Source organism: Apodemus sylvaticus, chromosome 4, assembly GCF_947179515.1.
Source record: "Apodemus sylvaticus chromosome 4, mApoSyl1.1, whole genome shotgun sequence".
Classification (NCBI taxonomy): domain Eukaryota; kingdom Metazoa; phylum Chordata; class Mammalia; order Rodentia; family Muridae; genus Apodemus; species Apodemus sylvaticus.
The window spans coordinates 57,682,399-57,916,227 of record NC_067475.1 but is presented as its reverse complement, the minus strand read 5'-3'; the positions used below and the strand labels follow the sequence as shown (position 1 = coordinate 57,916,227).

The 233,829-nt window shown below is 40.0% G+C and overlaps 4 protein-coding genes and 2 pseudogenes across 4 annotated transcripts; 2 read left to right on the top strand and 4 right to left on the bottom strand.

The window, feature by feature from the left end:
• The first annotated feature begins 5,178 nt into the window (after window positions 1-5,178).
• Ovgp1 (oviductal glycoprotein 1) lies at window positions 5,179-18,183 on the top strand. Its single transcript, XM_052180919.1, is given in 11 exon segments — window positions 5,179-5,203; window positions 6,172-6,376; window positions 7,520-7,576; window positions 9,070-9,235; window positions 9,683-9,807; window positions 11,669-11,777; window positions 11,863-12,048; window positions 13,031-13,147; window positions 15,391-15,526; window positions 16,596-17,881; window positions 17,883-18,183. Coding segments are annotated over 11 exon segments (2,466 nt in total). The 3' UTR covers window positions 17,937-18,183.
• Window positions 18,184-25,919: 7,736 nt separating this feature from the next.
• On the bottom strand, window positions 25,920-28,515 carry LOC127683584 (60S ribosomal protein L7a-like; annotated as a pseudogene).
• A 239-nt stretch (window positions 28,516-28,754) lies between these two features.
• LOC127683583 (INO80 complex subunit E-like) lies at window positions 28,755-29,623 on the bottom strand (annotated as a pseudogene).
• Window positions 29,460-153,640, top strand: LOC127682842 (acidic mammalian chitinase). Its single transcript, XM_052179542.1, has 11 exons — window positions 29,460-29,504; window positions 132,630-132,659; window positions 133,145-133,346; window positions 142,066-142,122; window positions 142,815-142,980; window positions 150,555-150,679; window positions 150,856-150,979; window positions 151,240-151,425; window positions 152,285-152,404; window positions 152,491-152,632; window positions 153,307-153,640. The coding sequence occupies exons 3-11, from the start codon at window positions 133,270-133,272 to the stop codon at window positions 153,549-153,551; spliced, it is 1,242 nt and encodes a 413-aa protein (XP_052035502.1). The 5' UTR covers window positions 29,460-29,504; window positions 132,630-132,659; window positions 133,145-133,269; the 3' UTR covers window positions 153,552-153,640.
• On the bottom strand, window positions 38,084-41,860 carry Pifo (primary cilia formation). Its single transcript, XM_052179543.1, has 6 exons — window positions 41,800-41,860; window positions 41,570-41,715; window positions 41,306-41,404; window positions 40,468-40,598; window positions 39,247-39,364; window positions 38,084-38,152 (listed from the first exon to the last, which is right to left on the bottom strand). Exons 1-6 carry the CDS (start codon window positions 41,858-41,860, stop codon window positions 38,084-38,086), a joined length of 624 nt encoding a protein of 207 aa, XP_052035503.1.
• A 52,248-nt stretch (window positions 153,641-205,888) lies between the features above and the next one.
• LOC127683582 (chitinase-like protein 3) lies at window positions 205,889-219,354 on the bottom strand. The gene is made up of 11 exons (XM_052180917.1): window positions 219,330-219,354; window positions 217,483-217,512; window positions 216,780-216,981; window positions 214,370-214,426; window positions 213,723-213,888; window positions 210,819-210,943; window positions 208,853-208,976; window positions 208,447-208,632; window positions 207,568-207,687; window positions 207,348-207,489; window positions 205,889-205,905 (listed from the first exon to the last, which is right to left on the bottom strand). The coding sequence occupies exons 1-11, from the start codon at window positions 219,352-219,354 to the stop codon at window positions 205,889-205,891; spliced, it is 1,194 nt and encodes a 397-aa protein (XP_052036877.1).
• Between the last annotated feature and the right edge of the window lie 14,475 nt (window positions 219,355-233,829).

The following is a 233,829-nucleotide window of genomic DNA, read 5'->3' as shown; positions in this document are numbered from 1 at the left end:
AAGAAATGAATAAATAAAGTTAGAATGGCTAAAATGATGCCAAAGAAGAAAATCTTACTTTTCATTAAGAGTTGGGTAGATAAGAGCGTTTGCTGTTCTCTAGAAAACCTATGTTTGATTACCGGTCTCACGACCACCTGCAACTTCAGATGCTTCTGACCTCCATAGGCACCATCACATGCACATAAAAATCTTAAATGTTTCCTTTTAGGTCTCTGTTGGTAAAAGTAATCCACATTGATTAATACATTCCTCAGAAGTCTTACATATTCAAAGCCACAAGTAAATGACAGACATAATTTTTAGATTATTGTATATTATGATATACAAGGCAAAAATCCTTAAATAATCAGGAATATGAGTTGTAGTAGGTTACTGTCATGGCTTCAAAAATATCCAGTGAGGGTCAGGAGATTGTTCAGTGGATAAAAGTGCTGGCCATCAAACCTGGAGTTCAGTCCCCTGGGACTGATGTAGTAAAAGGACTATTGACTCTGCAAGTTGTCTTCTGCCCACAAGCATGCACATGAATAAAATGTAAAAAGTACCCAAACTCACTGCTTGGAGCCTCTATTTATGTAGTATATAAGGAAAGATAGGATATTCAGAAAGAGGCCTTCTGAAACTCATTAGTTTCACATAGCATCATAACATTGCCTGGAGTATAGAACTCTGGTTTTAAAATGGTATTGTATTTGGACAGTGTGTGATATCTTGTTTTTTCTTTTGTGTTTTGGTAGTTTGGTTTAGCTTTAAGCCCGTGAAGTAAATGTGAATAGAAAAAGACATTTTTTTACTATGTGTGTATTGTGAAGGCTTAGGGCATCTAACAGAATCCTTGTGTGGAAGAAGGTAACGACAGTTGTATCTAATCAGCATTTATATTGAGTTGCTTATTGTCAGTATAATGTTGGAGGTGGGGGATTTAGAATCAGGAAATTGCGTTTGGTGGGGAAAGGGTTAAGTAAGCTTCAGTCTCAAACATTGTCTGAAGAACTTCATGTCTAGTCTATACAGTGCTGGGAATAGGAAAAATAGGATACTAAGCAAGGTAAGTAAGCCACTGTTGAGCATCCAAACGTTCCTTTTGGAGATTTTAGACTTCTGTTAGGGAGCATAGATATTTTTATTATGTGGACATAGGACAGGTACAGGCTGACGAAGGAGGACGCCTCCGGAGGGGAGGAATAACTGGTAGGGTAGGACGTTGCAGTGCATGGTCTTACAGCCTTTGATTATGCTTCGATGTGGTCCTCCACTTATTGTGGGTTACTTTGATATTTTGCCATTCTTTGTGTATGAATGAATAGTCAAAATTCAATGGCTCAGTAAAGAGAGTTTAGTCCCTAACATAGAGTTCTGGTGGGAGCCAGCCAATATCATTTGAAAACTCACTCCCTTGTCCCTGTGTTGTTAGACAAGCATTTCATTTTGGAGGCATTGTGCTAAAAGCATTAAGAATTAGTTTCAAATGAAAAAGTTCCACTCCAGTAGTAATTCTCTAGAGTGGATTCTCAGAAGTGCAATGAAGATTCTATTTAATGCATTTTACATCTACATGCTACATTAGCTTCGGTTCTACACTTACAGGTTGTCAGAAATCACTTGGCACTGGCCACGCTTAATAAGCTAGGTTTGTTTGGTTCCAAGGATATGCATTTTCTCTTTCCAAAGGCAGACCTGAATGTGTAGCGACAGACATAGTCCTGGATCCTTCAATGAAGAGCTCACATCGTCAGCCTGGGTATGAGGGCCTGTCTCAAAAAGCAAAATAAGAAACCTGAAACAACTGACTTAACTTTAAAATCCAGTGTTATAAAAGTCTTAAGGAGCAGCCGTGTGCTCTCAGAACATGTTCGTAAAAAACAAGGAACATGATCTGGGGAAACAATGCTTTATATGATAATACTTTCTAATACAATAAATATTAAGTATGAAGATAACAGGTAAAATTCTTCATGCTTAACCAACAATCATCTTTTATAACCAATATTGGGAAACAGACCAGTTTAAACATAAGGTCATTGGCTTAAAAAATGCTCATTCAGATGTACTGTGAAAGGTCGATATTCTTTTTTTACTGATGGCTTTATTATTTTCTAGTCTAACCGGTGCCCTCCTCCCAGCCCCTTCTCCCACAGTTCCTCATCCCATTTCTCCTCCCTGTTGTCTCCAAGAGGATGTTCCCCCACCCCCACCACTTTGAGTCTCTTGGGGATGTTAGGCTCTTCTCCCACTGAGGGCAGACTCAGCAGTCCTCTGCTGTATATGTTGGGGGCCTCAGACCAGCTTGTGTATGCTGCCTGGTTGGTGGTGGCTCAGTGAGAGATCTCAGGGGTCTCAGCTTCTTCCAGCCTTTACCTAATTCAACCACTGGGGTCCCTGACTTCTGTCAGTTGCTTGCTGGGCCTCTCAGAGGACAGCCATGCTAGGCTCCTGTCTGTAAGCACCACAGCATCACTAATAGTGTCAGGCCTTGGAGCCTCCTCTTGGAATGGATCCCAAGTTGGGCCGGTAACTGTTACCAACCTTCAGCCAAGAATTCTGACCCAGAATTGTTTTGTTGAAATGGCAACTACAAAAATGGAGAAGAAATGTCAATATTATTTAGAATTTTGTATCATTCACACAGATGATTTAATTTAAGCATGTGTCTTAGGGTTTCTATTCCTGCACAAACATCATGACCAAGAAGCAAGTTGGGGAGGAAAGGGTTTATTGAGCTTACACTTCCATGTTGCAATTCATCACTAAAGGAAGTCAGGACTGGAACTCAAGCAGGCCAGGAAGCAGGAGCTGATGCAAAGGCCATGGAGGGATGTATCTTACTGGCTTGCTTGAGTTCCAGTCCTGACTTCCTTTAGTGATGAATTGCAGCATGGAAGTGTAAGCTCAATAAACCCTTTCCTCCCCAACTTGCTTCTTGGTCATGATGTTTGTGCAGGAATACAAAACCTGACTAAGACAGCATGCTTCCATGGTTTATCCACCAATGTCTCAAAACTTAGTGAAACCAAAGCACTGCATATTTGTGTTCCTGCCTTCATCTCTATATAATGAAATTATGAAAGGGGTCATGATGCTTTGGGGAAATTTTCAGTTAGCCAAGTAAGATTCAATTAGTATTTTTTCCCATAAGAATAGGCTGTCTTCCCGCCCCCCAAGAACCGAAGGAACAAGACTGAATGAACAGATGGACAGAGCACATTGATTTTTTTCAGTGAAACCCCCATTTAATGTGACAATTATCAACTACTATGCATACAGAATCAGAGCTGCCAGTTTTGCAGTATGGTCACCTCTGAATTAGAGGTCATTCCTGCCTGTGTCTATTCTGTTGTGGCTTTCTTAGCATCATATACCCCTGTACATGTGGAGAGGTCAGGTATAGACTGGCAGGTGAATTACCCTGAGAGCTAGAACTCCTGGCAGCAGTAGAGCGGGGTGGGGCTGGGGGGCATCTCAGTCATGCAGAAAGGCCCAAGTAGAGACCAACATTTCATGTCAAGGTTTTAAAAGAAAACTAGCACAGCCTCAGGCCATGAGGTAGAGGGGGCTTGACAAGGCTGAGGCTCCAGCCAGGCAGTGGTGGTGCACGCCTTTAATTCCAGCACTTAGGAGGCAGAGGCAGGGGGATTTCTGAGTTCGAGGCCAGCCTGGTCTACAGAATGAGTTCCAGTACAGCCAGGGCTACACAGAGAAACCCTGTCTTGAAAAAACAAAAAACAAAAAAGACTGAGGCTCCAGAAGTCAACTGTAGTACTAATAGTTTATAGATCAGGTTGCCAAGTTACAGATCCAATAGCAAGAACTGGAATGCAGGAATAGTGACTGGGAAGCCAGGGAAGCATTAGGGGGTCACTAAACCAGTGCCACAACGTGTTGCCAATCCTGATTTGTTGGCCTTGGGAGACTTGCTGATTCTCTGATATGGCCAAAAGTAGTTCTGGGAATGGACGGTACATGAAGCCAATAGAACTCAAGGGGCCCCAGGGATGATACAGTGCAGGAAGGAAGTCTGGGGTCTGTTTTATACACACGCACGCACACACACACACACACACACACACAATGTTCTACACTTTTGTCTTTGTTCTTTGATACCCAAATAAACTACAGGTTTAAAAATTAAGAGTTTCTTATTTCATCCCACAAATGAAGGACAAACGTTCAACAGATTTGACCACTGGGCACTGTCATGAGTCCATGGGTCCTCCATTGCACTGAGATCTGTTTAACACCTCCTATTAATCCATGTGCAGCAGCATCTGTCTCAGAGAGAGGCCACACAGTCTGAGACCATCTGGAACAGAGAGAACCAATGAAAGCTATTTGGTTTTCACTTTTTAAAGAAACCTTTTCATTATTGTGTTTCTTTAAAATTGGTTCTTGGGTATTCATAATCATATTCATATACCTGAGGCGCAGGTTACCTCATAGTTGGTTCATATGTTCACCCAATAGACGCTAGGTCTAAACTCTATCATGTAGAAAATATGTTTCAGTGTGTACCTGTTCACACAAGCTGCCTGGCAAGTGTCAGGGTTTGCTTTTGAGCATCCTGCTTTTTGGGACAACTTTCTAATGACATCTGTAAGTGATTAAACTTTTATTTTATGCAAACCATAGTTTTCACATCTCTTTAGTTTTCATAAATTCTTTGAAGTAAGAATGAGCTATTTATGAGAAACAGGCTATTTTTTTAATGTGTGGAAACTTAAGGGCTTAGTAACTCTTCCAAAATTATAAAACTTCCCAAATAGCCAAAAGCCTTAATCCAAAGCAGAAGCTTTGAAACTTTTTGATAGACTGCTTTCCTGATAATCTTGTATAGATAGACCGCCATCATTTACTAGGTCTCTTCCACCTCAACTGGGGAGCCACTTGATACCAGGAAATGGGACCAATTGCCAGACAAGTCTCAGGGACACTGTATTTGTCTTTGTTATAGGCTGTGAACACTAACTTCCCGCTAGTTTCAGGTCAGGGGCATTGTTTTGTTGGCTCTGAGAACTACAACTGTTCTGGAGAGAGGGAGTGAGAGTGGTTGGAGGTCATTGTGACTATTGAATCATTGTTTCTGGCATGGTGTGTGTGTGTAGCTGTTCCCATGCTGCACATGAGCCAGCTCCTATTAAAGAGTCTTGAACTCCACCCCATAGCTACCAGGCAGTTGAGATGGGGAGGCTGCTGATGTTGGCTGGTGAGTAGGACGGATCCAGGAGATCTGTTGGTCATTTCTCTGGTGCCCAGCAGAGAAAACTGGGGCTTAGGAAACCTGCACTAGGTGAATGTAGAATAGAAGATAAAGAATTAAAGGCACTCGTGGATGAAGGGGCTAGGCTTTAGTTCTCCAGCCTGGTGGTTTTCATGCTTGGACTTCATCGTGGACCAGTTAATTTGAAGTTTCTGAGGAGAGGGCTATGATGCATATGCGGGTGTGTGTGTGTGTGTGTGTACTTTTGCATTTGTAGCCAGAATTGAGACTCACTGCCTGAGAGCTTTAGCTTACACTTCTGGCCATCATGTCCCTATGCAAAGCATGTACATGTAGCATGTGATGTTTTTTAGAAAAGGAGCTTAGACTAGCTTCACTATGTTAGCTTTGGAGGAGAGGAAACCAGTGACTGATGGATGTCTCCATTTTGTGTCTGCATGTGTACATGGTGCTGAGCTGGAGGGGGCACTTGCTAACTGGAGGGTGTGTGGAGCATGCACACTGCATGCATGTATATGAATGTCTTCATTCCTGCAGGGCTGATTCTTCTGATGAAACACAGTGATGGTAAGGAAACCACCTTTCCTCCAGAGCCAGGGAGATTCTCTGGCTAGGAAATCTCCATTCAGTGTTTCCTGGACCTCTGCCTATCAGGCCTCCTTGGTGAGAGGTTATTGATCCAGTGCAATCCAACACAGGACTCTGGTTATTTCTGTTTGTTTATATCAATATGTGTCAGGATCTAGACTCACGAGGCATTCTTTCTTCTTTGGGGCCTTAGCAGCAAGGTCAAGATGTCTGGGGGCATGCATAAGTGGCTTTGGTGTATGTTTGTGGGGGATATGGAGGCTGTTGCAGTGGCCTGGTCTCTGATTAGGCTTGTTGGCTCACTCTACTGCTCCGAAGCTGAGTTCTTTTCTTACCCCATGATTAATACTTGCTCTCCTTGCCAGGTACTGCCTACAAACTGGTGTGCTATTTCACCAACTGGGCACATAGTCGGCCAGGCCCTGCCTCCATCATGCCCCGTGATCTGGACCCCTTTCTTTGTACCCATCTCATATTTGCCTTTGCCTCAATGAGCAACAATCAGATTGTTGCCAAGAATCTGCAGGATGAGAACGTTCTCTATCCGGAGTTCAACAAACTCAAGGAGAGGTATGCTAGCTGTGTACTTGAGTTCTCAGATTTTACAGCTACAAGGAAATTAGGCTCACTTCTCTTATTGCTCTTAAAATTTCCTGATTTTTCAGGAAATGGGGTTCAGAGTACTTGCAACATAAGAGCTCTCCATTGACCAGCCCCCTGAGCTGCTTCTTGCCTTGATGACTTGGTAGCTAGTGTTGCATCTTCTTGAGAATCTTCACACTTCTTTCTCCTGGGAAGCTTTGGCTCAGCCTTCCAGCCAAGTTGTGAGGAGTTAATGCTGCTAATGTGCTTCAAAGAGGTCCTGAGAATCACAAATTAACAAATGTTAATGTTTTTGTTACCTCTTGCCTCTTGTAACTGCCAGGCTGTGAGTTTTCTTCCAAGGGGAGTTCCCTGAACACAGAATAGTTAGGTCATTGACTACACAAAGAAACTGCTGCTCAGGAAGTGCTGAAGTGTTTCCTGTCTGGCACTGTGGCTTTCTTCTCTGCCCAAGGGAAGGCTCATTATTGTATTAACAGAGTGATGGGCAGGTCGAGTTCGCAGTGAGTGGGAAGCTTGTGTATGTGTTTGCTGTTGTGTTTCAAGCACTCGGAGAATTGTAATCATTACTCAATGAATATTTGTTGAGTAAGAAAATGAGTGGCTAGAAGCACTCTACACTTTTATTTTCTGGAAGAATTATGGGGAAGTGGAGGAGTTTGAGCCATTTTGATAGTTGTGGTGCTCAGGGCTGTGATGGTCTTTGGATTGATTAGTCTTCTCTAGTTTCTTTCCTACTGTGATCTTCTCCACACACCTTCTCCTATTATTTTCATGTCCCCTACTCCATTTCCCATGGTTTTCCCAAAAAAGAAAAGTGAGATTGCTCAGTGGTTTAGAGTACTGACTGCTCTTCTGAAGGTCCTGAGTTCAAATCCCAGCAACCACATGATGGCTCACAACCATCCATAAGATCTGACGCCCTCTTCTGGAGTGTCTGAGGACAGCTACAGTGTACTTACATATAATAAACAAACAAACAAACAAACAAACAAACAAACAAATAAATAAATAAATAACCTTTAAACAAAAAGAAAAGTAAAAAGAGCAGTGACTGAAGGTGTTCATAGAGTTGGGAACTGCTTTCCTGCTTTCTCACCTATGTTCCAGGAACAGGGAGCTGAAAACACTGCTGTCCATCGGAGGGTGGAATTTTGGCACATCACGGTGAGCTATTTTGTTGTTGTCTTCCTTCTGGGAGGTAGAGCAAGATGGGGTGGAAGTGAGAATAATGATGTGTGTGTGTGTGTGTGTGTGTTCCTCGGGGTTGTGTGGGAAAGCCAGCTTGCATATAAGGACAGCAAAGTCCATATTGGTACGTTCTCACATTCTGCATTCAAGGGACTCCTTTCCACAGAGGGTCATAGGATTTTGGAAAAGAAGATCCCATATGTGGTAAGAAAAAGGGACAGGGAAACAAGAGAGACAACATGGCACATTGAGAGCCAGGAGTGTAGCTCGGTGGCAGAGCACATACTGAACATAGCAAAGACTCTGGGTCTGACCCTTAGCACCATCTGAAAACACACACAAAACAAAAAGCAAAGCAAAGCAAAGCAAGACAAGCAAAACACAAGTCTTGAAGCTACAAACCCATAGGAAGAAATACCAAGGAAATTAGATATCTGATGTGAAACTTGGAGCAAGAAATGAGTAACATTCATACAAATGAATCTCTAACTCTTTTTGTTGGAGGCAGGAGTTTTGTCTCTGAAAAGAGAATTTTTATAAAGGACAAGAAGAATAACCCCAAACCTCACAGGCCCTGGACTCCTCCGTTTTTCTGGGTGGAGATGGCTCTGCTGGAGATGAAGCAGCAACAGATGGTATTTTGGTGCTGTTGCAGGCACTCACAGCACACAGCCCTCATTTAGTGGCTGCTCTTGTCAGCGCCTCTCATCCAAAAACAATAGGGAAGTGACAGAACACCTTCATATTCTCATAAGGAAAGTTTCCTTGCTTCCTAGCTAAGGTCTGGGGCACAGCCTGCTTTCCAGCTGTGGAGGGAGACCTGATTGTCTGCTGAGTACAGGAGGCCCCTTCTGAGGGGCCCCCAGGTGGGATGGAGGATTCTAAGTGATACAACTAGTTTTAATCCCAGGCCTCATCTTTGCTCCTCTAACTTGCTGTTAGCCTAAATCCAAGTGAGATGCCATGTGTGTGTGTGTATGCGTATGCACATGTATAGGTATATATGAATGATTTCTTTCAATGTGGCTGTATTTCAAGTTATTAGGAAACGAAAGCAAGATTCACAAGTACTAAATAATTTGAAAGACTTCTTCCAAGTGTCCTCACTCCTCAAGAGGGCCCAGCTGGTTGATGGCTAATAGACAGTGGTACTCAGGTTCATTTTTAGTCTCTATGTCTAGTTATTTTATAATCATTTTTTACAAGATTAATCTAGATTTGCTTAAAGTTCAGCTCTGAGAAGCAGGAATTCTGAAGTGTTTTACTTCGGAAAGGAGAGTGAGAAAACATACATAGAAACGAACAGATCAAACAAGCCAGTGAAGAAAAGACCGTGGGTGGGAGTCGCTCTTGAGAGCACTTTGCATCTCGTGCCAACAAAGCTTCTTGATGGAGGATGCTGCTAGGATCTCAGGGGACACTGCGGTTTTGAAGACACTGCTTTTTGCCTTACGCTAGCCTCCCTGCAGGTTCACCACGATGATGTCCACATTTGCAAACCGTGAAAAGTTTATTGATTCAGTCATATCCTTCCTGAGAATGCATGGCTTTGATGGTCTTGACCTTTTCTTCTTGTACCCTGGACTACGAGGCAGCCCCCCATATGACCGGTGGAATTTTCTTTTCTTAATTGAAGTAAGGCCAATAAGCAAATGGTCCTACTTCTCCTCCAGGGTGGGTGAATGGCAGAGAGGTAACACAGGGTTGGGGTGGGAGAAAGGAACGGAATGTTCTTTTCCTGACATTCCCTGGAGGGCCGGGTCACCTTGCTGTGGGGCAGTTGCTCTGTGGCTGCTTTTGTCTGCGTCCGGATCTTGCCCTAGCTCTGTAGCCGAAGGGACACTTTATCTCTGAAGCTTTCTGGCCTGGCTCAGGAAGTAGTCTGGATTGGGAGTCTGAAGCCTGTTTTCTTTCCCACCGTTTGTTTACTCAAGTGCCATGTTGGTATGTGCGTGTCCTTCTCACAGATTTGGGCAGAGCCCGTGTTCTCTTTCTGTTCCAGGCCTGGCCCAATGAGCTTAAACAATTCCTGGGTGAGGCTTTCTCCCTGGCTGGTTTGTTTTTCTGTGTCTTTCTTCTTAGGAGCTCCAGTTTGCCTTCAAGAGGGAGGCCCTGCTTACCCAGCATCCAAGGCTGCTGCTGTCGGCTGCCGTCTCTGGCATCCCATACGTCATCCAAACATCCTATGATGCACGCCTTTTAGGAAGGTGGGTGGATGTTGGTCCAGAGTGGTTCTAGCACATTTCCATTTGCCTGTCTTCATGTTGGTGAGGTTCTAGGGTGAGTTGGGGAGTGGGGTAAGGAGCTAGTGAGGTGTGTATAGGAATGGTTTCTTACCCACCCCTGTGGATTTCTTTTAAAAATCAGAACTTGGTGTTGTAGTGCTGGTTTCTAACACCATTGCCAGTGATAGTCTTCGTGGCCCATCACTGGAACTTACAGGTAGAGAATGCCATGGGCCTGGCCTCTTTCTCCTCTGAACACAGGAATGGACATATTATATGCAATTAGAAATAGCATCAGAGGGCAGATGACTTACAAGCAGTGCCAAGGAAAGAAACACAGGAATGGCCATCATATATTACAGAGCACATCTTTTTTGCAAATGTTAACAAAACAAACAAAAATTGGTTGGTTATTGATCTTACACATGCTGGCTTTAGACTAATTTTCTTGAATCACAATCAAACATTTAAAAATGAAGAAACCAAGGTTGATGCATAAAAAGAGAGGGTTAAAGGTGATGGTTTTGTGTGTCAAGTTGACAAGGGGTCAGAGGGACTGGCTGGTTTTGTGTGTCAATTTGACACAAGCTGGAGTTATCACAGGGAAAGGAGCCTCCCTTGAGGATATGCCTCCATGAGATCTAGCTGTAAGATTTAGATCTTTCTCAATTAGTGGTCAAGGGGGGAGGGCCCATTGTAGGTGGTGCAATTCTTGGGCTGGTAGTCTTGGGTTCTATAAGAGAGCAAGCTGTGGCTGAGCAAGCCAGGGGAAGCAAGCCAGTAAGTAAGTAACATCCTTCCATGGCCTCTGTGTCAGCTCCTGCTTCCTGACCTGCTTGAGTTCCAGTCCTGAGTTCCTTTGGTGATGAACAGCAGTATGGAAGTGTAACCTAACCCTGAATAAACCCTTTCCTCCCCAACTTGTTTCTTGGTCATGATGTTTGTGCAGGAATAGAAACCCTGACTATGACAAAAACACAATTGCCCAAGGGAGAGGTGTTTTAATGTGGGAGGAGAGACCCAACAGGGAAGAGAGCTTATTAGTATTATGTTACCAGGTAACACAGATTACATATATATAATCTATCTATCTATCTATCTATCTATCTATCTATCTATCTATCTATCTATCTATCTATCTATAGAGAGAGGAGAGCTGCCTTTAACTGTCTGACTTTTAAAGAATTTGTTAATCTGAGTTTCTAACTTTAAAATGGTTGGATATGGTATTGCATTCTTGTCTGTAATCACAGCATCAGGGAGGTAGAAGAAGAGGATCTTAAGTTTGAGATTAGCCTGAGTTACATAGTAAGTTCTAGGTCCACCTCAGTGATATAATGAGACACCCATTATGAAAAATAGAAAGAAAGGGGGGAGGGAGGGAGGGAGGGAAGGAGGGAGGGAGAGAGAAACTGGCATTGACCAGATTAAATTAGATAACCAGTATAAACCCCTACATTATGGAGTGATACATGCTCAGTTAACATATGGTCATTATGATTATGGAAGTGTGGTGCCAGTGGTTCCTTAACATACATCTCTTCTACTCTTATGGGTTGGTACTGTGGTTTGATTCGTGATGGTTAAGGAAGACCTCTGCCAGCACTGTGTCAGGCCTGCTCGTAATCACTTTCCTGTCCGAGCTCTTTCTGCCTTTACACATAGTCTCGGAATCCATGGAACTTGATGCATGGCTCTTTCTAGCCAGCGATTCATTCCATCTCCCAGTGGTTGACATGACCTGGGCAGGTTCACAAGAGCAGGGAACTTTGATGACTAACTTAGCTGAATAGTGCTGTGATGATATGACTTGAGTCTTTCATATCTCCTCTCTTTTTTATAGATGTTTGGATTTCATTAATGTTTTGTCTTATGACTTACATGGAAGTTGGGAAAAGTTTACAGGACACAATAGTCCTCTGTTCTCCATTCCTGAAGACTCCAAATCTTCGGTAAGAAAAGGAAAGGTCTCAGGTGATTCACATTTCTATCCTTGTGCCCAGGCCATTGGTGAGGGTATCTTCTTTCCACCTACAGGCATATGCTATGAATTACTGGAGAAAGCTTGGGACACCCACAGATAAGCTTATTATGGGTTTCCCTACCTATGGACGCACCTTTCATCTTCTCAAAGAATCTAAGAATGGATTGCAGGCTGCCTCAATGGGACCAGCATCTCCCGGGAAGTACACCAAGCAGGCTGGCTTCTTGGCTTACTATGAGGTGATGGATTAGAGAGCTCTGTCTACTGGTTGGTCTGAGGAGATAGTAAGATCATAGGGTGGTGGGGCAGGTAAAGTCTGAGCAGACTTGGAAGCACAGGGAATCTTGGTAGTTAGCAGAGGACAGCAGGGTGCCAGACGGAGAGTTACAGCCTTCTCCCCCTTAGGGAAGAGTGGAGATGCTGCAAATGCAAACAAGTTCTGCTTTGTGTTGGATCATGGATTTTCCTGCTAATCTCCGGAAGCATGGTTGGGTTGTCCATGGTGTCCTAGCTGAATGATTTTTTAAGGGCATGATAGATCAAAGAAACTTCAATATACAAAACCTTTAAAGTATAACCAACCAAGCAACAACCCAACAGCAACAGCCACCATCACCACAAGAGGCATCACAGGGAACGGCATAGATATTAGCTTCTGTATCACAGCTTGAACACCTGCACTTCTCTGTAATATCCAGTTTCTAGCACAATGCTGGGAGTTCGATAGGTATTCAGGACCATGGTGGGTTGAAGCAACCCATTTGCCCTGCCTCCAAGATCTTTAGATTTACCAGAAGTTCAAGGGATAGTCAGATAGTGACTTAGATAGGACGGCTTAATCTGAACATTTATGAACACAAGAGAGACTTGTTTATGAAGACAAGACGATTGCAGGCCTGGTCGTTGGTTGGCCTTATTTGTCTTTGTGGTGTTGTGCTTGACTTTGTTTGTGGTGAATGTCACTCATTTTTCTATCTTTTTATAAAAATTATTTTTTTTAACTATGGACACTAGAGGAAGGGTTTGTAACAGAAGGGACAGAGTCTGGATGTAGAGGAAGTCCTTTGTGCCAGTTTGCTTTGCTCCCTCTTTGGTTTCCTGCCTCAGGTCCTGGTGAGAGGCTTTTCCTGAATCCTTCCTCCTGAGCCAAGAAGCAAGTGTCTTCTCTCCTGGTCTTCTCTTCAGGGCATTGCCCGGAGCTCACGTGTGTCTTCCCGGCAGGTTTGTTCCTTTGTCCAGAGAGCAAAACAGCACTGGATTGATTATCAGTATGTCCCATATGCTCTTAAGGGGAAGGAGTGGCTCGGCTACGATGACACTAGCAGTTTCAGTTACAAGGTGAGAGACACTTGTTCTTTCCTGTTCCGGCATTCAGATTCTCATTAGCTTTGATTCTCCTCTATTCTCATTCTCTCTCTCTCTCTCTCTCTCTCTCTCTCTCTCTCTCTCTCTCTCTCTCTCTCTCTCTCTCTTTCTGTGTGTGTGTGTGTGTGTGTGAGAAAGAGAGAGACAGAGAGAGAGAGAGAGAAAGGCGAGAGGAACTGATGTCATGTGTCTTCTTTGATTTTTCTTCCTCTTATTTTTGTTTTTTGAACCTGAAGTTCATAGATTCAGCTAGATTGATTGGTTAGCAAGCCCCAGGGTTCTTTCTGTCCCTACCTCCCTAGCGTTGGGATCACAGGCATACCTTGCTGTGCTTGGCTTTTTAAATGTGGGCCCTGGGGATCAAACTCAGGTCCTTAGGCTTACACACCAGTTATTTTACCAACTGAGCCATATCCCTGGCCCATAGCTGGCAGGTTTTCATAGCAATTTTAAGCAGGTGTTTAATGGTCTGGTTATTCTCAAATCTGTCTTTCCTTTGGAAATTCTGAGACACTTAATAAATGGAAATTCTTGGTTTATGCTACATTTAGTAGGTATTTCAAAAAAGTCTAATTTTAGTGTATTTTCACATGTGAACTTGCTGTAAAGTTCAAAATTGTCATTTTGTAAACTCTAAGGGACAAGGAAGGATCCAGGCATATGATAATGAGTGTCAGGACCAAGTGTTTTGGAGGAGTGGTAGATTGTGAGTATTGACAAATGGTGGATATTGGGCTGTAGGATTAGAAAAAAAATCACAGTTCTGTTGCAGGTGACAGGGGTGGCAGGTATTGACTGCTCTTTGGGGGACAGTTTGGAGTAAAAACCAATAGAGAAAGTGGGGCATGAATGGTGTTTCACTGTGTGTGTCTATGTGTAACTCAAGCAGAGAGCAAGGCTGGGCTGTTGGGACCTTATTCTAGTTTGGGAATGGAAGACACAGAAAGGATGGCTCAATAGAAATAGCAAATCAGTTGAACTAAAATATACAAGTCTCAGAACATCAGACTGAAGTTCTCATCTGCTTGTACCATGTGTTGTGGGGAGGCCCTGGGGCCAGTAGCGGAGAGTGAACTTGAATTATGGCACATTACTGTACCTTGCTGAGCTAGAGGTAAACAGAGGACATGAGCCTGGTGAGGAGATGGTGAAAGCATTTTGTGAAAGAATATCAGAGCAGAAAGAAGCCTTCAGGTCATTATTGGCACAGAACTACTTTAAATGGTTCAGTGCTTCTGCACAGGGCAAGCTAGTTAGCAAGAAAACAGGAAAATTATACTAAATAGAAAGCTGCCCATTCACTTTCTGTCAGGGTCCAAAGACCATTACCTCCCTCCATCACCACTGTCCCCGACTGTTTACACATACACAGAATGGAAGGGTCATTCCAGTGAAGAGTTGGCTCTCTTAGTGGAGGGGGAAACCAGGTAATTCAGCCACTTGTATGAGCTCCCTATCTCATAATGTTCAGTCTCTCCTGTGGCACAAACCCCATATACATGAAGGAGAACATCCATTTGTCACAGGACCTTAATTTTTTTGATTTATTTATTTTATGTATATTTTTATGCATGTATGGTGTGCACCACTAGCATGATTAGTGCTATTCAAGTTTAGGAGGAAGTGTCATTTCCTCTACAACTGCAGTTAGGGATGGTTTCGAGCCACCATGTAGGTGCTGGGAACCAAAGCTGGCTCCTCTGTCAGAGCAACAGGTACTCTTAACAATGGCACTGCCTTTCCAGCTCCTCACACTGCCTTGGGGTTGAGTAGGGTAGGGGAACCAATTCAAGTTTCTGTCTGGCTCCTTGTTTTACTATAAATAATTTGTTTTCTGATTAAACAACAACAACAAAGCCCCAAAGTAAACCAAGCCAAACCAAAACAACAAGAGCAACAACAACAACAATACAACTCAAAAACCCAAACCCAAAACTGACAAAGAAAAACCCAATAAACCTTATTAAAGTTGTGTTGTAGGCATTCCTTTGGCCCCTAAAGTATTGAAAATATTATTTATTTTTCTTGAATGAGGTGACCCAGGAAGATGATCATGTAAAATTTCTAAGATTCCACAGCTAATGAGAAGCAGATGTAGGGTCCATGCAGATTATAATCGTATCTGCCCTCCTTCATTGCCTTCTTCATGGTTGCGCATCTGCCCTGTCCCCTGTACCAGACTAGAGGTTATTAGTAACCGACTATTACTTTTACAGGCAATGTATGTGAAAAGAGAGCATTTTGGGGGGGCCATGGTGTGGACTCTGGATATGGATGATGTCAGGGGCACTTTCTGTGGCAACGGCCCTTTCCCTCTCGTCCATATATTGCATGAGCTCTTGGTGCAGGCAGGTAAGTAGCTAGACCCGGAAGCCAGAGTTGTAAGTCACAAAACCAGACACTGGGGGGCCTGGTCTTCCAGGTCTAACTTCTTGACTTGAGGGAAGATAGCAAACTTCAAGGCCAGCCAAATTTGACCTCTTTGAGTTTCCTTTGCCTCATCTAAAAATTTAATAGTCTCAGAATCAGGGCATTATTATAAGAACTAAATGAGAATTGGATGAATAGTATACTGGTTTTTGGTTATTTTTGTTTTTTTCGAGACCGGGCTTCTCTGTATAGCCCTGGCTGTCCTGGGACTCACTCTGTAGACCAGGCTGGCCTCGAACTCAGAAATCCACCTGCCTCTGCCTCCCAAGTGCTGGGATTACAGGCATTTGCCACCACTGCCTGACTTTTAATTTTTTAAAAAAATTTTTTTTAGCATACTGTTTTATAGTTAATGTTCATTTCTATTTTTTCCCTTCTTATTTCATGGTCAAGAACTAGAAAAGGGATATATGTATATTTACACCCCCCCCCCACACACACACACACACTAGCAGTTAGGAGACAGCATGCAAGAGCTGAAATCCTTTAGAGATTCAGGACTAGAGTTCAGTCAGGCCAAGTCCTTACACTGGCTCTAACCTGATTGTTTACTATTTGCTGTCTAGAGTCTCCTCACCTCTGCTTTATTTCTGACACCTTCTTTAATGTGGTATACAGACAGCTTCTCTTTGAGGTGTCAACAGCAAATCAGGCCTTGAACAATAGGCCTGGTTAGAGGTACTGAGGGAGGTTAAAATGAGGCTTTAAACATAGGAAACTAAGAGTCTTCCTTGAATTAGGCACCAGAAATGCAGAAATCCACAGTGATCCGCAGTTTGGGCCTACACTAACACCTTAGAGTAAGGGAACAGAGAATTTGTGTGGTGGGAATTTCATCTTCCCCCTCTGGGAAGTAAGTCATGAAATCCTTCAATGAAGGTTTTTTGAATCAGGTTCCTCAGCTTTGGAGTGAATTTAGTGTTGTTGGGAATTAATAAGAAAGGAAGAGGTACAAATCTTATCTATTTTTTTTCTGATGATTTTTCTCCAGAATCCAACTCAACCCCCTTGCCACAATTTTGGTTTACATCATCTGTGAATGCCTCAGGACCTGGCTCTGAAAATCTGGCGGTGACAGAGGTGTTGACCACTGATACCATAAAGATTTTGCCCCTGGGAGGAGAGGCTATGGTCACTGAGGTCCACAGAAAGTATAAAAATATGACTACAATCCCTAGTGGTAGATTTATGACCCCTGGAGGAACAGCATCTCCTCGAAAGCATTCTGTAACTACAGAAAGTAACACTATGGCTTCTGAGGCAAAAACTATGACCACACTGGACTTTTCTAAGACTACCACTGGGATCTTTAAGACCACCACTGGGATCCCTAAGACCACCACTGGGATCTCTGAGACCACTATTGGGATCTCTAAGACCACCACTGGGATCCCTAAGACCACCACTGGGATCCCTAACACCACCACTGGGATCTCTGAGACTGCTATTGGGATCTCTAAGACCACCACTGGGATCCCTAAGACCACCACTGGGATCCCTAAGACCACCACTGGGATCTCTAAGACCACCACTGGGATCTCTAAGACCATCACTGGGATCCCTAAGACCACCACTGGGATCCCTAAGACCACCACTGGGATCCCTGAGACCACCACTGGGATCCCTGAGACCACCACTGGGATCCCTGAGATCACTACTGAGATTCCTAAGACCACCACAGGGATCCTTAAGACCACCACTGGGATCCCTAAGACCACCACTGGGATCTCTAAGACCACCACTGGGATCTCTAAGACCACCACTGGGATCCCTAAGACCACCACTGGGATCTCTAAGACTACCACTGGGATCCCTAAGACCACCACTGGGATCCCTAAGACCACCACTGGGATCTTTAAGACCATCACTGGGATCCCTAAGACCACTGCTGGGATCCCTAAGACCACCACTGGGATCCCTAAGACCACCACTGGGATCTCTAAGACCATCACTGGGATCCCTAAGACCACTGCTGGGATTCCTAGGACTGCCACTGGGATTTCTAAGACCACCGCTGGGATGACAGTAACAGTTCAGACACAGGAAAATGAGGGAGAGACCACAGCTACAATGGCTCATCAGTCTGTAACCCCTACAGGGATTGATATGACTCTTGTCTATCTTCAGACTATGAAGTCCAGTGAGAGGGAAACTTCCAGGAAGAAAACTGTGGTTTCTGAAAAGATTACTGTTCCCCCTAGAGAGATGTCAGCTACCTCTAATGGACAGAGTACAGCTCTGAAATGGGAGAGTTTGATTACTGAGGTAGAAACATACTCCCAAGATGGGTGAAATTGGTCTTCCAGCTCATTATCCTGTTCCCATGATATAGTTCTTTCATTTTTGAAAATGGCTTCACTCTTATTGATGGGAACCATTTGTCAACTCAATAGCCCTTCTAACAAATCTCTTAAAAGAAAAAAGAAAACCTGGGAAACTCTGTTATGAATCAAAGATCATGAGCTCCACTGGTGGCAATTCCTAGGGAAAACACCTGTCCTTTCTTCTATGTGTTACAACAGATGTTACCTCATGTTGCCACTCACAAACCGTTATGGGGCAAAGCTGGCACCAAAGCCACCATGGGGCAATCTCCTAGTCTCTTTCTTTTGAATAAACTGGAAGCATGAGAATTTTCTGGTGGCCTTTGCAGTTCCTTTCTGTTTTTGTTTATGCATATGTGTGTGTGCCTGTTTGAGTGAATGCTTCACACATGCAGGTCTGCAGAGGGCCTCGGCTTCCTTGGAATGAGAGTTACAGGCGTCTGTGAGCTGCCTGACATGAGTACTGCAAACCCAACTCTGGTGCTCTATAAGAATGGTGGGCGAATGCTTTTAACTTCTGAGTGGTTACTTTAGCTTATCCTGGGATTCTTAAAATGATCTCAACAATCCAGTTGTCAGCTTCTTTCTTTCAAGGTGAATTCTCTTCATTTCTGGTTTTGGAAACATCTTTGAGTCTGGTCTACAGTGATGTTTTCTTGTGTAGATTTTGGGATTCCTCCTCTAATAGTACCCACACACCACTGGGTGGGGGTGGGGGAGCTGGAATCTATCTCTTCTGGAAAGGTTCCCCATAATCCTAAAGGGGAACTGTGAAGAAGGAGGTGAATTTTCCAAGGACATTGTTTGCTTGGAAAATTTTATTTGTTCCTGTTTAAAAGAAAAAAAAAAAAAGAACCACTTATTTTCTCCTTGAGAGGATGTTGAAAGAACAAAACATTAATTTGAAACTATTTTAATAGTGGGATGAAAGGATAGGCAAGCAGTTGAGAGAACTGGATACTCTTAAGAGAATGGGATTATTTTCCATAGCACCCAGATTTGTAACTGTTTGTAATTCTAGCACCAGGCTATACCCTCTTCTAGCTTCTGGGCACCAGGCACACACATGAGACACATACATACATGTAGGCTCTTCATGTAAGCTCCTGGCTCAAACTCAGGTTGTCAGGCTAATGTGCAAGCCTATTTACCATTGGGTCCATCTCCCTTGTCCATATCTACGGAACATACCAGACTCCAGAACCTTTTCCTTAGATGTGACTTGGTTCCTGCTACAACATAGATTTTAAAATTTTTCCTTATGAAGCAAGCAGGAATTCAAAGCAAGCCATCATTAAGTAGGAAATTTAGGCTGGGAGTTTATTTAAAATGATGGCAGGTGGTATACTTAAATCTCTAGATCTAAGTGCCATTAGTTGGGCATCACTTTGTGGGAAATTGACTATGTTCTGCTGACTTTCTATGATACCAAGGGGAATTTAGAAATCTCGAGCCTGTGAACTATGATAATTTTTTTTTATAAAAGGTTTAGTAGCCAGGTTTTTACCAAGGCTAGATTAATAACTTATCATAGCTCCATTGATTAATATGTTACAACTCTGAACTTCTGAAGTTATAACATCATATGTATCATCTATCAGCCTCATTTTTCAGATACCTTAAATAAACTTCCTCAGACCTTTACAATTCACATAAACTTTAAACTTTCTTCTTTTCTTCTGGAAATATCCAATCGTTACTATGAGACAGGTGCTTGATTACTGAGAACAGTCACAGAAAAGCATGGTCTTTTAAATAAAAGTAAATATTTTAGTAATGACTGCATGTTTGTGTGTGTGTGTGTGTGTGTGTGAGAGAGAGAGAGAGAGAGAGAGAGGATGCCACAGCACACATATGGAGGTCAGAAGCAACTGTCAGGAATTGATTTTTTTTTCACTGTGCATTGTGGGGATCAAACTCAGGCCATGAGGCTTGTGCAGCCATTACCTTTATCTGTTGAACAACATCCCCTGCCTCAATACTATTTACAAGAGAAGGTGCTAGTACAGCATTTGTACTACTATTTGGAGCAGGGTGTTCTAAGTTTACATGCATATATGCACACTGACATGTTGTGGAACAGACTATTCTATTTTTGCATACATACATGTAGTTTATATGCAGCCTGAGAATGTTGTTTCCTCTCAGAAATCTTTTTTTGTTTTTGTTTTTTTTTTGTTTTTTTTTTTTTTGTTTGTTTTTTTGTTTTTTTGAGACAGGGTTTCTCTGTGTAGCTCTGGCTGTACTGGAACTCACTCTGTAGACCAGGCTAGCCTCGAACTCAGAAATCCGCCTGCCTCTGCCTCACAAGTGCTGGGATTACAGGCGTGCACCACCACACCTGGCTTCAGAAATCTTCTTAAACTTGGGAGTTTGCAAAGTTCAAAGTAAAACAGAGATACAACAATGAAAATCTGGTACCACTCATTGATCCCCTACATATGCATTCCTTTAAATGAAGACTAATGTAATTCAGTGCTTTCTATGTCTCTTGTTTATTGTGCATGGAAGGTATTTGCTGGCAAGATTGAACATTGCTCACCATGGCTGCTGTAGGGTCCTGCTCAAGGTTGGTGAAGGAGAAACCTACAGCTAACCTTATTAATGTAAACATGGAGGATAAATGGGAGGAGCTCTGTTCATGATGATCTTGGTGCAGAAACAGAACTTTGATGTTGCCATGCTAATTAAGGTTGAAGTCCACCATTGTCTGGATAGCTTTCTGAGCTCAGCACAGTATGGGAGACACCCTTCACTGGCAGGGTTTCCCCATCTCTGACCTTGTCTGGGGAGTTCAAAAAATGTCATGTAGCCTTGGTTAACAATATAGTTCAACTTCTTTCTCTTGAGAAAAACCCATTCAGCTAGCACCTGAGATTCCTGAAATGCTTTCCCATGCTAATGAGGTGCTTCAGGCCTTCAGCCAAAGACCTTTGCTCAGCCTGGATATTATGACCCCTGTCCCCAAAACTATATAAGCTTTGGATCACCCCAAGTAAAGCTGATCTGTCTCTCTGCAGCTGGTCCCTCCCCACCCCACCTCCCCACCCTGAGTCCTGCTTTCTTTGCCCTAGTGGACTAATACCTACTGATGATCCCTGGAGGGGGCAGGGAGGGTCACACATTAGTATTCAATATGGCCCTCCCCAGTAACACATCAGCTGATTTATCCAGCAAGATGCCTGAAAAGTTCCCAAGCAGGCTCTGCTACTACTCTAGGCCAGACTGTTGACTGAAGAGTGTTCCTGGAAGCCTATGTGTCTCCTCTTTAGTAAAATTGTTTGCTGGGAGGTCTAGGTTCTTTTGTATAGGATTTCACATTCTTTCCACCAATTAAATATTCCCAATAATCTTGCTGCTGGGATGAAAACACTACTTGTTCCTACAGCTTAGTTAGATTTCTGGGGACATTGGTTGCAGTCAGGACCTGGGCCAAGATCTAGACATAATGGAAGAATCTAAGCATGTCAGGAAAATGATTAACAAAGATTCCAGTTTGTATGTGAATACTCTAGAATGAACTTGGTTTAATATTGCACATATAGCAAGAGGCTAAGTTAGGCTTCTTATTTTTAAGAGAAAATTAGATTCTATTCCCGGTTTTCCTTATATTCCTATACGAAGTTCCATGTTGCTCTCCCCAGGTTCATTCTTTGCTTAGGACTTTGTCCTCAGCCCCGCGCGTGCTTCTCAGTGCAGGTGTGCCCCACCTTCTCATTCCATCCCCAGCTAAGGTGAGAAATTAAAGCACAGGCAAGATAGCGAGGGCGTACATGAGCAAAACAGGTAAAAAAAAAAAATCCTAACTTTTACATTAAAGTTACTTTTTTATTCTGCATATTGGGTGTGCAGCACAGCATTGTGTGGAGGCCACAGATCGACTTTGAGAGTCAATTCTCTTTTTACACCATGTGGTTCTGAAATCAAAATCAGACTGTCAGGCTCGGTGGCAGGGGCTTTTACCTACTTAACCACATAGCTGGTCCCAAATATATGTGTTTTAATAGGACACTTCAGAGTTCTACCGCCTTTTCCCACTTTGAGATAGTTGGCTCTGTAACTTGCTAGACCATTGACTAAAAAGTTACGAAGTGGAAAAGGTGGAAGCAGAGATAAAAATTTTATTCTTATTCCATATAAGTGTGGGACTACTGCATGGAAACCTTCGCTGAAATAATAGTGACATCAGAAACCTAGTTCAATGACGGCTTTATTTAAATTAAATGTGTTTTTTTATATGTGTGTGCAGACACATCGTGTCTCCTGTGGAGGTCAAAGGATGACTGCTGGCTCTCTTCCTTCACTGTGTGGACTCCAGGGATCTACACCAATCAGCAGGTCTAGTGCTTTCCTCCATTGAGCCATCTCACCAGCCCACTGATGACAAACTTAAACTATGAAACTGAGAGAGCTGAGGACCTCGTGTTATTGCAGGTTGTCTCAAGAAAACAGACTCAGGGGCCTGGAGAGATGGCTCAGTGGTTAAGAGCACTGACTGCTCTTCCAGAGGTCCTGAGTTCAATTCCCAGCAACCACCTGGTGGCTTACTCATTTGTAATGGGCATCTGGTGCCCTCTTCTGGTGTGTTTGAAGACAGCGACAGTGTACTTACATACATGAAATAAAGAAATAAATCTTTAAAAAGAGAGAGAGAAAATAGATACGACTGACAAAAATAAAAATAAAAAAAGAGAAAACAGACTCAGAGAGCTTATGCACGAATATCCTGGAAAGCAAGCTTTTTACAAACACTAAGAAAGCCTGGGTGTTCAGAGATTGACAGGATGGAGACACAGATGTTAAATGTGGGTAGTTTTTAGAACAGCTGGGATGGTTATTGATTGGCTGTTTTGAGATGGTGAGAAAATACAGGGCACAGGATTAAACAATGAGACAATTGTCTACGAAAGAGCTGTGGGGAAGATGTTATGAACTTTTGTCATCTGGCTTTAATTTCGTATTTTCAATCATATTTTTTGTGTTAAGAATATTGCCACTAATTCATTGTTTCTAATGGCTGAATAGTACTCCATTGTGTAGATATACCACATTTTTTGCATCAAATGGATGGAGCTAGAGAACATCATACTAAGTGAGGTAACCCAGATTCAAAAGATAAATCATGATATGCACTCACTAATAAGTGGATATTAACCTAGAAAACTGGAATACCCAAAACATAATCTACACATCAAATGAGGTACAAGAAGAAAGGAAGAGTGGCCCCTTGTTCTGGAAAGACTCAGTGAAGCAGTATTCAGCAAAACCAGAACGGGGAAGTGGGAAGCGGTGGGTGGGAGGACAGGGGGAGAGAAGGGGGCTTACGGGACTTTCGGGGTGTGGGGGGGCTAGAAAAGGGGAAATCATTTGAAATGTAAATAAAAAATATATCGAATAAAAAAAATTTTAAACAAACAAAAAAAAGAATATTGCCACTAGGTGGCAGCAACATGCAGAGTTATGTTTTGTTTCAATAGGGAAGAGAAAAATAATCACTAAACATGTTTGTAGAAAGTAAGAAAAAAATGTTTGTAAAAATGAAATCAAATCATGCTTCTCATTACCATAAAAGTTGTTTTCATTACACATTCTGAAACAAAGGCCTTGGGCTTATTCAGCTGTGATCAGACAGAATTCTGCATTCAGACAAATAGCACTTGAAATTCCACTGCTGCCTTTTATTAATTGTGATCCCAGGGGAGTTAAGTCACCCTAATATGGGTATTGCCATGATCAGGCATCATATGTGCCTGGTATAAATTTGTTAAGTGATGCCCTCAGCAGCTATTATTTTGCTTAAAAGTCTTTCTAAAAAGAAATGTTAAGTTAGACTTCAGGGAGGTTGAGCATGGTGACACTTCCAACATGAACCTCAGTTTGCAGGTAAAGGGAGGAAGGCAAACTCCATATGGAAATGGTTGAGGAAGCAGGTGAATCGTGTCGCCGGAATGTATTTCAGCTGTGCATGGTCGATGCTGTTTGGATGTTCTGATTTATTAGAGTGATAGAATAATGCATTTATCTCTCCCCCTTTGTACCTTTAATTTAATTTTCCTTGCATGCAAACTCTGTGCCCAGGTTAAGTCCTGAATTGTCTTGTGTGTTCACATATGCATATATGCATGCACTATGGTGAGTCCATAAAAAGTGCACACATATGTGGATCTGAGTGTTCTAGAGAATGCTGTCACATGCCTCATGCTTTTCTCTGTGGTTTGAACTCTGAAGTTAGAGACAGTTCATGAATGATCTCCATTCCTTATGGCTGTGTCAATACAACCAAAATATGAAATCTGAGACGAGGACGCAAGTAAGTAAGATGAACTAGGCACTGTTTACCTGGGATCCAGACCAGACCGTTGGCACTCTAGCATCTTTTGTGGAAGGCCAAGGAGGAATCTAAGAGGGGAATCACAGTAAGTGGGGTAGGGACTTAGGCCCTTTGTGTTCCCATTTCTCTGGAGCTCCTCATATTTGTCTTTCCCTTCTCTTAGTCTGTGATCAACTGCGATGGCATACGGAGCATGCCTGCTCTCACTTTTACCATCATCAAACCCATTTCCTCCCCTGTCCCTGATCTATATGTTCAATGCACATACATCCTCCCAGGACACCTGTTGCAGATTTTGATCGGGTCGGCCTAAGCAGAAGTTCTTTGTCCCAGTTCATACCTGACAGCTATGGTGGAACCAGCAGGCGCCAGGCTGATGCTGAATAAGAATTCAGAGGCCAATATGAGTGTCATGAAATATAAGGTGGTTTGTGCAGTTTTGGGGTTGAGGCCACTAACCTGGCCTTCCCCAGCAGACAGTCCCTGTGAGTTATGGGAGCCATTTTCCTCAAGAAACATTATTCTAGGACAAAGCTAATAATGAGAAGCGGTGGTGGGGCTTGGATCTCTTTGCCCAGATTAGCTCAAGTTCCCATTTACCTTTCTTGGCAGAGCTCTGGGGACCTCTTGGTGTTTCCGTGGGCCAGCAGCAGCAGCAGCCGCAGCATTTTTATGCTCTTGATGCCTCTGATCATCAGAATTTTACTTTCTATAAGTCATGTGTCATAGGGGTATGCATGGAAACAAACCATGGTTTTGGACCCCAGCATGTTTTGTTAAAGTCCCACTCTTGGGGGACTTCTTCCCTTTGTATTTATATGTTTTAGAGACTGCCTGAACAGCGAGCACTGCATGTGATAAAAGAAACTGCTTATGCATATTCACTATTGTACATCTGTGGGCAATCAGGTGGACACTGAGAATGGGACTTGCCAACCCAACTTACAGGTTCAGCTGCAGTGCCCTGTGACAAGGATGTTTGAAGTTCTCCCCCCTTTGCCAATAAAGTTGTAAATTAAAACCATCAAACATCCAAAAAAAAAAAAGTCCCACTCTTGGGCATCATTTATGCTTGATGGATCCCAGTAGTTGAATTTCTGTTACAGTTGGCCATTTGAGGTGGGTTCTTCTGAGGCAGAGGACTGTGTTTAGGAGACCAGTTTTAAGCATTCCCTTGGATCCTTAAAAACTATTTCTACAGAGCTGGAGAGATGGCTCAGCGCTTAAGAGCACTGACTGTTTTTCTGAAGGTCCTGAGTTCAAATCGCAGCAACCACATGGTGGTTCACAATCATCCATAATGAGATCTGATGCTCTCTTCTAGTGCTGTCTGAAGACAGCTACAGTTAGATCTAACAATAAGTAAATCTTTAAGCCGGAGTGAGCGGGGCTGAGCCGGAGTGAGCAGAGATCCACCATCATCATCAACAGCTACAGTGTACTTATATAAATAAATAATTAAAAAAAAACCTATCTCTACAGTGTGCATTTCACATCAAACACCATGTGACTAAAAAGATTTGTCCAAGTAAAAGATGCCAAACATTGCCAGGAAGCTTGTGGGAGTGAGAGTGGATATATCTACACATTTTCTTTTCTTTTTTTCTTTTTGGAAGACAATTTTGTAATTATATTTATGTACAGAAAACTTAGTGTACATTTAACCCAGTTTAGTGGCAAGTTCTTTAGCCTTTGCCTTTTCCAGCTTGGCAATGCGAGACACAGACTTAGGACCCAGGATGTTGCCTCCCCAGTGGTAGTGGATCTCATCATATCTGTCATTACAATTGGTCCCAATAGCATCCACCAGCTTAGCCAGAGCACCCTTGTCTTCCCAGTTAACCTGTGTGAAGGCAACAGTGGTGCTCGTCCTCCTGTGGACCAGGCGCCCCGGCCTTCCCCTTGATGACGCAGTTGAGCACTGCCCCACCCCCATCTTTTGACACTGGGTAGACAGGAAAACCATTAGCTCAATGGGGTCTACATCATGGGCAACCACCACCAGCTGAGCCTTCTTGTTCTCCACCAAGGTGGTGACCGTATTGACTCCTGCTTGGACAGCAGCTTTCTTCTCAGCATGACCCAGTAGCCTTTGCTTCTTCTCCTGCTTTGTCTCTGGCCTGTACTTGTGGGCAAAACAAGCAGCTCAGTAGCTGTTTGCCTGTCCAGGGCCTGGGTAAACTGGTTAATGGCAGGAGGGACTTTGAGCCGCTTATAGAGGGTGGCTCTTTGCGGCTGCAGCCTGATGTTGCCGGGCCATTTGACAAAGCGTGTTTGGTCTCTTTTCTGGGCTGGATGTCCTGCCTAATGCAGAAGTTCTTGGGCCTTCTCTCAAACAAAGGATTGACCATCTTTTTGGCCTCCTGTTTCTTGTACCTGCATTTGGGGTGTAGATGTTCAGAATTGAGACTTCATTTTGGTAGATTTTTCCTTTGATAACTTGTTTGATAACTTTTGGTTGGAAGTCTATTTTACTAGATATAAAAATGGCTCCTCAAGCTTGTTTCATGGGACCATTTACTTGGAAAAAAATTTTCTAATCTTTTAGTCTGAGATAGTGTATGTCTTTGTCACTGAGGTATGTTTCTTGTATGCAGCAAAATGCTGGGTCCTGTTCACATCTCCAGTCTCTTAGCCTATGCCTTTTTATTGGGGAATTGAATCCATTAAGAGATATTAAAGAACAATGATTATTTCCTGTTATTTTTTTTATTAGTGGTGGTATTTATTATGTTTGTGTGATTCTCTTCTTTTGGGTTTGTTATGAGATGATTAATTTCTTGGTTTTCTGTGGGTGTAGTTTTCCTCCTTGTGTTGGAGGTTTCCTTCTATTATCCTTTGTAGGGGTGGATTAGTAAAAAGATAGTTTAAGTTTGGTTTTGTCATTGAATATCTTGGTTTCTCCATCTATGATGACTGAGAGCTTTGCTGGGTATAGTGGCCTGGGCTGGCATTTGTGTTCTCTTAAGGTCTGCATGACATCTGTCTAAGATCTTCTGGTTTTTAATAGTCTCTGTTTAAAAGTCTGGTGTAATTCTGATAAGTCTGCCTTTATATGTTTCTTGGCCTATTTCACTTAATGCTTTTAATATTCTTTCTCTGTTCTGTGCAGTTAGTGTTTTGATTATTATATGATGAGAGGATTTTATTTTCTAGTCCAATGTATTTGGTGTTCTGTAGGCTTCTTGTATGTTTATGGCTAGCTCTTCAGATTTGGGACATTTTCTTCTATGATTTTGTTGAAGATATTTCCTGGCCCTTTGAAGGGGACTCTTCACCCTGTTCTATTTCTATTATTTTTAGGTTTGGTCTTTCATTGTGTCCTGAATTTCCTGAATGTTTTGGTTTGGAGCTTTGTATTTTCTTTGGCCCTTGTGTCAATATCTTCTGTGGTATCTTCTATGCCTGAGATTCCCTTATCTCTTGTATTCTGTTGGTGATGCTTGCATCTGTAGCTCCTGATCTCTTTCCTAATTGTCCACCTCCATTTGTGATTTCTATATTGTTTCTATTTCCTTTTTTAGATCTTGGACTGTTTTCAATTTTGTTGTTTTTTTCTCCCTGTATTTCTTTAAGGGATTTGTTCTCTCTTTAAGGGATGCTACCTGTTTTCCTATATTTCTTTAAGGGAGTTATTTATATCCTCCTTAAAGGCCCCTCTTGAGATGGGATTTCAGTTCAGAATCTTACTCTCTGGGTGTGCTAGCATATCCATGGCTTTCTGTGGAAAGGTAACTGGGTTCTGCTGGTACCAAATTACATTGGCTTCTATTGGTTATGTTCTTGTACTTGCCTTTCAACAATTATCTCTGGTGTTAACTGGCCTGGGTATTTCAAACTGGAGCTTGTCTCCTTGGAGGCAGGAAGAGCTGTGTGACCTGGGTTACAGTAGGCTACTTGGGAGGCAGGCAGTGCTGTCTCTGGTTAGGGAGGCCTCCTGTGACCCTGGTTAGAGCAAGCCTCCTGTGTCCCTATGTTACTGTGTCCCTCTTGGGAGACATGTAGGCTATGGGGTCCTGTAGCGGGTAGGCTAGCCGACCTGCCACAAGTTCAGGGGGAGGTTCAGACTGGAAGGGATGATTTCCAAGGGTTTGGCAGAGCATTGATAGAACTCCCTTCAGCATGGCTCTGTAGGGTCCCAGCAGATGTGTGTATTGGGGCAGGGGGTCTTACCTGTGTTCCTGGTTATTGAAGACTTCCTGGGCAACAGGTAGGCTGTGTGGAGCTTGGTGGGGGGAGGCTCTCTGATCTGCCATGGGTTTGGGTGGAGGTGCAGACTGGAAGGGGGAGGTCTTTTGCTTTCCTTTCTTTTTTCTTTTTTTAAAGAGCCAACTCTAATACAGAGCCTTCATTAAGTTGTCCTAGCCCTGCACAGCTTTTCTTCTAAAGGGGCGGCCACCGTAGAACTGTTCCCTGGATGGGGCTGGGATGTAAGGGCGGGACCCTGCCACCTTCCTCGGGACATTCCTGCGTGTTTATGCCTTTTTTGATTGTGTCAGTGGCCGAGACATGGCAACCAGGCATCAATCTCTTGAGGAAGTGGGCTCGAGTGTGCAGGCACGGGAGGAGTGCTGTGTGAGAAACACTGTGTGAGGTGCCTGGCAGGTAGCACTGCATAGCTACTGTCGATCACTAGGTCGTCATCTCCGTCCAGGGCATCATCTCCGCTGCCTGCATCGCTGAACATCTGCTGAGGGACGGTGCTCAGGACTGTATGTTGAGGCATCTTGGGAGGAGGCAGGGGAGTCAGGGCTGCCCCAACACTGGCACCAGAACCCCTGGAAGGGAAGGCCAGCAGCCCACCAACAGGGCAGTCAGGGAATCCCACCACTATCTTGAGTTTCCAGGGTAGGCGGGGCCGTTTCTCCAGCATGGTCCAAAGCCAGCAAGGCTCAGGCATCTGCAGGGCCTGGTAGTCAGAAGGGAAGGGAGGGTAACGGGAAGAAGCCAGCGATCTCAGGTATGGGGACGGGTCCCAGAAGTCTGCAAGGGAAATCCTGTTGAAGGAGGCAAGGAGAAGCTGGAAGGGGATGTGGCACTTCCCATCGGGGTGGCTTCTTTTCCTCTTAGGGGCTGGTGTGCCAGATAACTTGGTGTCCCCTCTGTCTCACTGTTATCTGAAGACGCAGTGGCATCTGAATTGGAAGAGTCTTCATCCACGTCCTCATACTGCAGAAGTCGATCTAGAAGGAAACCTTCAGCAGTTTCCTTTGTGCCTTTCTGAGCTCCTCCTGGAAGCACTCGGGTTCGTAAGTGAGCTTCCACTTCAGATTCCTGAATTTCGTCTTGTTGTCCACTTCGCCTGTCTGCTGGTCAGTTCATTAACAGCCAGGGAGAAGCGCCCCGGGGTAGAGTCCAGCTACTCAAGTCCTCCGACCTCTCTGGTCTTTTGCTTTCTTAATGTAGTTATTCAGCACTGTAAATTACTTAAGACTGCTTGCATTTTGTCTCTTGGGATTTTAAATGTTGTGTTTTCATTTTATTTTGAGTCTAAGAATTTTAAAATGTTTCATTCTTGTTTTATTCAAAAAAAAAAAAAAAAAACACTTGTAACTGTCCGCAGTTACATCGAACCGGTTACCTGGAAGGGACCCTGGGGATGTATGGGAAGGCGGCAAAAAAGAGATGAAGACCAAGACAACATTTCAGTTCAAGGTCTCAAAGTTTAATGAAGAACTCCAAATATACAGGCAGGGGAAAACCCTTCCCCAAAGGCTGGAAGTTTCTCAGCAGAACTGGTTCAGTTGCCCCACAGGTGGCTAGTGTTTCTCAGGAAATTGCAGGTCCTTGAAGAACAATGGGCTTCACCTTTGTCTGAGTGCTCCACCCTAGGTGGAGGGGATTATGGCAGACACAGGAGTTCCCACTCAAAGGCTGGGAGAGGAACCTCACATTGGTCGATATCAAGTTCCTGCCAGATGGCTTGGCACCTCAATAAGGCTCTCTACAACAATAATCATTCAATTGTGCGATGTTTAATCTCCAGGAATCAGTGGGTGTTTTACTTTCTTTTGCTGTTGATTTGTAGTCTCATTCCCTTGAAATCCAACAAAATACAAGAAGTTATCTCAATTTTCCCTACATTTAAGACTTCTTTTATGTCCTAATGTATCTATTTTAGAGAAAGTTCTACAGGCCACTGAGAAAACTGTACATTATGTGGTTTGGATAGAATGTCAGTTAAGTTTATTTTATCTATGATGTAATTTAATTCTAATCTTTTGAGGGTAATCTGAGATGTTATATCTAGTAGCATTTGTTTTATGAATTTGGGTGTACTTCTATTAAGGAAATGTATATTTAGAAATATGTCTTTTGATCAATTCTTCCCTTGAGTACTATGAAGTACCCTTCTCAATCTTTTCTAATTAGTTTTGGCTTGAAGTATATTTTGTTAAATATTAGAACAAGTGATAGCTGCTTGAAATACCTTTACCTATGCTTTTATCCTAAGGTAATGACTTTATTTTATGGTGGGGTGTATTTCTTGGAGGCAACAGATAGGTGTGTGGGATTGTGGTGTGAGACAGTTTATAGCTTGGTTAAGCAAGGTCAACTCCATAATCCTGTGGCTATCAGTCACGTGTGGTCACGCCCCAAACCTCTAGTGTTCTGCCTGGACTCCACCTCTGCAGTCACCTGGTTATAGCCAGGCTTTCCCTGCCCCTTGGTTACCTGGCTATGGCCAGGTAACCCAGCTTCCTATAAAAGGAGGCTTCTCACCCGTCCTTGCTCTCTTATCCCACTCTCTCTCTCTCTCTCTCTCTCTCTCTCTCTTTCTGCTCCACCTTTCTCTCCTTTCTTTCTCCCCTTTCCATGTGGTCATGGCCTTTTTTCATCTATCTTCTCTTTTTTTACTTCCCTATTTCCTTTTCTCTTTATTTTTTTAATAATAAAATATCAAAACTATGAACTGTCTCTTTTATTAAACCGGCTGCGTAAGAGCATGGAGCAGGCCTCAGCATTTCCAGCCACCAGGGAAGGACCTAAGCCTTCTCACAGCCAAGTGGCTTCTCAGCCAAGCAGCCTTGCAAAAGGCCCCGCCCTCCGGGCAAAGTCCTCCCTGCTAACCAGGCAGTATCCTGCCCACAGGCCATGGGAACCAGCACCTGTGCTGCTCGGTCCTACTGGAGTTTCCCTATCCCCCTTTGTGGACTCTGCTGTGTGCCAGAGTTCTCTCATATGCGGGACCTGCCGTTGTTTTCCTCTCACCCCCCCAACCCCGTTGCTTTTTTTTTCCCACAGAGGTAATTCTTGCTTTTAAATCTAGTGTACTTGTCTATGTCTGTCTTTCTATTAAAAATAGAGATTACTACTGTCTTAGTCAGGGTTTCTATTCCTGCACAAACATCATGACCAAGAAACAAGTTGGGGAGCAAAGGGTTTATTCAGCTTACACTTCCACATTGCTCTTCATCACTAAAGGAAGTCAGGACAGGAACTCAAGCAGGTCAGGAAGCAGGAGCTGATGCAGAGGCCATGGAGGGATGTTCCTTACTGGCTTGCTTCCCCTGGCTTGCTCAGCTTGCCTTCTTATAGAACCCAAGAGCACCAGCCCAGGGATGGTGCCATTCACAATGGGTCTTCTCCTCTTGATCACAAATTGAGAAAATGCGTTACAGCTGGATCTCATGGAGGCATTTCCTCACCTGAAGCTCCTTTCTCTGGGATAACTCCAGCTTATGTCAAGTTGGCACACAAAACCAGCCAGTGCAAGTACTATTCAAAGTTATCATTAAAAGGTCTCTATTGACAGTTTGCTGACTTTGCAGTGCTTGTTTTTCCAGTCTTCTCCTGCTTAGCTATCCCCCTAGAATGTTTTATTTTTCCCATGGCCTTGTGAATGAATTCACTCTTATATTCATTTTAAAGGGTTCCTTCAAGCATCTTCTGTGAAGCTGGCTTAATGGTCACAAACTGATTCACACTATTTTTAATAATGCAAAGTATTTAGCCTCTCTTTCAATTATGACAGATACTTTTGCTGGGTAAAGTACTCTGGATTCATATTTGTCTTGAACAATATGAAATGTAGCCTTCTGGGCCCTCCTAGCTTTTAATGCTTCAGCTGATAAATTTGCTGCTGTTCTAACAGGCCCAACTTTGTATGACTTGTTTTTCTCTTATCGCTTTCAATATACAATTTTGTATATTTAATAAATATACATAATTTTATTTAAATAAATAATTTTTAAAAAATAAATTTAAATAAATCTGATATGGTAATATTTTTCTAGTAGTTCCTGTTTGGTGTCCTAAATGCCTCCTATATCTGGAATGGCATCTCTTTCCCTAAACTCTGGAAAAATTTATTTTGATTCTTTTGAAAATGCTTTCTATAGCTTAGAATAAGATTCTTCTCATCTATTTCTTCTTATCCTTTAGCCCTGGTCTTTCCATATTGTCATATATAACTTGAAATTCTCACTTATACATTCTAATTATTTTATTTTTGGCCTTGTTGCCTTGTTCCAGTTCCTCTGCCTTGTGTTCACGTTCCTGTATTCTGTCCTTTCCTTGATCCACTCAATTTGTAAGACTCTCCACGAATCTTTTATTGACTTACTGTTTCTTTCATTTTCAGATTGACATTCCTTCTTTAAATCTTTCATTGCCTTACTTATTTTATTTAGCTGTTTATGTTCTCCTTGAGGAACTTAATTTCCTCAAGATTTCTTACAATCATTCTTTGAGTTCTTTGTCTGGGATTTTATCTAACTCATTGTCACTGAATGCCATTACTGTATGATTAGTAAATTTTGGAGGAGCTATATTGCCTTAGTTTCACATTTTTCTTGTACTACTGCATCAGGGCATAAGCATCTGAAGTTGTTTCACTGTTTGTATTTCTATTTCATTTTGAGACAGGGTTTCTCTGTGTAGCCTTGGCTGTTCTGGAACTCTGTAGAGCAGTCTGGCCTTGAACTCAGAGATCCATCTGCCTCTGCCTCCTAAGTGCTGGCATTAAAGATGCAACACTACCACCCAGCTAATTTTTAAAACAATCAGTTACATTTTTTAGTTGAAGTATTTGCAGGGTTCAAGTTGGCAGTGGATATTGCATGGTAGAGTTGAAGTGTGTGCCTCAGGCAACAGTTTCTCAGTCCAGAAATTCTTCGTGTCTGGGCTTGTGAATAATCCTTATATCATTATCTTAGTAGAATACTAACTAAGAAAGCAATTATAACTGCTGGATATCTCTACTATGTAGACCTCATTCAAGTCCATTAACAACAACAGTTCGACTTAAATATTGATGGGCAAACAAACAAGATAGTATGGCATATCCTTAGACTTTAGTTTCCAATGGTAGAGAATAAGGTGGTTTGGTATAGGGCTAAGAATTAGATTGCCTTTGGAGGAAAATGAAGTGAGAAAAGCAGCTGTGGGGGGCAAGTTGGGATTCTGTTAATGTCTATGTAGAGGTAAAAAGAGAAACAACCTAGAGCTAGTAGGGAAAGAATATGTGATATAGGTATAACATAATAGTATTCTTAATACCGGCTAGAGAAATATGCAGGACAATCTTAAGTCTTAAGTGTGCAATATACAAACAAAAGCAAAATCAATATTAGCCTTATATACAAGGGTAGGGATTAGTTAATAGAAAATCAAATAAAAAAGAATACTTACAGAATAAGCTTGGAGTCAGCTGAGGTGAGTTTAAAGACAAAGTTCTTAGATCTCTGCTTCAATTGGTGTGGTGAAAGAGGAGAAGAGGGTGGTCCTCTGTCTCTGTAGCTATCACGTACATTTTGTGGGTTGTACAGGGATGAAGAGGTTGGAAGTCCCTTCTTGACGGTTTCCTTGTCTTCCACCTTGACCTCTTATGACCTTGCAGGGCTGGTGTGCATGAGAAGCAGCACTTCCCATGAAGGCCCCATTGTTCCAAGCAGGAACTTGAGAGGGGGCTTATGTCTAGACTAAGGTTCTTAGCTCTTCCACCTGCTTCCTTGTAACTCTACCTCGACTTAATAACGTCACTTACAGGTCTTTTCCCTTGCAAGAGCAGAGCTTATTGTGTGCTCTCCTGACTGTTTTCTGTCACTGAGTTTCAGTGAGGTCTCTGATCCTTATCTTATAAGAAGTCCTCTTTCCTGTTCCTCTTTTTGGTTGTTTTCGAAACAAGGTCTCACTACATAGCTCAGGCTAGCCTCAGATTTATGGCCCTTCTGTCTTAGCCCTCTGCTTGTGAGCATAATTGCATGCATGTGCTGCCTTGCTCAGCTCAATAAAATCAAACACTTCCTGAGCAGAAAGCATAAATTGTAGGTTATCAGATTAAAAGAGGTCTGTGGAGGCTTTGGGTGTTAACTCAGTGGCTGAATACTTGTCTGACATGGTAAAGCACTGGGCTTAATGCCTAGCATTGCAAATTAAACTAAGTAATTAAAAAATTAGAGAGGACTATGTAAGGCAATCAGGGTAAGTGAAAATGCTTTTTCGTTTCTGATACCTTTATAATTGTTTTAATATTTAGTTTTGTTCTCAATAGAGACATTTCTGTCCTTTACCACTATGATTTCAGAAAACTTCAATCCTTAAGAAATTAGACCTCTCTGGCATTGTTCAGCTAAGAGCTTTTTTTTCCCTAACTGTTCCTTTTAATAGATGAAAGCGACTATGTGGCTCTCAAGGTTACTGTGGGATAGAGCTTTTCTACTGTTTTTGGTTGGGTCTCACTCGTGGATATCCAGACCCTTGAAGATTTGCCCCTTAATAATTACTAAGAGATTACAAGTGGACCCTAAAACACTTTCCCAAAAGATAAGATGGGCTACACTTGGGGTAAGGGAGATGGTTCAGTGGTTAAGAGAATTGACTGATCTTCCAGAGGGCCTGGGTTTGATTCCCAGTGGCTCACAGTGGTCTATAATTCCAGACTCAGGGTATCTAATGACAATGTTTTGGCCTCTGAGGGCACCGGGAATGCATGTGTTACACAGACATTCATGCAAATTAAATACTCATCTGCATTAAAGAATAATAGGCCATACTTAGCGTTAATTTTGATATGTATGAGTTACTTTAATGTTAAGAAGAAGGGAGGGGCTTGCCTTCCCAGGCTGGAGTATCTAGATATGTAGATACACACTTAAAACATGACTGTTGTACTGTTGTAGATTTATTTATTTATTTATTTATTAATACTACAGAGCAATAGTGTTAAAAACTGCATGGTATTGGTACAGTGACAGACAGGAGGATCAATGGAACAGGATTGAAGATCCAGAAATGAACCCACACACCTATGGCCACTTGATCCTCGACAAAGAGGCTGAAAACATCCAATGGAAAAAAGATAGCCTTTTCAACAAATGGTGCTGGTTCAACTGGAGGTCAGCATGCAGAAGAATGCGAATTGATCCATCCTTGTCTCCTTGTACTAAGCTCAAATCCAAATGGATCAAGGACCTCCACATAAAGCCAGACACTCTGAAGCTAATAGAAAAGAAACTGGGGAAGACCCTTGAGGACATCGGTACAGGGAGAAAGTTTCTGAACAGAACACCAATAGCATATGCTCTAAGAGCAAGAATTGACAAATGGGACCTCATAAGGTTACAGAGTTTCTGTAAGGCAAAGGACACCATCAAGAGGACAGATCGGCAACCAACAAATTGGGAAAAGATCTTCACCAATCCTACATCAGATAGAGGGCTAATATCCAATATATATAAAGAACTCAAGAAGTTAGACTCCAGAAAACCAAACAACCCTATTAAAAAATAAAATGGGGTACAGAGTTAAACAAAGAATTCTCACCTGAAGAACTTCGGATGGCGGAGAAGCATCTTAAAAAATGCTCAACTTCATTAGTCATTAGGGAAGTGCAAATCAAAACAACCATAAGATTTCATCTTACACCAGTCAGAATGGCTAAGATTAAAAATTCAGGAGACAGCAGGTGTTGGAGAGGGTGTGGAGAAAGAGGAACACTCCTCCACTGCTGGTGGGGTTGCAAATTGGTACAACCACTCTGGAAATCAGTCTGGCGGTTCCTCCGAAAACTGGGCACCTCACTTCCAGAAGATCCTGCTATACCACTCCTGGGCATATACCCAGAGGATTCCCCACCATGTAATAAGGATACATGCTCTACTATGTTCATAGCAGCCCTATTTCTAATTGCCAGATGCTGGAAAGAACCCAGGTATCCCTCAACAGAAGAGTGGATGCAAAAAATGTGGTATATCTACACAATGGAGTACTATTCAGCCATTAGAAACAAGGAATTCATGAAATTCTTAGGCAAATGGATGGAGCTAGAGAACATCATACTAAGTGAGGTAACCCAGACTCAAAAGGTGAATCATGGTATGCACTCACTAATAAGTGGTTATTAACCTAGAAAACTGGAAGACCCAAAACATAATCCACACATCAAATGAGGTACAAGAAGAAAGGAGGAGTGGCCCCTGGTTCTGGAAAGACTCAGTGAAACAGTATTCGGCAAAACCAGAACGGGGAAGTGGGAAGGGGTGAGTGGGAGGACAGGGGAAGAGAAGGGGGCTTACGGGACTTTCGGGGAGTGGGGGTGCTAGAAAAGGGGAAATCATTTGAAATGTAAATAAATTATATCGAATAAAAAAATTAAAAAAAAACATGACTGTTGTACTGTTGCAGATTTATTTATTTATTTATTTATTTATTTATTTATTTATTTATTGAGACAAGGTCTTTCTACATAACCCTGGCTGTCCTCACTATGCTTTTTTTTTAATTTATTTTTTATGTATATGAGTACACTGTAGCTGTCTTCAGACACACCAGAAGAGGACGTCAGATCTCATTACAGATGGTTGTGAGCTACCATGTGGTTGCTGGGATTTGAACTCAGGACCTTCAGAAGAGCAGTCAGTGCTCTTAACTGCTGAACCATCTCTCTAGCCCTGTCCTCACTATGTTGTTCAGGATTCTCTCTGCGTTTCCCTCTCAAATGTTGGGATTAAAGATGTGTGCCACTGTGCTCAGGTATTATGGATTCTTATTTCAAACCCCAAGACTCACTTGTAAACCTGCAGGGGCCATTTAAATGAAGGGCAGACCCAATCTATTAGCCAGCTTGTGAAATTTCTCTAAGACTTCAGGTTGGGTATATGTTGATTTCTAGTATATTCAGGTTGGGTATATGTTGATTTCTAGTATATTCAGTTGGGTATATGTTGATTTCTAGAATATTCAGGTTGGGTATATGTTGATTTCTAGTATATTCAGGTTGGGTATATGTTGATTTCTAGTATATTCCCAATGCTTGTTAGTTGCATGGCATTAAGTGGGAATTCAGTACGTAGGCTAAACAAGCAATGCCATGGGTAATAGAACTTTTGGGTTTTTGGAGTGTTATGTCAATCTAAGAAAGAAAAGAACTTGGAAATTTCCATTCTATACCAGAGAACTCATAAGCTTGAAAAAAGTCCCCAAACATAATTTAAATAATTTCTATATTTTGTGAGCTCAAATTCTAAGCCCTTAATATATAGGGTCTAAGATCTATCTAGTGGCAAGGCTAGTTGTAGAACATTTAAGACAGATGCCTGAGAATTAGAAGTAGTAGTCAAGGGATCCATGAGTATTTCTCAAAAATAAAACAACCTGGTTAGATACCCAACGGAGACCACTAGACCACAAACAAAGAGACAGAGTAGGAACATTCTGGACCAGCCTTTATGTATTTGGAGGGTGACTATGAGACCCTTGTCCCTCCCTGGACACCAAATGGGCAGACAAGAGAACCCAGGAACACAGAAATACAAGAGCAATTATGTCCTTAATTCTGGAGACTCCGTGATCAGGAGAGCATGTGATGATAGTGCCTACTTCTCATTTGTAATACAGGCTAAAGTAGGCCACACGGTTACGATGCTTTCTAAAGTCCTTGTCTGTAGACAGCTGCAATGAAAGAACATTGTCTAGCTTAGTATCCCAGTGAGAATCCTCTGGTTCTGATCTTCCTGGCTACATGAATTGAAACTTCACAGCACTGACCCTGTGGTCTAAGTAAAGCCAGACTCAATAACAATTGAAGTGTAGTGATTCAACATTTGTGAACTGAGAACATCATACTCTGGTGTTCATCATGCTAGCAATTAGTAGCTATGTGGAAAATTTTGAGTAGTTGATTAGCATTTTGAAGGCAAGGATTGTATGTTTAGCTAGGTTACCCATAGATCCTAACATATATATCTATGTTAGGCATATAACAAATATCCACGAATATAATTCTCTTATATTTTTGGTTATGAACCTAGTCTTTAATGGTTGAGCCATCTCTCCAGTCCACGGGTATAATTTTTTCAATTCCACTAGGTAAAAACCCATAAATCTAGAACTATAACGACAAACCCATACTAGGTATATATTCTTATGTATTGTATTAAATGATTTTCCATATTTCTCAGTTATTAATCTTTACAACAATGCCAGATAAATTAATTGCATTATTAAATTCATTTTAAAGATAAAAATTGATGTATAGAAAACCCCTAAAGATCATAAAGGAACCCAAGGCAGAAATCTTGTTTAAAGACAGATGATACTTTCTACATTCTTGCCCAGAATGCTCCCCAGTTCTGCAGTGATCTGACTCACATGTGATATGTCAGAAAGAACAGTGGATCAGGAGTTATAAATATGAATTGCAGCTGACCAGTCACCTAATTATTACTATTCTCAGTATCTTCCTATGTTATATAGGATATTTTTTCTTGTTTACTTTAAGGGATTATCAGGAGCAGTTATTCCCTTATCTAAGGAACAAATAAAACATGATATTTGGTAAGTAATAATTATCTATAAAATGCTAATGTAGATGTATTACTCTCCAAAAAGATTCTCACATTGATACACACACACACACACACACACACAATATAACTTCAGGGGATCATGAGTTATCTAAATTTCACGTACAGACTTCTGGCTAAGAATAAATGATATATAGTATGTAGTAGACAGAACAACGTTTTAAAGAAGAATCTTATTACCTCAGCTTTTAGAGTCCTTTTCTCTAGACATGGGACTTGAGACCAGTCTGGAGATCCAAATTTCATTGGCCAAGTAACTTTTGGGACTGACTTAGTCTCTGGATTGTATGTGCCTGGGCTAGAAATAAATAGAAATAAAGACAGATGTCATGGTAGATGACTGAACAAAACATCTTACCAGTCTTTGGGAAAAGAGGACTAACCTTTCGATGTCAGGCAGACATGAGCATCGTTTCCCTGTAACTATTTCTAATTAGGTTGCCAGTGTTAAAGAAAACCAGCCTCGACATCCAAATGGGTAAAGACAGACTCTAGTAAGAATATTTCTGTAACTCAGTGTCCTCAGCTGACAGATCAGAGGATACCAGAAGAGTGAGTGATCAGAGACCCACTGTGATGACAGATTAGTGCTGGCCAAGATTTGAACTTTGTGAAAGATATTCAGCAACAACCTGCCTACAATCTAGGGACAAGCAAAGCAGAACCAGTTGCTTTTCTTGACAATGAGATCAGCTTTGGATTGCCTTTGTTTGTAATCCTCTTACAGACTCTATTGTGAGGGAATATTTCCTTCCTTCCCACCATATACTAGCCATGATAATGTCTTTCCTTTCCTACCTCATCAAATTCCTTCCTAATTGAAAGTTTTTGCACTTGTGATTCTTTCTACTTGGGATGCTCTGTCGTCACACCTTCATAGGAAAAACAATCTATTCACTCAGATCTCAGATTGAATAGTACTTGCTGAGTGTTTTCCTTAACAACCTCAGATAAAGTAGACTCCAGCTTATCATTCTACATCCTATTCTCATGCCTCCATAGGACAGCACCAGGACTTACTGTCCTGAAGTAACTGTCACGTGGCCTACTTCACTCCTGGAAGTTTGACTAGTAAATTCTATGGTTAGCATTCTTACTACTGTTGATATTTTCTTGAGTATTTATGTCTGGTTTTGTTAGTTCTAATATATAATCTCCAAGAGATCAGGATCCCTGTTTGATGGGTATATTGAATGATTTGTAGAAGCTACAAAACTGCCTGACACATTAGCAAATATCTATTGAATTAATAACTAGTTCTACAATTAAACAGTACCAGAGACCTGGAAAGTTAGATATCAAATCTTTAAAGATTTAACTGGGAAGGTTTGGATGTAATTCCTGCTTTATATATTTCTTTTCCTATTTCCCTTTGAAATGTACAGTAAGCAGTAGACATACCCAGGGTAAGAATCGCCCTTTACTTCACTCTTAAATCGAGGCATCAATACATTAAATGGAGCAAAGCTCTTTTTGTGTTTTTCACTCAAAGTATCAACTTTCTGATACATTCCCGGGTATGGCGTCACATCCTGTAATCACAAAAAGATTAATGGGTTAGATGTAGATATATTTAATAAGATATAATTTATATCTTGATAAGATATAATTTAAGGTAAACAAAACAGAATAATTTTTATCCTATTTATAAATCAGCTACATACAAGTTAGTGTGTCCAAGATGTAGAAATAGGCCCATGTAGGCAAAAACCTAGTATGGGAGTGGTGTAGCTATAGAATGATATACAACACACAGAAATAAACTTGGTATGGGTAAAGAGTCAATGTGAGTTGGTACAGTCTACCACTGGGAGAATTTTATAGTTAGTATTTCCAGTCCTTGACTGTTCATGTCAAAACCACCAACAAGAGAGTAGGAGCTTATTTAGTCAAGGGCTATAGCTCAGAGGAAGTACATTCGCCTGGTGCAGTCTAGGCTCAGAACTGCATCAGAAAAAGAAAGATAAGATTTTTTTCTCAGACTTGAAATCTAGCCAGACACATATATCACAAAGTGAAAAAGTTGGAAGTTGCCCTTTAACTAACAAGATAATGTGATGTATATAAACGTAGGTTCTATATTTTAACTTTTGGTTATTAAAGCCTTGTCTTGGCCCATTTCTTGAGGGAAGTGCTTTTCTCCTCCACCCTCCTCAATCATCTACCCGTGTACAGTGCTAATTCCTCAAAATAAATTTATGTTTGCCACATGGACCACCTTATAATCCCAGAGCATTACCTTGCTGATTGGCTTAAACCTCACAGCTGTCCTGGCTCCAATAGCATAGCCTTTCGTACTGGTTGGGACTTTCGATAGGTTATATGCCAAACCATTCCACTTCCAGTAGAAGGAAGTAAGGGAAGGAGGGGAGGAGAAAGAGGAAAAACATCAGTAATGCAATCATAGAACAGCCTTCAAAGTGGAGGGAATATAGAATGTGTAAGCTTCTCTGAAGACATAGACAGGAAACTGAGACCCACCCCAGAGGAGGTGAATACTCACATCTGTTGCTGCTGCATAACATCCAGGGCCTGTGTGGGGCAATCCCCTAAGAGGGAGATACGCGTTCCCCAGCCAGGTTGGGGGATAGTAGTGAGGAAAGAGTTTCCTCGCTTGACGTGTTCCAAAGGAGTAATTATTCACCTTCCCTAAAGATCAAGAGAAGAAACTCCAGGTGAGCGCGTGGGTGGAGGGAAGCAAGGGGGCAGGTGGACCATGCTGCGAATTCTTACATTGTAAAGCAGGTGTAACTCCACGGAGCGGGGGAGCAAGCGGTACTTCCTCTGTGTTCATCTCTCCTGCTCTTCTTACCCTTCTCTCGCTGTCTATTCTGTAATTCTCTGCTACTTTCCTTACCTATTCTGCTGAAGCACATCCTGCAGGGTGCTAGGATTAGCTCTGTGTACTACGTTGTCAAGGGAACAGAACCGAGGAGAGCGGGAGAAGCAGAGCTTTGAGTGCGCCTGCGCAGCAGGTTGCCCAGGACACCGGTCAAGTTAGATCTAGGCTCCTAGAGGCTCTTAATTCAGAGGGCAGAGCTTGCTAGGCACCAGGTGGAAGGGCTACATGGATGAGTAAACTGTGGCAAACTGCTTTGGAAATGTCTACGAGGAATACAGGGCTGTAAAGGTAGGGGCTCAGATCACCCTAGCCCTGGACTCCTGGGACTAGAGAAGCAGAAAAAACTGAACTGTTTTGACATGTGAGGAAGAAGCGCCTCTGAACAATGCCTGGAGCAGAGGATGGTGGGGCAGGGTAGATGTTGAGGTTGAACTGAGAGCAAGGACCCCATCAGGTCCATTTTAGACCCACTTTTGTTTGTTTGTTTCTTTCCTTCCTTTCTTCTTTCTTTCTTTTTCTTTCTTCTTTCTTTCTTTCTTTCTTTCTTTCTTTCTTTCTTTCTTTCTTTCTTTCTTTCTTTCATTTTAGTGTCATTTCTGTTACATTCTTTTTTCCTTTTTTAATTTTCTATATCTTTTGTTTTCATTCCAAATGATTTGCCCTTTCCCAGTTCTCCCCTCCCCATATGTTCCATAAGCCTTCTTCACTCCACCCATTCTCCAATCACCTCCCTCCTTTTTCCTCTGTCCTGGTACTCCCTACAATGCTATATCAAGCCTTTCCAAGATCAGGGCCCTCTCCTTACTTCATGGGAGTCATTTGATATGCTAATTGTGCCTTGGGTATTCAGAGCTTCTGGGCTAATTAATATCCACTTATCAGAGATTGCATTCCATGTATATTCTTTTGTGACTGGGTTACCTCATTTAGGATGATATTTTCCAGTACCAACCATTTGCCCAAAAATTTCATTAAGTCATTGTTTTTAATTGCTGAGTAGTATTCCATTGTAAATATACCACATTTCTGTATCCATTCCTCCATTGAGGGACATCTGGGTTCTTTCCAGCTTGTGTCTATTATAAATAAGGCTGCTATGAACATAATGGAGGATGTGTCCTTATTGCATGCTGGGGAATCCTCTGGGTATATGCTAGGAGAGGTATAGCAGGGTCCTCCGGAAGTGTCATGTCCAGTTTTTTGAGGAACGGCCAGACTGATTTCCATAGTGGTTGTACCATCTTATAATCCCACCAGCAGTGGAGGAGTGGTCCTCTTTCTCCACATCCTGGCCAACACCTGCTGTCTCCTGAGTTTTTAACCTTAGTCATTCTGACTGGTGTGAGGTGAAATCACAGGGTTGTTTTGATTTGCATTTCCCTAATGACTAATGATGAGCATTTCTTAAGGTGCTTCTCAGCCATCTGATTTTCTTCAGGTGAAAATTCTTTGTTTAGATCTGTACCCAATTTTTTAATGGGGTTATTTGGTTCCCTGGGATATAACTTCTTGAGTTCTTTGTATATATTGGATATTAGCCCTCTATCTGATGTAGGGTTGGTGAAGATCTTTTCTCAATTTGTTGGTTGCCGTTTTGTCCTTTTGACAGTGTCCTTTGCCTTACAGAAACTTTGTAATTTTATGAGGTCCCATTTGTCAATTCTTGATCTTAGAGCATAAGCTATTGGTGTTCTGTTCAGGAACTTTCCCCCTGTGCCCATGTCCTCAATGGTTTCCCCCAGTTTCTTTTCTATTAGTTTCAGTGTGTCTGGTTTTATGTGGAGGTCCTTGACCCACTTGGAGTTGAGCTTAGTACAAGGAGATAAGAATGGATCAATTCACATTCTCCTGCATGCTGAACTCCAGTTGAACCAGCACCATTTGTTGAAAAGGCTATCTTTTTTTTCCTACTGGATGTTTTCAGCTCCTTTGTTAAAGATCAAGTGACCATAGGTGTGTGGATTCATTTCTGGATCTTCAATTCTATTCCATTGGTCCACTTGCCTGTCACTGTGCCAATACCATGCAGTTTTTAACACTATTGCTCTGTAGTATTGCTTGAGGTCTGGGATACTGATTCCCCCAGAAGTTCTTTTACTATTGAGAATAGTTTTAGCTATCCTGGGTTTTTTGTTATTCCAGATAAATTTGAGAATTGCTTTTTCTAACTCTGTGAAGAACTGAGTTGGGATTTTGATGGGGATTGCGTTGAATCTGTAGATTGCTTTTGGCAAGATGGCCATTTTAACTATATTAATCCTGCCAATCCATGAGCATGGAAGATTTTTCCATTTTCTGAGGTCTTCTTCGATTTCCTTTTTCAGAGACCTGAAGTTCTTGTCGTATAGATCTGAAGTTCTTGTCGTATAACTTGTTTGGTTAAAGTCACAACAAGATACTTTATATTTGTGGCTATTGTAAAGGGTGTCATTTCCCTAACTTCTTTCTTAGCCTGCTTATCCTTTGAGTATAGGAAGGCAACTGATTTGCTTAGTTGATTTTATAGCCAACCACTTTGCTGAAGTTGTTTATCAGCTGTAGTAGTTCTCTGGTAGAGTTTTTTTGGGTCACTTAAGTATACTATCATATTATCTGCAAATAGTGATAGTTTGACTTCCTTTCCAATTTGTATCCCTTTGACCTCCTTATGTTGTCTAATTGCTCTAGCTAGAACTTCAAGTACTATATTGAAAAGATATGAGAGAGAGGGCAGCCTTGTCTAGTCCCTGATTTTAGTGGGATTGCTTCAAGTTTCTCTCCATTTAGTTTGATGTTGGCTACCGGTTTGCTGTGTATTGCTTTAACTATGTTTAGGTATGGGCCTTGAATTCCTGTTCTTTCCAAAACTTTTAGCATGAAAGGATGCTGAATTTTGTCAAATGCTTTTTCAGTATCTAATGAGATAATCATATGGTTTCTTTCTTTGAGTTTGTTTATGTAGTGGATTGCATTGATGGATTTCCTTATATTGAACCATCCCTGCATCCCTGGGATGAAGCCTACTTGATCATGGTGGATGATCGTTTTGATGTGTTCTTGGATTCGGTTGGCAAGGATTTTATTGAGTATTTTTGCGTCGACATTCATAAGGGAAATTGGTCTGAAGTTCTCTTTCTTAGTTGGATCTTTGTGTGGTTTTGGTATCAGCGTTAATTGTGGCTTCGTAGAACAAGTTGGGTAGTGTTCCTTCTGTTTCTATTTTGTGGAATAGTTTGAAGAGTATTGGTGTTAGGTCTTTGAAGGTCTGATAGAATTCTGCACTGAAGCCATCTGGTCCTGTGCTTTTTTTGGTTGGGAGACTTTCTATGACCCCTTTTATTTCTTTAGGGGTTATGGGACTGTTTAGATGATCTTTTTGATCTTGATTTAATTTTGGTGTTTGATATCTGTCTAGGAAACTGTCCATTTCCTCCAGGTTCTCCACTTGTGTTGAGTATAGGCTTTTGTAGTAGGATCTGATGATTTTTTAAATTTCCTCAGTTTCTGTTGTAATATCTCCCTTTTCATTTCTAATTTTGTTAATCTGGATACTGTCTCCGTGCCCTTTGGTTAGTCTGGCTAAGGGTTTATCTATCTTGTTGATTTTCTCAAAGAACCAGCTCCTGGTTTTATTGATTCTTTGTATGGTTCTCTTTGTTTCTATTTGATTGATTTCAGTACTGTGTTTGATGATTTCCTGCCTTCTATTCTTCCTGGGTGAATTAGCTTCTTTTTGTTCCAGGGCTTTCAGGTGTGTCATTAAGCTGCTAGTGTATGCTCTCTCCATTTTCTTTTTGGAGGCACTCAAGGGTTATGAGTTTTCCTCTTAGCACTGCTTTCATTGTGTCCCATAGATTTGGGTATGTTGTGTCTTCATTTATATTAAATTCTAAAAAGTCTTTGATTTCTTTATTTCTTCCTTGACCAAGGTATCATTGAGTAGAGTATTGTTCAGTTTCCATGTGTATGTGGGCTTTCTGTTGTTTTTGTTGCTATTGAAGACTTTTACTCCATAGTGATCTGATAGGAGGCATGGGATTATTTCGATCTTACATTTGTTGAGGTCTGTCTTGTGACCAATTATATGGTCAATTTTGGAAAAGGTACCATGAGGTGCTGAGAAAAAGGTATATTCTTTTGCTTTAGGATGAAATGTTATATATATATCTGTTAAATCTAAACGGTCCAAAGCTTCAATTAGTTTCACTGTGTCCCTGTTTAGTTTCTGTTTTCCTGATCGGTCCATTGAGGAAAGTGCAGTGTTGAAGTCACCCACAATTATTGTGTCAGGTACAATGTGTGCTTTGAGCTTTAGTAAAGTTTCTTTTATGAATGAGGGTGCCCTTGCATTTGGAACATAGATGTTCAGGATTGAGAATTTTTCTAGGTGTATTTTTCCTTTGACCAGCAAGAAGTATCACTCAGTCTCTCTTTTGATGACTTTAGGTTGAAAGTCAATTTTATGTGATATTAGAATGGCTACTCCGCCTGTTTCCTGAGACCATTTGCTTGTAAAATTGTCTTCCAGCCTTTTACTCTAAGGTAGTGTTTGTCTTTGACACTGAGGTGTATTTCCTGTATGCAGCAAAATGTAGGGTCCTGTTTACATATCCACTCTGTTAGTCTATGTCTTTTTATTGGGGGATTGAGTCCATTAATATTAAGAGATATTAAGGAATAGTGATGATTACTTCCTGTCATTTTTGATGTTATTTTTTATACTTGATTGGTTATCTTCTTTTGGGTTTGATGAAAGAAGGTTACTATCTTCCTTTTTCCAGGGTGAAGTTTTCCTCCTTGTATTGGTGTTTTCCTCTTATTATCCTTTGTAGGGCTGGGTTTGTGGAAAGATATTGGGTAAACTTGGTTTTGTCATGGAATATCTTGGTTTCTCCATCTATGGTGATTGAGAGTTTTGCTGGGTATAGTAGCTTTGGCTGGCATTTGTGTTCTCTTAGAGTCTGCATGAGATTTGCCCAGGATCTTCTAGCTTTCATAGTCTCTGGTGAGGAGTCTGATGTGATTCTGATAGGTCTTCCTTTATGTTACTTGGCCTTTTTCTCTTAGTGCCTTAAATATTCTTTGTTTAGTACATTTGGGGCTTTGATTATTATGTGACAGGAGGTATTTCTGTTCTGGTTCAGTCTGTTTGGAGTTCTGTAGGCTTATCATGGGCATCTCTCTCTTTAGGTTAGGGAAGTTTTCTTCCATAATTTATTGAAGATATTTGCTGGCCCTTTAAGTTGTAAATCTTCACTCTCATCTATACCTATAATCCTTAGGTTTGGCCTTCTCATTGTGTCCTGGATTTCCTGGATGTTTTGGGTTGCAAGCTGTTTGCATTTTGCATTTTCTTTGACTGTTGAGTCCATGGTTTCTATGGTATCTTCAGCATCTGAGATTCTATCTTCTATCTCTTGTATTCTGTTGTTGATATTTGCATCTATGGCCCCTGATTTCTTCCCAAGGTTTTCTATTTCCAAAGTTGTCTCCCTTTGTGATTTCTTAGTTGTTTCTACTTCTGTTGTTAGATCCTGGATGATTTTGCTCAGCTCCTTCACTTGCTTGTTTGTGTTTTCCTGTAATTCTTTAAGAGATTTTTGTGTTTCCTCTTTCATGACCTCAGCCTGTTGACCAAAGTTCTCCTATATTTCTTTAAGTGATTTTTGTGTTTCCTCCTTATTGGCTTCTATCTTTTGACCCATACTCTTCTGAATTCCTTTCAATGATTTTTGTGTTTCCCTTGTAAGGGCTTTTAACTTTTGATCCATTTTCTCCTGAATTTCTTTAAGAGATTTATTTATGTCCTTCATGTGTTCCTGTAACAGCATCATGACCAGTGGTTTTAAATCCAAATCTTGTTTTTCTGGTGTGTTGGGGTATCTCAGACATGCTGTTAATGGAGAATTGGGTTTAGATGCTGCCATATTGCTTTGATTTCTGTTAGTAATGTTCCTACATTTGCCTTTTGCCATCTAGTTCTCACTGGTGTTAGCTGGTCTTGTTGTCATTGCTGTACTCACTAGTGCAAGCTGTCTTTTCCTAACTGGCCTCTGGGTATATAGCTGGCTTCCTGCACTGTTTGGAGATGGGGTGCTGTGGCTGAGGCTGTTCCCGATCCAGAGATGGAGACCAGAAGGCTCCTGCCAGAGGCCTCTGGACTGGATCCTCCGCTCTGTAGGGCTGGACTCACCAGTGCAAGCTGTCTTCTCCCAGCCAGCCTCTGGATGCACAGCTGGCCTTTTGCACTGCCTGGAGATGGGGCGCTGTGGCCAAGGCTGTTCCCGATCCACTCTTCCTTCCTTCCTTCTTTCCTTCTTTCCTTCCTTCCTTCCTTCTTTCCTTTCTTCCTTCCTTCCTTCCTTCCTTCCTTCCTTCCTTCCTTCCTTCCTTCCTTCCTTCCTTTCTTTCTTTTTTCTTTCCTCTTTCTCTATCATCTATCTATCTATCTTATCTATCTATCTATCTATCTATCTATCTATCTATCTATCTACCATCTCTCTCTAATTTTTTAAAACAATAATTGCCATAATGGAGCTAAACTTAAATGGACTAAAGATTGGGTCTCAAAGTCCTAGTATATAATTTATTCTAAGAATTTTATGAAAATATGATTATAGTAATGCTACTAATAAAGAAAACATAGCTGCATATTGGTATTAATATGATAATTTCACTTTCATTTTTGTTTTAAGAAGAAGTATTAATATATTTTTTCAAAAATTTAGCATTTTTTATTGGATATATTCTTTATTTACATTTGAAATATTATTTGTTTTCCCAATTTCCTCCCTTTCTAGGTAGGGTAGCCCCTATCTTCTCCCCCTACTTCTATAAGGGTGTGACCCCACCCACCCCACTACCATCTCCCCACCCTCAGTTCTCCTACAATGGGGCATCTATTGAGCCCTGTCCTCTTGATGCCTGACAATGCCATCTTCTGTTACATATGCAGCTGGAGCCATGTGTGCCTCTTGGTTGATAGCTTAGTCCCTGGGAGCTCTGAGGGAGGGGTCTGGTTGGTTGATATTGTTGTTCTTCCTATGAGGTTGCAAACTCCTTCAGCTCCTTTAGTCCTTTCTCTAACTTCCCCACTGGGGACCCCCCCACTCCAGTGGTTGGCTGTGAGCATCTGCCTCTGTATTTGTAAGGCTCTGGCAGGGCCTCTCAGGAGACAACCTTATCAGGCTCCTTTCAGCAAGCATTTCTTGGCATCCACAATAGTGTTGGGGTCTGGTGACTGTATATGGGACGAATCCCCAGGTGGAACAGTCTCTGGATGGCCTTTCCTTCAGTTTCTGCTCTACATTTTATCTACATATTTGCTCCTGTGAGTATTTTGTTCCCCTTCTCAGAAGAACCAAATCACCCACACTTTGGTCTTCATTCTTGAGCTTCATGTGGTTTGTGAATTGTATCTTGGGTATACAGAGCTTTTGGGTTAATATCAGCTTATTAGTGAGCGCATACCATGTGTATTCTTTTGTGTCTGTGTACCTCACTCAGGATAATATTTTCTAGTTCCATCCATTTGCCTAAAAATTTCATGAATTCATTGTCCTTAATAGCTGAATAGTACTCCATTGTGTAAATGTACTACATTTTCTGTATCCATTCCTCCACTGAGGGACATCTGGGTTCTTTCTAGCTTCTGGCTATTATAAGGCTGCTAGGGACATAGTGGAGCATGTGTCCTTATTACATGTTGGAGCATCTTCTGGGTATATGCCCAGGAGTGGTATGGCTGGGTCCTTAGGTGCTAATATGTCCAATTTTCTGAGGAGCCCCCAAACTGATTTCCAGAGTGGTTGTGCCAGCTTGCAATCCAACCAGCAATGGAGGAGAGTTCCTCTTTCTTCACATCCTTGCCAGCATCTTCTGTCACCTGAGTTTTTGATCTTAGCCATTCTGACTGGTGTGAGGTGAAAACTTAGGGTTGTTTGGATTTGCATTTCCCTAATAACTAAGGATGTTGAAATGTCTTTAGGTGCTTCTCAGCCATTCAGTATTCCTCAGTTGAAAATTCTTAAGCAGGGGAGTGGGAGCCCAAGCCTTTAATCCCAGCACTTGGGAGGCAGAAGCAGGTGGATTCTGCCTATAGAGTTTCAGGACAGCCAGGACTATACAGAGAAACCCTGAAACTCTACCTGGTGGGAGGGAGGGGGGGAGAATAAATCTTTTTGGCCAGGCAGTGGTGGCTCATGTCTTTAATCCCAGAACTTGGGAGGTAGAGGCAGGCAGATTTTTGAATTCTAGTCCAGCCTGGTCTACAGAGTGAGACCAGGACAGCTAGAGCTATACAGAAAAACTCTGTCTTGAAAAACAAAACCAAAACACTCTTTGTTTAGCTCTGTAGCCCATTTTTTAATAGGGTTATTTGATTCTCTGGGCTTCAACTTCTTCAGTTCTTTGTATATATTGGATATTAGCCCTCTATTGGATGTAGGATTGGTAAAGATCTTTTCCCAATCTGTTGGTTGCTGTTTTGTCCTATTGACAGTGTCCTTTGCCTTGCAGAAGCTTTGCAATTTTATGAGGTCCCATTTGTTGATTCTTGATCTTAGAGCATAAGCCATTGGTGTTCTGTTCAGGAAAATTTCCCCTGTGCCCATGTGCTTGAGGCTTTTCTTCACTTTTTCCTCTGTAAGTTCCAGTGTTTTATGTGGAGGTCCTTGATCCTTTTGGACTTGAGCTTTGTAGAGGAGACAAGAATGGGACTATTTGCATTTTTCTACATGCTGATCTCCAGTTGAACCAGCACCATTTGTTAAAAATGCTGTCTCCCCACCCCCGATGGTTTTAGCTCCTTTGTCAAAGATCAAGTGACCATAGTTGTGTGGATTCATTTCTGGGTCTTCACTTCTATTCCACTGATCTACCTGACTGTCTCTGTACCAATACCATACAGTTTCTTATCACTACTATTCTGTAACACAGTTTGAGGTCAGGGATGGTGATTCTCCCTGAAGTTCTTTTATTGTTGAGAATAGTTTTTGCTATCCTGGGTTTTTTTTTTTTTTTTTTGTTATTTCAAATGAATTTGCAGATTGCTCCTTCTAACTCTATGAAGAATTGAGTTGGAATTTTGATGGGGATGGCATTGAATCTGTAGATTGCTTTCGGCAAGATGGCCCTTTTGACTATATTAATCCTGCCAATCCATGAGCATGGGAGATCTTTCCATCTTCTGAGATGATCTTTGATTTCTTTCTTCAGAGGCTTAAAGTTCTTGTCATACAGATATTTCACTTGTTTAGTTAGCATCACACCAAGGTATGTAATATTATTTGTGACTATTGTGAAGGGTGTCTTTCCCCTAATTTCTTTCTCAGCCTATTTATCCTTTGAGTAGAGGAAGGCTACTGATTTGTTTGAGTTAATTTCATATCCAGCCTCTTTGCTGAAGTTGTTTATCAGCTTTAGAAGTTCTCCGGTGGATTTTTTGGGGTCACTTAAGTATACCATCATATTGTTTGCAAATAGTGATATTTTGACTTCTTCCCTTCCAATTTGTATCCCTTTGGCTTCCTTTTGTTGTCTAATTCCTCTTACTAGAACTTCAGGTACTATATTGAATAGATAAAAAGAGAATGGGAAGCCTTGTCTGGGCCCCCATTTTAGTGGGATTGCTTCAAGTTTTTCTCCATTTATGTTGGCTACTGGTTTGCTGTGTATTGCTTTTACTATGTTTAGATATGGGCTTTAAATTCTTGATCTCTCCAAGACTTGAATGGATGGCGAATATTGTCAAATGCTTTTTCAGCATCCAATGAGATGATCATGTGGTTTTTTATTTTTGAGTTTGTTTATGTAGTGGATTATGTTGATGGATTATGTATATTGAACCATCTCTGCAACCCTGAATGAAGCCTACTTGATCATGGTGAATGATTGCTTTGATGTGTTCTTAGATTTGGTTGGCAAGAATTTTATTAAGTATTTTTGCACCAATGTTCATAAGGGAAATTGGTCTGAAGTTCTCTTTCCTTGTTTGGTTTAGGTATAAGCATTAGTGTGGCTTCATAGAATGAACTGGGTAGTGTTCCTTGTTTTTCTGTTTTGTGGAATAGTTTGAAGAGTATCAGTATTAGGTCTTCTTTGAAGATCTGATAGAATTCTCCATTAAACCCATCTGGTCCTGAGATTTTTTGGTTGGGAGACTATTAATGACTGCTTCTATTTCTTCAGGGGTTATGGGATTGTTTAGATGGTTTATCTGATCCTGTTTTAACTTTGGCACTTGGTATGTATCTAGAAAATTATCCATATTTCATCCAGATTTTCCAGTTTTGTTGAGTATGAGCTTTTGATGATTTTTTTGAATTTCCACAGTTTCCATTATTATGTCTCCCTTTTCATTTCTGATTTTATTAATTTTGGTAGTGCCTCTGTGCCCTCTGTTTAGTCTGGCTAAGGCTTTATCTATCTTGTTGATTTTCTTAAAGAACCAGCTCCTGATTTTTTGATTCTTTGTATAGTTCTATTTGTTTCTATTTGGTTGATTTCAGCTCTGAGTTTGATTATTTCCTGCAGTCTACTCCTCTTGGGTGTATTTCCTTCTTTTTGTTCTGGATCTTTCAGGTGTGCTGTTGAGCTGCTAGTGTAAGCTCTCTCCAATTTCTTTTTGAAGGCACTTAGAGCTATGAGTTTTCCTCTTACCACTGCTTTCATTGTGTCCTATAAGTTTTGGTATGATGTGTCTTCATTTTCATTAAATTCTAAAAAGCCTTTAATTTCTTTATTTCTTCTTTCACCAAGTCATTGAGTAGTGTTGCTTAGCTTCTATGCATATGTGTGTTTTCTGTTGTTTTTGTTGGAATTTAAGGCCGGCCTTAGACTGTGGTGACCTGATAGGGTGCATGGGATTATTTCAATCTTCTTGTATCTGTTGATGCCCTGATTGGTGACCAATTATATGGTCAATTTTGGAGAAGGTACCATGAGGTGCTGAGAAGAAGGTATATTCTTTTTTGTTAGGATGAAATATTCTATAAATATCTGTTAGATCCATTTGGTTCATTACTTCTGTTAGTTTCACTGTGTCTGTTTAGTTTCTCTTTCCATGATCTGACCATTGCTGGGAGTGGGGTGTTGAAATTTCTCAATATTATTGTGTGGGGTGTAATGTGTGCTTTGAACTTTAGCAAAGTTTCTTTTATAAATGTGTGTGCTCTTGCATTTGGAGCATAGATATTCAAAATTGAAAGATCACCTTGGCAGATTTTTCCTTTTACCAGAATAAAGTGTCCTTCCTTGTCTTTTTGACAAGTTTTGGCTGAAAGTCAGTTTTATTCGATATTGGAATGGCTACTCCAGCTTTTTTCTTGGGACTATTTGTTTGGAAAATTGTTTTCCAACCTTTCACTCTGAGATAGTGTTTGTCTTTGTCACTGAGGTGTGCTTCCTGTATGCAGCAAATTGTTGGTCCTGTTTATGTTTCCTGTATACAGCAAATTGTTGGGTCCTGTTTACGTATCCAGTCTGTTAGTCTATGCCTTTTTATTGGGGGAATTGAGACCACTGATATTAAGATATACTAAAGAAAAGTGAATGTTACTTCCTGTTATTTTTGTTGTTAGAGGTGGAATTATGTTTGTGTGGCTATCTTCTTTTGTGTTTGTTGAAAGATTACCTTCTTGCTTTTTCTAGAGTGTAGTTTCCCTCCCTGTGTTGGTATTTTCTATCTGTTATCCTTTGTGAAGCTGCTTTTGTAGAGAGATTTTGTGTAAATTTGGTTTTGCCAAGGAATATCTTCTATCTCTTATATTCTGTTGGTGATGCTTGCATCTATGATTCCTAATCTCTTTCCTAGGTTTTCGAGCTCCAGGGTTGTCTTACTTTGTGATTTCCTTATTGTTTCTAGTTTCATTTTTAGATCGTGGATGGTTTTGTTCATTTCCTTCACCTGTTTGATTGTGTTTTCTTGTAATTCTTTAAGGGATTTTTGTGTTTCCTCTTTAAGGACTTCTTCTTGTTGACCCATGTTCTCCTGTATTTCTTTAAGGGAGTTATTTATGTCCTTTTTGAAGTCCTCTATCAACATCATGAGACATGATTTTAAGTCCAACTCTTCCTTTTCCGGTGTGTTGGGGTATCTGGGCCTTGCTGTGGTGGGAGAACTGGCTTCAGATGATGCTAAGTAGCCTTGGTTTCTGTTGGTAGGGTTCTTGCGCTTGACTTTTGCCATCTGGTTATCTCTGGTGTTAGTTGATCTTGCTGTCTCTGGCTGGAGCTTGTCCATTCTGTAGGTCTGTAAGCTTGTGTCTGTACTCCTGGAGACCAGCTCTCTTCTGGCAGGGTCTGTGCGCAGAAGGCTGAGGAACTGGCTGGCTCCTTGGTGTAAATGGTGTCTGGAAGGCTTCTGTCCCAGTTGTTCCACTGATTGTATGCCCTGTGTGTTCCTAGGAAGGCAGAGATCTCACCTCCATGCTCAGAAGTGAACGTGCTGCTTGGAGATCACTCTCTCCTGGTGGGCTGTGCACAGAAGACTGTGGAGCTACCTGGCTCCCTGGTGCAAATGGCAGCCTGAAGACCTCTGTCCCAGCTGCTCCACTGATTGTATGCCCTGTGTGCTCCTGTCTGGTGTAATTCTGATAGGTCTGCCTTTATATGTTTCTCAACATTTTTCACTTACTGCCTTTAATGTTCTTTCTTTGTTCAGTGCATTTGGTGTTTTGACTATTATGTGACGGGAGGAATTTCTGTATTGGTCCAGTCTATTTAGAGTTCTGTAGGCTTGTATGTTCATGGGCATTTCTTTCTTTAGGTTAAGGATTTATTCTATAATTTTGGTGAATATATTTATTGGCTCTTTAAGCTGGGAATCTTCCCTCTTGTCTATACCTATTATCCTCAAGTTTGGTCTTCTCATTGTGTCCTGGATTTCCTGATGTTTTAGGTATGAGTTTTTTGCATTTTGCATTTTCTTTGACTGTTGTGTCAACATTTTCTATGGCATCTTCTGCACTTGAGATTCTCTCTTCTATCTCCTGTATTTTGTTGGTGATGCATCTATGTCTCCTGATTTATTTCTTAGGTTTTCTAACTCTAGGGTTGTCACCCTTTGTGATTTCTTATTGTTTCTATTTCCATTTTAAAATCTTAGATGGGTTTGTTCATTTCCTTTGCCTGTTTTGATTGTGTTTTCCTGTAATATTTTAAGGGATTTTTGTGTTTTCTCTCTAAGGGTATCTGCCTGTTTACCTGTATTTTCCTGTATTTCTTTAATGGAGTTATTTATGTCCATCTTAAAGTCCTCTATCATAATCCTGAGAAGTGATTTTAGATCTGAATCTTGCTTTTCCAGTGTGATGGTGTATACAGGACTTGCAATCATGGGAGAATTTGGTTCTGATGATGCCATATTACCTTGGTTTCTGTTGTTATGTTCTTATGCTTTAGCTGCTGCCATCTGATTATCTCTAATGCTACCTGCCCTTGCAATACGTGGCTGTAGCCTATCCTTTCTGTGATCCTGGTTGTGTCAGAACTCCTCAGAGTCCAGCTGTCTCTGTGGTCCTGTGGTTCTGGGATCCTCTGTTCCTGAGATTTTGGATGTGTCAGAGCTCCTGGGAGTAAAGCTGCTTCTGGGCCCTGGGATCTTGGTGTGACCAAGCTCCTGCAATCCTGTGAGTGGGATCCTTGGATTCTGTGAGCGGAGCTTCCTTTGGGTGTTGTGGGGCTTGCTGGGGAGTTCTCTCCCAAGGTAAACCAGCCCAGACCAGAAGGAAGCCATGCCACTGGTTGGTCAGCGTTCCTGTGTTCCTGGGTCCTGCTAGTTACAGTTACTCCCAGTAGTGACGGGACAGATGTTAAGTCCTCCTCCCCTCTGCTCCTATGATTCTGGGAGTTAGAGTGCCTGGGTGCAGAGGTTCTTCTAGGTGTTGCAGGGATGACTGGGGAATTTGCTCCCAAGGTAAACCAGCCAGACTGGAAGGCAACATTTTTGCTTTTAAGATAATTATTTATGACAATATTTTGTTTTTAATTGATACAACATATTTAAAAGGTACAGAACAACACTTCAATACATGTATTGAATGTGGAAAAATCAAATTAGCATTGTTTGGGTAACTATCATCTAAGACACTTAAAAATAAAAAACTTAAAAATCAAACACATAAAAATACTATCATATTTTATAATTCAATGAAAGGCATGACAAGATAATTCAAAACATAAAAGCTAACCTCTTATTTTCTGAAGTTCCTGTAATATGATTATATTGCTAGATGATATGATTTTAAATTATAAAAGAGAAATAGATTAAATCACTAATTAGATGATTTTGAAGCTCAGGCTTCAAAATTAGGCAATTTTTGGCTGCTGATCATGTACTAATTTGTAGAATTCCTTGTCTGTAGCAATATGTTACGTTTAATCAATTTTCCATGAACAATTTTTTTCCCTGGCCAACTTATTATGTCACTTGACATTTATAAAAAACCACAAGGTATACATACAACATTTATTAGCAAAATGTAAGACATGAATACACACAGCCTATTTCTAAATAAAGTGTAGATTAATAATAGGATGATGGACAGAAATATTAACCTGCAGGGTATAAAGGTCATATTATTTCTTCAGTGAATCTCTGATCTGGCCTTAATCATGCCTGAATGTAAAGTCAAAACTGAAGTCTTACTCCCTACCACTAATTTAGGAACAATCTCTTATCGCTATTCACTATTGGCTTTGGTTACAAAGTATGATGCAGCAGATAATTTCCTCAAAAGTTTTGAAATAGAAACACATGATGGATTTTATTTATATCTCATGGGGTTAATTACGTGTGGGCAGATAGTTGTTATATTCTTTTACCTGGAAAATCTGACAACAGCACATTGTAGGTAGCTCTATGCAAGATTTTTACGAACATAGTCAATACAGGGAACTTTGATGCTTTTCTTGACTTAAACTAGGTAACGGCCCAAGTGAATTCTGGGGAAACCAGATGGACTGAATTCTTTTTGTGTTAAAATCAAATACAGAAGAAAATTTGTTCATGGAAAAAGGATTAAAAGCAGCATATTATTATAGTCAAGGAATTCTATAAATTAGTACATGACCTAAAATAAATCACCTAACTTTGAAGCCAGAGCTATATACATCTAACTAGTGATTTAATTTATTTTCCTTTTTTTATTTTAAAATCAGATCATCTAGCAATATAATCACATTACATGGACTTCAGAAAATAAAAGAAGTTGGCTTTTTATGTTTTGAGTTATCTCTTCATGCTTTTCATTATGTTATAAAATAGATTGATAGTATTTATCTTATGTATTTGAATTCTAAGTTTTAAGACTCTCCAGTAGTTTTCTGTAGGGCTTGATCTCTTCATTGGTTATATTACTTTACTGATTCTGGGACTTCTAGAACTGACTTACCAAGTCCTTGAATACTCTATTTACAGGTTTCCCTTTTAACTCTCAACCTATGCTTTGGTAAATATCAATATTCTTAACTTCCCATTTTTTGAGGGTTATAATTACATCATTAGTGACATGATGAACCTAACTTGCAAAGTATGCTGAGAATAGGCAGCCTGCCAATACTCAGCTTTGGTGGGCTGGTTTGTTCTAGATGAATCTAGCTGAGAACAGGGAAAAAGAAAAACTAGCCAACAGAAATAAAGCAGGGATTACACATGAAGATACCACGAAGAAGGCAAATGCAGCGACACATCTACAAAATACTCCCAAACCGAAGTTTCTGGAAACATTGCAGCAGAGGAGTCAGAAAGAATATGAAGGCCAGGAACTTTGTTCTCAGAGTGGATCCTCAAATGCTCTGCCTGGAAAGCCTCACCAGCATGACTGTCCAAGTAGGAGGTGAATAAGGATGACACCAGGAAAGCCCGCAAGGCCTCCACCCTACACAAAGGCCTCTGGGTAACTGAGAAACCCCTGAGCAGGCAGGATCTGGAAAGAGTTAGGGGAGAGAAAGAATATGCTTAAAATATGTTGTATAAAAATAATTTCTTGGGGCTGGAGAGATGGCAGAGCATTGAAGACTGTTCTTCCAAAGGTCCTGAGTTCAAATCCTAGCAACCACATGGTGACTTACAAACATCTATAAGAAGATCTGATGCCCTCTTCTGGAGTGTCTGAAGACAGCTACAGTGTACTTACATATAATAAATAAATCTTTAAAAAAAGAATTTCTTTTTAAATTTTAAATTTCTATAAAGTTAAAAAAAAGCAATGTGATGCAATAGATCTTGGAACAAAAAGAGGACACCACACCAGTAGGAACAAGGCCTGGTTTTTAACATCATCACCATAATTTAGCAATGCTGCTTTCCTAATTTTGATCTTCTATCCAATAATGTAAGATCCTGACCATGGAGAAAACTGAGTGAGAATTGCTTGGGAACTCTCACTGTATACAATGCATTTTTTTTTGGTGTGAGTGAAATGAAATATACTTTGACTCTTAAAACAAAAAAGCAAAGACAAAGAATAAGAAAAATACCTAAAAGAGACATCATGACCCAGATTATTCTATAACACTTGCAAAATCTTGATGATAGTATTTGCCATTACAAGAAAATCTTTATGAATGTAACTAAAAAGAAACAAAATTGTTTTGCTTCTTTTCAAGCAAAATGAAGTAAAGTAAACGAGCAAGTAAAATGTAGTTTGTCATTTTATGACTGAGTTGTAGTTATCCCAGGAACGCTAAGTTGATGCAACATTTAAAAGTAAAACCAATATAATTTGTTATATTAACAAACTAAAATTTGTAATTTTTAACCTGAATCTCTTTGTAAATTAGGAGAATCTTTGAAATTGTTAGTGATGGACATGCCCAAAATACACTTCATGATGTAAAACCTGAAAAATTTTATCCTGAGATTGGAAGCAAGGATGATCACTCTTTCCATATTTATTTATGAGGAACAGGTGAGTGCAAGTTTATATTGATATAAATTACATATATAATGAGAAATAAAATACTTATACTTACAGAATGATGAAATACATAATCATTTGGCCACCATCATGGTAGATGTTGGTGCAGACAATTGGGAATAGATGCCAAGACCCACGAGTTCCTCAGGGAGCAGGATGTTGGTGCAACATAGGAATGTTTTTTTGTGACTTTTTTGATATATCAATCTATCTAGGTTATAGTCTTATTATTTCATCACATTTTTAGGGTTTACTAAAGAATCTGACTAAAGTTTGCCATCAGTCAATTTCAAGTAATGATCCATTTTGTCTGGATGGGCTTTTGAAGGTATAGTACAATGAGAAAAACTTCCATCTGTTGACAATAGCATCAGACCATGTAGTCACCTAGCCTGCTCATGTTTTGGACTCGTTTAGCCAATGCATTCAATCTGAAATGCACCCAGGATCTTTTTGCAGATAGCTTTTTTAGACTGTTAATTATATGAATGGCAAGGGAAGGCTGGAGGCATTATTGTGGATTTAAAGATATCAATGGAACATGACAATGGAATGTAACAGAAGGTCCTGAGTAGGATCCTAGTTGAGATAGAGTTGTGGCAGTTGGAGGAATTCAACAGTGTGTGTGAATTTAAGAACAGTGCTAGACTGATGTAGGTTTTCAGAAGGCAGAATCATACAGTTGTAGTGCAAGAGAGTATCTCCTGAGAGTTTACTGGAAGCTTCAAAAGAAGATATACATATACGCACACGCGTGCGTGCATACACACACACACACACACACACACACACATTGGGTGGGGGTAACATCAAACAATTGAATTGGGATGAAAAGGTTCTTCTTTGTCTTCCTCTTTAGGTTTGAAATTGCTTCAGAATAATAATTTGGATAGAGAGTAACATTTAGAAAGTGAGGAAGTTAACATTGAAGATTTACATGGAAAATATTTCTGGCAAAATTCAAGAAATATATAGACAAACACATTAAAATTGACTATTTCATGGAAAATTTTACATATAAAATGATAGATATAAAAACTTTCTAAACTAATTGAAGGTAGAATTAGAAACATTTGTGATAAAATCAAAGATTTACCTTGAAAACATTTCTGATAAAATAGAGGAAGTATATAGAAAGACATTAAAATTGAAGATTATCATGAAAAATAATGCAGATAAAATGGTAGACATAAAAACATTACTAAATTAATTAAAACATGGAATTACAAACATTTTCTAATAAAATTGAAGATTTACACGAGAAATATTTCATTAGTCTATGTCTTTTTATTGGGGGAGTTGAGTCCATTGTTGTTAAGAGATATTAGGGAATAGTGATTGTTGCTTCCTGTTATTTTTGATTTTATTTATATGTTTGTGTGGGTATCTTCTTTTGGGTTTGAGGGTGTAGTTTCCATTTTGTTGGCATTTTCCATCAATTATCCTTTGTAGGGCTGGATTTGTGGACAGATACTGTATAAATTTGGTTTTATCATGGAATATCTTGGTTTCTCCATCTATGATGATTGAGAGTTTTGCTAGGTAAGAGCCTGGAGTGGCATTTGTGTCAACTTAGAATTATCTTTATGCCTGTCATTTTATCTATATAATTTCCATGATAATCTTTAATTTTAACATTTTTTCTATATATTTCTTCAATTTTATCAGAAATATTTTCCATGTAAATCTCAAGTTTATCAGAAAATGTTTATAATTTCACTTTCAATCAACTTAGGAATACTTTTATGCCTACCATTATTATATCTATATAAAATTTTCCATGATAATCTTCAATTCTAACATGTTTTTCTACATTTTCTACAGTATTATCAGAAATGTTTCCCACGTAAATCTTCAATTCTATCATAAAATGTTTCTATCCTATATTTCAACTAATTTAGCAAAGTTTTACATGTCTACCACTTTTACTCTTTAATTTTTTATAATCGTCAATTTAACGTGTTTATCTGAAATATTTTCCATGTTAATCTTTAATTTTATCATAAAGTGTTTTTACTTCCCTTTTCAATAAATAAAATAAAATAAATAAAATATTTGTATAGTATAAATAAAACACTGAAGGTTAATATTTAACAAAAAAAGAATAGTTATCTCCTTAAAAAAAAGAAAGTGAGGAAGTAAGCCAAGATGAGAGAGAAGATAACGGCAGCAAAGCCTAGAGGTCCATGGCACTCAGTACAGAACCACAAAAATGTGCGGCCATTGAGGACTTCAAACATGGCTCATCCAAGTTAGAGAAGCTGTGTTAGTCTACACTCTTTTGTAGTATAGACTAAATACCTAAAACCAAAACATCAAATCAAAACAGAACAAGTCAAAATCAAAACAAAACAACACAAACATGTTAAAAGGAACATGTGTTTGTTTTGGCTTATGGCTTCAAGGTTATAGCTGTAGCGACTCTTTTTGCTCTTTTGGGGCTTGTGCTGAGGAAGAACACCATGGCAAACAGGAAATGGGGAGCAAAACTGTTCACTCAATGGCATCTAGGAAGCTGGGGTCTCGGGGAGCAGAGACAAGTTACATCCTTCAAGGATATGTCCCCATTGACCTAGTTTCTACAGCTAGACCCTATTTCTATAGTTTTCAGAACTTGCTATAGACTATCAAGCTATGACATCAGGGGTGTTTAAGCACATTGGATGAGGCCAGAGCTCCATGATTCAGTTACCCAGAGGTACACATTGCTCATTGGGATTGAGCCACCACACGAGCTTCCAGGGGGGCATTTCGGATCCTATAACCAACTACAAGTGAACACACACTGAATTTTCAATCATTGAAGATGATGCAAACTATGTGACTAAGTTTTGTATTGATTATATGGTGAAATGATAGCATTTGGGGTTAAATCGGAACAGGATTAAAATGAACTTGTTGCATTCTATTCTTTTAATGTTGCTCCTGGAAAGCTTAAAACTACACACATGATATATGTTGTGTCTTTTTAAAAAGATTTATTCATTTATTGTATATGAGTACACTGTAGCTGAAAAGATGGTTGTGAGTCATCATGTGGTTTCTGGGAATTGAATTCCGGACCTCTGCTCACTCCGGCTCTGGCCCAAAGATTTATTTATTATTATATCTTAGTACACTGTAGCTGTCTTCAGACACACTAGAAGAGGGTATGAGATCTCATTACAGATGGTAGTGAGCTATCATGTGGTTGCTGGGATTTGAACTCAGAACCTTTGAAAGAGCAGTCAGTGCTCTTAACTGCTGAGCCATCTCTCCAGCCCATTTGTTGTGTTTTTATTGGATAGTTCTGACCCAGAGTGTATAAAGTACCATTACAAAGTTGCAAGAAAAATTAGTTCATTTATTAAAAAATCAAGGAAGCCTAGAGTGTTAACTTCACAAAAGACTTTTCAAATATTTGGCAAGTATATCAAAGGTGCCTGTCTGAGAACTTACAAAGGCCATACACTTTCAAGCTTAAATGAGATAGACGCTGGGTGACTAAGAGGCTAAGTCTGTTAGGAACATGAAACAGTGGAAACTCTAGACTGAAGGAACTTCTGTTGGATGTGGTGGTTTTAATGAGATGCCCCCACATCATAAGCCTTGGGCATTTGAATATTTGCTCCACAGTTGGTAGCTGTTTGGGGAGGATGTGGCCCTGCTAGTGTGCCATTGGGAGAGGGCTTTGAGATTGCAGATACTCAAGGCTCTCGGCTTCCTGTTTGTAGTTTGAGATGCTAGCTCTCAGCTGTGCTTCATTAGCCTGCTATCTCTGCTCCAGTATAATAGACCCTAGTCTGGAGCCATAAAACCCCAAATAAACTTTTTCTTCTATGAGTTGCCTTGGTCATGGTGTTTTATCGCCATAACAGAAAAGTAGCCAACATAAAGGAAATGCAAGTCAGTAATTGGACCACTGTAGTGACCTTCACAACACTGAACATAGACAGCTCTATGGCCCCTTAAATATCCTTCCCTGGCATCTACTTGGCAGTAATGTGCACAATGATGTACTAAAAGACACGTGCCAAAATTTAAGAGCAACGTTGTTTATAGTAGTACTAAACTAAAAACAAAAATATTCATCATTAACAAAATTGAAAAATAAATCACAGAATAGTAATATAAAGGGTGACAGTGAACATGGAATGAAAAACAATGCATGCTGGGGCCGGGGAGGTGGCTCGGTCAGGCAAGTGCTTGCTGTGCAAACACGAGGACCAGAGTTCAATACCCAGGGCACACATAAAAAAGCATGATGGTATATTTTTGAAATCACTGCATTGGGGAGGCAGAGACAAGATTATTCATGGGACTTGCTCACTTGGCAGAATGGGCATTCCAGGCCAACCAGGAGCCCCTGTTTCAACAAGACAAGGTGATTATTGCTTGAAGGATGACACACCAGGTGGCAGGTTGTGTGCTAGTCTCTATATGTACTTGCATACATATATTTGCCTCACATAAACACACATATCACAGACAAATAAAAATAATAAAAAGAAGCCTGGTGAGGGGTCACCCATCATCAAGAATGCTTCCCTCTCTAGCAGATGGAGGCCAATACAAGGAAACTACAGCCAATCAAAATACAGAGTTGTGGGACACAGTCCCAGTGGACACATCTGCAAAACACTCTTTCACCTAAGGCTCAAGGAGTATTGTGGAAGAGGGAGGAGAAAAAATTGAGAGCTCTTACAGACGTGCAAGAGCTAGAAGAGCGGGGGACTTGCTGTGAGCCTTGCTCTCCCAGTAGCGTCAGAAGCTACACCTATAAAGTCTAAATGTGACTGCTCAGATATGAGCTGAACAAGCACAGCACAATACACATCCTAAGTGGATAGGGGAAAGTTGGGGGGGGGCTAAACCCTACACAAGGAACTGCAGGCCTCAAAGGAGTGATGGGGGCGGAAGGAGTGGTCCTTCCCAAAGAGGGAACATCAACTGGCTCAATGCCAGTACCAAATGGTCAGCCCTAAAACCTACACACAACCCACATTACCCAGATGGAGCTAGCTATATTTAAGGAACCTCCCCCAAGACCTCCACTCCACAAATGTAAGGATAAAAGAGGCCATGAATTCAAAAGAGAGCAAGATGTAGTGTATAAGAACAATTGGAGGGAGGAAAGGGAAGGAAGAAATAATGTAATTATATCATAATTGTAAAAAGAAAAGAAATTAAACAAAGGAGGCTGCTGAAATGGCTCAGTGGATAGGAATCAGTGGGTAGGAAAGCTTGTTCAAGAATGAGGACCTGGATTTGGAGTCCCATCACCTGTATAAAAAGCCAGGCATGGTGCTCATACCTATACTCCTAGTGCTGATGATAAGAGGATCACTGGGGCTTGTGTGTCACTGGTCTAGCTGAAAAAATGTAGAGCTCTATGTTCACTGAGCGATCTCTTAAGGGAGTAAGTTGGAAGGACAGAGGAGGTGTGTTCTTGTGGCTTCTAATGTGTGCACCCCACACACATATGCACATGTTCATTCAGCTCATATGCCCGTACACAAAACAAGTGAAAAAATCTGCAAGGCAATAATATAGTCTCACTATGTTGAATGATGTCAGATATGAACACGCACCAGAAACGCAAGCCAGATTTTATGAAATTTCAAAATAAGGAAAAGTGATCTATGAGCTGGGAGCCGGGACAGCGAGCCCTTTGGTGGAGCACCCTGTGTAGTGACTGAGTTTCCATCTGCACCACTGAGCTCACCTGCTGAAGCTAACCCGTCACTTCATTGTTGATTTAGGCCCTTTTTAGTATTCTTATACATCAATGAAATATTTTTTTTATCAACATCTCTAAGCCAGATGTGCTAGTGCCATCTGTGATTCAAACAGTCTGGACGTGGAAGCCAGAGACTATAGAGTGTGAGACAAGTCTGAGCCACACAATGATACTTTGTTTCAGGAAACAAAAACAAAGCCACAGAAAAACCTAGTAATGACACAACACTGTTACTATTCACACATAACCGACCTCCTCTGCCTTTTAGAGATAAAGGAATTTTATCTACACGTTACACACGTGCACATTGTTATTTGCCTTTTCCTGTTATCACAAACTAGTAAGATGGGAAAGTCTGCCTCCCCACTCCTCTCCCTCCCTCCACTCTCTTTCTCCTCCCTCCTTCCCTCCCTCCTTCCCCCTCTCCCTCCCTCTCTCCCTCCACTCTCTTTCTCCTCCCTCCCTCCCTTCACTCTCTTTTCCCTCCCTCCCTCCCTCCCTCCCTCCCTCCCTCCCTCCCTCCCTCCCTCCCTCCCTCCCTCCCTCCCTCCTTCCCTTTCTTTAGTTCTTTCCTCAAGGAACTCACTATGTAGAACAGGTTGCCTTCAAATTCAGAAATCTGCCTGCCTCTGTCTCCTGAGTGCTGGAATTAAAAGCATGCACTACTATACCTGGCATTAATTTTCTTAACACTTTTTGGTGTCCACTTGTAAATCTGCTCTAACACTCATATGAGATTAAAATGTGAACTTCTTAATCCCAATTTTATTTGTTATAAAATATATGGTGAAAGAATCCAATGTCATTGTCTTCTAAAGTAGTTAAGGCTGAGCTTCTACTCACTGCTATACATGGCATACGATTAGAATTCAGTTTTCTATTTAAAATTAAGATTAGAGCATTATAATCAGCCTATGAAGTTTTATGGTGCAGCGCATGTTACTGACAGATTTAATAATAGAACGAGAAAGTGAGCATCATGAAATGATTTGTCACCCAAAGCAGGCCTTAGATCTGAACAAGATTGGGGCCCTCTATTTTGAGGAGTAAAAATAATGCTACAGGATAGTTGTCCAGAGGAAATGAACAGAGGGGAGGAAGCCAACTTCACAATCCTCCCTTCTAGACTTTCTTAAATGTCACACACTGTCATTCAGTAGTAACGGGTGAACACGGGCTCTGAAGTCTCATAGACTAGTGTGTACCGAGTCCTGGTTTGTGTTTCCTAGCTTCATGATCTGTGGGAGCAACTGAAGCTCCTAGGCCGTGGTGTATCTATAAAGAAATAAAGGCAATCATATCTGGCAATAATCATGTCTTCCCTCCGAGGACTGCTGTGAGCCTGTAGGGGGTCTCTATAGGGGCAGTTCATGTATGTAGACTGAGTGTAAACTTGCTAATGCACAGCTGGAAATGCACTTCCAGCCTACCATTTCTGTGATAAGGGTACTAGCCAGCTCCAAGGGCACTTTGTCCTAATTTTTCTGGTTGGGGAACTCAACCAGTCTCTTTGCCAAGACTTTTGGTACAGCTAGCAGATGCTTCTCCTCCCAATCCAGGACCTGGTTCCTTCTGTTATCCTCACATGAACTCTATCCTGCCTCTTAACAATTTATTTCCTACCAGGAAGGGGTACTTTTACATATGTACTAGAGTCTGAGTTTCATTACCATGAGTGATGTCCCAAAGGGCACGGTGTTCATTCCGTCGTGTGGGTTCGTTCTCTTTGGTCTTTTCAAGTTGTTCTTCCATCTTAGCCTTTTCAGCTGCCTCAATAGATTTGAAAAGTAATTGTATTGCATGGCAACTTTCAGGAGGCCTGAGTTCCTCCTCATTTCTGTCTTCATGAGCCACTACTTTCTTGATAGGCTTTAAACAAGAAAATGAAGGGTGCTCCCAAGACTAGCTGCTAAGCAACAGCCCCCCCCTTTTAGAAGCTCACCTTTAAGTCATTATGACATGGTTTTCTGCAAAGCAGCACAGTGGTGTAAAGGCAGCTAGAAAGCCTGACTTGAGTAGTAACTCTACCAATGACCAACAACAGGATAATACACTGAATCTCTTAAGCTGTGGTATAGTGTAATGTGCCTTGTTCATTTCTACCACAAGGAGATGGTCTTTGACATAACTGTGCCCAAGAAACTCTTCCCAGATAAGAAAATTGTTGGCTGTCTTTGGCTTTGGTTGAGCTTTTCCCACAAGAGTCATTTTCTGGGAGAGGATAAATAAAGGTATTGTACTTAACTGGGTACATTTTAACAAGCTTTTGCCTACTTCATTTCCCTTTTATTTATTGTCCAACACTGCAGAAACAATAAATCATTATCCTCTTGTAAAAGGAAATTAGCCTTTCTTTCTTTCTTTCTTCTTCTTTCTTTCTTTTCTTTCTTTCTTTCTTTCTTTCTTTCTTTCTTTCTTCTTTCTTTCTTTCTTTCTCTTTCTTTCTTTCTTTCTTTCTTTCCTTCTTCCTTCCTTCCTTCCTTCCTTCCTTCCTTCCTTCCTTCCTTCCTTCCTTCCTTCCTTCCTTCTTCCTTTCTTTCTTTCTCTCTCTCTCTCTCTCTCTCTCTCTCTCTCTCTCTCTCTCTTTCTTTCTTTCTTTGTTTCTTTTTTATTCGATATATTTATTTACATCTCAAATGATTTCTCCTTTCCTTGATCCCCACTCCCAAAAGTCCTATAAGCCCTCTTCCCTCCCCCTGTTCCCCAATGCACCCCTTCCCACTTTCCTGTCCTGGTATTCCCCCTACACTGCTGCACTGAGCCTTTCCAGGATCAGGGGCCACTCCTTCCTTCTTCTTGGGCATTTTTTGATATGTGAATTGTGTCTTGGGTATTCCAAGCTTCTTGGCTAATATCCACTTATTAGTGAGTGTATGCCATGAGTGTTCTTTTGTGACTGGGTTACCTCACTTAGGATGATTATGCTCCAGTTCCATCCATTTGTCTAAGAATTTCATGAATTCATTGTTTTTAATGGCTGAATAGTACTCCATTGTGTATATATACCACATTACCATATTTTCTGTATCCATTCCTCCATTGAGGAACATCTGGGTTCTTTCCAGCTTCTGGCTATTATAGGGCTGCTGTGAACATAGTGGGGCATGTATCCTTATTTATTTATTTATTTATTTATTTAGGCTTTGGTTTTCTCAAGACAGGGTTTCTCTGTATAGCCCTGGCTGTCCTGTAACTCACTCTGTAGACCAGGCTGGCTCTGAACACAGAAATCCGCCTGCCTCTGCTTCCCAGAGTGCTGGGATTACAGACAAGTGCCACCATTGCCCGGATAACATGTATCCTTATTACATGTTGGGGAATCCTCTGGGTATATGCCCAGGAGTAGTATAACAGGGTCCTCCAGAAGTATCATTCCCAGTTTTCTGAGAAACTGCCAGACTCATTTCCAGAGTGGTAGTGCTAGCTTGTAACCCCACCAGCAGTGGAGAAGTGTTCCTCTTTCTCCACATCCTCACCAGCACCTGTTTTATCTTAGCCATTCTGACTGGTGTGAGGTGAAATCTCAGGGTTGTTTTGATTTGCATTTCCCTAATGCCTAATGATGTTGAGCACTTCTTATGGTGCCTCTCGGCCATCCGAATTTCTTCAAGTGAAAATTCTTTGTTTAGATCTGTACCCCATTTTTTAATAGGGTTATTTGGTTCCCTGGGCTTTCAGAAGTCTACCTTCTTGAGTTCTTTGTATATATTAGATATTAGCCCTCTATCAGATGTAGGGTTGGTGAATATCTTGTCCCAATTTGATGGTTGCCTTTTTGTCCTTTTGACAATGTACTTTGAAGGTCCCATTTGTCAATTCTTGATCTTAGAGCATAAGCTATTGGTGTTCTGTTCAGGAAAGTTTCCCCTGTGCCCATGTCCTCAAGGGTCTTATCCAGTTTCTTTTCTATTAGTTTCAGTGTGTCTGGCTTTATGTGAATGTCCTTGATCCACTTGGAGCTTAGTACAAGCTTAGTGAATTTTAGTACATGGAGATAAGAATGGATCAGTTCTTATCACCTTGTACTAAGCTCCAAGTGGATCAAGGACCTCCATGTAAAACCAGACACACTGAAACTAATAGAAAAGAAACTGGGGAAGACCCTTGAGGACATGGGCACAGGGGAAAAGTTCCTGAACAGATCACCAATAGCTTATGCTCTAAGATCAAGAATTGACAAATGGGACCTCATAAAATTACAATGTTTCTGTAAGGCAAAGGACACTGTTAAAAGGACAAAACGGCAACCAACAAATTGGGAAAGGATAGTCACCAACCCTACATCCAACAGAAGGCTTATATCCAAGATATACAAAGAACTCAAGAAGGTAGACTTCTGAGAGCCAAATAACCCTATTTAAAAATGGGGTACAGAGCTAAACAAAAAATTTTTACCGGAGGAATATCAACTGGCTAAGAAGCACCTAAAGAAATGTTCAACATCCATAGTCATCAGGGAAATGCAAATCAAAACAACCCTGAGATTTCACCTCACACCAGTCAGAATGGCTAAGGTCAAAAACTCAGGAGACAGCAGGTGTTGGCCAGGATGTGGAGAAAGAGGAACACTCCTCCACTGCTGGTGGGGCTGTAAGATAGTACAACCACTTTGGAAATCAGTCTGGCAGTTCCTCAGAAAACTGGACATGACACTTTTGGAGGACCCTGCTATACCTCTCCTGGGCATATACCCAAAGGATTCCTCGGCATGCAATAAAGACACATGCTCCATTATGTTCATAGCAGCCTTATTTATAATATCCAGAAGCTGGAAAGAACCCAGATGTCCCTCAAAGGAGGAATGGATACAGAAAATGTGGTATAGTTACACAATGGAATACTACTCAGCAATTAGAAACAATGAATTCACATAATTTTTAGGCAAATGGTTTGATCTGGAAAATATCATCCTAAGTGAGGTAACCCAATCACAAAAGAATACATATGGAATGCAATCTCTGATAAGTGGATATTAATTAGCCCAGAAGCCCTGAATACCCAAGGCACAAATCGCATAACAAATGACTCCCATGAAGAAGTATGGAGAGGGTCCTGATCCTGGAAAGGATTGATCTATCATTGGAGGGGAATATAAGGACAGAGAAAAAGGAGGGAGGTCATTGGAGAATGGATGGAGAGAAGAAGGTTTATGGGATATATGGGGAGGGGGTATCCGGGAAAGGGGAAATCATTTGGAATGTAAACAAAGAATATAGAAAATAAAAATATTAAAAAAAGAATGGATCAATTTGCATTCTTTTGCATGCTGACCTCCCGTTGAACCAGCACCATTTGTTGAAGAGGCTATCTTTTTTTCACTGGATGGTTGTATAGCTACTTAGTTTTCTTTCCAAAATACCTCACTGAAGTTGTAGTTAATGTGGTATAGAAGAATATTGCATATTTAAAATTTGTTTTTTATTTTATAATGAACCTTTTACAATCTGGATCATTTCTAGTCTGCATTTGTATCTGTCTTACCATATTGAGGAAGGTGTTGATGCCAGTGTCATTTGGGGATTTGTAGAACAGGATGTTTTCTCCAGTGTAGCCATCTAGGGAGCCATGGAGATTGTAAGTCATGGATGTAGTCTGTGGATAGGGAGCTGTGGATAAAGGTTGTTGTTGAAATAATTTCTTTTTTTTATTCGATATATTTTTTATTTACATTTCAAATGATTTCCCCTTTTCTGGCCCCCCACTCCCCGAAAGTCACAAAAACCCCCTTCCCTCCTCCTGTTCTTCCATCCACCCCTTCCCATTTTCCTGTTCTAGTTTTGCATTATATTTCTACACTGGGTCTTTCCAGAACCAGGGGCCACTCCTCCGTTCTTCTTGTACCTCATTTGATGTGTGGATTATGTTTTGGGTATTCCAGTTTTCTAGGCTAATATCCATTTATTAGTGAGTGCATACCATGCCTGATCTTTTGAGACTGGTTACCTCACTTAGTATGATATTCTCCAGCTCCATCCATTTGCCTAAGAATTTCATGAATTCATTGTTTCTAATGGCTGAATAGTACTCCATTGTGTATATATACCACATTTTTTGCATCCATTCTTCTGTTGAAGGATACCTGGGTTCTTTCCAGCTTCTGGTTATTATAAATAGGGCTGCTATGAACATATTGGAGCATGTATCCTTATTACATGCTGGAGAATCCTCTGGGTATATGCCCTGGAGTGGTATAGCAGGATCTTATGGAAGTGACATGCCCAGTTTTCTGAGGAACCTCCAGACTGATTTCCAGAGTGGTTGTACCAATTTGCAACCCCACTACCAGTGGAGGAGTGTTCCTCTTTCTCCACATCCTGGTCAACACCTGCTGTCTCCTGAGTTTTTAATCTTAGCCATTCTGACTGGTGTTAGGTGAAATCTCAGGGTTGTTTTGATTTGCATTTCCCTGATGACTAATGAAGTTGAGCATTTTTTAAGATGTTTCTCCACCATCTGAACTTCTTCAGGTGAGAATTCTTTGTTTATCTCTGTACCCCATTTTTAAATACGGTTATTTGGTTTTCTGGGGTCTAACTTCTTGTGTTCTTTGTATATATTGGATATTAGCCCTCTATCTGATGTCAGGATGGTGAAGATCTTCTCCCAATTTGTTGGTTGTCGATTTGTCCTTTTGATGGTGTCCTTTGCTTTACAGAAACTTTGTAATTTTATGAGGTCCCATTTGTCAATTTTTGATCTTAAGAGCATACTCTATTGGTGTTCTGTTCAGGAACTTTCCCCCTGTACTAATGTCCTCAAGGGTCTTCCCCAGTTTCTTTTAGCTTCAGAGTGTCTGGCTTTATGTGGAGGTCCTTGGTCCATTTGGATTTGAGCTTAGTACAAGGAGACAAGGATGGATCAATTCGAATTCTTCTGCATGCTGACCTCCAGTTGAAAAAATTTCTAATGGCCAGTTGTCACACTGATGTCAGAAAAATATACCCAATCAAAGACTGTAAACAAAGCCCAGGCACAGCAAAACATTTCAAGAATTAAGACCCTCTGCTTATACTCCTATAGGCATTCCAGAATAAGATAGACCACTTACTGTGATAATTGATGGATTTCATAGCCAGATTGGAGATAATACCAGCTACTGTGGCAGTGACCATCAGCCTGGGGCTATTGTTCTCAATGGCTTCCAGTTCAAAAGCCTCACATATTTTCTACAGAATATTAAAGCAAATTAGAGTATATCATACATTCATTTCAGACCCTCTAATAACATATATATTATGTTATTATGTATATATAATTATATGTTATTATATGTATATATATAATAGTATATTGTATATACTATTTGTATATATATATTCAATTTGTAGTTAAAAGTTGATATGGATGCAGTTTTTTAAACTATGGATACACAGACTTTTATGTATTTTGTATAATTTTAGGTATATAGATCACATAACTCTGTATGACATTTCAGATATCCTTACTGTTAGTCTTGTTCTTAGTGTTCTACTGAGGTAAAGAGACACCATAACCACAGCATCTTTTTTTTTGTTTTGCTTTTTGTTTTTGTTTTTTGTTTTGTTTTTAGGAGAGCTCAAAATCTTGGCTCTTACTGTGTTAGAAACCCAAAATAAGAACAGCTTTTAGACATTGGAGTTCATTATGATAAAGCTGTACTTCAATGTCTCTCATATCACCAAAGGATTTTACCTCTATAGTAGCTAAGCTAAGAGTTGACAGTTCTGCCGTGCTAAGGAATGAATTTTAGGCACAATTATTTGGATACAGATTTCCTGCTATTGTCAAAGCTATTTGACTTAAGTGATTGTCATCATTCTCAGCCCACAGTGAAAAGGTTATATTCTTTTAGGAAATGGTGTGTCCATGAAGTCATTCAATTGTTAATGAACAATGGTTCTGCTTGGAGGATGGCACAGACATTAGGTGAGGATAAGAATCTGGTTCATTGGCTGTGATGATTTTAGAAAGCATTCATCTCAGAAAAAGAGTAACTTATAAGATCATCTTCAAAACTGATAAAATAATTATAAATATCAAGCAGAACATTCAGTCCCACTCTTTGATTTTCTCTTACAAGCCACCTCTCACATTAATTGTCTACATTTCTCTTGGCTGTGTAAATAATTTTGAAATATGTAAGCTGTTCTGAAAGCCATAGTATAGTGTAAATAATCCTACTAGTAGGCTGAGATAGGAGACGCATGATTTCAAGACCATTATGCAGTATACAGTAAGACACTGTTACATACAAACAAGCAGAAAGTGTATATGGATTGTACAATATCGAACCCATTTCTCCAATTACCAAATTAGAGAGGCCAATGGATAATAGCCAACAAATTTCTAATTCCTCATATTTTTGAATTTCAAATGATTAGGATATGTTGGTAGTATTAATTTTCATATTAAGAGATATTAAGAAAAGTGATTGTTACTTCCTGTTATTTTTGTTGTTATAGTGGAATTTTGTTTGCATGGTGTACTGGCTTGTTTCGTGTGTCAACTTGACACAGGCTGGAATTAAAACAGAGAAAGGTGTTTCAGTTGGGGAAGTGCCTCCATGAGATCCAGCTGTGGGACATTTTCTCAATTAGTGATCAAGTGATGAGGGCCCCTTGTGGGTGGTTCCACCTTTGGGCTGGTGCTCTTGGGTTCTATAAGAAAGCAGGCTGAGCAAGCCAGGGGAAGCAAGCCAGTAAGAAACATCCCTCCATGGCCTCTGCATCAGCTCCTGCTTCCTGACCTGCTTGAGTTCCAGTCCTGACTTCCTTTAGTGATGAACTGCAACATGGAAGTGTAAGCTCAATAAACTCTTTCCTCCCCAATTTGCTTCTTGGTCATGATGTTTGTGCAGGAATAGAAACCCTGACTAAGACACATGGGTTTGTTGAAAGATTACTTTCTTGCTTTTTCTAGGGTGTAGTTTCCCTCCTTGTGTTGGTGTTTTCCATCTATTATCCTTTGTTGGGCTGGATTTGTGAAAAGATACTGTGTTATTTGGTTTTGTTATGGAACATCTTGCTTTCTCCATCTATGGTAATTGAGAGTTTTGCTGAGTATAGTAGCCTGGACTGGCATATTTGTTCTCTTAGGGTCTGTGTAACATCTGCCTAGGATCTTCTAGCTTTCATAGTCTCTGGTGAGAAGTCTGGTGTAATTCTGAGAGGCCTGCCTTTATATGTTACTTGGCAATTTTCCCTTATTGCATCTAATATTTTTTCTTTGTTTAGTATATTTTGTGTTTTGATTATTATGTGACAGGAAGAATTTCTGTTCTGGTCCAGTCTGTTTGGAGTTCTGTAGGCTTCATGTATGTTCATGGGCATCTGTTTCTTTAGGTTAGAGAAGTTTTTTTTCTATAATTTTGTTGAAGATATTTACTGGCTCTTTAAATTCAGAAGCTGAAGCAAGCCATAGAACCAACATCTCATCTCATCAAAGTTATCTAAGAAAGAAGGTGGAGGTGGCTGGATGACAGTCACAGTTCATTGTCAGATGATAACCTACTTGTACGTTGTGTGACTCTAGTCTTAATATGAACTACTGGGATCAGCTCTTATAGTTGTATTATTTGGGAGTGCTATGTCATCTCCCAACAGAATGCCCATGGGAACTGCCATGCATACAAGTGGTCAAGTGACTAGGGTATTTTATTAGATGAAGAAGCATTATAAGAAGGGTGTTAGAGCTGTTTTAAAATATTAACCCCATACATTACAAGGTTTCTGACTTTGTATTATACTGATTTGTGGGCATTACTATAATGTTTTTCTGGAGACATGTTTTAATTAAAAACAGAGATAATCTTCAGAAGCCAGGAAACTAGAAAGGGACCATTGGGGTATAAGGAAGAAAGCAAGAGCCCAAGAGATGGGGCTTAGAATAGTAGAAAACAGTCTAGAGGGAGAAAACAGTCTGGAGGGAGAAAGGGAGAATAATGGAGAAGGGCTAAGTGTGGAGGGGAACGTTAAGTGTGGAGTTTAATGTTAGTGTAGTGTACAGTAGGGGTAACAGGAAGAGTAACTAATACTAAGGATGTTTGACAAAAGCATGTAGAAACCCACTATTTTGTAAGCTTCCTAAAGTATAGCAACAACAAAAAAGCTTAATTGGAGTTACCTGCATAGGGAATAGTGTAAGCCTCCTCCCAGAAGGCACAGGTTATTAAAAACCCAGTGCCACATGTAGAACACAAGTTTTTAAGTAGTTGGTCAGGGGTCCCAGAGACCTGTAGGACAATGATGCCTATTGCCATTGCTACTGATTACCCATAGAACTTGATGGTGTGATCCTATCACTAAGAGCACCACATACTTTGCTCATCAGATGTAGAAAAGTCAAGCTAGTAGTGACTTAGAAGTATTTCCCTGGGCGGAGCGGCGGCAGCAGCAGCAGCCGCAGCAGCAGTAGCGGCTGGTCCAGAGGAAGGGCCATCAGTAGTAGAACCAGGCGGACAAGGTCCAGGCAGACCCTGCGCCCACGACTACTGGCCATCGCTGGCCAGCCAGGATGCGAGCAGTGGCGGATTTACGGTGCCTTTCACCACACAGAAGCCACATCAGAACTCTGCCTCCCGCCAGTCAGTTACGAGGCCTCCATATTGGTTCTCGGTCGCCAGAGAAATCAGACTGAGGTACGCAAATATAACCCGAGACCAACATCGCGGGGGTCTAAGCCCGACGGGCGTTGGCCTGCACCGAGGCCCTGGGCTGATGGGGGGGGGGCCCACCGGGGTGCAAACCCGGCCAGGAGGTTTTTTTCCCCCCGGGCCAGCGCGCGCACCACCGCCATTTTGCCTAAGGGAAGCCAGAGAGACCTAGCAGGCAAAACCAAACCGGCTAACAGGCATAGCCCGAGGCGGACATAGCAGGGGTCTCAGACGGTCAGGCCCTGGACTGCCCCCAGGTCCTGGGCTGCTCGGTGGGCCATCTGTGTGCCGACCCAGCCAGGAGCTGGTTTGCCCTGGGCCGGCGCACTCCGCTGCCATTTTGCCTACGGGAAGCCAGAGAGACTAGCAGACAAAACCAAACCAGCTAACAGGCATAGCCCGAGGCGGACATAGCAGGGGTCTCAGACGGTCAGGCCCTGGACTGCCCCCAGGCCCTGGGCTACTCGGTGGGCCATCTGTGTGCTGACCCGGCTAGGAGGTTGTTTATCTGGGCCAGTTTGCGCACCACCGCCATTTTGCCTACGGGAAGCCAGAGAGACCTAGCAGGCAAAACCAAACCAACTAACAGGCATAGCCCGAGGCGGACATAGCAGGGGTCTCAGACGGTCAGGCCCTGGACTGCCCCCAGGCCCTGGGCTGCTCGGTGGGCCATCTGTGTGCTGACCTGGCCAGGAGGTCATTAGCCCAGCAGACTCTCCCAGCACTCTCAGGGAGCGCGCCCACGCCACCATCCTAGCCACCTGACAGACCCAATTAACACTCACAGCTGAGGGGAACTTTGCCCCGACATTGGCCTACCAGGCTTTTGCCTAGACTCAGGGCCTGAGCAGCTAGGCTAGCCTTGTGTGCACCAACCCGGTTGGGAGTCCTGCTGCCCAGCAGAGAGATCAGCACACAGAAAAGGTCCCTGCAGCATACAGCCTCAGCGCTCCCTGAAGGAGCAAACGGGCACCTTCTGGCTCACAGACACAATCTGGGGCAAAGAACACTAGGGCTGCAAGGGCACCCAAGAGGAGGAAAGCACATCAGCAATCTGCAAAAGGGAAAACCCTGCCCTCCAGTGTTGCAGAAATAGCCCTAGAGCCTCTCAGGAGGCTGTAACACCAGCCGGAGACAAGACCAATTAGCTCCAGAGAACAAGATGGCAAAGGGCAAATGCAGGAATGCTACTAACAGAAATCTAGGCAATATGGCAGCATCTGAACCAAACTCTCCAACATCAGCAAGTCCTGGTTATGCCAACACACCAGAGAAACAAGATTTGGATTTAAAATCACTGTTCATGATGCTGCTAGAAGAACACAAAAAGGACATGAATGAATCTCTTAAAGCAATACAGGGGAACATGAATAAGCTAGAAACCCGTTTAATGGAAACACAAAAAACACTTAAAGAAATGCAGGAGAATAAGGCCCAAGAGATAGAAGCCAATAAAGAAGAAAGGCAAAAAAACCTTAAAGAAATGCAGGAGAACTTGAGTCAACAGGCAGAAGTTATGAAAGAGGAAACACAAAAATCTCTTAAAGAATTACAGGAAAACACAGACAAACAAATGATGGAAATGAGCAAAACCATCCTGGACCTAAAAACAGAAGTAGAAACAACTAAGAAATCACAAAGGGAGACAGCTTTGGAGATAGAAAACCTTGAGAAAAAAATCAGGGGCCATAGATGCAAATATAAACAACAGAATACAAGAGATGGAAGAAAGAATCTCAGATGCCGAAGATACTATAGAAACCATTGACTCAACTGTCAAAGAAAATGCAAAATGCAAAAAGCTTGTATCCCAGAACATCCAGGAAATCCAGGATACAATGAGAAGACCAAACCTAAGGATTATAGGTATAGATGAGAGTGAAGATTTACAACAGAAAGGGCCAGCAAATATCTTCAACAAAATTATGGAAGAAAACTTTCCTAACTTAAAGAGAGAGATGCCTATGAATATACAAGAAGCCTACAGAACTCCAAACAGACTGGACCTGAGCAGAAATACCTCCCATCACATAATAATCAAAACCCCAAATGCTCTAAACAAAGAAAGAATATTAAAGGCAGTAAGAGAGAAAGGCCAAGTAACATATAAAGGAAGACCTATCAGAATCACACCAGACTTCTCACCAGAGACCATGAAAGCTAGAAGATCCTGGGCAGATCTCATGCAGACTCTAAGAGAACACAAATGTCAGCCAAGACTACTATACCCAGCAAAACTCTCATTCACCATAGATGGAGAAACCAAGATATTCCATGACAAAACCAAATTCACACAATATCTTTCCACAAACCCAGCTCTGCAAAGAATAATAGGAGGAAAACTCCAATACAAGGAGGGAAACTACACACTGGAAAAAGCAGGATAGTTACCTTCCTTCATCAAACCCAAAAGAAGATAACCACTCAAATATAAAAAGAACATCAAAAATGACAGGAAGTAATAATCAATATTCCCTAATATCTCTTATCATCAATGGTCTCAATTCCCCAATAAAAAGGCATAGACTAACAGACTGGATAAGGCAACAGGACCCTACAATTTGCTGTATACAGGAGACACACCTCAGTGTCAAAGATAAAAACTACCTCAGAGTAAAAGGCTGGAAGACAATCTTACAAGCCAATGGTCACAGGAAACGAGCAGGAGTAGCCATTCTAATATCAGATAAAATTGACTTTCAACCTAAAGTCATCAAAAGAGACACAGAAGGACATTTCTTGCTGGTCAAAGGAAAAATCCACCAAGAAGAACTTCAAATTCTGAACATCTATGCGCCAAATGCAAGGGCACCCTCATTCGTAAAAGAAACCTTACTAAAGCTCAAAGCACACATTGCACCAAACACAATAATTGTGGGGGACTTCAACACTCCACTTTCCTCAATGGACCGATCAGGAAAACAGAAACTAAACAGGGACACAGTAAAACTAATTGAAGCTTTGGATCAATTGGATTTGACTGATATTTATAGAACATTTCACCCTAAAGCAAAAGAATATACCTTTTTCTCAGCACCTCATGGTACCTTCTCCAAAATCGACCATATAATTGGACACAAGGCAGACCTCAACAAATATAAGAAGATCGAACTAATCCCATGCCTCCTATCAGATCACTATGGAGTAAAAGTGATCTTCAATAGCAACAAAAACAACAGAAAACCCACTTACACGTGGAAACTGAACAATATTCTACTCAATGATACCTTGGTCAAGGAAGAAATAAAGAAAGAAATTAAAGACTTTTTAGAACACAATGAAAATGAAAACACAACATACCCAAACCTATGGGACACAATGAAAGCAGTGCTAAGAGGAAAACTCATAGCCCTGAGTGCCTCCAAAAAGAAAATGGAGAGAGCACACATTACCAGCTTAATGACACACCTGAAAGCCCTGGAACAAAAAGAAGCTATTTCACCCAGGAGGAGTAGAAGGCAGGAAATCATCAAACTCAGGGCCGAAATCAACCAAGTAGAAACAAAGAGAACCATACAAAAAATCAACAAAACCAGGAGCTGGTACTTTGAGAAAATCAACAAGATAGATAAACCCTTAGCCAGACTGACCAAAGGGCACAGAGAAAGTATCCAAATTAACAAACTTAGAAATGAAAAGGGAGATATAACAACGGAAACTGAGGAAATCCAAAAAATCATCAGATCCTACTACAAGAGCCTGTACTCAACACAACTGGAGAATCTGGAGGAAATGGACAATTTCCTTGACAGATACCAAATACCAAAATTAAATCAGGACCAACTAGACCATCTAAACAGTCCCATAATGTCTAAAGAAATAGAAGGAGTCATAGAAAGTCTTCCAACCAAAAAAAGCACAGGACCAGATGGTTTCAGTGCAGAATTCTATCAGACCTTCAAAGAAGAGTTAACACCAATACTCTTCAAACTGTTCCACAAAATAGAAACAGAAGGAACACTACCCAATTCCTTCTACGAAGCCACAATTACGCTGATACCAAAGCCACACAAAGATCCAACAAAGAAAGAGCACTTCAGACCAATTTCCCTTATGAACATCGATGCAAAAATACTCAATAAAATTCTTGCCAACCGAATCCAAGAACACATCAAAACGATCATCCACCATGATCAAGTAGGCTTTATCCCGGGAATGCAGGGTTGGTTCAATATACGGAAATCCATCAATGCAATCCACTACATAAACACTCAAAGAAAAAAACCACATGGTCATTTCATTGGATGCTGAAAAAGCATTTGACAAAATTCAGCATCCTTTCATGCTTAAAGTCTTGGAGAGAACAGGAATTCAATGCCCATACCTAAACATAGTAAAAGCAATATACAGCAAACCGGTAGCCAGCATCAAACTAAATGGAGAGACACTTGAAGCAATCCCACTGAAATCAGGGACCAGACAAGGCTGCCCCCTTTCTCCTTATCTTTTCAATATTGTACTTGAGGTACTAGCTCGGGCAATTCGACAACATAAGGAGGTCAAAGGGATACAAATTGGAAAGGAAGAAGTCAAACTTTCATTATTTGCAGACGACATGATAGTCTACCTAAGTGACCCAAAAAACTCCACTAGAGAGCTCCTACAGCTGATAAACAACTTCAGCAAAGTGGCAGGTTATAAAATCAACACAAGCAAATCAGTGGCCTTCCTATACTCAAAGAATAAGCAGGGTGAGAAAGAAATTAGGGAAATGACCCCCTTCACAATAGCCACAAACAATATAAAGTATCTTGGGGTGACTCTTACCAAACATGTGAAAGATCTGTATGACAAGAACTTCAAGACTCTGAAGAAGGAAATGGAAGAAGACCTCAAAAAATGGGAAAACCTCCCATGCTCCTGGATCGGTAGAATCAATATAGTTAAAATGGCCATTTTGCCTAAAGCACTATACAGATTCAATGCAATACCCATCAAAATCCCAACTCAATTCTTCACAGAGTTAGAAAGAGCAATTATCAAATTCATCTGGAACAACAAAAAACCCAGGATAGCTGAAACTATTCTCAGCAACAAAAGAAAATCTGGGGGAATCAGTATCCCTGACCTCAAGCAATACTACAGAGCAATAGTGTTAAAAACTGCATGGTATTGGTACAGTGACAGGCAGGAGGATCAATGGAACAGGATTGAAGATCCAGAAATGAACCCACACACCTATGGCCACTTGATCCTCGACAAAGAGGCTGAAAACATCCAATGGAAAAAAGATAGCCTTTTCAACAAATGGTGCTGGTTCAACTGGAGGTCAGCATGCAGAAGAATGCGAATTGATCCATCCTTGTCTCCTTGTACTAAGCTCAAATCCAAATGGATCAAGGACCTCCACATAAAGCCAGACACTCTGAAGCTAATAGAAAAGAAACTGGGGAAGACCCTTGAGGACATCGGTACAGGGAGAAAGTTTCTGAACAGAACACCAATAGCGTATGCTCTAAGAGCAAGAATTGACAAATGGGACCTCATAAAATTACAAAGTTTCTGTAAGGCAAAGGACACCATCAAGAGGACAGATCGGCAACCAACAAATTGGGAAAAGATCTTCACCAATCCTACATCAGATAGAGGGCTAATATCCAATATATATAAAGAACTCAAGAAGTTAGACTCCAGAAAACCGAACAACCCTATTAAAAAATGGGGTACAGAGTTAAACAAAGAATTCACACCTGAAGAACTTCGGATGGTGGAGAAGCATCTTAAAAAATGCTCAACTTCATTAGTCATTAGGGAAATGCAAATCAAAACAACCCTGAGATTTCATCTTACACCAGTCAGAATGGCTAAGATTAAAAATTCAGGAGACAGCAGGTGTTGGAGAGGGTGTGGAGAAAGAGGAACACTCCTCCACTGCTGGTGGGGCTGCAAATTGGTACAACCACTCTGGAAATCAGTCTGACGGTTCCTCCGAAAACTGGGCACCTCACTTCCAGAAGATCCTGCTATACCACTCCTGGGCATATACCCAGAGGATTCCCCACCATGTAATAAGGATACATGCTCTACTATGTTCATAGCAGCCCTATTTATAATTGCCAGATGCTGGAAAGAAACCAGGTATCCCTCAACAGAAGAGTGGATACAAAAAATGTGGTATATCTACACAATGGAATACTATTCAGCCATTAGAAACAATGAATTCATGAAATTCTTAGGCAAATGGATGGAGCTAGAGAACATCATACTAAGTGAGGTAACCCAGACTCAAAAGGTGAATCATGGTATGCACTCACTAATAAGTGGTTATTAACCTAGAAAACTGGAATACCCAAAACATAATCCACACATCAAATGAGGTACAAGGAGAAAGGAGGACTGGCCCCTGGTTCTGGAGAGACTCAGTGAAACAGTATTCGGCAAAACCAGAACAGGGAAGTGGGAAGGGGTGGGTGGGAGGACAGGGAAAGAGAAGGGGACTTAAGGGACTTTCGGGGAGTGGGGGGCTAGAAAAGGGGAAATCATTTGAAATGTAAATAAATTATATCGAATAAAAAAAATCAAAAACAAAAAAGAAAAAAAAAGTATTTCCCTGATGGCTATCAGAAGGCATGTTGAATGCTGGTCGTGGAGAAAAGCCATTAAAAGACTTACACAGATAGGTGGCCCTTATGAGCTACAGTAACAACTGGCCTGAAAAGATATATCATGCAACATAGGCATGAATGTTATGGGGGTGATCAACACCCTTTAAACTGAACCTAACTCCTGCTCCATAGATGGGAACTCATGCCTGGTACAGTCAAAATGGCAAAGAATCTATAGATGGGGACTCATAGACCCTACTAATACTGTCTTTCTAAGGAAAATGGTATCAAGCTGCCTCCTAAATAACTTATCCTTGTACCCACAGATTAGTGCAACTCATATTTCACCAGGGAAGCTTCTTTATGCAAATGCAAATGACAGGTAATACAGACTTACAACTGGTGGAAATGCAGAGAATAATTGATCATGGAGTATTGTGCCTGAAAAGAGCTATCTGGATTACACCTCATCTCCCAAAGGTTCAGGTAACATTGCAGAAAAGGGGTGGAAATATTGTAAGACCCAAAGATTGGGGAATATTATTGAAAAATAATGCCTTTTGTCTATTATGGGTCTGTTGCAGCCACAAACTCACAACCACTGTGGTTGCCTACACAAGACTAGCACAAGATCAAGCCAATTGACATTTCAGTATGGAAAGGAAAGGGTCTCAGGAGGTCTCACCTTTAGTTGAAGAGCTATTGGCTAGCCCTGAATACCCAAGGCACAAATTGCATAACAAATGACTCCCATGAAGAAGTATGGAGAGGGTCCTGATCCTGGAAAGGATTGATCTAGCATTGTAAGGGAATATAAGGACAGAGAAAAAGGAGGGAGGTGATTGGAGAAGGGATGGAGAGAAGAAGGTTTATGGGACATATGGGGAGGGGGGATCCGGGAAAGGGGAAATCATTTGGAATGTAAACAAAGAATATAGAAAATAAAAATATTAAAAAAAGAGAGAATCAGTTTTCCCCAGTGCTACAGTCCATTGCAATTTGCTCATGCTCCAGTAGATGGAGGCACACACATATAGATGTGAGCAGCAGTCATTGGACTCAAAATCAAAATCCTGAAGTTGGGAGTGGGATGAATAAAGTCTGGGGAGAACTGGAAAGGTTTAGTGGTGGAGGAGGTAATGAATATGATCTAAGTACATTTATTCATGTGTGAAATTATCAAAGAATAGATAGAAACTGAAAACAAAGGGAAGGAATTACTGTATCTGATAATTAGAGCTATTGGGCAAAAATAAACTGGTTGACTCAGTATTTGTATTGCAACTATCCAGACACTGCCTGACGATCTAGTACATGGGGCCATGTGAAAATAATCTGTCTCTGTGGGTATAGGATGGTGGTAGAACAATCTGCCAAAAGGATTGAAAAATAAAAGTAAAAAATGGGATAAATTAAAGGTCATCTGTGATCTTTGAATTCATAATCTATTCCTTTTCCTTGGTGGCCATCTTTCTTGCTGATAATACCAGGTTATCAAGTCAAGTTCTTTCCCATGAACTCTAGATCTATATTTATCCAATGTATTCTGCACCTCAGATATGTCATAGTCACTAGGATTAGAGGTACAGGAACCAGTTCCTCCTCCTCCAAGACACTTAACATATTGTTCACATAGTACTCTAAGTCAGAAAGCTGGATATTCGCTATTTTTTACTTAGAATTGATCCCCGAGTGTTACAGATTTCTATCTTCAAATCTCTCTTTATATGTGCCCTCCTTCTCTTAGTGTAAAAGCACTGCTTTCTTCTGAGTGTCTGTCCCTTAATTTATGTCAGTAGGTTCCATTGGAACCTTGTCTGCTTGCTCTACTCTTTTGTAGCCAATGTTAGAGGAATAAGTAAGAAACCAAAAGTTTGTTCATATTTCTTTACTGTATACAATCCTTCAAAGGATTCTCAATTATCTTGAGGAAACACTCCTAATTCCTTAGCTAAAGGACCCACATGATCAGATTCTTGCTTCTTGTGAAAATTCATAATCTCTCTCCCAGTCATGTGATCACTGATCTCTGTGTCTTCGTTTGTGACATGTCCATTGTGACCTAATTGTGGACACCAGTATTTTCCAAGACTGAGATTAGGCATCACTTACTGGGGAAGCTTTTTCTGATCCTGCCTCACACAAGCTTCTCTGGGTTTCTTTTATACTCTGTAGCCTTTTATCATGGGATTTATAGTGAGTATGCAGTTGCTGATTATGTTTTAGTATTCTGCCTCACAGTGTTATTTAAAACTAAAGATTTTGATTTATCCATATTTTAAGCCTAAACCCAATATGTGCCACAGAGCACATGTTACTCTATTAACATTAGACAGTTTCATGTAATTGTTCCCAGAATTGAAGTCTGTAGTCAGATAGTATAGGAGGTTATATCTGTAGAATATCTGGCCTATCTGTAGAATAAAGACCATAATGCTTATGGTAATTTTATCATAGAGTATGGAGATCTGTGTAAGCTCAACCAGACAAAATCCCAGCATAGAGTGGAGAGGCAGTCAAGAGGTTCCATCCCTAGTGGAGGAATTATTGGTAACTGATAGCTTTCAGGAGAAGTTAGCTTTCCTTATGGGTTTGGCCCCTGATAGATGAGACATGCTCCAGGAGATGGCCATATACTCAAGAGTATATAGGTAGCACTAATCAGAATTGTTTTGTGTGTGTGTATGTGTGTGTGTGTGTGTGTGTGTGTGTGTGTGTATGTGTTTATTAACAAAGTTATGTGGATATGGAATTAGGGATGAATCTGGGAGAAGATAAGGGAAACGATGATATGATAAATACAATTTATGATATTCTCAAACTAAAACATGCATTACAAGTGAATAGAAATCATTGTTTTTAAAACAATGTGATATACTTAGAATATAACTTATTGAATGGATACTCCATAAAGAAGAATCTTTTAGATCTGTACCCTATTTTTAATAGGGTTATTTGGTTCCTTGGGGTCTAACTTCTTGAGTTCTTTGTATATATTGGATATTAGCCCTCTATCAGATGTAGGGTTGGTGAATATCCTTTCCCAATTTGATGGTTGCAGTTTTGTCCTTTTAACAGTGTCCTTTGCCTTACAGAAACTTTATAATTTTATGAGGTCCCATTTGTCAATTCTTGATCTTAGAGCATAAGCTATTGGTGATCTGTTCAGGAACTTTCCCCTGTGCCCATGTCCTCAAAGGTCTTCCCCAGTTTCTTTTCTATTAGTTTCAGTGTGTCTGGTTTTACATGGAGGTCCTTGATCCACTTGGAGTGAAGTTTAGTACATGGAGATAAGAATGGATCAATGTGCATTCTTCTGCATGTTGACCTCCAATTGAACCAGCACCATTTGTTGAAAAGGCTATCTTTTTTCCACTGGATGTTTTTGGCTCCTTTGTCGAAGATCAAGTGACCATAGGTGTGTGGATTCATTTCTGGATCTTCAATTCTATTCCATTGGTCCACTTGTCTGTCACTGTGCCAATACCATGCAGTTTTTAACACTATTGCTCTGTATTGCTTGAAGTCAGGGATAGAGATTCCCCCAGAATTTCTTTTGTTGTTGAGAATAGTTTTAGCTATCCTGGGTTTTTTGTTATTTCAGATGAATTTGAGAATTGCTTTTTCTAACTCTGTGAAGAACTGAGTTGGGATTTTGATGGGGATTGCGTTGAATCTGTAGATCGCTTTTGGCAAGATGGCCATTTTAACTATATTAATCCTGCTGATCCACGAGCATGGCAGATTTTTCCATTTTCTGAGGTCTTCTTCGATTTCCTTCTTCAGAGACCTGAAGTTCTTGTCGTATAGATCTTTCACTTACAAAGAATTTTCACCTGAAGAAATTCAGATGGCTGAGGGGCACCTTAAGAGGTGCTCAACATCATTAGTCATTAGGGAAATGCAAATCAAAACAACCATGAGATTTCACCTCACACCAGTCAGAATGACTAAGGTCAAAAACTCAGGAGGCAGCAGGTGTTGGCGAGGATGTAGAGAAAGAGGAACACTCCTCCACTGCTGTGGGGCTGTAAGATGGTACAACCACTTTGGAAATCAGTTTGGCAGTTCCTCAGAAAACTGGACATGACACTTTCGGAGAACCCTGCTATACCTCTCCTGGGCATATACCCAAAGGATTCCCTGGCATTCAATAAAGACACATGCTCCATTATGTTCATAGCAGCCTTATTTATAATATCCAGAAGCTGGAAAGAACCCAGATGTCCCTCAAAGGAGGAATGGATACAGAAAATGTGATATATTTACACAATGGAATACTACTCAGCAATTAGAAACAATGAATTCACAAAATTTTTAGGCAAATGGTTTGATCTGGAAAATATCATCCTAAGTGAGGTAACCCAATCACAAAAGAATACACATGGAATACAATCTCTGATAAGTGGATTTTAATTAGCCCAGAAGCTCTGAATACCCAAGGCACAAATCGTATAACAAATGACTCCCATGAAGAAGTATGGAGAGGGTCCTGATCCTGGAAAGGATTGATCTAGCATTGGAGGGGAAGATAAGGACAGAGAAAAAGGAGGGAGGTGATTGGAGAATGGATGGGGAGAAGAAGGTTTATGGGACATATGGGGAGGGGGCATCTGGGAAAGGGGAAATCATTTGGAATGTAAACAAAGAATATAGAAAATAAAAATATTAAAAAAAAGAGAAGAATCTTTGCTGTTGCTAAGATTTTATAATTCTAAATTCAGTTGAGTTTGGGTTTACTCTGTAACCACCCAATTCTACTTGGAAAGAACAGACTTTTAGTCTTTTAAAGCTGAAGACATTTCCTTCTTTACCTGCTTTCCTCACCTGCACCAGGACTGTGAAGAGATGCTTGTCCTTAGCAGGGCTCCCACGAGACCCAGGGAACTGCCAGCCCAGGTTCAGTCCATCAAACCCATACTGGCACATGAATTTGATAGCTGAGTTAGTGAAAGTCTGTTGGTTGTGAGGAGTGGAGACCATGGCACTGAATCTGAGGGAGACCAAAAGAAGGCAGGGTAAGTTAAGGCCTCTGTAATACTAACATATTGGAATTGAAACACTTTACAGGCCCAGTTCTGCCTCTGAGCCCTATACTAGGATGCCTCAATCTGATGAACACTTGGTTCCTATTTTTGACTCACCTTCCCTTTGCAATCACTCCTCTTGTCAGTGTTAGGAGTCAGCATTCCCTTTGATTATCCCCAACTATAACTATTCCAAAATTATCTTTGTTTTTCTTGATAGCCAGATATCAACTTACCATGTTGTCTTTAAATACCCTCCAAATTCATATGTATTCAAAGAAGTCTTACTATGAGTGAGTAGACTTCTCCAAAAGACAAGTTGTAAATCTTCACTCTCATCTATACCTATAATCCTTAGGTTTGTTCTTCTCATTGTGTCCTGGATTTCCTGAATGTTTTACAAGCTTTTTGCTTTTTGCATTTTCTTTGACTGTTGAGTCAATGCTTTCTATGGTATCTTCAGCATCTGAGATTCTTTCTTCTATCTCTTGTATTCTGTTGTTGATATTTGTGTCTATGGCCCCTGATTTCATCCCAAGGTTTTCCATCTCCAACGTTGTCTCCATTTGTGATTTCTTACTTGTTTCTACTTCTGTTTTTAGATCCTGTATGGTTTTGCTTAGTTTCTTCCTGCATAGGGGTAATGGCATAAGCAGTTTACAGAAGCAAGATTAGCTTAGCCCATTTCCAATTACCTTATGGGGCCAGGATCACCTATTCAAGGCCTTTCTGCTAGCTCTAAACAAAGAGCAGGCTCTGGAATGTGACCTTTTATCTAGTTTCTAACAAAGTGAGATAGCATTTTAAATTTCTGACTTCTTGGGGTCATTAGAGTTAGGCTGTATTATTTTCTATCCTTTCATTCCCCAGTTCTTCTCTTGTTAATAGTTCTAATCTTAGAACAATAGAGCTAAATCTCTGACTCTATATATTCTAGATTGTCCTGCCCTAAATCTCTGATATTGTTGGCATAGCATAAGAATCTGCACAGCACTTATTCGTTCTCTAATAAAAACTATTAACTGGTTAATCACGCAGGTTCCAATTGTAAGCAAAGGGAGTAAAATTACAAAGGGTCTCATCAAAGCAGAAAGCAGGGTGGTCAAGAGTACAAGATAAGTGTCTTTCCACCGAGACTCAAGATTTTTTTCGCAGTGGTGTCTAACATAGACCAATTCTCCAAATTGGAAGTGATGTGGGACTTGCAAGTCTCTTTCTCTTTAGTAGGCCTCCCAGAGCTGCTTCCATACTTGCTGCCTCATCCACTTGAGGGCCTTGAGCCTAGAGAACAAAAGCCTGAAGCAAAAAGGGTAGGAGAGCTATCTAACCATTAACACCAGTCTCTGTGGTCAATTTGGTGAGGGTTTCTTTCATCAGGGTTCCAGCAACAGTTCCTGAAGCCTTCTTATACAGATCCAGTGACTATCTGGAAGCAGTGAGGAGTTTATGGCATGCCTGGAGCATTTAAGGCAAATCTCATATTGTGGGACACCTCCTGGGAGGGCCCAGTGGACACTAAAGGAGTTGGGATATCAAAGAGAATCTCGAGGGGGGTCAGGTTAAAATGGTAGGGGCTCTTCAGAAACAAGGGGAGAGGTACCACCCAGCCTGAGCCAGTCTCCAAGGTCAATTTAGTTAAGGTCTCTTATAGGATTTTGTTTATTCTCTCTACCTGCCTTGAGCCCTGGGGACAGTACATCCAATAGTGTTTCCAATTAGTCCCCAATATCTCTGACAATTTCTGACTTACCTTAGAAACAAAAACAGAACCATTGTCTGATCCAATTACCATGGGCACTCTGAAACTCGGGAAAAATTCTTCTAACCTTGGCAGCTGTTTCCTGCTTCAACCCATCTAGAGAAATGTATCTATAAATGCTGGAAGATATTTTATAACCATATTCTCCTGCCTTAGCTTTTATAAAATCTCTTAATATATTCTAGGCTCTTCTCTTCTAGGTCTTTGGCCCTGTTTACTCTTTAGTGCATAAGCATTTACTTGCTGGCATATCTTACACTGTTCTATTATCTCTCTAGCCTAAAACCTGAGTCATACACACACACACACAACACACACACACACACACACAACACACACACACACACACACACACACACACACACACACACACACACACACACACACACACACACACGTTTGGTCCCTTAACTGCCAAGACAAAGTTTTTTTTTTTTTTTTTAAATCCCCTAAATGAGTCCATCTGTGCATTTGGCTTAGTGAGTCTTTGGCTTATTTTCTGGGGAGTATAGTTCTCCCTTCTTGTGTGCTCCCTCTCTTGGTAATAGTTGGTAGGGTGGTTAGCAATCTCAGTACCTTTTAAGTGAGGCTGTTCCTTAATTCTGTCCCATTTCCCAATGGGTGTCTCTTACAGACCCATAATCAGTATAGGCTCCTGCATATCCATTCCTGGAGCCACTTGCTCTGCCTGGCTATTGCCCATTGAGTCTTTTCCCTTTACACGTCTTGGGCAGTGAATACTCACAATGGCTGACATCATTAGGACATTTAAGAGGTCCAAGATTTCCTGTTGGTTTCCTCTGATGTGAGCAGTCCTCTTGGCATATATCCCTGTGGACATGGGCTATGGCAAAGGCATACCTGTTATCCATGTGGATGTTGATTTTCTTGCTGGTTCCAAGTTTCAAGGTCTTGGTGAGGGCAATGAGCTCCACTTTCTGCGTTGACATGCCAGGGGGTAAAAATTCTTCTACCCAGATGACATTTGTGCTGTTCACCATAGCAGCACCTGCTTCCATCATGGAGAAAACTGCTCTGGTCTGTAGCAACTTTCAGCAGGGGTCAGTCTCTCTTTTTGGCCAGTTAGCTGCAGCCCGTTGGGCAGGAAGCATATCTGTCCCCTCCCCATTTTGAAGAATACGTCTTACTCCAACAGAGAGAAGGAACAGTCTGGGGTGACCCTAAATGAATGGGCTACCCATCCCATCCCTAGGTCCACTGTTCTTCGGGTAGTCCATGAATACATTTTGGTGCCAGGAGCTTCTTGGATCCAAGATCTTTTCTTGGAAACAGTGCCACTGGCTTGGAAGACCGAGTGTTGAGCCCCTGTGTCCACCAAGAATTGAATGGGTTTCTCTTTTACTCCCACAGTTATCCTAGGTTGGGGGAGGTGGTCAGAAAACCCATCTCCCCTAGTCGCTGTCTTCACCCAGGGCTAACACCTGGGTTTGCCATTTGGGGCCACTTTTCCCAAGACCTGGGAATTCCTGCTCCCGGCATCTATTTCTTAGGGCACACTTTGGCTCAGTGGCCTCTTTCCTTATAGTATGCACACTGGTCCTTTTCTGTTTCCCTTTTCTGCTTTTCCTAACTATTATATCCAGGATTCTCTTTAGCGTCCTTCCTTTTATTTCTTTTTCTCGGTTTCTTCTCCTCCTCTGTCTCCCTGTCTCAGCAAACTGTACTAAATCTTACTATAGACTTTCTCAATAACCTATACTACTAAATCCTTCTACAGACCTTCTCAGCAACCTGCACCAAATCCCTCTAACCTCTGAAGCTTTTTCCTGATATCTCTACTAGCCCTTTCAATAAGAGCCATTGTCATAGTAGCTTTATATTCTGATCCCCTGGATTCATAGTATGTATATTGGCAGAATGCCTCTATAAGCTGCCCTAGAAAAGCTGTAGGTGACTCATCTGGTACCTGCTCAACCTTACATACCTTGGCTGAATTTGTGGGCTGCCATGCCCTCGAGACCTGCCAATGGAGTCTGGTGTGTTGGTCTTTTAGGTGGTCTTACCTTTTGTCTGAAGGGGTAATCTTTTTGACTTCCCGTATTACAAATAAAACAGTCTCAAAGAGATTAATTAGTCTCTTGGGAAATATACCCTTAGTAAGAGAGCTACCATGGTATCAGGATAGGTGGTCTCAGGTCCTCTCCTGCTCCACTCTGTGGTCCTCTCTGAATATCAATTGAGCATAATTATTACCATTTTGTAAATTATAAACTATAAGATAGATATAACACCTAGTTTATCATCCCTGTCAATTAAACAGAACCCTTTTCATCTGTATTATCTTAAAAGACTGTCAGAATTAACACTTAATGTTGTATTCCGTAGCTGCCTGCCACTACTACGAACTGGGTTGCTGGAACTTTAATGTCAGTCAGACCTTTTAACAGTTTGGGCAAGCCCTTCCCCCCAGACCTCAGGCTGAGTTCTGGCAAAGTCATCTGGTGGTTCTTGACTCTACTGCTCGGGCAGCTGGGTGGGTTACCTGCTTAATTCAGGAATTCGTAGACCTGGAAGAACAATGAGCTTAACCTTCACTGAGCTTCTCCACCCTAGGTGGAGCAGGATCCTGACTAGCCCAGGAATCCACGCTCAACAAAGGCTGGGAGAAGTTCACCTAGACCAATGTAAAGTACACTCTTTGTGCTCCACCCTAGGATAAAAATTCCTACTGTAACCTACTTCCCTATTATGCCCTAATGTCAGATTCCTGCCCAAAGCCAGGGATTGTTCTTGGTCAATGTCAAGTTCCTACCATGTGGCATGACTCCCCCAATATGGCTTAAGAATATGGCAATACAACTTAAGAATTAACATTGTAAGAATTGACTTATGTCCTGGCTTTAAATTTTATGTCACCTAAAAATCATTTATTTAAATCTTTATTAGCTTTATCAGGATTAAACACCTTGGCTGTCTATGAGACTAACAGTCTTCAATACCATCAGAAATCTAAGAGTGACCAATATTAACTGAAAATATATAGAAAGCTTTACATAGCTTTTAAGACATAAACATTATATACCATGGATTTTTGACATTTTTTGAAAACCAACTATCTATGTAAAGTAATGTGGACTGTTGTTTGTTAAACTATCTTCAGCTATTTCTGATTAAAACCTAGAAAACACCCTAACAATAAACTCAGAGCCTTATATTTCTATTTAGCCCTAAACTCATAGGTTTAAACATCTCAGATCGGTAATAATAACAAAGAACTGGGTGTAAATCCTGTACTTTTAAACTTAGTATTTGTACCAATGAAAACCTTGATTTTCTATCAAAATAAACCCTGTATCAAATAAGAACTTATGCCTTGAACTTAATACCAATTATAAAGATTTTAGTATCACTAAGACAGATTTTTTTCACTTAATATTTTAGAATCTAGACTTCTGGAGGTCTCCCTTATTTTGACCTCTTTCCAAGAGGAACAATATAACCACAAAGTTTAACATCACATCGATCGTAACAATTTAAGCAAGTTAAAATAAAAGAAATAAACCATTTGTACCAACTTAAACCCAAAATTCTCACACCTGCCACATTGAGTGTCTTGTTAAGGCTTGTTTTCCTTTTCAGGGGGCGTCAGAGCCCAAGTATTTTGTCTCTCCTTTTGTTCTAAGTTGGCGTGCTTGAGGTGCGCTTGAGTCATATGACCTGATTTTGGTGCCGCAGAGTTGCTTTTCAGTCAAAGTCAAAATAACATCGTCCATCTAAGTCCAAGAACACAAAACACGATACCTACAACACCATATAGACAGCCTGACCCTGCCACCGCCAGGCCTCTAGATTCAAGAACACAGAGCAAGGAAAATCACACAATTTGCCCCTAGAGGGGCCCAGTTTCAGACACCAGGCGTCCCTGCACACATAGCAGGGATCAGATAAAACAGATTTCAGCAAAGCATGGCTTCCACCATTACTGACTTGATGTTTACAGATGGAGGAGAGCCTTATTCAGCTCTCTCCCGGGTCTAAAGCTTCCTCCAGACCCTCACGGTCTCAACTCTAGCAGCTGCCAGTCGAGCCCCACACCAGACAGGCTCTCTGAGCCCCAGAAGCTTGCAAGCAAAACCAAAATTTTCAGAAAGGCTTATAGACTCAGACTTTGACACACAGTGAGACAGACAGAAAACAAACCGCAGCACCTGTCTAGTGGTCAAACTGTAGACAAAGACACACAAAACTGACAAGTATTCGCCTCCACTGAGATGGACAGAATCAGATCAGAAAACCAGATGGCCAGGAGGGCTTATAAGTTCTCCAATTCAGTAGAACTACCATGTCCTCTCTGACATACAATCGGGAATCTTCCAGGGTCTCTGGAGTTCCCCAAAAATACCCGGGAATGTCTCCCGGGGTCGCAGCCTGTGGTACAGAGCATGTCTGCTCACCATGGTCCTCTGGTTCTCACAAATCCGAGAGGACAGCTGTCCACCGAAAACACGCGTCTCCTCAGATACAGAAAACAGATCAGTACAGACATTCAGGACACAGACACCAGTTGGCACACACACATTCCAGAGGGATCCCTTTACCTCTGAGTTGGCTCTCACGTGTGAAGGAAAGTCGCACTTCCCAGCCAATGCACCAAGAAAATGTAAGACCCCCCCCCCCAAAACCAAGGGTGCCCAAGCACCCCATGCCCCAGAAGGTGACACCCAAATTATTCGTGAGAAACGGTCTCAATGCAATAACATGAGGGTTTCTTTATTCCAAAATTCTGGGTTCCACAGCCTTACACTTCACAGGGTTAGAGGACTGTGGACTACAAGTGCTGAATTGCGACTGCTTTTATAAGTTCACAACAAAGCCTGCGACTCACAAACCAATCATTTCTTAGCATGGAGAGCCTGTGAAATGTGAGCCAATTGATTTGTACCACTCCATAGTTTTTAGGCCAATCAGTTTAAATTATCAGAGCCCATGCTCAGTGGACCAATTAGTTTCCTATTTTCTTGAATGTCTATAGCTGCATGAACTCCTGCATAGGGGTAATGGCGTAAGCAGTTTACAGAAGCAAGATAAGCTTAGCCCATTTCCAGTTACCTTATGGGGCCAGGATCACCTATTCAAGGCCTTTCTGCTAGTTCTAAACAAAGGGTGGATTCTGGAATGAGACCTTTTACATAGTTTCTAACAAAGTGAGATAGCATTTTAAACTTCTGACTTCTTGGGGTCATTAGAGTTAGGCTGTATTATTTTCTATCCTTTCAGTCTAACTGCGAGATCCTCTGCGGGTCAGGTGCTTCCCTGGCTGAGCTGCTGGAGCCAAGATGGTGGCTGGTAACCTTAGACCGTGGGGCTCTGTCTAACCATGGGACTTCCTGCAGGTCAGACGCTCCCCCCAGGATGCATACCCAGGCAGCTGTAGAGCTTCCCAGCTCCCTGCTATGGAAGGAACCCAGGCAGGCGTGTCCTGGGCAATCCTTCACTCTTGTGCCCTCTGCGTACCTGGTTGAGCTGCCTGCGCAAGATGGTGGCTGGTGACCTCAGACCATGGGGGTTCCTTCTAACCCCGGGACCCTCTGCAGGTCAGGTGCTTCACTGGCTGAGCTGCCAGAGCCAGGATGGTGGCTGGTGACCTTGGACTGCAGGCCTCCGTCTAACTGCAGGACCCTCTGCTGGTCAGGTGCTTCCCTGGCTGAGCTGCTGGAGCCAAGATGGTGGCTGGCCAAAATGTTTTTTTCATGAGAATTAATCACTTGTAAATTATTATGCTCTGAGGTTTACTAATATTTTTATTAGTAAAAAATAGGAGACCATTTAAAGGCCATGCCTGTGTCATCAATGAAGGTAGAAGAGTCTTCACAGCCTGTGAGGTTAGGAGAACAAGACATTGAATGATGGAAGAAAATTTAAATGAAAGAATGGTAACACACAGAGCTGTAGTGTGAGGATCCCTCATGGTTGTCAGATCCTGAGAATAAAAGAAGCCAGGCAGCACTAAGTCTTTTTTTTTTTTTTTTTGACTAGTTCATGGAAAATTTTACATAAAAAATGGTTGATGTAAAAACTCTTTCTACATTAATTGAAAGTGGAATTAGAAACATTTCTGTTAAAAATCAAAGATTTACATTGGAAACATTTCTGATAAAATAGAGGAAATATGCAGGAAGACATATTAAAATTGAAGATTATCATGAAAAATAATGCAGATAAAATGGTAGACCTAAAATAAATTACTAAATTAATTAAAAAGGGAATTGCAAACATTTTCTGATAAAATTGAAGAATTACATGAGAAATATTTCATTAGTCTATATCTTTTTATTGGGGAGTTGAGTCCATTGTTGTTAAGAGATATTAGGGAATAGTAATTGTTGCTTCCTGTTATTTTTGATGTTATTTTTATGTTTGTGTGGGTATCTTCTTTTGGGTTTGTTGGAAGAAGATTACTTTCTTGCTCTTTCTAGGGTGTAGTTTCCCGCCTCGTGTTGGCATTTTCCATCTATTATCCTCTGTAGGGCTGGATTTGTGGACAGATATTGTGCAAATTTGGTTTTATCATGGAATATCTGGTTTCTCCATCTATGATTATTGAGAGTTTTGCTGGGTATAGTACCCTGGGCTGGCATTTGTGTTATCTTAGGGTCTGTATGATATCTGCCCAGGATATTCTAGCTTTCATCATCTCTTGTGAGAAGTCTGGTGTGTTTCTGATAGGTCTGTCTTTATAAGTTATTTGTTCTTTTTCCCTTACTGCTTTTAATATTCTTTATTTATTTAGTGAACTTGGTGTTTTGATTATTATGTGCCTGGAGGAGTTTCTGTTCTGGTCCAGTCTGTTTGGAGTTCTGAAGGCTTCTTGTATATTCATGGGCATCTCTTTCTCTAGGTTAGGGAAGTTTTCTTCTACAATTTTGTTGAACATATTTACTGGGCCTTTAAGTTGGAAATCTTTGCTCTCATCTATACCTATAATCCTTAGACATGGTATTCTCATTGTGTCCTGGAGTTCCTGGATGTTTTGAGTTACCAGCTTTATTCATTTTGCATTATCTTTGACTGTTGAGTCAATGTTTTCTCTGGTATCTTGAGCACCTGAGGTTCTTTCTTCTATCTCTTGTATTCTGTTGTTGATGGTTGCATCTATGACTCCTGAATTCTTTCCAAGGTTTTCTATCTCCAGAGATGTCTCACTTTGTGATTTCTTTGTTGTTTCTACTTCTGTTTTTAGATCCTGGATGGTTTTGTTAAGTTCCTTCACTTAATTGTTTGTGTTTTCCTGTAATTCGTTAAGGGATTTTTGTATTTCTTCCTTAAGGGCTTTTGCCTGTTGACCCATGATCTTCTGTATTTCTTTAAGGAATTTTTATGTTTCCTCTTTTTTTTTTTTTTTTTTTTTTTTTTTTTTTTTTATTATTCGATATAATTTATTTACATTTCAAATGATTTCCCCTTTTCTAGCCCCCCCACTCCCCGAAAGTCCCGCAAGCCCCCTTCTCATCCCCTGTCCTCCCACCCACCCCTTCCCACTTCCCCGTTCTGGTTTTGCTGAATACTGTTTCACTGAGTCTTTCCAGAACCAGGGGCCACTCCTCCTTTCTTCTTGTACCTCATTTGATGTGTGGATTATGTTTTGGGTATTCCAGTTTTCTAGGTTAATATCCACTTATTAGTGAGTGCATACCATGATTCACCTTTTGAGTCTGGGTTACCTCACTTAGTATGATATTCTCTAGCTCCATCCATTTGCCTAAGAATTTCATGAATTCATTGTTTCTAATGGCTGAATAGTACTCCATTGTGTAGATATACCACATTTTTTGCATCCACTCTTCTGTTGAGGGATACCTGGGTTCTTTCCAGCATCTGGCAATTACAAATAGGGCTGCTATGAACATAGTAGAACATGTATCCTTATTACATGGTGGGGAGTCTTCTGGGTATATGCCCAGGAGTGGTATAGCAGGATCTTCTGGAAGTAAGGTGCCCAGTTTTCGGAGGAACCGCCAGACTGATTTCCAGAGTGGTTGTACCAATTTGCAACCCCACCAGCAGTGGAGGAGTGTTCCTCTTTCTCCACACCCTCTCCAACACCTGCTGTCTCCTGAATTTTTAATCTTAGCCATTCTGACTGGTGTAAGATGAAATCTTAGGGTTGTTTTGATTTGCATTTCCCTAATGACTAATGAAGTTGAGCATTTTTTAAGATGTTTCTCCGCCATCCGTAGTTCTTCAGGTGAGAATTCTTTGTTTAACTCTGTACCCCATTTTTTAATAGGGTTGTTTGGTTTTCTGGAGTCTAACTTCTTGAGTTCTTTATATATATTGGATATTAGCCCTCTGTCTGATGTAGGATTGGTGAAGATCTTTTCCCAATTTGTTGGTTGCCGATTTGTCCTCTTGATGGTGTCCTTTGCCTTACAGAAACTTTGTAATTTTATGAGGTCCCATTTGTCAATTCTTGCTCTTAGAGCATACGCTATTGGTGTTCTGTTCAGAAACTTTCTCCCTGTACCGATGTCCTCAAGGGTCTTCCCCAATTTCTTTTCTATTAGCTTCAGAGTGTCTGGCTTTATGTGGAGGTCCTTGATCCATTTGGATTTGAGCTTAGTACAAGGAGACAAGGATGGATCAATTCGCCTTCTTCTGCATGCTGACCTCCAGTTGAACCAGCACCATTTGTTGAAAAGGCTATCTTTTTTCCATTGGATGTTTTCAGCCTCTTTGTCGAGGATCAAGTGGCCATAGGTGTGTGGGTTCATTTCTGGATCTTCAATCCTGTTCCATTGATCCTCCTGTCTGTCACTGTACCAATACCATGCAGTTTTTAACACTATTGCTCTGTAGTATTGCTTGAGGTCAGGGATACTGATTCCCCCAGATTTCCTTTTGTTGCTGAGAATAGTTTTAGCTATCCTGGGTTTTTTGTTGTTCCAGATGAATTTGATAATTGCTCTTTCTAGCTCCGTGAAGAATTGAGTTCCTCTTTTTTTTAAAAATATTTTTATTTTCTATATTCTTTGTTTACATTCCAAATGATTTCCCCTTTCCTGGATCCCCCCTCCCCATATGTCCCATAAACCTTCTTCTTCCCATCCCTTCTCCAATCACCTCCCTCCTTTTTCTCTGTCCTTATATTCCCTTCCCATGCTAGATCAATCCTTTCCAGGATCAGGACCCTCTCCATACTTCTTCATGGGAGTCATTTGTTATGCAATTTGTGCCTTGGGTATTCAGAGCTTCTGGGCTAATTAATATCCACTTATCAGAGATTGCATTCCATGTGTATTTTTTTGTGATTGGGTTACCTCACTTAGGATGATATTTTCCAGATCAAACCATTTGCCTAAAAATTTTGTGAATTCATTGTTTCTAATTGCTGAGTAGTATTTCATTGTGTAAATATACCACATTTTCTGTATCCATTCCTCCTTTGAGGGGCATCTGTGTTCTTTCCAGCTTCTGGCTATTATAAATAAGACTGCAATGAACATAATGGAGCATGTGTCTTTATTGAATACCGGGGAATCCTCTGGGTATATGCCCAGAAGAGGTATAGCAGGGTCCTCTGGAAGTCTCATATCCAGTTTACTGAGGAACCTCCAGACTGATTTCCACATAAAATCTGAGTTACCGAGTTCACAGCTACAACTACAGAAATATTGATCCTCCATGTGCCTCAGCAGGATGCCCACAAGCAGGCCCTCCTGTTCTATACACCACAGCCATACTGATGGCCGTGGACTTGGGGACTTCATGTACATTCTGCCCAAGTAAACCATTTAGCTTCTTACCATTCCTAATCAATTATTCAGGGTCTTCACAAATAGCAAGAATAAGCTGCTTCCCAGCTAATAAAGGGGAGCTAAATGAAATAAAGTTTAGTGTCACTAATATATTGCATCTAGCTGGTTTTTGATGGGTCCTAAAGATGGACTTCTCTGGCAGAAGTTATGACTCCCTGCAACAGTGTCCTGCGTGGTTTGTCTGCTCTTTCTCCAACTCTGGCCTTACACTATTTGATGGCCTATTGTCCCAAGCAGCAGGCACCACAGAACCAGGGAAAGGCTGTAAAGCAGAGTGGTGGAGCTGGGGCAGGAGACATTTGCAAATTCTTTTCCTTTTGTGGTCTCAGGCAGAGTTACCTCTTTTCTGGCTCACACTTTTAACTCTGGCAGGGTTCAAAGCTGTACTTCAAAATTCCAAATTTGATTTCTGGCACAAAGTGTCCTCAGGCTTTCCTTGGGCACCTCAAATATAGCCCTACGCACAAATTACCAGATCCAGCTTAATTACTCTGGGGAAGGCTATGGGATAGTCCTCCTCCTCCTCGGTGTATTATTTTCTGAGCCATGTAAATAAAAAATATATCAAAGGAAAAAAAAAGAAAAAAAAAGAATTCTGCACTGAAAAAAAAAAAGAAATGCTTTTTAAAGAAACCAAAATGCCATAAAACTCTAAATTAAGGGAAGCTGGTTCAAAGGTAATGGGGTGAAAGAGGAGTTCTAATTCAATAAGGAGGTATGGTGCAGAAAGTGATCACTATCCCTCCTAGCCTTCCTTAGGGTACTTGATTACTTAAGAAAGGTAAAATTACCTTTACCAACTGAAAATTAGTGAAAAATTTTAATTGTTGCTCTATCAAACAATGAGTTTCAAATATATTTAAAATAGAAACAAGACCCATTGAAAATTAAATATTTAATAAGAGGTTATATACCAATAATTTTCCCCAAGGACTCAACACTATTAAAATAGTAACTTATATTATCAAAGTAATACTAATACTTTGGGAAATAAAAATACATATCTAAATGTTTTAGGGCTAGAGATATTGCTTAGGTGGTAAAGCACTTGCTGTGTAAGATTGAGGACATAAATTGGATTCCCAAGTAACCACAGATAAGTATGTGCCTGTAACCCCAGTGCAAAAGAAGGAAAGACAAAAGGAATCTTGGGGCTTTGCTGGCCAGCTAGGCTAGAGAACTCAGTCAGGTTTTGAATGACTTTTTCTCAAAAAATAAGATGGTGCCATTTAATCCTAGTATTCAGGAGGCAGAACTAGGCAGATGTCAGTGAGTTTGAAGCTAGTCTTATCCAAATAGTGAGTTCTAAGACAGCCAGAGCTACATAGTGAGACCCTTCTTCAAACATTCAAACACACACACACACACACACACACACACACACACACACACTAAATTAAAAAAAGAAAATGGTCCTGTGTGCTCTTGCTAACAGCAGCCTGGGTGTTTAAAACCTACTGACCCTTCACTGCTGTCTTCAGGCTGTCACAGGTATATTCACTTTACTTTTGTAAGATGTTCCAGCATCTGACATGCTATTTAATACATAATTATATTTATTACTTAATATCTGTCTCACTTGCAAAAATGTAACTCTTTGTGGGCATTTTTTCTCTTTTCTTTACTACATAGGCAGACCAAATATCCTGAATACTATGTGAAACACAATAAGGTTAGATGAATGCTTGTTGCATAAATCTTGTTAAAAAGTACATGAAATTTATCAACTAATGTATTTGTGTATATATATATAGTTGATAAATATTTATTATATTATAATACAGTAGTTTATATATATATTTATATATAAATAACTAGAATGAATACTTTAACTTATTTCCTTTTACTTCTATACTAACAAGCACTAAGGAATATGGCAGATGGAATTATTTTTCTTAGTGTTATTTTATATATATATACTATAATATTATATATTTATAAATATATAAATATAAAACCCTGCATATATATATAAAGCCAGGGAGAGTCAAAGAATTAAGGTAAGACCTTGATTCCTAGTCCTAATACTTTTTAGTAATATTAATTTATAAGTTAGATCAAAAGAAGTTTGTTTTTTTTTTTTTTTTTTTGAACACCGCAAAACTTTCAGGTACTTCTAGCCAAAAGAGAGTTCTGTTTTTTTTTTTTTTTTTTTATTTAGAAAGAAAACCCCAGCAATGATGGAAAGAAAGGCTATCTCAAGTATTTTAAGCTACAGTGAAGAAGGAACCAGAAGTCTCATTTTTCTCTCATTCAGTCTTTCTTTTACTATGTTGGTTAGAGTATAAAGTACAAGTTGGCATGTCTCAATGTCCCCAGGGTTCTATTCCCAAGGAGTGAAGACTGCCTGAGAAGACTGAGCCCTCATTACTTTTGCGTTTCATTCAGGTAGAAGAGTGGTCTTATTGCACCAGGAGGTCCATTTTTTTTCCTCAATTTGCTTTGACAACTGAGCTGGAATTCTACTGAGAGCAGCTTCAGGTGAGCCACTCATTTTCCTTGATGCAAGAAGAGAGCTATGCAAGTACTACTGGAGTATTGCATGTCTGCCAGGAGGCTGGTGAGGAGGGGTTGTTCTAACTGCTGTAGATTAAGACTTTAAACCTCATTTTGCCCATTTCTCATCTCAGGCCCATGAATGTCTTGTAAAGACTCACATTATTTCATGAGTTGGCCAGGATCTTGTTCTTAATCTCAGCAAAGTTACTGATCAGATAAATGCAGAGGTAGAGATTGATGTAATCAGAATCAAAGGCCTACTCAGCACATGCCATAACAGCTGTTAGGCAGGTCCTGTTAGGGAAAGTAGACAGTACAGATTCACTAGTGATTATTGGTGTCTTACAAAATACAGATTTCCAAAGAAATTGCTTGGTAACATGCAATGACTGACACCAGAACATTGTGTGTTGCAATGTAGTTAGATTGAGTAAATGCTTCAGTGATAAAGATCTGCCTAGATGTACCTGCTTAGGAGTAAGTACTTAGGAGACAAGCAAATAATTGCAGAAGCCATTTCCTGTAGCTGAAATAAAATGTGGCAGCTGGTAGATTATTATTTTCATGTGTTCATCCATCCTGTCCTAGTAAAAACAGTTACTAGTGCTTACTTAGCATAAAACTTCTAAGCATTATTTTGAGAAATTTATATTCATCCACACATTAATCCTCAGCCAAACATAGTGAACTAGCTACTGTTGTTCCCCCAATTTATTCATTGGAAACAGACATGTAACCAAGTTTTTTTCCCCAAGATGAAATAAGCTGTATGTCTGGAGACAAAAGTTTCCATGTTCTTTGAGATGTGCCATATAGCTGATCTATGCCTTGGGTGGTTGTGAGTTGGGATGAGCTTGTCTTTTCTGTCACCCTTCAGAATTGTTTTCTAGAGTCAGTAAGGCAATGGAGTGGGTGGGGCAAGCTTTCATGAAGAAGTTAACAAGTTGGTGTCTCCCATGCTTTTACTGTTATTTTTCTTCATTTTTTGAGTCAGACTCTCATGTTGGCCAGTTGTCCTTGATCTCAATCTGTGGTTTGGGATGATCTTAAAACCCTAATGCTGCTGCCTCCACTTTCCAAATACTGTAGAATCACATTGTATCATCATGCTTGCATAAAAGTTGTTTTGTAGACTCTCATGATGCTGTTTCAGCATTTTGATTTTTTGCTGAATGATACCAATCCTCTTAACATAGAGTTTCCAGCTCTAAAAGAAAATAGTTCACGTACTTCAGTTTAAATAAAAATTGGAGGGTCACGCCAAGTTTCCAAATCATAGAGAAAGAAATCAGGAACAACCTGGTGGTCTGTCGCTGGTGTTCACACCACTGACCACTGTTAGCACAAAGAGCTGGCCTCGAGGTGACAGAGAATGAATGATTTGGAAGGAGGCTTCTGTGACCGAGCAGCCTTTGTGAATCAGTGACTGTTTCAGCAGTAACTTTTCCTGTATTTCATTCTTAAAAAGACTCTCTTCAGGTTCCAGATACACTGAGGTCCACTTTGGTACACACTCCCTTCCACTCTCACTTATAAGTAATTGAGTCCTGGTAAAGGAAGAGAGAGTACAAGGAAATGGCAAAGCCACAGGAAAGGAATTTTATCTTTATGCTTTGTTCTAAAGAAATAATCTCAGAATCTTTTGTTTGTATTTGAAGGTAAACAAAAGTTTTAAAGAAGAAAAAAATTAGGAGGGAGAACATGGGTCCCAGGTAAAGCCGAGATAGTTTAATGAATAGGGAGAGCTGCACTCCCACACCTTGCCCATGTACCCACTGCCTTATCTCCTGTGCTTTATCTGAGTTTCCTTTGCATTAATTGCTTTAAAATGTTGGTCTTGGCAATGCTCAGTAAGTTCAAGACTAAGAACTTAATGTTGACAGGGAACAATACTCTTGATTTATTAGAAGGATAGATTGGCCTTAAGCCCAGAACACCTCATAAACTTCACTATGGAGTAGATTATTAAGTTAAAGATTTGTTTAATGGATTTCATAGTGGCTTTGTTTTCTTACTTTTGAGTCAGGATTTCTGTGTGCAGCCTTGTCTGTCTTGTAACTTTCTCTGCAGGCCAGGCTGGTCTTAAACTCTGAGATCCACTTGTCTTTGTCTTTCAAGTACTGGTATTTAAGACATGTACCACTAGTGATTGGCTGGATTTCATAGTTTTATGTAATATGGTTTGGTAGTGAAGCAATTATTTGATCATTTATTTTATTCTTTGTCATTCAAGGATATTAAGTTCTTATTCATTCATTTCATGAAGCAATTTATTTACTCATTGTATGAATAAGGTCCTTTTTTAAGCAAAGTTATTCCACAAATTTATTACCTCTTTCTCTTCAATTATTTTCCTATTCCTGTTTCTTTTCTCTCTTCTGGCATCTATATCTGAAGTGGCTTCACTCAGCTCCTCTATGCTTAAGAGTCTTCTACAAATGATTTATTTCCACATAGTGTTGGATTCAGTATACTATATAATGCAATTGACTCTCAGTCCATGAGTCTAGTGGGTAATGATATTCTGTTGGTTCTTTGCTTAAGGCCACCTCTTTCTCATATTTAAGTCTTTTTGGGTGACTTCAAAGTTCTGTTCACTTAAGATCCTATCACATCATTTTGGTACTTTTGTCATCTCTGCTTTCCATAACTCACTGCTCACTGAGACCCATAGTGCCTCTTCCCTGATCCCGGAGTCTGCTTTCTTCTCAGGACCATCTGCTCTATTATCTATTACCATTGCTCTCAAGATAGTCACTGTGGAGATTTACTCTAATTTCCTCCTTTGCTTTGGAAACTGAGTCTGTATGTGGCCCAGTGTTAATATGCCTGGAGATGAGTCTGAATGATTCCTCAATGACTCATGAAGAGATGTCTTTCTTCCTGTCTGATTGAGACAGATGCAGACACCCAAAGCCAAACATTGGAAGGACGTTCGGGATCCCCGTTGAAAAGTTAGGGGTAGGATTGAAGGTCCTCAAGAAGATGGTAACCCAACAGGAATACCAACAGTGTCAAGTAACCTGGACTCCTGAGATCTCCCAGAGATTGAGCTACCAACCAAAGAGCATGTATATAGGCTAGTTAAAGGACCCTGACACATATGTGGCTGAGGACCGCCACATCTGGCCTATAACTGCCCACAGTTACATTGAATGGATTACCTGCAAGGGAAGCTAGGGAAGGATAGGAAGGCAGCAAGAAAAGAATGAGACCAAGACAATGGGTTGCTTATCAAGGCCCCAAATTTTAATGGGTGATTCAGCATTTAAGGTTAGGGGAAAAACCCTTCCAAGGTTCAAGAGTCTGCTAAGCAGGTGTTGGCTCCAACTGCTTAATTCAGGAAATTGGCTGCCAGAATGATTGGTTAGTCAAGTGGACACAGATCCTGGATCTTCCACTCAGAAGTCTGGGGGGGGAGGGCTCACTGGCCTTAATTGGAGAGGATGCTATTAATCTTGCAGAAACTTGATGGATGATGGTGGGGAGATACAGAGAGGGGTGCCCTCTCAGAGGCAAAGGGGATGGTTGGAGGAACTCTGAAGTGTGAACTGGGAGAGGGAACATATGGGATTTAAATAAATAAATACATAAATGTTTTAAATAAAAAAGAAATACAAAATACAATTAAACAGTTAGAGGCTCCTAAAGAGGATATAAATAGATCACTTAAAGAAATACAGGAAATGCAATTAAACAGAAGAAGGAAATGAATAAAACTATTCAAGATCTGAAAATGGAAGTAGAAGCAATAACGAAAACACAATATGATGGAATACTGAAAATGGAAAACCTAAGGAAGAGAACAGGAACTACAAACACAAGCATAACCAACAGAATACAAGAGATAGAAGAGAGAAACTGTGGCATAGAAGATGTGATAGAAGAAATTGATATATTAGTCAAAGACAATGTTAAATCTAAAAATTACTGACACAAAATATCCATGAAAACTAGGATACTATGAAAAGACCTAACCTAAGAAAAATAAGAATAGAAAAAGTTGAAGAGTCTAGTCCCAAGGACCAGAAAATACAAAATTATAGAACAAAATTTTCTCTGATCTAAAGAACAGGATGTCTGTAAATATACAAGAAGTTTACAGAACTTCAATTAGATTGGATCACAAAAGAAAATATTTCTGCCACATGATAATCAAAACACTAAATATACAGAACAAAAAAGAATATTAACAGTTGGGGGGAAAAGCTAAGTCAAATACAAAGGAAGTCCTATGAGAATTATACCCAGTTTCTCAACAGAGACTCTGAAAGCTAGCAGGGCCTAGACAGTTGTCTTTAAGCATCCAAGAAAACACAGATGCCAATCTAGACTACTATGTCAAGCAAAATTCTCAATCACCATAAATGGAGAAAACAAGATATTCCAAGACAAAACCAATTTTAAACACTATTTTTCCACAAATCTAGCCCTACAGAAAATATTGGAAGAAAAACTGCAACCCAAGAAGGTTATCTACCCCTATGAATACACAGGATATAAATAATTACACACTAGCAAAAGCAAAAGAAGGGAAACACACACACACACACACACACACACACACACACGCGCGCGCGCGCGCGCGCGCACTAATATCACCAACATCAAAATAATAAATTAACAATCACTGGTTATTAATATCTCTTAACATCAATTCAATCAATTTTCCATGAATATGAAAACAAGGTCCATTATTTTGCTACATATAAGAAAGATTCCTCAGCACCAAAAGCATATATTGCCCCAGAGTAAAGAGCTGGAAAAATGTTTTTCAAGCAAACCAGCCCAAGGTGCAAGCTGGAATAGCCATTCCAATATCTAGTAAAATAGATTTTCAACCAAAATTAATTGCTGAGAAACACTTAGAAAATGTTCAACATCCTTAATCATCAGGGAAACAAAAATCAACATGGTCCTGAGATTCCACCTTATGACTAAGATCAAATGACTAAGATCAAAAACTCAAGTCACAGCACATGGCTGGAAAAGATGTGAAGAAAGAGGAACACTCCTCCATTGCTGGTGGGACAACAAACTGGTATGATCACTCTGGAAATCCATCTGGTGTGTCCTCCGAAAATTGGAAACAGTTCTACCTGAAGACCCAGCTATATCGCTCCTGGGCATATATCCAAAGGATGCTCCACCATAATACAAGGACACATGCTCCACTGTGTTTATAGCAGCTTTATTCATAATAGTCAGAAGGTGAAAACAACCCAGATGTCCCTCAACTGAAGAATGGGTATAGAATGGAATACTATTCAGCCATTAAAAATGAGGACACCAGGAATTTTACAGGCAGATGGATGGTACTAGGAAATATCATCCTGAGTATTGTAACCCAGACCAAAAAAGACATGCATGTACTCACTAATAAGTGGATATTAGCCAAAAAGTACAGAATACCCATGATACAAATGTAAGAAGTTTAGCAAGAAGGAAGGCTCAAGTGTGGATGCTTCAATCCAACTTAGAACGGGGAACAAATTGATTATGGAAGGCAGAAGGAGGGAAGGAACTCTGTGGGAAAGGGAGGGGAAGAGGAAACAACCGGGCAGGATCAGGTGTGGGAGGAAATAAGAGAGAATCCAAGAGGGCCATGAGAGTGAATGGAAATAGGTAGCTGCTGGAGGTGGGTGGCAGGGGGAACCTCTAGAAAGTTCCAAAGACCTGGAATGTGGATGCTCTCAGGATTCAATGGGGATGACCTTATCCCAAATACCCAACAGTAGGGAGATGGAACATCAAGAGACCACCTCCATTAGATAAACATACCCCCAGTGGAGGGGTGGTGTCATCAACCCACCTTCAAAATTTTTGACCTAGAATTGTTCCCGTCTAAAAGAAATACACAGACAAAATGGAACAGAGGAAAGGCCTGAAGGAAAGGCCGTTTAGTGACTGGTCAAATTTGGGATCCATCCCATGGGTGGGCACCAACTCTGACACTATTACTGATGCCATATTGTGCTTGTAGAAAGGAACCTAGCATGACTATCCTGAGAGCCTCTACCAACAACAAATAAACTGAAGTTGGGGACCCCTATGGAAGAATTGGGGGAAGGATTAAATGAGCTGAAGGTGTTTGCAACCTTATAGGAAGACCAACAGTCTCAACTAACCCAACCCTCCTGGGAACTCCCAGAGACTAAACCAGCAACCAAAGAGCATAAATGGCTTATTCTGTAGCCCCCAGAACATGTGTAGCAGAGGACTGCCATGACTGGCCTCAGTGGGAGAGGATATAGCTAATCCTGTAGAGACTTGATGCTCCAGGGAAGGAGGATGCTCACAAGGGGTGAGGTAAAGTAGGCATGGGTAGGTAGGTGGTTGTTGGTAGTTGGGGGGAGAAACACCTTCTCAGAGGTAAAGTGAAGGGGAGATAGGGTGGAGAACTCTGTGTAGAGGGACACAACATTTAGAATGTAAATAAATAAAAAAGAAAAAGCATCAAGAGATGAAAGAGTGGACTGTGCTGAAGACTCAGTACTTTGTTGCCTTTTATAGGAATCTGCTGTTGGAATGATTTAGGGTCAGCTAAGGGCCTTTGAAATGATGGAGTAGGATCCAGACTTTGGAATGTCCAGTCCTTCAAGCCTTCATATCTGACAAGGAGCAGTGGTTCTCAGACTCATGCTTTTTATCTTTGATGGGCTGAGTGAGCCACTGTTTGTACTGCAGAACGATTCAGTAAAGACAACTCCAGTAGGGAAATGAAAGCTCTTAGTAAGCAAGCCTTTTGCATCTTCCTGGGCCTTGGCACCCTCTTTCTGAGTCTTCACTGAGTGCTGGATCTCCTGTAGCTAAAGTTACAGATCTCCCAACTCCTAATTTCTCCCTGTCATTTCTGATGAGACCCTGATTTCATGTATCTGTGGCACCTGAGATCTTTTTTTGTTCTTTCTAGTTTGTCACTGTGGTGGTTTGAATATGTTTGGCCTAGGAAGCACACTATTTGGAATTGTGGCTTTGTTGAAATAGGTGTGGCCCTGTTGAAGGAAGTGTGTCACTGTGGGTATAGGCTTTAAGATTCTTGTTCTACTGAAGGAGCTGAGGGGATTTGCAAGAAGAACAACAGTATCAAACAACCAGACCTCCCAGAGCTTCCAGGGACTAAACCACTAACCAAAGAGTACACATAGAATAATCCATGACTCATGCTGCATATGTAGCAGAGGATGGCCTTATCTGGCATCAATTGGAAGAGAGGTCCTTGGTCCTATGAAGGCTTGCTGTCCCAGTGGGGACATGTCCCAGTAGGGGAATGCCAGGACAATGAGGTGGGAGTGGGTAGATGAGTGGGAAAACACTCTCATAAGAGCAGGGGGATGGTATGGTATGGGATAGGGGGCATGGGGGGTGTACTGGCTAGTTTTGTGTGTCAACTTGACACAGGCTGGAGTTATCAGAGAGAAAGTAGCTTCAGTTGGGGAAGTGCCTCCATGAGATCCAACTGTGGGGCATTTTCTCAATTAGTGATCAAGTAAGGAGGGCCCCTTGTGGGTGGTACCACCTTTGGGCTGTTGCTCTTGGGTTCTATAAGAGAGCAGGCTGAGCAAGCCAGGGGAAGCAAGCCAGTAAGAAACATTCCTCCATGGCCTCTGCATCAGTTCTTGCTTCCAACCCTGCTTGAGTTCCAGTCCTGACTTCCTTTAGTGATGAACTGCAAGGTGGAAGTGTAAGCTCAATAAACCCTTTCCTCCCCAACTTGCTTCTTGGTTATGATGTTTGTGCAGGAATAGAAACCCTGACTAAGACAGGGGGGCAGGAAAGGCGATAACATTTAAAATGTAAATAAATAGAATATCCAATGAAAAATCATTGTCCTATCTCCCTAGAAGCCAGTCTTCTCCTAGTGGCCTTCAGATGAAGAGGAAGAACTCTTAGCTCCTCCTGAACCCATGCCTTGATGATAATGGGCTGAACCTCTGAATGTATGGAAGAACTTTTCCCTCCAGGTAGTCAACATGAAAGGAACTCAAAACAAAGAGTTCCTCCATGAACTCGGGTGAAGTCTTTGGCAGCACTCTGGATAATGAATTAACCCTAAGAGTTTAACATTATTTGAATTTGAGTAGAGGGCAGAAACCTTGAAGATACCAAAATTGAGCCTCATATTTTGTGGTAATAAACTCTCCTCTCTGAACTCCAGGTGTCAACACAGGCTCAGCCTTGAATCACTACCCTTCTTTAATGTTTCTTCAGCTTTCAGTGTGGTTAAAAGTGTCCTTTTCCCATAGAGTATATGGGGATGTACTATGAGCTTTGAGCAGAGTACAGCTATGTCCTTGACCACCTGAGGTAAAGTTGATTTGAGACAATGAGTACCTCAAAGTAGCAGGGACAACAGTAGAAAAAAGAACCCTAATAAAAGTAGGGTGTGGATTTACCCCTTTTATTCACTCAGAGTTTGGTTAATTGAGCCCAGTGATATTTTTGCTCAGACTTCCTGTTTTGTTATTAGTAACCTGAATAACACAGACCATTGCAGTTCTAATGAAATGGGAATAGTAAAGTTATTTATACCTAAAAATGTAATTCACCGTATAAACAAAATGAAAGAAAACAAATCACATTATTATCTCACTAGATGCTGAGAAAGTTTTGACAAAATCCAACACCATTTATGTTTAGTCTTAGATGGATCAGGGATACAAGATGTATACCTAAACATAATAAAAGCAAAATATAGCAAGTCAATATACAACATAAATTAAATGGAGAGACACTTAAAACAATTCCAATAAAATCAGGGACAGACTGCCCACTCTCTCCCTATCTATTTAATTTAGTACTAAGTGCCAGATAACCATGACAGTTCATAGCCCCCCCCCAAAAAAAAAAACCTTCAAACTATTCCACAAAATAGAAACAGAAGGAATACTCCCTAACTCGTTCTACCAAGCCACAATTATGCTGATACCAAAAACACACAAGATCCAGCAAAGAAAGAGAACTTCAGGCGAATTTCCCTTATGAATATTGATGCAAAAATACTTGCCAAGAAAGAGAACTTCAGGCGAATTTCCCTTATGAATATCGATGCAAAAAATAAAATTCTTGCCAACCAAATCCAAGAACACATCAAAATGATCATTCACCATGATCAAGTAGGCTTCATTCCAGGGATACAGGGATGGTTCAATATACAGAAATTCATCAATGCAATCCTCTACATAAACAAACTCAAAGAAAAAAACCATATGGTCATTTCATTAGATGCTGAAAAAGCATTTGACAAAATTCAGCATCCTTTCATGCTAAAGTCTTGGAAAGAACAGGAATTCAAGACGCATACCTAAAAATAGTAAAAGCAATATACAGCAAACCAGTAGCCAATATTAAACTAAATGGAGAGAAATTTGAAGCAATCCCACTAAAATCAGGGAGTAGACAAGGCTGCCCTCTCTCTTCATATCTTTTTAATATAGTACTTGAAGTGCTAGCTAGAGCAATTAGACAACATAAGGAGGTCAAGGGGATACAAATTGGAAAGGAAGAAGTCAAACTATCACTATTTGCAGATGATATGATAGTATACTTGTGACCCAAAAAACTCCACCAGAGAACTCCTACAGCTAATAAACAACTTCAGCAAAGTGGCTGGTTATAAAATCAACTCAAGCAAATCAGTAACCTTCCTGTACTCAAAGGATAAGCAGGTTGATAAAGAAATTAGTAAAATGACACCCTTCACAATAGCCACAAACAACATAAAGTATTTTGGTGTGACTCTAACCAAACAAGTGAAAGATCTGTATGACAAGAATTTCAGGTCTCTGAAGAAGGAAATGGAAGAAGATCTCAGAAAATAGAAAAATCTTTCATGTTCATGGATTGGCAGGATTAATATAGTTAAAATGGCCATCTTGCCAAAAGCAATATACAGATTCAATGCAATCTCCATTAAAATCACAACTCAGTTCTTCATATAGTTAGAAAGAGCAATTCTCAATTCATCTGGAATAACAAAAAAGCTCAGGATAGATAAAACTATTCTCAACAGTTAAAGAACTTCTGGGGGAATCAGTATCCAGAGAGGTATAGCAGGGTCCTCTGGAAGTGTCACGTCCAGTTTTTTGAGGAACCGCCAGACTGATTTCCATAGTGGTTGTACCATTTTATAATCCCACCAGCAGTGGAGTAGTGTTCCTCTTTCTCCACATCCTGGCCAACACCTGCTGTCTCCTGAGTTTTTAACCTTAGCCATTCTGACTGGTGTGAGGTGAAATCTCAGGGTTGTTTTGATTTGCATTTCCCTAATAACTAATGATGTTGAGCATTTCTTAAGGTGCTTCTTGGCCATCAGAATTTCTTCAGGTGAAAATTCTTTGTTTAGATCTGTACCCAATTTTTTTTAATAGGGTTATTTGGTTCCCCGGGGTCTAACTTCTTGAGTTCTTTGTATATATTGGATATTAGCCCTCTATCGAATGTAGGGTTGGTGAAGATCTTTTCCCAATTTGTTGGTTGCCATTTTGTCCTTTTGACAGTGTCCTTTGCCTTACAGAAACTTTGTAGTTTTATGAGATCCCATTTGTCAATTCTTGATCTTAGAGCATAAGCTATTGGTGGTATATATACACAATGGAGTACTGTTCAGCAATTAAAAACAATGAATTCATGAATTTTTTAGGCAAATGGTTGGAACTGGAAAATATCATTCTAAGCGAGGTAACACAATCACAAAAGAATACACATGGAATGCAATCATTGATAAGTGGATATTAATTAGCCCTGAAACTCTGAATACTGAAGATACAATTGGCATATCAAATGATTCCCATGAAGAAGGAAGAAGAAGTCCCTAATCCTGGAAAGGCTTGATCCAGCATTGTAGGGGAGTACCAGGACAGAGAAAAGGGAGGAGGAAAGATAGGAGAATGTATGGAGAGAAGAGGACTTATGGGACATATGGGGAGGGGGGAACTGGGAAAGGGGAAAGCTTTTGGAATGTAAACAAAGAATATAGAAAATAAAAATACATAAAAAAGTTATCAAGTCAGAGGAGTCAAGGACACCACCAAAAGACCTACTAACCTGGACCATGGGTCTTATAGAACCTGGGCCACCAACTGGGAGCATGCAGGAGTTGGACTCAGATCTCCTACATACTTGTTGCCAATGTGCAGCTTGGTTTTCATGTGGGCTGTTTTGGTCTTTGTTTCCTGCCATTGGATTCCCAGCCTGAACTGCCTGATTGGGCCTCAGTTGGAGAGGATGTGTCTAGTTCTGCTGGGACTAGATATCTCAAGGTAGAATGGTAACCAAGGAGTGTTCACCTTCTCCTTAGGGAAGGATGACTTAGAGTGAGATATTTGTAAGGTGGGGCTTGCCAGAAAGGTGGGAGCATGGGCTTTGATTGATATAAGGTGAATGCAAAATTCACTTTAAACTAATAGATGGAGCAGAGTTTGAGGAAATGACCAACCAACGACTGGCCCAACTTGAGATCCTTTCTATGTAAGAAAGCCAACTCCTGTTACTATTAATGATACTTTGCTATGCTCACAGACTGCAGCCAGATAAAGCTTTAATTTTTTAATTGAATATATTCTTCATTTACATATCAAATGTTATACCCTTTCTCGGTTTCCCCACTCCCAGAAAACCAACCCATTCTCCCAACCCCTGCCTCAAGAAGGTGCCCCTCCACCCCAGCCACTCCCACCTTTTTCCCATCACTGGTTCATCTATTGAGCCTTTATTGGACCAAGGATCTCTCCTCCCACTGACGCACGACAAGCCATTCCTCTGCCACACTTTTGGCTGGAACCATGTGCACCCCTTGGTTGATGGTTTAGTCCCTGGGAGTCCTGGGGCTTCTGGTTAGTCAGGGTCACACCAAGGTATGTAATATTATTTGTGACTATTGTAAAGGGTGTCATTTCCCTAATTTCTTTCTCAGCTTGTTTATCCTTTGAGTATAGGAAGGCTATTGATTTGATTGAGTTAATTTTATATCCATTCACTTTGTTGAAGTTGTTTATCAGCTTTAGGAGTTCTCTGGTAGAATTTTTGGGGTCTCTTAAGTATACCATTATATCATCTGCAAATAGTGACATTTTGACTTCTTCCTTTCCAATTTGAATCCCTTTGACCTCCTTTTGTTGTCTAATTCCTCTAGCTAGAAATTCAAGTACTATATTGAACAGATAGGGGGAGAGTGGGCAGCTTTGTCTGGTCCCTGATTTCAGTGGGATTTCTTCAAGTTTCTTTCCATTTGATATTGGCTACTGGTTTGCTGTATATTGCTTTTACTATGTTTAGGTATGGGCTTTGAATTCCTGATCTATCCAAGACTTTTATCATGAAAGAAAGCTGAATTTTGCTCAAAGTTTTTTTCAGCATTTAATAAAATGTCCATGTGATATTTTCTTTGAGTTTTGTTTGTGTAGTGGATTACTTTGATGGATTTCCATATATTGAACTATTGCTGCATCCCTGGGATGAAACCTACTTGATTGTGGTGAATTATCATTTTGATACATTCTTAGATTTGGCTGGCCAGAATTTTATTGAGTATTTTTGCATCGATGTTTATAAGGGAGATTAGTCTGATGTTCTCTTTCCTTGTTTGGTTTGGGTATAAGTGCTATTATGGCTTCATAGAATGAATTGGGTAGTGTTCCTTGTCTTTCTAACTTGTGGAACAGTTAGAAGAGTATTTGTATTAGGTCTTCATAGAATTCCCCACTAAACCCATCTGGTCCTGGGTTTTTTTTCTTTTCTTTTCTTTTCTTTTTTCTTTTTTTGGTTGGGAGACTATTAATGACTGCTCCTATTTCCTTAGATGGCTTATCTGATTCTGCTTTAACATTGGCACATGGTATGTGTATAGAAAATTGTCCATTTAGTTCAGGTTTTCCAATTTTGTTGAGTATAAGCTCTTGTCGTAGGATCTGATGATTTTTTGAATTTCCACAGTTTCTGTTGTTATGTCTTCCTTTTCATTTCTGATTTTATTAATTTGGGAGGTGCCTCTGTGCCCTCTGGTTAGTCTGACTAAGGGTTTATCTATCTTGTTGATTAAGATAGATAAACCCTTCTTGAGGCAGGGGTTGGGAGAATGGGTTGGCTTTCTGGGAGTGGGGAAACCGAGAAAGAGTATAACATTTGATATGTAAATGAAGAATATATTCAATTAAAAAATTAAAGTTATATCTGGCTCCAGTCTGTGAGCATAGCAAAGTATCATTAATGCTCAAGAACCAGCTCCTGGTTTTGTTGATTCTTTGTATAGTTATTTTTATTTCTATTCAGTTGATTTCAGCCCCGAGTTTGATTATTTCCTGAGGTCTACTCCTCTTGGGTGCATTTGCTTATTTTTGTTCTAGAGTTTCAGGTGTTTTGTCAAGGTGCTAGTGTAAACTCTCTCCATTTTCTGTCTTTTTTATATATATTCTTTATTTACATTTATAAATGTTGTCCCCTTTCCTCCCCCTTGAACATCCCATAGCCCATTTCCCTCCCCCTATTCCCCAACCAACCCTCTCCCGCTTCCCTGTCCTAGTATTCCTCTACACTGTGGCATTGAACCTTCCCAGGATCAAGGTCCTCTCTTCCTTTTGATGTCTAACAAGGCCATTCACTGCTGTCTATGTGGCTGGAGCCATGGGTAACTCCATGTGTACTCTTTGGTTGATGGTTTTGTCCCTGGGAGCTCTGGGAGTACTGTGTGGCTCATATTGTTGTTCCTCCTATGGTGCTGCAAACCCCTTCAGCTCCTTGGGTCCTTCCTTTAATTCCTCCATTGGGGATCCTGTGCTCAGTTCAATGGCTGGCTGAGGGATTCTGCCTCTGTATTTGTCATGGTCTAGCAGAGCCTCCAAGGTGACGGCCATAACCAGCTCTGGTCAGCAAGCACTTGTGGGCATCGATAATAGTGTCTGGGTTTTGTAATTGTATATGGGATGGATCCCTAAGTGGGTTAGTTTCTGGATGGTCTTTCCCCTAGACTCTGCTCCACGCTTTGTCTCTGTATCTCTTTCTGTGGGTATTTTGTTCCCCCTTCTAAGAAGGACTAGAGTATTCATACTTTGTTGAATTCCTCCTTCTTGGGCATCACTTGATATGTGAAATGTGTCAGATATTCCAAGCTTCTGGGCTAATATCCACTTATCAATGAGTGCATACTATGTGTGTTCTTTTATGATTGGGTTATCTCACCCAGGATGATATTTTCCAGTACCATACATTTGCCTAAGAATTTTGTGAATTCATTGTTTTTAATAGCTGAGTAGTATTCCATTGTGTAAATATACCACATTTTCTGCATCCATTCTTCTGTTGAAGGACATCTGGGTTCTTTCCAGGTTCTGGATATTATAAATAAGGCTGCTGTGAACATAGTGGAGAATTCTCTGGGTATATACCCAGGAGTGGTATAGCAGGGTCCTCCAGCAGTATTATGCCCAATTTTCTGAGGAACTGCCAAACTGATTTCCAGAGTGGTTGTACCCACTTGCAATCCCAGCAGCAGTGGTGGAGTTTTCAACTTTCTCCAAATCCTCTCCATCCCCTACTGTCTTCTAAGTTTTTGACCTTGGCCATTCTGACTGGTACGAGGTGAAATCTCAGGGTTTTGATTTGCATTTCCCTGATGACTAAGGATATTGAACACTTCTTTAGGTGCTTTTCAGCCATTTGATATTCCTCAGTTGAAAATTCTTTGCTTAGCTCTGTACCCCATTTTTAATAGGGTTATTATGTTCTCTGGAGTGTAACTTCTTGAGTTTTTTTTGCATATATTGGATATTAGCCCTCTGTCAGATGTAGGGTTGGTAAAGATCTTTTCCCAATTTGTTGGCTGCTGTTTTGTCCTATTGACAGTATTCTTTGCCTTACAGAAACTTTGTAGTTTTATGAGGTCCCATTTGTCAATTCTTGATCTCAGAGCATAAGCTATTGGTGTTCTGTTCAGGAAAATTTCCCCTGTGACCATGTGCTCAGGGATTTCCATAGTTTCTTTTCTATTAGTTTGAGTGTGTCTAATTTTATGTGGAGGTCCTTGATTCACTTGGACTTGAGTTTAGTACAAGAAGATGAGAACGAATTGATTTGATTTGTTCTGCATGCTAAAGGCCAGTTGAACCAGCACCATTTGTTGAAAAGGCTCTTTTTTTCCCCACTGGATGGTTTTAGTTCCTTTGCCAAAGATCAAGTGACCAGAGATTTGTGGGTTCATTTCTGGGTCTTCAGTTCTATTCCATTGATCTACCTGTCTGCCACTGTACCAATACCATGCAGTTTTTAACACTATTGCTCTGTAGTACTTCTTGAGGTCTGGGATACTGATTCCCCCAGATGTTCTGTTACTGTTGAGTATAGTTTTGGCCATCCTGGGTTTTTTTGTTATTTCAGATGAATTTGAGATTTGCTTTTTCTAATTCTATGAAGAATTGTGTTGAAATTTTTGTGGGGATTGCATTAAATCTGTATATTGCTTCTGGCAAGATGGCCATTTTTATTATGTTAATTGATTTACTATGCCAATCCATGAGCATGGGAGATCTTTCCATCTTCTAAGATATTTTTCAGCTTTTTTCTTCAGAGACTTGAAGTTCTTGTCATACAGTTTGTTTCATTTGTTTTGTTTGAGTCTCACCAAAATGCTTGGCATTGTTTGTGACTATAGTGAAGGGTGTTTTTTCCCTAATTTCTTTCTCAGCCTGTTTATCCTTTGAATATAGGTAGGCTACTGATTTTTTTGAGTTAATTTTATATCCTGCCACTTTGCTGAAGTTTTTTATTAGCTGTAGGAGTTCTCTGGTGGAGTTTTTGAGGTCACTTAAGTATACTATTATATCATCTGTAAATCACTACTTTGACTTCTTCCTTTCCAAATTGTATCCCTTTGACCTTTGTTGTCTAACTGCTTTAGCTAGGACTTCAAGTACTACATTGAATAGATATGGAGAGAGAGAGAGATAGAGAGAGAGAGAGAAGAGAGAGAGAGAGAGAGAGAGAGAGAGAGAGAGAGAGAGAGAGAGAGAGGAGAGAGAGAGAGAGAGAGAGAGGAGAGAGAGGAGAGAGAGGAGAGAGAGGAGAGAGAGAGAAGAGAGAGAGAGGGCAGCTTTGTCTAGTCCCTGATTTTAGTGGGATTGCTTCAAGTTTCTCTCCATTTAGTTTGATGTTGGCTACTGGTTTGCTGCATATTGCTTTTACTCTGTTTAGGTATGGCCCTTGGATTCCTGATCTTTCTAAAACTTTTAACATGAAAGGATGCTGAATTTTGTCAAATGCTTTTTCAGCATCTAATGAAATGACCCTATGTTTTTTCCTTTGAGTTTGTTTATGTAGAGGATTACATTGATGAGTTTCCGTATATTGAACCATCCCTACATCCCTGGGTTGAAGCCTACTTGATCATGGAGAATGATCACTTTGATGTGTTCTTGTATTCAGTTGGCAAGAATTTTATTAAGTATTTTTGCATCGATATTCACAAAGGAAATTGGGTATATGCCCAGGAGTGGTATCGCAGGATCTTCTGGAAGTGAGGTGCCCAGTTTTTAGAAGAACCGCCAGACTGATTTCCAGAGTGGTTGTACCAATTTGCAACCCCACCAGCAGTGGAGGAGTGTTCCACTTTCTCCACATCCTTGCCAACACCTGCTGTCTCCTGAGTTTTTAATGTTAGCCATTCTGACTGGTGTGAGGTGAAATCTCAGGGCTGTTTTGATTTGCATTTCCCTAATGACTAATGATGTTGAGCATTTCTTAAGGTGCTTCTCGGCCATCCAAATTTTTTCAGGTGAAAATTCTTTGTTTAGGTCTGTACCCCATTTTTTAATAGGGTTATTTGGTTCCCTGGGGTCTAACTTCTTGAGTTAATTTTATATATTGGATATTAGCCCTCTATAGGATGTAGGATTGGTGAAGATCTTTTCCCAATTTGTTGGTTGCCATTTTGTCCTTTTGATGGTGTCCTTTGCCTTACAGAAACTTTGTAATTTTATGAGGTCCCATTTGTCAATTCTTGATCTTAGAGCATAAGCTATTGGTGTTCTGTTCAGGAACTTTCCCCCTGTGCCTATGTCCTCAAGGATTTTCCTCAGTTTCTTTTCTATTAGTTTCAGTGTGACTGGTTTTATGTGGAGGTCCTTGATCCACTTGGAGTTGAGCTTAGTACAAGGAGATAAGAATGGATCAATTCACATTCTCCTGCATGCTGACCTCCAGTTGCACCAGCACCATTTGTTGAAAAGGCTATTTTTTTCCCACTGGATGTTTTCTGCTCCTTTGTTGAAGAATTAATTTACTTTACATCCTGATTATAGTTTCCTTTCTTTCCTCTCCTTCCAGTACCCCATTTTCACCTCATCTCCCTATCCATCCCACCCCTGTCCTTCCTTCAGAAAAGGCTCAGAAAAGGAAAGCCTTCCATGTATATCAATCCACCTTGGCTTATCTAGTTTCAGTTGGACTAGGTGCATATTCTCCTGTTGGGCTTAGAAAGGCAGCAGGAAATAAATTTAGGGCTGAAATCAACCAAGTAGAGATCAAAAGATCTATACAAAGAATCAACAAAACCAGGAGCTGGTTCTTTGAGAAATCAACAAGATAGATCAACCCTCAGCTAGACAAACCTGAGGGCACAGAAGGCAGCATCCCAATTAACAAAATCAGAAATGAAAAGGGAGACATAACAACGGAAACTAAGGAAATTCAACCCCCCCCCCACCAGATCCTACTACAAAAGCCTATATTCAACAAAACTGGAAAATCTGGATGAAATATTTACCTTTCTTCTTTTTTTAACATAAATATTTTTATTAATTATTTTTATACACTCCATATTTTATCCCCCACCCTGCCAACCCCTGTCCACCCTCCAACTGTTTCACATCCCATATCTCCTCCCCTCCTTCTGTCTTCAGGTGGACATCTCCACCCAACCCCACCTGATCTCTAAACTCTCTGGGTCCTCCAGTCTCTAGAGGGTTAGGTGCCTTATCTCTGAATGAATACAGACCCGGCAGTCTTCTACTATATGTGTGCTAGGGGCCTTACATCAAGTGGTGTATTCTGCCTGTTTGGTGGTCCAGTGTTTAAGAGATCTTGGGGGCGGTTTCCAGATTAATTGCCGCTGCTGGTCCTCCTACAGGGTTGTCATCAGCTTTATTCAGCCTCCTCTACTTCAACAGCAGGGGCCAGCTGCTTTTGTCTACTGGTTGGATGCAAATATCTGCATCTGACTCTTTCTGCTGCTTGTTGGGTCTTCCAGAGTGCTATCACACTAGGTACCTTTTTGTACCTACTAGACTCAGTAATAGTCTCAGGCTTTGGGACCTCCCCTTGCTTTGGATCCCATTTTGATCCTGTTGCTGGACCTTCTATATCTAGGGTTCCTCTCCATTTCCATCCCTGTAATTCTTTCAGATAGGAACAATTATGGGTCAGAGTTATGACTGTGGGATGGCCCCCCTCTCCCTCATTTGAAGCTCTGGGTCCTGCTGGAGGTGGGCTTTATAGGTTTCCTCTGCCTACTGTCAGGAATTTCATCTAAGGTCCCTCCCTTTTAGTTATATGAGTCTCTCACCTCCCAGGTCTCTGGTGCATTATGGAGTGTGCCCCTCCCCAACTCCTATCTCCTGATGTTGCCTGTTTCCCTTCTTTCTGCTGACCCTCAGGGTTTCAGTCCTTTATCCCTCCCCCAATGTCTGATCATGTTCCCCTCTCCCCTCTCAACTTCCTCTCCCTAGCACCATCTACTTTTCTCTCCCAGGTTCCTCTCTCCCTCCTCATTTGTGATTGCTTTTTTCTCCCTCTCAAGTGGGATTAAAGTGTTCTCACTTGAGCACTTCAGCTTGTTGACCTTTTTGAGTTCTGTGGACTGTGTCTCCGATATCCTGTACTTTTCTTAATTCTTAGCTATTCTGAGGCCAAAAACCACTAGCTTCTGGCAATAAGGGATTAAGTAAAGAAATGGCTCTTTGTTCTTATAGGTCACTCTCTGATTCAGCAGGAGGTTCTGAGTTCATTAACTCTTTGGGAGCCAGAGAAAGTCACTCTCAGAGAAACCCACTCACTCTGAAAAGAGGCTTAAATCTTTATTGCTGAGAGAAAAAAGAGGGAACCATTTCTCATTTGTACTTTTTGATACTTTTTCAAGATAAAGATCACATGTCATTCCAAACATCTTTACATTCCAAAAGTTCATCATAAATCAAATAGGGAGGTACAGCAGAAATGTTTATATGTGTTTCCATTAAGATGAGTTCTTAACTAAACATTCAATATCTATCTCCTAACTCTATATGTTCATTAAAAGGTTAAAGCAATAATTTTTATGTCAGCACAGTTTTGTCAAAAAAGAAAATTATCTGCCTTGTGATTCATTAGTTTTGAAGTTTTGAATAGGTACCTCAATGTGGTACAAAGTACTATAGGCAACTAAAGGATACTAACTGCAGGACAAATAGTCTTCTTTGGGCAAGAGTACAACAGTGGATTATATAGACTCAGAAAGTTATATTTAAAAATGTGTATGTTTTCACACACACACACACACACACACACACACACACCATGTAACAACAATTAAAATAATCCATATGCATTTGAAAGAGAACAAGGAGGGGTCTATGGGAGGGTTTGAAGAACAGAAAGATATGGGAGAAATGATGTAATAATATGTCAAAAAAAAGAAAAGAGAAAAATACTATTTTGAGATTCCATTACACCCACAGTCAACATAGCTACCATCTAGAAAACAAATGATGAAAAATGCTGAGTAAAATGTGGGGGAAAGAGGAGCCATTTTATACTATTGGTGTAAAGAATGTAAACTGATACAGACATAACAGAGTTCAATACATTGTAGGTTTCAGAAAAAGATGAAAATAAAGCTATAATATAACCCAGCCCAGCTCACTCTCACTCCAAAGACATGCCTAATCTTATCACTGCAATATTTCGAGCAGCTTGAAAATAAAGTTGGCCAGATATACGTCAACTGATGAAGAGATAATAAAAATATGGTACAGATAAGGGAATATATGTAGGGAAATGGATGAAACTGGGAAATCGACTAGTTAACTTAAGCCAGTAAAGATGAATGTCGTGTTTTCTATCACATACAGGTGTCAGTTTTGGATTTTTAGCTTTGTACATTTAACTTGGAATGTTTACAGAGGCCAGTAAGGTATAAATCACCTTCTGGAATTGGGGATAGGCATTAAGAAATGGTAGAACTCATATATGCGTATAAGGATCACTAAACAAAATTTATAATGTATGAAAAACTATGTGGAAATATATTACTCTATCAGAACACACAATTTTTCACAATAATTTTATTAATTAAGAATTTCATACCACAGACCTCTAGCACACTCATTTCCTAGTCTTCCAAGGTCTGCCTCCCCACCCTTGTGACCCTTTTTTCCCAAACAGAAGAGGAAGAAGAAGAGGAGGAGGAGGAGGAGGAAGAGGAGGAGAAAGTGGAAGAGGAAGAAGAGTCGGAAATGGGTCCAATTTGTGTTGTCTATATATTCACATAGTATGGCCAACCTCTTGAAGGCCAATACTAAAAGAAAACTTAATCCTTCCACACCTGGACCCCTATCAGACTTCATCAGTTGAAGAGAGCTACACTTCAGCAACCTTAGCAGTTTTTAGGCATCTTCTTCAATGGTTTTCTTTTTGGGCTGTTACTTTTTTAAGGGGTTGTGAAGGGGTGAGTGTAAGGGTTGTCACAGAAGAATTCTATGCTTGTTTTTCTTAACTATAAGTCTGAGGTCATCAATTCCATGACAAATGTAGCTTCATTGCTCTTTACAGTGAGTGGGAGCACTGATCATGACTTCAACATGGTTTCTGGTGACAGCACAGACCATGGACTTCCACATGGTCTGAGAGCTGGGTCTTCCACATCAGCTCTCAAGTACAGACCACAGACATCACCATAGTCCTCTACTGCTACACAGACCACAGACACCATCAGAGTCCTTGGTGGCAGCACAGGCCAAGGGCATAAACATAGTCTCAGATGGCAGCACAGGACACTCACATCAACAACCCCCCAAGCCCTCCAAAGTAACATGGCTTCAGGCGGCAGTAAAGACCAGGTACATCTTCCTCAGTGGTAGTAGGGGCCTTGGATATTACCACAGATCCTTGCTGCAGTTGGGCCATGGACACGGACCCAACCCTCAGTGACAGCAGAGACCATGGACATCAGCAAAGCTTCTGGAGGTGGCCAGACCAGGGATATCTGAATAGTCTTTAGGCTAGAGACATCAACATGGCTCCCAGGTGCTGTAAGACCATGGGCATCTACATAAACCTTGAGCTTCAACAGGACCTAGGGAAGCAGACTACAGATATCAAAGTAGCCTTCAGTGACAGCACAGACCAGAGAGGTCTTTTGAGGAGGTCCAATCCAGAAAATGAATAATTCTTCATCCTGGACATCTGTGTGTTGCTTAGAACCAGGGCAATCATGCATCTGGGCAGTGTGTCGGGGGCTGAATCAGAGTGCAAGATCCAGGCTTTCTCTCATATCTATCACCACCTTCGAGTCTCTAGTTCCACCTCTCTCTACTGCTCACTGTTCCATTCCTTTACCTTTCCCACCTCTCTATTGAATACTTGTTTATTGTAGTGGCATTGGAAGCTGGAGTGTGTCATAGCATTTCATATGTATGACATACATACATACATACATACATACATACATACATACATACATACAATTACACAGACACACAGACACTCAGATATACAGACACAGACACACAGACACACAGACAGACACACAGACACAGACACACAGACACACAGACACACAGACACAGACAGACACACAGAGAGAGGGAGGGAGGGAAGGAGGGAGGGAGGGAGGGAGAGAGAGAGAGAGAGAGAGAGAGAGAGAGAGAGAGAGAGAGAGAGAGAGAGAAACACACAAGGATAGGTTTTTGTGGCACAGCTAGCTCTCTGCCCTTGATGTGATGTCTGCCAACTCTAGGCTCACAAGGCTTGACCTTTATACTGTAGCACTGCTGCTCCACACTTTCTGTCCCCTAGCAGGGCAAGTAGTGAAGGCAACTGCAGAACTGCAGTGGCATCATGTTAGTGGCTGGTTGGCCTTTGGACCTAGGACTGGCCCTATTCAGCAATGACCTGTTTCTGCAGGAGCCTCAGACTGGCCTGGTCTTCAATAGCAACAGAAACAACAGAAAACCCACATACACGTGGAAACTGAACAATACTCTACTCAATGATACCTTGGTCAAGGAAGAAATAAAGAAAGAAATTAAAGACTTTTTAGAACACAATGAAAATGAAAACACAACATACCCAAATCTATGGGACACAATGAAAGCAGTGCTAAGAGGAAAACTCATAGCCCTGAGTGCCTCCAAAAAGAAAATGGAGAGAGCATACATTACCAACTTAATGACACACCTGAAAGCCCTAGAACAAAAAGAAGCTATTTTGCCCAGGAGGAGTAGAAGGCAGGAAATCATCAAACTCAGGGCCGAAATCAATCAAGTAGAAACAAAGAGAACCATACAAAAAATCAACAATACCAGGAGCTGGTTCTTTGAGAAAATCAACAAGATAGATAAACCCTTAGCCAGACTGACCAAAGGGCACAGAGAAAGTATCCAAATTAACAAACTTAGAAATGAAAAGGGAGATATAACAACGGAAACTGAGGAAATCCAAAAAATCATCAGATCCTACTACAAGAGCCTGTACTCAACACAACTGGAGAATCTGGAGGAAATGGACAATTTCCTTGTCAGATACCAAATACCAAAATTAAATCAGGACCAACTAGACCATCTAAACAGTCCCATAATGCCTAAAGAAATAGAAGGAGTCATAGAAAGTCTTCCAACCAAAAAAAGCACAGGACCAGATGGCTTCAGTGCAGAATTCTACCAGACCTTCAAAGAAGAGTTAACACCAATACTCTTCAAACTATTCCACAAAATAGAAACAGAAGGAACACTACCCAATTCCTTCTACGAAGCCACAATTACGCTGATACCAAAGCCACAAAAAGATCCAACAAAGAAAGAGAACTTCAGACCAATTTCCCTTATGAACATCGATGCAAAAACACTCAATAAAATTCTTGCCAACCGAATCCAAGAACACATCAAAACGATCATCCACCATGATCAAGTAGGCTTTATCCCGGGAATGCAGGGTTGGTTCAATATACGGAAATCCATTCCCAGTTTTCCGAGAAACTGCCAGACTGACTTCCAGAGTGGTGGTACCAGCTTGCAACCCCACCAGCAGCAGATGAGTATTTCTCTTTCTCCACATCCTTGCCAGCACCTGTTTTCTCCTGACTTTTTGATCTTAGCCATTCTGACTGGTGTGAGGTGAAATCTCAGGGTTGTTTTGATTTGCATTTCCCTGATGACTAAGGATGTTGAACATTTCTTTAGGTGTTTTTCAGCCATTCGATATTCCTCAGGTAAAAATTCTTTGTTTAGCTCTGTACCACATTTTTAAGGGGGATATTTGGCTCTCTGGAGTCTACCTTCTTGAGTTCTTTGTATATCTTGGAATAAGCCCTCTGTCAGATATAGTGTTGGTAAAGATCTTTTCCCAATTTGTTGGTTGCTGTTTTGTCCTTTTGACAATGTCTTTTGCTTTACAGAAACTTTGTAGTTTTATGAGGTCCCATTTGTCAATTCTTGATCTTAGAGCATAAGCTGTTGGTGTTCTGTTGAGGAAATTTTTCCCTGTGCCCATGCCCTCAAGAGTCTTCCCCAGTTTCTTTTCTATTAGTTTCATTGTGTCTGTTTTTTTTTATTCGATATAATTTATTTACATTTCAAATAATTTCCCCTTTTCTAGCCCCCCCCCCCACTCCCCGAAAGGTGAATCATGGTATGCACTCACTAATAAGTGGATATTAACCTAGAAAACTGGAATACCCAAAACATAATCCATTGTGTCTGTTTTTATGTGGAGGTTCTTGGTCCACTTGGACATGAGATTAGTACAAGGAGATAAGAATGGAACAATTTGTATTCTTTTGCATGCTGACCTCCAGTTGAACCAGCACCATTTGTTGAAGAGGCTTTTTTTCCACTGAACATTTGTAGCTTCTTTATCAAAGATCAAGTGACCATAATTCTGTTGGTCCATTTCCGGATCTTCAATTCTATTCCATTAATCTGTTTGCCTGTCACTGTACCAATACCATGCAGTTTTTAACACAGTTGCTCTGTAGTACTGCTTGAGGTTGGGGATACTGATTCCCCTAGAAGTTCTTTTACTGTTGAGAATAATTTTAGCTATCCTGGTTTTTTTGTTATTCCAGATGAATTTGAGAATTGTTCTTTCTAAGTCTATGAAGAATTAAGTTGCAATTTTGATGGGGATTGCATTGAATCTGTAGATTGCTTTTGGCAAGATGACCATTTTTACTATATTAATCCTGCCAATCCAAGAGCAAGGAAGATTTTTCTATCTTCTGAGGTCTTCTTCGATTTCTGTCTTCAGAGACCTGAAGTACTTCTCATACAGATCTTTCACTTGTTTGCTTAGAGTCACCTCAAGATACTTTATATTGTTTGTGGATATTGTGAAGGGTGTCATTTTACTAATTTCTTTCTCAGCCTGTTTATCCTTTGAGTATAGGAAGGCTACTGATTTGCTTTGAGTTAACCAGCCACCTTGCTGAACTTGTTTATCAGCTGTAGGAGTTCTCTGGTGGAGTTTTTTTGGGTCACTTAAGTATACTATCATATCATCTGCAATAGTGATAGTTTGACTTCTTCCTTTCCAAGTTGTATCTCTTTGACCTCCTTGTGTTTTCTAATTGCTCTAGCTAGAACTTCAAGTACTATATTGAATAAATATGGAGAGAGGGCAGCCTTGTCTAGTCCCTGATTTTAGTGGGATTGCTTCAAGTTTCTTTCCATTTAGTTTGATGTTGGCTACTGGTTTGCTGTATATTGCTTTTATTATGTTTAGTTAATTTTTTTTTTTGTGGTTGGGAGACTATTAATGACTGCTTCTATTTTTTAGGTGTTATGGGATTGTTTAGATCATTTTTCTGATCCTGATTTAACTTTGGGACCAGCTATCTGTCTAAAAAATTGTCCATTTCATCTAGATTTTCCAGTTTCATTGAGTATAGGCTTTTGTAGTAGGAACTTACAGGTTTTTTTTTTTTTTTTTTTTTTGGATTTTCTCAGTATCTGTTGTTATGTTCTCATGTTCTTCTCCCTTTTCATTTCTGATTTTGCTGATTTGGATACTGTCTCTGTCCCCTCTGGTTAGTTTGGCTAAGGGTTTATCTATCTTGTTGTTTTTTCCAAAGAACCAACTTCTAGTTTGGTTGCTTTTTGTATAGTTCTTTTGTTTCTACTTGGGTGAAGCTTTGTATAGTTCTTTTTGTTTCTACTTGGCGGATTTCAGCCGTGAGTTTTATTATTTCCTGCTGTCTACTCCTCTTAGGTGTATTTGCTTTTTTTGGTTCCAGAACCTTCAGATGTGCTGTCAAGCTGCTAGTGTATGCACTTTCCTGCTTTTTTGGATGCATTCAGAACTTTGAGTTTTCCTCTTAGCACTGTTTTCATTGTGTCCCATAAGTTTGGATATGTTGTGCCTTAATTTTCATTAAATTCTAAAATGTCTTTAATTTCTTTCTTTATTTCTTCCTTGACCAAGTTATCATTGAGTAGAATGTTGTTCAGTTTCCATGTGTCTGTGAGCTTTCTGTTGTTTTTGTTGTTACTGAAGACCAGCCTTAGTCCATTGTGATCTGATAGGGTACATGGTATTATTTCAATATTTTTATATTGGTTGAAGTCTGTTTTGTGACTGATTATACTGTCAATTTTGGAGAGGGTACTGTGAGGTGCTGAAAAGAAGGTATATTCTTTTGTTTTAGGATAAAATGTTCTATACATATCTGTTAAATTCATTTGGTCCACTCCTGGGCATATACCCAAAAGATTCCCCAGCATGTAATAAGGATACATGTTCTATGTTCATAGCAGCCCTATTTATAATTGCCAGAAGTTGGAAAGAACCCAGGTATCCCTCAACAGAAGAGTGGATGCAAAAAATGTGGTATATATACACAATGGAGTACTATTCAGCCATTAGAAACAATGAATTCATGAAATTCTTAGGCAAATGGATGGAGCTAGAGAACATCATAATAAGTGAGGTAACCCAGACTCAAAAGATGAATCATGGTATACACTCACTAATAAGTGGATATTAACCTAGAAAACTGGAATACCCAAAACATAATCCACACATCAAATGAGGTCCACGAAGAACGGAGGAGTGGCCCCTTGTTCTGGAAAGACTCAGTGAAGCAGTATAGAACAAAATCAGAACAGGGAAGTGGGAAGGGTTGGATGGGAAAACAGGGGGAGGGAAGGGGACTGATGGGACTTTCAGGGAGTGGGGGTCCAGAAAAGGGGAACTCATTTGAAATGTAAATAAATATATCAATAAATTAAAAAAAAAGAAATCCTAATTAAAAAAAAATTCATTTGGTCCATAACTTCTGTTAGTTTCACTGTGTCTCTGTTGAGTTTCTGTTTCCCTGATCTGTCTATTGTCGAGAGTGGGCTGTTGATGTCTCCCACTATTATTGTGTGAGGTGCAATGTGTGCTTTGAGCTTTAGTAAAGTTTCTTTTACGAATGTGGGTGCCTTTGTATTTGTAGCACAGATGTTCAGAATTGAGAGTTCACCTTGGTAGATTTTTCCTTTGATAAGTATGAAGTGTCCTTCCTTATCTTTTTTGATTACTTTAGGCCGAAAGTCGATTTTATTCCATATTAGAATGGCTACACCAGCTTGTTTCTTGGCACCATTTGCATGAAAAATTGCTTTCCAGCCTTTTACTCTGAGGTATTGTCTGTATTTGTGCCTGAGGTGAGTTTCCTGTAAGCAGTAAAATGTTGCTTCCTGTTTATGTATCCAGTCTGTTAGTATATGTTTTTTTTTGGAGAATTAAGTCCATTGATATTAAGAGATATTAAGGAGAAGTGATTGTTTCTTCCTGTTATTTATGTTAGGTGGAGATAAGTTTGTGTGGCTTTCTTCTTTTTGTTTTGTTAAAAGATTAATTTCTTGCTTTTTTCTAGCATGTAGTTTCCCTCCTTTTGTTGGTGCTTTCTATTCATTATCCTTTGAGGGTCTGGATTCGTGGAAAGATACTGTGTAAATTTGGTTTTGTCATGGAGTATTTTGGTTTCTCCATCTATGGTAACTGGGAGTTTTTCTGGGTATAGTAGCCTGGGTTGGCATTTGTGTTCCCTTAGTTTCTCTATGACATCTGTCCAGGATCTTCTGCTTTTAATAGTCTCTGGTGAGAAGTCTTAGTGTTCTGATAGGCCTGCCTTTGTATGCTACTTGATGTTTTCCCCTTACAGCTTTTAATATTCTTTCATTGTTTAGTGCATTTGGTATTTTATTTATTATGTGATGGGAGAAATTTCTTTTTTTGTGCAAGCTATTTGGAATTTTGTAGGCTTCTTATATGTTCTTAGGTTAGGGAGGTTTTCTTCTGTAATTTTGTTGAAGACATTTACTGGCCCTTTAAGCTGGAAATCTTCACTGTCTTCTATATCTATAATCCTTAGGTTTGGTCTTCTCATTGGTCCTGGATTTCCTGGAGGTTTTGGGTAAGGAGCTGTTTGCATTTCCTTTTTTTTCATCATGGAAAATTTTATATAGATATAATAATGGTAGGCATAAAAGTATTCCTAAGTTGATTGAAAGTGGAATTATAAACCTTCTCTGATAAAGCTGAAGGTTGACATGGAATATATTTCTGATAAAATTGAAGAAATATATAGAAAAACATGTTAAAATAGAAGATTATTATGGAAAATTATACAGATAAAATGGTAGGCATAAAATAATTCTAAGTTGATTGAAAATGAAATTATAAACATTTTCAAGTAAAATTGAAGATTTGCATGGAAAATACTTCTGAAAAATTCAAAAATATATAGAAAAGCATGCTAAAATTGACTTATTCATGGAAAATTATACAGATAAAATTGTAGACAAAAAATATTTCTGAATTAATTGAAGGTGGAATTAAAAATATCTTGTGATAAAATCAGAGATTACATGGAAAACATTTGTGATAAAATAGAAGACATATATAGAAAAACATGCTAAAATTGAAGATTATCATGAAAAATCATTCAGATAAAATGGTAGACATAAAAAATTACTGAATAGCCAGGTAGTGGTGACGCATGCCTATAATCCCAGCACTCTGGGATGCAGAGGCAGGCAGATTTCTGAGTTTGAGGGCAGCCTGGTCTACAGAGTGAGTTCCAGGACAGCCAGGACTATACAGAGAAACCCTGTCTCAAAAAAGCAAAAAAAAAAAAAAAAATCCAAAAACCCCCAAAAATTACTGAATTAATTGAAAGAGGAATTGCAAACATTTTCTGATAAAATTGACAATTTACATGAAAATATTTCTGTTAGTCTGTGTCTTTTTATTGTGCAATTGTGTCCATTGATGTTCAGAGATATTAAGGAATAGTGATTGTTGCTTCTTGTTATTTTTGATGTTATTTTTATGTTTGTGTGGTTATCTTCTTTTGGGTTTGTTGGAAGAAGATTACTTTCTTGCTTTTTTGAGGGTGTAGTTTCCCTCCTTATGTTGGCATTTTCCATCTATTATCCTTTGTAAGGCTGGATTTGTGGGAAGATATTGTGTAAATTTGGTTTCATTATGGAATATCTTGGTTTCTCCACCTATTATGATTGAGAATTTTGCTGGGTATAGTAGTCTGGGGTGGCATTTGTGTTCTATTAGGGTCTGTATGAGGTCTGCCCAGGATCTTCTAGCTTTCATTGTCTCTGGTGGGAAGTCTGGTGTAATTCTGATAGGTCTGCCTTTATAAGTTACTTGCCCTTTTTTCCCTTACTGCTTTTAATATTCTTTCTTTGTTTAGTGTATTTGGTGTTTTGATTATTATGTGCTAGGAGGACTTTCTGTTCTGGTCCAGTCTTTTTGGAGTTCTGTAGGTTTCTTGTATGTTTGTGGGTATCTCTTTCTTTAGGTTAGGAAAGTTTTCTTCTATAATTTTGTTGAAGACATCTACTGGACCTTTAAGTTGTAAATCTTCATTCTTTTCTATACCTAGAATCTTCAGGTTTGGTCTTCTCATTGTGTCCTGGATTTCGTGGATGTTTTCAGTTAGTAGCTTTTTGAATTTTGCATTTTCTTTGACTATTGTGCCAATGCTTGTATGGTACCCTTTGCATCTGAGATTCTCTCTTCTGTCTCTTGTATTTTGTTGTTGCTTCATGCATCTTTGCCTACTGACTTCTTTCCTAGGCTTTCTATGTCTAGAGTTGTTTCCTTTTGTGATTGCTTTATTGTTCCTACCTCCATTTTTAGATCTGTATGGTTTTGTTCAATTCTTTTACCTGTTTGGTTGTGCTTTCCTGTAATTCTTTAAAGGCTTCTAACTGTTTATCTCTGTTTTCCTGTATTCCTTTAAGGGAATTAATTATGTCCTTCTTGAAGCCCTCTATCAACATTATGAGCTGTGATTTTTAAATACAGATCTTTCTTTTCCCTCGTGTTGGGGTATCCAGGACTTGCTGTTGTGGGAGAACTAGGTTCTGATGGTCCCACGTTGCCTTGTTTTCTGTTTGTAATGTTCTTGCATTTGCCTTTTGCCATCTGGCTATCTCTGGTATTAGTTGGTCCTCCTGTCTCTGGATGGAGCTTCTCCCTCCTGTGAGCCTTCAAGCCTGTCTCAACACTGCTAGGTGACCAGCTCTCCCCTGGCACAGAGTGCTGTGGCACTACCCATTTCATGGGTGCAGATGGAGGCTGAAAGGACCCTGTCCCAGCTGCTCTGCCACTCCTGTATTCCCTGTGCTCCTGACTGTTCCCAACTGCACAATCACTGGAGAGAAAATGGCAGCCTCATCTCCAAAGCTGAGAGTCAAAGCACTCCTTGCAGACCAGTTCTCCCCTGGCAGGATTGGTGCACAGATGAGTGTGGTGCAGCCCAGATTCTGGGTGCAGGTGTAGCTCTGATGGACCCTGTCTCATCTGCTCTGCCATCCCTGAGTTTCCTGTGCTCCTGGCCAGACCCTGATGTCATTTTTAAGAACAGGTATACTCAGAATGCTTAGGAAGCATCCCTTAAAGAGGAAAAGTTATTTAGGCACAGGTTGTACATGTTGCATATGATCATTTCTTGAACAAAATCATTTTTAAAGCAGCTAATAATTTCCAAGGGTTGGTGTTTACTTTCAACAAGAACATTCTTTTATGACAGGCATGAAATGTCCACAAAATGAAAGAACTTCAGGATATGAGCAGGTGTTTGTCCACACTGGAAACTGCCAAAAAGGCTATTAAGATTCAAGGTCATTTCTATTGGTCTACAGGGCCTTTCTAAGGAGACACTGTGTTATTTTGTCCATACAGGGCAGGAAAGGTAATGACAGAGGTGAGAGATTTAAACAGTCAAATATGCAGGGGAGATCTGTGAATTTAGTGATTAGTCACATTTACATCTTGCTTAAACCCTGACCAATAGAAACCCTTGTGATACGTAGGCAGTCAGGTGGTATAAAAAGCCGTTTGGGATTCAGCTGGAGCAGTACTGAAGGAACCATGGCTAAGCTCCTTCTTGTCACAGGTGAGTCTGTAGTCAGAGCCAGAGCTTTGGCCTTGCTGTATGTCCTTTCCTCTTCAGATCTCATAGCCAGGAAACAATCAGTGCTTGGCTCCTCTGGCTTTTTTGTTTTTTTCCTCTCATTGCAAATGTTTTTCTCATACAATAAGTCTTTCTCTTGCTCTCTAAGCTCATGTCATTATCATGGCATGGTACTAAAAGTAAGCCTCCTTGTCTTTCAGTACTTGTCTTACTCTTTTCTGTCTTTTCCAGCTATTCATTTTCCCTATTCATCTTTCTGCACTACCTACCTTAAATTGATATCATGTTTATATACCTCTCCATAAATAGGAAATACTTCCTTTGGCAATAAAACAAAAACAAAAACAAACAAACAAACAAAAAACCAGCAGCAATCACCACAGAGATATGCAAGTTTTCTTTGCTCTGGTTTCTGCTGGATTATTTATTTTTCTTTATAATCCTGCTGAGATGATGACAACATAACTGTCCCTCCCTGACAATCAATAAGTGGTTGATTCAGTAGTTGGTTAGAGCCAATTCATGTCTAAAACTTACAAGCTGCTCTAAATTTGTGTTTTAGTAACTTTGTTATGCTTCAAAGCCCTTTTCAAAGGGATTCCAAAGCCTGGTATATAAAAGATGCTGAGAGAAGTGGCCCAGTTCTCCTGACAGTGATTCAAACCTGTAGTCCCCACACTCAAGTGGCACAGGCAGGAGCTTCTCTAGGGCAGCCTGGGCTATAGAAGGAGTTAATGTCTAAAGAAAGTTCTCTGTTGAAGCCAAGGAGAAGCACCTGGAGGTATATCTTCTCTAGTAAAATTTCTCTGAAGATGTTATCAATGTGTTTCCCCAGCTTGACTCTCTGCTTTAGAGGATGCCTTCTCTGTTGAAGTCCTGAGCTCATATCAGCTCTGGGAAATGAGGCATATTTGATTCTGTAGTCAGTGCTATGAATTTGGAGCAATTTCAGTCAGCCCTGCTTCACATATTTACATAGCAGACTTCACATTTACAAAAATTATGACTCAGAATGTAAAAAAGGATAGCAACCAGTTTTGACAAGCAGTTAAAGTGTAGAACAAAGAATGTTAACTGAAAATATCACCCCTTTACACAACTCCAAAATTTCACTTGGCCTGGCTCTCACAGCACATGGTAAGTACGATGAACCACAAGGTTCTAGAGTTGTATCCTCGAAAAATTAATATCTGTTTTCTCTTTCTAGGTTTGGCTCTTCTGCTGAATGTTCAGCTGGGTAGGTCACTGTTATACTTTCGACAAAGCAATTAACTACCATAAAACTTAAGTATCTTAATTTACATAATGCATCTGTCTGATTAATATAATTAAGTAAAATACATTCCAGTATTATTATATTTTGAAAAATGTACCAGGAGATAAAACATTAGAAAAAGAGAGATGGGTTTGCCTTATGGGGGAGTTGACTTAGCTCAGCTGTTATTGCTAGTTTCTATAGCTTGACCACCTATGAGTTTATAATTCTCATCCACTAGTTTTTATGAGACCATTGAACTTCCTGAATTATGGGTATTTTTGTTTGAAGATCAACAAAATGTATTTTTACCATCTCTTGATTTCTGTGTAACAGTGCCTCACAGTAGTCACCTGCATTGGAAATCAGGGCTCTGAGGCAGGGAGGGAAAGAGATGCAGAACCCCAACTGTTTTCACAGTTAAGTACCAAATGCACCAGACCTTGACATATTCCTGATTGCCACAGGGTCTGCCTACAATCTGGTATGCTACTTCACCAACTGGGCCCAGTATCGGCCAGGTCTGGGGAGCTTCAAGCCTGATGACATTAATCCCTGCCTGTGTACTCACCTGATCTATGCCTTTGCTGGGATGCAGAACAATGAGATCACCACCATAGAATGGAATGATGTTACTCTCTATAAAGCATTCAATGACTTGAAAAACAGGTAAAAGAAAGGGGTAAATAGATATCTAAATTTTATCTTTTGGACCAGTTGTTACTACCACCATTGCTTCTGAAGATGTTATTCATAACCAACAGATTTGTGATATGTAACAAATCAATGCCTATCTATATGTATATCTATGTATCTTATGTATCTATTTATCCATGTATGTATGTATGTATGTATCTATCCTTCTTACTCATTGTAAAATTAATTGTAAGAATTTGCATAATGTATTCAAATTATACTATTCTCTTTCCAAACCCTCCTAGATGCTTCACCTTTCTCTACCTGCAACTTAGTATCCTTGTTTTTGTTTTAAAGCCATTGAATATAATTTATGTTGTCTATATATTTTTGGGTACATGGGCATCTACTGTAGTAAGGTTTAGTAAAGTTTACCTACTAGGAGTCACTAGGAGTTCTTGATATATCTGTGCCCATGTCTGCTTCTCACTCATGGTAACCAGGACCATTGTACACTGAGCTGGGCTGGAGGGAGGGATGTTTACCCAGGCACAGGTTCATACTGTACAGCATCTAAGTAGGTAATGAGTGTATGGACAATAAACACACCTGGGAACAGCTTCAGATACCTGGTGCAATTTTTGTGTAGGAGTGAGGGTAAAGGGGTATTTATGTCTCTGTGGAGGTGACCAGGGTGTCTATGGAAAGGGTTTTGTGGCTCTGTATCATTGGCCAGGCTAAGGGTATTATAAGATGATTCATCTGCATATCCAGGGACTGGAGGGTCTGAGTGTGTGTAGGAGAACCTTATGATGTCAGACATAGAGTAAAACTTGATAACTGTCAGGGTAATAAATTCTTACTAGAGTTGATGGAAGAGCAGCTAACTTTACAGCATGAGGTTGGGACAGGGGAGGTAGGCAACTCCTGACATCTTCATCAGAAGTATCCAAGGTAGGAGCTCCCCCAACCATTCCTCCATAGCCCTGGGCAATTATAGTCCTACACCTTTGGAATATCATCCTTTAGCAAAATAAATGATGTACAGATATTTTCTCTCATTCTTTAAGCTGAAAAAAAATCAATCTACCTCAAGATCCAGTTCTATCATTCATGGGCATATACTAAATGGTATCTATAGCTCACTGCAGAGATACTTGCCCATCTATAATCCTTGTTGTGCTATTCATAGTAATGGGAAACAGCTTAGATATTCATCAACTGATAAATAGATAATGAAAATATAGCACACTTACATATTGCCACATTCAGCTGCCAAGAAAAATGAAACAAACAGGTTAGAAACCCTCATCCTGAGCAAGATAACTCAGATTCAAAGGGATAGCCATTGTATATTTTTTCTTATATGTGAATGTTAGATTTTAAGGTTTATATATGTGCCAAAGCCTGGCTTCAACACATTAGGCCCTGAGGGGGATGTGTGGTGTCAGTGATTAATCACTCGGCCAACTTTTCTGAGGGAGCAAAACTTAATTATCTAGTGGCCAGTGAAAAAGGGTAGAAACACAGGCACACAGACACACACACACACACACACACACACACACACACACACACACACACACACTGGATGATGATGTATGGCTCCAACAACTTTATTTTTCTTCCATAGCTTATAATTCCCACCAAAATCTTTCTAGAAGTATAAAAATTACAGTGTAGTTACATTCTCTCTTTCTTAAGTGGATGATTACAGTAAATATAAATAAAAAACTAAACATGATTCTCAATACTCTTATATGATTAAACATTTTACATTATTCCCAAGAACTCACATACATTCTTGTCTAAGCAACTTGTTATAAATTAAGTGTAAGCAAGCAAGGTATTTTTTTTTTCAGCCAATTTTACTGGCAGGTTACAATGTGCAGTTACAAATCATTTTATTATTTTACTATCTATCTTAAAAATGTAATCTTATAAAAATCTTTTAAAATCACAAGTCTAAACTTTTATATAAAAATCAGTAACTTTTACTTTATTTTTAAATTTTTCCTCTTGGCATTTTTATTAATCATTTTATTCATTTATATTTCAAATGACATCATCCTTCCAGTTACCCCTACACAACTCCCCCCACCCCATTCTTCCTTTCCCCTCCCCTTTGCCTCTATGAGGGTGCTCTTCGAGTCACTCACCCACCCTCTCCTCACTGCTCTAGCATCCTCCTATGCTGGGGCATCAAGCTTCCACAGGACCAAGGGACTTCCCTCTCATTGCTGTCAGAAGTATCCTCTGCTACATATGTATCTGGAGACATGGCTCCCTCCACGTATATGCTTTGGATGGTGGTATAGTCCCTGGGAGCTCAGGGTGGTCCAGTTATCTGATATGCTTCTTCTTATAGGGATGCAAACCCCTTCAGCTCTTTCAGTACTTCCCCTAGCTCTTCCATTGGAGTCCATGGGCTCAGTCCAATGGTTGGCTGTGAGTATCTGCATCTGTATTGGTCAGGTGCTGGTAGAACTTCTCAGAGAACAGTCATATCAGTCTCCTGTCTCCAAGTGCTTCTTGCATCAGTCATAGTCTGGGAGTTTGGTGTCTGCAGATGGGATGGATCCCTGTGGGGTGGTGGTGGTTTCTGGTTGGTCTTGCTTTCAGTCTCTTCCATTTTTTGTCTCTGTCTTTCCTTTGGGTAGGAACATTTCTGGATTAAAGATTTTGAGATATATTAGTGGCCACATCCCTTAACTGGGGGCCCTGTCTATCTACTGGAGATGGTATCTAAAAGTTGTATGTCCCCTTTGTTGGGTATTTTGGCTTAAGTCATCACTGTTGGGTCCTGGGATCCTCTTGCTTCCTTGGAGTCTGGGACTTTGTAGTAGTTACCCATTCCCCACTGCTACATGTTTCTATTCAATTTCCTGAGCCTCTGTATTTCTCTCCTGTCCCTTCCAATACCTGATCAAGCCCCTTCTTTTTTTCCTCCCTCCTTTCTCCCTCCCAGGTTCCAGCCTCCCTCAACCTCCTGTGATTATTCTTCTTACTCTTCTATGTAGAATTGAAGCATCTACACTGTGATCTTCTTTCTTCTTAAGCTCCATATGGTTTGTGGGTTGAATTGTGTGTATTCTGAGTTTTGGAGCTAATATCAATTTATCAGCAAGTACATGCCACATATGTTCTTTTGTGTCTGTGTTACTTAACTCAGGATGATATTTTCTAGTTCCATCCATTCACTTGTGAATTTCATGAAGTCATTGTTTTTAATAACTGAGCAGTACTCCATTGTGTAAATGCACCACAATTTTCTGTATCCATTCCCCTGTTGAGTCTGGGTTTTTTCCAGGTTCTAGCTATTATAAATAAGGCTGTTATAAACATAGTGGAGCATGTGTCACTGTTATATATTGGAGCATCTTTTGGATATATGACCAGTAGTGGTATGGCTAGGTCTTCAGATAGAACTATTTCCAATTTTCAGGAATCCCCAGATTGATTTCCAAAGTTATTTTTACCAGCTTTCAGTCCCCCAAGCAGTGGAGGAGTGTTCCTCTTTCTGCACATCTTAGTCAGCATCTGCTCACACTTGTCTTTTTGATCTTAGCCATTCTGATTGGAGTAGGTGGAATCTCAGGATAGTCTTGATTTGCATTTCCCTGATGACTAAAGATGTTGAACAGTTGTTTAGGAGCTTCTTGGCCATTCAAGATTCCTCAGTTGAGAATTCCCTGTTAGCTATGTACCCAATTCTTTAATAGGGTTATTTGGTTCTCTGGAGTCTAACTTATTGAGTTTTTTGCATATTTTGTGTATTAACCCTCTATTGGATGGAAAGTTGGTAAAGATCTTTTCCAAATCTGTGGGTTGCTGTTTTGTCCTATTGGCAGTTTCCTTTGCCTTACAGAAGTTTTCAGTTCTGTAAGGTCCTTTTGTCAATTGTTGATCTTAGAGAATGAACCATTGTTGTTCTGTTCAGGAAATTTTCTTCTGTGCCAATGTGTTTGAGGTTCCTTCCTACTTTTTTTCTTATTAAGTTCAGTGTATCTGTTTTTAAGTCCTTGATCCACTTGGACTTGAGCTTTGCACAAAGAAATAAGAATGGATCAATTTTCATTCTTCTACATGCTGAACCATGTTCAACTTCTCCAGTTGAACCAGCACCATTTCTTTAAAATGCTGTCTTCTTTTCCACTGGATGGTTTTGGCTTCTTTGTCAAAAATTAAGTGACCATGGGTATATGGGTTCACTTCTGGGTCTTCAATTCTATTCCCTTGATCTACCTACCTATCTGTCTTTGTACCAATACCATGTAGGTTTTATCACTATTGCTCTGTTGAACAGCTCGAGGTCAGAGATGGTGATTCTCCCCAGAAGTTCCTTTATGGTTGAGTTTGGTTTTTGCTGTCCTGTGTTTTTTGTTATTCCAGATGAATTTGAGAAGAGCTCTATCTCTATGAAGAATTGAGTTGAAATTTTGATGGGGATTGCATTGAATCTTCAAATTGCTTTTGGCAAGATGGCCATTTTTGCTATGTTAATCCTGCTGATCCACGAGCATGGGAGATCTTGAGGTCTTCTTCATTTTCTTTCTTCAGAGCTTTGAAATTATTGTCCTACAGATCTTTTACTTGTTTGGTTAGAGTTATACCAAGATATTTTATATTATTTGTGACTATTGTGAAGGATGTTGTTTCCTTAATTTCTTTCTCAGCCTGTTTATCCTGTGAGTAGAAGAAGGGTACTGATTTGATTGAGTTAATTTTATATTCATCCACTTTGCTAAAGTTGTTTATCAGCTGTAGGAGTTCTCTTGGATTTTAGGGGGTTGCTTATGCATACTATCATGTCATCTGCAAATAGGATATCTTGACTTCTTACTTTCCAGTTTGTATCTCTTTGATCTCTTTGATTTGGTGCCAAGTGTCACTCGCCTAAACAGGGAGAGTATAGGCAGCCTTGTCTAGTTTCTGATTTTAGTGGAATTGCTTCAAGTTTTTCTCCATTTAGTTTGATGTTGGCTACTGGTTTGATGCATATTGCTTTTACTATGTTTAGGTATAGACCTTGAATTCCTGATCTTTCCAAGACTTTTAACAAGAAGGGACGCTGCATTTTGTCAAATGCTTTTTCAGCATCTAATGAAATGATCATGTGATTTCTTTCTTTGAGTTCTGTCATGGAATAACTTATTTTTTCCATCAATGGTAATTGAGAGTTTTGCTGTGTATAGTAGCCTAGGCTGGCATTTGTATTCTCTTAGGGTCTGTATGACATCTGCCCAGGATCTTCTAGCTTTCATAGTCTCATGTGAGAATTCTGGTGTAATTCGGATTGGCCTGCCTTTTTATGTTACTTGCCCTTTTCCCCTAACTGCTTTTAATATTCTTTCTTTGTTTAGTGCATTTGGTATTTTGATTTTTGTGTGACAGGAGGAATTTCTTTTCTTGTCCAGTCTATTTAGAGTTCTGTAGGCTTCTTGTGTGTTCATGGGCTTCTCTTTCTTTAAATTAGGGAAGTTTTTTTTCTATAATTCTTTTCTATAATTTTGTTGGAGATATTTACTGGCCCTTTAAAGTGGGAATCTTTACTCTCTTCTATTGTCTCTAGGTTTGGTCTTCTCATTTTGTCCTGGATTTCCTGGATGCTTTGGGTTGGGAACTTTTTGCATTTTGCCCTTTCTTTGACTGTTGTGTCAATGTTTTCTATGGTGTACCTGAGATTCTCTCTTCTATCTCTTGGATTCTGTTGGAGATGCTTGCATCCGTGACTCCTGATATCTTTTCTAGGTTTTCTATCTCTAGGGTTGTTTCCCTTTGTGATTTCTTGATTGATTCTATTTCCATTTTTAGATCCTGTATGGTTTTGTTCCATTCTTTTACCTTTTTGGTTGGTTTTTTTTTTTCTGTAATCTTTTATGGGATTTTTGTGTTTCCTCTTTAAATGCTTCAAGCTGTTTACATGCGTTCTCCATATTTCTTTAAGGGACTTATTTACATTCTTCTTGAAGTCCCCTATCACCATCATGAGATGTGATTTTAAATCAGAATCTTGCTTTTCTGATGTGTTGGAATGTTCAGGGCTCACTGTAGTTAGAGAACTCATTTCTAATGATGCCAAATAGCCTTGGTTCCTGTTGGTTATGTCCTTGCCCTTGTCTCTTGCTATCTGGTTATCTGTGGTGTTAACTGATCTTATTGTCTTTGACTGTGACATGTCCCTTCTGCAAGCCTGCATGTCAGTTACTCCTGGGAAACCAGTTCTTTCCAGGAGAAATTTTGGTATGGACAGCTATGGCATAGGGTCAGCTCTGGGGTCCAGATAGAAACTGGAATGATCCTTCTTTGGCTGTTCCTTGGTTCCTATTTCCTACTGGCTCTGGGCAGGTCCCTCTTGGGCTATGAATTTGAGCAGAAGTGGTGGTCTTCTCTGTGCTTACAGGTGTGTTGACACTCCTGGGAGACCAGCTTTCTCCCGAAGATATTTGGATATGGAGCACTGTGTCAGAGGATCAGTTCTAGGCTCTGTGGCACAGGATCATCTCTGGGAACAGATGCAATCTGGAAGGATCATGTCCCAGGCTGCTCCTTGGTTCCTGTGACCTCAGATCTCCAGGCTTGTCTTTCAGAGCAGAAGTGGTGGTCTTACCTGTGCTCACCAGTTTGTCAGCACTCCTGGGAGACCACTTCTGTCCTGGCCGTATTTGGATGTAGAGTGCTGTGGCCCAGGATCAGCTCTGAATGTTGTAGCACAGGAACAGCTCAGGGTGCCCCATTTATTTTTGGATTTGGCCTTTTATACTGTCCTAGATTTCTTGGATGTTTTGTGTCAGAAACTTTCTAGATTTAACTTTTTCTGACCTATGTATTTATCTTTTTATATATCTTCAATGCCTGAGATTTGTCATTTCATCTCTTGTATTCTGTTCATGATTCTCATTTCTGTAGTTCTTGTTTGTTTATCCTAATTTCAGAATTTGCTCAGTTTTTGTTTTCTTTATTGCTTCTGTTTCCATTTTCTGATCTAGAACTATTTTATTCAAGTTCTTCAACTGTTTCCTTGCCTTTGGGGATTTCTTTAAGGGATTTATTCATTTCCTCCATTTTTTTGTCTTTATCCTCATTTTCCTTAAGAGATTTATTCATTTCCCTTTGGAGATCTTTAACATTTTCATAAAGTTGATTTTATATCTGTTTTTTTGTGCTTTATCTGTGTTAGATTATTCTGGACTTTCCATAGTTGGATAGCCTGGCTCTGATGGAGATACATTATCCCAGCTGATGTTGATTGTATTCTTACAGTGGCACCTAGGAATATGGTTTGGAGATAATTATAGCTCTAGCTGCTAATTTCTGAGTTTGTCTTTGTTGGATGTGTGTTTTCCCCTTGATTTCTCTGTTTTCTCTCTGGTCTTCTGGCTGGAGTGGCCTGTGGTTTAGTAGAAGTTCTTTACTCAAGTTGGGGCCTGGATTTCTTGTGCCAGGTATGGACTCTGGTCTATGCAGTGGTCCTCATTAGATTTTGGATGCAGGGTATGCTGATAGAGGTGTATGTCATGACTGAGGCTAGGCTACAGGGCACTGTAGTGGGTGTTATGGTGGGTGGATTATCTGTTGTTTTGGTGGCTACCTCTGGTATAGTAGAGTACCTCCTTTGGGGTTAGGGGCTGGGATATGGTAACAAGGAAGGCAAGTTGCCATGGGCTTGGCAAGCACTGAGAAAGTGGGGCAGTCCACACACAACCAATCTACCTGGGATTCTGGTGGATCTCATGGCCTCTGGTGTGGCAGGAGGAAACCAGAATTGTGGTCTGAGAATATGATGGTTATTTGATGAGAATATACAAGTGGAGGAATGGCAGATGGGTGAAGGCTGGGCAGGCACTGAGGGAATGTAAGTGGTCTGTGGGTGAGCCATTTGCCCGAGGTTCTAGGTGCTGTTGTGGCTTCTGCAAAACCTTATGCACCAAATAAAATTTCAAGTGGCAAGAGTGGGTTACACTGAATTAAACCACTGGCCAAAATAGTCCGTAACCTATCCTCTTAATCACAGGCTATTACTAAGGCTGTTGGTTATTTTCCAAATGTAATATTAAGTCTCTATTTCTGAATACACTGTCACTTATATCATAAAATATGGAAAATCAAGCTGGTGTAAAGTTAGAATGTTCACCTCTACCACCTAGCACTCATGATGTTGGAAGATATTCTAAGGTATTCTGCATGCTACCAGAAGAGAAAGATAACCATCGATATCATCCAGCTACAAACCTTGTGATCTACATATTGTGCCCTTTGTCTATTGCCTTTATTTCTTTGCTGTATAGTAACTTTAATTTTATATAATTCCATTGCCCCCTTTTCACTTTTTACCTATGTTTCTAGTGATACCCCAATTAACTTATATTAATTAAATAAAGGATAAAATATGTTAAAGTGAATTGGTGCTGTGGAGACAGCAACATTTAACATTTTACCTGAAGAAAGGACAATGAGCTAATTAGGCTTTTTAAGTTATATGTAGTACAGATATTGCTAACAATAAATCCAACAATTATATATTTCTGATTTCTATGCATATCCTTGACCTTATTTATGGTGATAATACAAAGACTTTTTGTAAACAAAGTTTTAGTAGTGGAAAAATTAGCGCAAATAACTCAAGCAAATAGTACCACATCAGTCTTACCATGAATAATTTGAGCAAGCTCAATATCATAAACAGAAATGTTATTTTAAATGTCAGGACCCATGGATTTAAAGATTTCTTTGTTTATTTTTTGTTTTATAGGAACAGCAAACTGAAAACCCTCCTGGCAGTTGGAGGCTGGAACTTTGGAACTGCTCCGTAAGTTCTCTCTAGAAAACCACTCATTCATTTACTACTGAAATCAATATAGCATAATCCATGTTCTTTTATACTTCAAAATTCCAGATGGATATTAAGAAGATCCATTAAATGAATTGTTTTTGCTTAGTAAATTACTACATCAGATCATCAATACTTATCAGAAGATTTTTAGATTAGCTACTGTGGCTTTTACAGGGTTAAATTTGGATGAATATTTTGGGACACCATTCTGTAAGCTTTAGCTGCTCACTTCAAAAAATATCTTAAAGTATATGAAGGCTCCAAGGTCTGATGAAGGTCCTGTATATAATTTGTCTGTCTTTCTGAGAAAGGAAAAATGAGACCATATATACAAATCAAGACTAATTTGAATATATATGAACTGGGGGCTGATTTGAAGGCAGAAGGCTCTTAACTAAGTTTATTGGGTATTCAAAACAACAAAGGCATCTTGGGAAAATATTTGATCTGGGAGTTGGGAAGAATAGCAAAATAAAGTGAATGCTGAGGTACTGTAGTTGGAAAGAGTAGTGATTGCAAAGAGAAACCAGGATAGCCCTGGAACAAACTTCACTCCTTAGTCAGGTCCTGGTCAAGGACTGTGAGGCAGAAATGGAACTTCAAACTATTTTTATTCCGGTGTGTTCAGAACACCAAGGCCTTACTCTGACTTTTTTGGTTTCCCTCAGTTTTACTGCCATGGTTTCCACTTCTCAGAACCGCCAGACTTTCATTACCTCAGCTATCAAATTCCTGCGTCAGTATGGGTTTGATGGACTGGATCTGGACTGGGAATACCCAGGCTCACGTGGGAGCCCTCCTCAGGACAAGCATCTCTTCACTGTCCTGGTGAAGGTGAGGATACCAGGAAAAGACGTTAGCTCTATAATATCCAAAGTCTATTTTTTTCAGTGAGGACCAGGTGCTTGTATAATAAAACCAAACATGACTTTAGAATTATGGAATCTTAGCATAAGAAAGTTCCTTAGATAAGCATAAAGTCCTTGAACCAAATATATGCTGCATATTACTTTACATGCTGCTTTCAGAATCACAGTTCACTTGACTTGACATTTACTAAATGATATAGGTTCCTTAAGCATTATGACCTTCATTATATAGATAAGTAACCAGGGTACTAAAAGGGCAAGAGTAATTTGGACATCAAACTGCTAGTGTCATAAATACCTGCTATGTCTGTTAGAGTCATTACACAGATACTGTCTACTCTTATTGAATAATCTATGCTCTGTGGCAGTTATTTGGAGTAGGTTAAAACCAAGAATAAGGCAGAGTCTTGACTTTAAAGAACACACACCTGAGGTGGAGAACTGAAACATTAGAAAGAACTGTAGAACATTTTGATAAATGCTGTGATAAACTACACAGAATCCAAGGTCTACATAGTCCAAAAGCAAATTCGAAATCACCTAATTTTTCTCTTGGGCAAGGTCACAAGGAGCTTTCTAGGAAAAGTGATGCTAGATCTTAGTCTTGATAACTTGAATTAGATAACATTGTTATCTAATTCAGTGCAGATGGAAACAACATAAAAGAAGACAAATTTGTGTGAGCAAGTGAGGAGTGAGTTTTAAGCCTGTGAGAATGAACAAACGCAAGAATCAAGTTACATGTACATTTTTATATTAAGTTAAAAAAATTAAACTTACCTAAGGAAAACGGAAATCTTTGAAAGATTTGTGCATTGATAAATATGACCAGACCTGTATACTTTGCTTAAAATTTTTTTGTTTGGGTTGGGTGGGAATAGCTGTATTGAACTCAGGTTTTTAGCTTGCATGGCAAGCACATTAACCATTGAGCTGTCTCCACAGCAGCACTTTACTTTTTGTTAGATAGCTCCAAAGATCAGAAATAGGACCTCTTCTCTTAGTTGAACAGGACTGTTATAGTATCTAATCATTGGCTACACTACTGCTCACTGAAGTGATGCAGAATAAAACTACATACATTACAGTATCTGGATTTAACATTTGAAGATAGACATAACACTGTTTATATTTTTTCCATCTTTTATTAGACATTTTCTTTATTTACATTTCAAATGTTATCACTTTTCGTTATTTCCCCTCCAAAAACCACCTATTCCACTCCCTACCCCTGCTCACCAACCTACCCACTCACACTTCCCTTTCCTGGCATTCCTCTATGCTGGGGCAATGAGCCTTCACAGGACCAGGGGCTTCTCCTCTCATTGATGATGATGACAATGATGATGACATTGATGATGATGTTAGGCCATCCTCTGCTACATATGTGGCTGGAGACATGGGTCTCTCCATGTGTACTTTATGGTTGGTGGTTTAGTCCCTGGGAGCTCTGGGGGTACTGGTTGGTTCATACTCTTGTTCCTCCTATGGGGCTGCAAACTCTTTCAGCTCCTTGGATACTGTCTCTGGCTTCTCCATTGGGGACCCTGTGCTCAGTCCATTGGTTGACTGTGAGCATCCACTTCTGTATTTCTTAGTCACTGGAAGATCCTCTGAGGAGACAGGTATATAAGGCTTCTGTCAGCAAGCACTTTTTGGCAACCACAACAGTGTCTTGGTTTTGTAACTGTATAGGGGATGGATCCACAGGTGGGCAGTCTCTAAATGGTCTTTCCTTCATTCTCTGCTCTGTACTTTGTCTCTGTATCTCCTCCCATGGGTATTTTAATCCCCTTTCTAAAAAGGACCAAAGTATACACACTCTGGTCATCCTTTTTCTTGAGTTTCATGTGGTCTGTGAATTGTGTTTTGGGTATTCAGAGCTTTTGGGCTAATATCCACTTATCAGTGAGTGCAGTTCCTTTGTGATTGGGTTATTTCACTCAGGATGATGTTTTCTACTTCCATCCATTTGCCTAAGACTTTCATGAATTCATTGTTTTTGATAGCTGAGTAATACACCATTGTGTAAATGTACCACCTTTTCTGTATCCATACTTCTGTTGAGGGACATCTGGGTTCTTTCCAGATTCTGGCTATTATAAATAAGGCTGCTATGAACATAGAGTAACATGTGTCCTTATTACATGTTGGAGCTTCTTCTGGGTATATGCCCAGGAGAGGTATAGCTGGGTCCTCAGGTAGTACTATGTCCATTTTTCTGAGGAACCTCCAAACTGATTTCCAGAGTGGCTGTACCAGCTTGCAGTCCCACCAACAATGGAGAAGTGTTCCTCTTTCTCCACATCCTCACCAGTATCTGCTGTCACTTGAGTTTTTGATCTTAGCCAACCTGACTGGTGTGAGGTAGAATCTGTGGGTTGTTTTGATTTGCATTTCCCTGATAACTAAGGATGTTGAACATTTCTTTAGGTGCTTCTTGGACATTCCAGTTTCCTCAGTTGAGAATTGTCTGTTTAGCTCTGTATCCCTCTTTTAAATAGGGTTATTTGGTTCTCTGGAGTCTAACTTCTTGAGTTCTATGTATATATTGAATATTAGCCCTCTAGGCGTGGTTAAAATCTTTTCCGAATCTGTTGGTTGCTGTTTTGTCCTATTTACAGTGTTCTTTTCCTTATAGAAGCTTTGCAATTTTATGAGGTCCCATTTGTTGCTTCTTGATCTTAGAGCTTAAGCCATTGGTGTTCTGTCCAGGAAATTTTCCCAATCTTATCCTTTCAAATAAATGTCTTAGTTTTTCAACACAATAGCTATGTCTAGAGTTATGACTGGAATATCATTTGTTGTCCCAAATAATGTCATTATAGGATCTCAACTCAGTGCTCTAAATAAATGAGTCACACATTGTTTTAGGGTTTTATTGCTGTGAAGAGATACCGTGAACATGGCAAATCTTGTTTTCATTAATATTTATTTACTTATTCATTTTATTTCCTGATCACAGCCTCCTTCCCTCCTCTCCTATAAGTGACACTCTCATACTTCTACCCCATTACCCACTCTTCCTAAGATAAGGGAAGGCCCTCTGAGGGTACCAATATGGCCTGGCAGGACAAAAACACACAAGTCACAGCAGGACTAAGACATCCTCTCCCACCAAGGTCAAACAATACAGCCCAGCAAGGGGAAAGGAATCCAAAGGCAGGCAACAGTTTGGACTCCAACCAGCAATGAAGGAGTGATCATCCCTTGCTCCATATACTCTGCAGTATGTGCTGGCACTTGAATTTTTGATCTTAGATATTTTGATGGGTGCAATATGGAATCTCAGAGTGGTTTTGATTTATATTTTCCTGAAGACTTGGGGCATTGAACATTTTTTAGGTGCTTCTTGGCCCTTAGAGATTGCTCTGTTGAGAATTATGCCCCATTATTATGCTCTGTGCCCCATTGTATTAAATTTTATTTTATTTATTTAAATTCCACTTTTTGACCCCTATTGGTTCCCCTCCCCACAGTTTCTCATCCCATTCCTCCTCCTCCTTGCTTCTGTGAGGGTGCTCCCCTACCCACCAGGCTTCTTCCCTGAGGGGCCTCAAATTTCTCTAGGTTTAAAATTATTTTCTCCTACTGAGGGCAGATAAGGCAGACCTCTGATACATATGAGCCTGTGTCAGCTTTCTACCAGCAGGTCTAAGTGAGAGGAGAGAACCCAGTCCAGCTGAGTCTCTCTGGTAGCTGAAGCAGGATGGTGAATGTCCCAGCTCTGATCTCCTCCTGCCGGAATAACCACCCAGATCTGGGAGTCTGTCAAAGTAGAAACTTGTTTTATTATATCAGTCTTTTGTTTATATAGGGTTGAGTGAGATGGCAGGGATTTTTTTTAGTGAGGTGAGATGGCTGTAGGGGTCAGGGAAGGACGATGGAGGGTATGGGGTGACTTGACAGGGCCAATGAAGTTATTTGACATTGGTAGCTAGGCAAATGTATGTTTAAGCAGGTCTTGCTGAGTCACTCCAGTATGGAAGTGACCAAGACAGGTCTCTAAAGTCGAGCAAAGGCTCAGGCTTCCTCACTAGGCCTCAGTATCTGGCAAAATAAGGCCCCAAAAGCCAGGGCCTCAGACAGTCAACTGTATGCTCCTGGTTGGTGGCTTAATCTCTGGGAGCTCCCTGGGGTCTAGGTTAGTTGAGACTGCTGCTCTTCCTATGAGGTCCCTCTGCCTTTCAGCTTATTCAGTCCATCCCCTAATTTAACAATAGAGGTACCCATCTTCAATTCAATGGTTGAGTGTAAGCATCTGTAGTTGTCTCAGTCAGCTGCTTATAGGGCCTCTCTGAGGAAAGGAATATGAGGATCCTGTCTGTAAGCACATCATAGCATCTGTAGTAGTGTCAGGCCTTGGTGACCGCCTCATGAGATAGATCACAAGTTGGGCCAGTCATTGGACTACCTTTCTTGCAGTCTCTTCATTTTTGTCCCTATAGTTCATTCAGACAGGAACACTTCTGGGTGAGAAATTTTGACTCTAGGTCCCACCACCTCCCAAAGTTGCTTATTTCTACTCATTCTCTTAGCCATGGCCTCTCTCCTGTCCCCCATGTTTGATCCTGTTCCCCTCCCCACATTCCTGAACCCAGGAACCTCCCTACCTCTACCTCCATGATTATTTCTTTGCCCCCTCTAAAGGGAATTGAAGCTTCCTCACTTGGGCCTTTTGCCTTGTTACACTTCTTACAGTTGTGTAAGGTTGTATCCTAGGTACTTTTTTTGTACTTTTTGGCTAATATCAACTTATCTGTGAGTCCATACCATGTATGAACTTTTCGGTCAGAGTAACCTCATTCAGGATGACATTTTCTAGTTCTATTCATTTGCCTGCAAAATTCACGATGTCCTCATTTTTAATAGCTGAATAGTATTCCATTGTGTAAATGAACCACATTATCTGTATCCTTTCTACAGTTGAGGGATATTTGGATTGTTTCCAGCTTCTGGCTACTACAAATAAGGCTACTATGAACATGGTGGAGGACATGTCCTTGTGGTATGGTGGGGTGTCTTTTGGGTATATTCCCAAGAGTGGTAAAGCTAGGTCTTCAGGTGGAACTATTTCCAGTTTTCTCAGCAACCTCCAGATTGGTTTCCAGTTGGTACCAGTTTGCAATACCACCAGAAATGGAGGAGTGTTCCTCTTTTTCTACATCCTCTCCAACATGTGCTGTCACCTGAGTTTTTGGTCTTAGCTATTCTGATTGGTATAAGGTAGAATCTCAGGGTCATTTTATTTTCATTTCTCTGATGATTAAGGACTTTCAGCCATTCAAGATTCCTCTGTTGTGAATTCTCTGTTTAGCAATTTACCCCATTTTTTGATTGGGTTGTTTGGTTCTTTGGAAGTTAGCTTCTTGAGTTCTTTATATATTTTGGATACTAGTTATCTATCAGATGTAGGTTTAGTGAATATTTTCCCCCTAATCTCTAGGTTGTCAGTTTGTCCTAGTGACTATGTTCTTTGCCTTATGGAAGCTTTTCAGTTTCATGAAGTCCCACTTATCAATGACTCTTGATCTTAGAGTCTTAGCCACTGGAGTTCTGTGTAGGAAATTTGTTTTTTTGTTTTTCATGGAATATCTTTGTTTCTCCATCTACGGTGATTGAAAATTTTGCTGGGTATTGTAGTCTGTTCTGTTAGCTGTGGTCTCTTAGGCGCTGCAAGACATCTGGCATTTAGAGTCTCTGTTGAGAAGTCATATGCAATTCTGGTAGGTCTGCCTTTATATATTACTTGGACTTTTTTCTTTAATCTTTTAATTTTTTTTCTTTTTTTTCTGTTTATTTAGCATTTTGATTATATAATTATGTAGTGGGAAGATTTTCTTTTTTGGTCCAGTGTATTTGTTGTTGTTCTGTAAACTTCTTTTACAGAAGGGATCTTTTTCTTTAGGTTAGGGAAATTTTCTCCATTCAGTTTGTTGAAAATATTTTCTGTGATTTTGAGCTGGCAATCTCCTCCTACTTCTATTATTATTATTTTAAGGTTTGGTCTTTTCATAGTGTCCCAAGTTTTCTACATGGTTTTTATCATGAACTTCTCAGATTTTGCATTTAAACTGATGTATAAGTTTCTTATATCATCTGTTCCTGAGATTCTCTCCTCCATCTCTCGTATTATGTTGGTGATTGCATCTTTAGTTCCTGTTTCGAGATTCTCTCAGTTTGTGTTTTCTCTATTGCTTCTATCTACATTTTAAGGTCTTGAACATTTTTTTCATTTACTTCATCTGTTTGATTTTATTCTCTTGTATTTCTTTAAGGGATTAATTCCCTCTAAGAAGAGCTCTATCCACTTTATAAAATTGGATTGATGGTCAGTTTCTTTTGCTTCAGCTGTGCTACGATATGTAGGGCTTGCTGTAGTTAGGATAGCTGATCTATGGTGGTACCTTGCTGTTGCTATTGTAGTTGATTGTGTTCTTACACTGGACCTTAATCACCTTTAACCATTTTATTGTCAATGTTCTTGATTAAAGCAGGACTCCTTCAGAGGTGGAGGAAGGCTGAGTCTTGGACCTGATAATGGGCCTCAGGGAACAGCATACTGCCTATCTCTACTGACTGTGCTCGAAGTAGACCTGGCAGGCAAGGCATTGGTATAGAACAGCCTGACCTGGATGTTTCTGCTGCATCCAGGCAGGCAATGGAGCTCAGAGGGAGTGTGCAGCTCACATCTGCTATCTCTGCCCCAGGTCAACTGTGGCAGTTCTTATAAAAGAAAATGCTTTGTTGGGGTTGTTTAACAGTTTCAGATGTTTAGTTCATTATTATCATGGCAAGAAACATAGCAGTGTGTAGGCAGCCATGGGTGCTAGAGAAGGCACTGAAATTTCTACATCTTGGTTCCTAGGCAGCAAGGAGAGCCTGGGTGCTTCACTGAGCATAGCTTGAGCATAGAATATCTCAAAGCCCCTTCTCCACAGTGGCATACTTCCTCCAACAAAGCCCTACCATCTCCACCTAGGCCATACCTCCTAATAGTGACACTTTCTAACATTCAAACACTTAGGTGTATGGGGGCCATACGTATTAGAACTATCACATACAGAATGTAGGTGAATTAACATCTGGCACTAAGTTGGACCTGGCACTCAACCATTCTCACCGTCCCCATTGACAAATCCAGCAATTCATTGAACCAAATGTCTGTGTTACAAGGAGTATGGAAGCGACTTTTCAAATCACTTAAAGCTATATAAGTATACTGCAGAGAATGTATCTTCAAAATGCTGTGATACAAGTGAGCTCTGATTGGTCATCTGAAATCTTGGGTTCCATTAACTTTCTGTGGGATTCTGGTGTCAATTTCCTAACTCCCACATATACTACATAGTTGTAATTTCATAATTCCACCTGTATTATTGACTTTTTTATACAAAATAGTTGAAAATACTTTAGAGAAAAATACTATTAGACAAATTAGTTGAAAGTACTTTAGAGATGAAAGACAGTGTGCAAACATGCATTTATTATTATTTAAATAGCTGAAATTAACTTTAAGCATACTTACCTCATTTGCAGGAAATACGTGAAGCTTTTGAGCAGGAAGCTATTGAGAGCAACAAGCCCAGACTGATGGTTACTGCTGCTGTAGCCGCTGGCATTTCCAACATTGAGGCTGGCTATGAGATCCCTGAGCTTTCTCAGTGAGTGGTGTCCTTATCCTAAACTTCTGTGAGAACTTTTCAAGCATTGTACTTATTCTTTAGATGTCTTATGCTCAAAGATCTTGTCTGTACAGTTGCTGTGGAAAAGGTATCTTTGCTTGCATAGATGTGAGAAACAGTTATCAGAAATGATTTTAAATCTTACTACCTCTTAGGTACCTGGACTTAATCCATGTCATGACATATGATCTCCATGGCTCCTGGGAGGGCTACACTGGTGAGAACAGTCCTCTTTACAAATACCCTACTGAGACTGGCAGCAATGCATACCTCAATGTGGTAAGACCCTACAGAAATATACACTGGAGAAGGGGGTGTAAATCGTATAGAAAATCAGGCTCCAGATGAATGCACATTCAGAGGCCAAATTATTTAGCCAAATATCTTAAGTTGTTGGCCATTACTATTATTTCATTAAAAAATTTGAAAAATAAAGTACCAATAAAGAAATCCACTCATTATGAACATCATATAATTTGCCTGGATTCTAACACAGGCCACTGGTTATTCAGGTCCTGTCTAACCTGCTGCCATTACAGGATTATGCCATGAATTACTGGAAGAACAATGGAGCCCCAGCTGAGAAGCTCATTGTTGGATTTCCAGAGTATGGACACACCTTCACCCTGAGCAACCCCTCTGATACTGGAATTGGTGCCCCTACCTCTGGTAATGGCCCTTCTGGGCCATATACCAGGCAGGCTGGGTTCTGGGCCTACTATGAGGTCAGTAGGTTGGCTGTATAGTGCTCTGTAAGTTACGTACCCTAAGTCGTACATAATCATCAGTTTAAAAAAGAGTTTGGGTAGTTCTATACATCTATACTTAATTCAAACAATATTCCTTCAAGCAATGGATAATACTATTAAGGATATTTACATTAAGCTGGACGGTGGTGGCACACGCCTGTAATCCCAGCACTCTGGGAGGCAGAGGCAGGCAGACATCTGAGTTTGAGGCCAGCCTGGTCTACAGAGTGAGTTCCAGGACAGTCAGGGGTATATGGAGAAACCCTGTCTCAAAAAAACTAAATCCAAAAAAGGATATTTACATTAAGAGAGAATGAATAAAATAAATAAATTTCATACACTACTATAGATTCCAAAATTTTAGTATTAAAAAATGAATAAAATGTAGAATTTGAGGGGTAACTCAATCTGGGAAATGTAGCTCAGTGGTTGATAGCTCTGGATCCAAGCTCTAGCACAGAAGGACAAAACAAATTAGGATCATACTGTACAATGTTTTTTCATGACTGATATTTGCAGTTTTGGTTGCTCATATTCACAATTTCAACATTTAGGAAGCTGAACCAGGATGATCCTATATTCACCGCTATATATACTCTACATTAAAGAGAAAATACTAGAGATGTGATATAGTGAGGGTATTAGTGCATGTACTTATCTAGTATGGCAAGTTCTGGGTCTCATCTCCATCACTGCAAAGATGAAAATAACCCAAACAAAACTGAATTATAAGATTCAGGTAACCCCAAATGAGGATATGAAAGGAAAGAAAATAATGTGTTTTCTCTTTCATGGGTCTAATATTTAAAGGATTTGACTCTCTTAACATGTAAAGATTTGCACCTTTCTGAGAAATGGAGCCACTGAGGTCTGGGATGCCCCCCAGGAAGTGCCCTATGCCTACAAGTCCAATGAGTGGGTTGGCTATGACAATATCAAGAGCTTCAGTGTCAAGGTAAGGTCAGCTCCTAGGATTTTCTGGCATAACAGACCCAAGGCTCAGGCAATAAAATGAATCTTCTGTCCTATCCTCTCAAATAGGCTCAGTGGCTTAAGCAGAACAATTTTGGAGGCGCCATGATCTGGGCCATTGACCTTGACGACTTCACTGGCTCTTTCTGTGACCAGGGAAAATTCCCTCTGACTTCCACTCTGAGCAAAGCCCTTGATATACCCACTGCAGGTAAATGACAGCATAAATTTGCAGTGTGTGTGTTAGTAATGTCTGTTTATCAATTTAAAGGCCATCATGGCATTTTCACCCCTGTTATCTTTGGATATCCTTCCAATTTCAGTCTTCTGTATTTGTCCACGAGATAGTTATTGACATTTACTAAATCTCAATTTCTAAGAGAATTATGGAAAACCAAGCCTATCTTTGGAATACATGAGATCAGATTTTTTAGGATTTCAAGGTTTATAAGAGTCTGAAGATTTTGTGCTTACCTTTAGCATACAACTCTCTCTCTCTCTCTCTCTCTCTCTCTCTCTCTCTCTCTCTCTCTGTGTATGTATGTATGTGTATTCCTTATTCAATGTCTTGTTCAGACTTCTGGAGAGAATTAACAGGAAGCTTTGCCACTACTCTTATCTATCCAGTCTATCACTCAGGGAATATTTCAACCTCCATAACTGTTTCAATGTTTTTCTTTCAAGGTATTTATAGTCAGATCTTAAAAATATGTTTTTGTACATTAGGTCTTTCTTGAATGCCTTAGATGCAGTCTTTTCAATTATGAGACTGCAGCTAATTGTATCCATCTTCTGGCAATAATGCATACAGTTTTCTTTACTTCCACATGAAGTTCACTGCTGCAGCAGGCCTACCATTCAACTCTCTCTACTTGTATGTTTCAGGTTGCACAGCCCCTGACCTGCCTTCTGAGTCAGTGACTTCTCCTCCAGGAAGTGGGAGTGGGGGTGGAAGCTCTGGAGGAAGCTCTGAAGGCAGTGGATTCTGTGCTGGTAAAGCTGATGGCCTTTACCCCGTGGCAGATGACAGAAATGCTTTCTGGCACTGCATCAATGGAATCACATACCAGCAGCATTGTCAGGCAGAGCTTGTTTTTGATACCAGCTGTAATTGCTGCAACTGGCCATGAACCTAATGCTACTCTTCCCCAAACTTCTGCACCCTCCTTTACTCCTCACCAAAGGTAGTTAGCTTCCATTTAAAGTTATGCAATAAATTAGTAGCCAAAACAGTGTTGTTCTTTATTTTTCATGGTTTGGTTGAAAAAAATTTCCACTTAGAAATACCAACTATGAGTGGATTGGGGAGAGAGGGTTGGGGGAGAAATGGTGGAGCCAACCACCATACATCATTCTATGTGTGGAAGATATTTGATATTTGGTGATGGATCAGTAACCTAGGGACCTCAAGGACTATGTAGTATTTGCAGTTCTGCCTCGGTGGCTGAGGAATAAAATCCATGAATTTTTGTTAATCTTTCTGGGGATCTGTAATGATTCTAGTAATATGGGAATTAGAAGCAATGGGTAAATATATGCTATGGAGTCTACAGCATGAAGTACCTGCCCAGCAGAGAGGCTTACAAAAGTCTTTATCAGCAGTGTCAAACTACTCCAAATGACTTAGTACCTTTCCAAAACTTCATCAGAGAAGCTTCTTTCTGCAGTAGGTAGCAATTGACATAAAGACCTGCAACTGGTCAAGGCACAAAGAATAAGAAACTTTGGAACTCTTAGCTCTAAATGAGACATCTATATCACACCCCTTCTCCTCCTAAGGCCCAGGGATCATTATAGAATGGGGTTTCAAAAGATTGTAAGAGCCAGAAACAGAGAATAAATGCAAGGAAATTGTTTTCTGGACACCACAGAGAAGTTGCAGATACACAAAAATGCACAACAGTTGTGACAGTATTCATAAGAACTCCACAAAGTCAAGCCAAATACCACCATTAAGAGGGAAGTCAGCCATAAAGTCTAGCTGAGATGCTATTGACAATTTTGGGAGACAGAGAGTCAGTTTTCTTTAAAAGTGTCACACAACTCAAGAATATATAAGCAGCATACATAAGTCTCAATGGGTTTGAAACAATGAGAATACAAAATTGTGTGGATAAGGAAATGGGTGGATCTGGGAGGAGTATGGAAAGGTAGTGGATATGATCAAAATAAAGTATAAAATTCTCAAATAGAAATTAAAAAGGAGAGGAGAGTGTAGAGAAGAGAGCGTCCTCTCATTGACTGACAGCTTCAGTCACTACTCCTGAGCTGACATTCACTTGTCACAGTACCTTGTCCTCATTTGTATGTGTGTTGTAGTAAAATGACTATAAAATTTACCATATTGAATCTTCTTAATTATTTAAATTGGTTTATTGGTACTGTTAAAACATCACTACCATTCTTTTTCATCTTAAAGAATTTAAACTCCATACAAAAACCAAAGCAAAACCAAATGAGTAACCCATGCCCCAGTATATCTGCTGCATTCCTTCATAACACAATCTCAGAAACCACCAGTTTATTCTCTTCTGTGATTTTGACTGCTCTAAAAATTCCAAAATTCCAAAATTCTAAAAATTCCAAAAATTCTAAAATATTGACTAAAGCTTACAGTGTTTGCCATTTCGTAATATACTTTTGTCAAATAATGTTTTATCCATGTTTGAGACATTCACAGTATCCTTTTTTAAACCTAAAGAACAGTTCAGTCTAAGTATGCAATATAGAATATTTATCAAGTTACCCATGACAAATACTTTTTGCTTCCATGTTTTAGTTACTTTAGGAAATACTGTAATGAACACAAGAGTTCAAATATTTCTTTAAAAATGTATTGTTAATTTCTTTGATTTTGATACTTTCTAGTTAGTATATGATTTTTTTAGCCACCTTACTGGGTATGAGGGAATAACCTATTGTAGTACTGATAGGAATTAGTGATGAGCATCTATTAATTTGTTTATGGTCATTCCTATATCTTTTTGGGGTAAATGTCTATTCAAGTCCTTTGCTTGGTTTGGAATTGAGTTGTTTTCTTTTTTAGTATTTATTTATGTAACATAGCATTTTATTTATCATTTTACAGTTTATACATGTATATAATATGTTATTATCTTATTGATCCAAATCATCCTCCTACTTCCCTTCCACATCCTCTGAATCCCCTCTTTTCTCTATTTGTGGAGATTTTGCTTTTTGTTTTAAATATATTTTCTGTATATTCTGGACATTAATACCTTCCCAGATAAGATTATTTACACAAATTTTCTCATATTCTCTGGATTGCATTTCTGCTTTGTTGACCATTATTTTTTATTTAAAATTTAATTCTCCTTGCTCCTCTTTACTACATGTTTTCCTGATTTTAATTCTTATAATTATTGAGTACTATTACATGGCAGGCACTGCACATTTTTATTCTTAAAATATAACTTTCCAGGCCTGGAGATGGCACCATGCCCTGCACGTGACTGAAATGGGCAAGCATTTACTTTAGATCACCTAAGATGCCAGGCTCTGACTTACCACACATGTCTTCCCAGTCCATTAGAGAAAGTGACCCAGCCATTAAAAGGCCAAATCACCAGCTCCCATGATGCTGTGTATGTGATAATTCTCTGAGATTTCCATCCCATTCAGAGGCTGCACATAAATGTTGCCTTTCATGTTGCTGCAGTAGAGGATGTTGTACCAATCCATATCTCAAAACAAAGACAAACAAACAGCACTTATCTCTGTGTGTGCTAATAGAAGTGGGATGAATCAATCACCCTGATGCCTGTTAACTATAATATTGACATAGAATTGGTGAAACTTATAGGTCTGCCAAGCATAGTTCACTAAGGGCTGGTTGTGATGGTGCAGGCAGACCTTTAAGCCCAGTACTTGGGAGGCAGAGGTTGCATACTTGAGGCCAGTCTGCTCTATATAGTATGTCCCAAGCCAACAAGGGCTTCATGGTGAGAACCTGTTTCACACATACTAAAAAATATTTCAGTGAGATAAGCCCCAAATCTCAACCCCTTAAACCTGGAAGATGAACAAATCCACACAGAGCATGTTTGACATTGTCTGAGGTGCTTTGTGATCTAATTTAACTCCTGAAACAGGAATGGAAAATAAGAAAATTATCATTTTCTTAGATCCCATGAGAATTTCTGGTCTGTCTGAGGCCTCAAAGATCAAGGAGAGGGAACCAAGTTGGCAAACAACTCTAGGATATAATCTTTCTACTAGTATCATGCTGACCTTCTTAGTATAGCTCCCTTGTTGGGTGGAAATGCTGTTGTCAGCATAAGGACTAAGTCAAAATATAAAATAAATAGGTAAAAACAGAGAAGATCATCTTCAGGCAAGATCATTGTCATACCACTTTAGAAAGAACACTTCTAGCAATAGTGCCCAGTTAGAACCTCAGAGTTCTTCTGGTCAACAGTTTTTCTCAACACTTTGTTTAAAATGCTATGCAGCAATCTTCCTGTTATAGTCTTGTAACAAAGTCACAGTAAATCATTTAAAGAAAGCTGTCTTAGCAGAACAAGACAGGTGGTTCTTGAGAGACCTTATTGATACATGAAACTCATGAGCATCAATCCAGGTGGACACAATAAGTAATATCCCTACCTAAGAGCTAACATTTTAACATAGCACTGGCTAAATCCCTGTGATGCAGTTGCCCTGTTAGCCAGAACTCAGTGCTCTTCCTTTGCTGAGTCATATGGCAAGGTACAAGAGTAGGAACCTACGGGAAGGCAAGAAAAGGTGTCTACCTGAAATGTTTCCTTCATTAGAGGATAGGAATTCTCCTGGGCCAAAACTACTGAGTGGTTTGCTCCAAAGCCCATCTTCTTTCACAGCCAAGATGAACTGTGGCTCAGTAGCTGGTACCAAGGTAGTTCCCACTGAGGGTTCTGAGAGGCCTGGGCCTTTAGGAGAACTTGCTCTTACAGAAACCATGTACTTTGTAGAACTTTTCAGGCACATTAATCATGGTCCCATTTATATTCGAGAAAACTTGAGTGATTTCAGGAATGTCCAGGGAGGAAACTTTGATCTAATAAGTCAAGTTCTGCCAGGCAGAAGGACCTGATAATGAGAAGAAGAAACCTTTTCTTTAGGTATCCAAAGCAGGTGGACGGGTGGGAGGGAATGGTATTGTTTTGAGAATCATTGCAATTAAATATTATATCAATGTATTACTTTTGTGTGAGCTGCTATGTCAAATACTATAAGATTACATGAGTAACAAGAAAAGAAAGGGACAGGGCAGAGATTTCGAGAGGCTGGATGCTGCTGAACCCTTGCTAGCTTTCAGATTCTTTGCTATTGAAGACCAGCCTTAGTCCATGGTGATCTGATAGGATACATGGGATTGTTTGAACCTTCTTGTATCTGTTAAGGCCTGTTTTGTGACTGATTATATGATCAGTTTTGGAGAAGGTACCATGAGGTGCTGAGAACAAAATATATTCTTTTCTTTTAGGATGAAATGTCTTACATATTTCTGTTAAATCTACTTGGACAGAACATAACTGCATATTTAGTTCATATTCACATTCTTCTGCATGCTGACCTCCAGTTGAACCAGCACCATTTGTTGAAAAGGCTATCTTTTTTCCATTGGATGTTTTCAGCCTCTTTGTCGAGGATCAGGTGGCCATAGGTGTGTGGATTCATTTCTGGATCTTCAATCCTGTTCCATTGATCCTCCTGCCTGTCACTGTACCAATACCATGCAGTTTTTAACACTATTGCTCTGTAGTATTGCTTGAGGTCAGGGATACTGATTCCCCCAGACTTTCTTTTGTTGCTGAGAATAGTTTTAGTTATCCTGGGTTTTTTGTTATTCCAGATGAATTTGATAATTGCTCTTTCTAACTCTGTGAAGAATTGAGTTGGGATTTTGATGGGTATTGCATTGAAGCTGTAGATTATTTTTGGCAAAATGGCCATTTTAACTATATTGATTCTACGGATCCATGAGCATGGGAGGTTTTCCCATTTTTTGAGATCTTCTTCCATTTCCTTCTTCAGAGTCTTGAAGTTCTTGTCATACAGATCTTTCACATGTTTAGTAAGAGTCACCCCAAGATACTTTACACTGTTTGTGGCTATTGTGAAGGGGGTCATTTCCCTAATTTCGTTCTCAGCCTGCTTATCCTTTGAGTATAGGAAGGCCACTGATTTGCTTGAGTTGATTTTATAACCTGCCACTTTGCTGAAGTTGTTTATCAGCTGTAGGAGTTCTCTAGTGGAGTTTTTTGGGTCATTTAGGTAGACTATCATGTCATCTGAAAATAATGATAGTTTGACTTCTTCCTTTCCAATTTGTATCCCTTTGACCTCCTTATGTTGTCGAATTGCCCGAGCTAGTACCTCAAGTACAATATTGAAAAGATAAGGAGAAAGGGGGCAGCCCTGTCTAGTTCCTGATTTTAGACGGATGGCTTCAAGTTTCTCTCCATTTAGTTTGATGCTGGCTACCGGTTTGCTGTATATTGCTTTTACTATGTTTAGGTATGGGCCTTGAATTCCTGTTCTTTCCAAGACTTTAAGCATGAAAGGATGCTGAATTTTGTCAAATGCTTTTTCAGCATCCAATGAAATGACCATGTGGCTTTTTTCTTTGAGTTTGGTTATGTAGTGGATTGCATTGATGGATTTCCGTATATTGAACCAACCCTGCATTCCTGGGATGAAGCCTACTTGATCATGGTGGATGATCGTTTTGATGTGTTCTTGGATTCGGTTGGCAAGAATTTTATTGAGTATTTTTGCATCGATGTTCATAAGGGAAATTGGTCTGAAGTTCTCTTTCTTTGTTGGATCTTTGTGTGGTTTTGGTATCAGTGTAATTGTGGCTTCATAGAAGGAATTGGGTAGTGTTCCTTCTGTTTCTATTTTGTGGAATAATTTGAAGAGTATTGGTGTTAACTCTTCTTTGAAGGTCTGATAGAATTCTGCACTGAAACCATCTGGTCCTGTGCTTTTCTTGGTTGGAAGACTTTCTTTGTTCTTGGTTGGAAGACTTTCTTTGACTCCTTCTATTTCTTTAGGCATTATGGGACTTTTTAGATGATCTATTTGGTCCTGATTTAATTTTGGTATTTGGTATCTGACAAGGAAATTGTCCATTTCCTCCAGATTCTCCAGTTGTGTTGAGTACAGGCTCTTGTAGTAGGATCTGATGATTTTTTGGATTTCCTCAGTTTCCGTTGTTATGTCTCCCTTTTCATTTCTAAGTTTGTTAATTTGGATACTTTCTCTGTGCCCTTTGGTCAGTCTGGCTAAGGGTTTATCTATCTTGTTGATTTTCTCAAAGAACCAGCTCCTGGTTTTGTTGATTCTTTGTATGGTTCTCTTGGTTTCTACTTGATTGATTTCAGCCCTGAGTTTGATGATTTCCTGCCTTCTACTCTTCCTGGGTGAAATAGCTTCTTTTTGTTCCAGGGCTTTCAGGTGTGTCATTAAGCTGGTAATGTATGCTCTCTCCATTTTCTTTTTGGAGGCACTCAGGGCTATGAGTTTTCCTCTTAGCACTGCTTTCATTGTGTCCCATAGATTTGGGTATGTTGTGTCTTTATTTTCATTGTGTTCTAAAAAGTCTTTAATTTCTTTATTTCTTCCTTGACCAAGGTATCATTGAGTAGAATATTGTTCAATTTCCACGTGTATGTGGGTTTTCTGTTGTTTTTGTTGCTATTGAACACCACTTTTACTCCATAGTGATCTGATAGGAGGCATGGGATTAGTTCGATCTTCTTATATTTTTTGAGGTCTGTCTTGTGACCAATTATATGGTCGATTTTGGAGAAGGTACCATGAGGTGCTGAGAAAAAGGCACATTCTTTTGCTTTAGGATAGAATGTTCTATATATATCTGTTAAATCTAATTGGTCCAAAGCTTCAATTAGTTTCATTATGTCCCTGTTTAGTTTCTGTTTTCCTGATCGGTTCATTGAGGAAAGTGCAGTGTTGAAGTCACCCAGAATTATTGTGTTAGGTGCAATGTGTGCTTTGAGCTTTAATAAAGTTTCTTTTTATGAAAGAGGGTGCCCTTGCATTTGGAGCATAGATGTTTAGGATTGAGAGTTCTTCTTGTTGTATTTTTCCTTTGACCAGCAAGAAGTGTCCCTCAGAGTCTCTTTTGATGACTTTGGGTTGACAGTCAATTTTGTCTGATATTAAAATGGCTACTCCAGCTTGTTTCCTGAGACCATTTGCTTGTAAAATTGTCTTCCAGCCTTTTACTCTAAGGTATTGTTTGTCTTTGACCCTGAGGTGTGTTTCCTGTAAGCAGCAAAATATAGCGTCCTGTTTACGTATCCAGTCAGTTAGTCTATGTCTTTTTATTGGGGCATTGAGTCCATTGATGTTAAGAGATATTAAGGAATAGTGACTGTTACTTCCTGTCATTTTTGACGTTATTTTTTAAATTTGATTGGTTAACTTCTTTTGGGTTTGGTGAAAGGTTACTATCTTGCTTTTTCCAGGGTGAAGTTTCCCTCCTTGTATTGGTGTTTTCCTCCTATTATCCTTTGTAGGGCTGGGTTTGTGGATAGATATTGGGTAAACTTGTTTTTGTCATGGAATATCTTAGTTTCTCCATCTATGGTGATTGAGAGTTTTGCTGGATATAGTAGTTGTGGCTGGCATTTGTGTTCCCTTAGAGTCTGCATGAGATCAGCCCAGGATCTTCTAGCCTTCATAGTCTCAGGTGAAAAGTCTGCTGTGATTCTGATAGGTCTTCCTTTATATGTTACTTGGCCTTTTTCTCTTACTGCCTTTAATATTCTTTCTTTGTTTAGTACATTTGGTGTTTTGATTATTATGTGACGGGAAGTATTTCTGTTCTGGTCTAGTCTGTTTGGAGTTCTGTAGGCTTCTTGTATATTCATGGGCATCTCTCTCTTTAGGTTAGGGAAGTTTTCTTCCATAATTTTATTGAAGATATTTGCTGGCCCTTTAAGTTGTAAATCTTCACTCTCATCTATGCCTATAATCCTTAGGTTTGGTCTTCTCATTGTGTCCTGGATTTCCTGGATATTTTGGGTTACAAGCTTTTTGCTTTTTGCATTTTCTTTAACTGTTGAGTCCATGGTTTCTATGATATCTTCAGCGTCTGAGATTCTTTCTTCTATCTCTTGTATTCTGTTGTTGATATTTGCATCTCTGTCCCCTGATTTCTTCCCAAGGCCTTCCATCTCCAAAGTTGTCTCCCTTTGAGTTTTCTTAGTTGTTTCTATTTCTGATTTTAGATCCTGGATGGTTTTGCTTAGCTCCTTCAGTTGCTTGTTTGTGGTTTCCTGTAATTTTTTAAGAGATTTTTGTGTTTCCTCTTTCATGACCTCAGCCTGTTGACCAAAGTTCTCCTGTATTTCTTTAAGTGTTTTTTGTGTTTCCTCATTATTGGCTTTTGTATTATCCTGGATTTCTTTCAATGATTTTTGTGTTTCCCTTGCAAGGGCTTCTAACTTTTGATCCATTTTCTCCTGAATTTCTTTAAGTATGTCCTTCATGTGTTCCTGTACCAGCATCATGACCAGTGATTTTAAATCCAAATCTTGTTTTACTGGTGTGATGGGGTATCCAGGACATGCTGGTAAAGGAGAATTGGGTTCAGATGTTGCCATATTGCCTTGATTTCTGTTAGTGACGTTCCTGCTTTTCCTTTTGCCATCTAGTTCTCACTGGTGTTATTTGGTCTTGTCAATGCTGGTCTCACCAGTGCAAGCTGCCCCTTCCCAGGTGGCCTCTGGTGCACAGCTTACCTCCTACACTGCCTGGAGACAGAATGCTGTTGCCCAGGCTGTTCAGACCCTGAAGCAGACACCTGAAGGCTCCTGCTGGGGCCCGCTGGATTCACTGGAGCACACTGACTTCTCCAAGCTGGCCGCCTGGAAGCCCCACTTGCCTCTTTCAGGACCTGGAGATGTGGTGTTGCCACTCAGGCTGATCTGGATCTGGAAGTGGAGAGGTCTGAGGGCTACTGCCAGAGGCCTCAGGACTGAAGCATAAGCTCTATGCCACAGGAAGGAGCTGTGCTGTAAGCTCCCAGACTGCCTCTGGGTGCACACCAGGTCTCCCGCACTTCCTGGAGACTGAGTGCTGTGTCCCAGGCTGTTCAGATCCCAAAGCAGGCACCTGAAGGCTCCTGCTGGGGCCCGCTGGATTCACTGGAGCACACCGACTTCTCCCTGTTGGCCGCCTGGAAGCCCCACTTGCCTCTTTCAGGACCTGGAGATGTGGTGTTGCTGCTCAGGCTGATCTGGATCCGGAAGCGGAGAGGTCAGGAGGAATTTCTTTTCTGGTCCAATCTATTTGGACTTCTGTAGGCTTCTTATATGTTTATAGACTTCTCTTTATTTATGTTAGAGAAGTTTTCTTCCATAATTCTGTTAAAGACATTTACAGGCCCTTTAAGTTGTGAATCTTCACTTTTTTCTATACCTATTATCTCTATGTTTGGTCCTTTTTATTTCCTGGATGTTTGGGGCTAGGCGGGTTTTTTTTTTTTTTTTTTCATTTTTCATTTTATTTGACTGTTGTGTCAGTGTTTTCTATGGCATTTTCTGCACCTGAGATTCTCTTTTCTATCTCTTGTATTCTGTTTCTGATGCTTGCATCTATGACTTCTTGCATCTATGAAATCTCCTGATTTCTTTTCTAGGATTTCTATCTCCATGGTTCTCTCCCTTTGTGATTTCTTTATTGTTTCTATTTTCATTTTTAGATCCTGAAAGATTTTGTTCAATTCCTTCACCTGTTTTGTTGTGTTCTCCTCTAATTCTTTAAGGGATTTTTGTGTTTCCTCTTAAAGACGTCTAGTCGTTTTCCTGTGTTCTCCTGTATTTCTTTAAAGGTGTTATTTATGTCCTTCTTAAAGTCCTCTATCAACATCGTGAGTTGTGATTTCAAATCAGTCTTGCTTTTCTGGTGTTGTGGGGGTATCTGGGGCTCACTGTGGTGGGAGAACTGGGTTATAATGATGTCAGGTAGCCTTGGTTTCTGTTGCTTGTGCTCTTGGCTTTGATTCTTGCCATCTGGTTACCTTTGGTGTTAGCTGGTCTTGCTGTCTCTGACTGTGGCTCCTCCTGTATATCTGTGTCAGTACTCCTGGGAGACCAGTTCTCTCTCCAGAAGGAAATTGGGTCAGGAGAGATGTGACACCTGGTCAGCTCTGGGGTATAGGAAGGATCCTGTACCCAGCTCTTCCTTGGTTCCTGTGTCCTGATGGCTCTGGAAAGGTCCTCCTAAGCTATGAATTTGAGCAGAAGTGGTGGTCTTACCTGTGCTCACAGGTGTGTTGGCTCTCCGGGGTTACCAGCTCTCTACAGAAGGTATTTGGGCATGGAACACTATGGCACAGGATCAGCTTCAGACATGACTCTACACTGGAAGGATCCTGTCTGTCCTAGACTGCTCCTCATTTCCTGTGACCTGAGGGCTCTGGGTGTATCTTTCTGAACAGAAGTTTTGGTCTTACCTGTGCTCACAGGTGTGACCATACTCCTGGGAGACCAACTCTCTCCAAGCAGTATTTGGATATGAAGTGTTGTGGCACAGAATCAGCTCCAGGATGACCATTATTTTTGATACAAAATCTTTTTTTTTTTTTTTTTTTTTTTTTTTTTTTTTTTTACTTTTTTTTTTTTTTTGTCTTTTTTTTTATTTGATATAATTTATTTACATTTCAAATGATTTCCCCTTTTCTAGCCCCCCCCCCCACTCCCCGAAAGTCCCGTAAGCCCCCTTCTCTTCCCCTGTCCTCCCTCCCACCCCTTCCCAGTTCCCCGTTCTGGTTTTGCCAAATACTGTTTCACTGAGTCTTTCCAGAACCAGGGACCACTCCTGCTTTCTTCTTGTATCTCATTTGATGTGTGGATTATGTTTTGGGTATTCCAGTTTTCTAGGTTAATAACCACTTATTAGTGAGTGCATACCATGAGTCACCTTTTGAGTCTGGGTTACCTCACTTAGTATGATGTTCTCTAGCTCCATCCATTTGCCTAAGAATTTCATGAATTCATTGTTTCTAATGGCTGAATAGTACTCCATTGTGTAGATATACCACATTTTTTGTATCCACTCTTCTGTTGAGGGATACCTGGGTTCTTTCCAGCATCTGGCAATTATAAATAGGGCTGCTATGAACATAGTAGAGCATGTATCCTTATTACATGGTGGGGAATCCTCTGGGTATATGCCCAGGAGTGGTATAGCAGGATCTTCTGGAAGTGAGGTGCCCAGTTTTCGGAGGAACCGCCAGACTGCTTTCCAGAGTGGTTGTACCAATTTGCAACCCCACCAGCAGTGGAGGAGTGTTCCTCTTTCTCCGCACCCTCTCCAACACCTGCTGTCTCCTGAATTTTTAATCTTAGCCATTCTGACTGGTGTAAGATGAAATCTTAGGGTTGTTTTGATTTGCATTTCCCTAATGACTAATGAAGTGGAGCATTTTTTAAGATGCTTCTCCGCCATCCAAAGTTCTTCAGGTGAGAATTCTTTGTTTAACTCTGTACCCCATTTTTTAATAGGGTTGTTCGGTTTTCTGGAGTCTAACTTCTTGAGTTCTTTATATATATTGGATATTAGCCCTCTATCTGATGTAGGATTGGTGAAGATCTTTTCCCAATTTGTTGGTTGCCGATCTGTCCTCTTGACGGTGTCCTTTGCCTTACAGAAACTCTGTAACCTTATGAGGTCCCATTTGTCAATTCTTGCTCTTAGAGCATACGCTATTGGTGTTCTGTTCAGAAACTTTCTCCCTGTACCGATGTCCTCAAGGGTCTTCCCCAGTTTCTTTTCTATTAGCTTCAGAGTGTCTGGCTTTATGTGGAGGTCCTTGATCCATTTGGATTTGAGCTTAGTACAAGGAGACAAGGATGGATCAATTCGCATTCTTCTGCATGCTGACCTCCAGTTGAACCAGCACCATTTGTTGAAAAGGCTATCTTTTTTCCATTGGATGTTTTCAGCCTCTTTGTCGAGGATCAAGTGGCCATAGGTGTGTGGGTTCATTTCTGGATCTTCAATCCTGTTCCATTGATCCTCCTGCCTGTCACTGTACCAATACCATGCAGTTTTTAACACTATTGCTCTGTAGTATTGCTTGAGGTCAGGGATACTGATTCCCCCAGATTTTCTTTTGTTGCTGAGAATAGTTTTAGCTATCCTGGGTTTTTTGTTGTTCCAGATGAATTTGATAATTGCTCTTTCTAGCTCTGTGAAGAATTGAGTTGGGATTTTGATGGGTATTGCATTGAATCTGTATAGTGCTTTAGGCAAAATGGCCATTTTAACTATATTGATTCTACCGATCCATGAGCATGGGAGGTTTTCCCATTTTTTGAGGTCTTCTTCCATTTCCTTCTTCAGAGTCTTGAAGTTCTTGCCATACAGATCTTTCGCATGTTTGGTAAGAGTCACCCCAAGATACTTTATACTGTTTGTGGCTATTGTGAAGGGGGTCATTTCCCTAATTTCTTTCTCAGCCTGCTTATCCTTTGAGTATAGGAAGGCCACTGATTTGCTTGAGTTGATTTTGTAACCTGCCACTTTGCTGAAGTTGTTTATCAGCTGTAGGAGCTCTCTAGTGGAGTTCTTTGGGTCACTTAGGTAGACGATCATGTCGTCTGCAAATAATGATAGTTTGACTTCCTCCTTTCCAATTTGTATCCCTTTGACCTCCTTATGTTGTCGAATTGCCCGAGCTAGTACCTCAAGTACAATATTGAAAAGATAAGGAGAAAGGGGGCAGCCTTGTCTGGTCCCTGATTTCAGTGGGATTGCTTCAAGTTTCTCTCCGTTTAGTTTGATGCTGGCTACCGGTTTGCTGTATATTGCTTTTACTATGTTTAGGTATGGGCCTTGAATTCCTGTTCTCTCCAAGACTTTAAGCATGAAAGGATGCTGAATTTTGTCAAATGCTTTTTCAGCATCCAATGAAATGACCATATGATTTTGTTCTTTGAGTTTGTTTATGTAGTGGATTGTATTGATAGATTTCCGTATATTGAGCCAACCCTGCATTCCCGGGATAAAGCCTACTTGATCATGGTGGATGATCGTTTTGATGTGTTCTTGGATTCGGTTGGCAAGAATTTTGTTGAGTATTTTTGCATCGATGTTCATAAGGGAAATTGGTCTGAAGTTCTCTTTCTTTGTTGGATCTTTGTGTGGCTTTGGTATCAGCGTAATTGTGGCTTCGTAGAAGGAATTGGGTAGTGTTCCTTCTGTTTCTATTTTGTGGAATAGTTTGAAGAGTATTGGTGTTCACTCTTCTTTGAAGGTCTGGTAGAATTCTGCACTGAAACCATCTGGTCCTGTGCTTTTTTTGGTTGGAAGACTTTCTATGACTCCTTCTATTTCTTTAGGCTTTATGGGACTGTTTAGATGGTCTAGTTGGTCCTGATTTAATTTTGGTATTTGGTATCTGTCAAGGAAATTGTCCATTTCCTCCAGATTCTCCAGTTGTGTTGAGTACAGGCTCTTGTAGTAGGATCTGATGATTTTTTGGATTTCCTCAGTTTCCGTTGTTATGTCTCCCTTTTCATTTCTAAGTTTGTTAATTTGGATACTTTCTCTGTGCCCTTTGGTCAGTCTGGCTAAGGGTTTATCTATCTTGTTGATTTTCTCAAAGAACCAGCTCCTAGTTTTGTTGATTTTTTGTATGGTTCTCTTTGTTTCTACTTGATTGATTTCGGCCCTGAGTTTGATGATTTCCTGCCTTCTACTCCTCCTGGGTGAAATAGCTTCTTTTTGTTCTAGGGCTTTCAGGTGTGTCATTAAGTTGGTAATGTATGCTCTCTCCATTTTCTTTTTGGAGGCACTCAGGGCTATGAGTTTTCCTCTTAGCACTGCTTTCATTGTGTCCCATAGATTTGGGTATGTTGTGTTTTCATTTTCATTGTGTTCTAAAAAGTCTTTAATTTCTTTCTTTATTTCTTCCTTGACCAAGGTGTCATTGAGTAGAGTATTGTTCAATCTCCACGTGTTTGTGGGTTTTCTGTTGTTTCTGTTGCTATTGAAGACCACTTTTATTCCATAGTGATCAGATAGGAGGCATGGGATTAGTTCTATCTTTTTATATTTGTTGAGGTCTGTCTTGTGACCAATTATATGGTCGATTTTGGAGAAGGTACCATGAGGTGCTGAAAAAAAGGTATATTCTTTTGTTTTAGGATAGAATGTTCTATATATATCAGTTAAATCTAATTGGTCCAAAGCTTCAATTAGTTTCATTGTGTCCTTGTTTAGTTTCTGTTTTCCTGATCGGTCCATTGAGGAAAGTGCAGTGTTGAAGTCACCCACAATTATTGTGTTAGGTGCAATGTGTGCTTTGAGTTTTAATAAAGTTTCTTTTATGAAAGAGGGTGCCCTTGCATTTGGAGCATAGATGTTCAGGATTGAGAGTTCTTCTTGTTGTATTTTTCCTTTGACCAGCAAGAAGTGTCCCTCAGAGTCTCTTTTGATGACTTTGGGTTGAAAGTCAATTTTATCTGATATTAAAATGGCTACTCCAGCTTGTTTCCTGAGACCATTTGCTTGTAAAATTGTCTTCCAGCCTTTTACTCTAAGGTAGTGTTTGTCTTTGACCCTTAGGTGTGTTTCCTGTAAGCAGCAAAATGTAGGGTCCTGTTTACGTATCCAGTCAGTTAGTCTGTGTCTTTTTATTGGGGCATTGAGTCCATTGATGTTAAGAGATATTAAGGAATAGTGATTGTTACTTCCTATCATTTTTGACGTTATTTTTTAAATTTGATTGCTTAACTTATTTGGGTTTGATGAAAGGTTACTATCTTGCTTTTTTCAGGGTGGAGTTTCCCTCCTTGTATTGGTGTTGTCCTCCTATTATCCTTTTTAGGGCTGGGTTTGTGGATAGATATTGGGTGAACTTGGTTTTGTCGTGAAATATCTTAGTTTCTCCATCTATGGTGATTGAGAGTTTTGCTGGATATAGTAGTTTTGGTTGGCATTTGTGTTCTCTTAGAGTCTGCATGAGATCTGCCCAGGACCTTCTAGCCTTCATAGTCTCAGGTGAAAAGTCTGCTGTGATTCTGATAGGTCTTCCTTTATATGTTACTTGGCCTTTTTCTCTTACTGCCTTTAGTATTCTTTCTTTGTTTAGAACATTTGGTGTTTTGATTATTATGTGACGGGAAGTATTTCTGTTCTGGTCCAGTCTGTTTGGAGTTCTGTAGGCTTCTTGTATATTCATGGGCATCTCTCTCTTTAGGTTAGGGAAGTTTTCTTCCATAATTTTATTGAAGATATTTGCTGGCCCTTTAAGTTGTAAATCTTCACTCTCATCTATGCCTATAATCCTTAGGTTTGGTCTTCTCATTGTGTCCTGGATTTCCTGGATATTTTGGGTTACAAGCTTTTTGCACTTTGCATTTTCTTTAACTGTTGAGTCCATGGTTTCTATGGAATCTTCAGCATCTGAGATTCTTTCTTCTATCTCTTGTATTCTGTTGTTGATATTTGCATCTCTGTCCCCTGATTTCTTCCCAAGGCTTTCTATCTCCAAAGTTGTCTCCCTTTGAGTTTTCTTAGTTGTTTCTACTTCTGATTTTAGATCCTGGATGGTTTTGCTTAGCTCCTTCCCTTGCATGTTTGTGTTTTCCTGTAATTCTTTAAGAGATTTTTGTGTTTCCTCTTTCATGAGCTCAGCCTGTTGACCAAAGTTCTCCTGTATTTCTTTAAGAGATTTTTGTGTTTCGTCTTTCATGACCTCAGCCTGTTGAGCAAAGTTCTCCTGTATTTCTTTAAGTGTTTTTTGCATTTCCTCCTTGTTGGCTTTTGTATTCTCCTGGATTTCTTTCAATGATTTTTGTGTTTCCCTTGCAAGGGCTTCTAACTTTTGATCCATTTTCTCCTCAATGACCTTCATGTGTTCCTGTACCAGCATCATGACCAGTGATTTTAAATCCAAATCTTGTTTTACTGGTGTGATGGGGTATCCAGGACTTGCTGGTAGAGGAGAATTTGGTTCAGATGTTGCCATATTGCCTTGATTTCTGTTAGTGACGTTTCTGCGTTTGCCTTTTGCCATCTAGCTCTCACTGGTGTTACTTGGTCTTGTCAGTGCTGGACTCACCAGTGCAAGCTGCCCCTTCCCCGTTGGCCTCTGGTGCACAGCTTACACTCTGCACTGCCTATAGACAGGGTGCTGTTTTCCAGGCTGTTCAGATCCCAAAGCAGGCACCTGAAGGCTCCCGCTGGGGCCCGCAGGATTTATCGGAGCACACCGACTTTTCCCAGCTGGCCGCCCGGAAGCCCCCACTAGCCTCTTGAGGGACCTGGAGATGTGGCGGCCACCCAGGCTGATCTGAAGCGGAGAGATTTGAGCTGGGGGCTTCTGCCTGAGGCCTTGCCCCAGATTGTGTCTGTGGACCAGGTGGAACCCGTGTGCACCCCCAGGGAGCCCCGAAGGTGAATGTTGCTGTGACCTCCCCTGTGCTCCGCTCACTCAGCTGGGCAGCCGATTTCCCCAACCGGGCTGGCGCACACTAGGTTAGCCTTGTCGCCTGGGCCCTGAGTCCAGGCAAACGCCTGGGAGGCCAAGGTCCGAGCAAAGTTCCCCTAGGGCTATGTCTGTTATTTGGGTCCGCCAGGTGACCCGGATGGCGGGCGTGCGCGTCCGCGCTCCGCGAAAGCACCGGGAGAGTCTGTTGTGCTAATAACCTCCTGGGCTGGTTGACACACAGATGGCCCACCAAGCCGCCCAGTTCTTGGGGTCAGTCCTGTGCCTTTTGGGGCCTAGACCCCCGTTTTGTTAGCCTCAGGCTACGCTTGTTAGCAGTCTCTGCCCTCCCGAGCACTCTGGCTCCTGTAGGCAAAATGGCGGCGCGTGCACCGGCCGGGGCAAAAAAAAAAAAACTCCTGGCTGGGTTGGCGCCCCGATGGCCACTCGAACAGCCCAGGGCCTGGGTGCAGGCCAACGCCCGTCTGGCTCAGACCCCTGCGGTGTTGGGCCTAGGATTATGTTTGTGTACCTCAGTCTGACCGATCTCTGGAGCCCGGGATCAAGATGGCGGTGAGTCTCTCCTGACTGGCGGGCAGCCGAGTTCTGAAGTGGCTTCCGTGCAGCGAAAGGCTCCGCAGAACCGCAGTTGCTTGCCGCCCAGCTGGTCAGCGAAGGTCAGTGGTCGTGGGCGCAGGGCCTAACTGGACCCTGTGTCGCCTTGGTTCCACTGCTGATGGCCCTTCAGCTGGGGCAGCCACTGCTACCGCCCGGTGGTGTTTCTACTCGATACAAAATCTTTTAACAGTGTTATAAAATTCAATTTGTATATTTTTCCTTTTCCCATGCCTTTATTATCATATCTAAGAAAAATTGCTAACTTTCTTTTCTCCATTTTTAGTGGGATTGCTTCAAGTTTCTCTCCATTTATTTTGATGTTGTCTACTGGTTTGTTGTATATTGCTTTTATCAAGTTTAGCTATGCTCTTGAATTCCGGATCTCTCAAATACTTTTAAAACTAAAGTGTGTTATATTTTGTCAAATGTCTCTTCAGCATCTACTGAAATGATCACGTGGTTTTTTTCTTTGAGTTTGTTTAATAAGAGGATTTCATTAATAGATTTCTATATATTGAACCATCCCTGCATCCTGGGATGAAGCCTACCTGATTATGGTAAATGATAATTTTTTTATTCGATATAATTTTTATTTACATTTCAAATGATTTCCCCTTTTCTTTTTCTTTTTATTTTTTTTTATTTTTTATTTTTTTTCAGTTTTTTTTATTATTATTCGATATAATTTATTTACATTTCAAATGATTTCCCCTTTTCTAGCCCCCGACTCCCCGAAAGTCCCATAAGCCCCTTTCTCTTCCCCTGTCCTCCCACCCACCCCTTCCCACTTCCCCGTTCTGGTTTTGCTGAATACTGCTTCACTGAGTCTTTCCAGAACAAGGGGCCACTCCTCCTTTCTTCTTATACCTCATTTGATGTGTGGGTTATGTTTTGGGTATTCCAGTTTTCTAGGTTAATATCCACTTATTAGTGAGTGCATACCATGATTCACCTTTTGAGTCTGGGTTACCTCACTTAGTATGATGTTTTCTAGCTCCATCCATTTGCCTAAGAATTTCATGAATTCATTGTTTCTAATGGCTGAATAGTACTCCATTGTGTAGATATACCACATTTTTTGCATCCACTCTTCTGTTGAGGGATACCTGGATTCTTTCCAGCATCTGTCAATTATAAATAGGGCTGCTATGAGCATAGTAGAGCATGTATCCTTATTACATGGTGGGGAATCCTCTGGGTATATGCCAAGGAGTGGTATAGCAGGATCTTCTGGAAGTGAGGTGCCCAGTTTTCAGAGGAACCGCCAGACTGCTTCCCAGAGTGGTTGTACCGATTTGCAACCCCACCAGCAGTGGAGGAGTGTTCTTCTTTCTCCACACCCTCCCCAACACCTGCTGTCTCCTGAATTTTCAATCTTAGCCATTCTGACTGGTGTAAGGTGAAATCTCAGGGTTGTTTTGATTTGCATTTCCCTAATGACTAATGAAGTTGAGCATTTTTTAAGATGCTTCTCCGCCATCTGAAGTTCTTCAGGTGAGAATTCTTTGTTTAACTCTGTACCCCATTTTTTAATAGGGTTGTTTGGTTTTCTGGAGTCTAACTTCTTGAGTTCTTTATATATATTGGATATTAGCCCTCTATCTGATGTAGGATTGGTGAAGATCTTTTCCCAATTTGGTGGTTGCCGATTTGTCTTCTTGATGGTGTCCTTTGCCTTACAGAAACTTTGTAATTTTATGAGGTCCCATTTGTCAATTCTTGATCTTAGAGCATATGCTATTGGTGTTCTGTTCATAAACTTTCTCCCTGTATCGATGTCCTCAAGGGTCTTCCCCAGTTTCTTTTCTATTAGCTTCAGAGTGTCTGGCTTTATGTGGATGTTCTTGATCCATTTGGATTTGAGCTTAGAACAAGGAGACAAGGATGGATCAATTTGCATTCTTCTGCATACTGACCTCCAGTTGAACCAGCACCATTTGTTGAAAAGGCTATCTTTTTTCCATTAGATGTTTTCAGCCCCTTTGTCGAGGATCAAGTGGCCATAGGTGTGTGGGTTCATTTCTGGACCTTCAATCCTGTTCCATTGATCCTCCTGCCTGTCACTGTACCAATACCATGCAGTTTTTAACACTATTGCTCTGTAGTATTGCTTGAGGTCAGGGATACTGATTCCCCCAGACTTTCTTTTGTTGCTGAGAATAGTTTTAGCTATCCTGGGTTTTTTGTTATTCCAGATGAATTTGATAATTGCTCTTTCTAACTCTGTGAAGAATTGAGTTGGGATTTTGATGGGTATTGCATTGAATCTGTATATTGCTTTTGGCAAAATGGCCATTTTAACTATATTGATTCTACGGATCCATGACCATGGTAGGTTTTCCCTTTTTTTTTTATTTTCTTTTTTTTTATTCGATATAATTTATTTACATTTCAAATGATTTCCCCTCTTCTAGCCCCCCACTCCCCAAAAGTCCCGTAAGTCCCCTTCTCTTCCCCTGTCCTCCCACCCACCCCTTCCCACTTCCCCATTCTGGTTTTGCCGAATACTGTTTCACTGAGTCTTTCCAGAACCAGGGGCCACTCCTCCTTTCTCCTTGTACCTCATTTGATGTGTGGATTATGTTTTGGGTATTCCAGTTTTCTAGGTTAATAACCACTTATTAGTGAGTGCATACCATGATTCACCTTTTGAGTCTGGGTTACCTCACTTAGTATGATGTTCTCTAGCTCCATCCATTTGCCTAAGAATTTCATGAATTCGTTGTTTCTAATGGCTAAATAGTACTCCATTGTGTAGATATACCACATTTTTTGCATCCACTCTTCTGTTGAGGGATACCTGGGTTCTTTCCAGCATCTGGCAATTATAAATAGGGCTGCTATGAACATAGTAGAGCATGTATCCTTATTACATGGTGGGGAATCCTCTGGGTATATGCCCAGGAGTGGTATAGCAGGATCTTCTGGAAGTGAGGTGCCCAGTTTTCGGAGGAACCGCCAGACTGATTTCCAGAGTGGTTGTACCCATTTGCAACCCCACCAGCAGTGGAGGAGTGTTCCTCTTTCTCCACACCCTCTCCAACACCTGCTGTCTCCTGAATTTTTTTTTTAATTTTTTTTTTGTCTTTTTTTTTATTCGATATATTTTTTATTTACACTGCCTGGAGACAGGGTGCTGTTGCCCAGGCTGTTCAGATCCTGAAGCAGACACCTGAAGGCTCCTGCTGGTTCCCGCTGGATTCACTGGAGCACACCGACTTCTCCCAGCTGGCTGCCCAGAAGCCCCTCCTGCCTCTTGCAGGACCTGGAGAGGACCTGGGTGTTGACGCCCAGGCTGATCTGGATCCAGAAGCGGAGAGAGTTGAGCTGAGGGCTCCAGCCAGAAGCCTCAGGACTGGGACCCAAGCTCTGTGCCGCAGGAGTAAGCCGCGCTGCGAGCTCCCAGACTGCCTCTGGTTGCACACTGGGTCTCCTGCACTTCCTGGAGACCGAGCACTGTGGCCCTGGTCATTCAGATCCCAAAGCAGGCACCCGAAGGCTCCCGCTGGGGCCCGCTGGATTCACCAGAGCATACCGACTTCTCCCTGCTGGCCGCCTGGAAGCCCCTCTTGCCTCTTGCAGGACCTGGAGATGTGGTTTTGCTGCCCAGACTGATCTGGATCTGGAAGCAGAGAGAGTTGAAATGAGGGCTCCCGCCAGAGACCTCAGGACTGGGACCCAAGCTCTGTGCTGCAGGAGTAAGCCGCGCTGAGAGCTCCCAGACTACCTCTGGGTGCACACCGGTTCTCCCACACTTCCTGGAGACCAAGCACTGTAGCCCTGGCCGTTCAGATCCCAAAGCAGGCACCCGAAGGCTCCCGCAGGGGCCTGCTGGATTCACCGGAGCACACCGTCTTCTCCCCGCTGGCCTGCTGATGTGTTCTTGGGTGCCCTTTCAGCTCTAGTGTGCTTTGCCCCAGATTGTGTCTGTGAACCAGATGGAGCCTGTGTGCACCCCCAGAGAGCGCAGAAGGTGTATGCTGCAGGGACCTCACCCGCGTGTTGATCACTCCACTGGGCAGCGATCCCCCAACCGGGCTGGCGTACACAAGGTTAGCCTGGCCGCCCAGGACCTGGGTCCATGCAAAAGCCTGGGAGGCCAAGGTCCGAGCAAAGTTCCCCTGGGGCTATGCCTGTCAACGGGGTCCGCCAGGTGACCAGGATGGCGGGTGTGTGCGCTCGCGCTCCCCAAAAGCGCGGGGAGAGTCTGCTGGGCTAACAACCTCCTGGGCGGGTTGACACACAGATGGCCCACCAAGCCGCCCAGTTCTTTGGGTCAGTCCAGGGCCTGTTGGGACCTAGACCCCCGCTTTGTTAGCCTCAGGCTATGCTTGTTAGCCGTCTCTGCCCTCCTGAGCTCTCTGGGTCCTGTAGGCAAAATGGCGGTGCGCGTGCGCGCGCCAGTCAGGGCAAAAACCCTCCTGGCTGGGTTGGCACCCCGATGGCCCCCCTGAACAGCCCAGGGCCTGGGTGCAGGCCAACGCTCGTCGGGCTCAGACCCCCACGATGTTGGCCTCGGGTTATGTTTGTGTACCTCAGTCTGTCTGATCTCTCTGGAGTCCGAAACCAAGATGGAGGTGAGCCTCTCCTGACTGGCGGGAGGCCGAGTTCTGAAGTGGCTTCCGTGTCGCAAAAGGCACCGCAAATCCGCAGCTGCTTGCCACCCGGCTGGCCAGAGAAGGTCAGTGGTCGTGGGCACAGGGCCTAACTGGACCCTGTGTCGCCTTGGTTCCACTGCTGATGGCCCTTCAGCTGGACCAGCCACTGCTGCACTGCCGCCACCATCGCCGTCGCCGCCTTCAGGTGAATGATAATTTTGATTTGTCCCTGGATTCAGCTTGTGAGAATTTTCTTTTTTTATTAGATATATTCTTTATTTACACTTCAAATGTTGTTCCCTTTCCTGGTTTCTCAGCCATCTCCCTTTCCCCAAACAACCCACCCCTGCTTCTCTGTCCTAGTATTCCTCTACAGTATGGTATAAAGTCTTTCCAGGACCAAGAGCCTCTCCACCATTTGGTGTCCAACAAGATCATCCTCTACTGCTGATGTGTCTAGGGCCATGGTACCAAATTCATAGTCCAAGTGTACTCTTTGTTTGATGGTTTTGTCCCTGGGAGCTCTGGGAGTACTTGGTGACTCATATTGTTATTCCTCCTATGGCACTGCAAACCCCTTCAGCTCCTTGGGCCCCTTCTCTATCTCATCCACTGAGGACCCTGTGCTCAGTTCAATGGCTGGCTGAGAGATTCCCCCTCTGTATTTGTCATATACTAGCTGAGCCTCCCAGGTGACAGCTATATCTGGCTCTTGTCAACAAGTACTTTGTGAGCATTCACAATCGTGTCTGGGTTTTGTAATTGTATATGGGATGGATTCTTAGGTGGGGTAGTATTTGGATGGTCTTTCCTTCAGACTCTGCTTCACACTTTGTCTATGTATCTCCCTCTGTGGGTATTTTGTTTTACCTTCTAAGAAGGACTGGAGTATCCATACTTTGTTCGTCCTCCTTCTTGGGCATCATTTGATATGTGAGTTGTGTCTTGGGTATTCCAAGCTTCTAGGCTAATAGCCACTTATCAGTGAGTGAATAGCGTGAGTGTTCTTTTGTGGTTGGGTTACCTCACTAAGGATGATATTCTCCAGTTCCATCTATTTGTCTAAGAATTTCATGAAGTCATTGCTTTTAATAGTTGAGTAGCCAGAAAACTGGGCATGGCACTTCCGGAGGACCCTGCTATACCACTCTTGGGCATATACCCAGAGGATTCCCCAGCATCTAATAAGGACACATGCTCCACTGTGTTCATAGCATCCACTGTGTTCATAGCAACCCTATTTGTAGTAGCCAGAAACTGGAAACAACCCAGGTGTCCCTCAACAGAGGAATGGATACAAAAAAATGTGGTATATTTACACAACGGAGTACTATTCAGCCATTAGAAACAATGAATTCATGAAATTCATAGACAAATGGATGGCGCTGGAGAACATCATACTAAGTGAGGTAACCCAGGCTCAAAAGATCATTCATGGTATGCACTCACTGATAAGTGGATAATAGCCCAGAAACTTGGAATACCCAAGAAATAATCCACATATTAAATGATGTCCAAAACGAACAGAGGAGTGGCTCCTGGTTCTGGAAAGACTCAATGCAACAGTATAGGGGAATACCAGAACAGGGAAGTGGGAAGGAGTTGATGAAGGAACAGGGGGAGGGAAGAGGGCTTATGGGACTAGCAGGGAGTGGGGACCCAGAAAAAGGGAAATCATTTGATATGGAAATAAAGAATACATTGAATAAAAAAAGAAAAGAAAAAGAAAGAAAAAAATACTTGAGTAGCACTCCATTGTGTAAATGTACTACATTTTCTGTATCCATTCCTCCACTGAGGGACACTGGGTTCTTTCCAGATTCTGGCTATTATAAGTAGAGCTGCTATGAGCATAGTAGATCATGTGTCCTTATTACATGCAGGAGAATTCCCTGAGTATATGCCAAGGAGTGGTATAGCAGGATCCTCAAGTAGTATTATGCTCAGTTTTCTGAGTAAACTGCCAGACTTATTTCCAGAGTGGTTTTACCAGCTTGCAATCCCACCAGCAATGGAGGAGTGTTCCTCTTTCTCTACAACTTCTCCAGCAACTGCTGTCTTCTGAGTTCGTTATCTTAGCCATTCTGACTGGTGTGAGGTGAAATCTCAGGGTTGTTTTGATTTGCATTTCCCTGATAAGTAAGGATGATGAACATTTCTTTAGGTGCTTCTCAGCCATTCAATATTCCTCAGGTAAAATTCTTTGTTTAACTCTGTACCCCATTTTTAAATAGGGTTATTTGGTTCTCTGGAGTCTAACTTCTTAAGTTCTTTGTATATATTGGATATACTGTCAGATGTATGATTGGTAAAGACCTTTTCCTAATTTGCTGGTTGCCATTTTGTCCTTTACAGAAATTTTGTAATTTTATGAGGTCCCATTTGTCAATTCTTGATGTTAGAGCATAGGCTATTGGGGTTCTGTTCAGGAAATTTTCCCCTGTGCCTGTGTTCAAGGCTCTTCCCAAGGTTTTTTTTTTTGGTACCTGCAGATATTTTATATTGTTTGTGACTATTTTGAAGGGAGCCTTTCCCCCAATTTCTTTCTTGCCTGTTTATTCTTTGAGTATAGGAAGGTTACCAATTTGCTTGAGTTAATTTTATATCAGTCCACTTTCCTGAAATTGTTCATTAGCTGTAGGATTTCTCTAGTGGAGTTTTTTGGTTCACTTAAGTGTACTATCATATCATCTGCAATTAGTGACAATTTCCTCCTTTCCTATGTGTGTCCCTTTGACTTCCTTTTGTTGTTTAATTGCTCTTGTTAGAACTTCAAGTACTATATTGATTAGATATGGAGAGAGATGGCAGCCTTGTCTGGACCCTGATTTTAGTGGGAATGCTTCAAGTTTCTCTCCATTTAGTTTGATGTTGGCTACCGATTTGCTGTATATTACTTTTGCTATGTTTAGGTACAGGCCTTGAATTCCTGTTCTTTCCAAGACTTTTAGCATGAAAGGATGCTGAATTTTGTCAAATGCTTTTTCAGCATCTAATGAAATGACCACGTGGTTTTTATCTTTGAGTTTGTTTATGTAGTGGATTATATTGATGGATTTCCATATATTGAACCATCCCTGCATCCCTGGGAAGAAGCCTACTTGATCACAGTGAATGAAAGTTTTGATGTCTTGGATTGTGTTGGCAAGAATTTTATTAAGTATTTTTGCATCAATATTCATAAAGGAAAATGTTCTGAAGTTCTCTTTCTTTGTTGGATCTTTGTGTTGCTTTGTTATCAGCATAATTGTGGCTTCATAGAACTAGTTGGGTAGTCTTCTGTTTCTATTTTGTAGAATAGTTTGAAGAGTATTGCTGTTAGGTCTTCTTTGAAGGTCTGATAGGATTCTTCACTAAAACCATCTGGTCCTGTGTTTTTTGTTTTTTTTTTTGGTTGCAAGACTTTCAATGACCATTTCTATTTCTTTACTGGTTATGGGACTGTTTAAATGGTCTATTTGATCCTGATTTAATTTTGGTATTTGGTATCTGTCTAGGAAATTGTCCATTTCCTCAAGATTTATCAGTTACATTGAGTATAGGCTTTTGTAGTAGGATCTGATGACCTTTGAGTTTCCTCAGTTTCTGTTGTTATATCTCCCTTTTCATTTCTGATTTTGTTAATTTGGGTACTGTCCCTGTGCCCTCTGGTTAGTCTGCCTAAGTGTTTATCTGTCTTGTTGATTTTCTCAATGAACCAACTCCTAGTTTTGTTGATTCTTTGTATGGTTCTTTTTGTTTCTACTTGGTTGATTTCAGCCCTGAGTTTGATGTTTTCCTGCCTCTACTCCTCTTGGGAGTATTAGTTTCTGTTTCAGAGCTTTCAGGTGTGCCATTAAACTGCTAGTGTATGCTCTCTCCAGTTTCTTTTTTGGAGGCACTTAGGGCTATGAATTTTTCTCTTAGCACTGCTTTCATTGTGTCCCATAAATTTGGGTATGTTTTGCCTTAATTTTCATTAAATTCTAAAATGTCTGATTTCTTTACTTATTTCTTTCTTGACCAAGGTATCATTGAGTAGTGTATTGTTCAGCTTCAATGTGTATGTGGGCTTTTTGTTTTTTGTTTTTTGTTGATATTGAAGACTACCCTTACTCCATAGTGATATGAGGGGAGGCATGGGATTAATACGATCTTCTTATATCTGTTGAGGTCTGTTTTGTGACCAATTGATTTTGGAGAAGGTACCATGAGGTGCTGAGAAGATGGTATATTCCTTTGATTTAGGATGAAATGCTCTATACATACCTATTAAATCCATTTGTTTCAAACCTTCAATTAGTTTCACTATGTTTCCATTTATTTTGTGCTTCTCTAATCAGTCCATTGAGGAGAGTGGAGTGTTGAAGTTACCCACAATTATGTGTGAGGTGCAATGTGTGCTTTGAGCTTTAGTAAAGTTTTTTTTACTAATGAGGGTGCCCTTCCATTTGGAGCATAAGTGTTAAGAATTGAGAGTTCTTATTGGTGGATTTTTCCTTTGATGAGTATGAAGTGTCCTTCCACATCTTTTTTTTTAAATTTGATATATTTTTATTTACATTTCAAATGATTTCCCCTTTCCTGGATCCCCACCCCCCAAAAGTTCCATAAGCCCTCTTTCCCCCCCTTTCCCCCATCCACCCCTTCCCACTTCCCTGTTCTGGTATTGCCCTATACTGCTGCACTGAGCCTTTCCAGAACCAGGGGGAACTTCTCCGTTCTTCTTGGACATCATTTGATATTCCATTTCTTTTTTGATGACTATAGATTGAAAGTTAATTTTATCTGATATTAGGATGGCTACTCCAACTTGTTTCCTGGGGCCATTTGCTTGTAAAATTGTTTTCCAGCCTTTTACTCTGAGGTAGTGTTTGCCTTTGACACTGAGATGCGTTTCTTGTATGCAGCAAAATGCTGGGTCCTGTTTATGTATCCAATCCATTAGTCTATGTCTTTTTATTGGGAAATTGATTCCATTGATGTTAAGAGATACTAAGGAATAGTGATTGTTGCTTCCTGTAATTTTTGATGCTATTTTTATGTTTGAGAGGTTATCTTCTTTTGGGTTTGTTGAAAGAAGATTACTGTCTTGCTTTTTCTAGCATGTAGTTGCCCTCGTTGTATTGGTGTTTTACATATATTATTCTTTGTTGGGTTGGATTTGTGGAAAGATACTTTTTAAACTTGGTTTTATCATGGAATATCGTAGTTTCTCCATCTATGGTGATTGAGAGTTTTCCTGGGTATAGTAGTCTGGGCTGGAATTTGTGTTCTCTTAGAGTCTGCATGAGATCTGCCCAGGATCTTCTAGATTTCATGGTCTCTGGTGAGAAGTCTGGTGTAATTCTGATAGGTCTTCCCTTATATGTTACTTGGCCTTTTTCTCTTACTGCTTTTAATATTCTTTCTTTGTTCAGTACATTTGATGTTTTGATTATCTGACAGAAGGTATTTCTGTTCTGATCCAGTCTCTTTGGAGTTCTGTAGGCTTCTTGTATGTTCATGGGCATCTCTCTTTTTAGATTAGGGAAATTTTCTTCTATAATTTTGTTGAAGGTATTTACTGGCCCTTTAAGTTGTAAATCTTCGCTCTCTTCTATACCTATAATCCTTAGGTTTGGTCTTCTCATTGTGCCCTGGATTTCCTGGATGTTTTGGGTTCCAAGCTTTTTGTATTTTGCATTTTCTTGGACTGTTGAGTCAATAGTTTCTATGTTATCTTTGGCACCCAAGATTCTTTCTTCTATCTCTTGTATTCTGTTGTTGATATTTGCATCTATGACTTCTAATTTCTTTCCAAGGTTTTCTATCTCCAAATTTGTCTCCCTTTGTGATTTCTTAGTTATTTCTACTTCCATTTTTAGATCCTGGATGGTCTTGCTCAGCTCTTTTCTTGTTTGCATTTTCCTATAATTCTTTAAGGGGTTTTTGCATTGCCTCTTTCAGTATTTCTGCCTGTTGACCCATGTTCTCCTGTATTTCTTTTCTTTTCTTTTTTTCTGTATTTTTTGTTTACATTCTGAATGCTTTTCCCTTTCTCAGTTCCTCCCTCCCCATAAGTCTCATAGGCCCTCTTCTGTCTGCCTTTTCTCCACTCACCCCCTCCAATTTCCCTGTCCTGGTATTCCCCTATAATACTGGATCAACTCTTTTCAGAACCAGGGCCCCCTCTTCCCTCTTTTTCAGTATCATTTGATATGCTGTGTCTTGAGAATTCAGGGATTCTGGGCTAATTAATATCCACTTATCAGTGATTGTATTACATGTGTATTCTTTTTTGATTGGGTTACCTCACTTAGGATGGTATTTTCCAGATCCAACCATTTGCCTAAGAATTTAATGAATTCATTGTTTTTAATTGCTGAGTAGTACTCCATTGGGTAAATATACCACATTTTCTGTATCCATTTCTCCATTGAGGGACATCTGGATTCTTTCCAGCTGCTGGCTATTATAAATAAGGCTGCAATGAACACAGTGGACCATGTGTCCTTATTGCATGCCGGGAAATCCTCTGGGTATATGCCCAGGAGAGGTATAGCAGGGTCCTCCAGAAGTGTCATGTCCAGTATTCTGAGGAACTGCCAGACTGATTTCCAAAGTGGTTGTATGATCTTACAACCCCACCAGCAGTGGAGAAGTGTTCCTCCTTTCTCCACATCCTCGCCAATACCTGCTGTCTCCTGAGTTTTTTTTTTTTAAGGTTTATTTATTTATTTATTTATTTATTTATTTATTTTTATTCGATATATTTTTTATTTACATTTCAAATGATTTCCCCTTTTCTAGACCCCCACTCCCCGAAAGTCCCATCAGCCCCCTTCCTTCCCCGTTTTCCCACCCAACCCTTCCCACTTCCCTGTTCTGGTTCTGCCCTATACTGCTTCACTGAGTCTTTCCAGAACAAGGGGTGACTCCTCCATTCTTCTTGTACCTCATTTGATGTACAAAAAACCTCCTGGCTGGGTTGGCACCCTGATGGTCCCCCGAACAGCCCAGGGCCTGGGTGCAGGCCCTCGCCTGTCATGCTTAGACCCCCGCGATGTTGGCCTCGGGTTATGTTTGCGTACCTCAGTCTTTCTGATCTCTCTGGAGTCTGAGAACCAAGATGGAGGCGAGTCTCTCATGAGTGGTGGGAGGCAGAGTTCTGAAGTGGCTTTCTTGTGGTGAAAGGCACCGTAAATCTGCTGCTGCTTGCAGCCCGGCTGGCCTGGGTTTTTTGTTATTCCAGATGAATTTGAGAATTGCTCTTTATAACTCTATGAAGAACTGAGTTGGGATCTTGATGGGGATTGCATTGAATCTGTAGATTGTTTTTGGCAAGATGGCCATTTTAGCTATATTAATCCTGCCAATCCATGACCATGGTAGATTTTTCCATTTTCTGAGATCTACTTTGATTTCCTTCTTCAGAGATCTGAAGTTCTTGTCATATAGGTCTTTCACTTGTTTGGTTAGAGTCACCCCAAGATATTTATATTGTTTGTGGCTATTGTGAAGGGAGTCATTTCCCTAATTTCTTTCTCAGTCTGCTTATCCTTTGAGTATAGAAAGGCTACTGTTTTGCTTGAGTTGATTGTCACCAGCCTCTTTGCTGAAGTTGTTTATTAGCTGTAGGAGTTCTCTGGTAGAGTTTTTTTGGGTCACTTAAGTATGCTATCATATCATCTGCAAATAATGATAGTTTGACTTCTTCCTTTCCAATTCGTATCCATTTGATCTCCTTATGTTGTCTAATTGCTCTAGCTAGGACTTCAAGAACTATATTGAAAAGACATGGAGAGAGGGGCCAGCCTTTTCTAGTCCCCGATTTTAGTGGAATTGCTTCAATTTTCTCTCCATTTAGTTTGATGTTGGCTAGCGGTTTGCTGTATATTGCTTTTACTATGTTTAGATATGGGCCTTGAATTCCTGTTCTTTCCAAGTCTTTTATCATGAAAGGATGCTGAATTTTGTCAAATGCTTTTTCAGCATCTAGTGAAATGATCATGTGTTTTTTTATCTTTAAGTTTGTTTATGTAGTGTATAGCATTGATGGAATTCCATATATTGAACCATCCCTGCATACCTGGGATGAAGCCTACTTGATCATGGTGCATGATCATTTTGATGTGATCTTGGATTCGGTTGGCAAGAATTTCATTGAGTATTTTTCCATCGATATTCATAAGGGAAATTGGCCTGAAGTTCTCTTTCTTTGTTGGATCTTTGTGAAGTTTTGGTGTCAGTGTAGTTGTGGCTTCAAAGAATGGGTTGGGTAGTGTTCCTTCTGTTTCTATTTTGTGGAATAGTTTGAAGAGTATTGGTGTTAAGTCTTCTTTGAAGGCCTGATAGAATTCTGCACTAAAACCATCTTGTCCTGTTCTTTTTTTGGTTGGAAGGCTTTTTATGACCCCTTCTCTTTCTTTAGGGGTTATGGGACTGTTTAGATGATCTATTTGATCCTGATTTAATTTTGGTGTTTGGTATCTGTCTAAGAAATTGTCCATTTCCTCCAGATTCTCCAGTTGTGTTGAGTACAGGCTTTTGTAGTAGAATCTGATAATGTTTTGAATTTCCTCAGTTTCTGTTGTTATATCTCCCTTTTCATTTCTAATTTTGTTAATCTGGATACTGTCTCTGTGCCCTTTGGTTAGTCTCGCTAAGGGTTTATCTATCTTGTTGATTTTTTTTTCAAAGAACCAGCTCCTGGTTTTGTTGATTTTTTGTATGGTTCTCTTGGTTTCTACTTGATTTATTTCAGCCCTGAGTTTGATGATTTCCTGTCTTCTTCTCCTCCTGGATGAATTAGCTTCTTTTTGTTCCAGGGATTTCAGTTGTAATGTTAAGCTTCTAGTGTATGCTCTCTCCACTTTTTTTTGGAGGCACTCAGGGCTATGCGTTTCCTCTTAGCACTGTTTTTCTCCTGTATTTCTTTAAGCGATTTTTGTGTTTCCTTTTCAAGGGCTTCTACCTGTTGACCCATGTTCTCCTGTATTTCTTTAAGGGAGTTATTAATGTCCTTCTTGATACTCCCTAATAGCATCATGAAGTGTGATTTTAAATCCAGGACTTGCTTTTCTGGTGTGTTGAGGTATCTAAGACTTGCTGTTGTTGGAGAACTTGTTTCTGATGGAGCCATGTTGCCTTGGTTTCTGTTGGTGATGTTCTTGTATTTGCCTTTTGCCATATGGTTATCTCTGATGTTAGCTGGTGTTGCTGTCTCTGACTGTGTTTTCTCTGTGCTCCTGGGAGCCGTGTTCTCTCTGTGTACACTGAAATGTAAGTACTTCTGCAAGACCCACTCTCTTGTAGTTGTATTTGGGTATGTAACTCTGTGGTTCCAGTCAATTCTTGGTGCAGGTTGTGCTGGCCTTCTCTTCTGCACTGCTGGGTGTATAGCTGGCTTCCTGTGCCACTTGGGAATGGCGTGCTGTGGCAGGGGATGTTCCTGACCCAGAGGCAGAAACCAGAAGGCTCCTGCCAGTAGCCTCCAGACAGGATCCTCTAAACTGCAGGGCAGGTCTCTCCTGTGCTGTCTACCTCCTCCATGCTGGCTGCTTGGTCAAGAATTTTCTTGAGTATTTTTGCATTGATATTCATAAGGGAAATTCATAAGGGAAATTGGTCTGAAGTTCTCCATTTTTTTGATCTTTATGTGGTTTAAGTATCAGCATTATTGTGCCTTTATTGAATTAATTAGGTAGTGTCCCTTATGTTTCTATTTTGTTCAATAGTTTGAGAATATTGGCATTAGGTCTTTTTTGAAGGTCTGTTCAAATTCTGCACTAAACCATCTGATTCTGGGCATCTTTTGGTTGGGAGACTTTCAATGACTGCTTCTATTTCTTAAAGGTTTATGGGATTGTTAAATGGTTTATCTGTTCCTGATTTAAATTTGCTGCATGGTATCTGTGTAGAAAGTCATCCATTTTATCTGGATTTTTCTTAGTTTTTTCGAGTATAGGCTTTTATAGTTGGATCTGATGATTTTTTTGAATTTCCTCAGTTTATGTTATCTTTCCCTTTTCATTTCTGATTTTATTAATTTGGATACTGTCTCTGTGACCTCTGGCTAGTCTGGCTAAGGGTTTATCTATCTTGTTGATTTTCACAAAGAACCAGCTTCTTGTTTTGTTGATTCTTTTTTTAAAAGATTTTTTATTCGATATATTTTTTTATTTACATTTCAAATGATTCCCCTTTTCGAGACCCCCACTCCCCAAAAGTCCCACCAGCCCCCTTCCCTCCCCCTGTTTTCCCACCCAACCTTTCCCACTTCCCTGTTCTGGTTTTGTCCTATACTGCTTCACTGAGTCTTTCCAGAACAAGGGGCCACTCCTCCGTTCTTGTACCTCATTTGATGTGTGGATTATGTTTTGGGTATTCCAGTTTTCTAGGTTAACACCCGCTTATTAGTGAGTGCATACCATGATTGATCTTTTGAGTCTGGGTTACCTCACTTAGTATGATGTTCTCCAGCTCCATCCATTTGCCTAAGAATTTAATGAATTCATTGTTTCTAATGGCTGAATAGTACTCCATTGTGTATATATACCACATTTTTTGCATCCACTCTTCTGTTGAGGGATATCTGGGTTCTTTCCAGCATCTGGCAATTATAAATAGGGCTGCTATGAACATAGTGGAACATGTATCCTTATTACATGCTGGGGAATCTTCTGGTTATATGCCCAGGAGTGTTATAGCAGGATCTTCTGGAAGTGAGGTGCCCAGTTTTCGGAGGAACCGCCAGACTGATTTCCTGAGTGGTTGTACCAATTTGCAACCCCACCAGCAGTGGAGGAGTGTTTCTCTTTCTCCACATCCTCGCCAACACCTGCTGTCTCCTGAATTTTTTGTATAGTGCTCTTTTTTTTCTACTTGGTTGATTTCATCCCTGAATTTTATTATTTCCTGCAGTATACTTCTCTTTGTATTTCCTTCTTTTTATTCTAGAGCTTTCAGATGTGCCGTCAAGCTGCTAGTGTATGCTCTTTCCAGTTTCTTTATGGAAGTACTTAGAGCTATGAGTTTTCCTCTTAGCACTTCTTTCATTGTGACTCATAAGTTTGGGTGTATTGTACTTACATTTTCATTAAACTCTAAATAGTCTTTAATTTTTTATTTCTTCTCTGACCAAGTTATCATTGGGTAGAGAGTTGTTCAGCTTTCATTTGTATGTTTGTTTTCTGTTGTTTTTGTTGTTATTGAAGACCAGTTTTGGTCCATGGAGATCTGGTAGGATGCATGGCATTATTTCAATCTTCTTGTATCTGTTGAGGCCTATTTTGTAGTTGACTATAGTCAGTTTTGGAGAAGGTTCCATGAAGTACTGAGAAGGAGGTATATTCTTTTGTTTTAGGGTGAAATGTTCTGTAGATATTTGTTAAATTCACTTGGTTCATAAATTCTATTAATTTCACTGTGTCTTTGTTTAGTTTCTGTTTCCATGATCTGTTCATTGGTTAGAGTGGCATGTGGAAGTTTCCCACCATAATTGTGTGGTGTTCACTTTGTGGTGTATACTTTGAGCTTTAGTAACATTTCTTTTACAGGTGTGGGTACCCTTGCATTTGGGGCATAGATGTTTAGAATTGACAATCATCTTGGTGGCTTTTTCCTTTGATGAATATGAAATGTCCTTTCTCATCTCGTTTGATAACTTTTGAATTATAGTCCATTTTATTAAGTATTAGATTGACCACTCTAACTTGTTTCTTAGTACCATTTGCTTGGAATTTCCTTCCCAGCCTCTTAGTCTGAGATAGCATCTGTCTTTGTCACTGAGGTTTTTTCATGTATGTAGGAAAATTCTGATTTCTGCTTACATATCAAGCCTATTAGTCTATGTCTTTTCTTTTTATTGGAGTCAATTGTGTCCATTGATGTTAAGAGATATTTAGGACCAATGATTATTGCTTTTTGTTATTTTTGTTGTTAATGGTAGAATTATATTTGTTTGGCTTTCTTTTTTGTTAAAAGTTTAATTTCTTGATTTTTCTTGGGTTTAGTTTCCCTTCTGTTCTGGAGTTTTCTATTATCTTTTGTAAGACTGGATTTGTGGAAAGATATTGTGTAAGTTTTGTGTTGTCATGGAATATCTTGGTTTTACCATCTAGGGTAATTGAGAGTTTTGCTGGAAATAGTAGCCTGGGCTGTTATCTTTGTTCTCTTAGGGTCTGTATGACATCTGTCCAGAATCTTCTGGTTTTCATAGTCTCTGGTGAGAAGGCTGGTGTAATTCTTATAGGTCTGCCTTTATATGTTACTTTACCTTTTCCCCTTACTGCTTTAAATATTATTTCTTTGTTTTGTGCAATTGGCCTTTTGATTATTACATGACAAGCAGAATTTCTTTTCTGGTTCAGTGTATATGGGGTTCTATAAGCTTCTTATATATATAGACATCTCTTTCTTTAGGTCAGGGAAGTTTTGTTCTATAATTTTGTTGAAGATGTTTATTGGCCCTTTGATATGGGAATCTTTGGTTTTTTTTATACCTGCAATTCTTATATTTGTTTTTTTTTTCATTGTGTCCTGGATATCCTTTATATTTTGGGCTAGGAGTTTTTTGCATTTTGAAATTTCTTTGACTGTTGTATCAATATTTTTATGGTATCTTCTAGACCTGAGATTGTTTCTTCTATCTCTTGTATTCTGTTGGTGATGTGGACATTTATGACTCAGGAGTCTCTTTCTTAGGTTTTCTGTCTCCAAGATTGTCTCCCATTTTGATTTCTTTATTGTTTCTAATTCCATTTTTAGATCCTGGATGGTTTTGTTCAATTCCTGCACCTGTTTTGTTTTCCTGTATTTATTTCAGTGAATTATTTCTATCCTTCTTTAAGTCCTCTATCATCATCATGAGGAGATGTAATTTTAGATTATAATTTTGCTTTTCAGGTGTATTGGGGTATCCAGAACTTGCTGTGGTGGTAGAACTGGGTTCTGATGATGTCAAGTAGTTTTGGTTGCTTATGTTATTATTTTGCCATCTGGTTATTTCTGTTGTTAGCTGGTCTTGCTTTCTCTGACGGAAGCTTGTCCCTCCTGTGAGCTTTTGAACCTGAATGTGTTAGCACTACTTGGGTTAAGCTTTCTCTGGATGGGATTGGTGTGTGGAAGGCTGTAGCACATGGTCAGCTCCAGGGCTCAGATGGAAATTGCAAGGATCATGTCCTCAGCTCTGCTGCATTTCCTGGGTTCACTGGGCCCTAGGTTGGCCTCAATACGGACAGGTATTGTGGCAGTAGTGTTGTTTTCACCTCTGAGATTGTGTGTATCAACATACCTGGGGGAAAAACTTCCTTTTTTTAAAGTTAAATATGCAGATACTTTATTAAGTAGAATGTTTGCATGAAAACATATTGGGGGGGATATTATAGTATCCAAGGAGGATGGAATACTGCCTGGCATTCTTGAGGCCCTGGGCTCTATCCCCAGCATTGCAAAATCAGCAGCAGCAGTAGCAGCAGTAACTAATAAAGTATGCAGAGGAAGGGGGCATATAAGGTACTTTCCTTGGCTCAGTACATAGAAGAGATCCTTATCAATATGGCCACTAAATGAAGAACAAATGCTATTCATAGGGAATGGGCACCTGAGCTTACTGTCTGACCTGCTTGGCCTATCTACTTGTTCCTCTGTGGACATGAATTCTCTTCTGGTGGAGCAGGCTTGAGACAGGCTTGTAGTCTAGAAGCAAGAGCTTCCCCATGATTGACCATTCTCCTGCAGTTTACCTGGCTGTATTTGTACTTCTGGAGTTTTCTGCAAGAAGCAGAGGTAGGAGTCTTCCTTGCCAATTATCCCAGGGACATGTCTACAGGCTTTCTTTTTAGTCTTTATACCTAGAAGATTGCTGCTGTTAAAGGAGAAATGTCTATTTCTTCCTTATGGTTTCTTTCATGCTATTTGGTTTCTCTTGTCTCCCCACCCCCAACCCAGGCTTCCTTGCTGTGAGCTTCCCCCATTGTGGGCAACAGTCTCTCCTTTTCTTTTTCTTTTCTTTTCTTTTTTTTGGCAAGGGGTTTTTATTTTTAACATCTTTTTTTAAACTGTGTTTTTTTTAAATATATTTTATTTTCTATTCTCTTTGTTTACATTCCAACATTACATTACAGTTTCCCCCTTTCCCAGTCCTCCCCCCCCCCATATGTCCCATAAGTCCACTTCTCTCCATCCATTCGCCTATCTTTCCCCCTCCCTTTTCTCTGTCCTGGTACTTCCCTACAATGCTGGATCAAGCATTTCCAGGATTAAGGCCCTCTTCTTCCTTCTTCATAGGAATCATTTGATATGCTAATTCTATCTTCAGTATTCAGAGTTTCAGGGCTAATTAATATCCACTTACCAATAATTGCATTCCATGTGTATTCTTTTATGATTGTGTTAACTCACTTAGGATGATATTTTCCAGTTCCAACCATTTGCCTAAAAAATTCATGAAATCATTGTTTTTAATTACCGAATACTACTGCATTGTGTATATATACCACATTTTCTGTATCCATTCCTCCATTGAGGGATATCTGGGTTCTTTCCAGCTTCTGGCTATTATAAATAAGGCTGCTATGAACATAGTGGAGCATGTGTCCTTATTGCATGCTGGGGAATCCTCTGGGTATATGCCCAGGAGAGGTATAGCAGGGTCCTACTGGTTTGCTGTATATTGCTTTAACTATATTTAGGTATGGGCCGTGAATTCCTGTTCTTTCCAAGACTTTTAGCATGAAAGTATGCTGAATTTTGTCAAATGCTTTTTCAGCATCTAATGAAATGATCATATGTTTTTTTTCCTTTGAGTTTGTTTCTGTAGTGGATTGCACTGATGGATTTCCTTATATTGAACCATCCCTGCATCCCTGGATGAAGCCCACTTGATCGTGGTGGATGATCGTTTTGATGTGTTCTTGGATTCAGTTGGCAAGAATTTTATTGAGTATTTTTGCATCAATATTCATAATGGAAATTGGCCTGAAGTTCTCTTTCTTTGTTGGATCTCTGTGTGGTTTTGGTATCAGTGTAATTTTGGCTATGTAGAATGAGTTGGGTAGTGTTCCTTCTGTTTCTATTTTGTGGAAGTTTGAAGAGTATTGGTGTCAGGTCTTCTTTGAAGGTTTGATAGAGTTCTGCACTGAAGCCATCTGGTCCCATGTTTTCTTTGGTTGGGAGACTTTCTATGACCCCTTTTATTTCTTTAGGGGTTATGGGACTGTTTAGATGATCTATTTGATCCTGATTTAATTTTGGTGTTTGGTATCTGTCTAGGAAATTGTCCATTTCCTCCAGATTCTCCAGTTGTGTTGATTATAGGCTTTGGTAGTAAGATCTGATGATTTTTGAAATTCCCCAGTTTCTGTTGTTATATCTCCCTTTTCATTTCTAATTTTGTTAATCTGGATACTGTCTCTGTGCCCTTTGGTTAGTCTGGCTAAGGTGTTATCTATCTTATTGATTTTCTCAAAGAACCAGCTCCTGGTTTTGTTGATTCTTTGTATGGTTCTCTTAGTTTCTACTTGATTGATTTCAGCCCTGAGTTTGATGATTTCCTGCCTTCTACTCCGCCTGGGTGAATTCGCGTCTTTTTGTTCCAGGGCTTTCAGGTGTGTCATTAAGCTGCTAGTGTATGCTCTCTCCATTTTTTGGAGGCACTCAGGGCTATGAGTTTTCCTCTTAGCACTACTTTCATTGTGTTCCATAGATTTGGATATGTTGTGTCTTGATTTTCATTAAATTCTAAAAAGTCTTTGATTTCTTTCTTTATTTCTTCCTTGACTAAGGTATCATTGAGTAGAGTATTGTTCAGTTTCCATGTGTATGTGGGCTTTCTGTTGTTTTTGTTGCTAGTGAAGACCACTTTTACTCCATAGTGATCTGATAGGAGGCATGGGATTATTTCAGTCTTCTTATATTTGTTGAGGTCTGTCTTGTGATATGGTCGATTTTGGAGAAGGTACCATGAGGTGCTGAGAAAAAAGGTATATTCTTTTGCTTTAGGGTGAAATGTTCTCTATATATCTGTTAAATCTAATTGGTCCAAAGCTTCAATTAGTTTCACTGTGTCCCTGTTTAGTTTCTGTTTTCCTGATTGGTCCAGTGAGGAAAGTGCAGTGTTGAAGTCACCCAGAATTATTGTGTTAGGTGCAATGTGTGCTTTGAGCTTTAATAAAGTTTCTTTTATGAATGAGGGTGCCTTTGCATTTGGAGCATAGATGTTCAGGATTGAGAGTTCTTCTTGGTGTTTTTTTTTTTTTTTTTTTTTTTTTTTTTTGACCAGCAAGAAATGTCTCTCAGTGTTTCTTTTGATGACTTTAGGTTGAAAGTCAATTTTATCTGATATTAGAATGGCTACTTCTGCTTGTTTCCTGAGACCATTTGCTTGTGAAATTTGTCTTCCAGCATTTTACCTTAAGGTTGTGTTTGTCTCTGACACTGAGGTGTGTTTTCTTTATGCAGCAAAATGTAGGATCCTGTTTATGTATCCAGTCTGTTAGTCTCTGTCTTTTTTATTGGGAAATTGAGTCCATTGATGTTAAGAGATATTAAGGAATAGTGATTATTACTTCCTGTCATTTTTGATGTTATCTTTTATATTTGATTGGTTATCTTCTTTTGGCTTTGATTACATTTTCCAGGGTGGAGTTTCCCTCCTTGTATTGGTGTTTTCCTCCTATTATCCTTTGTAGGGCTGTATTTGTAGTAAGATATTGGGTAAACTTGGTTTTGTCATGTAATATCTTGGTTTCTCCATCTATGGTTACTGAGAGTTTTCCTGGGTATAGTAGTTTTGGCTAGCATTTGTATTCTCTTAGAGTCTGCATGAGATCTGCCCAGGATCTTCTAGCTTTCATAGTCTCTGGTGAGAAATCTAGTGTGATTCTGATAGGTCTTCCTTTATATGTTGCTTGGCCTCTTTCTCTTACTGCCTTTAATATTCTTTCTTTCTAAAGTACCTTTGGGGTTTTGATTATTATGTGACGGGTGTTATTTCTGTTCTGGTCCAGTCTGTTTGGAGTTCTGTAGGCTTCTTTTATATTCATGGGCATCTCTCTCTTTAGATTAGGGATGTTTTCTTCCATAATTTTATTGAAGATATTTGCTGGCCCTTTAATTTGTAAATCTTTGCTCTCATCTATACCTATAATCCTTAGGTTTGGCCTTCTCAATTTGTCTTGGATTTCCTGGATGTTTTGGATTACAAGCTTTTTGCATTTTGCATTTTCTTTGACTGTTGAGTCCATGGTTTCTATGGTATCTTCAGCATCTGAGATTCTTTCTTCTATCTCTTATATTCTGTTGTTGATATTTGCATCTATGGCCCCTGATTTCTTCCCAAGATATTCTGTCTCCAAAGTTGTCTCCCTTTGTGATTTCTTAGTTGTTTCTACTTCTCTTTTTAGATCCTGGATGTTTTTGCTCAGTTCCTTTACTTGCTTGTTTGTGTTTTCCTGTAATTCTTTAAGAGATTTTTGCGTTTCCTCTTTCATGACTTCTGCCTGTTGATCAAAGTTCTCCTGTATTTCTTTAAGTGATTTTTGCATTTCCTCCTTATTGGCTACTATCTTTTGACCCATATTCTCCTGAATTTCTTTAAGTGATTTTTGTGTTTCCCTTGTAAGGGCTTCTAGCTTTTGATCATTCTTCTCCTGAATTTCTTTAAGAGATTTATTTATGTTCTTCATGTGTTCTTGTAACAGCATCATGACCAGTGATTTTAAATCCAAATCTTGTTTTTCTGGTGTGTTGGGGTATCCAGGACTTGCTGTTAATGGTGAATTGGGTTCAGATACTGCCATATTTCCTTGATTTCAGTTAGTAATGTTCCTACGTTTGCCTTTTGCCATCTAGATCTCACTCGTGTTAGTTGGTCTTGTTGTCAATGCAGGACTCAGCCATGCAAGCTTTCTCCCTGCAGCTGGCCTCCGGATGCACGCCTGGCCCTCTGCACTGCTTGGGGATGGGGCGAGTGGCCCAGGCTGCTCCTGATCCTGAGGTGGTGACTGGAAGGCTCCCACCAGAGGCCTCCAGATGGATCCTATGCTCTGCCAGGTCAGATGGACTCACCAGAGCAAGCTGCCTCCCTGCAGCCAGCCTCCGGATGCACCGCTGGCCCTCTGCACTTGGGGCAAAACATTCTTTGGTCAGGATTGGGATGTGGAGATCTATGGCATAGCTCCCAGGGTCAGCTCCCAGGCACAGATTGAACCTGGAAGTTATTTATATATTTATATATTATTTTGTATGAGACTGATTTAATTTTATACATTGGATAACATTTATCTTCAAAGTCATTAAAATGAGTAATTTGCCCATTACAATCAAATTGTCATTTATCATATGAAAATATCTTTATTATCATTGCTATTATTATTATTATTATCATTATTATTATAATTCATTTCACATTTTGTTTCTCCTGTCCGATTTCCAAGAGGATGACCTCCAACACCACACCATCCTACCCAATCCCCCACTCCCTGGGGCTTTAAGTCTTTCAAGGGTTAGCTGCATCTTTTCTTACTGAGACCAGACTAGCCAGCCCTCTGCTGTATATGCATCAGGGGTCTTGTACCATTTAGTGTATCCTACTTGGTTGATGGCTCAGTGTCTGAGATATCTCAGGGGTCCATGTTAGTTGAGACTGCTGGTCTTCCTATTGGGATGCCCTCCTCTCCAACTTCTTTCAGCCTTTCCCTAATTCAACCGCATGGGTAACCAACTGCAGTCCATTGGTTGGGTGTAAGTATCAGAATATGTCTCAATCACTTGCTTGTTGGTCCTCTTGGAGGACAGTCATTTAGGCTCTTGTCTGTAAGCACATGGTAGTATCAGTAATAGTGCCTGGCCTTGGAGCCCCCAAGCTCCTGACGTGGATCTCAAGTTGAGCTGGTTACTGGACTTCCTTTCCCTTAGTTTTTGTCTCCATTTTTGTCCCTGCAGTTCTTTTAGACAGAAACAATTCTGGGTCAGTATTTTTAACTGTGGGATGGCAACCCCATCCCTACACTTCATGCCTTGTCTTTCTACTAGAAGTGGACTTTACAAGTTCCCTCTACCCATTGTTGGGCACTTCATCTAAGATCCCTTTCTTTGAGTCATGAAAGTCTCTCACATTCTAGGTCTCTGGTATATTCTAGAGGGTTCAAGTCTTTCCACTCTCTGAGGTTGCATATTTTCACTCTTTCTCTTGGCCCTCAGGGATTATCTCCTGTTCACTCCCAATACCTGATCTAGTTCCCTTTTTCTCCTCCCCTTCTCCTGTTGAGTTCCAACCAGTGAGTGGCTGGGACAGCTCTCCAGCTCTCAGGACCTTGGGGCCAGCTCTATTTCTTTCTGCAGTGGGTGAGTGGTGAGGCATACGTGGAGGCAATCAGATTTTTTTATATTTTTATCAGAAACAGAATATAATGGAAATTGCCAGGATCAATACAGTTGTAGTTGCCAGGACACAATAAAGTTTGCAAGCTATACATGGTATACAAGATTGTCCTGTCAACTTTCCATCCTTACTCGACTTTCTTGAACATAGAAACACTAAGTACCCTGATGCTTCACTGCCTGAGGTAGTGCATTGATCTCTTAGGAACTGAAAAGCACACAGTGCCCTAAAGCCTAATCTGAAAATTTGAAGAACAGAAGCCCAGCAGGCCTTTGGCAGGCTTTTGTCTCAGGTTAGGAAGATGAGAAAGAAGCCAACTATTATAAGTTCACCATCATTGTTATCTAGTAATGACTCATCTCCCTATCTGTCTACCATAGGATCTGTCTAACTCCTAAGTTCTCATTTGCCCTTATCAGAAGTCACTTAATTTCTATTAGGAGTTTAAGTTTCTTTTTGAAGGAAAGTGAATAACTACCCAAAACTGTGCTCACCATTAGCAAATAGTATCTATGTAATTTGGCCACTATCTTAGCTATTGATATCATAAATTGGTAATTGACTTTATTACCATCTTGAATGAACTATTTGATGTTATCTTGATTTCAGTTTGCCAATATTTTGCTGGATATTAAATCAGGATCAAATAGATCATCTAAACAGCCCCATAACCCCTAAAGAAATAAAAGGGGTCATAGAAAGCCTTCCAACCAAAAAAAAAAGCACAGGACTAGACAGTTTTAGTGAGGAATTCTATCAGACATTCGAAGAAGACTTAACACCAATACTCTTCAAACTATTCCACCCAATAGAAACAGAAGAAAAAAAGGAAACAGAAGGAATACTACCCAACTCATTCTATGAAGCCACAATTATACTGATACCCAAACCACAAAAAGATACAGCAAAGAAAGAATTTCAGGCCAATTTCCCTTATGAATATCGATGCAAAAATACTCAATAAAATTCTTGCCCACCGAATCCAAGAACACATCAAAACAATCATCCACCATGATCAAGTAGGCTTTATCCCAGGGATGCAGGGAAGGTTCAATATACAGAAATCCATCAATGCTATACACTACATAAACAAACTCAAAGAAAAAAACCACACGATCATTTCATGAGATGCTGTAAAAGCAGTTTCAATATTCAGCATCCCTTCATGTTAAAAGTCTTGGAAAGAACAGGAATTCAAGGCTCATATCAAAACTTAGTAAAAACAATATACAACAAACTGGTAGCCAACATCAAACTAAATGGAGAGAAACTTGAAGCAATACCACTAAAATCAGGTACTAGACAAGGCTGCCCCCTCTCTCCATATCTTTTCAATATAGTTCTTGAAGTCCTAGCTAGAGCAATTAGACAACATAGGGAGGTCAAAAAGATACAAATTGGAAAGGAAGAAGTCAAACTATCACTATTTGCAGATGACATGATAGTATATGTAAGTGACCCAAAAAACTCTACTAGAGAATTCCTACAGCTGATAAACAACTTCAGCAAAGTGGCTGGTTACAAAATCAACTCAAGCAAATCAGTAGCCTTTCTATACTCAAAGGATAAGCAGACCGAGAAAGAAATTAGGGAAATGACTCCCTTCACAATAGCCACAAACAGCATAAAGTATCTTGGGGTGACTCTAACCAAACAAGTGAAAGACCTATATGACAAGAACTTCAGATCTTTGAAGAAGGAAATTGAAGAAAATCTCAGAAAATGGAAAAATCTTCCATGCTCATGGATTGGCAGGAATTATACAGTTAAAATGGCCATCTTGCCAGAAGCAATCTACAGATTCAATGCTATCCCCATCAAAATTCCAACTCAGTTCTTCATAGAGTTAGAAAGAGCAATTCTCAAATTCATCTGGAATAACAAAAAACCCAGGATAGCTAAAACTATTCTCAACAGTAAAAGAACTTCTGGGCGAATCAGTATCCCAGACCTCAAACATTACTACAGAGCAATAGTGATAAAAACTGCATGGTATTGGTACAATGTCAGGCAAGTGGATCAATGGAATAAGATTGAAGACCCAGAAAAGAACCCACACACCTATGGTCACTTCATCTTCGACAAAGGAGCTAAAAACATCCAGTGGAAAAAGATAGCCTTTTCAACAAATGGTGCTGGTTCAATTGGAGGTCAGTATGCAGAAGAATGCGAATTGATCCATTCTTTATTTTATTTTATTCCATTTTATTTTATTTTATTTTTTATTTTATATATTTTTTATTTACATCTCAAATGATTTCCCTTTTTCTGGCGCCCCACCCCCGATAGTCACATGAGGCCTCTTCCCTCCCCCTGTTCTCCCATCCATCCCTTCCCACTTCCCTGCTCTGGTTTTGTCCTATACTGTTACACTGAGTCTTTCCAGAACCAGGGGCCACTCCTCCGTTCTTCTTGTACCTCATTTGATGTATAGATTATGTTTTGGGTATTCCAATTTTCTAGGCTAATATCCACTTATTAGTGAGTGCATACCATGATTAATCCTTTGAGCCTGGGTTACCTCACTTAGTATGATGTTCTCCAGCTCCATCCATTTGCCTAAGAAGTTCATGAATTCATTGTTTCTAATGGCTGAATAGTACTCCATTGTGTATATATACCACATTTTTTGCATCCACTCTTCTGTTGAGGGATACCTGGGTTCTTTCCAACTTCTGGCAATTATACATAGGGCTGCTATGAACATAGTGGAACATGTATCCTTATTGCATGCTGGGGAATCTTTTGGGTATATGCCCAGGAGTGGTATAGCAGGATCTTCTGGAAGTGAGGTGCCCAGTTTTCTGAGTAACCACCAGACTGATTTCCAGAGTGGTTTTACCAATTTGCAACCACACCAGCAGTGGAGGAGTGTTCCTCTATCCTTGCCAACACCTGCTGTCTCCTGAATTTTTAATCTTAGCCATTCTGATTGGTGTAAGGTGAAATCTCAGGGTTGTTTTGATTTGCATTTCCCTAATAACTAATGAAATTGAGCATTTTTAAAGATGTTTCTCCACCATCCGAAGTTCTTCAGGTGAGAATTCTTTGTTTAACTCTGTACCCCATTTTTTAATAGGGTTGTTTGGTTTTCTGGAGTCTAACTTCTTGAGTTCTTTATATATATTAGATATTAACCCTCTATCTGATGTAGGATTGGTGAAGATCTTTTCCCAATTTGTTGCTTGCCAATTTGTCCTTTTGATGGTGTCCTTTGCCTTACAGAAACTTTGTAATTTTATGAGGTTCCATTTGTCAATTCTTTTTTTTTTTTTTATTCGATATAATTTATTTACATTTCAAATGATTTCCCCTTTTCTAGCCCCCCCACTCCCCGAAAGTCCCGCAAGCCCCCTTCTCTTCCCCTGTCCTCCCACCCACCCCTTCCCACTTCCCCGTTCTGGTTTTGCTGAATACTGTTTCACTGAGTCTTTCCAGAACCAGGGGCCACTCCTCCTTTCTTCTTGTACCTCATTTGATGTGTGGATTATGTTTTGGGTATTCCAGTTTTCTAGGTTAATATCCACTTATTAGTGAGTGCATACCATGATTCACCTTTTGAGTCTGGGTTACCTCACTTAGTATGATATTCTCTAGCTCCATCCATTTGCCTAAGAATTTCATGAATTCATTGTTTCTAATGGCTGAATAGTACTCCATTGTGTAGATATACCACATTTTTTGCATCCACTCTTCTGTTGAGGGATACCTGGGTTCTTTCCAGCATCTGGCAATTACAAATAGGGCTGCTATGAACATAGTAGAACATGTATCCTTATTACATGGTGGGGAGTCTTCTGGGTATATGCCCAGGAGTGGTATAGCAGGATCTTCTGGAAGTAAGGTGCCCAGTTTTCGGAGGAACCGCCAGACTGATTTCCAGAGTGGTTGTACCAATTTGCAACCCCACCAGCAGTGGAGGAGTGTTCCTCTTTCTCCACACCCTCTCCAACACCTGCTGTCTCCTGAATTTTTAATCTTAGCCATTCTGACTGGTGTAAGATGAAATCTTAGGGTTGTTTTGATTTGCATTTCCCTAATGACTAATGAAGTTGAGCATTTTTTAAGATGCTTCTCCGCCATCCGAAGTTCTTCAGGTGAGAATTCTTTGTTTAACTCTGTACCCCATTTTTTAATAGGGTTGTTTGGTTTTCTGGAGTCTAACTTCTTGAGTTCTTTATATATATTAGATATTAACCCTCTATCTGATGTAGGATTGGTGAAGATCTTTTCCCAATTTGTTGCTTGCCAATTTGTCCTTTTGATGGTGTCCTTTGCCTTACAGAAACTTTGTAATTTTATGAGGTTCCATTTGTCAATTCTTGATCTTAGAGCATACGCTATTGGTGTTCTGTTCAGAAACTTTCTCCCTGTACCGATGTCCTCAAGGGTCTTCCCCAGTTTCTTTTCTATTAACTTCAGAGTGTCTGGCTTTATGTGGAGGTCCTTGATCAATTTGGATTTGAGCTTACTACAAGGAGACAAGGATGGATCAATTCGCATTCTTCTGCATGCTGACCTCCAGTTGAACCAGCACCATTTGTTGAAAAGGCTATCTTTTTTCCATTGTATGTTTTCAGCCCCTTTGTCGAGGATCAAATGGCCATAGGTGTGCGGGTTCATTTCTGGATCTTCAATCCTGTTCCATTGATTTGCCTGCCTGTCACTGTACCAATACCATGCAGTTTTTAACCCTATTGCTCTATAGTATTGCTTGAGGTCAGGGATACTGATTCCCCCAGAATTTCTTTTGTTGCTGAGAATAGTTTTAGCTATCCTGGGTTTTTTTGTTATTCCAGATGGATTTGAGAATTGGTCTTTCTAATTCTGTGAAGAATTGAGTTGGGATGAGCATTTTTTAAGATGCTTCTCAGCCACCCAAAGTTCTTCAGGTGAAAATTCTTTGTTTAGCTCTGTACCCCATTTTTTAATAGTGTTATTTGGTTTTCTGGGGTCTAACTTCTTGAGTTCTTTGTTTATATTGGATATTAGCCCTCTATCTGATGTAGGGTTGGTGAAGATCATTTCCCAATTTGTTGGTTGCCGATTTGTCCTTTTGATGGTGTCCTTTGCCTTACAGAAACTTTGTAATTTAATGAGGTTCCAATTGTCAATTCTTGATCTTAGAGCATACATGGTGTTCTGTTCAGGAACTTTCCCCTTGTACCGATGTCCTGAAGGGTCTTCCCAGTTTCTTTTCTATTAGCTTCAGAATGTCTGGCTTTATGTGGAGGTCCTTGATCCATTTGGAGTTGAGCTTAGTACAAGGAGATAAGGATGGGTCAATTCACATTCTTCTCCAGTTGAACCAGCACCATTTGTTGAAAAGGCTATCTTTTTTCCATTGGATGTTTTCACCTCCTTTATCAAGGATCAAGTGGCTGTATGTGTGTGCATTCATTTCTGGATCTTCAATCCTGTTTCATTGATCCACCTGCCTGTCACTGTACCAATACCATGCAGTTCTTAACACTTTTGCTCTGTAGTATTGCTTGAGGTCAGGGATACTGATTCCCTGAGAAGTTCTTTTCTTGTTGAGAAATTTTTAGCTATCCTGGATTTTTGTAATTCCAGATGAATTTGAGAATTGCTCTTTCTAGCTCTATGATGAACTCAGTTGGGATTTTGATGAGTATTGCATTGAATCTGTATATTGCTTTTGGCAAAATGGCCATGATCCATGAGCATGGGAGATTTTTCCATTTTTTGAGGTCTTATTTCATTTCCTTCTTCAGAGTCTTGAAGTTCTTGTCATACAGATCTTTCACATGTTTGGTAAGAGTCACCCCAAGGTACTTTATACTGTTTGTGGCTATTGTGAAGGGAGTCATTTCCCTAATTTCTTTCTCATCCTGCTTATCCTTTGTGTATAGGAAGGCTACTGATTTGCTTGAGTTGATTTTATAACCTGCCACTTTGCTGAAGCTGTTTATCAGCTGTAGGAGTTCTCTAGTGGAGTATTTGGGTCACTTAGGTAGACTATCATATCATCTGCAAATAATGATAGTTTGACTTCTTCCTTTCCAATTTGTGTCTCTTTGACCTCCTTATGTTGTCTAATTGCCCGAGCTAGTACCTCAAGTACAATATTGAAAAGATAAGGAGAAAGGGGGCAGCCCTGTCTAGTCCCTGATTTTAGTGGAATTGCTTGAAGTGTCTCGCCATTTAGTTTGATGCTGGCTACCAGTTTGCTGTATATTGCTTTTACTATATTTAGGTATGCGCCTTGAATTCATGTTCTTTCTAAGACTTTAAGCATGAAAAGATGCTGAATTTTGTCATGCTTTTTCAGCATCCAATGAAATGACCATGTGTTTTTTTTTTCTTTGAGTTTGTTTATGTAGTGGTTTGCATTGATGGATTTCCGTATATTGAACCAACCCTGCATCCCTGGGATAAAGCCTACTTGATTATGGTGGATGATCATTTTGACATGTTCTTGGATTCGGTTGGCAAGAATTTTATTGAGTATTTTTGCATCGATGTTCATAAGGGAAATTGGTCTGAAGTTCTCTTTCTTTGTTGGGTCTTTGTGTGGTTTGGTATCAGCATAATTGTGGCTTCATAGAAGGAGTTGGGTAGTGTTCCTTTTGTTTCTATTTTGTGGAATAGTTTGAAGAGTATTGGTGTTAACTCTTCTTTGAAGTTCTGATAGAATTTTGCACTGAAACCATCTGGTCCTGCTCTTGTTTTGGTTGGAAAGCTTTCTATGACCGCTTCTATATCTTTAGGGGTTATGGGACTGTTTAGATGATCTATTTGGTCCTGATTTAATTTTGGTATTTGGCATCTGTCTAGGAAATTGTCCATTTCCTCCAGATTCTCCAGTTGTGTTGTGTATAGGCTTTTGTAGTATGATCTGATGATTTTTTGAATTTCCTCAGTTTCTGTTGTTATACCCCCTTTTTCATTTCTAATTTTGTTAATTTGGATACTGTCTTTGTGCCCTTTGGTTAGTCTGGCTAAGCGTTTATCTATCTTGTTGATTTTCTCTAAGAACCAGCTCCTGGATTTGTTGATTCTTTGTATGGTTCTCTTTGTTTCCACGTTATTGATTTCAGCCCTAAGTTTGATGATTTCCTGTCTTCTTCTCCTCCTGGGTGAAGTAGCTTCTTTTTATTCCAGAGCTTCATGTGTGCCATTACGCTGCTAGTGTATGCTCTCTCCCATTTCTTTTTGGAGATATTCAGGGCTATTAGTTTTCTTTTTAGCACTGCTTTCATTGTGTCCCAAATATTTGGATATGTTGTGCCTTCCTTTTCATTAAATTCTAAAAAGTCTTTGATTTCTTTCTTTATTTCTTCTTTGGCCAAGGTGTCATTGAGTAGAGTATTGTTCAGCCTCCATGTGTATGTGGGGTTTCTGTTATTTTTGTTGCTATTGAAGACCACTCTTATTACATAGTGATCTGATAGGAGGCATGGGATTCATTTGATCTTATATTTGCTGAGGTCTGACTTGTAATAAATTATATGGTTGATTTTGGAGAAGGTACCATGAGGTGCTGAGAAAAAGGTATATTCTTTTACTTTAGGATGAAATGTTCATTAAATATCAGTCAAATCCAATTGGTCCAAAGCTTCAATTAGTTTTGCTGAGGCCCTGCTTAGTTTCTGTTTTCCTGATTGGTCCATTTAGGATAGTGGAGTGTTGAAGTCACCCACAATTATTGTGTTAGGTGCAATGTGTGCTTTAAGTTTTAGTAAAGTTTCTTTTACGAATGAGGGTGACCTTGCATTTGGCACATAGATGTTCAGAATTGAAAGTTCTTCTTGGTGGATTTTTCCTTTGACCAGCAAGAAGTGGCTTTCCGTGTCTCTTTTGATGACATTAGGCTGAAAGTCAATTTTATCTGATATTAGAATGGCTACTCCCAGCTCATTTCCTGAGACCATTGGCTTGTAAAATTGTCTTCCAGCCTTTTACTCTAAGCTAGTTTTTGTCTTTGATACTGAGGTGTGTTTCCTGTATGCAGCAAAATGTAGAGTCCTGTTTCCTTATCCAGTCTGTTAGTCTATGTCTTTTTATTGGGGAATTGAGTCCATTGATGTTAAGAGATATTAAGGAATAGTGATTATTATTTCCTGTCATTTTTGATGTTATTTTTATACTTGATTGGTTATCTTCTTTTGGGTTTGATGAAAGAAGGTTACTATCTTGCTTTTTCCACGGTGTCGTTTCCCTCCTTGTATTGGTATTTTCCTCCTATTATTCTTTGTAGAGCTGGGTTTGTAGAACGATATTGTGTAAATTTGGTTTTGTCATAGAATATCTTACTTTCTCCATCTATAGTGATTGAAAGTTTTGCTGGGCACAGTAGTTGACATTTGTGTTCTCTTAGAATCTGCATGAGATCTGCCCCGGATCTTCTAGCTTTCATGGTCTCTGGTAAGAAGTCTGGTGTGATTCTGATAGGTCTTCCTTTATATGTTTCTTGACCTTTTTCTCTTATTGTCTTTAATATTCTTTCTTTGTTTAGTACATTTGGGGTTTTGATTATTATGTGACAGGAGGTATTTTGCTCAAGTCCAGTCTCTTTGGAGTTTTCTTATATATTCATGTGCATCTCTCTCTTTAGGTTAGGGACATTTTCTTCCATAATTTTGATGATATTTATTGGCCCTTTCAGTTGTAAATCTTCACTCTCCTCTATACCTATAATCCTTACATTTGGTCTTCTCATTGTGTACTGGATTTCCTGGATGTTCTGGGATACAAGATTTTTGCATTTTGCATTTTCTTTGACTGTTGAGTCAATGGTTTCTATGGTATCTTCAGCATCTGAGATTCTTTCTTCCATCTTCTGTATTCTGTTGTTGATATTTGCATACATGGCCCCTGATTTCTTCCCAAAGTTTTCTATTTCCAAAGTTGTCTCCCTTTGTGATTTCTTAGTTGTTTCTACTTCTGTTTTTAGATCCAGGATGGTTGTGCTCAGTTCCTTCATTTGTTTGTTTGTGTTTTTCTCTATTCTTTAAGAGATTTTTGTGTTTCCTCTTTCATAACTTCTGCCATTTGACTCACTTTCTCCTGCATTTCTTTAAGGGTTTTTTTTTCTTTTTTTGCATTTCTTCTTTATTGGCTTCTGTCTCTTGAGCCTTATTCTCCTGAATTTCTTTAAGTGATTTTTGTGTTTCCATTATATGGGTTTCTAGCTTATTCATGTTCCCCTGCATTTCTTTAAGTGACTCCTTTATGTCCTTTTTGTGTTCTAGCTGCATCATGACCAGTGATTTTAAATCCAAATCTTGTTTTTCTGGAGTGTTCGTGTATCCAGGACTTGCTGATGTTGTAGAGTTTGGTTCAGATGCTGCCATATTGCCTAGATTTCTGTTAGTAACATTCCTACTTTTGCCCTTTGCCATTTTGTTATCTCTGGAGTTAGTTGGTCTTGTCTCTGGCTGATGTTTGAGCCTCCTGTGAGATTGTAGGGCTATTTCAGCAACACTGGATGGCTGGGTTTCCCCTGTCACAGATTGCTGATATGCTGCTCTCCTCTTGGGTGCCCTTGGAGCCCTTGTTTGCCTTGCCCCAAATTGTGTCTGTGAACCAGGTGGTGCCTGTTTGCTCCTTCAGGGGGTGCTGATGGTGTATGCTGCGGGGATCAGCAGAATGCTTATCACTCTGATGTACAGCTGCTCTCCCAATGGGGTTGGTGCACACAAGGCTAGCCTAGCTGCTCAGGCCCTGAGTCTAGGCAAAAGCCTGGCAGGCTTAGGCCCGAGCAATGTTCACCTTGGACTATGACTGTTAACTGGTTTTGTTAGGTAGCCAAGATGGCGGTGTGTGCTTGCTCCCTGAAAATGCCAGGAGAGTCTACCTGGCTAAAAATGTCCTGGCTGAAATGGCACACGGATGGCACACTGGACAGTCCAGGGCCTGGGTGCAGTCCAGTGCCTGTTGGGCTTAGAATCCCATTATGTTAGCCTCGGGCTATGACTTTTAGCTGGTTTTGCCTGCTAGAACTCTCTGGTATCCTGTAGCCAAAATGGTGGCATGCACACGCTAGGACAGACTGCCGGGCCAATAACCTCCTGCCTGGGTTGGCACACCAAAGACCCCCTGAACAGCCCACGGCTTGGGTGCACGTCAGTGAATCCAGACTTTATTGCAGAGGTTTATCATTTTGAGTGCCTCAAATTGTACATTAGTTTCAGAGATTTGAGATTTTCAAGGAGACATTCCAGTGGGATGCCTGGAGGTATAGTTGGAGACAAGATAGATCCCATTGGGGGGGCATTGCTAAATAACCTGTGCTAGCATCCCAGAGGACTATTAGCCACATTGGTTGTGGCAAAGATAGAAATTTAAGCAGTCATGAGAAAACCCAGTGGCCCTGTGACATTTCCTGGAAATGTCAGGAAAGCACCCAAACTGTTCCAGGATTTTCGGTAGCTGCTGATTTAAAAAGGAAGTTTAGGTTGCTTCCAAGGAAGGGAGTCACCCAAGGGGCCAATGTCCTAACACAAATGTCAGCCAGGATGCCAGTTGTATGGACTGGGCATTGAAAGCCAACCCTTAGCCCAAAAGAGGCCGGCCAGGCCTTATCTGGGACTAAGGATCCCTCTGGTCACCAGGCGATACTCCTTACCAATTAATATAGCTGGTGTGTGTTTTTTGGAAATTTGCAGTCTGGTAACAGGAAATGTAGAACTGGTTGTTTGGTTGCCCCTGAGGCAACTCCTCATGATATGCTGCTGCACACAGCTCATGTGATAGAAGCCTCTGAGTTTCACAGCAGTGGCAGCCAACTGTTGGTGGTTGACAACCTTCCCTGCACAGTGATTCCCAGATTTTGGCACCAATGTTGGGGCAGGCAGCTGGCGGTGGCAGTGGCAGGTGAACATATCAGGCCAAACAGCTCCATGTGAGATTTATTGAGAAGGGAAAGGAAAGGTGATGGTGAAAAGAGAAGAGGGTAAAAGAGATAAGGGAGTGCTTTCTTATATATACATGAATGGTGATGTTGTCGCAGGTAAAGGCGATCCCAATGGATTTTGGGAATGTGGTGACTGTTGCCTTGGCAACAGGTGTATAGGTCGCACTGTCGCCTATGTGATGTCACAGGTTTCCGTGGTTGTGGTACCAACACTATGCGGTTGCCAAGTCCTTCAACTACTTCAGTCATTCCCCTAAATACTTCATTGGGGTCCCCATGCTAAGTCTGATGGTGGGCTGCAAGCATTTGCATCTGTATCAGTAAGCGTTCAGCAAAGCCTCTGGGGTAACAGCTATATCAGGCTCCTGTCTGAAAGCACTTATTGGCATCAATAGTGACTTCTTAAACAAAGAATGCAAAAGGACCTAATGACATTTGATAATAAATGCCAAGTAAATCAAAAGAAGGAGGGAAGAACAGGTGCAAACACACCTGGTACTAAGGAATTTGGTGGTTTAGGAGGACCTTGTACAGAGACAGCAAGTCATGATAATTACTTAGAGATCTTCAAAAGCTGCAAACACAAAAAGTGCTCAACTGCTCTGGTTTCTGAAGGCATATTTAAAAATGTCTTGAAGTACATAAATGGTTACACCAAACTGTGTGTAGGCTGTCATCATGAGGCTACTGCATCTGCTTCTGGATTATTGAGCAAGTACCATAAACACATCTTCTTCATGTAATCATTCTCAGTCTGAACCAATCATTCAGATTGAGAATAACTACATGAAGAAGATAAGTAAAACCAATCATTTAACATTTTCATCTCACAATCTCAATCATGGGAAAGTCTGAAGTCAAATAGAAAATCAAAGTGACTGGGTTTAGCCACTACTTCCCACAGCCATTTTGTCACTACAACCCATGAGCATAATGAACTTAACACCAAGAAACAATTTCCTAAAAATTGCACATTAAAGTACTGGAGATGCTTATGTTTGAATCTGGAATTTATTATGAAAGCAAGAAACAACCAGGAAGTGTTTTTACAGGAAGCAGAGGAAGATGTTCAGAGCTCAGCCAAAGCTGACAGATGAAGATCAGTCTTGCTTTCTTCCCAGCTGGAACAGCAAACCAGACATGCATGTTAGTAGTACTACTCTGGGATTCAATTCAGGCTATCTGAGGACTTAGTTCCATTATTCTTCATGGAAATGTCATGCAGAATCCACCGTGGAAAAGCGGTTGAACTTGCTTTTGTTCCGACAGCTTCAAGGACAAATTACTGGCTAAAGCTCCCCTCGATTAGAGTTGTAACAACCTGAAACACACATAAAAAGCCACAGCAGTGACCCTGGAGGCAACTGGAGAAGAAAAGTACAACCTAGATTACATGGACTAGAAAACCAATTGACTTCAGAGTCTTTCAGGTTGTATCCGAAAATAAATCCAGATAGAATTTAGGGAACTTGCACTGTCATCGCAGGGGTTAACCTTTTTTCCCGGTCTCTAAAACCTATCTCAGAGCAAGATGAACTAGTAGTTAAAGTTTTGCCTTTACCATCCTTGCTATAAGCAATACTTCCTTGATTCTCACTTGGTAAATGAGTTTGTTAAAATGTTAGGATACATTATGCATTAAAGAAAATGTGGACAGACACAGTAAAGACAGCAATTTTTATGTATTTCTGATAAAAGTCCCCAAAGTTAAAGATTTACACTCTGATGACATGGATAAAAGATGAGAAAAATCTGATCAATAATGGGAGTACAGTTTTGGCAGACTCATATAACCTAAATAGTTAATAGACCTGGGCAGCCTGACTCATCCTCAAGGTAGCCTGGGTTCCCAGTAAGTGTATAACATAAACTAATGGAATTGAAGGTGTGGGGGAACTGTCTATCACTTTGAAAGGAACACATAGGTGGACTGAAAAAAATATGACTCAGGAGTGGGGATGGGGTGGTTCAGGCAGTCTTTGAGTACACTATGAGTATAACTCTATTGTCACTTACTTGCACTGTGTATGTTCAGCTCTCTCTTTAAAGTAGAAGTCAGACTGAAACTTCCATGGTGACAGAAAGAACCAGTAAAGTCATCCATGTCCAGGGACCAGACCATAGCACCTCCTAATTGGTTGTCCTTGAGCCACTGGGCCTATTGAAAAGGACACAAATCTCTTGATTTCCTGGGAATTGGGCTACAATCTCAGCATACTCAATGGTCTAAGCTTACCTTCATCTTGAAGCTTCTGACATTATCATAGCCAACCCACTCATTGCCCTGATAGGCATAGGGAACTTCCTGTGCGGCATCCCAGCTCTCAGTGGCTCCAACATTCAGAAATGAACAAATCTGTAAACAGATACAGATCTTTAAAATAGTAATAATAAGGAAAGATAACATTAAAGTTATTCACCATTTCTCTATACTATTGTAGTATTTTCTGCATTTTTAAAGCGTTTTCTATTAGTCTTACAGTAAAGAGATATTTTCTTGAATTTACTGGTCCTACAGGCCTTTCCCTATATTAGGGAAGTGATCTAGCTAGAGGTGCATCACTAATCCTCATTTTTTTTATTTTCTGAATTTTTATCTGATCTATAACTACTATAGTTTTTAAACTGACGATTCTTAAGTACCTGCCTCCTAAAAGTTGATATTCTAAGTATTAGTCATGGGGATTCAGAGTAATCTTCATACCTTGTACTACCAGACTGAGATTGCTATCTATCTACTTCTGGACATTGAAATTGAGACCAAGCATATCAAAAAAGCAAGATACAAAGGAATATTAATACTTGAGTTATTTTTAAAATGATTACATTTTGCCCTCATATTTGTATTGTAATTTTAGAACACACCCTAGCAGGAAATAGATACCCTAGAGTCAAATTTATGGATATTACGTTTTGGTCTCTTGTATCAAGTGTATATTGTACTTCTTATTAATTATATGAAAGTATACTATAAAATATGTAGCACTTGACATACTGTATCTACTTAGGGTGACTACATACTGGATAAAATGAGCATACACTTTCAGCTAATTCCATTCTCAAACAGAGAAATAGGTCTATAGTTCACTGAGCACACTATATCCAATATACTGACCTCATAGTAAGCCCAGAGTCCTGTTTCACCTGTGTACTTCCCTGGTGGGCCAGCACTAATAGTAGGAGCACCAATTCTAGTGTTAGAGGGGTCACTGAGCATAAAGGTATGCCCATATGCCGGAAATCCCACAATGAGCTTCTCAGGAGCTGCTCCATTTTCCTTCCAGTAGGTAATGATTGAATCCTGTAGCGATACAAAGTAAAATTATTGCTGGATCATGTGGTGATCTGTGTTTGTATAGGTTAGTTCCCAGTTCTTATATTTCAAATTGTATTATGCTACATCTAATAAATTAAATCTGTTTTCCAAAATAAATTATATAGTTGCAGTGTTTCAGATACATTCAATAGCATTGGGCCATGCATTAATCTCTCAGTTCCACTTGAACCTGTTGATATCTTACCACATTGAGATAGGCACTATTTCCAATGTCAGTTGGAGATTTATAGAGGGGACTATTTTCTCCAGTATAGCCATTCTGGGAATCATGGAGATTGTATGTCATGACCTGAATATAGTCAAGAACCCTGGAGTAAAGGAATAGACTTAGAATCAATGTTTTGGTTATATTTCTTCAAGGATTTCCTTGTATTCTTCCCTAATATACATCCTAATATAACTATCATTTCCCCAACCCCCATGTACTCCTGTCCAGTTCTCTGATTTCACTTTCTTTTCATTTATGGGTTCTGAAAAATATGTATGCATAAAGTTATTCGCTACCACTAGAAAGAACAAAAATAAATCAAAGGTATAATAGAACATCAGTGAAATGAAACTGGAGTAAGATTGTTAGAGTTTTTAAATAAGTATGGAGATTTGGAGAGACAACTGAATCAAGAATGACTTAGAAAGAAAGAAATGATATAGAAAAGAGAATTAGTTAAGTATACTTTTCACCAGCTAAATAAAATATAATAATCACAATATACACAAATACAATTAATCTGCATGGGTAATAATATTGCTGCAAGAATACAGGAGCTATTAAAAGAATATATCAGTCTCAGGCATCTTACACTTCTAATATATTATTTATTCTGCAGTCATAAGATTCACCAAAAACAATCCAGCATATTGTAAATGCTCTAGGAGGTTCACCATCACTTGATGTAATAACCATACTGCTGAACACAATGCATATTAGCTGTAGACATAAAAAAATCAACCTGAGACTAACAGTGAAATCTCTCCTCCTACAGGATGCCTACTCCTTCACATATATGTAAAGTAGGCTTCTACAGTAAAAAGACACCAATGGACATACCCAGTGATAGCTCCTGAATGCTATAATATTAACACACTATGCAAGTTATTCACTAAAGGCATTGTCATTATGGAGGTAATAACATGCTTTCTGATTATATGTGAGGTGTAATATTGAGTATATTTTATATCTGTCACAGTAAATCTGGCCAAATATTCATGCCCTAGAAGCTCAAAGGCCCAACATGGAACCAACATTTTTTTTTTGCTAGATTGTCATAGTATTAAACTGCCATTCAAATATGAGCTTATTTCCATAGATATAAGATGCTTTCAAGTTTTTTTTTTTTTACCAGAATTTCTGCTTTTTTGGAAGAAAAGTTTTTAATTCATACACTCATTATTAGTTAAGGTACAGAATCTTGGGTCTGTGTTCTCAGCTATAGACATGACATTTCTACTAACATTCCTCATATTCAAGGTTCAAAGAATATGAAAAAGAGGGCTTGGAAATAATTTATTGCAGTTGACAAAAGGAAGGAAAATGTTGAAATAGTGATTTCTTCACCAGATGTGGCTGTTAAAACATTATCTCATAGGAGATGGTGCTGTATGCACAATACCTACATGATATCAAGTCTCATGAAATTGCAGCACTTTGAGCAGGAAGTTGCATTCCCAAGCCCAACATATTGTGAAGAAATTATTACTTAATGGGTGCAAAGTGAACAAAATTCTACCCCTCTTAGGAATGTGGTCATTGTTAGGTGCCTGGATTTCACTGTTTAAGCCCATAGTCATGCATATATTGGCTTTAGAGTTTGTGTAAGGAGATATTGACATCACTAAAAACTAGAAGCAGAACACCTGTAATTCAGAGGGATGTAAGTTATAGCTATTAGGATAATTTAGACAAAAATTATTAGTGAATGTATATGATCAAAATATACTGTATTAATGTAGGATATTTCTATAGATAAACAAAATATAAGATCAATAAACATAATGCTAGAATTATTTGTAGGATCATTTTTCATACATATGTAGTTAAACCGTACCCATAACCATGCCTATAAACAATGCTTTGAAGCAACAAGTAGCTCATGCATAAGTGACCTCTGATTAAACTTCCACAGTAGTCCTGAAGATGGATCCTCACTTACTGAGACAATTCAGGGATCTTGTAACCAGACTGGATTGTAGCAATCATTCCAGATACTGTGGCAGTGAGTAGCAGCCTTGGAATGTCCTTCTCAATGGATTCTTTCTCAAAAGCTTTTCGCATTTCCTACAAAAAGTATGAGCTCAGTTAGTATTTCAGATATTTTTATGATCAAATATGGGTCCTATAAAATTATTTCAGTGGACATTTACAAATTTTATTTTATTTTATTTTGTGACTACCTCAATAAGTCACTAAAATTGATATTAATTTATGGTTACCTAATATGTATAGAAATTTAAAAAATAGTTTGTACCAATCCATGGCTAGAATATAGGCTCTAAAGTTTGGTCAGAGCTGATTCTGAATCCAGCACTCTGTGATTCCTCTCTGAGCCTGTGTCCTCTTGCAGTGGTACAAAGAGAAGATGTCATTGCTCTGTGGCTAAACAAGCTCATAGGTTCCGTATCCTGCCTAATCAAATATTGAAATGAGAAGGTGGTAAGATCTGAATAACAGATCAATTTAGTGCCTGCTTTTATTTTTTTTTGTTTTTTTTATTATTCGATATAATTTATTTACATTTCAAATGATTTCCCCTTTTCTAGCCCCCCCACTCCCCGAAAGTCCCGCAAGCCCCCTTCTCTTCCCCTGTCCTCCCACCCACCCCTTCCCACTTCCCCGTTCTGGTTTTGCTGAATACTGTTTCACTGAGTCTTTCCAGAACCAGGGGCCACTCCTCCTTTCTTCTTGTACCTCATTTGATGTGTGGATTATGTTTTGGGTATTCCAGTTTTCTAGGTTAATATCCACTTATTAGTGAGTGCATACCATGATTCACCTTTTGAGTCTGGGTTACCTCACTTAGTATGATGTTCTCTAGCTCCATCCATTTGCCTAAGAATTTCATGAATTCATTGTTTCTAATGGCTGAATAGTACTCCATTGTGTAGATATACCACATTTTTTGCATCCACTCTTCTGTTGAGGGATACCTGGGTTCTTTCCAGCATCTGGCAATTACAAATAGGGCTGCTATGAACATAGTAGAACATGTATCCTTATTACATGGTGGGGAGTCTTCTGGGTATATGCCCAGGAGTGGTATAGCAGGATCTTCTGGAAGTAAGGTGCTCAGTTTTCTGAGTAACCGCCAGACTGATTTCCAGAGTGGTTGTACCAATTTGCAACCCCACCAGCAGTGGAGGAGTGTTCCTCTTTCTCCACACCCTCTCCAACACCTGCTGTCTCCTGAATTTTTAATCTTAGCCATTCTGACTGGTGTAAGATGAAATCTTAGGGTTGTTTTGATTTGCATTTCCCTAATGACTAATGAAGTTGAGCATTTTTTAAGATGCTTCTCCACCATCCGAAGTTCTTCAGGTGAGAATTCTTTGTTTAACTCTATACCCCATTTTTTAATAGGGTTGTTTGGTTTTCTGGAGTCTAACTTCTTGAGTTCTTTATATATATTGGATATTAGCCCTCTATCTGATGTAGGATTGGTGAAGATCTTTTCCCAATTTGTTGGTTGCCGATTTGTCCTCTTGATGGTGTCCTTTGCCTTACAGAAACTTTGTAATTTTATGAGGTCCCATTTGTCAATTCTTGCTCTTAGAGCATACGCTATTGGTGTTCTGTTCAGAAACTTTCTCCCTGTACCGATGTCCTCAAGGGTCTTCCCCAGTTTCTTTTCTATTAGCTTCAGAGTGTCTGGCTTTATGTGGAGGTCCTTGATCCATTTGGATTTGAGCTTAGTACAAGGAGACAAGGATGGATCAATTCGCATTCTTCTGCATGCTGACCTCCAGTTGTGTCCCACATTAGTACCTAACTGATTCATTATCCATTAATGTTACAATAGGCCAAGTTTTGTTTTAGATTTTGAATGTTATGCATAATCCTTCATAGTACCCCAAGGTATTGCATGAGAATTACAGATCCTTAAATAAATATAAAGCTCCCACATGATCAGAACTTGATGACTTTTTAAACTCACATGTCTTTCCAAGTCATCTCTCATAGATCTCTAGCTCTTTATTGTGACAAATGGTTCTTTATCTAATTTAATGGTAACAGTGTCCTCAGACTTAGAGCAATTTTCACTTACACACAAGTACTTTCTTATCCTTTTTCTTTTTTTTTCTTTTTTTGTGACTTTTTTTTAATAATTTTTTTTATTTGATATAATTTATTTACATTTCAAATGATTTCCCCTTTTCTAGCCCCCAACTCCCCAAAAGTCCCGTAAGTCCCCTTCTCTTCCCCTGTCCTCCCACCCACCCCTTCCCACTTCCCCCGTTCTGGTTTTGCCGAATACTGTTTCACTGAGTCTTTCCAGAACCAGGGGCCACTCCTCCTTTCTTCTTGTACCTCATTTGATGTGTGGTTTTTCAAACACAGTCAGGTAGTCACAAATTTGCATTTCTTTTGCATCTGATATTTTATACCAGTTATCAAGATGTTTCATTTGTTGCCTATATTACTTCATATGTGTGACTTAAAGAAGCAAAACATTCTGCATTATTCCTTGGTGAAAATGTAGCCACTAGCCTGTGGATTGTAAGGATTGAACTCTGTATGCAAACAACACAAGTAGTTGTGATACTTACTACCTGTGTGTTCCTGGAAAGGTTATTCAAACACTTTCTGTACATTAATAGTTTTGTCTGTAATATAAAGATCATTACACTGGACTCCTTATAGGGCATATGATGATGCATGTTTGTTATAAAAACCATGGACAGTAAAATCTCACATGTTTGTTGAATACATGAATAATAAGTTAAGACATTTACAGTGCTAAGATTCTATAATTATATGTTTGGTTTTACAAGAATTCATAGTTCTTAAGATGGAGCGATTTAAATTTTTTAGGACAAAAACATTTTTCAAATTAACACACCTGCACCAGGACACTGAAGAGATGTTTGTCCTTAGGAGGGCTTCCACGAGACCCAGGATACTGCCAGTCCAGGTTGAGGCCATCAAACTTATACTGGCGAAGGAATTTAATGGCTGAATTAATGAATGTCTGACGGTTCTGAGGAGTAGACACCATGGCACTGAACCTTATGTATATTGAAAGAAGTTAGTGTTAGGCTTCTATGACATGGACACATTGGGAACAAAACAGTTCATAGCTGATTTTTGATTCCTTGTCTTTCACCAACATGCCCTGTTTTTCTCTCATTCTCCCTTTGCACTCACCTCACCTTTCTCATAATACCCTTTATATATCCAGCCCCGTAGTAACTCCTAACAAGTTTCAATGCCTGGAGGACATGAAATACTTTAAGAAAAACTTTTTAGTAGCTAAATATCTTTCAGATTATGAATCCAGAAATATCAGGCCAAATTTGAAATTGTGAAGGCCATATGTGTACCTTGAGTCTTTACACTTTAATATGAGGTGATATTGTAATTATTTATGTTAACCTATTTATTCAATAAATTTTCTTTAATTCTCTTTTCCAAAAGGTGAAGTAATTGACCTTTAGCTCTAGCCAGACTACAACCACAAAACTCAGTAGCCCATATGCCACAACTTACGGGACAGATCCAAAGGCCCATCCTCCGATGGCCAGGAGAGTTTTTAGGTCAGTGTTCCTCAAAAATGGAAGAAAAAAGAGAAATATCAAAACTCTTGCCCCCTGTTACATAAATTATCAGCACTTTAAAAAATATATCACATACTATTCAGTTTTTTCTGACATAACATCACATTCCAGAGAAAGTTTGTTTTCACTATTGAGTAATTTTTAGTTAAGTTCTTCATTATCATACTTTGAGGACAGGCAACTTCTATAATAGTAAATTTGAGGAATGCTTATCAAGTAGTGTAGTGACTGCATTTCTGTACAAGTAACTTTGAACTATAGTTAGCTCACATTCTCCCTAGTAGCAAAATTGACAAATATCTAGATCTTTATTATTTTCTCAATCCTCATCAGTAATTGCCTATCACTTCTCTTGCAAGTATACATCTTCTCTGAAATACCTGTTTTGACACATCAGATTCCATAGAAATTTGTTAGCACTTTTGAGCAGACATTAAACTTTTAGGTTTCTTGCCCTTCCTCAGAAATTCAGTTTCTGTGATCTGTTGTAGAAATATTGCTTTCAGTAATCAATTTAGTTTTGGTGAAGGATATGCAAGGGACACTATTAAATATAAGACCTTTTATTTAATTCATTTGCAGTTGGAAATCATAGCTTAGATTCTTCCTAAATATAATGTTACTACTGAAGGAAGATATTATCTGAATCTTCCAGAGCATTGGTATTCCTAAAGTATGTCACCTGTCAATGATGAAAATAAGTGCACAGTTTACTGTTAAATATAACAAAATCTTTTATAGAAATCCTCAAATATTCATGATCCTTGGCAGCATTGGCAGCACCTTCTAATAGGCCACAGTTCTAGTAAGTAATTTGCAAAGAATGCAGCTTATGTTGTTGTCCACAAAACAAACAAAAAACTGTGACAGAGAAAAGATGAGCAACACCACTGATGTTTTCATCACTATGGTATCTTTTACACAGCCAGAAAAGGTTGCATTAAAAAAAATGTGTACTTCTTTGCTATTTAATGTGTAACTTCTAAATCATAAGTGACAAATGTATCACAGCAGAAGGTTCCCAGCAAAACACTCTTCATACAAATAATCCAAATATGATTTTGTGATCCAGGCTTATACCACAGACAAAAATAAATAGAAAGTGGTGTGAGATGTAAGCATAAGATACAAAGCTTCTAAATTATTGAAAGAACACAGAGAAACATCCATGTAATTTATTGTAGCATGAATATTTTTATTGTGTATCACAAACTTAAAAGTTCCTATTGAAAAATTAAAACGACTTTGTTGTTTTTTCACAAATAAAAATGGGGAAAGAAATACATTGACTAGAGATAGGAGGTTTAAATTTTGAGACTAATTGCAAAATATTATATGATAATAAAGTAATACAAATTGCATAAATCAGTAATGGAATATTAAGAATATACCTCATTTTGACAAAAAGGAAAAATTCTGGGGAAGGCTTTTTTTCAAAGAAAAAAACTAATCATTGAATTAAGGAAGCCTAACACAATGATTAAAGGATAAATTTAAATTTCAACTGGACTGGCATATCTTCTCATGTCTCATGGTAGCCCAATACTGTAAGATAAAACCTAAGCAATATCATCAAGTATATGAATACAAAAACTGTACACTCTTGATGTAAATATAACTAAGCACAATTACACAGGAATGCATTATGAAGGTCCTTCAGAGTGGTAGAACTGCCACATGATCAAAACACACTCTTTTGTTTATCTCCAAAGTACACATATTCAAGGTTTTTTTTTAAAGAGGAGGCAGTATGTCAACAGTAACTGTAGCTTGATTCAGAAATCCAACTTAAGTCACAGTAATTATAGAGAATTAGGTGAATAGAAAATATGATGTGCTCTGCCTATATCCCAAAATACTTATCAAATATTAAAAATATGAAAGTTGGGCTTGGTTTTTTGCAAGTATATTTGTAAACCTAGTAGGTATGGTATTAAATGAAACAGGTGGAAGGCTGACAAATAGAATGTGGTCTGAATTATAAATAATATCTATAATATTTGAACACGTGAAAATAGTATGATGATTCTCACTGAGAGATAGGAAAACAGTATTTGTCAAAGCACATCATGAACAGCAAGAATATTTCAAGAACTATATATAGAAAGGACCCTAACCACATACAAACTATGGGGTGAGGCAACATATATCCTAATAGGGTTTTGAGACATAGAGATGTATATGCAGAATCCAAGACAATAAATGATTAAAAAATAAAAAGATAATACAAATCTGATGAATACATTGATGGAGACATCATACAATTTTTTGATTCTGACATACATTTTAGGAAGCACTGAGATTTAGCACACTGAAAACAAACCAGATTTCTCTGTCCTTACCTGGCTTTCAGACCATTTAATGCTTCATAGTCAGTTAAGTCTTGCACATGTGTGTTGATGATCTCATTGTTCCGAATCCCAGCAAACGCATAGATTAAGTGAGTACACAGACAGTGGTCAATATTACCAGGTTTGAATCTCCCTACTGTTGGCCTGTCCTTAGCCCAACTGGTATAGTAGCACATCAGCTGGTAGGAAAATCCTGTGGAGAGTTGTCAGAGGAAAAGTGTCCTGATGTGGTTACATGTGATCTTGGCCAAAACTATTGCCTTTATTATTTTATTTGTTGTATATCAGACACATGTTATTCAGGAAGCGATGAATGCTGTGAATATTTATTTTTGCTAATGTGTACAATTTACTAACAAACCAATGCCTCAGTTGCAATTATAGTAACAAATTCATACCTAATACTCAGATAAATTTTGGGCTCTATGAAAAAAAAACAAACCAAGAGAAAAAAGCACCCAGAAGTTGTCAATTTAAAGTCTCAACTTATCTTTCTAGTGATCCAGCAGAGAAATCCAGTGTTATTCTACTACCCAAGAGGGAAATCTACTACATTTCCACCAGTCAATTATCTCTTGCTATTTGAGTCTATATATAAAATGAAAATGGATCATGATTAGCAGAAAATTGCATTAGAATTAATGAATCAGGCTTAAAGAATTTTTGTTGAAGCAAGATTTGACCTAAAACTCACCCAGCTGTGCACTCAGAAGTATTGCCAGACCTAGAGAGAGTAAGAGAGATGGGAGAGAACACATTTATTGCTTTGGATTAATTGGTATAACCACAACAATTGGTATATCATAAAATTCATAACCATATACCATCTTACTAACTATAGATCATTATCTCACACAACAGAATTGAATTTGGAAAAAATACTGCTTCAGCCATGTGGGAACCTTAAAGTTATCATGTATTTCAAACTTCTCTTTACTCAGTAGTTCAACCTGTCAATATTTCATGCTTCACACTCCATGTCCTACTTTTTATTCAAGATTAAGTCTACTATAACTATAAGAATTTATGACTGCAATTATTCACAATTTCACCTGATTAGTAGTCATAAATTTATAAATCTTAGTTCCAAGCACTGTAATGAATCAATTGACATTGCTATTGCAACACCTCAAGCACAGAAAAGAGTAGCTCCTGGAGATTTTTCAATGTTTGAAAGCATCTATCAAAGGCAATTGGCAGTTGAGATGGCTGTAAGACATCACCAGTGGCTGGAGTTTGAAACAGGGTCCTTAGGATCCACAGTCAGTTCTCTTACCCAATGAGCCACCTCTCCAGCCGCTTGGGAGAGATAAGAGAGCAAACACAAATGTGGAGGGAGGGAGGGACCTCGGAGGGAAAGTGGAAGGGGTGTGGTTGTGGGGGCAGTGGGGAACCTATCTGGTATTGGGTGAGTGAAAAACAGCTAAAGCCCTGAGGGCAAGCAGAAAGAATGGAAACAGGCAACCTCAGGAGATAGGAGGTTGGGGTACCCTCCAGAAAGACCCAGAGTACTGGGAGGTGAGAGACTCCCAGGACTCAAAGGGAGGGACCTTAGATGAAATGCCTGACAGTAGGGCAAGGGAAAATACAGAGCCTACCTCCAACATGAAGACAAGGCATCAAATGAGGCAGAGGATGATCATACCACAGTCACAACTCTGACCCATAATTGTTCCTGTCTGAAAGAATTACAGCATTGGAAATGGAGAGGAGCCTGTGGAAAGAAGTTCCAGAGACAGGTCCAATGTGTGTGTGTGTGTGTGTGTGTGTGTGTGTGTGTGTGTGTGTGTGTGTGTATGTGTGTGTATGTGTGTATTTTGAATAATGGCATCTCATTAGTAACTCAAATCTAGTTTTTTTGAAAACCTGATTGTACCATTTAAGTGGTGAATTTTATGTGTGAATGATCATCATGACTTCACAATTCCTCTCATCTGATTCTTTTACAAATTGAGATTCAAATTATCTGAATAACTTTCTGAATCTGTAAAAAGTTTTTAAATCAGAGATGTACAGAAAATAATAAGCTTTGGACAACTTGGCTTGAATCAGTGACTAATTCTAACTCTTCAAACAAGTATATGTTTATCTAAGACAAATCTATGTCACAGAGAAAAAGGATAATGGAGGATAAATGTCAAATGATTCTGAGCAGAGAAGAGGCAAGTAATGTTGATAGCTCTATCTCATATTCTAGTGATTTCCATCCCTCAATTATGTTCCAGGAGAGCAATCAGAATAAAGTCACAGAATTGCATTTTCAGTAAAGAAGTTTAGCAAGAGTTGTGAGGTAATGAATAGCTGGATTATAGACAAACAGCAAAGAATGCTTGAATGAAGGTGAGTCTTTAGTGTCATGTCTGTGGCATCAATGCATGCATAAGTGTTCTCCCAGCAGATGGACTTATGAGAGCTAGAAAAATCCTGAATACAGTGACACAATTTGAAATGGTAAATGAAGAATTTGAAAGCATAATATTGTAGAGTTAAAACTGCTTCTATCAGGCAAGAATAAGTCTCTATGTCTGATTTTCAACTTACCTGTGACAGCAATGAGCTTCACCATGATGTCTTCAGTACTGCTACAGAATGCTTCATTCAGTTGTCTTTTTATGTCATTTCAGATCCTCATTATCACAAAATTTTCAACATGTTTTTTTTTTTTACCAGAATAAGTGTGTGGCTAGTTATTAAGGCAATTGTTACCTACTGTTGACTTATCTCCTTTAGTATTTGGGCAACACCCTTTTGGCCCTGTATAAGTAAAAGTGCTCTGTCACCTATGAGTGGGTGAAAATGAATACTCTAGGTAATAATTAATTTTAAATGATTTTGGCATTTCTCAGAACTATATATTCTTTTCAGATATAGCAATTCATCTTTATAAGGCAAGCTTCCCATTTGATTAAATTTGTATTTAAATGTAATAAAATGATTCAGGGGAAGATTTAGCAATTGTCAAACAATTTACTATCTTTAGTCTTTCACAGGAAAGTCTTAAGGCAAGTTTCTGAATAACTTTACATTTTTCATGGCTACTTTCTAAATATTCTGCCAACCATTATTCTGTAGAAAGGTTTTAGGAACGGTTACTAGACATTTATTTCTCTAAGAATAAATGTACCCAAACATATTTCAGTTCTGGTTCAGCAGCATGCTCTACTCTTCTATATGTATGCTGATGTAAAAATATAGAAACCATTCTCATTCATGAATATGCAAAGTTTATTATGGCAAAATTTCTCCAGTACTTAAATATATGTCATATAGCTTTAGTATTCTGTGTTTAGAATTCATTCCAATTTACTCTTCCAAATTCTATATGAGACTAGTATATCATATTAAATTTCAAGTTAAGCAAAATATGGACTTAGTAATTCAGGATGGCACACACAGTCCATTGTACATTTCTATCCCAATCCCAATAATATTAATTCTTTTTTTAATTTTTTTTAATAATATTAATTCTTGAAACTCAAGAATAGATCCCTTATTTATCCTTATTAATTCCTTTAGAAATTCCAGAGCATATCATCTATATTTTCTATATGGTTTTGACATGGGATTTTATGCTATACTATGCTGATGAAAATACCCACAATTTTTCTGACTACAAGATCTGAAAGAGTAATAAATAAATAACAAGTAAGAGCTAATAAATGAATAACTAATAAGAGGACCAGCTTTAGCCCCATCACACGAGAGGAAGCCAACCTCTGACACTACTAGAAATATTTTGCTATGCAGGAAGATAGGAATCTAGTATAAATGTCATCGGAGAGGCTTCACCCAGAAAATGATAAAAATTGATATAGAAACCCACAGATTAAAAATATATTGGAGCTTGTGGAATCCTGCAAAAGTAGACAGAAGGACTGAAGGAGCAAAATGAGTCAAAGACACCCCATGAAATCCTACAGAATCAAGCAATCTATAGAGGCACATATAAATTTAACTGCCAAACAGATAGTATGCATGAAATGGACATATACATTCAGTGCATATTTAACAATATGCAGCTGGATCTTCATATGGGACTACTAAACCTGTAGCAGGAGATGTCTCTGGGAACAGTGCCTAGTTTGGAATCTTTTTGTCCTAACTGGGCTGCCTTGTTTAAACTCAACAGATGATGTTCCTAGTTTTGGTGCAGCTTTGATGTTAAGGCTGGTTGATAGCCTCTGTTAAGAAGAGGAGGGGAACAATGGATTTGGAGCAAGGAAGATGAGAGTAAGGGATGAGAAAAGGAGAAAAATGAATCTGTTGTGGGGAGGTGAAAGTTAATTAATTAAATAACTAGTTAATTAATCAATATAACAAGCCAATAAAAAGCAAACAAGTTAATTACTTCCCCAGTAATTGAGTACATAAGAAAAGCAGTGCTAACAAGAAAGTTCACAATACTAAGTACTTCCATAAATAAATAAAAGAGTACTCAAATCAGTGATAAAAGTACATCTGAAAGCAATGAAGACCCAGCTATACCACTCCTGGGATTCCAGAAGATTCTCCAACACATAATAAGGACATGCTCTACTATGTTCATAGCAGTCATCTTTATAATAGTCAAAAGCTGGAGTGATCTCAGATGTCCCTCAACAGAGGAATGGATATAGAAAATGTGGTACATTTACACAATGGAGTACTACTCAGCTATTAATCACTATATACTCTCAGCTATAATGTAGTTATTAATAACTATATACTACTCAGCTATAAGGAATTGATGAAATTCTTAGGCAAATATATGGCACTAGAAAATATCATCCTGAGTGAGGTAACCCAATCATAAAATAACATACATGGTAAGTACTCACTGAAAAATGGACATTAGCTAGAAGCTCAAAATACCCAAGATATAACTTGCAGATCACATGATGCTCAAGACAAAGGAAGACCAATGTGTGGATACTTTGGTCCTTCTTAAAAGGGGAAACAAAATACCCCTGGCAGGAGATACAGAGAGAAAATATGGAGCCGAAGTAAAAATGATCCAAAGAATGCACCGCCTGGGGCATCCCATATACAGTTACCAAACCCACACACTATTGTGGGTGACCCACAAGTACTTGCTGACAAGAGTGCGATATAGCTGTCTCCTGACAGACTCTGTTAGTGCCTGACAAATACTGAGGTGGAAGCTCTCAGTCAACCACTGGACTGAGAACAGGGCCCCAATGGAGTATCTAGAGAAGGGTCCCAAGGAGCTGAAGGAGTTTGTAAACCCATACGAAGAACATTTTAAACCACCCCCAGGGCTCCTAGAAACTAAATCACCAACTAAAGAGTACACATGGAGGGACCAATGGCTCCAGCAGCATATGTAGCCGAGAATAGCCTTGTTGGACATCAATGAGAAGGAGACCCTTGGATCCTGTGAAGGCTAGTTGGCTCAGTGTAAAGGAAGGATAGTACAGGAACCAGGAGTGGGTGGGTTAGTGAGCAATGGTAGGGGGGACGAGATAGGGTGTTTTCAGAGGGGGAAATGAGGAAAGGGGATAAAATTTGAAATGTAAATAATGTATTTAATAAAAAAAGAATAAATGATTCATGCAGACCCAAGAGGAGTAATGAAACACAGAGACACAAGATGAGTATATGCAAAATTAGTGCTGAATTCAACCAATTTAAAACCAAGAAAACATTATGAAAAATCAGCAAAACCCAGAGTTTTTTCTTTGAGAAAGCCAACAAGATAGATAAACCCTTAGCCAAACTATTGAAAAGACAAAAGACAGGATTGGAAAAACACAATCAGAAATGAAAAGAGATATAACGACAGATACTGAATTAATTCACAGAATTATTAGCTTTTAATTCAAAAGCCTATATTCACAAAACTGGAAAAACTGGAAAATCGAAATATTATGGATGATTTTCTAGACAGAGACCATTTGCAATAATTAAATCAAGATCAACAGCCCTATAACCCCTATTAAAATAGAAGCAATCACTAAAATTTCCCAATAAAAATCCCTGGGCCAGAAGGTTTTCGCACAGAACTCATCTAGACTTTCAAAGAACTATTATTAATATTTCTGAAACTATTCCCCAAAATAGAAATAGAAGGAACAGTTCCAAACTCGTTTGATGAGGCTACATTCACATAGATACCTAAACCACAAATAGACTCAACAAGGAAAGATAATTTCATACTAAATTCTCTAATAAACATTGATGCAAAAATATTTAATAAACTACTTGAAAACTGAATCCAAGAATATATTAAAGACATCATCCACCATGATCAAGTAGGCTTCATCCCAGGGACAGAGGCAGGTTCACCTTCTGTGTCCTAATTGTCATTCAATGTTAAGTCTACTAGAACTGCAAAACGTTTTGACTGAAATAATTCAAAATCCTACCTCCCTAGTGGCCATACATTTATGAATCTTAGCTCCAAGACCTGTAATGAATCAAGTATTCCTCAGCTGGAACATCTCAAGTAGAACAGAGTATGTACTTGAGCCATTTTGATGTGTGAAAGCATGTGTGTAAAGCAGTGGCAAGATGAAATACGATGAATAACTGCCAAAAATATTTTGTACTATCAATCAACATTTTGAAATTAAAATCTTTTATGTTTTAGTTTATTTGTTTTCTTGTTTTGTTTGTGTGTACATGCAGGTTCATTTATGTGTGTGTGTATCTGTCTGTGTGTATGTATGTGTCTGTTTATCATGGTGTCTCATTAGTTACCCAAGATTTGTTTTCTATTGGAAAACTTTCTGTGTGTGCCTTCTATGTCATGTGGTTTTAGTTGTGAATAATTGTCCTGAAATTACAGCAACTCTAATCTGATTCTTTTACCAACTGAGACTCGAGTCATTTGAATAACTTTCTGAAACTGTACAAACCTTCTAAATCACAAATACCCAGAAAATAGTAAGCTTTGAACAACTTGACTTAAAACAGTGACTAACTTTAACTATTGGAGTGCTTGTCTGTCAATCTAAGACAGTTCTATGTCATGACAGAGAAAGGAAAATGGAGGACAAATGTGAAATGATTCTCAATAGAGAAGAGGCAAGAAATGTGAATAGCTCTCTCTCTGATTCTACTGATTTCCATCCCTCAAAATAGGCTATAGGATGGTAATCAGAATATCTTCACAGAATTGCACTTTCAGTAAGGAGACATAGGAAGAAGTATAGTGTAATGAATGACTGAACAAAAGAAAAACAGCAAAGAACCCTTGAATGAAGGTGAGACATAAGGCCCATGTCTGTTACATCAATGTAGGCACAAATGTTCTCACAGAAGCTGGACTTATGGGAGCTAGAAAAATCCTGAATAAGGCAGCACAATTCCGAATGATAAAGGAAGAATTTTAGAACATAATGTTCTAGAGTTAAAACTGCTTCTTTGATGTCATATACTGAGAAAAAAAGAACCATGCAAGACTAAGGCTCTATGTCTGGTTTTCAACTTACCTATGAAAAGAATGAGCTTGGCCATGGTGTCTTCGGGAGAGCTACAGAATGTTTCATTAACTCATTTGCTTTATATATCATTTCAGACCTGTTTATCACATTTTCTAGGTAGTAAGTTTAACCAGAATAGGTGTGTAGCTAATTATAAAATGAATATTCACCTACTCTTGACTTATCTACATTAGTATCTCACCAATACCTTTATTGTACTGTATAAATAAAAGTGCTTTGTCTCCTAAGAGTGGGTGTAAGTATAACCATAATGAGTAATTCATTTAAGATAATTTTGGCAGTTCCCAGATGTGTATAATCTTTTCAGGTACAGTAATTCATTTTTATTGTGTATTCTTCCTATCTAATCAAACTAGTTCTTATTCAAAAGTAATAAAGTGATTCAGTGGAAGATTGAGCCATTTTCAAAAAATTTACTATCTTTAGTCACTAACATAAATTTTTTAAGGTCAGTGCCTGAGGGACTTTTTATTTTTTACCACCACTTCCTAAATGTTTAGCTAACTCTTGTTCCTTATAGTGATACTACACGAGGTTACAGACATTTTTTTCTTGAAAATATATATGCACAAGTATGTTCATTTTCCAGCTCCCAAGTACTCTCTAGTCCTCTATAAGTATGATGATATATTTTAAAATACAGAAACCATTCCCATTCATTAATATATAAAGTGTTTATGATAAAAATTTCTTCTTTACTAGAATATCAGCCTTTTGCTTTTAGGTTGTGTGCTTAAAATCAATTGCAATCTACAATTCCAAATCCTATATGATGCTGTTTTATTATACTAAATATCAAGTTTTGCAATATTGTGAACTTACTAATTCAATGTCACACACACATTGTTAAAATTCTATGCCAATCCCAATCAGACTAATTCTTTAAACTACAGTTCATTCTATATACTGATTCATGCCATCTTACTCTTCATTCTTATAGAATTTCTGGAATATATTTTCTGTGTTGTCTGTATGGTATTAACATTAGATTATCCACCAAATCAAGTTGTGGAAAATATGTATTTTGTGGCACATAAGCACCCTAACGTACAGAAAGAATATCTTGTTTCTGTATGCATGTAGTTCCTTTCAATAATATCTGATGGTCTATATCTTAGGGAGGAAACAGGAAGTGGTCATCTGACAGGCACAAAGGATTCTAGGTTAGTGCCAGGTACTAGAGATTTGCTGGGAAGATTTGATGTGAAGGGACAGGTACATGGTACTTGAGTACAGGTTAAACAGCCACGTGTCAGAATATAGGTTAAAAATGAAGGAATATTTTCAGTTATATCTAGTCTGAGAAGGGTCTAGATATATGAACAAGATTTTTACGACTATATTTTGAGTCTGAGTCTAATTTCTTGGGGGCATGGATGGGCTGGGAGGAAGAAGCAAGACCAAACTTTTCCATTACCAAGTTTCTTGACAGTCCAGAAAGTTTTACATGCTTAATAAGTTTGCAAGTTGAATGTACACATTCATTCTAGCATAAATAGTACTTGATTGTTTGATGACCATTTACAGGTCTACAAAGCATCTAGTAGATATTTTGTGAAGGATTATTTATTTAAAGTTATATCAACAGATTGTAGAAACAGATGTTATGTACTAGATTAGTATGAGAAATTCATGCCACTGCTTTAGAATAGTACCTGCCATGCCAACCCCAGTAGAATCTGTGTGACAAGTTCTACAGACTGAGACATTAGACTTCAAAAGAAGGACGTCTCTCCTGGAACTGGTTGTGGAACTCTTGGGCTGAAAAAACAATTGACTAGTCCTCATGACAATTTTTCTTTTTCGTTCCCTTTCATTCCTTTTCTTACCTACAGGTTCCTGATAACCCAGACAATGATCTTATGCACGAATAATGGGTATGAAACCACCCCTTGATATGGGTCACTAGCAGGACCTTATCTCCAGGGAAATCAACGCTTTACTTTTCGAATCATTTACAAAATTATTATGATAAAGACTTTCCCAACAAAAAAATTTCATATGACTACACATGTGTCATCTGAAGTAGATTTTGGTATATGGAAAAGAAAGCCTTAATTAGAAGGAATTGAAATAGCGTAAATTTATCCTTTGACAAATTGTAAAAAATCATGTATTAGATGTTAAGAAATAATTAACCATAGGGGCTTGAAAGTTATTTCAGCATTTAAGAGCACTGACCATTATGATTTATTAACCTATTCTTGGGAAGATGCCACTAGCCTTGGATGATCCCCCTATTGAATATATATATATATATATAATATTTTTATCTTCTATATTCTTTGTTTACATTCCAAATCATTTCCCCTTTCCCAGATACCCCCTCCCCATATTTCCTGTAAACCTTCTTCTCTCCACCCATTCTCCAATCACCTTTCTCCTTTTTCTCTGTCCTTATACTCCCCTCCAATGCTAAATCAATCCTTTCCAGGATCAGGACCCTCTCCATACTTCTTCATGGGAGTCATTTGTTATGCTATTTGTGTCTTGGGTATCCAGAGCTTCTGGGCTATTTAATATCCACTTATCAGAGATTGCATTCCATGTGTATTCTTTTGTGATTGGGTTACCTCACTTAGGATGATATTTTCCACATCAAACCATTTGCCTAAAATTTTTGTGAATTCATTGTTTCTAATTGCTGAATAGTATTCCATTGTGATCAAGTAGGCTTCATCCCAGGGATGCAGGGATGGTTCAATATAAGGAAATCCATCAATGCAATCCACTACATAAACAAACTCAAAGAGAAAAAACATATGATCATCTCATTAGATGCAGAAAAAGTATTTGACAAAATTCAGCATCATTTCATGCTAAAAGTCTTGGAAAGAACAGGAATACAAGGTCCATACCTAAACATCATTAAAGCAATATACAGCAAACCGGTAGCCATCATCAAACTAAACAGAGAGAAACTTGAAGCAATCCCACTAAAATCAGGGACTAGACATGGCTGTCCTCTCTCTCCATATCTTTTCAATATAGTACTTGAAGTTCTAGCTAGAGCAATTAGACAACATAAGGAGGTCAAGGGGATACAAATTGGAAAGGAAGAAGTCAAATTATCACTATTTGCAGACGACATGATAGTCTACTTACGCGACCCAAAAACCTCCACCAGAGAACTCCTACAGCTGATAAACAACTTCAGCAAAGTGGCTTGTTATAAAATCAACTCAAGCAAATCAGTTGCCTTCCTATACTTCAAGGATAAGTAGGCTGAGAAAGAAGTTAGGGAAATAACACCCTTCACAATAGCTGTATTTTTGATGATGACATTACCTGTTCTGTCTGTGATTCACTAAAAATGTAGTGCAGAGTTGTAATGCTTAGATGAGTTTTGTATTTTACTGTGCCATGTGATTCTTGTTGGTGTTCATATTTGTTTCCCTGGATACAGTTTCTAAGAATTGTTGTGTTTGGTTTTTAATGTATAAAATCCCCTGTTTGAGAGCTACAAAATATATTCAGATTCAATCTGCCTCTCCTTTTTTTCCTGTTTGTCAATGCTGAATCCTTACCCACATGAACTTCGAGAACCCTCATCTCAAGGACCCCCATACACGGCTAGGATGGTCTGTGGCAGCTGCTGCTTCAACATGGGGCTCGAAGCAGTAAGCTTTCTCTGCCATTTTTTTTTCTAAAAAAAACTTTTTCAGATCAAGCATAGGACTTCGCCAATAGTGCTGCAGACTCCTCGATAGAGACAGATTGAGTTAAGATGGCAAGAAGGTCAGACTCATGGGACATTTTCAAACAAAACAGTACAAAAACAGAGGCTTGTTCCTGGCAGTATTGAGACATATATTAGAAAGTAGAGGTGTTAAGACCTCAGAGAAGAGTTTGGCAGCATTTTATGACTTTATATTGAATGTCAGTCACACTCAGAAAAGTGTGTATGAAAGGAAGCCTATCTTTAAAAGATTTTACTGCTATATTGGAAGAGGCATTAGGCAGGATGCAGTAGACCGAGACCTCTGAGGGCTCAGACATATTATTAAAACAACTTGCATGGGAAATACTCTCGGCCAGGTACTAATTAGACCAACCAGAAAAATAGGGACTGTGCAAGATTACAACAAAGCATGTATATATGCCTCACCAGCATCAGGGTTCAGGGTATGGGCTATGCTGAGCAATGCAAGGGCAACATTTCAGTGCCAATGTTCAGAACTTAAAAGAAGGAAGAATCAAAAATGTTCTGTGGTTTTCCTGTGGCCAGCAAGGACATATGAGCTGTGACCATAAAAAAGCAGAGCAGACTTCAAAACATAAAAATAGGAAAAACCTACCTCTGGGTTTATGTCTTTGGTGTAAGAAGTGAAAGCATTGGAGGAGTGAATGTAAATCAAAATTTCATAAGGTTGCAAGCCCTCTGAAAGATTAGGAGAAAAAAAACGGGGTGAGAGGCATACACTCTGCCCCAAAATTTTAAAAAGGGCAAAATAGGGAGACAGAGGAAAGTAAAAGTAAACTGGATCCTCTGGCCCCTCTGCATAACATCTTAAGCTTACCTAGAGCAAAACCAGGAAGTGCAAGATTAGATCTTGCAGTAGACAAAGATTATGTACTCTATTTATGAGGAAGTGCAATTAATAGGTACACTATCACATGGCACCTTTGGTCTTATAATAGGGAGAAGTTTAAATTATAAGAAAAAATTTGAAGTACTTCCTGAAGTAATTGATTCAGAATTCCAGAGAAAAGTGAAAATTATGATTAGGTCATTCAAAGAAACATCACAATTACAAAAAACGAACAGGTAGCTCATATAATACTACTCCCTTATATACAAGTCCGATATTAAAACAGACTAGAGGTGATGAAGGTTTGGGTCCACAGAAGTGGCAGCTCGGTCTCAGAAATTACTAGACAAAGACTATTAAAAACTATAAAAGGAGAAGGAGAAAATATCCAAGGATTATTGGACACAGGAGCAAATAGGTCTTGCATTGCAGGAAAGGAAAGGCCTGGGACATGATCTGTAGTTCATATCATCTCTACTCTGGTGGGGTTGTGACTAGTTTCCATCATAGAACAAAGTTCAAAAATCCTGAAATGGAAATGTGAAGGCATTGTGGGTACTTTTCAAACTTAAATTATTTCCTCTTTGCCATTCTCCTTATGGGGAATAGATATCTTAGGGGAAATAAAAACAAAATTAACTATAGATGAAAGTGGGAATGATCAGCATTTTATATAGCAGCCACTGATGAGTTATATGCAGATAAAATTTCATGGATTAATGATGAGCCTGTATGGAAAAATCAGTGGCTTCTAACTTAGGAAAAGATATAGGTTCTAGAACAACTAGTAGAAGAACAACTGCATACAGATCATTCCGGCGGCGGCGGTGGCGGCGGCGGCGGCGGCAGTGCAGCAGTGGCTGGTCCAGCTGAAGGGCCATCAGCAGTGGAACCAAGGCGACACAGGGTCCAATTAGGCCCTGCGCCCACGGCCACTGACCTTCGCTGACCAGGCGGGCGGCAAGCAGCTGCAGTTGTGCGTCGCCTTTCATGCACGGAAGCCACTTCAGAACTCGGCCTCCCACTAGTCAGGAGAGGTGCATCCATCTTGGTTCTGGACTCCAGGGATCAGACAGACTGAGGTACACAAACATAATCTGAGGCCAACACCGCGGTGGTCTGAGCCCGACGGGCGTTGGCCTGCACCCAGGCCCTGGGCTGGTCGGGGGGCCATCGGGGTGCCAACCCAGCCAGGAGGTTTTTTGCCCAGGCCTGCGCGTGCACCGCCATTGTGCCTGCAGGACGACAGAGAGCTCTGGAGGGCAGACCTGTAACAGGCATAGCCTGAGGCTAACAAAGCGGGGGTCTAGGCCCCAAAAGGCACAGGACTGACCCCAAGAACTGGGCGGCTTGGTGGGCCATCTGTGAGTCAACCCGCCCAGGAGGTTGTTAGCACAGCAGACTGTCCCGGCGCTTTCAGGGAGCACGGGCGCGCACGCCCGCCATCCTGGTCACCTGGCGGACCCAATTAACAGTCATAGCCCTAGGGGAACTTTGCTCGGACCTTGGCCTCCCAGGCTTTTGCCTGGACTCAGGGACTGGGCGGCCAGGCTAACCTTGTGTGCGCCAGCCCGGTTGGCAGATCGGCTGCCCAGCGGAGTGAGCAGAACACAGGGGAGGTCACAGCAGCATACACCGTCGGCACTCCCTGGGGGTGCACACGGGCTCCATCTGGTCCACAGACACAATCTGGGGCAAGGCCTCAGGCGGAAGCCCTCAGCTCTACTCTCTCTGCTTCCGGATCCAGATCAGCCTGGGCGGCAGCACCACATCTCCAAGTCCTGCAAGAGGCTAGCTGGGCTTCCGGGCGGCCAGTTGGGAGAAGTCAGTGTGCTCCAGTGAATCCAGCGGGCCCCAGCGGGAGCCTTCGGGTGCCTGCTTTGGGATCGGGAACAGCCTGGGCAGCAGCACCCTGTCTACAAGCAGTGCAGGAGGTAAGCTGTGTACCAGAGGCCAACTGGGAAGGGGCAGCTTGCACTGGTGAGTCCAGCACTGACAAGACAAACTAACACCAGTGAGAACTAGATGGCAAAAGGCAAACGCAGGAACGTCACTAACAGAAATCAAGGCAATATGGCAACTTCTGAACCCAATTCTCCTCTACCAACATGTCCTGGATACCCCATCACACCAGTAAAACAAGATCTGGATTTAAAATCATTGGTCATGACGCTGGTACAGGAACACATGAAGGACATACTTAAAGAAATTCAGGAGAAAATGGATCAAAAGTTAGAAGCCCTTGCAAGGAAAACACAAAAAATCATTGAAAGAAATCCAGGAGAATACAAAAGCCAACAAGGAGGAAATGCAAAAAACACTTAAAGAAATACAGGAGAACTTTGGTCAACAGGCTGAGGTCATGAAAGACGAAACACAAATATCTCTTAAAGAAATACAGGAGAACTTTGGTCAACAGGCTGAGGTCATGAAAGAGGAAACACAAAAATCTCTTAAAGAACTACAGGAAAGCCCAAACAAGCAAGTGAAGGAGCTAAGCAAAACCATCCAGGATCTAAAATCAGAAGTAGAAACAACTAAGAAAACTCAAAGGGAGACAACTTTGGAGATAGAAAGCCTTGGGAAGAAATCAGGGGACAGAGATGCAAATATCAACAACAGAATACAAGAGATAGAAGAAAGAATCTCAGATGCTGAAGATTCCATAGAAACCATGGACTCAACAGTTAAAGAAAATGCAAAATGCAAAAAGCTTGTAACCCAAAATATCCAGGAAATCCAGGACACAATGAGAAGACCAAACCTAAGGATTATAGGCATAGATGAGAGTGAAGATTTACAACTTAAAGGGCCAGCAAATATCTTCAATAAAATTATGGAAGAAAACTTCCCTAACCTCAAGAGAGAGACGCCCATGAATATACAAGAAGCCTACAGAACTCCAAACAAACTGGACCAGAACAGAAATACTTCCCATCACATAATAATCAAAACACCAAATGTTCTAAACAAAGAAAGAATACGAAAGGCAGTAAGAGAAAAAGGCCAAGTAACATATAAAGGAAGACCTATCAGAATCACAGCAGACTTTTCACCTGAGACTATGAAGGCTAGAAGGTCCTGGGCAGATCTCATGCAGACTCTAAGAGAACACAAATGCCAACCAAAACTACTATATCCAGCAAAACTCTCAATCACCATAGATGGAGAAACTAAGATATTTCATGACAAAACCAAGTTTACCCAATATCTATCCACAAACCCGGCCCTAAAAAGGATAATAGGAGGAAAACACCAATACAAGGAGGGAAACTTCACCCTGGAAAAAGCAAGATAGTAACCTTTCATCAAACCCAAAAGAAGTTAAGCATTCAAATTTAAAAAATAACGTCAAAAATGATAGGAAGTAACAATCACTATTCCTTAATACCTCTTAACATCAATGGACTTAATGCCCCAATAAAAAGGCACAGACTAACTGAATGGATACGTAAACAGGACCCTACATTTTGCTGCTTACAGGAAACACACCTCAGGGTCAAAGACAAACACTATCTTAGAGTAAAAGGCTGGAAGACAATTTTACAAGCAAATGGTCTCAGGAAACAAGCTGGAGTAGCCATTTTAATATCAGATAAAATTGACTTTCAACCCAAAGTCATCAAAAGAGACCCTGAGGGACACTTCTTGCTGGTCAAAGGAAAAATACAAAAAGAAGAACTGTCAATCCTGAACATTTATGCCCCAAATGCAAGGGCACCCTCTTTCGTAAAAGAAACTTTATTAAAACTAAAAGCACACATTGCACCTAACACAATAATTGTGGGTGACTTCAACACTGCACTTTCCTCAATGGACCGATCAGGAAAACAGAAACTAAACAGTGACACAATGGAACTAATTGAAGCTTTGGACCAATTAGATTTAACATATATAGAACATTCTATCCTAAAACAAAAGAATATACCTTTTTCTCAGCACCTCATGGTACCTTCTCCAAAATCGACCATATAATTGGTCACAAGACAGACCTCAACAAATATAAGAAGATAGAACTAATCCCATGCCTCCTATCTGATCACTATGGAGTAAAAGTGGTCTTCAATAGCAACAGAAACAACAGAAAACCCACATACACGTGGAAACTGAACAATACTCTACTCAATGATACCTTGGTCAAGGAAGAAATAAAGAAAGAAATTAAAGACTTTTTAGAACACAATGAAAATGAAAACACAACATACCCAAATCTATGGGACACAATGAAAGCAGTGCTAAGAGGAAAACTCATAGCCCTGAGTGCCTCCAAAAAGAAAATGGAGAGAGCATACATTACCAACTTAATGACACACCAGAAAGCCCTAGAACAAAAAGAAGCTATTTCGCCCAGGAGGAGTAGAAGGCAGGAAATCATCAAACTCAGGGCCGAAATCAATCAAGTAGAAACAAAGAGAACCATACAAAAAATCAACAAAACCAGGAGCTGGTTCTTTGAGAAAATCAACAAGATAGATAAACCCTTAGCCAGACTGACCAAAGGGCACAGAGAAAGTATCCAAATTAACAAACTTAGAAATGAAAAGGGAGATATAACAACGGAAACTGAGGAAATCCAAAAAATCATCAGATCCTACTACAAGAGCCTGTACTCAACACAACTGGAGAATCTGGAGGAAATGGACAATTTCCTTGACAGATACCAAATACCAAAATTAAATCAGGACAAACTAGACCATCTAAACAGTCCCATAATGCCTAAAGAAATAAAAGGAGTCATAGAAAGTCTTCCAACCAAAAAAAGCACAGGACCAGATTGCTTCAGTGCAGAATTCTACCAGACCTTCAAAAAAGAGTTAACACCAATACTCTTCAAACTATTCCACAAAATAGAAACAGAAGGAACACTACCCAATTCCTTCTACAAAGCCACAATTACGCTGATACCAAAGCCACAAAAAGATCCAACAAAGAAAGAGAACTTCAGACCAATTTCCCTTATGAACATCGATGCAAAAATACTCAATAAAATTCTTGCCAACCGAATCCAAGAACACATCAAAACGATCATCCACCATGATCAAATAGGCTTTATCCCGGGAATGC

Excerpts from the sequence above, each read along its gene's own strand:
- LOC127683582 (XM_052180917.1), bottom strand. The coding sequence starts at position 219,354 with ATGGTGAAGCTCATTGCTGTCACAG. Across the intron at positions 207,688-208,446 it reads GACTCTGGGCTTACTATGAG|ATTTGTTCATTTCTGAATGT; the intron begins GTCAGTATATTG and ends ATCTGTTTACAG. Across the intron at positions 207,490-207,567 it reads TCAGAAGCTTCAAGATGAAG|GCCCAGTGGCTCAAGGACAA; the intron begins GTAAGCTTAGAC and ends CCTTTTCAATAG.
- Pifo (XM_052179543.1), bottom strand. The coding sequence starts at position 41,860 with ATGAACACAGAGGAAGTACCGCTTGCTCCCCCGCTCCGTGGAGTTACA. Across the intron at positions 39,365-40,467 it reads AAGGGCGATTCTTACCCTGG|CCCAGGCACATACAATCCAG; the intron begins GTATGTCTACTG and ends ATTTATTTCTAG. Across the intron at positions 38,153-39,246 it reads AAAGGACTCTAAAAGCTGAG|CTGTCTACAGACAAGGACTT; the intron begins GTAATAAGATTC and ends CTTTCATTGCAG.
- LOC127682842 (XM_052179542.1), top strand. The coding sequence starts at position 133,270 with ATGCAGAACAATGAGATCACCACCATAGAATGGAATGATGTTACTCTC. Across the intron at positions 133,347-142,065 it reads TTCAATGACTTGAAAAACAG|GAACAGCAAACTGAAAACCC; the intron begins GTAAAAGAAAGG and ends TTTGTTTTATAG. Across the intron at positions 152,633-153,306 it reads CCTTGATATACCCACTGCAG|GTTGCACAGCCCCTGACCTG; the intron begins GTAAATGACAGC and ends TGTATGTTTCAG.